General features: G+C 53.9%; 11 protein-coding genes and 2 pseudogenes across 35 annotated transcripts; 4 read left to right on the top strand and 9 right to left on the bottom strand.

Annotated features, from left to right (window-relative positions):
* Nucleotides 1-68,407: 68,407 nt before the first annotated feature.
* Nucleotides 68,408-82,112, bottom strand: SLC4A3 (solute carrier family 4 member 3). Of its 2 annotated transcripts, XM_081243172.1 has the most exons (23): nt 81,967-82,112; nt 81,665-81,809; nt 81,170-81,335; nt 80,286-80,560; nt 80,006-80,121; nt 79,414-79,613; nt 77,650-77,798; nt 77,318-77,498; nt 76,703-76,838; nt 76,239-76,422; nt 75,711-75,810; nt 75,080-75,264; nt 74,180-74,405; nt 73,753-73,971; nt 73,298-73,446; nt 72,921-73,115; nt 72,256-72,474; nt 71,813-71,902; nt 71,120-71,286; nt 70,176-70,429; nt 69,684-69,853; nt 69,354-69,527; nt 68,408-68,714 (listed from the first exon to the last, which is right to left on the bottom strand). In XM_081243172.1, exons 2-23 carry the CDS (start codon nt 81,713-81,715, stop codon nt 68,637-68,639), a joined length of 3,684 nt encoding a protein of 1,227 aa, XP_081099298.1. In that variant the 5' UTR covers nt 81,716-81,809; nt 81,967-82,112; the 3' UTR covers nt 68,408-68,636. The 2 variants fall into 2 exon arrangements, with proteins under 2 accessions (XP_081099298.1, XP_081099299.1); XM_081243173.1 differs by lacking the exon at nt 69,354-69,527.
* A 12,378-nt stretch (nt 82,113-94,490) lies between these two features.
* STK11IP (serine/threonine kinase 11 interacting protein) lies at nt 94,491-108,857 on the bottom strand. Of its 5 annotated transcripts, none has more exons than XM_081242065.1 (25): nt 108,792-108,857; nt 108,537-108,622; nt 106,250-106,455; nt 105,967-106,041; nt 105,593-105,688; nt 105,087-105,194; nt 104,891-104,962; nt 103,750-103,876; nt 103,402-103,505; nt 103,177-103,314; nt 102,883-102,924; nt 102,539-102,685; nt 102,277-102,361; nt 101,441-101,731; nt 101,063-101,268; nt 100,637-100,753; nt 100,358-100,535; nt 98,487-98,711; nt 98,285-98,388; nt 97,156-97,253; nt 96,892-97,070; nt 96,604-96,685; nt 96,340-96,410; nt 95,606-95,853; nt 94,491-94,895 (listed from the first exon to the last, which is right to left on the bottom strand). In XM_081242065.1, the coding sequence occupies exons 2-25, from the start codon at nt 108,595-108,597 to the stop codon at nt 94,746-94,748; spliced, it is 3,210 nt and encodes a 1,069-aa protein (XP_081098191.1). In that variant the 5' UTR covers nt 108,598-108,622; nt 108,792-108,857; the 3' UTR covers nt 94,491-94,745. The 5 variants fall into 5 exon arrangements, 4 of the variants coding, with proteins under 4 accessions (XP_081098191.1, XP_081098193.1, XP_081098192.1 ...); XM_081242067.1 differs by having other exon boundaries at nt 103,177-103,272; XM_081242066.1 differs by having other exon boundaries at nt 108,537-108,698; nt 108,792-108,854.
* On the top strand, nt 108,596-116,957 carry LOC308621334 (UBX domain-containing protein 2B-like; annotated as a pseudogene). Its single transcript has 4 exons — nt 108,596-108,652; nt 114,601-114,688; nt 116,136-116,493; nt 116,720-116,957. The product of its transcript is annotated as a UBX domain-containing protein 2B-like (transcript).
* Nucleotides 116,958-122,284: 5,327 nt separating this feature from the next.
* On the bottom strand, nt 122,285-124,872 carry INHA (inhibin subunit alpha; the record flags this gene model as incomplete). Its single annotated transcript, XM_081242154.1, has 2 exons — nt 122,285-123,247; nt 124,611-124,872. The coding sequence occupies 2 exons, from the start codon at nt 124,870-124,872 to the stop codon at nt 122,415-122,417; spliced, it is 1,095 nt and encodes a 364-aa protein (XP_081098280.1). The 3' UTR covers nt 122,285-122,414.
* Nucleotides 124,873-125,682: 810 nt separating this feature from the next.
* Nucleotides 125,683-140,481, top strand: LOC308621470 (obscurin-like protein 1). Of its 3 annotated transcripts, XM_081242058.1 has the most exons (14): nt 125,683-126,996; nt 128,548-128,817; nt 128,902-129,153; nt 129,319-129,621; nt 129,798-130,094; nt 131,367-131,639; nt 132,730-133,002; nt 133,644-133,916; nt 136,741-137,013; nt 137,790-138,065; nt 138,129-138,416; nt 138,605-138,880; nt 139,503-139,772; nt 139,910-140,481. In XM_081242058.1, the coding sequence occupies exons 1-14, from the start codon at nt 125,985-125,987 to the stop codon at nt 140,203-140,205; spliced, it is 4,632 nt and encodes a 1,543-aa protein (XP_081098184.1). In that variant the 5' UTR covers nt 125,683-125,984; the 3' UTR covers nt 140,206-140,481. The 3 variants fall into 3 exon arrangements, with proteins under 3 accessions (XP_081098184.1, XP_081098185.1, XP_081098186.1); XM_081242059.1 differs by lacking the exon at nt 138,605-138,880; XM_081242060.1 differs by lacking the exons at nt 136,741-137,013; nt 137,790-138,065; nt 138,129-138,416; ... (1 more) ...; nt 139,503-139,772; nt 139,910-140,481 and adding an exon at nt 134,320-134,615.
* Nucleotides 140,482-140,655: 174 nt separating this feature from the next.
* On the top strand, nt 140,656-145,545 carry LOC308621333 (obscurin-like protein 1; annotated as a pseudogene). Its single transcript has 8 exons — nt 140,656-140,680; nt 141,196-141,462; nt 142,322-142,434; nt 142,976-143,171; nt 143,307-143,468; nt 143,771-143,875; nt 144,182-144,451; nt 145,183-145,545. The product of its transcript is annotated as an obscurin-like protein 1 (transcript).
* Nucleotides 145,546-145,698: 153 nt separating this feature from the next.
* Nucleotides 145,699-152,786, bottom strand: TMEM198 (transmembrane protein 198). Of its 3 annotated transcripts, none has more exons than XM_081242064.1 (6): nt 152,767-152,786; nt 151,244-151,463; nt 150,739-150,943; nt 147,947-148,522; nt 146,692-146,894; nt 145,699-146,338 (listed from the first exon to the last, which is right to left on the bottom strand). In XM_081242064.1, exons 3-6 carry the CDS (start codon nt 150,902-150,904, stop codon nt 146,201-146,203), a joined length of 1,083 nt encoding a protein of 360 aa, XP_081098190.1. In that variant the 5' UTR covers nt 150,905-150,943; nt 151,244-151,463; nt 152,767-152,786; the 3' UTR covers nt 145,699-146,200. The 3 variants fall into 3 exon arrangements, with proteins under 3 accessions (XP_081098190.1, XP_081098189.1, XP_081098188.1); XM_081242063.1 differs by lacking the exon at nt 152,767-152,786 and adding an exon at nt 151,598-151,728; XM_081242062.1 differs by lacking the exon at nt 152,767-152,786 and adding an exon at nt 151,582-151,616.
* Nucleotides 151,824-156,748, top strand: CHPF (chondroitin polymerizing factor). The gene is made up of 4 exons (XM_081242061.1): nt 151,824-152,384; nt 153,449-154,022; nt 154,530-154,709; nt 155,043-156,748. The coding sequence occupies exons 1-4, from the start codon at nt 152,071-152,073 to the stop codon at nt 156,300-156,302; spliced, it is 2,328 nt and encodes a 775-aa protein (XP_081098187.1). The 5' UTR covers nt 151,824-152,070; the 3' UTR covers nt 156,303-156,748.
* A 1,121-nt stretch (nt 156,749-157,869) lies between these two features.
* On the bottom strand, nt 157,870-179,930 carry ASIC4 (acid sensing ion channel subunit family member 4; the record flags this gene model as incomplete). 2 transcript variants are annotated; one of them, XM_081242553.1, is made up of 10 exons in its annotated part: nt 157,870-157,971; nt 158,172-158,276; nt 158,608-158,687; nt 158,764-158,855; nt 160,025-160,178; nt 162,117-162,173; nt 162,684-162,846; nt 163,037-163,164; nt 163,251-163,395; nt 179,349-179,930. In XM_081242553.1, 10 exons carry the CDS (start codon nt 179,928-179,930, stop codon nt 157,870-157,872), a joined length of 1,608 nt encoding a protein of 535 aa, XP_081098679.1. The 2 variants fall into 2 exon arrangements, with proteins under 2 accessions (XP_081098679.1, XP_081098680.1); XM_081242554.1 differs by lacking the exon at nt 162,117-162,173.
* A 7,850-nt stretch (nt 179,931-187,780) lies between these two features.
* On the bottom strand, nt 187,781-194,846 carry GMPPA (GDP-mannose pyrophosphorylase A). Of its 3 annotated transcripts, none has more exons than XM_081242458.1 (12): nt 193,786-194,846; nt 193,583-193,680; nt 192,592-192,695; nt 192,133-192,319; nt 191,714-191,773; nt 190,519-190,649; nt 189,354-189,488; nt 189,143-189,240; nt 188,928-189,061; nt 188,673-188,765; nt 188,382-188,550; nt 187,781-188,084 (listed from the first exon to the last, which is right to left on the bottom strand). In XM_081242458.1, exons 1-12 carry the CDS (start codon nt 193,823-193,825, stop codon nt 187,984-187,986), a joined length of 1,350 nt encoding a protein of 449 aa, XP_081098584.1. In that variant the 5' UTR covers nt 193,826-194,846; the 3' UTR covers nt 187,781-187,983. The 3 variants fall into 3 exon arrangements, with proteins under 3 accessions (XP_081098584.1, XP_081098585.1, XP_081098586.1); XM_081242459.1 differs by having other exon boundaries at nt 189,354-189,484; nt 190,521-190,649; nt 193,786-194,845; XM_081242460.1 differs by having other exon boundaries at nt 188,928-188,974; nt 193,786-194,843.
* A 637-nt stretch (nt 194,847-195,483) lies between these two features.
* SPEGNB (SPEG neighbor) lies at nt 195,484-197,335 on the bottom strand (the record flags this gene model as incomplete). Its single annotated transcript, XM_081241844.1, has 4 exons — nt 195,484-195,622; nt 195,820-195,961; nt 196,555-196,862; nt 197,208-197,335. The coding sequence occupies 4 exons, from the start codon at nt 197,333-197,335 to the stop codon at nt 195,484-195,486; spliced, it is 717 nt and encodes a 238-aa protein (XP_081097970.1).
* A 2,468-nt stretch (nt 197,336-199,803) lies between these two features.
* Nucleotides 199,804-255,954, bottom strand: SPEG (striated muscle enriched protein kinase; the record flags this gene model as incomplete). Of its 11 annotated transcripts, none has more annotated exons than XM_081242048.1 (43): nt 199,804-200,859; nt 201,221-201,370; nt 201,610-201,685; nt 202,522-202,745; nt 202,833-203,072; nt 203,566-204,181; nt 204,309-204,476; nt 204,652-204,774; nt 204,868-205,035; nt 205,164-205,280; nt 207,997-208,128; nt 208,432-210,388; nt 210,630-210,698; nt 211,729-211,771; nt 211,953-212,105; nt 212,747-212,773; nt 213,297-213,475; nt 213,582-213,659; nt 214,250-214,307; nt 215,346-215,546; nt 215,648-215,744; nt 215,981-216,149; nt 216,498-216,610; nt 219,149-219,324; nt 219,439-219,562; nt 219,947-220,153; nt 220,731-220,835; nt 221,081-221,200; nt 223,598-223,821; nt 223,928-224,117; nt 224,216-224,374; nt 225,497-225,757; nt 228,237-228,412; nt 229,342-229,430; nt 229,666-229,841; nt 238,824-239,006; nt 239,352-239,495; nt 241,362-242,662; nt 245,746-246,082; nt 246,165-246,254; nt 246,861-246,895; nt 247,816-247,858; nt 255,576-255,954. In XM_081242048.1, 43 exons carry the CDS (start codon nt 255,952-255,954, stop codon nt 200,667-200,669), a joined length of 9,870 nt encoding a protein of 3,289 aa, XP_081098174.1. In that variant the 3' UTR covers nt 199,804-200,666. The 11 variants fall into 11 exon arrangements, with proteins under 11 accessions (XP_081098174.1, XP_081098182.1, XP_081098172.1 ...); XM_081242056.1 differs by lacking the exon at nt 255,576-255,954 and adding an exon at nt 248,808-248,881 and having other exon boundaries at nt 207,997-208,131; nt 228,237-228,457; XM_081242046.1 differs by lacking the exon at nt 255,576-255,954 and adding an exon at nt 248,808-248,881 and having other exon boundaries at nt 207,997-208,131; nt 228,237-228,457; nt 246,861-246,890.
* An 8,179-nt stretch (nt 255,955-264,133) lies between these two features.
* On the bottom strand, nt 264,134-271,803 carry DES (desmin). Its single transcript, XM_081242551.1, has 9 exons — nt 271,144-271,803; nt 269,834-269,894; nt 269,617-269,712; nt 269,341-269,502; nt 269,059-269,184; nt 268,461-268,681; nt 266,805-266,848; nt 265,220-265,302; nt 264,134-265,004 (listed from the first exon to the last, which is right to left on the bottom strand). Exons 1-9 carry the CDS (start codon nt 271,719-271,721, stop codon nt 264,963-264,965), a joined length of 1,413 nt encoding a protein of 470 aa, XP_081098677.1. The 5' UTR covers nt 271,722-271,803; the 3' UTR covers nt 264,134-264,962.
* Between the last annotated feature and the right edge of the window lie 5,552 nt (nt 271,804-277,355).

Below are 277,355 nucleotides of genomic sequence, written 5' to 3'. Positions count from 1 at the left end.
TCTCCCTTGTCTGGCCCAATCTCCTCAGGCCCTGCCTTCCTTCCTGCCCCAAGAAAGAGGGCCACTGAGCCCATTCACCTAGGGCTTTACCCTCAATCTTTAAATCCCTAGAGGGTAACACTGGGGAGCGGGAGGTAACAGACATAATAAATGTGAGACAAGTCACCAGTTTAAGGAAGCACACAAGCCTCTTCTGACTGTGGTCCCTGCTTGTTGGTTCTTACACCTTCTTGAGCTGGAAGCCATCCACAGCACTGGATGTCTGCCTTTCACTTTCATTCCTACCGGTAGGGCTCACTAAATCCCCACCCTATTTTAAACCTGCTATCCACATCTTCCATGAAGGTCCTCTTTCCAGCAACTAGGAAATAAATAGAAATAAAAATCCAAAGCAGATTTCCCCTGGCTCAAGTGAACATTGTGTATCTCAAAGAACCTTCAAACTAGAGAGAACATCTTCAGAGGTTCTCTGCCCCTCAGGGGAGGGAGTCCTTTGGGGCGTTTCCTCACATTTTCTCTCATTACATTGTATTGCTTTCTACCTTAAGACACCATAGAGGGAACTTCCCTCGTGGCGCAGTGGTTAAGAATCCACCTGCCAATGCAGGAGACACGGGTTCGATTCCTGGTCCAGGAAGATCCCACATGCTGCGGAGCAATTAAGCCCATGAGCCACAACTACTGAGCCCACGTGCCACAACTACTGAAGCCTGCATGCCTAGAGCCCGTGCTCCACAACAAGAGAAGCCACCACAATGAGAAGCCCGTGCAACAAAATGAAGAGTGACCCCCACTCACTGCAACTAGAGAAAGCCTGCGCACAGCAACGAAGACCCAACACAGCCAATAATTTTAATTAATTAATTTTTAAAAAGACACCATAGAGTAACAGCTTGCATATTTGTATCCTTCCTCATCCCCAGCTATACTTGGCTTCTCTCCTTGTGGACTGTAAACTCTTCATGGTAGGATCTAAATTTGGTTCATCTTTGCAACCCCACAAAGTACATCTAGGCCAATACCTTGCATGAGTAGCTAGTCATTCCAATATTAGATTAAAATGGATAACATTTAATTAATTAATTGATTGATTGATTGATTGATTAAATCAATGAAGACCAGACTTGGTAGAAAGACTCTGTGGAAAAGATATGGCCCCAAACGGTCATACAAAGGCTGGATAGGATTTAGACTTGCTAAGGAACGAGAGATAGTATGAGCAGCTGAGGGGGGGAGGGGTGTGGGTACTAGAACCCTAGACCAAAGTTCTAAAATAAATATCCCTCTGCCTCACTCGCAAGCACATATTGTTCCCCCAGACGTCATTTAGAGGAGCATTCAGCTCTCAGCAGCCTTCTCAGGAGCTCAGAAAATTCTGGAGTAAGGTAAGTTAGGACCCTTCCATTCTAGGTACATTCGGAAAAACTGGCCTTCTGGAAAAACAGAGACAGTTTCCAGGGAGACCTCAGCCCCAGGCCCTGTAGGTTGCTCCGCTGTCCAATTCCCACAACCTCCATCCAGGTTTGGAATTTAAAAATAGTAGTAATAATAAAGGGTGGGTGGGGGGTGTTGAAGAAATGGAGGGGAAGATGAGATGAAACTTGCTGAATATGTGGTGTTACATATCCTCCAATCTGCAAAATTCATCCTCAGTAGGAAGAGAATAGAATCATTTCAGATTCATCTCTGATGGAGTCTTTTAGGGAAATTGTTTGGACTTGCAACCAAGGCAAGAAATTCTACCTCTGGAAGGAAAACATTTTTTTTATAAGATGGGCATTCAATCCTAAAATAATTAATGGTGGTTAAGGAAGGATTCAAACCAATTAGGTTTTCTGTTCAATAAATTATTATCAAGTTGATTAAATCCCATTTTTCAATGCCCCTGTGAGGTCTTTATGCAATCCAGGGCAAGTCCCCCCCCCCAACCGCAGGAGGTCACAGATGAGGAGGCCAGCCTGACCCAGGCTTCATGCAGAGCAGATGTCCCTGCTTCATGCCAGTTAGGAGCCAGGAATTGTGCTCCCTGGCCTCTGATTATCTGTTTATGTGGAGTATGTAACTGGAACCTCTTTGAAAGCTGAGCCATGTGGAAGCTATTTAAAATTATTTCACTTCTAATTATAAGCTAGAGAGAGCTGTTTTCATGCAAGGGTAGGAACACTTCTGAGACTGTCAAGGTTCAGAACGTTCCGTGGATGACAGGTGGTCTGAATATTTGAAGAACTTTCTGCGTCCAAGTTAACCTTGACTGGAGGAGTGAGCAGGGGAATTTTAAAGGAAATGTAAACTTTGCATACAAAGTTGGAACACATAAAACACTTACCTGGATCTCATTTTAGAAGATGCATTGGCCAGGTGGAACAATTGAGTTTCCTTGGGAAGCCACACAGTGGCAAGGATGGACTGTGGGCTTTGCTGCTGGGCAGAGCTAGGCTAAGTAAACTTGGGAAAGTTACTAAGTCACTCAGGGCCTCAAGTTATTTATCCATAAGAGGTGGGAAATAATTCCTACTTACAGGGTTGTTATTCTAAAAATTAAATGAAATAATGTATGTGAAACCACTAGCCCTGGGTTTGGTACATGGCCATGGCTCTACTACATGACAGCTATTTTCCTACTTATTATTATTATTTTAAGTAATAATTATATGTTTGGAATAGTAGATCAGGACAGGTCTACAACATACGACTGACTTTGCTTGACAAGAATAGTTTACAACGGCTCAGGAAAATTGGACAAGAAGTGCAATCTCCATCTTTACTGCCCTTACCTAAATCCCAAAGCATTTTACCTTTTCCCATCTTCCTCCCAATTCTCAGCCCTTCTAGGCAGAGTAGCAAGTCTCAGATATTCAATGTAGGGTACAACATTCAGAACCAAGGACTCCAGCGGGGAGCAGGGGGTCAACTTTCATCCTCTTGAAGCCAAGCAGCACCCTTCAGGACTCTCTCTGGAATACGACCCCCACACCACCCCATATCCCCTGTCTCTTGAAGTAAAAGTCTTTGCTTTAGGCCTCTTCTGAGTCTCAGAAGGTTGGCTCAAGGGTTAATGATTAGGAAAATGTGAACACACAGCAACAAAGAATAGCTGTTCGGCCAGGAAACTGGTAACAATTTAAACAATAGATCAGCCATATAGCAGAGTCAGAAAACCTTTAGTTCCTCCCTGAAGGACATAGTTAAAAATGTCTGATAAACATTCCTAAGAAGTTTTTACAGAAACCAGACTTCCACCAAATGGAAACTACTGACCACAGGCGTGTAAACCCCAGACCAGTTGGGACCAGAAGGTTGTTGATGTTAACTCCTATCACCACCAACCAGTCAGAAAAATGTCCATGAGCTGACCAAGCATCCTGCAACCCACACCCCTAATGCTGCCTTTAAAAACCCTTCCCTGAGGGATTTCCCTGGTGGTCCAGTAGTAAAGAATCTACCTTCCAATGCAGGGGACGTGGGTTCGATCCCTGATCGGGGAACTGAGATCCCACATGCTGCAGGGCAACTAAGCCTACGTGCCATAACTACTGAGCCCGCGAGCCTCAACTAGAGAGCCCGCCGTGCCACAAACTACGGAGCCCACACGCTCTGGAGCCCACATGCCACAACTAGAGAGAGAAAAACTGCACGCCACAACTAGAGAGAAGCCCACGCACCAAAACTAGAGAGAAGCCCACGCACCGCAATGAAGAGCCCACGCACCACAACGAAAGATCCTGCATGCTGCAGTGAAGACCCGACACAGCCAAAAATAATTCATTAATTAATTTTTAAAAACCTTCCCTGAAAGCCATAGGGGAGTTTGGGTCTTTTGAGCACTAGCTGCCCATTCTCCTTGCTTGGCACCCAGCAATAAATGCTATTCTTTCCTTCACCACAACCTGGTGTCAATAGATTGTGTTTGCTGTGCGTTGGGCAAAGGGACCCAAATCCAGTTTCGGTAACACTCTTATATGAAAGCACGTGTCTACATGGAAAACCTAGCAAGCTGACCCATCACAGAGTCATGGAAGCCAGGATATGGTTGGACCAGATGAGCATGTGCACTACTCTGGACCCCGGGGAGACACCATCACAAGTAAGGGTTGTTACTGGCCTATGGAACCAGGTATGGCCAACCCTGGTTTGGAATTCTGCCCATTGGAAGTTTAATGAACTGTAAATACAACAATTATTTCAACAGTACCCAGTTGTCTCATCTGATGGATGGAGCCCTTGAGGGAGCTCCTCATAAATCCATTTCACTTCACCAGTTACCCATAAATTTTAGATTTGTCAGTTGGCACTTATTTTCAAGGCTGGACAAGATATCTTGGCTTATAGCTTGGTAGTCCAACCAATACGTGAAAATGGTAGAGAGATAAGTCAGAGGCAATATTCAAACTATTTTGACAGCAGGTATGACACAGATACAAACCAATCGGGCATGGGTCCTGCATCAGAAAGGACACTGTCCTTTTCTACAAACATTGGTCCAACAGGGTAAGCACATGTTAGCTGACTACCCTGAATGGAATTAATTTTTCTTCACACTAGCGGTCAGAATGTTCATTAACCAGCCAGCACCGGCTTTATACAAAAGACCTGAATGCCAAGTTTAATCCTGTGTGATTGAAAAAAACTGAATTCCACATCCCCCAGACTGGGCTCAAATGCAGAACTCAACAGGCTTGTAATTACATGCAATATCACAATCGAGCATGACTATAATACCATTTTACTACACAAAGGAGAACTATTGAGTTCTATTCACAAGAGAAAGTGCTACGAAGATTCCTCTCTCAGTGGGATAAAAAGAGATACATCACAGCACATATTTTTCCAGTAATTCTTTATTATGAAACCAAGCAAAAAGGATAATGCCCCTGATTTCCGTATTTTTTAATATGCCCTGGGGAGTTGGAGCAAACCAGGAGAAGGAAGAACAGTGATGGCACCCATCCCAATTTCAGGAGATGAGCAGGCAGATAATCCCAGTGTGGGAAGTGAACTTGTTTCAGTATCCTTGACTTCCCTTCTTCCCCCATCCCCCTGCACACACCCGCTGTGCCCTCTTCCCCACCAGGCAAGACCACGATCCGTCCCAAACAGATAAGACTTTCCTAGGTCAAAGGCCCCTAGGAAAGTACACGTGGTCTCTATCTCAATGACTAATTCCCCTCATTGTCGGAAAACACTGCCTCACAATTAAGCCTTATGTAAGGGAGATGGCTAGTCTTTCAGACTCACCCATATTTCCCCTGGGGGCACTTTCATGCTTCATCTTCTCTCCAAAGTATGGGCACTTGAGCCATACTCCCTGAGTTAGTGGGTATCACTGTCTGCAGGGACCCCTGAGAGAGCTCTGGGAGTACAGCCCAAGCAGGCAGGAAGGAGAAGCCAAGAACATGGTGCCAGGTGGCAGGGTGCCCATCATCAGAGCACTCCATTTGCTCTCATCCTCGACTACTTCCTCAACTGAAAGCCAGCCCTAGATTTCAGGAAAGAGGTGAGCTCAGTTTTCACCACCTCATGGACTCAGAGCCCCAGGCACCTTCTTTTCTTCCTGGGAAGCCTCCTCCCAGGACAGTCTTCATTTCTCCTCCCAGATGCTGGTCCCAAATGTCTAGTCACACCCCTTTTTCTGGGAAATGGAACTAACACCTTGCTTAGTATGTCTACAGGGGTCCCAGATCTCTGCATGGGGATGGCGTTGGAGGTATTTTCAGCGATTCAAAAATGTATTCTTTTTTTTTTTTTTTTTTTTTTTTTTGCCGTACGCGGGCCTCTCCCTGCTGTGGCCTCTCCCGCTGCGGAGCACAGGCTCCGGACGCGCAGGCCCAGCGGCCATGGCTCAAGGGCCCAGCCGCTCTGCGGCATGTGGGATCTTCCCGGACCGGGGCACGAACCCGTGTCCCCTGCATCGGCAGGCAGACTCTCAACCACTGCACCACCAGGGAAGCCCTTTTTTTTTTTTTGATGGTTTTATTTCAGGTTTTATTGCAATGTGTCGGAGAATGTCTCTGTAGGAAATAACACACTACAATATTTGGGAAGAATGGGACATCATGTCAGCACTTAGTCTCAAATGGTTCAGGAGAAATACATATTTTGTATTATACTTAACTTTTCTGAAAGTTTGAGATAATTTTTAAAATATAAACATCATACTTTAAAATTTTTCAAAATAAAAAGAGCAATTACTCTTACCCTCCCTTTCCTTAAATCTTCTCCCTACTCCATCCCATCACTAAAATGATAAGTGTTGCATCTTAGCTTCTTGATAGGAGACAGGTTTTAATCACCTAAATCAATTTCCTTTACTTTTTCATTTTTAAGTGTTATAAACCATAATGGTATTTTTACATGGTCTCTTGAAGCTCTTAGAAAAATGTTTTAAAAAAACAGAAATCACTGAAACAAAATATAGTACAGAGCTTCATGGTACAAAATGTGTGCCAATGGAATAATATGTTTTTATTGACGCTGCAAATAGAAATTCGTCATAATTGACCTTCCTGCAATATTTTTTTGTAATAGTTATATTTATTTCATACATTCATGATATAATTAGTTTTATCACATTCTGCATTCCATCCAGGAATACCCTGACCTCTAAATAGGTTTTTTATTAATTTGTGTACAGTAAGGTTCACTCTTTATGTTATAAAGTTCTATACATTTTGACAAATGTGTGCTATCATATGTCTTCCATTATAGTATCATACAGATAGTTATACCATCTTAAAAAGGTGCTTAATGTGTTCAAACCTCACCTAATGCCCTCCCTGCCTCAGATCCCTGGAAACCATTGATCTTTTTACCATTGCTATAGTTTTGACTTTTCCAGAATGTCATATAATTGGTGTTTTCTTTCTTTATAAGCATAATTATTAGCTTACATTTATTAAGTATTCACCAGGTGGTTGTCCCTATGTTATGTTCTCTTCAGGTACCATCTTTTTTTCATCATCGACACTGTATACTTTTTATTATAGTACTTACACCAAAAAATGACAGAGGAAATGACATTGCATTCTGTGTATATGCATTTCTGTCAAGTTACAAATTTTGCTCCTGAGATAAGATGGATTCTTCTTAAGACATACAAGGTATCTTTCTCACCGTCTCTTGCTAGAACAGAGGGAAAACACAGATTTAATCGCCAGTAGAGCATACTGTTGCATATATGGTGTACATTTTCAAAAATTCTCTGTATAGTGGATGTAGAGTAAAACTGGTGAAACTTCTCCATGCAATCCTTGAAAATTATTGTAGAAAACCTCCCTATTATTTTTTTTTTCTCAGCTTAGAACCTAGTTCCTTTTCTTCACATGCCAGACAATTCAGGTAAGACCCCACTAGAGCGTATACAATTAAGTAAATGTTCTACATAAAGCAATTTGTTTTCCATTACAAAATGCAAATTTGAAAACAGTAAATTTTTACTTCAGTAGCTTTATATTCATGCCAACTATGGACACATTTGTCTCATTTAAAATTGGTAGCAATTTACTAATTAATTAATTTCAATAAAGAGATTACAGTGTTATTTGCTGCTGTGCTTGATAATTATTGGTCTTTCATGCAGAGTATTTGAACATAAAAAATACACTGGTACTTAAAGGATGTGTGTTTGCACCAAATAAATTCAATCCAATCCAACAAAGAGGGGTTCTTTTCAGTGCAGAGAATATCGAATTCGGTGCAAAACCCTGAAACTTAGATATCACCTTTGTTTCCCCATGTCACTCCATCTCCCTTTTCTCCCTACTAAACCTTTCTTTGACAGGCTGTGGACTTTAACATTGAGATTCTAAATGGGAAATATGATACCCAAGCGGCAGCTATAAACAGGTAAGATCTGCCGCCAGTTCTCTTAATTTGGATCCAGATACCAAAGTCTCTTTCTCTAATTTGCAATTGTCCTTCACACCTGACCTTGGCCTCTACTTTTCTCCTTGGAAGCTGAACCTCGTGCATAGTTGAGCCCATCTTGCTAAAGGCAAGCACAGAGCCTGACACGCAGCTTAGAGAAACCAAACTGTGGTATAAGCTGTATTAGGTTCATCAGTGGATCATCAGTGGATCAGACCTACTGAAACAGAATCGCTGGAGCAAAACCCCAGCAATCCGCATTTAAGAGGCAGCTCAGGCTGAAGTGTGAGCACACTGAGGGACAGGACAGGAGACCATCATGCCATGGTTATAAGGTCTCCTGCAAATGTCGATGCAGGAGGTCATTGGGCAATTGTGTTCTGATTAGATTGCCTTGTCTGACCACAGTGTGAAGCCACACTGCTGTGAGTGGCAGTGTAGGGTCTACTTTGAAGGACAAACCCTTCACAAAGCCCATGATCCTACAACAGAACATTCAAACTCGGTAGGTAGGCTTGAGATAAGAAGCAGGGACCGCCTTCCTCTTGGTGGACCTGGCCCTCTTAGGCTGGACTCTTACTAATACAGTGATTCTGAGGGTGCTCCTGGGTTATGGGATGGGGGAATTATCTTTGACTAGGGCCACCAGTTGGGGGCTACAAAGGAAGGCACCAGAGACAGAACTGCTCCAGCTGCAGCCACAGCTGGCAGCCCATAGTAAGTAGCTCTCTGCATGTAACCCGCTTCATTGTCCCCAGCGAACCTGCAGTAAAGTCTGAATTACATACCAGTCTGGTCTCAGCTGTGCTTTAGGGAAAAAGCTGTGTCTTCTCTTGGTAATCAGGGAACAGAGCCCCCAAGCTAGTGGGTGATGACAACAGTAAATAGCCCACCAAGAGGGAGACAAAACTCCAGAAACAAGAGTTGGAACTGGGAGGCCCAGGAGTTCTGCCCTCCGTAGAGAGTGCCCTCTTCTGATAAGCTTAGGGTGTCAGTGTATTAAGAGAAAAAGGGAAAGAGGTAGAAGAAAAAACTGGGCAGGGTGTAGAACCATGAAATCGAAGGTGTGTGTGGCCATCTAAAAACACACCCTTCTCAAGAAAGGGCCATCTGAGACCGCCCAGGATAAGTGAGATCTTACCCTCCACAGAGAACTCCCAGAAGGAAAGGGAGGAGAAACATTGAGAAAAAGAGAGAAGAGCAAAGGGAATATAACTACAGTGAAAAAGAAGATCAAAGAGACGCGTGACGCACGGACTTCCTGCCAACGAGGAATCGCAAACGAACATCGCTGCTCCCAGCGCAGGAGCCAGAGGGCTGATTTTCCTCCCCAAACACCAAGAATTGAAATAACACAGCTGAACAAAGTTGGTCTTCACTAAAACTCTTATTCTAAGTCGTTTAGCTGGTGCCAGGGGAAGGAATGGGGAAAATAGTTATTACGGTCCTGACCAGTCCTAGGTGGGGCTCTCCAGAAAGGATGTCCTAAGCATAGCATCCTGGGAAGAAAGGCCGAGGAAGGACAAGACCCTGATGAGGTAGCTGGAAGTTACAGATGGAGAAGGTGATACAGGTGTTTCATTCCACCATCATCTTAACCAAATAACTGCAGCACCTTCCTAACTAGTCTCTCTGCTTGCTTCTCCTCTCTGCCACCTCCTTCCCCAAGCAATTCACCCTGCCTGCTAGAGTTCTATTCACAAAGCCAACCATACGGCTCTCCACACTAAAACCCTTTAGTGGCTCACCACCGCCTTCAGGGTGGCTTCTGAGCTCCTCAGCACAGCACTCGAGGCCCTCTGCAGTTTCACTCTGACACCACGGCTCTCTCTCCACTCCCCGTCTCTCACTGGCAGAGTCAACATGGTGCCTTGGATGGCAGGAATGCGTGGGGGGACTGGGCCCTGCACAGTGAATGAACTTGTGGTCAACTAGGCCTAGCAGTGAAGCACAGGGGCCTACGGGAGAGCGTCCCCAAGACAGGAAACCTCCACAGCTCCACAAAAGGCTCAGCTCTGGCCATCAGCCCTGTGGCAGCCATGGGAGGGCACCTCATAGACCTCCACCTCCAGGATACAGGGTTAACCAAGGGCCCCGGGGCTGCCCTCAGAAAACAAGTACCACCTTCTCACCGAGGTGACCCTTCCCACCAGCTGCCCCCAGCCAGTGTCTGAGCATGGCAGGTCCATGACTAGGCTTGGCTCTGAGACTCCCCAGGAGGCTGGCTAAACCTTCCTTTGCCCGTGTGGCCATCTAGGACGTTATCAAAAACCTTCCCTCCTCCTCCACTCGGCTCAGACTTCCATCAGAGACTGACAGTTCTCCCCCATTTTCTCTCGCATAGGCGTTGCCCCTAATAACATCCTTGCAGGTTTAATCCTGTCCCCGGGTCTCGATAATCAGGACCCAGGTGAACACAGTTCCCAGGAAAAGAGACAATAGTTGTTTATTTGGAATTTAGGACCCTCGGCCCCTTATTCTTTCACCTCTCAAGCATCCATGGCAAGCTTACTGTGTGCCTGGCGCTGTTAGGTATGGGGCGGGGGGGGGGGCCACCAGGGCAGTGCTCCCAGGAGGAGGCAGGTCGGGGAAAGGAGGTAAGTCAGGTCAGAATCTGCCAGTCTAACCAGAACCCTGGGCACTGCCAAGAATCCAGCCCAGCTCCACTTCAGACTCTGACGAGAAAGGAGACAGAAAACCATTCCTGATACTGCCCCCTCTGTGGAAGATTCTGCGCCTTTAGTAGAATGGACATGTATGTGAAGAACACCTAGCCAATCTGATGAGTAGGACCCAAGTACAGATAAGGCAGAAGAGAAGGCTGAAGAGTTAGAAACCATATAGGAAATAAATCCCAGCATGAACCCAAATGTAAAATCAAGCTGAACTTATCACAGGGCTTCATCATGAAAATGCACAGACACCATCGATCAGGTTCTCTTGTTGAAAAAAAAATGTTTTTAACCAATTTAGAGTTTTAATGAAAATGAATCCAGCGGGATGAGAAAATGTTGTTAACCATCAATGTCACCTAATCATGGCTAACAAGGATTCTCATGCTTATACTTGCCCAAGGATTAAGATGCTGACAGCAAGTTTATTAAATAAGTCGTTGTAATAACACACCCAGCTAACCCTGCAAAGCTCTTCTCCGTGGTTCCTGGTGGGTATCATTTAACTAAGAGCATCGAGCTGATGGGCCTCGATAATCAGGCTAATCTGCCTTTTCATTATGTTCTGGGGAATGTGACAAAAAGGAATTTTAACATGATCTGAAGACAGGTTGGGTCAGATGAGCGACAGCAGGTGAGTCTCTTTAGCCCGCCAAGAAAATCAAGGGGCCTAAAACTTGTTAAATCTCCACATCTGTCACTAGGTGCTTAAACACCCTCAAAGAGCTTTTACAAAGACAGACCGGAAAGAGAGCTAACAGTGAAAAATGTGAGGCTTAGGCCAACCTCATCAAGCAGATTTTCTTTCATTATGATCTGGCTTAACCAGATGTTGGAAGTTGAAGGCATTTTGAAAGGTCTTCTTCTAGTTGGCGGATGAGGGCTAACAGAGCCAGGTCCAGGCAAACCGTGAATAAGGCAACCTGCTCTCTGCAGCTCCCTCCCTTCCCTCGTCCTGTCCTGAAATACCCTCCCCCATCTCTGTTCTAATGCTCCAATTCCAGGACCTCCTAAGAGGAGGGAAAGACAGGATAGTTGTTAAATGTTCCATTTAGTCATCCTCCCTCTCCCCCAGTTACCACATACCCACCACAGTGGAGGTTCGCTGATAAATTTCTAAAAACAGTGACATCTGAATTGAACTTGTCCCCATCCTGCACCACAATCACCCTCAAATATCTCCAAACACTCATGGAAAATCTGCTTCCACCTGGGCTTTGTCACTGGTGCCCTGGAGTAATGAAGGAAGAAAGGTTGTTTCCAGCAGAGGGTGAAGCTGATAAATAAGAAGTGGTGGTGAAACAGAGCAGGACCCCGTGGGGCTCCTGGGCACAGAAGCATTTCAGTGTCCCCCATTCCTTGTTTGTAGGAAATAGGCTTCAGCCTTCATGACCTTCTCTGAGTTCCAAAGGGCAGGTTCAAACAGTTGGCTAATCAGGGAAGCAAGGGAATGAAGAGACAAGGGAGGAGCAGCCAAGGAACAATAGTGCAGCCTTGGGGCTGCTGTCCTGGTTCCCCCTCAAGGGATACACACAACAATATCTTTGAGCTCTTCTGCAGAGCTAAAACCCTCAAGGAATGGAAGATGTTAACTACCTGATGAAGCGTTCTTCATTCCAGAGAGAAGGTCACAGTTTGATAACCTGAAGAACCACAGAAGCTCATCAGGAGAACACCTGAGGCCAGATTAAAGGAATGCAGGCCCTGCACACACCCGATCCTTATCAGCAACGCCACCCTTGAACCAACTATAAAACTCCTCTCCAAACCCTGCCTCCACCCCCCCAACCCCCTGTGTTGGGACACACAATTTTGAGGACATGAGCCTGCTGTGACCCCCTTTGCCTGGCAAAGCAATAAAGCTATTCTTTTCTACTTCACCCAAAACTGTCTCTGAGATTCAGTTCGGCACTGGTGCACAGAGGCCAAGTTTTCTGGACTGTCACAGAGGCATGAGTGACAGTCCCAGGAGACAGTGCGAAGGTGGGGAGAGAACAGTGAAGACTTAAGGGAGGGCCACCGGTCAACGCAGGCGTAGGCAAAAACAATATGTCAGAGGAAATCGACCTCTAATATGTGTAGTATATGCAAGGGGAGAAGCAGATGCTTGGGTCACGTGTTTATACTAGATTGTATGTATTTGTTTTTTAATTTAATGCCATGGCACACATAATCAAGATGAGGGCCACTTTGTGATAATGTAGGCTTATCTGAAGGATGGTACTTTCCTTATATCTCCTTACAGAAACGTCCAGCCTTCCCAGATATCCCCAATATAGTTTCTAAATAGTGTTTGCTAAAAACCCAAAGCATGAGAATTAAGACAACCTGGCATGAGAGCAATGTCTTCAAAGGATCTTAATCCTAAAAATGGAAAATTTTACAATGAAAAAAAGTGTAAAGGTCTGAAAGCAGACACAGCCTCAAACAAGAGACTAAGGTTCAGAGAAGTTGAGTCTCATCAAAGGTCACACAGTGGAGAAGAGGTTCAGGGAGCTGGGTCCCCACCTGTCAAGAGCTGGATTCCTTCCGCTCTAAATCTGGCCTGAGAGTGTGTCCTTGCACATCCTCTGAAAAAAATGACTCACTCTTCAAGTTCTCAATCTTTTGAGACTAGAACTTCTGTAGGATTGTAAAGCCTTATTTATTTATTTTTTTTAACAGAACCGTTTTCCCCCAGGAGTCTGTTCAGGTCCTCTCTCCTGCCCCTCCCCCCTCCATACTTGATTCAAGCCCCTGGATTTATTTAGTCGTGGTTGGGGTAAAGAGAGAGAGGAGGAGATGGTGTGAGAGTGTCTCTAATAAGCATAAGCTGTCTGGCTGCTAAATCCTTTTCAAGAATTGAAACTTTTGCTGTCCCACTGCTTTTCAGTCAAATTATAGAGGATGATGTTTTGGATGATTAGGTCTGTGATGAAACCAGTTATAGAAGCTATTTCAGAATCCACAGTGGTTCCCACTCTAAATCAGAACATGAAGACCTGCCAAAGAGACTCTAGCTAAAACTATTTCAACTTGTTCTGGTCCTCTGCACATGTCAATATTGTCTCCTTCGCAAAGGTAATCAATAATTAAAGAGAAAAAAAGCAAATCTTGGTGACAAAAATGTGTTTGGCATCCTTTGCTGTGTATTCAGTTCTGCCACCTTCAGCTGTATCTGTGGCCCCTGATTAGTTGGGCTTTGTTCTACCATAAGCTATCCTGTGAACTATTTTTGTTCTCTGTGTTTACTTTTTGTTGTGTGTGTGGTACGCGGGCCTCTCACTGTTGTGGCCTCTCCCGTTGAGGAGCACAGGCTCCGGACGCGCAGGCTCAGCGGCCATGGCTCACGGGCCTATCCGCTCCACGGCATGTGGGATCCTCCCGGACCGGGGCACGAACCCATGTCCCCTGCATCGGCAGGCAGACTCTCAACCACTGCGCCACCAGGGAAGCCCCATCTGTGTTTACTTTTGAAACTGAATTTTTTCATTCCCAAGCGTGCCAAGGATGCTACTGTAGACAATCCAAGCTCGTGCAGCGTAAAGTGGAGTTAAGATCTGATAACAATCTGATTTCGTTTGATCATCAGAGAGCATCAAAGCAGTGCTTCTAGTCCCAAATGCCCATTTTTCAGGTCTGAAAGATCCTGAGTAGCTCTGAAAATCAATCATGTGAACTGGCTAATAGCCAAACTTCCAACACCCTGGGTGCTGCAGAAACCTCGTCTAATTGTTGTTAACAGGCATGAACTATTACAAATGAGTCGCCACCTGCTTTTGAATTAATTCATACCTTACTCTATGCAGAATTTTCCAGAGCAAACCTTAACATGCTATGCTGTTGATCACAACAAGGAAGATAAGTTGGATGGTGTTTTCCTCCATCGTGGTGAAAGCTAAAACAGTAACAGTGTTTAGAAAATGGTCAGGAACTCTGTCCATAGTCCTTGAGACAGCTGCTTGCTCCCCTCTCCTCCCCCTACAATTCCCGATACGCTTCTCCACCTGATACCCCAAGAGAGAAATAGATTCAAAGACAACTACATCATACTTACTTTTGGCAGGTGGGATTACTTTTTCCACGAGAACCATTAATATCCCCTTAAGGGGTTTTGTTTCCTGCCCTGAATTCACTGCAGATTTGTTATAAGAGTGTAGGAAATAGCAAGTAAACGTCTTTAATATCATGTCCGAGAGGCAATAACATTGTGGAGAGGAATGAACTAGCTAGCCTCTAGAGCTGTGATAAATATTCCCCCTCTCCAGTTGCACATGAATTGTTAGCAACAGAGAAATCCGTGGATGTGTTGAATATTTGTTTCATCAAACTACATGTAATACGGTAATGGGAAGCATGATAAATAAATACATGAGTTACTAGAGCTTCTTAAAAAAAGAAACAGAGAAAGCTTGAGAAGTATGAAATAAGTTAATAAATGTGGATGTGCTTTGTAAATGATAAAACATACAAATGCTTGTTGTCATTGTTACTTTGATAGATGTAAATGCAAAAATTCCCAAGTGCGCCCTCATGATGAACAAGACATTCACTTACAGGAGACCCAAGAAATGCTAACTCTGTCCTCTACCTGCTTATGTTACAGTTCTTTGTAGGAAAGTCTTCAGATTGTAGAGAAGTCGTTTTTTGTCCTTTGGCCTTCCTCAGCAGGCTGAATTTAATGATTTGCAGGGCCCCCGTGACTGAGTGCACCAAGGATAAGAAGAAAGGTGGTGTTCTCAAGCATACAGACTAAAGAGGAAACTCCCCCAATTTCTCATATGTGACCAGTAAGAGAGTGCTGGGAACATGTTGATGGGGTGATAATAAATGTTTAACAACTTCTCTCTAGGAGAAAAAAAGTGTGTGTATATGGATCTACTATGTATGTAAATTTAATATAAATTTTACTAGTATAAAGGATGTATAGTGCTATTTTATCAATAATAAATTATACAATGCCCTTTATTGTAAATCCCATGTAGCCAATGGACTCACACAATGTTTTCTTGACTTTTGCCAAATCCCTGTATCCATAGTCAACCTATGGTTGCAAATGACAAATGAGTATAGTTACAGCATGAAGGTTGGTTGATAGTTTCCTTTCCATTAACAAGAAAAAAGAAAGTGAAATGATGAAGATGGATGTCAGAACTTCACTTGCTCATCAACAACAGGAGTGACTTCTTTGCTGAGTCAGGTAATAGTTTCAAATACTAGAAGAATTTCCTCCATTTTTTGGACTATTCTCAGTATAACAGGTACAGACATGACACACTTTTTAAGTTTCATATGCGTTATTCACATTTTCTCCATTACTTTCTTAAGTCTAGGAAATCAACAAAACAAAACAAAACAAAAAATCAAGCCCTAATTTGTAGTATTTGCAGATTTCTAGGGTGTAAATACTCCCACCATGACTGATTCCAAGCTACCAACATGATGCCATGAATGCTGTTGGGAAGAAATTAGAAGAAGCACATGATGATATAATAATTCCACCATACTGATAAAATAGATATAAATAACCTCAAAAGCACAGATAGGGCTTCCCTGGTGGCGCAGTGGTTGAGAGTCCACCTGCCGGTGCAGGGGACACGGGTTCGTGCCCCGGTCCGGGAAGATCCCACATGCCACGGAGCGGCTGGGCCCGTGAGCCATGGCCGCTGAGACTGTGCGTCCAGAGCCTGTGCTCCGCAACGGGAGAGGCCACAACAGTGAGAGAGGCCCGCGTACCGCCAAAAAAAAAAAAAAAAAAAAGCACAGATAATACTAAAATGTAAAATAAGCAGGAAGTGATGAGTTTTGAGTATTTATTAGTTCTTTAATTTATTTAATTGTAAGTTTATATAATTTAATTTTTAATAATGGCCGTGTTTAACAACTAGCTCGCAAAATTCCTGAAAATATGATGATAAGTTGTATGACAAACAAGCTGGTATGAGCCAATGCCAATGCACCACCGAAATGTGCCCAAAAACAGACCTGGGGGGCTGGACTTTTTGAGAGGCTGTGCATTTTTTTTTTTTTTTTTTTTGCGGTATGCGGGCCTCTCACTGTTGTGGCCTCTCCCGTTGCGGAGCACAGGCTCCGGATGCGCAGGCTCAGCGGCCATGGCTCACGGGCCCAGCCGCTCCACGGCATATGGGATCCTCCCGGACCGGGGCACGAACCCGTATCCCCTGCAACGGCAGGCGGACTCTCAACCACTGCGCCACCAGGGAGGCCCGAGGCTGTGCATTTGAGACATTCATGTATATGGGTTTTAGGTCTTAGGAAAGTTGCTTACTGTAAATAATAGAAAAGTATATAAGTATATATAGCTCTCTGTCCCCGGTGCTTGGCACAGAGCTTCTAAAACCCTCAGAATTTCCTGGGTTATAGAAGTGTCTTTTATTCTAATAAGTCAACTTCTGAATAGCTCCTGGATGGGGGCTGGTCACTGCAAAGACCAAACCATGATTAGAAGATTAGAACTTTCAGCCCCACGCCACTCCCACTCTTCCAGGAAGGGAAGAGAGGCTGGAGATTGAGTTAATGATTGATTATTCCTCTGTGATGAAGCCTCTATAAAAATCCCAGAAGTATGGGGTTTGGTGAGCTTCCAAGTTGGTGAACACATCCATATATCAGGAGGGTGGTACATCTCAGCTCCGCAAGGACAGAAGCTCCTGCACTCAGGACCTTTCCAGACCTCACCCTACGTACCTCTTCATCTGACTGTTCATCTGGATCCTTTATTATATCCTTTATTATATAATAAACTGGTAAACCTAAGTGTTTCCCTAAGTTCTGTGAGCTCTTCTAGCAAATGATCAAATCCAAGGAGGAGGGTGATGGAAACCTCCAATTTGTAACCCAGTGGGACAGAAGTTGTGGGTAACCTGGAGACCTACTATTTGTGATTGGCATCTGAAGCAGGGTTCTTGTGAGACTGAGCCCTTAACCTGTGGGGTCCACAATAACTCCGGGTGGTGTCAGGATTGAATTGAATTGTAGGACACCCTACAGCTGGTACTGCAGAGTGGCTTGATGTGTGTCAGAAGTGTTGTGAGTGTGGTAGTATTGTGACAGTAAAGGAGAGACACGGCAAGAGGGTGGTTTTTCCTTTATACCTACTTTTGGTCCAATGACTTGAAATGGTGGTTAAGGTGTGGAGAAGCCCCTCTGAGCTCCTGGCCAACCTTCTGGACATTTCTGAAGGTTCCTCATAAGTGTCTGTGTAAATCCTCACATAAGATCTTTCTAGCCCAGCAATTATATCTAAACAACTATGCTGTTTTATCCTGAATCCCACCCATTTGAATGGTGGGGTTCCTGAGCCTACCCTTCCTTCTCCAACAAGTACGCCAAACCCACGGTCTGATTAGCTTGGCTCCACCAGGAAGCAACGGCCAGCTGATCAATTACAGGAAGATGGCAGGCAGGGGAAGGTGAGACGATACCTGAATAATTCCATGAGATCATTTGGGAGATACTTGATCCAGGAAGAGGAGGCAAGAAAATAAAGATTCCTGGGCCAGTTGGAGTGCTTAGGTTAGACTTGCTGCAATGCTCTGCCTGCCTGGGCACCATGCAATCACATGGGATGGCACCCAGACCCTTAATTTAGGGTTTGACAGAGTCTAGCTATCACCACTTTGCCTCCATGGCCTAGGGGAAACACGAACATCAAAGTTACTCTAAGTCAGAAGGAGTCCTATTTGGTGGACTTGGGAGATGGCATGGCTTTTCTACACAGCCCAAGTCACCCTTGGGTAAGGAAGGCATGGGAGTGGAGGGCCAGTCTCCTACACAGCTTAGGAAATCCTCCTGGTGATATTTCCTACAACTTCAAAAAATTATCAGTGTCTAAATACCGAACAGGAGGGAAGTAGTAATCATCATGAAAAGTCTGCTAAAAGTAAGGTTCTCAAGCCAGAGAGATCAGGGCTATTATCTCTCCTTTCCCATTTACTAGCTCTGTGACCTTCAGTGAGTTGCTTGATGTCTCTCAGCCTCCATTTCTTCATTAGTAACATGGGGATAATAGTTTTACCCTCCTTTTAGGGTTGCCTGAGGGTTGAATGCTTTATGTTTCTAAAGCAATTAGCACATGGTAAATAGTAACTATAATAGCGTTTTAAAAAAATGTAACAAAAGGAAGCATCTATAGTTAAGGAAAAAAGTATAAAATACAATTTTACTGGGCTTCCCTGGTGGCGCAGTGGTTGGGAGTCCGCCTGCCGATGCAGGGGGCACAGGTTCGTGCCCCGGTCTGGGAGGATCCCGCATGCCGCGGAGCGGCTGGGCCCGTGAGCCGTGGACTCTGGGCCTGTGCGTCCGGAGCCTGTGCTCCGCAACGGGAGAGGCCGTGGCAGGGACAGGCCCGCGTACTGCAAAAAAAAAAAAAAAAAAGTAAAAAAAAACCAAAAAACAATCTTACTTATATTGAAAAAAGGCCACAATATTTGTAGCTCCCCTCATCAGGAGGTAGAATCTATTTCTCCACCTCTCAGATACAGGCTTGGCATGTAACTGGCTTTGGTCAAGGGACTATTATCATATATGACACAAGCAAAGACTTGATAATACTTGCACAAGTACTTGACAATTACTCCCTTCCTTGCTGATGGGAACTCTTCTGCCATGATGTGAACTGCCTACTGGATAATGAGACAGGTGTCCATCATCCCAGGGTCATCATCCACTACCAGACACATGAGTGAAGCCATCCTAGACTATCCAGTCCCAGCTAAGAACAGAAGAACCACCTATGTGACACACAGAATCATGAGCAAATAAACGGATCATTGTTTTAAGCCACTAAATGTTGGGGTTTTCGTTATATGGCAAAAGCTAACTGATACAGTTCTGATTACAGCTATGTAAAAACATTCATGCATTTAAACAAGATCTAGGGGATACTAAGATAAATGACTCTTGCCCCCAATGGCTCATATCTTATAAATTAGAGAGACAAGACACAGAAATAGATATTACAGTTCAGCATAATAGTTGCCGATATGTCAGGGTGTTAACTGTGAGTAATGTTTTTTAATGTCCCCTTAATACTGTGATCAGTTTATTTGTGCGTTAAATTCATAAATTAAATTTAAAAGGAGTGACTTAAAACTATTGAGCAGGGAATTCCCTGGCAGTCCAGTGGTTAGGATTTGGCGCTTTTACTGTCGTGGCCCCAGGTTCAATCCTTGGTCGGGGAACTAAGACCCCGAAAGCCTTGCGGCACAACAACACACACAAAAAAGCAAGCAAACAAACGAACAAAACTGTTGAGCCATCATCTGTCCAGAGGGGAAGCTCTAGGACACAGGAAGATGTGATGTCCTCCAACACGGACCCTCCTGAATCTGAAGGAGAAAGTCAGCCTAGCCAAATCATTTCCATTACCCTGAACAATCCCGTATCAAACTCAGGATTTGTGGATTTACCCAAATTTATCTACATTATCATTTCAATTAAACATATGGCTGAGGAACCTATTGAAGAAGGCTTGAGTGACAGCCATTAAATCAATAAGTCTTTTTGGACTTATCGATTTAGCATTCTCCATGCAATAGAATTGATTTATGTCCTCAGATTTATTTTGATAACTCAATGATAACTCCACTATTCCTAAATTAATGTCATCTTTTCTTCAGGCCAACATTTTTTCTAGGCAAGAAAAAAAAAAATCTTACATCAAGCCAAACTGATTTTGTTAGGTAATTCCATGGCTAACAGGATGCCATAAATCAAAGAGAACCATGTATGGGCCTCCCTGGTGGCGCAGTGGTTGAGAGTCCGCCTGCCGATGCAGGGGGCGCGGGTTCGTGCCCCGGTCTGGGAGGATCCCGCGTGCCGCGGAGCGGCTGGGCCCGTGAGCCATGGCCGCTGGGCCTGCGCGTCCGGAGCCTGTGCTCCGCAACGGGAGAGGCCACGGCAGTGAGAGGCCCACATACCGCAAAAAAAAAAAAAAAAAAAAAAAAAAAAAAAAGAGAACCATGTATGACTTATAATTGTAAATCATCCTGGCATGGAAAAGAACCACAACATTTATTTGTCAGAATTGTGATTGCGTCATACCGGGCCTCTTCCCAATCAAAATTAGTATCTTCCAATATAAACCCTATAGTCTAATGTGCAATTTCTTAAGCGCAATAGATTGTTTTAAAACTACATTAATTTCTATCTCCCACATCTCTAGTTTCTAGAATGTGTGAGATGGGTAGCTCCCAATTCCCTAATTAGCATGATTTTATTGAACAAGATAAACCATCATTTTTGTGCAAGGAATATTCATTCATCTCAGGCATACACAGTAAGACAATTAGTCAATGTCATGTAAATAGGTATATCTGCAAGTGTTTTTGAAAAAAACAGTATTTTGCAACCAGATCTATAAACCAAAAGGAAAAACAGAGAAATTTTCCAATAAAGGGACATTAGAAAGGGATTGTCCAATCAATCACCAAGTCCCGCCAAGCCCACCTCCTACATGTCTCTGATATATCCCCAGTTCTCCCTGTTGGCACAGCTTCCATGCAGTCCAGGAAAGCATCGCTGGTCATGGAACTGCTGCAATGGCCACCTGGCCTCTCTCCCCACCACCACATGTGCTTTTCCCAATTTTCTGCCTTGCAACTAGAGGGATTTTTTTTTCAACAATGCAAAGCTAATCATGGCATTACTGTCTACTGCCATCCCAGGCTCTCAGAAGAAAGAAAAATAAATTATCCAAGGGGTCTGCCTGCTTCTCCCACCTCCTCTGCCCCACCCCACGATCTCCGCTCCAGCCAGGCTGGGCTTCTCTCCATACCTCCCACACACCCCTCAAGCCCTATATACACACGCTGGTCCCTCTGCCACCTTCTCTTCACCAAGCTCATCCCCACCATCCTATAGCTCTGGGCTCAAATACCATTTCCCAAGGAAGGCTCCCCTGAGCCCTCAAATGGGTTAGACCCTATGACATGCTTCCTTCAACTTTTCTCCTTTACAGCCCTTGGTGATTCTCTGTTTAGTTTCTGTCTTCCCTGTGGACTGTATTTCCTTGAGGATAGGGACAACGTCTCCACTCCCTTGTCCCCACCAACACCTGGCACATACTGGCACTCAGCTCATGTTGGACGACCCTTGACTGAAATGGGGCAGACGAGTGGGGACAGGGAGTGAAAGAGTAGCAGCATGCACTGGGCAGGGGGGAGGGGGAGAAGGAGGGAGGCACCAAGGCGCGCTGGGGGTAAGGCGAAGCCGGGCCAGCCAGCTACAAATGTCTCAGGCGCCGTCATTACCATTGCTACACTATCCTAATTAAACTATTCATTTGCAAAGAACTTCAGACCAACACAGAAGTTGCAAAAACCTTACAACTGGGCTTCCCTGGTGGCGCAGTGGTTGAGAGTCCGCCTGCCGATGCAGGGGACACGGGTTCGTGCCCCGGTCCGGGAAGATCCCACATGCCACAGAGTGGCTGGGCCCATGAGCCATGGCCGCTGAGCCTGCACGTCCAGAGCGTGTGCTCCACAACGGGAGAGGCCACAACAGTGAGAGGCCCGCGTACCACACACACACAAAAAAACCCTTACAACTGAACTCCCATATCCTCTTCACCTAGATTCACCCTTCATCACCCTTCATTAACATTTTGCCATATCTGCTTTATGTCTCCATATATGTGTGTGCTTATGTATGCACTATTATACACATTATATATATGTACATATAAATGTGTTTTGAACCATTTGAAACATGGTGCCAACATCATGACCCTTCACTCCTAAATCCCTCAACATGCATCTCCCAAGTACAAGGACATTCTCTTCCCTCATCACAGTGGCAATCATCCAATTCAGGAAATTGAGCATTGATACAATATTATTATCTAATTACAATCCATATTCAAAATTTACCAACTTAATTTGTGTATTTAAACATCTTAAACAATTACCAGTTGGGGACCGCTAAAAACTTAGTCAGCTGGGCAGAACCCTGTCTCAGAAGTTCTCCAGAGTGGCGAATTATGAAAACCCAATAAAACCCTCAAACTGGGAAAGTTTCAAGTAAAGTAAAACACTTGGGTTTTCTCTAAACAGAAGCAAACCAACTCCGAGCACAATGTAGGATCCCTTTGGCCTCCCGAAAATCCTCCAGAGACAACTTCCTGGGGCTTAAAACACTTTCAATCCAATCAAATCCATCATGAATGCCTTGCCGTGTGGGTCAATAGCAGAACACCTGTTCATTCCCAAATGTGTTCCACTTCTCCCGACTGGACCAAAGGAAGACACAGAAACAGAGTTAACAAGGGCAGGGAGAGCGGCTGGTCTGGGACAAGCACAGCCAGGGGACACTTGGTAAATTAAATGGCCCACGGGAGGCAGTTCACACTCAAAAGAGCAATTTAAGCTATTTATGATCACTGATGGCCCTGAATTAGTGATCACTTCCTAAGGAAAAGATCTTGAAATTATCACAGAGAGTGTACAGAAGATGACTGTCCCGTGCTCAATAGAGGTCGCCAAGGAGAATGAGCTATTAGTCCGTATTAAGGAGGCACGAACGCCATGTTAATGTCGCTTGTATGTCGTACAACTGCAGGCACCTTGACCTTGACTGCCATTCGGTCCTGGGCACCTCATCTCAGAAGGAAATAGAATAGGCCGCGGGAGGGCCATGGGATGATTAAAGGGCTCTAAATGGGGAAATGTTTAATTATATAATCAGCTAGTTAGGAAGAGGAAAGGAGAAAAGGGACAGAGGTATGGACACAGAAAGAAAAGGATGTGGAGGTGACATCCTCACTTCCTTGCACTGAGGCCCCAAAGGTTCTATATTAGACTATTATAAAACATCTATGAGGCTGCTTTTCAAAGAGAATTTTCAGTGGATCAACAAATTCTTTTGAGGAAATAAAAGGCTGGTTCAGGGCTTCCGCAGTGGCACAGTGGTTGAGAGTCCGCCTGCCGATGGTGGGGGGGACGCGGGTTTGTGCCCTGGTCAGGGAGGATCCCGCGTGCCGCGGAGCGGCTGGGCCCCTGGGCCGTGGCCGCTGGGCCTGTGCTTTCGGAGCCTGTGCTCCGCAGCGGGAGAGGCCACAGCGGTGAGAGGCCCGCGTATGGCAAAAAAAACAAAAAAAAGGCTGGCTCAGCCAAGCAGTTCCAAACACCTAAATAAATATGTGTCTGTTTGGAATTGACAAAAGCTTTAACTACTTCTGAACTGTGTTTTATCGTGAAACTGAATAGAATAGAGTCCTGAATCCAGCTGTTTGTGGTTGTCAGAAAAATTGCCATCAGCTAGAAAGGGGTAATGGAATACTCACTCTGACGCTGGGGTCAGCAAACCAAGGCCCATGGGCCAATTCCAGCTTGTAGTCTGTTTTTATAACATTAGCAAGCTAAGAATGAGTTTCACATTATTAAATGGTTGGAAAAAATCAAAAGGGAAATTATATTTCATGACACATGAAAATTAGATGAAATTTAAATTTGTGAGCTCAGGAAGTTTTACGGGGACAGGGTCACACCCATTCATGTCTGTATTGCATGGGGCTGCTTTGATCCAATAACAGCAGAGCTGAAGAGTTGTGACAGAGACAGAATGGGCCACATGTCTAAAATATTTATTTTCTGGCCCTTTTCAGGAAGTCTGCCCTCCCCTGCTCTGGTGTGTTGTGAGTGTTAAATATTTTCAGTATGGCCGAGGCCCTGGACAGCCATCGGGGCTCTGCATATCAGGTTTGCAGCTGGAGGATCATTTATGTCTATTGCCAAGGTCCTGGGCCTGGGCCGCGGGGAGGGGGGGTGGGTAGGTAACAGGTGGATATACTCAGAGGAATCAACAAAAAGGGACCAAAGGAAGCTTGAGCAGCAGCTGAGAACCCAATCAGGGCTGCCCAACTACCCGCTGGACTCCAGTAGAAGACAGCCTGGAGTCAGATGCTCAGGGTCCTTGACTTCCCAGCCGCCTTTGGCAGTTTGTGCACCAGAGCCAGTAGAAGACCTGATCTGATCTGTCAGCATGGGAAATGCCCAGGGGTGTGAGACATCTCAATTTTACAGAAAGTTTTTTTTTTTGAAAAGAAGAAAAAATACATCAACTGTATGGGAAAACGTTATTTCATTCATATAAATATAGTTTACAGTATTGTGCATCCATAAGAAAATATATACCTTTTGGCCATGCAATAATAGTCTATTATCCCTAAATAGAAGGCTAAAATCACAGAGCTCCAAAAAGAAATCTTCGTATCAGTAAATACAGGTTGCAGCAGAAATACACTTAAATCTATAACATAAGGGAAATGCTCATCTGTGTGGTCTCTGGATTTTTACTTTTGATAAGAAGAGAATATAAAACTTTCACCTTTGCTGAGATGTGTGCTGCCATGTCTGCCACTAGGGGGTAGCATGACCCATTATTTTACCTCTTTTTTTCAGCCTTCCAAGTATGTAGCCCTAAAACCAATGTGTTAGACTCACAGGAAACTTGTAATGTTATATATATTATATATAATATAGTACATGAAATATTATACATATATGAAATATAATCAAATGATATAACGTGTATATAGTATATATTTTGGGAGAAAGTAAAGAATGTATCCTATGCACAGGTAAATAAAGTCTCACTGGAGCATAAAGAATTCAGTTGGAATTCACAGGTTCAAAGTGAAAGGAGAGCAGTACTGCTTAAGGTCAAGGAAGGAATAGGTATATGACAGCCTTTCCACCAGAAAGTTCCAGAAAAGGCTTAGACCACCTAAAAGACTAGGTAGCAACTGATGGGCTTGTGGAAGGAAAGGCAGGATGAGAATCACAGGATGGACAGTCAGTAGCCAAGGCATCTGAGAGACGCCCAGTCTAAATCAGAAACCAAGAGACGTGATGCACAAAACAAAAGGCCAGACAACCAAGATGACACAAGTGAGCCCCGGGGTCTTTGGGTGAGTCCAAGCTGCGGGAGAAGCCGAGTCAGGAGCCCATGTTATAAACAGCAGCAAATGGACACTCCTAATAGCTAGGGGGGTTAAAAATTAAGAATCTCAAAAAGGTGACTTTAAGTCCATTTCCAAAATGAGACTAGGAGTGACAGAAGGGAGATTAAAATTCCAGCCTGCTCAGACTTTCTGAAACATAAAACCCTGAATGTCTGGGGGCAGTTCGTTCATCTAGAAAACGTCTCAGTCAGCTTCTAACATCTTGCTCTGGGGCCAGGATGCGAAGCGCTGTAAAGGAAGAGCTTTCCCAAATCTTGAAGCTGGACGTGCAAGACGGTTCCCAGTGCGCGTGTGAACGTCCCTTTGCCACAGTCAGGGCTCCACTTACCTTCCTCACAGTCCACGAACACGAAATGCCTGCATTGTACTTTCCCACGAATCATTTCACTTAATCCCCATCAAAGACCTATGGGTAGGTATTAATATCATACCCACTGTCCAGATGAAGAAACAGACTCAGAGAGCTTAAGTCACTGGCCCAAGGTCGCAATAACGAGTGACGGTGCCAGCACTTTCATCTGAATTGCCTGTTCATTCCACCCCATTTGCTGCCTCCAAGTAGAAGTATTTCTCTAAGAGCCAGGAGGTGTATAAGAAGGCAAACTACAGCAGGTGTAAGAGATTTGTAGATACTAAAAAGAGAAGAAAAGGGACTTCCCTGGTGGTCCAGTGATAATGAATCCACCTTTCAGTGCAGGGGACCCGGGTTTGATCCCTGGTCGGGGAACTAGATCCCGCATGCAGCAACTAAGACCCAGCACAGCCAAATAAATAAATAAAAATTTTTTTAAAAAAGAAAAGAATCACAAAAAAATGGAATTTTTCCAAAGGCCAGTGGGGAGCCAGAGGTCATGGAGAAAAAAGAACAAGACTAAGGGGAGAAGGAAGGATAGAATTCAGAGGTAGGAAGAAGGGGGAAGATGGGCACTAAATTCAAAACTGTCGCTCCATAGCAGAGGTAGAGGGTGCCTCCTGTATTTAGTGTTCAAAAGTAGTGGGGGAGTCTTTGTTCCTCAAAGGAAGGGAACCAAGAAGAATGTCTGGGACATAATGAGAGCTCAATAAATAGCTGTGGAATTAATGCAGGAAGAAGACTGGTTTCTAGACTAGTTTAATGGCCGAGGACTGCAGTGGGAGTAGGTAGGGGGGGTTCCGGAGCTGAACAGAAACAAAGAAACAGAGCATCCAAATTAGGCTTTTCTCCTGCACTGCACAAAGCTCCATTCTTTGCCTAATGACCTAAGCCGGAGAGTCTCTGCCCTGAAAGGTTTCCAGCTGGTCCGAGAGCAGTGGTTTCTGTTGTTGATGCCTTTGTCGGGGGAGGAGCTACCAGCAATTCCAGAGGGGAGGCCCCCAGGGGTAGGATTCCTCAAGGCTCCTGGGAGATGAGTCATGACAAGGGCCTCCATCCAGGGTGAAAAGGGAGCAGGGCGATGTGGGATGCTGGATGCTACGCTTCCCAAGCCACGTTTGGTTCTGTTTCATTCCAGAGATAATGTAAGCAGCCTGGGATTTGCTGTTTCTCCCAAACCTCCTGTACCTTTCTTTGCTTCAATGTGAGAGAGAATCAGAGAGAGAGATGTGTCCTTAACAGTAAGGAAATAGTCATGCGTCCAACTGGAGGGCCGGTGAAGGAGAAAGAAAGTAATAAGTATGGAAGAGATGTCCGAAGAGGCTGGCCTCGTGAGAAACCTTGTAGTGTCTCCTGGAGAGCTGCTGACCACACAACGCAGCAAGCCCTGCCTTCCTGAGCTCGATTTCAGTCAAGGAGGATCAGGTGACCCTGAGACAAGTGCTCCCCGATCTAGTTGCAGCCGAGCAAACAGCTCATCGAGGATTACAGTCACTGTGGGTTTTGCCTACCCGCCATCTTCTGGTTCCTTGGGGAACTCACCCCTTCCTCACTCCTTGTGGTCCCCTTGGGGCTGTCACACCTGGCGGGACATCGCAGGGGGAGCCCCTGCTGAGGCTGCCCTTTCAGAGACATCCCTCCTTTCAGATTCCTTGTTTGTGCTGCATCCGTCAGAAATGAGCCAATGGAATATTACTCAGCCATAAAAAGAAACGAAACTGAGCTATTTGTAATGAGGTGGATGGACCTAGAGTCTGTCATACAGAGTGAAGTAAGTCAGAAAGAGAAAAACAAATACCGTATGCTAACACATATATATGGAATTTAAGAAAAAAAATGTCTTGAAGAACCTAGGGGTAAGACAGGAATAAAGACACAGACCTACTAGAGAATGGACTTGAAGATACAGGGAGGGGGAAGGGTAAGCTGTGACAAAGCGAGAGAGTGGCATGGACATATATACACATATATACACTACCATACGTAAAATAGATGGCTAGTGGGAAGCAACCACATAGCACAGGGAGATCAGCTCGGTGCTTTGTGACCACCTGGGTCGGATAGGAAGGGTGGGAGGGAGGGAGACGCAAGATGGAAGAGATATGGGGATATATGTATATGTATAACTGATTCACTTTGTTATAAAGCAGAAACTAACACACCATTGTAAAGCAATTATACTCCAATAAAGATGTAAAAAAAAAAAAAAAAAAGAAACGAGCCAAGCAAGGCCAGCCTGATATATGAACGATAAGAGTTCAAACTTCTCTTTCTCCAGAGGTTTCTAAGCTGAGAGAATGTGAGTCTAACCTGCTGCCAGTCGTCTTGTCTGCTACTCAAAGACAGTTCTCTAAGAGCAAAGCCAAAGAGAGAAAGAGCTAGAAAGACAAGACAGACTCCTGTCCACGTAATTTATGTTCCTGGATCCAGATGGGCCTGCAGCAAGTCAGCTCTTGGGTTTTCCAATCACACAAGTAAACAATCATCCTTCATTGTTCAATCTAGTTTGGGTTTGGTTTCTACAACTTGCAGAAACAGTCAGCACTAATTTACCACTTTTCCCAGCTTCCGCCTCCGCTCACACTATAATTTTCTCTCCCATCTCTACACATTGAACGCTAAAGCCTTTTAAGTCCCAATTCAAATGCCACCACCACCCCCTCCATGGAGCCTTTCCTGACCCCGTCCTGTGCCAACTCACCTCTCCCACCTCGACAGGCCCCTGACACTTCATCTGTGCTTTTCTCTGTCCATCAGGATGACACTCTGCTGCGGGGAGTAGAAAGCTGACTTACAGCAGCTTAGGGATTTTTTTTTTTCACATAACAAGAAGTCTCAAGGAAGGCAGCTGCCAGCTGTTTGAAAGGTCTCACAATATCCAGACAACAGCTCGACAGTAGCCTTTGTCTTAGGCTCATTACCTCATGGTGGCGAGATGGGTGCCACACGTTCAGGCATCATATATGCTTTCCAGGTAAATCATTTTTGCTTTCCAGCTTCTTCTCCTCTTTTGTCAGGAAAATAAAAGTTTTCCTGAAACCCACCGGCAGACTTCTACTTAACAGTCCATGCCCCCACAGTGCATCGCCAACCATTTCTAGTTGCAGTGGAGGGTAGGAAATGACACTGTAACTCCCCCAATCTATAGAATAGATGAGGAAAAGGAGAAGGAAGTTAATAATGGCTCTTAGGCCAGCCTGGGAAGAGTATCTGCCCTGCACTCCTAAGGCCCTGGTCACAGTTGTATCTTTTATTACACTTTTTCCCATACTCAACCCTGAACTCCCTCTGGAAGGGACTGAGTTCTCAATTACTGAACATTCCCAGTGCCCAGCCCATAACACTTTGATAAATATGTGCTCTGTGAACGTGTGTGCTGCTTCTCGCTCTGGCTCTTGGGGCCTCCCGGCAGGCTGAGCAAATTGTGCGGCTGCAGTGAGGTAATTAAATGTGTGTCCTTCTTTGATCTCTGAGCTCTCCTGTTTGAAATTAATCTGTTGGAGTGGTACCAGGGAGGTGTGTTTTTGTGCCTTGTCTAATCATCAGAAAGGGTTAAAACATTTCTATTTCAGGTCTGCTGTGATCACAGAAGGTTACCTGGCAGAAGTGTCTATTTGATGCTTAAAGGCAAGAAATTGTGGGAATTAAGAATTAGCGTGCTCTCTCTGAGTATCCCTTTGATAAAGTTAGAATAAAAGCAACAGTGACATTGCCAATGACCCAGTTGTTGGAGAAACCTTGGATTAAGCCACAGAGGCCCTTGCCTTCAAATCCTGTAATATTGCATTAATACGGGCTCAACCTGCAGAATTGGATTTAAATCCAGCCCTTGAATGCTCACCCTACCTCGCCCCTTCCTCACACCTAATCTCATTTTGTCCTCAGAGCGTTGAAAATAATGGTAATGCAGCTGCCGTGGAAAGTGACTGTGTGAGCGTTTTTTACATTAGAGAGGCTCTTAATAAAGTAAAAGTGTTTTTAAGTGCAGAAGTCTCTTCCTTTACATTCCTCCTGCCTGGATAATAAATGACATGTGGCCTGCTGTGACAGAGGGTCTGGGACAGCTGCACCAACTGTCCCCGAGCACAGCACAGCACAAGGCTGTACATGTGCGCTGGGTTTTTGGATCCAGATTTACGCACAAACACAGCACAAGAGCGAGTCAAGGCAGCGCCGTCTTTCTGGCCCAAACCCTCCTTCATTCATACATGTCAGTAAAATAATAATCAATAACAGTAATGACAGTGACCATTTCTTGAGCACTTAAGACGTGCTAAGAACATTGCATGCATGGACTCATTCGACCCTCTTGACCTCCCTAGATGCTGGGTACTATCATGACCCCATTTTACAGACGAAGGAACTGAGGCTCAAAGAGGTTACCTCACTTACCCAGGATCACACAGCTCGCAGGTGGGGATCCCATGCTCAGACCCACGAAAGCCCCCAAGCTGCCTGGACCCCCTCCATGTTAGTGTTGGGCAGTGGTTCTCAGCCAGGGTCCATGGGAACTTTGGGGACTCCATCCCAGACCACTTAGAAGATCTGAATCTCTGGGTATGGGGCCAGTGCATCAGGGGTTTTAGCTCCAGATGCACTCCAGGTGAAGTGGAAAAACCACCCTTCTGAAGACACCCCACCTGACTGGCTGTTTGACTTTCTGGCGTGATCAATCTGGCCTGTCACCTTCCCCAGCAGAGGACCCGATGATGCAGACACACGGTGTGAACTTGAAAAGGCGTTGCGATAGACCACAACACAGGCAGACCTGGGCTGGCAGCAGCAAAGCCCAAAGCTGGCCGCTCTGAGAAGTGCCCCATGGTCCTGTGGCTAGTCCCTTCCCCCACTGGCTTGTCTAGTCATCCAATAAGCACTTATGAAGTATCGGGCTATCCGCTGGAGAAGGAGGAAGGAAGATTAAAAGTTCTCTCCATCCAGAGGAATTATCTTGCCATGCTCTGCCCTCCATCCACTTATGATCTAACCGAGGAGAGCAGCTGGAATAAGACAAACAACCACAGCCACATGTACATCAAGTATCAGATGAGTGGCCCAGACCAGGAGGATTTCAAAAGTTCTAACAGGGGAGTGATCCCCAAGGTCAAGAGTCTTCATGTAAGAAGGGACTTGGGCTTTGCAACGTCAGTGCAGCCTTCCCAATGGGCTGCGGAACCTGGTACTACATACCAGTGGGTCCAGGAGAATCCACCTCATCCCAGGTTGGTTGCAGCCTCAGCAGGTCTAGTAGCTGGAGACTGTGACCCAGCTCCCACTATGGACAGGAGGACGCTGATGGTAGAGGGGGAAAACCAATCAGAAAGGCCAACCATCCTTGGCAGGTGGGTGACAGCTGGGCAGCAGGCATCTCCCGCTCCATCAGAGCCCCTTCAGCAGATGTAAAGACCCGGTTTTCTCACCTGGTGAAGCAGGACATCAGTACCTTTCTCCCAGAGCAATTGAGAAGAGCAACCGTTACTATGACCACCAGCTCCACCACCATTGATGGAGCTCCCTCACCGGCCAGGTGCAGTGTTCACCACTTCACCCACTTTTGTTTTTTTATTGAAGTATAGTTGATGCTTAATATTATATGAGTTACAGAAGTACAATATAGTGACTCACAATTTTTAAAGGTTATACTCAATTTATAGTTATTATAAAATATAGGCTATTTCCCCCATGTTCTACAATATATCCCTGTAGCTTATTTTATACCTAATAGTCTTAATCCCCTATCCTTATCTTACCCCTCCCCTCCCCCCTCCCCACTGGTAACCACTAGCCTGTTCTCTACATCTGTGAACGTGTTTCTTTTTTTTACATTCACTAGTTTGTTGTATTTTTTAGATTCCACATGTAAGTGATATATATTTGTCTTTCTCTGTCTGATTTATTTCACTCAGCATGATACCCTCTAAGTCCACCCAAGTTGCTGCAAATGGCAAAATTCCATTCTTTTTCATGGCTGTGTAGTAGTCTATTGTATATATGCACCACATCTTCTTTATCTATTCATCTGTTGATGGGCACTTAGGTTGCTTACAATATCTTGACTATTGTAAGCAATGCTGCTATGAATATTGGGGTGCGTGTATCTTTTCAAATTAGTGTTTTTTGTGTTTTTGTGGGGTTTTTTTTCAGATATGTACCCAGAACTGGAATTGCTCAGTCATATGGTAGTTCTATTTTTAGTTTTTTGAGAAATCTCCATCTTGTTTTCCACAGTGACTGCATCAACTTACATTCCCACCAACAGTGTATCAATACAAACCATATCACCCACATTTTTTTTTTTTTTTTTTTTTTTGCGCTACGCGGGCCTCTCACTGTTGTGGCCTCTCCTGTTGCGGAGCACAGGCTCCGGACACGCAGGCTCAGCAGCCATGGCTCATGGGCCCAGCCACTCCATGGCATGTGGGATCTTCCTGGGCCGGGGCACGAACCCATGTCCCCTGCATTGGCAGGCAGACTCTCAACCACCACGCCACCAGGGAAGCCCCATATCACCCACATTTTGATCTCTGTGAATCCACCCAAAAATGATGGGAAAAGCACCATTATTATATCCCATTTTCCAGAGAAGAAAAACATCCTCTAAGAGGTTAAGCAGTTTTCTCAAAGTCACATAACTAAGCAGTAGCACAGCAGACTCAAGCCCAGCCCTATCTGATTCCAAAGCCCCTACCCTAAACCAGGACGCAACACAAAACAGGAGTTTATAATCTGAGTCTGAGACTGGCATGGGGGTCTGTGGGTAGAATTTAGGGGTTTGTGAACTTGGATAGGGAAAAATTACATGCTTACTCAGTGGCATCCTGGTGTTGAGGAGGGCAGGGCAGTGGGAATCTTCGGCCCCTGCAGGGATGTTTTTGTCACTGATATTATTTTAAATTGATGGTGCATGGTGATAAAAAAAGCAAAATTGACTTCAATCTTGTTATTGTTTTTAAATTTGCCAAAGACCATGTACCCTTTTTGCCTGCACTAACCTTTAATTAAAATTTAGCATCTCGGGACTTCCTGGTGGCACAGTGGTTAAGAATCCACCTGCCAATGCAGGGAACACGAGTTCAATCCCTGGTCCGGGAAGAGCCCACATGCCGCGGAGCAACTAAGCCTGTGCGCCACAACTACTGAGCCTGCGCTCTAGAGCCCACAAGCCACAACTACTGAGCCCTTGTGCCACAACTACTGAGGCCCATGTGCCTAGAGCCTGTGCTTCACAACAAGAGAAGCCACTGCAATAAGAAGCCCACACACCGCAACGAAGAGTAGCCCCTGCTCTCCACAACTAGAGAAAGCCCGCGCACAGCAACGAAGACCCAATGCAGCCATAAATAAATAAATAAATAAATGAAATGAAATGAAAAAAGCAATAGCTTTAAAAAAAAAATTTTAGCATCTCCCTCAACTATAAATGTAGGAATGCCCCCAATCCCCTGCGCAGATGTATTAGCAGTACCTGTGATTTTTGTCACCAATAGAAATCACAGATGTTTGGTACCATATTACAGTTGTTGCAGGTATCTCCCAGGTTCCAGTATGTTGTTTATACTCATTGTTACTTCAAAATTATGGTGGTTATAAGACTGCTGTTAGATCTTATTTTATGGGTAATACAGAAGATTAGCTGTTACTACATTCACAGATTTGTTTTGGTTTTGGTTTTTAGTGTTTTGTTTCTTTTGTAATTTTATGTACTATAAAAGGGGTTCCTCCCTCTTGCACTGCTGGCACAAATGTAAATTGATACAGCCACTATGGAGAACAGTATGGAGGTTCCTTAAAAAACTAAAAATAGAATTACCATATGACCCAGCAATCCCACTACTGGGCATATACCCTGAGAAAACCATAATTCAAAAAGAGTCATGTACCACAGTGTTCATTGCAGCTTTATTTACAATAGCCAGGACATGGAAGCAACTAAGTGTCCATCAACAGATGAATGGATAAAGAAGATGTGGCACATATATACAATGGAATATTACTCAGCCATAAAAAGAAACGAAATTGAGTTATTTGTAGTGAGGTGGATGGACCTAGAAACTGTCATACAGAGTGAAGTAAGTCAGAAAGGGAAAAACAAATACCATATGCTAACACATATATATGGAATCTAAAAAAAAAAGTGGTTCTGAAGAAACTAGGGGCAGGACAGGAATAAAGACACAGACATAGAGGATGGACTTGAAGACACGGGGACGGGGAAGGGTAAGCTGGGACGAAGTGAGAGAGTGGCATGGACATATATACACTACCAAATGTAAAATAGATAGCTAGTGGGAAGCAGCTGCATAGCACAGGGAGATCAGCTCAGTGCTTTGTGACCACCTACAGGGGTGGGATAGGGAGGGTGGGAGGGAGATGCAAGAGGCAGGGGATATGAGGATATATGTATATGTATAGCTGATTCACTTTGTTATAAAGCAGAAACTAACACACCTTTGTAAAGCAATTATACTCCAATAAAGATGTTAAAAAAAGGGGGTTCCTGGGTCCCATCAGACTCAAAAAAGGTGAGAAGTACTTGCTACCCATTCTCAAAGATAAACACACTATTTAAATGCTGGAAATATTGTAATCTTTGGCCTGTTTTACTTTCCATCTATGTGTCTTATTTCCCCAAATCAATTACCAGCTGTTGAGAGTGTATAGTAAGTCACATAGTTCTTTATTTCTTCCACAGGCAGTCTCTCTATTACTGTTTGTTGATTGACTAACAGAACTCCTGGAAGCTTCAATGATCTAAACCCAGTTTCATATTCAGTAATCAGGAGATGAATAATATGACAGGAGAAGGAAACGTACTGAGATCAAATCTTCCATATAAGTTGGCAAACCATGGGGATAACCCCTGGATCTTGCTTCTTGGAAACTAAATATAGCTGTAGAAGAAAAAGGTCTATTGGAATTTTTCTTCAAGGCTGATAGAGTAGGGCAGAGTGCCCAGATGTCAAAGCAGACTCCAAGCTAGGAAAATACTCCTGGGCAAGATGGCATCATTTTTTTTACAGACTAGAAGGCTTATAAAATAATACCAGACAGCCTGGGATTGTAGTATTTGCAAAGAACCCCCCTCTGCACAGAACACACATCACTCTCTGGCACCAGAGCTGAAGAGGGTCCTGGGGCCCTCAGGTGTACTTTTATACCAAGAGACTCTGACTATTCCAGTTATCTTTGTTTTATAATAAACAGCCAGGACTGCATGGCATAAAATAACCACCAGTTTCTTTTGGTCACAGATTCTGTGTCAGGAATTCAGACACAGTAGCGATGGCTTTTTTCTGCTTCCTGATTATCTGGGGCTTTCAAGTTGGTTTCTGCAGGCGCATGTCTGGCACCTGGGCTGGGATGGCTGGTGGATCAGTCAGAACATCTGTCTACACGTGGCCTCTCCATGTGGGTTAGGTTTCTCACAATGTGGTGGGAAGGGGCTTCCCAAGAGGGGGTCTCTGGAGAGAGAGCATTGTGAGAGGACCAGGTGGAAGACTCATGGGCTTTTCCAGCCCTCCCATCATATTCTATTGGCCAAGGTGGTCACAATCTGTCCAGAATCAACAGGAAGGGACACAGACCCCACCCCTTGATAGGAAGAGTGCCAAAGAAGTTTGGAGCCATGTTTTACAATCACCACACTGACCACATGAGCATGACTGCTCCCAAGCTTAGAGATAATACACAGAGCCACAAGTGGGTCAGACATGGGGTGGTCTCTCACCTGATGGGAGAAGAGGGGGGAGTGGGCCCAGCAAACCCCTCAAGGTTGTCTTGCCAGAATCTTGAGTCCACCCTGCCCCAAGACAGGCATCCCGGAGGAGTCTCACCTGCCAACGGTGTTTCACAAATGAAAATATCCCTCTGTCATCATCCTAACCCACCACCCCACCCTGATTGCCATTCTTCCTACACATCCTTAAACCTCCAAATAACCCTCCAGCAAAAAACCTGCTCCCATAAAGTGTGTTCTGCATGTTGGTGTGTCTCATTGGTCTTCTATTAATACACATCATTCACAAACACTATATTCCTTAAAAGATACCCTCAGCTGTCACTTACATAAGAGAACTTGGCAAAACAGATGGAGCACTCCAGTGGTGTCTTTGCCTGAGGCAGTATATATGCTAATATCTTGGCACAGACACCTTGAACTGCTTTGATTCCCAACTAAGTTCCATCAGCTGGGAAGTTCGAAGAGGTGAGCGAGATCTTAGAAGAGTGAGTGAAGGAAGCTTTTCTCTCTCCCCAAGAAAATAGAACCACCTTCTCATTTGTCAAACAGCTGAAGAAATCTACAGAGCTACTCCCCAAAATCAGCAGGAAGGGAGGAAGCTTGATGCTATCTAAAGAAAGGTCCTACACATAGAAAGAAGAGACATGGTACCTAGGACTTAGGCAAAAAGGGCATTTCAGAGAGAAAGAATGGCATGCACAAAGATGCAGAGGCAGGATTGTGCCAGGCTTCTTCCCAGAGCAACAAGATCGATGGCCTACCTGGAGAGGAGGGTTTGGGTTTGGGAGCTGAAGAGGACATGTATTATTTTGTCTGCCCAAACCAGGACTCCCCCACCTTCTTGTTTTGTTTTTTTTGTTTTGTTTTTTGCGGTACGCGGGCCTCTCACTGCTGTGGTCTCTCCCGTTGCAGAGCGCAGGCTCCAGACGCACAGGCTCAGTGGCCATGGCTCATGGGCCCAGCCGCTCCGCGGCACGCGGGATCTTCCCGGACCGGGGCACGAACCAGTGTTCCCTGCATCGGCAGGCAGACTCTCAACCACTGCACCACCAGGGAAGCCCTCCCCGACTTTCTCTGGGCAACAGCTCCTTCCCCATTTGGATCTCTGTAGCCCTGGAATGGGCATGTGACTCAGGCTGGACTAATTCTCGTAACTGGTCCTTTTGACATCAGTGATTGGCCCAGGGATAGGCAAATGACCCAGCAAGGCCAATCAGAGCCCAAGCCCAGGACTGTTTCCCCCTGGAGTTCGTGGGAAGAGCTCACCTTTTTCTCTGCTCTCGAGAGGAGAGAGAAGAGAGTATACAGACTTGAAGAGCCCAAGCTCTTCAGTAGGAATGACTCCAAATCCCAGGCCCACCTCTTTCCTGGCTCTGTGAGCTTGTGCAGGTCTTTCACCAAGGCTCAGTTTCCTCATCTGTAAAATGGGGGTAACCATACCCACCTCATAGGGTTGTGCTGAGGATTAAATGAGAATGTATGTCACGTGCTTAGAATAGTGACTGGACTTACTAAGAGCTCCATAGATGGTTGTTATTATGTTAAAGACAATATCTCCAAAGCTGCCTACACCAGCTTTAGGGGTAAATCAGTCCTTGAAGGAGGCAGGAATGAGCAACCTGTCCTCCCTGCAGCTTGTTTATAGGAATCAAGAAATTCTCTTTTTATTTAAGCTGATTTGATTTTGATTTCTGTCACTGGCACCCAAAAAGTGGCTGAGTGGTTAAAAAAAAAAATTTAAGGGCAAAAATACTTAGAAATACATCCTTAATATGTTCCCCTAATTACACAATTCATTGAATTAATGCTAGTTTGGTTACTATTTCTTTTTTGTGGTTCCTTTCCCCTAAGGTTACTTGCTAAGCTCCTGAAATACAAGTCAAGCTGGAGGAAGTTCTAAAAAGAAGTTGGGAGGGGGACAGGGATACGTGTTGGAGACGTGGAGAAGATTAAGTGGTCCATCAGCCTTTTGGATTCCAAGCCCTGAGAAACTTTGGAGCCCCTAACACCTCTGACTCCCAACCAGGGAGAGCCCAGAGCATTAGGTCAGAACTCAGGTTCAGTATCCCAGATCATAAATGGGTATCGGAGAGGCAGAATCCTCATGAGAAACCAAATAGAAAAGCCAAGCAAACAGGAGAAGAATGCCCGCTCTCACCACTATAACGTAACAGTGCTATGAGAGTCATAAACATAAATAAGAAAAATTATCATTATTTGCACCTACTTTTGAATCTACACCTGGAATACCAAAGAGAATCAAGTAAAAAAACAACAAAAAAGAAAGAACTATTAAAATCAATAGGAAAGGGGGCTTCCCTGGTGGCACAGTGGTTGAGAATCTGCCTGCTAATGCAGAGGACACGGGTTTGAGCCCTGGGCTGGGAGGATCCCACATGCCGCGGAGCAACTAGGCCCGTGAGCCACAACTGCTGAGCCTGCACGTCTGGAGCCTGTGCTCCGCAACAAGAGAGGCCGCGATAGTGAGAGGCCCGCACACTGCGATGAAGAGTGGCCCCCGCTTGCCACAACTAGAGAAAGCCCTCACACAGAGACGAAGACCCAACACAGCAAAAAAAATTAATTAATTAATAAACTCCTACCCCCAACATCTTCTTTTAAAAAAAAAAAGGAAAATTCAATAAGGTGGCTAGCTATAAAAATTTATATGTGAAAATATAGTTTGTTATATACACATAACTAATTGAAAATATAATGAAAGAAAAAATCCCATTTTAAAAGGAGCCATCAAAAAAAGTCAAAACAGGGGCTTCCCTGGAGGCACAGTGGTTGAGAGTCCGCCTGCCGATGAAAGGGATGCGGGTTCGTGCCCCGGTCCGGGACAATCCCACATGCCACAAAGCGACTGGGCCGATGAGCCATGGCGGCTGAGCCTGCGCATCCAGAGCCTGTGCTCCACAACGGGAGAGGCCACAGCAGTGAGAGGCCCGCATTCCGCAAAAAAAAAAAAAAAAAAAAAAGTCAAAACAAAACTAAGGATAAACCTAATAAGGAATGTGCAGAACCTATATGAAAAATAACTTTAAAATGCTAATGAGGGCCTTCCATAAATTTTTTAAAGCTGGGCAGATGATTAGGTAGAGTGGGAGAATACACATATGGCACCAGAGAACAGAGATCAGAGAAACCAGATAAAAGAGAAAACAGAAGCAGAGGTGGGAAGGGAGAACCTGAAATTCTTCTCGGGCCAATGAGAGTGTGGTTACAGGTGGTTTCTGGGGATGCCCATGGCTCTGGGCATGCCTCGGGAGGAGCTGCCCATCATCCAGCTCTGAGTCACCACTCCCTCGCTGGGGACAGGTTGCATTCTAAGCCCCCAAGATTTAGGGGCAGGCCTGGGGGCTGACCAAGCCAGTAAAGGCAGACACTGGGCAGCAGAGGCATTGCTGCTAACAGAAGTGGCATCCCATTGCAGCTAAATGAAAATCAGACCCTCTGGTTTTTGTTTTTGTTTTTGGCCTCACTGTTCGGCATGCAGGATCTTAGTTTCCCAACCAGGGATCGAACCCCCTGCATTGGGAGCACAGTCTTAATTACTGGACTGCCAGGGAAGTCCCTAGACCCTCCATTTCTAAATATGTATTTTAGTATTATTTAAGTATGGTACAGCCAACAGACCAGGCGATGACTTCCACTGAAAATGATAGTTTGTGTTTTTTCAATAAATAGTGCCGGAACAATTGGGCATTCACAGGTAAAAAAAAAAAATCTAGACACAGACCTTATACCCTTCACAAAAATTAGGTCAAAATGGATCACAGATCCAAATGTAAAACACAAAACTATAAAACTCCTAGAAGATAACATAGGAGAAAATCCAGATGACCTTGGGTATGATGATAACTTTTTAGATAAAACACCAAAAGCATGATCCATGAAAATAATAATTGATAAGCTGGACTTCATTAGAATTTAAAATGTCTGCCCTGCAAAAGACAATGCCAAGAAAATGAGAAGACAAGCCACAGACTGGGAGAAATTATTTGCAAAGGACACATCTGATAAAGGACTGTTATCCAAAATATACAAAGAACTGAAAACTCAACAATAAGAAAACAAACAACCTAATTTAAAAATGGGTCAAAGATCTCAACAGACACCCCACCAAGGAAGATATACTGATAGCAAATAGGCATATGAAAAGATGCTCCACATCATATGTTATCAGGGAAATGTAAATAAAAACAAAAAGATACTACTATCCACCTATTAGAAAGGCCAAAATCCAGAACACTGACCACACCAAATGCTGGAGAGTATGTGGAACAACTGGAACTCTCATTGGGAATGCAAAAGGTACAGCCACTGTGGAAGACACTTTAGTGGTTTCTCACAAAGCTAAACATACTCTTACCATATGATCCAGCAATTACAAACCTTGGTATTTACCCAAAGGAGTTGAAAACTTACATCCACACAAAAACCTGCACATGGATTTTTATAGCAGCTTTACTCATAATTGCCCAAACTTGGAAGCAACAAAAATATCTTTCAGTGGGTGAATGGATAAATAAACTGTTGTACATCGGAATGTCATTCAATGCTAAAAGAAATGAGTTATTAAGCCATGAAAAGACATGGAGGAACGCTAAATGAATGAAACCAATCTGAAAAGGCTCCATACTGTGAGATTCCAACTATATGACATTCTGGAAAAGGAAGAACTACAGAGACAATAAAAAGATCAGTGGTTACAAAGGGTTGGTGGTGGATGAATAGATTAAGCAACAAAGAAATTTTAGGGCAGTGAAAATGTGTGGTATCGTAATAGTGGATACTTATCATTATACATCTGTCCAAACCTACAGAATGCACAACACCCGGAGTGAACAGTAATGTAAACCATGGGCTTTGGGTCACTGTAGGCTCATCAGCTGTAACAAATGTACCACTCTGGGCTGGGGGGAATGTTGATAGTGGGGGAGGCTATAAATGTGCGGGGGCAGAGGGTACATGGGAAATCTGTGTACCTTTCCCTCAATTTTGCTGTGGACTTTGAACTGCTCGTAAAAAATAAAGTCTTAATTTGAATATAATAATTAGTTGATTAATTTTTAAAGATCATCTGTTATACTCACAGGTCTCAAAAGAAAGGCGCCATGCCGTGACACCCCAGGACACACAAGGAAGCACCAGGGCCAGTCAGGAGGCAGAAGGAACGAGGGGAAAAGGGGGTCAAGAGCCTTTATTGTGGTTTCCACGTGAAGAAACAGGTGAGGCAGGGTAAGCCGCCTTAGCATTGGCTAATTTGAATGAGTCACTGGACGCTGGGGCAGAGGGGCTGTCCCTAGCTGGGGGGTACCTGGCCCACATGTGATTAAGGCAGGAGAATAGTGGCCCAGAGTGTACGAATTGGATGCAGGAAGTGGTTGAGGGTATGGGCTCTGGAGTGGTGGGCTTGCAGTTGAGTCATCTGCTATCTCTAGGAATTAGCTCTCCCTGGGAGGGGAAGTCTCTCCAGAGTCAGCAAGGCCCCAAGATACCAAAGCATCAAAAATACAAAACAAGGGCTTCCCTGGTGGCGCAGTGGTTGGGAATCTGCCTGCCAATGCAGGGGACACGGGTTTGAGCCCTGGTCTGGGAAGATCCCACATGCCACCGAGTAACTAAGCCCGTGTGCCACAACTACTGAGCCTGTGCTCTTGAGCCCGTGAGCCACAACTACTGAAGCCCGTGTGCCACAACTACTGAAGCCTGCGTGCCTAGAGCCTGTGCTCCACAACAAGAGAAGCCATTGCAATGAAAAGTCCTCGCACAACAACGAAGAGTAGCCCCCGCTCGCCGCAACTAGAGAAAGCCAGCGCACAGCAACGGAAGACCCAATGCAGCCAAAAATAAATAAATAAAATAAATAAATTTATAAAAAAAAAAATATATACAAAACAAAAAGACATGATGAATACACCCTCCTGTCACATCTCCAGCTCACAGAGCACTTTCACTTTCAGGAGTGAGTATCTTCTTCACTACTTCCCTGGGGCAAAACCCACGTGCCTTGGGACTTCCCTGGTGGCGCAGTGGTTAAGAATCTGCCTGCCGATGCAGAGGACCTCCGTTCGAGCCCTGGTCCAGGAAGATCCCACATGCCACTAAGCAACTAAGCCCATACGCCACAGCTACTGAGCCTGCGCTCTAGAGCCCGCAAGCCACAACTACTGAGCCCACGTGCCACAACTACTGAAGCCCACATGCCTAGAGCCTGTGCTCCGCAACAAGAGAAGCCACCGCGATGAGAAGCCCGTGCACTGCAACAAAGAGTAGCCCCCACTTGCCATAACTAGAGAAAGCCTACGCGCAGTAGTGAAGACCCAACACAGCCAAAAATAAATAAATAACTTTATTTTAAAAAAAAATCCATGCACCCAGTTTTCTAAAGCTCATCTTGGATAAACCAACTACCCAGGGTTACATGTGGCTCTTTGGTGGCAGAGTCAGGACAAGAATTCGCATCTTCCAACTACCAGACCAACATAGCTTTTCCTCTATAACACTCAATAGACAACTTCATGCATACATATCTACTTGTTGATATAAAAGATGGGTGAGGGGTGCCTGAAAATCTCTGCCTTAGCAATGAGCTAAGGGTTAAAGGTATTGAAGCTCCCTTCTAAAATGCAAATCGCATCTAGGATCCTGGACACATAAACCACTATCTTTCGTTAATCCTACATCCCAGACCAGTTTAATCACTAGCTTTTCCCCATGCCGCTCAGAGAACACAAACCTGGGACGTGTCTGGACTAGACACTGAATAGGCTTGGGATGCGGTCTGGCAGGACACCTGTGTTCTGGCCTCAGTGTTTTCACCTGTAAAACAAGGAGGGCTGGATTATCTTATTCAACAGTAAAATGGTTGTTATTTTGATTACATTCTCATTCCTTGGCAACTGTCTCATTTTCCTTTTGTAAAAGAAATTCAGACACCTAACACAATTGTACGTTTATCTCTAAAATCCTGGGGTCAATGCTCCCCTTCCATCAGAGAGTAAACTCTAACTTGGACACATCTTGGGACTCCTGGCAAAACAGTGTCCCCCTGCTAGATCCCTCTCCATTTGGCATTTTTATCCAAATCTCTTTGCTCTGTTAGACAGCTGTTTAGGGCTTTTTACTCATTTAACAGGTAGATCTGTTTGAAGTTATCATTTGAAATAATTTGATATTCAAGCAGTATGTGTGTGGTTGAAAGTCATAAAATTATTCATTTGAAAGACTTCTCCTTTTCTCTTGGATACCAATTGAAGTGTGTAGCAGTTCCCTGGAGCAAAGCTCGCTGCCTAGAAAAGCCTTTTTTCAGCAGTGCTTTGCCACCATCACTAAATTGAGTTATTCCAACAGCCTTTGATGCTCTGGGGTTTTTTTCCTACATGTGCATGTGAAAGCTGAACAACAGCATAATTTAATTCTTCAAGATTTACTTTTTAATCACTGGGGTGGTCCTTCTGGGGTAGAGAGAGTTGACCCTATTTTCTCAAGTTGAAATTGATTTAGGTCAAATAATTCTTGGAATTTGAATTAGGTATTTTTCTCCTTATCAGCATGAACTTCAAGCTTCATTTTCCAGCAGCTGGGAACATCTTTGCTACCTATGAATCACAGATGATTGGAGGAAACCAAATGTGGACAAAGAAGGTATTCACAACGCACTGAATTCTATCCACAAAATTCTTCATGGTGATCTGAATTGGTGTCAACGTACAATTGTGTTACATGTCTGAATTCCTTTTACAAAAGGAAAATGAGACAATTACCAAGGACTAAGAATGTAATCAAAATAACAAAACCATTTTACTGTTGAATAAGAAGTCTTTCTTTATACACAACGACATATTATTCCAGAATAAGAAATATTTACCCCAAGGGGATTCTATTGAAAAATGTGTAATGAAATGTTAAGAACCATCTTCCTCTCAACTCCAACATGCACCCCCAGCATTAAAGTCTGATTATTTATTCAATGAGCAGGGGACAAATCTATCTATAATAAAGCACCCAGCTTATATCAAAAAGGTGTTTCTCCAAACAGGGATTGAGTTTAAGTATATAAATACTTCCATATGGTTTGTCAATTACTTTTAGTAATAAAAAGTGCTAACTTAGGTTCCCCCAGTGGGAAAAGATTCTCTTAAAACTAATTGGAAATGAAAGCAGAGGGTGGGTTAACTTAAAGTTCAAGGACCTAAGGCAGAGCATCTCTGGTGATGTCCACCTGCAGCTCCACCCCTCAGCTGCCTGCAGATTCATACCTTCATTTGTTTGACCATCTAGACACCCAGTGAATTAAGCTCCATGGATGTCCAGCTACCCTCTCATAAACCCGGGATAGGACTTTTAGGAGGACAAGGAAGGGTAGATCCCTAGACTCGGTCCCCAAGAGGACATCAGTGTCAGGGAAATCCTAGAGACTCAGACTGGACCAGGGTATCATGAGAGCATTTTTCTCCCCATCAAGGCAACAAAAACATCCCCAGCAAAAGAGAGAAGACTGAGACACCTTTACATTAATTAAATAAGTACCTCCTAAGCATCAATTATATACCCAGAACTGTAATCAAGAATTCAGGGCTTCCCTGGTGGCGCAGTGGTTGAGAGTCCGCCTGCCGATGCAGGGGACACAGGTTCGTGCCCTGGTCCGGGAAGATCCCACATGCCGCAGAGCGGCTGGGCCCGTGAGCGGCCCATGGCCGCTGAGCCTGAGCTTCCGGAGCCTGTGCTCCGCAACGGGAGAGGCCACAACAGTGAGCGGTCCACGTACCGCAAAAAAAAAAAAAAAAAAGAATTCAGAGACAACCTATGGAATGGGAGAAAATATTTGCAAACGATGTAGCCAACAAGGGATTAATTGTCAAAATATACAAATAGCACATACAGGTCAATATCAAAAAAAACCCAAATGGCCCAATAAAAAAGATGGGCAGAAAACCTAAATAGACATTTCTCCAAAGAAGACATACAGTTGGCCAACAAGCATATGTAAAGATGCTTAACATCGCTAATTATTAGAGAAATGCAAATCAAAACTACAATGAGGTTTCACCTCACACCAGTCAGAATGGCCATCATCAAAAAGTCTACAAATAATAAATGCTGGAGAGGGTGTGGAGAAAAGGGAACCCTCCTACATTGTTTGTGGGAATGCAAATTGATGAAGCCACTATGGAGAACAGTATGGGGGTTCCTCAAAAAACTAAAAATAGAATTACCATATGATTCTGCAATCCCACTACTGGGCATACATCCAGAAAAGAAGAAACTCTAATTCAAAAAGATACATGCAGCCCAATGTTCATAGCAGCTCTATTTACAATAGCCAAACAAGCCATGGAAGCAACCTAAATGTCCATCGACAGATAAATGGTTAAAGAAGATGAGATGATAGATAGATAGATAGATAGATATAGACAGATATAGATATATAGACTCAGTTATATACATATAACTGAATCACTTTGCTGTATACCCAAAACATTGTAAATCAACTATACTTCAATTTTAAAATAAATAATTTTTTTTTAAAAAAGGATTCAGGCATAAGACGACACAGGTCATGTTCCAGTACACATTAAGCATTTGGTGTTTATTGAATGAATCAACTGAGGAAGACGGCGGTATGAACCAGAAGAATGAACATAAAGACATTGAGCTCATAATAATCACATAATAATTACACAGAAAAATTTTTGAGGAATTAATGAGTGGTTGGATGGAGAAATAAAGGGGGAAATTGAACTCTGGCCCCAAAGGTTTTGAACCTTGGGGCCTATATAACAGGAATACCATGGATGCAAATACAGGATTTGGAGGGGAAAAGTCAAGGATACTTTAGTTTACAGTAACAGCAGGACATTCTAGTGGAAATATGTAGCCTACCTCTCCTCACATAAGGCCAGCCCAGAGCTGACACAAACTGCCCTAGTACGGAGCCCCAAGGGGAGGACTCTGAAAGTCCAAGTTATAGTTAAAGAAACAGAAATTCTCACAGTTGGGGGTTTCATTAAAGGCCTATATTTCAGCCATCCATATTATCCATTAATTTATGGTTTATGTTACCCAGATTTTCCTTAGATGAGCCCCCAATCTGCCTTTCTGTAATAACTCAGTTACATCATGTCATTTCCAAAATTTTACGTTTCCATCTTTTTAAATCAATTCATCCATGGTATCTAAAAACACGTTATTTGGGTCTTTCTGCCTCAGATCAATTTTGCCCAGCCTCCTCCCTCAGTGGAAATAGCAGATGCTCATTCCTTTTGCTTTCCTGAGACTTGGCAGATCTGCTCTTTCTCACTTAGGAGGAGTGAGGAATCTGGTGTCTGGAGGAGGAAGCCATGGGTTCAGGCTCACCCAGGACGTATCAGTTGTTCACGATTGATCAAAATGATCAGTTTTTCAAAATTTCACTTTCCCATGTAGTGTGACAGCCCCACTCCAGTGCCCTGCACTGAGGATCAGTCTGCCTGTTTCCCCTGGGAGCCCCCCTCCCAGAGGTTGGAGGGGATAGGGTCATGGGGAGGGCGTGGGCATAGGATGGGGCAGGTACTCGACTGACCCAGTGATTCATCTCTGTGGCCGTTCACAAGTGAAAGAAATAAAGAAGCCAGGAGGAAGCCAGAGGAAACTTCCTGCTAAGCACCCTCACCTGAATGTAAAAATGCCCAAAGATGTCACCAATCTCAATATTTTTGTGCTGGAAATTCTTTTAGACAAAGTGATCTAGTCTACTACTTCCGTCAGTCATGTCCCACCGTAATCATTTTACCTTCTTCATTTTCCACTTATATCTACCATTTTCTTAATATTTTTGTTTAAATCGACTTACATTTTATTTAGGTAAAGTTATGTCACTAGAAAACAAACTTATGGTTACCAAAGGGGAAAGGGGGGGTGAGAGGGATAAATGAGGAGTATGGGATTAACAGATACAAACTACTATACATAAAATAGATAAACAACAAGGATTTACTTTACAACAGAGAGAACTATGGTCAATATCTTATAATAACTTATAATGGAAAATAATCTGAAAAAATATATCTATGCAACTGAATCACTCTGCTGTACACCTGAAACTAACACAATATTGTAAATCAACTATACTTCAATTTAATTTTTTAAATTTTTTTTAAAGTTATGTCACTGTTATAAAGAGAAAGCCAGTTTCACTCGCCATATAAATAGGAGGTAACCATAAAAATAAATATAATGGAAAACAGTACCATTACAGTCTAGCTAACTCTGAAACTAAGCCCTGCTCTCTATTAAAGAGAAATTAGCAAATGCCTAGAGAGGCTGTTAAAGACATGTTCGCATCAAACTGAGACCTTCTCTTTAACCAGAATCATTGAAAATAAATTCATCGTCATAACAATAAATACTTATATAACTATGGACCAGACACAGTCCTCATGACAACCCCAAAAGGCAGATAATCAATCTTATCCCCTTGAGAAACGTGGAAAGTGAGACACAGAGCGATTAAGTAAATGGTAAAGCTGAGATTCAAGCCAGTGTGACTCTAATCAGAATCCCTTTCTCATGATGTTACTTAATGCTGTACATCCATCACCTAAAATCCCCATCCCGTAGCAACCGCTGAGCAAGAGCAGCCTGAATCAGAAGGGAGACATCCCAGCCCGGGTCCACACATTTAGAGGCAGGACTAGTATTAGCTACACGGAGACCTGGATAAAAACAACTCCTGCTCTCAAGGTCAATCTGCCTTATTGACATGTTACCTTGAACAAGTATCTCTTTTACAACTCACTGGTCATTTCCGTTTCTAGGTGAGCTCTGCCTGTTGTTCTGCTTCTTGTTCAAATAATGTGGTCCTTCTTAAAAATAATGGACACATTTCAAGACACTTGAACATTTAGCACTAAATTTTCAGTTTTACCATCTTCAGACTTCGGTTCTTATCACATGATTCCCCAAGGGATGGGAGGAAAAAAAAAAAAAAAGACATCCAATCCAGGCCTCTGCAATTCTTCCAGAGAAAACATGAAGGAGGCAGAAAACAGGAGTCTCTCAGCCTCCTCGGTCCTGAGACCTGATTAAAGAGTCAGCAGCAATTCTAGCCGTTTTAGAATTACTGACGGATGAGGTGTTGCTGGAAATTGCTAAAGCCAGGGTTGGAGACTAAATATATGTGTGCTTGGATTAGTTAATAGTTCAATTCCACGAGGTTATGATTGTAAATCCCAGGACTGCTGGTTTAGCTTAATTTGCCGCTCAGGACTATCTGTAAAATTGCCATTTACAGTCAATTTCCTGAGAGAAAGAGAGAGGAGGAAATGAAAAAGGGGAATATTTAAATATCAAGTGAGCCCTTTCTATGGAGTCCCAGGAGAACCACAGTGAAGCTGACAGCACATAAGCTGAGACCACATGTTACCCCCCTTTGGAGTGACACATTCTTTGATTAGAATCTCCCATGGTGGGTATTGATGGTGGAGAATGTTTGAGCCTGATCCCACATCTCCCAGATTCATCCCTCATCCCTCACCTCAAGCCAGGTCCCACACCACCCCCTGGCTTGTCTCACTGCCTCTCCTGGCTTGAATCCTGTCCAAGCCCCTCAACTGATACTCCCAAAGCCACCTTGATCATGTCCCTGTTTTAAGAACAGCCCAGAACCAGTTTCTGGCGTAGCCCTGCCAGCCCCGATGGGGCCCAGGAAAAGGCTCTAGAAGCTACATATCTAGCTTTGCTACCTGCTAAATTACTTATACAAAAGGCCAGGTCCTTGATGAGGCTACAGCAAGACCACTCCCTGACTGGACCGTGTTTATCAAACATGTGCAGAAACAAGCTAAAATAAGTACAAAACCAGCGAAAGGGAAGGAACTGGGGTCATTTGTGCAACCGATGGCAGCCTGTCCCTTGGAGCCCAGCCAGGAGAATGCCAGCTCCTTTTTCACAGCAGTGGGATCCTAACTTTGGACTCAAACACTGCAGGGCCCTCCACCTCCACTACCTTGCCCTCTTGATAAACCCCTATTCTCCTAAAGGTGGCAGGATGGGGTTTCCTTGCTCTCTCCCGAGCTAGGATGATAAAAGGCCACTCCAGGGCTTTGGTGAGGTGAGAAAAAGAGATTCCAGGAACGTATTCATGTGCTTGACTTTTGCTCTCAAAGGAGATGGACATTAGCAAGAGAAAGACGCTAGTCTTTCCACTCTGGGATGGCTGGAAAAAACCAGGCACAGAATCAGAAGCAGCTTTTCTGAGAAGCTAATGAGGCCCCCTCGGAGGCCCTGAATGGGGAGAGACGGGTTCTACAAGAACTCACAAGGTCAATGATTTTATAAAATTTGCAAAACAAGACATTTTTGCATTTTGTTTTCTTAAAGGAGACTCTCCAGATAGCATAAACTTCAGGCCCTATAAAATCCAACTCCACCCCTGCCCAGATCAGGGACCAGGGCCCCAGCCCCTCCTCCTACTTGCACCATCCCACCCATCAACCACAGGAACCTGAGGGTAGAGGGGGAAGGAGTGGGACCAGGGAGAAGGCCACCAGACCACCAGGGGAGGAAGAAGGAGCTAGGAAAGAGGGGCTTTCTGAAGTGCCCCTCCCCCACCCCAAGATAGCCTCCAAGGGGACTGGTGAGCAGCAAGGCAGAGATGTTTCCCAAGGTCCTTTGGACTCAGAGTGTAGTCAGGCAGCAACGCACAGTGGAACCAGACCGCCTGGATTCAATACCGGCTCGAACACTTATGGGCTGGGTGACCTTGGGCAAGTTATTGAACTCTCTGTGCCACAGTCCCTTCATTGGTCAAATAAAAGAGTAGCTACCTCGCTGGATTGCAAGGATTGAACCAGCATATGCAGGTCAAAGGCTTAGAACAGTGTGTGGCATATAGAAAATGCTAGATGGTGGCAGTACCTTCCTGCTCTTCTAAGCACTAAATGCATAGCCACGGTATTCTGTAAGTAATGCCAAGACCACTGTATGCTTTGTCACTCCAATCACCTTGCAAATGACAACACTACCTTCCTGAAACATCTGGAGGCCAGCTTCCCTCCTGTGTACTTGCTATCCCAGCAGTAAAGACCTGCCCATCTTCCAGCATCCTCCCCACTTCCTCTCACACAAACTGCCCTTTCCGGCCAGTGGCCTCCTCTCTGCCATGATCAAGTCATGCTCCTGTCAGCCTCAAACCTTTGCTCTCTCCCCTGTCAGGCATACCTTTTACCCTCCTCTCTAAATGCAAATTTCTGAGTTCTTCTGACACTCAGGTATTTCCTTCTTTTTCATTCTTGCACTTAATGATGGACCTTTGGCTCAATAAAGAAAGAATCTCTTTGTATTTCATGCTAATTATCATCTGAGCCTCAACTTACACATATCCCCTCGTCATCCTTTCATTCATTCATTCATCCATTCATTCCAATAATGGGTATGGATGTCCGCCATGTGCTTGGATTCTGTAAAGAGGAACAACGTTAAAGAACAGTGAGAGGGGCTTCCCTGGTGGTGCAGTGGTTGAGAGTCCGCCTGCCGATGCAGGGGACACGGGTTCGTGCCCCGGTCTAGGAGGATCCCACATGCCGCGGAGCGGCTGGGCCCGTGAGCCATGGCTGCTGAGCCTGCGTGTCCGGAGCCTGTGCTCCACAACGGGAGAGGCCACAACAGTGAGAGGCCCGTGTACCGCAAAAAAAAAAAAAAGAACAGTGAGAGTCAGGATCACCTGAAAGGCTTGTTAAAAACAGATTCCCAAGTGTGGGGTTGGTCCTGTGAATGCATTTCTAACAAGATCCCAGATGATTCGAGCACCGCTCATTCAAGATCACACTCTGAGTAGCGTTGCCACAGAAGGCAGGTCTATGATGACAGTGACTGACCTACGATTCCTAATTCACGGGCATCTTACATGCGCTATCCACGCACCTTTGCATGAACGTCTGCCTGAGTCAGGGCCTCTGCACATGCTCTTTCCTCTAAAATACTCTTCAACCCCTCCCTGCAATGACCCCCTCCCTTCACCCTTCATTGCATAGCTGGCCTGTCCTCATCAAAAAGTCTCCCCACCGCAACACACACACCCATACACACACACACACACACACACACACACTACATTATCTATTTCTGCTCCCTGTTTGTCTCTTCTATAGAACTCCCCAGAATTTGTTTTAGGTACTTGTTTGTTTACTTATCTCTCCCACTAGACTAGAAACTTCATGACAGCAGGAACAGGGTCTATTTCACTCTTCTATGTATCCCCAGTGCCTAGCACAGAGCCTGGGATACAGCAGGTGATCAAAAAATATGTTGATCCATTGACTAATTCCTTTGACAATTATTTCATGAGTGTTTACTCTGTGCCAGGCACTGTTCTAGATGCTGGGGATACAGCAGCGGACAAAAATGGCAAAACCCCCTATTCTTAGAGCATACATTTTCATGGGAGGGACTGACAATAATCCATGAGTATAATAAATAACTAAACCATATAAAGTGCTATAAGGTGTTAAGTGCTATAGAAAAAATAAAGCAGAGTGAGGGGAGCAGGAATGATTGATAGGGAACTAGGTTGTGGGGTGAGATTCTAAATTGGGTGGTTTCAGCGGGGGACTTCTTGGAAAAGGTGGCATTTGAGCAGAGTCAGGATTTGAGGGAGTTTGCCACATGGATGTCTTTGGAAAGAGCTTTTCCAGCCAGGGTAAAGTCTTAGGGCAGCCCTGTCCAGTAGAACTGTCTGTGATGGTGGAAATACTCCATCTGGGCACTGTGCAATATGAGAGTCACTAGCCACATGGGGCTGGTGGGTACAGAATTGGGTGATGCAGCCCTCAAGTGTGGGCGTGCCAGAGACACTGAGGGAAGGAGCAGTGGAGAAAGTGGCGGAAAGCAGGAGCAGATGAGGAGGTCAGGTAGGAGGACCCTGCCGGTCATCACAGGACTCCGACTTTTATTCTGAGTGAGATGGGAGCCATCAGACCGTCCTGAGAAGAACAGTGATATTATATGATTTATGTTTTAAAAGATCCCTCTGGGGCTTCCCTGGTGGCGCAGTGGTTGAGAGTCCGCCTGCCGATGCAGGGGACACGGGTTCGTGCCCCGGTCCGGGAGGATCCCACATGCTGCGGAGCGGCTGGGTCCGTGAGCCATGGCCACTGCGCCTGCGCGTCCGGAGCCTGTGCTCTGCAACGGGAGAGGCCACAACAGTGAGAGGCCCGCGTACCGCAAAAAAAAAAAAAAAAAAAAAGATTCCTCTGGCTGCTGTGTTGAGAATAAACTGTAGGGGCTGAGGGTAGATGCAGGAAGACAAGTCGAGAGGCTGGTAGGGGCAGGCAGGTCAAAGAGGATGGCGGATCAGAGCCGGATAGCAGCAGTTTAAGTAGGTGCTAAGTGTCAGGGTCTAGATATATTTTGAAGATTGACCCCAAAGGATTTTCTGACAGGTGCTGATTAAAACATATATTAAGCTCCCAATATATGCCAGGCACTAGCTATGAACTTCTTCTAAGCCAGATTTGCCCAAGAAATATCACCCAGGTTTTGACTGGTACCAGCTTTTCCCAAGACAGATTGCGCTATGGGGCATTTCTCACTTCCAGTCTCCTACAATTTGGTCTTCAAACATTGCCTCTTCAGATCAGAGCCAATATAGCCTGCTGGCACTGGGAAATTTGTTGTTATTATTATTCACCCAGCATCACTCCATGATATGCACATTAAGAAAATAGATGACCCGGGCTTCCCTGGTGGCGCAATGGTTAAGAATCCGCCTGCCAATTCAGGGGACACGGGTTCGAGCCCTGGTCTAGGAAGATCCCACATGCCGCGGAGCAACTAAGCATGTGTGCCACAATTGCTGAGCCTGCTCTCTAGAGCCCGCGAGCCACAACTACTGAGCCCACGTGCCACAACTACTGAAGCCTGTGCACCTAGAGCTCATGCTTCACAACAAGAGAAGCCACCAGAGTGAGAAGCCCGTGCACCGCAACGAAGAGTAGCCCCCGCTCGCCACAACTGGAGAAAGCCCACGCACAGCAGCAAAGATCCAATGCAGCCAAAAATAAATAAATAAAGTTATTTAAAAAAAAAAAAAGAAAATAGATGACCCAAGTTCTCCATAAATCCTTCATTCTCCTGTTTTATTCCCCTGTCCATCACCTGCTCATCTCTTCTTGATATTCAGGCTTTGCATTCAAGGCCAGCAGCTCTCTGGAGGACTTACATCTTCCTCCTCTCACATCTGCCCAGTCCTCCCCCTGGGACTCACACAGCCTGAGGATGGGAAATTAAGTCATCCGTCTTCTGTAACCATATGGATAAGATGTAGTCATTACCATTGTCGGCATTGTTGTGCTTCAGAAGCTAATTAAGACAATTAGTACTAAATACCAAAAACAGTTAAGCTAATCGAAATAAAGTATGTGCAGTTTACACCCTTGCATAGACAAAAAAATAGCATGTGGCTAGATGGTGGCACTTACAGACGTTCTGGTGTCAAAATAAATCAGGGAATATGGGAGCCAAAGATGGAGGTATCTTAGCACCCAATCAGTTTACCACCACAAAATGTTTCTCAAAACAATTTGGCTTGATTCTTGGAGGTTTCTTCTATATTGGGAAAAAAAAGTGTATTCCTACCCACATATTTCTTTCAGGCTATAAACCAGCAGATTCGTGCTGTTACCCTGCCTCTGACTCAACTCCACGGCTGGCTGAAGCAGCCAAAGACACTCAGAGGAGAGAAGCAGCCTACTCAGGGGCCCTCTGAAGATTATCTGTTAAGTTCACCAGATCCCTAGGTGGAAAAGTGTTTCCTGTGGTTTTAGGTTGTGACTGGCAGTTTTAGATCACATAAGTAAATTCCAAATCAAGAACAGGAAAAGGGAAGAGAAGCCATGGAGACCAGGGAAAACTCTGTAAGGAATATGTGTTCATCTGGAATTTTGGGCAGTGCACGTGCCAAAAAACTCTACTAGAATTTGCTTCTGCAAAAAGTGGAATTACCTGGGAAGGATGAGCTGCAGGCAACAGAGCCTCAGGGGCTCCCCGGAACTCAGCCCAAATAGTACTCTGTCTGTCTGTCTGTCTCTCACCTCTGCCAAGCTCTGTGCTGGCCACACTCGGGCTGCAGAGAGGTCCTCTCTGTGTGGCAGGGGGCATGGAGGCTGCAAGTGCCAATTTAGCAATCCTAGTGGATGAAAAGAACTCATACCAAATGTCCATGTATCCCCTTGTCCGTGCATGCCGACACTTTGGACCAGTCACTGTGGCCAAGATATGGGATAGGATGGTTGATTGGATCCCTATCCACAGGCCCACTGCTGCCTACTACCATGCCACATATAGCCAAATGGAGAAGCATGGGAAGGAAAAGTTTGCTGGAGGAGCAAGACCAATAGCTACATGGGTCCTAGACTTGGTGTTAAAGAAAGAATCAGAATATGATAGAGAGTAGAGAGGATATCGCCTAGGGAAATGTACAAAGGTATCTGAGCCTTCATACAGTTCCATTTTTTTGTAGTTCCACCATCTTGCCATTTCTTTGCTGAATATTCAAAGCACAAGATAATCAACAGTAACGATTTCATTCCCCCAGAGCCCTCCTCACCTGCAGTCCACAATTGCCTGGTATAAAATGAGGGTGGCAACGAACTAGAGAGGAAGTAGCCTTAAGAAGAGCCCAGTTTCTTCTTCCTCTCATAAGTGATCTGAATCATTATTCTTTTTTGATAGACATTTGTTATTTGGGGGGTGAGGTTGTCACCCAGTATCTAAACCCACTTTCTGTTTGGGAAATTCCTTACCTTACAAGCAGTGGTGTCCTGGTAAAAGTTTAACAACCTGCTATGAAGGGAGGGGAGACCTAACTTGCAGTGTTTGCCCATTTCTGTGGTGTAGATCCTCCTACTATGGCTGATTTTAGGCTTAGCAATGTGATGTCACCGAAAGCAGAATTGGGAAGAGAGGCACCATGGCACATTATTATAGAGTGTTTCCACCATCCAGATACAAAAGGCATAAAAAACTTCAGGAGCATCAATAATAGTAAAAGCAATAAAATAATTAGGAAGTGACAACTTCTGAGTATTTAATACCTTTGTTTTTAATATAATGTATTCAATTGAGTTTATATGATTTACTTTTTTTAATTGTTTTTTTATGCTGGTATCAATATCACAGCAAGTATACTGACCTTGACACAGCCAATATATAACACTGCCATCACCATGATGACCCTTCATGCTGTCCTTTATAGCAGCCCACTTCCTTCCTGCCCACATCCCCTCCTTAACCCTTGCAAATCACTAACCTGTTCTTTATTTCTATAATTTTGTCACTTTAAGAATATTATATAAATGGAATCTGGGGACTGTGTAACCTCTGGGGACTGGCTCTTTTCACTCAACATTATGCTCTGGAGATACACACAGGTTGTGTGTGTATCAAAAGTTCGTTCCTTTTCATTGTTGACTATTATTCCAGTTTGTTTAACCATTCACCCATTAAAGGATATCTGGGTTGTCCCCAGTTTTGGGCTGTTATGAGTAAACCGCTAGAAACATTTGTGTACAAGTTTTTGTATGAACATAATTCTTCATTTCTCGGAGATAAATGCCCATGAGTTCAATTGCTAAGTCATATGATATTTACATGTCTAAGTTTTTAAGAAACCGCCAAACTGTTTTCCAGAGTGGCTTCTCCATTTTACCTTCCCACCTGTAACATATGAGTGATCCAGTTTCTCCATATCTTCATCAGCCTTCGGTATGGTCACTATTTTTTATTTTAGCCATTCTGATAGGTATGTAGTGGTATCTTGCAATTTTAATTTGCATTTCCTTAAAGGCTAATAACACTGAACATCTTTTAATGTGCTTATTTGTCATCAGTATATCTTCTTTAGTGCCATGTTTATGTGTTTTGCCTATTTTTTCAAATTGGATTGTTTGGGTTTTGCTGTTGAGTTTTGAGAATTCTTTATACATTCTAGATACTACTCCTTCATCAGATATGTAGTTTGCAAATATTTTCTCCTACTCTGTAACTTATCTTTTCATCTTCTTGGGGTCTATTGCAAAGCAAACTTTTAAAATTTTGATGAAGTCCAATTTATTGATTTTTCCTACTATGGATCATGCTTTTGTTCTCAAGTCCAAGAACTCTGCCTATCCTTAGATCTCAAAGATTTTCTCCTATATTTTTCTGAAATTTTTAGAGTTTTAAGTTTTACAATTAAGTCTGTGATCTATTTCAAGTTAATTTTAATATAAGGTGTGAGGCTTAGGTCAGGGTTCATCTTTTTGCCTATGGATGTCCAGTTACTCCATTCTCTTTTGTTGATAAGACTATCTTTCCTCTTTTGAATTGTTTTTGCACTATTTGTCAAGACTCAGTTGGGCAGATTTGTGTGGGTCTATATCTGAGGTCTCCATTCTGTTCCATTTATTTATGTGTCTGTCCCTATACCAATACCACACAGCCTTGCTTACTGTAGCAATGTAATAAGTCTTGAAATCAGGTAGACTGATTCATCCCACTTCATTCTTCTTTTTAAAATTTGTTTTAGCTATTAGTTCTTATATCTTTCCATATAAATATTAGGACAATCTTGTATATACCTTCAAAAATATTGCTTAGATTTTAATAAAAATTGAATTAAAACTATATATCTGGATGAAATTAGAGATTATCATACTAAATGAAGTAAGTCAGAAAGAAAAAGACAAATACCTATGATATCACTTATATGTGGAATCTAAAATATGACACAAATGAACCCACCTATGAAACAGAAACAGAATTAGGGACATAGAGAATAGACTGGTGGTTGCCAAGGGGGAGGAGGGTGGGATAGGGTTGGATTGAGAGTTTGGGATTAGCATATGCAAGCTGGTATATATAGAATGGATAAACAAGGTCCTACTGTATAGCACATGGAACTATATTCAATATCCTGTGATAAACCATAATGGAAAAGCATATGAAAAAGAATGTATAACTGAGTCACTTTGCTATACAGCAGTAATTAACACAACATTGTAATTCAACCTATACTTCAATAAAAAATTTTTTTAACTATATATCAATTTAGGGAGAATTGACATCTTTATGATGTTGAGTCTTCCAATCTGTGACCACAGTGTGTCTCTCAATTTATTTGGGTCTTGCTTGATTTCTTTCATAAAATTTATATAGTTTTTTAGCATATAGGTCCTGTACATTTTTGTTATATTTATGCCTAAGTATTTCATTTTTTTGCATGGCTATGGATGGTATTGTATTTTTAATTTTGGTGTCCACATGTTTTTTGCTAGGATATAGAAATATGATTGATTTCTATATGTTTATCATGTATCCTCTGACCTTTTAACTCACTCATTAGTTCTAGGAGTTTTGTTTTGTTCTGTTTCTATAGATTCCTTAGGCTTTTCTATGTAGACAATCATGTCACCTGTGAACAAAGACTATTTTATTTCTTCCTTTCTGATCTGTATGCCTTTTATTTCTTTTTCCTGCTTATTGCACTGGCACAATGTTGACTAAGAGTGGTGGGAGAGGACATTCTACCTTGTTCCCAATCTTCGGGGGAGTGCATTCAATCTCTCACTATTAAGTATAGATTAGCTGTAGATTTTTTGTAGATGCCCTTTATTATGTTGAGGAAATTCCCCTCTATTTCTATTTTTCTGAGAGTTTTGATCATGAATGAATGTTGAATTTTGTCAAATGCTTTTTTCTGTATCAATTCATGCAATCATGTGTTAAATTAACATAGTGGATTGCGCTGATTGATTTCTGAATATTGAACCAGCTTTGCATCTCTGGAATAAACCTCACTTGGTCATAATGTATAATTCTCTTTTATATTTCTTTCTTTCTTTTTTTTTTTTTTTTTTTTGGCAGCAATGCATAACTTGCGGGATCTCAGTTCCCCGACCAGGGACTGAACTCAGACCACAGCAGTGAAAGCCTGGAATCCTAACCACTAGGCCCCTAGGGAACTCCCTCTTTTTTATATTTCTGATTCATATTTGTTCATTTTAAAAAATATTTCTTGCATCTGTATTCATGAAAGATACTGGTCTTCAGTTTTCACTTTTTGTATTATCTTTGTCTGGTCTTGGTATCAGGGAAATAATTCATCAAATGAATTAGGAAGTGTCCCTTCCTCTTCTATTTTCTGGAAAAGATTGTGGTAGAATTGGTGTTAATTCTTCTTTAAATATTTAGTAGAATCCTCCAGTGAAATGATCTGGGCTTGGAGATTTCTTATTCTGGAGTTGTTAAAGAATTCAGTTTCCTTCATTGTTACAGGACTATTCAAATTATCTCTTTTATATTGAGTGAGTTATGATAGTTTGTGTTTTTTGAGAAACAGTACATTTCATCTAAGTTGTCAAGTTTATATGTACAGACTTCTTCACAGTATTCCCTTATCAGTCTTTTGATGTCTATAGGGTTGGTAATGATACCCCATGTCATTCCTGATAGTGCTAACCTGTGCCTTCTCTTTTTTCTTTGCCAATCTTGCTAGAGATTTGTCAAATTTTTTTTACTTTTTCAAAGAACAAGCTCTTCGTTTCATGGATCTTCTCCTTTTTTTTTTTTTTTTTTTTTGGTTTTTATTTCTATTGATTTCTGCTCGTTATTATTGGGTTGGCCAAAATGTTCGTTCTGGTTTTTTCTGTAACATCTTATGGAAAACCCAAACGAATTTTTGGCCAACCCAATATCTCCTTCTGTTTGCTTTGGGTTTAGTTTTGCTCATCTTAATTCTGGATTCTTTAAATGGGAACTTAGATTATCATTTTGAGACTTTCCCTCTTTTCTAACGTATGCATTTAGCACTATAAATTTCCCTCTGAGCACTGCTGTATCTGTGTCCCACAAATTTTCATGTGTTGTATTCTCATTTCATTCAGTTCAATATTTCTTTTATTTCCCCAAGACTTCTTTTTTGACACATGGATTATTTAAAAGTGTGTTATTTAATTTTCAAGTTTGAAGTTTTCCTGTTATTTTCCTGTTGTTGATTTTCTAGTTTAATTCCACTGTGGTCAGAAAATAAATTCTGTATGATTTTGATTCTTTTAAGTGTGTTACAATTTGTTTTATGGCCCAAGATATGGTCTATCTTGGTATGTGCTCCATGATCACTTGAAAAGAATGTGTATTCTGATGTTGTTGGGATACTGTTCTATAAGGCTCATTTCATCCTACTGGTTGATGGTGTGGTTGAGTTTTTCCACATCCTTGATGATTTTCTACCCATTGTTCTATCAATTGTTGAGAGAGGAGTGTTGAAATCTCCATCTAGAATTGTGATTTGTCTACTTCTCCTTTCAGTTCAGTGTTTGCTTCACGTATTTCATTGCTTTGTTGTTTGGTGCATACACATTTGGGATTGTTAAGTCTTCTTGGTGGATTGACTCTTTTATCATTATATCATATTCTTCTCTGTCTCCTACTGCTGGGCAACAGTGAAAGTTCCAACTCCCCACTAGGTCTCTTCTGAAACCACCCTGATGGGAGGGAGAAGGGGCCTCATCACTGCTACGTGGGGTGGAAATCCAGGTCCCCTACTTGGCCTCTATGACACCACCCTAGCAGGGCTGCTGAAGTGCCTTGTCACAGTCTCTCAAGGATGGAAATCAGGGCTCCCCACTTATCCTTTCTTGGCATGGGTGGGAATGGGGCCACAGTTTTCTATGGTGTTTGGTGGTTACTGTATGAAAGCTTTCTGTCTTGCTGTGTTGTTCCTTTCCTGGTCCTTTGGCTAGAAAAAGCAGACTTTGCTGGACTTGCTTTTTTTTTCAAACTCATTGACTTTTCTGACTTGCCAGCTACTTCAGCTCCAAATTTGGGAAATATGAGGCAAAAAAAAAAAAAAAAAAAAAACAATCCCAAGGAACTCATCGATGTGTTCTTCCTCAGGTCCCAAGGTCCCTCCTGGTCTGCCACCTTCTTTCCTTTCAGTTTCCTTGTGTTTCTTTTATATATAATATCCAGGGGGGTTAGTTGTCCTTTTCAGGAGGAGTAGGGGAGAGTATGCCTACTGTCATATATTTTTTAATAAAAGCTGTATTCAACAACCAGCTCACCAGTCCCTAAAATTTAACAACTGGCTCTTGTAAGCTGGCTCCAACATCACACTGCTATGAGTTTCAGAGGGAGTCAGAGACCATCTGCCACCACAGAAGTTAAAAATGCCACATGCTCTCGTTCCCAGCCTTCCCTGAAGCTTGGGCACAGACACATGATGTCAGCTTAGCCAAGGAGATGCACCCACCTGGGACCGTGGATCAGGCACTAGTGATGCAGCAGGATAGCGGAGGATCCTTCTGGTGGCCATTCCAGGGGCAGCCATGACAGCAGAACCAGGGATGGCATCCACCACCAGGGCCTCAAACCGCGGCAACTCATGCTCCGTGGTGACAGCAGCGTTCTCGCCAAACTTCTTCTGTGACATGTCTTTGTGGTTCTGGCCAATGTCACTTCTGAGTTGGATTCTCCTACTTTCCCAGTGGTTCTATGAGTGGCTTTCAACAGCTATGTTTCTGCTTAACTTGGCTAGGTCTGGCTTCTATCGGGTGCCAATAAGCATTCTGACTGATTGCACATTGCACTGACTCTCAGCTGCAAACCCCTCTGGGAAACAAAAACCTCAGCCTCTACCACAAACAACTTTATTCTTACTCAGGGGAAATGATTTGGGGAGTAACTTACAGCTAACAGAGCAGTGGAACTCAACTTAGAAGGGGGTGCTGAGAGGGGCTGCTAGCACCCCAAAGCCACAACGATGCAACTCACTATCTTAGCTGCCAAATGCCTCCCTCGGCTATTCTGACCGCCCACACAGTGACTTAATTATAGTCTCTCCCTGTGAGATGAGCAAGTGGCCATTGGGTGGAATGCACTAACTAGCCTGACCTTGGGAACAAGACAATCCAGATGACACTAAAATCTTTTTCTCCCTTCTGCACTTCCAACTCACCCTCCCCCCTTCCACACTGCTGAAGACCTGATTACTGTTTTTTATGTCCTTGAGGGTGGCTTTTGTGCATGAAAAAGACCACTTATAGCTTTACTCGGGTCTTGAAAATTAGAATTTGATTTACTAAATGTGTAGATTCAGAAATATATGGCTCTTCCTTAAGCTTTAAAAAATCAGCTTATTATCCTATGTATAAGTCTAGCAAATATTAACAATCACTTTGAGAGGGCTTTTGATTAATGTTTGGTCCCATTTATACACTTAGCTAATTAAACCTCTTTAACATTTTAAGCAGCTTTTATAAATGTAACGTATTCAATTCCTTTTTAAGTACTTCATCTGACAAACCTTCCCGAGTACTAAAGTGACTCGATTTAATAAATTAAGCATACAAAAAACAGTCAAGCTTAAATTCTCTTAAATTTCCAATCTATATGTAAACTTAGATTTCAACTTAAGATCACAAATCTCAATCAATTATTCAAGTGAAAGCACAAAAGAAGAATGTTAGTGGTCTAATATTCTAATAGCCAAATTCTCTTTAAAACTGTATGAACATTGGGGCTTTGCTGGTGGTGCAGTGGTTAATAATCCGCCTGCCAATGCAGGGGACATGGGTTTGAGCCCTGCTCCGGGAAGATCCCACATGCCGCGGAGCAACTAAGCTCATGGGCCACAACTACTGAGCCTGCGTTCTAGAGCCTGTGAACCACAACTACTGAGCCTGCATGCCACAACTACTGAAGCCTGCGTGCCTAAAGCCCGTGCTCCGCAACAAGAGAAGCCACTGCAATGAGAAGCCCGCGCACCAAAATGAAGAATAGCCCCCGCTCACCGCAACTAGAGAAAGCCCGCACACAGCAACAAAGACCCAACACAGCCAAAAATAAATTTAAAAAAAAATTGTATGAACATAAAGTATCATTGCTGTTGACTGAATGCCTGTGTCCCCCACCAAAATTCATATGTTGAAATCCTAACCCCGAAAGTTATGATATTAGAAGGTGGGGCCTTTATGAGGTGATTAGGTCATGAAGGTGGAGTCCCCATGAATGAAATTAGTGCCCTTATAGAAGACCCCAGAGATCTCCCTTGTCCCTTCTGCCATGCGAGGACACAGCAAGAAGACATATGGCCAACTGCAACAACATGGATGGACCTGGAGGGTATTATGCTTAGTGAAATAAATCAAACAGAGAAAAACAAATATTGTATGTTTTCCCTTATATGTGGAATCTAAAAAATAAAACAAATGATTGAATATAACAAAACAGAAACAGACAAACAGAACAGAGGACAAACTAGTGGTTACCTCTCCCCAGGGATAGGGGAGAGGTAAGATAGAGGAAAGGGATTAAGAGGTACAAACTACTAAGTATAAAATAAATAAGAGGGACCTCCCTGGTGGTCCAGTGGTTAAGACTCCACACTACCACTGCAAGGGGCATGGGTTTGACCCCTGGTCAGGGAAATAAGATCCTGCATTTTGTATGCCACATGGCGCAGCCAAAAAAAAAAAGAGAGAGTGATATATTTTATAAATAAATAAATAAAGATATCAGTATGTAATGCACAGCACAGGGAATATAGCCAATATTTTAGAGTAACTTTTAAGTGGAGTATAATCTATAAAAATATTGAATCATTATGTTGTACACCTGAAACTAATACGATATTGCAAATCAACTATACTTCAATTTTTTAAAAAAAGAAGACAACTGCTATCTATGAACCAGGAAGTGGGCCCTCACCAGACATCAGATCTTCAGCACCTTGATCTTGGACTTCCCAGCCTCTAGAAGTGTGAGAAATAATTTTCTGTTGTTTATAAGCTACCCAGTCCACAGTATTTTATTATAGCACCTTGAATGGGCTAAGATAATAATATATGCACAGGGTTTCCCTGGTGGTGCAGTGGTTGAGAATCTGCCTGCCAATGCAGGGGACACGGGTTCGAGCCCTGGTCTGGGAAGATCCCACATGCCGCGGAGCAACTAGGCCCGTGAGCCACAACTACTGAGCCTGCGTGTCTGGAGCCTGTGCTCCGCAACAAGAGAGGCCGCGATAGTGAGAGGCCTGCGCACTGTGATGAAGAGTGGCTCCCACTCGCCGCAACTAGAGAAAGCCCTCGCACAGAAAAGAAGACCCAACACAGAGAAAAATAAATAAATTAATTAATTTTAATAATAATATATGCACAAGTTCTTTGAACTTGAAAATATTAAAACTACAGCTTTGATTCCCTTAAACAGTTGTGTGCTGAATTTTTAAGTTTCCCTAGGCTACTGAAATGTCTATGCATAAGGGAGATAATTTCCTTTTCTCTGAAGTTGTTAATCCATGAGATTTTGGGTGAGATGCCGACTGCATCCTCACTGGTGACTCTGTGGACCAGTCAAGCCCTATTTGCAGTCTCTAATTTTCTGACTTAAAGATGGAGGTGGCCAAAGAGATCACTCCCTTAGAACAAGTGGTTGATTACTGGCTTTCGAACCAGAGCCCAGTCCATAACCCCCATCCAGGACCCATACCTGATTTTGTAATTATTTGACTCTTAAAGTATGTAGCTATGTTTTTTCCCATATCACTTTAAAGAATCCTGCATTCTTTTCATATGATTCTTCTCCCTCGGGGCTGCACAATTCTTATGGATGTTAAACTTCTATATAATTTAATTCTGGTTATGTCTCAGAGCTTTGTCTGATTATTCAGTCATAACTCCCAAGGTCATTCTCCAAGGTCATTGCTCAGCCCCACCTCTTACTTTACCCACTGTGGTCCCTGAGTTCTTAATTCCCCTGGGAATGGAAGAGCAGGCTCCCTCCAAGATCTGTGCTCCCTTCTACCTGGCAAGGCTAAGTAAGAAACTTCTTAAGCCTAGTACCTTCTCCCAGAGATTGTCTGGAGTTACCATGGCACTACAGCCTCCTGCTTCCCACCCTCCCAAAGCAGGCACTACAATGACCAAGGTCTCTTGGAAGAACAAGGTCCACATCAGAGGCACTGGAGCAAATCCCTAACCTCCCAGAAGGATGAGAGGACATAACCAAGTCACCAACCAGTTCCTGGACTAAGGTTACAACCCAGGACTCCCAACTCCCAGCCCTGCACTGTGACCACTCAACCACAATGCCTTCAACAACAGCAAAGTCAGCAGAGCCAGGAAGGAGTTCACAGATCACAGCCCCAGCCATCCAGCCCAAACATTAGAGTGTGCTGCATACAGCCCTTTCAGTTGCTTGGTAAACAGCATAGAAGTAGGCATGGTTCCTGCCTTCTCTAAAATAAATATACATACCGTGTATTTGTGTTTTCACACTAGGGAGAAGCGACAATAAGAAATGACTGTCAGCTATAGTGGGAAGAGCAGGTAGGGCTGGGCCCCACTGAGCAGAGGCTGGAGGAGAGAAAACAAGGCATAGGGGTGGCCTCCAGGGGTCCCATCCTTGGGGAAAACTCTTACCAAAAAAGCCCTGTACACAATGGGCCCTCCAAAAGCCAGACTGATGATGCTCTGGTCCCTCCATCATTAGCATCTTGAAGAACCACTGGTGGAGCAGGAACAGGACAGCTAAGATAGAACGCAAACCTTCCTGCCGGCTGGAACCCCAGGGCCATCTCCCAGGCTCCTGTCCATGTCCCATCTTGTCTCCTACGGCTCCTGGGGCTTCTGATGGCGCTTCCTCTTTCCCACCGGCCACTGTCTACTCATCAGCCTGGTATGCAGCCTCGCCAGCATCTCTCCCTCCAGCTGGCTTGGAAAGAAACCCACGATGCCTCTTTGGGTTTTGAGGAGATTTTTACTAACAGACACAGAGAAAGGGACAGCTGTAATTGAAACTAACAAACATGAAAACCAAAACATTCTCAGAATTCTTTAAAAGTTCTACTGCTGGGCTTCCCTGGCGGCGCAGTGGTTGAGAGTCTGCCTGCCGATGCAGGGGACGCGGGTTTGCGTCCCGGTCCAGGAGGATCCCACATGCTGCAGAGCGGCTGGGCCCGTGAGCCATGGCCACTGAGCCTGCGCGTCCGGAGCCTGTGCCCCGCAACGGGAGAGGCCACAACAGTGAGAGAGGCCCGCGTACCGCAAAAAAAAAAAAAAAAAAAAAAAAGTTCTATTGCTGTCACCTTGGCTGTCACTGGATCCTCAGCAGGGCAGTGTCCTTGATCTCTTGTCCCTTCCTCGTCTGCCACCTGCTCAGCCGTAGGCCCTGAGCACCCTGTGACCAGGCATTTGTTTTCTTGTTGTTCAGGGTACAAAAAAGGCACAGGCTGGGTCTCTGCCCATCTTACGGCCGAGAAGGGAGATAGACAAGTACAAGTCACGGGGGTGCGGCAGGAGAGGCGCCTTGGCAGGCATGCCAAGAGAGTCTCTAAAGAAAGTCTTGTCAAATATCATATGATACTGCTTATATGTGGAATCTTAAAAAAGGCTACAAATCAACTTATCTACAAAACAGTAATAGAGTTACAGATGTAGAAAACAAACTTATGGTTACTGGGGGGTAAGGGAAGGGGAGGGATAAATTGGAAGATTGGGATTGACACAAACACACTACTATATATAAAATAGATAACTAATAAGGGCCTATTGTATAGCACAGGGAACTCTACTCAATACTCTGTAATGACCTATATGGGAAACGAATCTAAAAAAGAGTGGATATATGTATAACAGATTCATTTTGCTGTACACCTGAAACTAACACAACATTGTAAATCAACCATACTCTGATAAAATTTTTTTTAAGTCTTGTTTCACATGCTCCTCAGTGCTCCCATCCCCCTCCGTCATTCCAGCAGCATCCAGCCCCTGCTCCATCTCCAGCTGTGCCCCACCTGCTCTCTGTCCCTCCCCTCCCATGGTCCAGGCAGCCTTGTCCCCCGAGCTCCCTGCTCCTCCTCTCAGGCCCCAGATCCAAGTGGGACTCACCCACCACCCAGAGAACATCCCAACAGCTGTGTGCTTAGTCAGCACTTGATAAAGCGTTGTTCAAGAAAAACATTTCTAACTAAATTAAAAATAATCCAAGCAGAGGCTTCAAATATTAAATCTTCCTTCTAGAACATAAACCCTACAAATATTGAAGTTTGCTCTTGGCACAAGTGGTGAATCACACAACTGATCAAGTTCTCTCTCAGATAATTATATCTTTTATTTATCTAGAACCCAAACTCCTCACTCTGAGTTTCCTATCTGCCACATTGGATTCAGTCCCCGGCTCGATGCTTGCCCGGAACCTGTTTGATTGTTATTTCCAGCAACGGCTTAAGCGCCAGCTGTACGGCCAGCATTTGGTGCAAGTGCCCTTGAGTTCTGTTTCGTCTTTCCACTTTCAGAATTCCCTTTGAGAGCTCTAAGTGTCAACAGGCACGATCATTATTTGAGTCACCCGACACAAGAAGAGATGTCACACCGGCTGCCAAACGGGACATATTGCCAGGTTCTGTGCCCTAAGGGAGAGGGCAGGGGCAATCCAAGCAGATGGTCTGTGAGCTTCGACAGCCAGAAGTTTTCACGAGGGCATCAGACCACGAGTGAGGTGAATCCAGCACAGAACAAGGAAACGCCAGCCGCTCTCTTTGCTCAAAGCAGAAGAATGAATTAGCACTTCTCTGGGCCTGAACTAGACCAAGGATACTGAAAGCTTGGGGCAGCTGCCCAGGTGGTGGCCTTAACCCCGCACAGAGAGCCACAAGGAGAAGGCTAAGATGGCAACGGGCCCACTATCCTCCTTATTGGAAGGGTCCTGTGCCACCTGGGATGTGCCCGCTCGCCAAGCTGCTTCCACTGTAAAGCAGACAGTAGCAGTACCTGTCACTCAAAAGTACCATGGCCTCTACCCTCCCTTAGTCCCCCAGAGCTGTGCCACCAGGGCCGGATGCGGCTCCTCTCCTTTGGCTCCCCTCCACACCTGGAAGAAGGCAGCCTCAGTCAAGCTGCAGCCCCCCAGGAAGATAAGGTTGGAGGGTCAGTGAAGAGAAAGTCAGACAAAACACCAAGGCTTCAGGACAAACTCTGAATATCCCCAAATGTGATGATCTCTGAAAGGCCAGGCCACTTGGCTTCCGGTGGGTTTGCCACTGTCCCACCACCCCTGTCTTTCCCTGGCCCCCACTGTCATTCTGTCCTCTGCCATCCTTCAAGGGACCCATCCCTGGCAAAAGTTGGGGTTGCTCAGCCCCCTAAGTGCTCTCAGAGCCTCCACAGGCCTCCACCCTGGGTGAGAAAGAATCCCCCCTAACCAGGCCCAGCCCAGTGCGTGTGTTGGTCAACTACAGCCTTGTACTGCACTAAACTGCAGTTGCCTTCCCTTGGGGAGTGGGGCCGGAGGAGGGTGGTTTAAAGGCCGTGGTCTTTAAGACTCCAAGCTCTTAGGGCTTATTCATGTCCTTTCCCATTGGGGGGGGCGGAGGGGGCATGTTGATAGCCCGAGGTTATGTCTGGCTCGATCTTTCACTGAAATTTGTTCATCTATTGTTCCAACTGGGGCCTCAGGGCCCAGTCATACTGGAGTCCGCCCTGACCCACTAGCCAGGACCAAGACTCATTCGGTTTCAAAAGCCCCCGCCCTCTTGTTTCTCACTTTCCAGCTGAGCAACACCCATACTTCTCAGCTATTCGCTAAGCAGAGATGACTGACACAACCTGTGTCCAATGAAGAGCCGAGTCTTCAGGGCTCAGGTCACTACTTTCTCTCAGGGTCTCTGGAAGAAGCAGGTTCTTTCCCGTGGGGTCTCAGCATCCCACAGACCCAACAGGGAGGTCCGCCCACACCAAGGCCCCGATGGGGGGGGACCAGGCAACCTGATTTGGGGCTCAGAAAAGGAACAGAGTCCTGCGTGCAAAGCTTCTCAGTCAAGCCTATCTACACGTGTGGCCCCTGCCATCTCTGCGTTTGGAATCTGCTCTGCACACGTCTGTGTTCTAGTTTTTTGTGTTTGACCTTCACTTTGCTCCTTGGCGAAGTTCCTCTGAAATTCCACCTGGCCCAGGGCTTTGTTAAGTCCACGGAACCTCTCTGCCCCACCCCCTTGCCTCCCAATGAGGAACCAAATGTGCTTGAATGGGATCTTTGATCATAGCGGGTCCACCAGGTGGCAGTGTTACCCGGGCCCAGTCCAGACAGAGCCTGCAGTGAGAGAGCGGCCACCAGAGGGCAACACAGGGACAGCCGCTCAACCACGCAGCTAGTTGCCTAGCAACTGTGACGAAATGGGCTCCCAGTTTGCACCCTCTTCAAGGCCTCCCAGGTTATTTCTGGCGTAACAAAGACTGTTGCACGCAAGGAGTGGCCTCAGGAATCCCAGAACTGACTCTCTTTTAAGCCTGGAGACTCTAAAATGGTCCAGGGACCCCAAAGGCAGCATGACCCTGGCGTCTAGGGGATTAGGCGGCTCCTGTCTCTGCTCTTTGGACTGCCAAGGATCAGGAAAAGAAAATAAACATTTTCCATTCCCCTCTGTAGCCCCACAGCCATTGGGACGCTCTGATTTCCCTAGTGGCTAAAGCAGAGCAACCTCCTCCCTCTCCCGTCCCCCAACCTCCCCCTTCTAAGCAGGGACTGGATTAACAGCATGTGACCTTGAGCCAGACCTTGAGCCTCCAGCTCCTCAACTGTACTTCAGGGGGGGTCGAGGGGGTGCTGATAAGATCCAGCTCTGACCTTCTGTGGTCTTGATTCTCTCCCTTTCCCCCAAGAATTCTGTCCTTGCCTCAAAACTCTCCCTGATTTTGACAACCCTGAAAATAGAATTGTTCCAAGTCCAGATGGATAAGTATGACCCGAGAAACCAGAGATGGAACCAAGAAAGTGAGGCAGACACAAGACAAGGAGTGTGGTTATAATGAGCTCAAAGCCTGTGCCGGTCTGGTCTGTGAAAGGGCCTGGGTGAGATGAGGTCAGTGCCCAGGGCAGAGTCAGGGGGCCACTCTAGTCGTGGCATCAGTAGTGGTTCCAGGCACGTCTCTGGGTCATGAGGAGCCCGCTGGCCCTGGGGCTGGGCTCTGACTGGGGCCTGGTGTCAATCACTAAGGTGTCGGGGTCTCCAAGGGGCACCATGGTGGAGGATCACACGGGCATGTGCAGCTCATTGTACTCATCCTGGCCGTCCTCATCAAAGTTTGGTTCAGCATCTTCAGAGTCCAGCTGCAAAAGGGAGCAGACGGTTGGGGGAGGCAGGGAAGCAGACTCACTGCCTCCCGTTCCCCAGCTCCTCCTGGGCCGGCAGCCCTCACTGCCCCTAGACCTTTCCAAGCCTCACTGTCTACAGGGACTGTGGCCCCAGGTTGAAGCACTTCCCTCTGGCTGAAACCTTCAGGTCAGCCCCCAGCGATACCTCCTAATAACGATGATAGCAGCTACCACACAGAAGTACTTTCCTGGGGCTCTGAGCTCCTGTGGTACCTTTGTACACCATGCGTGGGCGGAGGATTTTCAAAAAGATGTCCCTTCCTCTAGCTGACAAAAACAGGGCTCAGAATGGATTTCAGCACCACCCCACGCCCGCTCATCCCTCAGCTGTGTGCTTTTGTTCAGGACACAACCTGCACAGCTGTCTACAGCAGCCCTGTGCTTCTTTCACACCAAAGTACCATTCTCACTGCTTTACCTGAATTTCTGTTTAATCCTCACCACGATCCTATAAGGGAGAACCTATTAGTAGCCCCGTTATACAGATGAAAATGAGATTTCAGAACGTTAGGTAATTTGTCTGTGGTCACACAACAGCAGAGACTGGCACCCAGGGCCCGAGCCCCTAAGACTGCCCCAAGCACCTTCCCTTACCGCCTGTAGCTCCCTGTCCTGGAAGAGCCGGGGCAGGAGGCAACGCCTCAGGGGCACCGTGAGCAGCAGCAGGAAGGGAAAGGCGAGCGAGGCCGCCGTGGACTTGACCACCCAGAGCAGCGCGATGCAGCCCAGCTGGATGCACGTAAACAGATGCATCCGCCAGGTCTTCACCTGGGGAACAGGCGTCAGGTCTCACCACATCTTTAGGAACTCGGGCCCCCAGGTCCCAGCTTATCCTTCAGGGTCCACCTCCAGCCCAGAGATCCCTCGGCACCCCCGCCACTCCCCATCACCCTGTTGCCCCACCTCTGTGCCTCCTGGCCCTACCTTGGTCACATAGGGCTGTTCGGGATGGTGTTTTGCTGGCATGAGTATGAGCAACAGACGCTGGGACAGCTGGATGCCAGACAGCGATGTGACCCCCATGTACAGGAAAATTCCAAAGAGTACAGCCAGTGGGATCCGGCGCAGCACAGCCCCCATGACAATGGACAGGCCTGGAGGAGGTGACACACACCTACATGACCCCTCAGGCAGCCCCCGTGAGGATGGAAGGGCCTGGTGGGGAGGGGATGAGCCGGGCCTCATCACTGTGACCAAGAGAAGATGCAACAGGATAGAGAACCAAGAAAGGGCTCAAGCAAAAAGGCACATGGAGTGTCAAGAAGCAGGTCTGGGGGTCAGAGCAGGGGCCAGTCATGATGCGTTTGGAAACTCAGAAGGGATCTGGGTCAAGCCTGGGATGGAGAAAGGATTTAAGGTCCAAGAACGCAAGTCTGTGGGGTGGGGACCAGGGCCGTGCAAGGTGGGCACTCTCACCCACGAGGCTGGCGATGAGCACTCCAGTGACCCGCTGCTCCCGCACCTCCTGGATCTGGGGCTTGTCACCGGGAGCAATGGCAGTGCGCATAACGGTCAGCGCATTCACATGGGTGACCGAGCGGACGGTGGCGGCCGTGAGCCAGGGCAACCCAAACAAGCCACAGAGCCCACCCAGGGAGCCGATGAGAAGCAGGTCCAGGTGGAAGCCGGAGCCTTTGAGCAGCCTCCGCGCCTTCTGGCTGACAATGAGCCTGCGGGGAGAGGATGGGAAGTGGGGGTGAGTGGTGGTGGGGTGGCCAGCAACAGGGCCAGGCACACACAGCAGGGACGGTGTGGAGGGCGAAGGACATGCAGAGCAGAACTCTCCCAGGACCTGCCCGCTTCCTCTTTCAAGTTCTCACATTGAAGTTCTCATATTTAGGCAAATCTGAGGCAAATTCCCGTACTGTGGATATTTAAAACACCACAAAAGCCAGATGCCAGCTCTCACCACGTCGTTGTGGTTTAACCAAAATGAGATACATGTGAGCATCACTGGCTGAGAGAAAATGCTGCCAGGGTTTTCTGAGGACTGTCAAGTGCCACCCTGCAAGTGGTGGTGGTAACAGACAGATATCATGTCAAAGCACCACGGGAGGGCTTCCCTGGTGGTGCAGTGGTTGAGAGTCCGCCCGCCAATGCAGGGGACACGGGTTCATGCCCCGGTCCGGGAGGATCCCACATGCCGCGGAGCGGCTGGGCCCGTGAGCCATGGCCGCTGAGCCTGCGCGTCCAGAGCCTGTGCTCCGCAACGGGAGAGGCCACAACAGTGAGAGGCCCGCGTACCACAAAAAAAAAAAAAAAAAAAAAAAAAGCACCACGGGGAAACCATGCCCCAGGCCCACAGACACCCTCCGGCCGCCAATCCCACGGCTCCCCGCTCCTCCCCCCAGCCCTCTCACGCAGTGATCTGTGTCTCCATGAAGATCAGGATGAGGACCAGGAGGGCGGGCACAGCGGCTGCCACCATCATCCAGGGCGGGAAAGGACGGGCGCTACCCAGGGGCGGGATGAACCACGTGCGCTTATGGGGGGAGGTCACTGAGAGCCCCGTGGGCACCGTCAGCTTCTGCATGACCAGAAGGAAGACCGGGTTCAGGGCCGCTAGCAACTCCACGTAGCAGCTGCTCCCACCCAGCTCTGTGTCCCCAGTACCAGGGCTCCAGGGAATGTGGGTGTGAACAGGTTTGAGGAAAATCAGTTTTGTATCCTCCAAAGTCACTGTTCCTCCAAGGGGTCTTGGCAGCGAATGAGGAAATGATATACCTTCTCCCTGCGCCCCGGAGCTGCCAGGAGACCTGCTGCGGGGGCACCTGTCATTCTGCCCCCAGTCCCACACCTGCTCCTCCAGGAGTCCTGACTAAGGGTCACACACAGCCCCAGACCCCCTGGCCGGCCTCCTCAGCTGGACCACACAGCTGCTTCTGAAACCCCCAGCCTACCCACCCCTGTGCAGCCCCAGCACGTAGCCATTCCACTAGGCAAGTTGGGTTCCAGCCCTGACTGGCTGCTGGCGCAATGGGGACATGTCATGGCCTGCCTCTCAAGGCCCTGGGGTGAGAACCAGCTGCCAGAGGGGATCGGGACTCACTCACCTGTGTGTAGGTGTCTGTAATGGAGTAATCCACCAGGACCATCACCAGAATGGAGATGGGGATGCCGAAGTCCCCGATGATACGGCGAGCCTTGAGAGGGGCCAATGAGGGGAAGGGAGCAAAAGGTGGATGGAGGGGAGGGTCAGGAGACTAATATGGGGGTTTTTTACCCGGACCCTTCTTGGGCCTCAGCAGGAGCCAGAAGTCCCCTGACCTGTCCCTTTAAACCCCACAGGGGCCAGCCCAGCCCAGGAGGGCATTCCTCTCCTGATTACATTTCTCTGAGGCTTCAGACAGGGGCAGAGGCTGCACAGACTTGGTTAAGGTCTCCCATGACCGGGAGAAGGGGACAGCCCCTCTCTCGAGCGGAGCCTGGCAGTGACAGCAGGAACTGAAGGACAGACACAGGGGGTCCACAGGCCCTACTCCCGCCGGCCACGCACCTTGCCGCCCAGGAAGCGGCTGTTTCTGAACTTGCGCAGGAAGAAGGCAATGAGGAAGGTCCCGAGCATGAGGATGAGGGACAGCAGAGCCGTGTTGGGTTGGTTCCTGGGGCCCGGCGGCCCCTCGGTGGTGGGCAGGGCACTCCCATTCAGGTCCAGCTTAGCTGCCAGGGCTCCCTCAGGGGGGTAGAATGGCAGCAGTGGGTGCTCCGTGAACACCTGTGTGGGTTACAAGGTTGCCCTAGTGCTCACCTGGGCAGGTGCCTGATTTCATAGCATCAGTACACCTGTGAGGGAGAGGGCTGGCCCCTCCCACACCTGACCGGGCAACGTAACACAGGACATGAAGCTCCATCTCACACACAGACGCCCTTCCTCTACATACAGTGGCCCAAGGCCCCCAGACCCGTAGCCCTGACAATGCCCCCTTTCCGTCCCGTTTCTGTTCAGGTGAATCCTGGACTTCAAACCTCTGGGTTTGACTCTCTGCCCTTCAGCTCAGACCTAGCCCTAGGGCATCCTCAACCCCCATGCCCACAGCCTACAGAGCCTTCCTCCTCGGCCCTCCTCCCCCAGTGCTCCACACACACACCCCCAGGCTCTTTCCCAGGGTGCTGTCCAGCCTCCACCTACACCCACCCCCCAAGACCTCTCAGGGCCTCCACCTTGTAGAGCTTGTGGAAGGTCTCATAGATGAAAATGAGCGAGATGAGGAAGGCGAAGATCTCCTGGGTGAAAGGTGAGATGTAGCGGACCAGGAAGCTGCCTTCCGCGGCCACCAGGGCAAGGACGAAGACCACCAGCCAGAGGCCAACCCACACACGGCCTGTGAGGTACTCCAGGCCCTGGGCTCGGCAGAACTAGAGGTCGGGAGAGAGAGGTGGTCACCCACAGCCATCTGACCTGGCCCTCAGGGCCCCACGGGACGGGCAGGAGGTGAACCCGAGGGAGAGGAGGGGGAAAGACCACAGGGGCCCATCACCTGGGCCAGGAGCACAGGGTGGAGCAGGTGACCCCTGGGGAGGGGCGGGGTGGCTGTCACCTTGAAGAAGGCTTCTTCGAAGACGAGCAGTGGCCCCGAGAAGCCGACCACGAGCAGCGGCTGGGCCCCCAGCAGAGAGAAGAGGACGCCAAGCACAGCCGTGGACACGATCAGCTCAGACACACCCATCAGTCCTTCTGTCTTCTCCCCTGGGGCGGGCAAGGGTCAGCGGGACGGCCCTGGCCTGGCTCCTTCTACCTGGCCCCTCTTTCTTGTCTACTTTCCCCTAACCTGGGGACCCAAGAAAAATGGAGCAGCCCCCCAGAGTGGTAGATAGGGACCCTCACCACTCTCAGCCCTCCTGCCTCTCACCACCAGCGCCCCAACCCGGATCCCCCACCCCTTGCACCCACCCCCTCACTTCATTATCATCCCAGAAGTGACCACTGGGACACCCTGACCCAGCAACCCTGCAGATGACAGTGAGCCCCCTCACCTCTCCTCCCGCCCCTCACCTAGCAGCCCCCCGAAGGTGATGGCAGGACTGAGGGCAGCGAAGTAGATGAAGAGCACGGCGGCCACGCACTGGGAGTGCAGGGCGTCCCGCAGGTCGCTGGGGTAGTGCGGGTACCGGCGCTTCACGTCCCGGACAAGCCCCCCAAACACCGAGCCAGTGCGCAGCAGGGGGTCGTCGTCAGGGGGCACCTCGGAGCCCCCCAGTTCCATCGCCAGCTCTGGGGGAACAAGAGGCTGCTGGAACCTCGTGCTTGGAGCAGGCCCTGGGCCCAATCCTTCCCAGCCTGGGACGCAGTGCAGAGACCTGGGTCAGGGATTGGAAGCTGACGTGCAGGGCTCAAGAGTCGGGATGGGGCTGGGGTCAGAGCCGTGGGAGCCGTGGAGGGGGCATGTGTTCAGGGGGCTCCGGGCCCCAAAGGGTCTGACCTTTCCCAGGGGCCACGTAGCCGCCCTGGGTGGTCATCTCAACTTTGGTCTGCTCCCGCTCCCGCCGCTTCCTGAGCAGCTCGCGCTGGAAGGCAGCCACGGAGCGCAGCAGGTCTCGGCCCTCCACCTCGGACGGGGGGATCACGATGCTGCCGTCCAGGAACTCGCTGATGGCGCTCAGGAGGTCCTGCCGGTCGTCCGCCTGATAGGCAGCGTCGTGGAATAGCTGGAGGCACGAAAGCCAGGGGCTGAGCCCACAGCCCAGGGAGGCCCTGGGACGGGGGGCTTCGGGGAGGAGGTGTTGGGCCACCAGAGAGCCAGAGGCAAGGTGGACGTTCAGCCACATACACAGGTCCAGTCCACTTGTCCAAACTCTGACTCATGTCCCTGCTGGCCGGCAGGCAGCCACGGCCCTGAGCACCTCCCAAACGCCCATGAGTGCCCGCGCTCTTCCCCTGGGAGCCTCCAGACTTTTCCACAATGCAACAACTGAAGGGACAACGCCTGGCATAGCGTTACCAATCCAATCTCCATCCTCACTGGAGAGTGCCCACATCCTGTTGGTTGGGAAATATTTCGAACATCACCCCTGGCTAGAGGACCCTCCTGTCCAAGCCCAGCTTCCCTTTCGAGTCTCATGTCACATCCAAAGCTTCAGCGTCTGGGCTTCTTCGTTCCTGCATCCACCTCCCTGTCCCCTCCCATAGCCCCAGCCCAAGGCTCCCTTTTCCCTCTCTGCTCACCCCTCCCTCCACCACTCCAGAGCGCTGCCTCCACCCCGAAGGGCCACCAGCACCCCTGTACCCATGGATACCACTGGGGGCAGCGAGAGGGACAGAGAACAAGCAGGGCTCAGGGGAACAGGCCTAGAACGCCCAGCCTGGGGGCTGCCGGACCCACCTTGTCAGACATGAGGGTGGCAATGGAGCGCCCAAGCTCGTGATAGTCAGTGCTGGTGTGGCCGGGCCCCAGCATCACAAAGAGAAAGCGAACCGGCACGGGGACCTCAAGCACAGACTCCAAGAGTACAGCTTCGTTCAGGCGCACAAAGGCTGCTGCTGGCTGCTCCAAGAAAGGCACACAGCCTGGGGGGACAGTAAGGCACAGGGTGCTGGGCAAAGGGGAGCAGTCAAGGCAGGCCCTGGGGGGATATCTGGGGCCATCATGTACAGTTGAGCAGGTTGTGCACTGCACAAAGAAACCCCAATCTAAAGAAGCCCTATTTGCTTATATGTCTGTACATTTATTACAATTTACCAGCAGATGGAAATCAAGGGTATTAAGGAAGGAGTGCTTTCTTCTAATTCTCACAACGGTGTTATATGGACTGGAAGCAATCCAAGATAGCAGAAAACTGGATGGGAAGCAGGCAGAGGATTAGGGAAGATGGGTTGAGAGGAAGACCAGGCGCAAGGTGGGGGCCTGGTTGGGGATGGACGAGGCAGCCTGCAGGCCAGAGGTCAAGACAAGCAGACATGGTGGGGGCATCCAGGCCCTGTAGCCCATGCCCCCAGGGCCCAGCCCTCCTTACCCACGAGCACAACAGTAGCCTCGGCATCTTCAGGGATCTTCTCCAGCAGCTTCAGGCTTTTCCCCCGGTGACCATCTCCCCCAGGCATGTGGAGGGGCTTCTGAGGACGCAGAACTGGAATAGGGCTGGGACCCAGACCGGAGGCCATGGCAGGCCCTCCCATCCCTTGTCCCAGGCCTGGACTCTGCCCACCAACCCCTGGATCTGGGCCCTGCTTTCTCCCTCCCCAGCCAGGGTGGAGACTATTGGTGAAGTGCCCCACAGCAGGATCTGGACCCCTCCTCCAAGCCCCCTCCTACATCTCAGCCTTACCTTGTTTAAATGGCTCCCCTGGGTCTGCCCCGTCATCCCATTTAAAATTTCTGTTTCTCCAGGGCAGGGGTCCCTCCTGAATGTAGGTCCCCCACATCCCTAGTATGGTGCCCGGCATCCAACCTTCCTGACCCACTCAATGAAGCCATCCGTGGCCTCCACTGAAACTGGAAGCCCTCCTCATCCCCCAGCCCAGGTCAGAGCAAGGCGACTGACCTCCTTGGCCTCAGGGTCATGAGGCCAGAGTGGGGCTGGCTCCCCCAGGTCATCAGCCACAGTAGGCACTGCACCATCGGGGCCATGGCTGGGGGTTGGGTGATGATTCCCTAGGACCGAGTTCACGCTGGAACTGGACGCATTTCGGGGAAAGAAGCCACTGTCCTTGTCATCATTGGGATGGCTGGGGAGAGGGCAGAGGGGGCAAGGCAGGTTAGGAAGACAGCCCCTTGGTGGGCTGAGGTCATGAGGAAATGAGAAACGGAGGGTCAGGGACTCCATCCTTTTCGCCTCAATGTCAGAAGGAACTTTCTAACGGTTGGTACTGTCCAAAGATAAAGAAGGAATGAGCTCCCCATCATTGGGGGTATTCAAGCAGAAGCTCGAGAGCCACTCAGTAGAGTCTGTGCTCCTGGAAGGCAGCTGAACCTGAAGGCGCCCTCCCAGGCGCCCCACCCTGGCACCTGTGTTTCAGCAGCAGGGTGCGAAGGACACTGGCCCTGTCCTCCGGCCGGATCTGGTCAGACACAATCATGGTCTCCACCACGAGGTGTGCGATGCCTGGCAGAGTGGTCTGCTCCAGGTCCAGGAGGGCAGCTCCTGGGGGCACAGTCAGGGGAGGGAGCACGGTCCCGTCAGGTAGAAAAAACCACCCCCCAGCGGCTTGCTCCCCAAGGGCAGGCAGACATGCTGGGTGAGCCAAGCACCTGATGTGCCCAGGTGCATACACAGCTCTGTGTGGCCACAGCCCAGCCCGAGAGGGATGCAAAAAGAGAGCACGGGGTGAGGGCACAGTCCCTCCTTGCCCAGAGAGAGGGTCATCTGTTGATTTACTGTATGTGGACAGATACCTACTGTGCCCCAGGTACAGTGCCAGGTACCTGGGCACAGCCCCACCCCTCAGAGCTTATGGCTGGCGCAGGCAGATGGACCCCATGTCCCCAAAGTGGCAGCCAGACCTCGCCTGGCCCCAGGGCTCCAGGGAGCAGTCCCTGGAGCTGGGCAGCTCAGCACAGGTCGAGCTCTGTGGTTTGTGAAGAGGGCCTGCAGCTCTAGGGCCAGGCCTGCAGGGCCCCTACCGTGGGCGATGGTCCTCCTGAGCTCCAGCAGGCTGCGGAAGGAGAGCGAGGCCACATGCGGCTTCCCCCAGCGCTCCGTCTCTTCCTCCACGTCCTCCTCAAACTTGATCCAGCGAGCCGTCTCCCGCCAGTGGGGCTCCTGGCTGCGGTCCAGCATCAGCTCATTCAGCTCCACAAACACCTGGGGTGGGCGCCAAGGGTGAAGGCCTGGGGGCCGCCAGGTGGGGCCGGCTGTCCTGAGGACATGGCGACGGGCCAGGCAGGGAGGGAGGGAGAAGGGGGGGAGGAGAGGCGAGAAGAATCCAAAGGCCCACTTCCTCGGGGTCCGGTACCTCATGAGGCCTCCGGTCCAGCTGCTGCTTCTTCTTCTTCCTGCGCAGGATGGGGGCCAGGCCGCTGGGGCTGCCCCTCCCGCCCTGCGTCCGAGACGGCTTCTTTACCAGGTGCCGGCGCACGCCAGGGTTGTCCTCCAGCCGGTGACCTGCGGAGAAGATGGGCTTGGCGGTCCCAGGGTTCCAGCTCAGGGCCTCGGGGTCATTGCCAGCCCCTCCAGCTCTGCCCAGCCATTGTACTCAGGGGGGGCGCCACAGTCACCCAGGGACCATGCCGACAAAACCACATCGTCCAGCTGGGCCATTTCATACATAAGGAGACTGAGGCCCAGAGAGGGGAAAGGACTAGTCCAAAGTCACACGGGGACACTGGCTCAGCCACAGTAAAAAGGCAGACCCCCAACTCAGTCCACAGCCCCGGTCATGGCCACTGCCTCTTACTCGGCAGTGCCAGGACCCACATTAAGTCACCAGGCCCCGCGCCCTCAGCACCCTCCCTGTGCCCCTCGGCACCCATGTGTACTCCCCCGTGGGTACACACCCAGACGGACTCAGGCACAGCTTCTCTCCCTTCCTTCCCACCTGCCCCTTCCAGGCCCGCAGCTGGGGCAAGGCCAGCAGCTTAGTTACTCACAAGCTGGTCCGCCCACCATGGGGCTCAGCTGGCCTCTGATGGATTCCCACAGGTCATAGTCCTCAAGGTCCAGCACAAACATCTCTAAGTCCTCTGAGGCCAGCGAGTCTCGAGGGCTGGGGGCTGGAGCCCTCTGAGGGCTCTGACCCTCAGCGTCCCCGGGCCCAGGGCTCAGTGCCCCATTGGGCTCTGTGACCTCCTCCAGCGGGCTCATCATTCCCCAGATGGCCAAGGCCTCACCCCCTGCTCCTTCCTAGAGCCCCGGCTCTCCTGAGAGGTAGGAGCCTGGACAGCAGTGGTCTTGGTCCAACCAGAGCTTGAAAGTAGCCGGGCCTCCTGACCCCGACTCCCCAGGTCCCCAAGCCTGCTCACTGCTGCTTCCAGCCCGCACCCTAGGTCTGTAAACACGCCCTCCCCGACCCCCCCCCCATCCCACCGCTGCTGCCGGCGCTGCTGCTGCTGCTGCCATCGGATTGTTCTTGTCCCTGTCCTCAGGCCCTGGCAACTTTCCATGACGTATTGCGCTCAGAGCCCTCCCCCCTCCCACCCCACCCACCCCACCCCCGCACACACACTGTGGTTCCAAGGGGGAGGAGGGCGGGGTCGGTGATGCCCCTGGCTGGGCACAGAGCCCCATGGGTGCAGACAGGTGGCACAGAAACCAGGGCACTGATAAGACGGAAGGAATGTGCCGAGATCACAGCCAGGCCCGGCCGAGGGTGGTGTGATGGGAATAGGAGGCTCCTGACACAGGGAAAGGCAAGGCCTGGCGGAGTGGCTGGGACTCAGGGCACTGGTTCGAAGCGGGTAAAAAGAGTTTGCCCCGAGAAGAGGAGCCTCGGGGGAGGGGGGTACAATGATGTCTCCAAACGTCATGTGGAAGAAGGGCTGCCTTATTCCGGGGGTGACTCAGAGGACACAACCAGGACGGAAGGGCAAAGGCATCGTGAGGGGAAATCTCAGCTCTGGCACCCGAGGCATGGCTTGGTGAGGTAGTGAGTTCCCCATCACTGGCCGCATTCCAGCAGACAGGGATACCGCAGAGGAGCTCAGCCCTGGGTGGGGGAGAACACAGAGCCTCTCCAAGGTCCCTCACAGGCTGGGCACCCCTGGAAGTGGGTGTCACTCACTCTTCATGTCGTCCAGGTCCGCGGAGCCCAGCATCTGGGCCTCCGCCTCATCAGTGGGCACCTGCTGCTCCGGGCCACCCGGGCTGCCCAGGGCACTGCCTGGGCATAGCCGTTCCCGCAGGTCATAGCTGGTTGAGGGGCTCCGTGGCCGGCTCTTCTCTCCGGCGACTCGGGAGACCCGGGCCCGGGGACTAGGGGAGCTGAGGAGGCAACACGGCAGCCTTGAAATTGGCAGGGACCCTCGGTGGAGGTGGGCCAGGGGAGGGGGTTCCTCTGCCCTCCCCAGCTTGGGGCAGGGCCTGGAGAGGCCCCCTGGGGACTACACACAGGCTCCTCCTGGGCAGAGAGAAAAGCTTACCTCCACCTTCCTGCCCCTGTCGCACTGGTCCCCAGTTCCTCTTTGGCCCCATCCTCCTCTTCACCCAGACACCCTCTCTCTCCTGGAGGCCTCTCCCTGCCGGCCCTCTGCCAATCATGCAGAGCAGGGGCACGCCCTCCCTGGCTCCTCCGCCCCGCCCCTTTCCTCCTAGCTTCTTCACTGGGGTCAGGAAGGAGCCTGGGACCTGCTCTGGGCTGGGCTGGAGGCCAGTACCTGACCGAGTGCTGGGGGCTCTTGTCGGAGCGCGGGCCCACGGGGGGCAGGGGCTTGGCGAAGGCGGCCCTCCCCGAGAGGCCGGGACTGTCGTCCTCGTCACTTCCAATGGAGAACTGTGGATAAACCCCGTGTGCCGTGGGTCCTTGCCCTGACTCAGCCCCAATCCCCCCGCTCAGCCCCACCTCCCCCTAACCCTGCCGGGCCTCCCCCCCGCCCCCCGCGCCAGGCCTCCCCTCCTCTCCCTGAGCAGCCAGCCCTCCCTGGGGACAGACCTTACCTTTGCTTTGGGTGGGGACCCTGCGGGTGGAGGTTCTACAGGTTCTGCCTCAGACTCCCCTTCCTCTTCCTCCTCCTCTTCCTCCTCCTCATCCACTCCGGCTCCCCCCTCCTCCTGGATGGGAGGGGTCCCCTCAGAGGGGGGAGCCGAGGTTCTCTCCTTCCTCTTCCTCCTGGTCTGCCGGGCAGAGGTGGCGGGCAGTCGCCGCAGCTTGTGGGGTGGAGGCAGGCGCACCGAGAGCGGGTGGTGGGTGTGGTGGGATGTGTGCCGGTGAACTGGGGGTGCAGGAGAGCTGGTTGGGGCCCCCACAGCAGAAGGGGGCCCCTCACCACCCTAGGGACGCACGCCTTATTCTAGCTCAAGGCCTCAGACAAGGGCACACTAGTCCTTCCTCCAGAGTCAGGCTCCCCCCAACACCTGTATCCATAGCCTGTCATTGGGAAGGCCTGGTAGAGTCGGGGGATGGAGTGATGGAGAGGGGAGGTTGTGACAGGGAGGATGCGGGGATGAGAGGACAGGACACAGCAAGGAAGGGAAAGGTAGAGTCAGCAGAGCTCAGGAGGGGAGGAGAGGTGGGAGAGAGATGAGAGCAGGGCCAGAGGTATGACAGAGCCTTGAGGAAGATGAAGGTCACCAAGGGAGGCCTCAGGCCCATCTCCCTACATCTCCCCTGTGTCTGGGGCTCAGCTCCCCTAGCAGGCAGACAGGTGATGGGTAAGTGAGGCAGGATGACTTAACATGGCATGGTGGCCCAGCACAGCATCCAGCACAGCATCCAGCATAAGATGACACCGGGTGACCAAGCCAGTGGTGAGCACGGTGATGGTGGCAATGAAGGTGATGGCGGTGAGGGCGGCCACACTAGGGGTCCCCAGGCTACCCACACTCAAAGTCCCGCTCGCTGTAGCTGCGGCTGGGCTTCTCGGGGTCCCAGGCCGGGGGCTTGTTGATGAGGTCCCCAAACCTGCTCACAGCCAAGGTCTTGCCCAAGTCATCCTCCTCCTCCTCCATGTCTGGACTCAGAGGGGGCTCCTCCAAGGGCACCCGGACCTGCAAACCCAACAGCCTCTTCTAAGGAACCCTGACCCATGAACGCCACACACCCACCCCAACTCCAAGCCCTAGGTGGAGATGGGGGAGACCAGCAGACTCGTCTTCTGCTCCCTGTGGCCCAGGCTGGGGTCAACCTCCCAGGCTTCCAGGGCTTGGGAGGAGAGGGGGCAACAGATCCGAGAAATACCAAAAGACCCCCTCTTTCTCCATGTCTCCCGCCCAGCTCTATCCCTGGATCTGGGGGTCCCAGGGTCGACCAGAAGACCCCCTCTCCTCCTTGAGGTCCCTCCCCCTCCTCTTCTCCCACCCCCGCGAGCGTCAGTCACCTGGGGTAGGGGGGAGGCGCCCCCGGGCGGCGGAATCACTCCATTGGCCATGTCCGGAGAGGCGGCTTGGGGGGGCTCTGACTCACTGAGGGACCCGTGACCCGGGTGAGAAGAAGAGGGCGCTGCGCGGACCTAATGGGGAGCCCTGGGGGAGGAGGGCGGGGTCAGGAGCCTCGCGCGGCCGCCCCCCCTCCCCCTCCCCGGAGCTGGATCCCCCGCCCGCTCGAGCGCCCATCGAGGCCCCGCCGCGCCCGGGATGCCCCGGGGCCCGGCCCGCCGCTTCCCGCCCCGCCCTGTGGTACCTCGGGGCTCCGGAGCGTGCGGGGCTCGGGCCGACCGCCGCGCCCCATCTCCTTCCCGCGCTCGCCCCAGGGCCTGTCGCTGCGCAGGGCCGGACGGCCTGGGGGCGCCCGCGGCGGCAGCGAGCCTGGCGGGCTGGGCGGACGCAGGCGCCGGAGCCCGCAGCCCGCGGCTCCACCTCCTCTCGCTCGGCTCCGCAGCTCCGCCGCCGCCGCCGCCGCCGGGCCGCACAATGGGAGCGGGCGGGCGGTGACTCACCCCGCCCCGGCCGGCCCGGCCCCCACGCGCGAGCCCCCGCAGGACCCCACCTGCTCCCCAACCCCTTCTCCGGCGCCCCACGCGTTGCCGAGAGCGGGTGCGCCGCCCTCCACTCCCACAATCCCCAGATGCACGCACCACCTTGCTTTTAGCCTCCTCTCCCCGCAAGAGCCGTGAAGGCTACCCCTCCGCAGACGCCAGCCCCTCCAACCTTGGGAACTGAGCTCGCAGACCTACGGGAGCAGCCACCACCTGTCCCTTCGGTCCCGGTGTAGCCTCAGATGCCTGGCTTCTGCCACGAGGCAGCGCCCAACATTTGACCTTGGCAGTTACCTCCCTGGGCCTCGGTTTCCCCAACGTAGCCAGAGGGGCCTGGAAACAGGATGTTCCGAAGTTCCATCCAGCTCTGATTCTGCGCCTCCGTTTCTACACCCTCTCTCCCCCTCCTCCAACCCCCGAGGTCACATCTCCTTTTCCAAGAGCAAAGGTCTTTGGAAGGAACGACTGGATCCCAATTTGACCCTCTGGGGGTCTCGCTGAAACTGAGCACCTAGCCCAATGCCATGTCCTTAACAACCGCTCATTAATAGCTGGTGGAGCCACGTCCCTGAATCCTGAGGAGAATTTAGGAGGATGCTGGGGGAGAACCCAGGGTGGAGCTGATGGGCAGGAGAGGGGTCAGGCCCAGGAGAGAGAAACCAACGCCTGCCCCGGTGGGGGCGGGGGCGGGGGGGGGAGGGGCAGGGGATGACAGGGTGCTGGACCTGATGGTCTCTGTGTGGGGAAGAGGTTTAACCCTGTGATCTTGGGCATGTAATTTACCCTTTCCCAGCCCTGTCCTCACCTGGGTCTCAGCTCAACCTGAGGGAAGATTCTCTACATTCAGAGCCATCAGACGGAAGAGGGGAAGTCAGCTAGTACCTGCTGAGCCCTTGGCTTTGCACGAGCAGCCCCGTGCTGGGCCCTCTCCATACTCATCTTGGCTTCACCACAACAGAGATTCAGGGAGCCTTGTTACCCTGCCATGGTCACAGCTGGGAAGCAGGCTGCTGACAGGGCATCATCGGTGTATGTCCCAGCCACAGCCGTTTACCGCTCCAAGCCTCTTTCAGGGAAAGAGATGTGCTCGGCCTCCCCGTCTCACAGGGTGTGCAGAGTGTGAACCAAAATGCCCACCTGAGAGCCAGCTGTGTGTAAGTAGAGCGTGTGAACTAGGCCCCAGAACTCAGGATGTGAGACCCATCTGTTATGGGTTGAATTGTGTGTCCCCCTCCACCACCACACACACACACACACACACACACACACACACACACACACACACACGCCACCAATTCATAGGTTGAAATCCCAACCCACAGTACCTCCAAAGGTGACCTTATTTGGAAATGAGGTCATACTGGGGTGGGGTGGGCTCCTTTCCCAATATGAATGGTGTCCTTCTAAAAAGGGGAAATATGGACACAGACATACTCGGAGAACGCCATGTTAGATTGGAGTTATGCTGCCACAAGCCCAGGAACTACCAGAAGCTGGGAGAGAGGCTTGGAACAGATCCTTCCCTTGGGCTTTCAGAGGGAACAGGGCCCTGCTGGCATCTTGATCTCAGACTTCCAGCCTCCAGAGCTGTGAGACAACAGATTTCTGTTGTTTAAGCTGCTCTGTTTGTGGAACTTTGTTACAGCAGCCCTAGCACACTAATACACGGCCCAATCCCTTATCGCTCTGAGCTAGGTAATGCGGTTCCAAGTCTCTACCTAGAGTGTTTTGGCAGGGCCTGCCCTTGCTCAGAGACACACAGGAGACTTGGAGTTCCCCGATTGGGAACCTTTCCCAGGGCTCTCTGACCTTCAGTCTACCTTTGACTCCTTTGTCCTGCTCATGGCCTCCGTCCCTGTCTTCTAGCCTGTAAAGTCAGACAGCACCTGCTTTAATACCAAGGCAGCCTGGGGAGGGTCTTGCCAACCTGGGTCCTGGACACTGATGCCTTACCACACGACTCATCCCTCTGAGGCCCCACCCTCCCCAGGAAACAGCCTGAGCACAAGCCTCATCTTCCTGGGGCCCTCAGATTCCCATTCTCTTCCCAGTTGGGGACTCCCCCCACCCCATGCCCAGTCAGCAGCTCTGGTCTCTAGCCTTGCAAGCCCCTTCCTCTATCCCCTAACCCCTGGGGAGTGAGATGGAGTGAAATCTCCCCTCAAAGGATCTCTAGACACCCATGCTCATCTCTCCTTCCAGGGTGGAGAAAGAGATGCTGATGGCCCCAGTTGTTTCATACCAACTCATCCTATTAGACAGCAGTGTGTGCTTTCGTTATTCCCACTCAGACCTGCTGGCATCCGGGAGGCTTTTTCACTGTGCATCTGTAATTGTCAGTCCCCTGTGGAAAGTGCCCGATGAGGTCTTCATTCCTATGACAAAAGAGTGCTCCTTGCATGCACAAAGGATGGCCACTCTATGCATGTCGTGTGTGTGTGTGTGCGCGCGCGCGTGTGTGGTGTGTGTGTGGTGGAGGTTTTGTTGCCCAATGATAGAAGATAGAAGCTCTGGTGATGTGGCTGCTCATTATTCCCAGCTCTCTCTTCCTCCCCAAACTACCACCTAATATTCACTATTCCCTTTAATAAATTCCTTTCCAGCTTAGAGTAGCTGCTGTTTGCAGCTTGGCATCCTGACTGATAGAATCAGAGAAACGGGGTCTGAGTCCAGGGCACCAGGCATTAATGTCAGGGAGCTGGGGGAGAGCAAGAGAGAGAATAATATCCTATTAGCAGGCCCAGGTAACCCCTGCCTCTCTTATTACGATGTCATTCCTCACCAACTCCATCCTTCAGTCCTAAAGATAACAACCATGATCATCTTATTACCTTAAATTTCGATACAAGCCACTTTAATATTCATATTCTCATGAGCTCACAGCAACCCTCTAAGGTAGAGCGTCTTAATCCCATTTGACAGGTGAGAAGAATGAGGCTCAGGAAGTTTAAGTGACTTGGCCAAGGTCCAAGGCTCATAGGCAGCATAACGGAGAATTGAACCCAAGGGCTTCTGGCTTCATGTCTCATGTTTATCTGCACACCCACAGCGCCCCATGCCCACCCCCACCACGCTTTGGTGCCTTCCCACAAGTGTTAAACTTTCTGTGCCATGAGCACAAACTGAAATATACCACTCACTCCCTGGATGAGTTTTTTAAGGAGACTTCATCTTTGCTACTAGAAGCCATATAGGGGGTTGATCAAGCAGCACAAGTTTGTAGCCCAGCTCTGCCATTGATACTTGCATGACCTGGAGCAAGTTATTTACCCTCTATGGGCCTCAGATTCCCCACCTGCAAAATGGCAATAAGAACAGAGTTGTTGAGAGGATGACATGAGTTCATATGTGTGAAACACTCAGACCAGTGCCTGGCGCATAGTAAGTGCTCAATAAACGCTAAGCTAGTTTCAATATTACTACAAATCAAAGAGACACAAAAGCCCTCAGGTAACTTGCAATTTGAAAAATGATGAAATGTACACACCTGAAATAAGTAGAAGTTGGCTTATATCTCAAAGTGCAGTAAGTCTTCCAGCCAAACTGAAGATACCAACCACGCCAATTCAGAGAAGACCGAAAGATCCGAGATCTAACTCCATCAGGGTAGATTCTGACAGTCCTTGGCCAATGAACCAATCTTTGCAATTATAATCCTAACTTGGCAGGCTGAAGAGTTTCTGGAAGATGATAGGGTGTGGGTTCAGGTAGCCCCAGGTTGTCACTGAGACTGGCCTGGAATTCCTTCTTGCCAACGGTGTCTCCTCCCTGTTTCCCAGAACAGAGCCCCCAGTGCCGTATGCTGTTGACTGGCCTCGTGCTAAGACCTTATTTTATTTTTACTAGAGAAGTAACGTGGCTTTGATAAAAAGCCTAGACTCTGGAGTTAGAGATGCTGTATATAAATGCCAGTTCAATGCTTGGCACAGAATATGTGCTCAAGAAATGTCATTCTTCTTATTTACTATTGTTGTTACTCTGCAGTGGTTTATCCTGTCATAATCCACGCGTCCATCAGTAAGCCTGGACTCAGCTTTGAAACAAACCCAATCCCAGGACAACACCGCCTGCTCGTGAAGTTTCTCTCGCCCTGCAGAGCCCACCTTTCAGCTCCAGAGGAACGGATTCACCTGAGCTAGGGTGACATTTTGACATATGAGTCTAGGTCCTTTCTTCTCCCCCAACCCCACCCAAACAGTTAGCCTGCTTTGGATTTTGTCATTTTGGGGGAATGGGTGGGACGGGAAGCCAGCAAGCCTTTTTGCCTTTTGTTCACACAGGGCCAAAATCTCAGGAAACCGAGGGAGGCTTGCAGAGGAAGAAAAAGAAAAGGTTAGCAAGATCCTCAGTGTCTTGGCCAGAAACTGGGGAGGGGAGGGAGGGGCTGGAGGAGCCACCCTTTGCCCTCCCCGATCAGCAAAGCAGAAGGAGGTTACCCCCCGTTCCCCGAGATGGGGGGAGGTCAGTGAGTCCTGCCAACCCCATGGAATGGGGGCTTGAAACAAAAGGTTGTTTTGAAAATGTTGTAATGTTTCTTGCACTCCCAAGTGTGTAAACTGAGACCCACACACTCACCCTACACTCTAGGCCAGGTGTTGGGTATACATCAGTGAAGAAAATCTGACATGGTCCCTGCCCTGGGGCCGCTTACAGACAACAAATAAGCAAATACATAAATTATCATTATGAAATGTGGCCGCCATGGGGGGAAGCACATTGACAGGGAACATTCAGGTAGCAGAGTTAAGAACGTGCTCTGTAAGGAGGAGACAATTAAACTAAGACCTGAAGGGTACGAAAGCATCAGCCATGCAAAGAGGGGTGAGTTGGGGAAGCAGGAGAAGCATCCCGGGCAGAAGGAAGAGGTCAGAAAAGGCCCCGTGGCAGGAAAGAATGGCATCTGCACAGGTATCTGGGTGCTGAGGTTCTGGATGGTGGTAGGATGCGGTATCCCTGGAACCTGGTGCCGCAAGGGGGCAGATTTAAAAAGACTAGAGGGTAGGCACCCTGGAAGGTCTAAGAGGCAATAAGGTTTCAGGGAAAGAGAAGAAGGGCCGGAGTTGGAGATCCAGCATCCCCTTGGTGAGAATCACCCTGCTTAACCTGAGTCTCAGCTTCCTCCCCTGTAAACTAGAGATCACACTTTTCCCTCAGGGTTGTACCAAGTGCAATGATGTCAATGAAATGATTAGTACAAGGTAGATGTTCCAAAATGGCTGTCCTCATGACCCAGCTCCAGGGTACTTTTTCCCACTCCCTCCACGGGCGGTAAGCTCCTTGAGAGCCAGAGCATGTCTGGTTCATCCTCATATCCCACCCCCTCCACTCACAGAGAGCCTGGCACACTTTAGGAGCTCAGTAATGTCTGTGGCATTGAAGGCGAGTACACAAGTAGTTATAGTAACTAATAAACTGAAGAATGTTTTTGTGGACGGCGTAGAAGTCACTGAGTCCAAGATGATCAAATGACTGAGGACGGGCCAAGAAGAAAGCATGCCATGGTCTGCTCACGTCCCCAGCAGCGTCTGAGGTTCCCTCTGAAGCACACTGGAGAAATAGCCACTCATAAACACACAGGCAGGAAGATGCAGGCTTTCCCTCTCTGCTTCCAAAGGGCATTTCTAGGCAACATAGCAGGTTGTAATAACAAACAGGCAGGGCTTTTAAAAACAGCATTTATTTACTACTTTATGATTCACATAGTGCTTCCGTGTACATCACTGCACTCAACAATCTGGTGACCTGGATAAGATATTGATTAGTCTCCTCTCCTCACTGTAGATGAAGGAGCCACAGAGCAGCAAGGGCAAGTTGCTTGCCTGTGGTTAAATAGTGAGATGCAAAACTAAACCATAATCCCAGTTTGGGTCTAAATCCCCTGTGCCTTCTCCTATATGACCATCACACACACTGACTCTTGATTAGGTGGATGCAAACTGCTGCACGCACCCAGAGATGGGCAAAGCAGCCACACAGAACGGCGAGTGAAATTTCAGCCACAGCTAACCAATCTGGGCGGGGTCTTCTTAGAAGCTACCGCAGCATCTTGGCAACGGAGGAGAAGGATGTCACCCCTCACTCCTCATGAAATGATTCATCAGCAAAGATGGACCCTCTCCCACTGAGAAAGAGGGATGGGTCTTCAAGCTGACCTGCTCCCCTTTTCCAAAGTCTTAGGAATCAAAGCTTACGCCACTCAGTTTGGCCACTGACCGCCCCCCAGGGCTTCATAAAAATTTTTAATATAGTTTTTGAATCATAACACATTGAGAGTTTTTTAAAATAACTTTTCAGGTAAAAAGTAAAAGATAAATAAAAAATAAAAGTCAATTCCATCCCCCTCCCCCTTCTGCCTCATTCTCATCTTCATCCCCTACCACAAATATCTGTTTATCCCCTCCAGAATTTATTTACACAAATAGAAGCAAACGTGAATGTATATTTTATCCCCTCCCACCTTATTTCTACATATGTTGTTATGTACAATTTCAGGGAGCGAATCCTTTCCCTCCACTGCCAGCAAGCCCAAGGCCTGCAGACAGGCAGTCGATAGACACTCGTTGGAGGGGAAAGGCCAGACTGAGCGGACAAATCGATCTCCGGTGTCAGCCCAGGGTGTGTAAGGCAAGTCCTGCAGACTGACGTCTGTGCACAAGTGTCAGTGGCAAAGCAGCCCCAGTTTCTCAGAAGGTAGCAGGGTCTGAGGAGGAGGTGTGTCCCGGCAACTCCTCCAGGTGAGGTGCGGGGCTAAAGGTCAGACGCTCCCAGGAGTGGTAATGGCCTCGGCAGGCAACACCAGCACCTCTGTCCTCTGGCTCACCAAACAAAGAGCATCCTCAGGACAAAGGGCACAGAGGACTTCGTTGAATTGTTACAGAAAACAAAGATGTGCCCAGAGATTTTAAGCACAAGGAAATGGAAGAAGCTCCTCTTTCAAGTCCCCCAGCCTCACACGGCTTCCCAGATGACCCTAAAATGACTGGAGATTATTATGCCCCATCCGGACCATGACCGGATGGGGCTTCTGGGAATGTGCTTGTTGACGGGCCCGGCTTCCATGAAAGGTAGCCCTGGGCCAGAGGCTGGGGAAGGCATTCGTCAGGACCAGCACGGGCTCTTGTTTGCAGATGGTGCAAAATCACTGATGGGGAAGGGGGCTGTGCACACTGCCGAGAAAGTGGACTAATATTTTTGGGAAGTTTTAATTTGCTTCAATTAAAAATTCAGGCCAGCTCCGCGCAAAACAGAAGTAGGTGAACTTATTTCCTGAAACTCTGCACCATCCTTTCTGGGCCCCTCCAACCCTGCAGAAGGAGGCTTGTCGCTGAGAGAACCTCCACCCCGGCCAGCTTTTCCCAACTGGTCAGTTCCAAGGTTCACACCATTTCCTCCCCATTCTCCGGCCAGATCAGACCTGGGCCCTGCTGGGGATGGGAGAGAGAAACCATCTGGCTCCAAGAGACAGGAAAAACCTGTATCTGGGGCCTCAGCACCAGCCTTCCAGGTCTGGGTCATGTCTATACACTCAGGGTTCTTTTCTTGAGCTTATTGGCTCTGTGTCTTACAACCAGAGGAACAGGAGAAACACTTGAGAAGATCAGATGCTTTGAACAATGCATGGAACATAGTTAAGGGCTCACTAAGCCACAGATGTTAGGTTGTTACCTTCATCATTATTTAGGGGTGTTCCTCTATAAATCTTTAACGGAGCCTCAAATACTGGCCCCACCACATCCTCCCTGCAGTCCTGGCCCAGAGAATGTAGTTGTTTCGAGGGAGTAGTTTATGAGCCACTGGGGAACACCTTTGGCCCTGACATATGCTCTAATGGGCTCTGCGCTAGAACCTGTGTCCTATTAATCTCTGTCGAGTGAAGGAATGAATAAATGCATCCATTCAGTGGATTTATGAATGAGTATGTAATGCACATGCTTCAGGAGAGGAACAATGCTGACCCACAAGGAGGTCAGGAAAGGCACAGCTGCTCAGAGTGGCCCTAAACATCCTAACGCCTTCTCCCCCGCTGGGGCCCAGCCATTCTTTTCCCTCCCTGGAATCCAGGGACCTCAATAGGGGACTTTCAGTCCTTCATGAGGAGGGCCTGAGGCTGAGTAACTGTCCTCCAGTGGCACTGATTCTTTCCCACACGGTTCCATCCTGCTGGGGCCCAGGGTTTGCAGAAGGCTGGCTGGGTCAAGGGTGGGACAGGACCCCAGGAGGATTTAAGTCTTCTCCCCGCCCCCCAGTCCCAGGAGCCACCCCTGCCTTCGACTTCCCCAAAACAAAGCTTTACAGTGAGGCCTAAGTTATCAGAACACATCCCTCCCTGGGGAACCCTAAGTTGAATGCCTCGAGTCAGGGGTAGGGAGTCACCCCCTAGACCGCTGTGAAAGAACCACTTCCCTTGCCCTCTAGGGCCACACCCTCCAAACCCTCAGTGTTGACCTTTCCAAAGGTAACAGATAGGAATTCCAGAAACACAGTGGTCCCCCAAATTCAGGTGTGCAAAACTAGAACTTTTTCCTCTATAATTCAATTTTATCTTCGTGATGAGTCCCCATTTCTAACCGACAGAAAAGTCAGCCTGGTAACATTCTGATAAACTCAGTCCAATCAGTGATTTAAACTCAATCCATTCAAGTCTAACTTGGTCACTTCCCCACACGGGGGCCAGGCCTATCCCGTTCTCCTGAAGTGACCCCTGCAGCACTCTCTCAGCTGACCTCCAGGCCCCACTGCAGGCCTGCAGGATCTTCTGGGCCACCTCCCTTCTCCAGTCGAGAGAAATCTGAGCAAATGTCACCAGCCCTATTCTTTTCTTTTTTTTTTTTTTGATCTTGCTCAGTTTTTGTTTTTTTTTTTTTTTTTGCGGTACGCGGGCCTCTCACTGTTGTGGCCTCTCCCATTGCGGAGCACAGGCTCCGGACGCGCAGGCCCAGTGGCCATGGCTCACGGGCCCAGCCGCTCTGCGGCACGTGGGATCTTCCCGGACCGGGGCACGAACCCACGTACCCCGCATCGGCAGGCGGACTCTCAACCACCGCGCCACCAGGGAAGCCCTTGTTTTTGTTTTTTTTTTACTTTTTATTGGAGTATAGCTGATTTACAATGTTGTGTTAGCTTCAGGTGTACAGCAAAGTGAATCAGTGATACATATACATATATCCACTCTTTTTTAGATCCTTTTCCCATATAGGCCGTTACAGAGTATTGAGTTCCCTGTGTCATACAGTAGGTCCTCATTAGTTATCTATTTTACATATAGTAGTGTGTATATGTCAATCCCAATCGCCCAATTTATCCCCCCCCTCGCTCCTTTCCCCCCAGTAATCATGTTTGTTTTCTACACCTGTGACTCTATTTGTTTTGTAAATAAGTTCATTTGTACCAGTTTTTTAGATTCCACATTAAAGTGGTATGATATTTGTCTTCCTCTGACTTACTTCACTCAGTATGACAATCTCTAGGTCCATCCATGTTGCTGCAAATAGCATTATTTCATTCTATTTTATGGCTGAGTAATATTCCACTGTGTATATGTACCACATCTTCTTTATCCATTTATCTGTTGATGGACATTTAGGTTGCTTCCATGTCCTGGCTATTGTAAATAGTGCTGCAATGAACATTGGTGTGCCTGTATCTTTTCGAATCATGGTCTTCTCTGGATATATGCCCAGGAGAGGGATTACTGGATCATATGTTAGCTCTACTTTTAGTTTCTTAAGGAACCTCTGTATTGTTCTCCATAGTGTGTCTGTACCAATTTACATTCCCACCAACAGTGTAGGAGGGTTTCCTTTTCTCCACACCCTCTCCAGCATTTGTTGTTTGTAGATTTTTTTGATGATGGCCATTCTGACCAGTGTGAGGTGATACCTCATTGTAGTTTTGATTTGCATTTCTCTAATAACTAGTGATGTTGAGTTTTTGTTTTGTTTTGTTTTTTTGCGGTACATGGGCCTCTCACTGTTGTGGCTTCTCCCGTTGCGGAGCACAGGCTCCAGACACGCAGGCTCAGCGGCTATGGCTCACGGGCCCAGCCGCTCGGCGGCATGTGGGATCTTCCCAGACCGGGGCACGAACCCGTGTCCCCTGCATCGGCAGGCGGACTCTCAACCACTGCGCCACCAGGGAAGCCCTGTTGAGCATCCCTTCATGTGTTTTTGGGCCAACTGTATGTCTTCTTTGGAGAAATGTCTACTTAGATTTTCTGCCCATTTTTTGATTGGGTTGTTTGTTTTTTGATATTGAGCTGCATGAACTGTTTGTGTATTTTGGAGATTAATCCCTTGTTGATTGTTTCGTTTGCAAGTATTTTCTCCCATTCTGAGAGTTATCTTTTCATTTTGTTTATGGTTCCCTTTGCTGTGCAAAAGCTTTTAAGTTTAATTAGGTCTCATTTATTTATTTTTGCTTTTATTCACCAGCCCTATTCTGCCAGGTCCTTCCCAACTGCCATATCTCCATCTGCCCCGGTGGCCTGGGGAGCACCTGACAGGTTACTGTCCTTCCTAATTCCAAACAGGGAGCAAGGCACAGGGCCCTCCACCCTGAGAGCCCCCCAATGTCAGGGGAGTTGCACCGACACTGCCTCTAATGCTCTTCTCTAAAAACCCTCCCCTCTCCCGCTCCAGACCTCTTATCTAGTTAAGGTCCCTTTCAAATCTCTTCTTACAGCTTACCCCTTTCACTTAAAACTGCAAGATCCAGCATCTTGTTCTCTCCAGTCAGCTGGGAGGGGTGAAAACCACCCAAGAATTAATACTTCTCCTAACATCTCACCACACTCTGGAGGAAAGAAAAACTTCAAGTATGGTGCATCTTGGCCTCCCCGTCCTAGACAAGTGTACGGTTATTCAGAGATCCCCAGCCCACGATAAAGTGCGCAGTGATCCCTCTCTAAGCGGGGCTGGCACAGAGGCCCACGCGCTGCAGTGAAAGGGCAGGCAGTGCGCCCAGTGGTTTGCTGACAGCGCAGGTTTGAAGTCATACTAGCCTGGACTCATCAGGTCTCCTCTACTTACTGACGAGATCTTGGGCAAATCATCCACCTCCTCTAGGCCTCAGTTTCCTCACCTGTAACAAGATGCCACCACCTCCCAGGACCCCTGCGTGGAGCAGACTGTCAACACTGAACTCAGTGCCTGGCACGTACCTGCTCCCGAAATAAGGCCCACCCATTAGTTCTCAAAACCACACACACACTCAACCAGAGGCAGGCTTTGGAGCTCAACGGGAGTCCCCACACTCCCTTCCCAAGCCCTTTTACCAGGACCTCTCTACACGAACGTGTGGGAGCCACTACTCCCCTTGTGTTCATTCTTGGGTGCAGGAAACAGATCCCTACTCAGGCTGGGTCAAGTAAGAATAGGGGTGTATGTAGTTAGGACCCTTTCAGCAGTTCATATTTGGCTCAAGTTAGCTTAAGCCGAACAGAAAAAAGGAGGGGTCCCCTTTGGCTCACATAACCTACAATTCCAGGGCTATCTGCCTGCGGTCACACTGGACCCAAGGACACCACCCAGACTTGGCCTTGCTTGCCCCACCTCTCAGCTCCGCCTCCCTGTCTCGGCATGGTTCCACCTCCCCTCAGGGCCAGCAGCTGCAGGCTCATCCTCTCAGCAGCCCTCCTGGGGGAAACTTGCCTCTTTCTCAGCTGTTCCAGCAAAAGGTCAGGACTGGGCCTCAGCAGGCCAAACCGGGCCACATGGGAATTCCTGAACCGATCACCACAGCCACAGAGACACAGGGAAAGGAGTGGGGTCAACCCAACCACGCCCCTGGGCTGAGTGAGGCTGTACTGACAAGAAGGCAGGAACGGAAACCACCAGATGCCTGCCCTCCCTCCACAGCCCGGCTCCACACACCCGCTCCCCAGTCATACTCGTATTCAGCTCCCACTGCCAATGGCCTGAGAGTCTCGTTAGTTCCCAGCTGAAACTCAGGAGAGTGACAATGTAACTGTCCCAGCTGTTTGTTAGGCAGTGATTTCCACACCAGGCCTCATGACAGGTGCTGCTGGCTGAGGACTGGTGCCCATGGGTAGGAGTCCTACTGGATCCCATCAGCGGGGGCAAAAAGCAGGGTTGGAAGATGGGGTCTCACAGTTCAAACAAGGCTGCTTGGCCTGTCCATTGGGGAAGAGCCATGGGGGGGGCAGTTTCTGTTAGAAGTAGTAGGGGAACAGCAGGCCTCACGAGTGACACATCCAACTGCACCCATGGCATCCGGAATGGAAACAACTTTATTGATACCTGAGAAAAAGTGCAGGAGAAGCATTCCTTCTGACCACTCAGCCCGTTCCCTCGGGCCAGGTCATCTGGAGGCAGGACCAGTCCTCTCACCCTGCCCTTGAGCTGTGGGTCATTTGGGGCCTTGCTGACCAGTGCCCAAAGGCCAGAGAAGTCCGCAGCCAGGGTCTGGAGAGAGAACATCTGTAGCCGTGGCTCCTGAGGCCGGGGGCGGGGCCAGCATGGCAGCCTCACTGGACAAGGTCTAGAGCCTCTTGGGTCACAGTTCGGAGTCCGATGGAAAACAACTCCTCCCAGGGCTCCCGGATCCAGGCCAGCAGGGCCGTCAGCTGCTCCGGACACACAACATGGAGTGCCCAGAAGCTCTCCAGCCGGGACACCTGGCAGACAACCAGCAGTGAGGTGAGACTCACAAGGCCCACACCAGAGCAGGGGAGGCAGGGAAGGCCTCAGGAGGACCCACTGCCCCTCCCTGGTTCACGGCCTTTTCTCATCCCCAAGCCTGTGTCACTCCCCATAAAAGATCCTGACTCCGAGTTTTTTAAACGGAACCCAATCAGCCTTGACTGAAGGCCCCAAAAGGGCTTTCGCGCTTACCACCTGGTTTCTTTCATCCTCCCTGTTTCCAGAATATCATCAGTCCTGGAGTCAATTCCAAGGAACTGCCTGGGCTTCAGTCCTGGCTCTGCCCCTTGTGACCTGGGCATGTTGGTTAACATCCCAGGACAAGCCTCAGTGTCCTCAACTGTAACTGGACTAATAAATCGTAGTACCTCCTCACACGGAGGCTGTAAAGATCACACGGCTGGCACACGGGCCCCATCAGACACGAACCCCAAGTAGCCGGGTCCTTCAGTGGGGCCTCCCAGCTAACACAAGGCTGGGCTTCAAGTCCAGGGTGTTTCCGCTGCCTACAACTGCCCCCCTCCCTACTGTCCAAACCCCCTGTGACAGCCTCCCGGTTCCCTGCACCCTAATCCTCTGTGTTCCCCCCTACCCTGACTGCCCGTGCTAAGTTCCATACAGCCCGACACACACACACACACACACACACACACACTGCCCCTCTCCCTCTCACACGCTCCCACACCTCGTCGTAGAAGACCAGCCGCAGGTGCTCCGGGGCCACGCGGTAGAGCAGCACGGAGCTCAGGCTGCTGAGTGGCTGCTGCTCCCTGACGTGCACTGAAGGGCCTGGCCCGGCGGGTGGGGCCTTCTCAGAGGCTTCACCTGATGACGCCAGAAGAGGGGGCTCTGCCTGGGACCCTATAGGGTCCTCCTCTAACAGGTACAGGGTGGACAGAGTCAGCAACAGGGACACAGGGCAGGTAGAAGGCCCTGGAAGGAAAGAGGCAGGGTGAGGCCCGGAGGAAAAGGCCATGGAAGAGCCCAGATCCCCCGGGCAGCGTCCCAGCGCTGCTCAGAAGAGGAGTGACCACACTGAGGCAGCAACAATGCGGCCTGTGCCTCTGGGGGCCAAGGCCCCCCCTTTCCCAAATGCCAGGGATCTCCAGCCTCCAAGACCGCTGAGGCCCAAGGCAAAGGGGACCTGCCCGACCACCCCACCTCGCTGTTGGAAAGGACCGGCTCTCATCTTCACCACAAGGAAGAGGTGGAGCAGACCCCAAACGATCTGGGCCCAGAAGCAAAGGTCTCTGAGCCACGGACACCCCAAGGCACCTCCTGGCCCCTCCCAGAGGGGCCGGGAACACCGAGGCTGTTATTTGGGTGGGAAGTCCACATCCCAGCACTGAGAATTTCTACAAAGGCACGGAGAGGCACTGGGGGGCTGGGGGGGCTGGGGGGCCGGGGCGGTGGCCTCACCTTCAACCAGGAATGCCCGAAGATAGAAGAACCGGAGAGGCTCCAAGGAAGGGTCTGTCTCTAGCAAAGGCCTGGGGAGAAGGCGGCAGGCCCAGGAAGGAGTGGTCAGCCAGGGGATGGGAAGTACCACGACGGGGTAGGGTGGGGAGAAGGCCAGGCTCGGGTCAGGAGGCATGGGCGCTCAGGGCCCAAGCGGGGGCTTGTGCAGAGAGGGCCTGCGCTCCAGGGGCGGCCATCTGGGCCTCAGCCTCCTTATCGACTCACCAGAGCCGATGCTTCGGGGTCACCTCCTCCTCCGTGGCGCTGACGCTGCTCCTCCGGGTTGGGGGAAGAGACTGCAAGACATCTGGACAGAGCCAGCCAGGGACAGGGAGCCCTCAAAGACTCCATCTCTTCCACCCCAACCTTGCATCACCTTCCCATCCTCCGCACTGCGGAACTTCCAAGAGGGATGGGTCCCGTTACCCGGCTGTCTCCGCTGCGGGCACCAGAGCTGGCGCTGTGGCCCTTGGCCCCCACCCCACCCTCCCTCCTCCCCCTTCCCTCTCTCACCCGTAAGCTCCTCCAGGAAGGCCCGGCAGTGCCTGGCATCTCGGGGCAGCAGGACACAGACACCTGCCCCGGCCGCCCACTCCAGCCGCAGGCTCTGTCCTGCCAGGCCCAGCTCTATGCTACTCAGATCCTGCAGGGGAATGGCCAGGGTCGGCTGCAGCCAGCCAGCCGGAGGCCCGCTGTGGAGACAGTGAGGGCAGAGCGGCAGGAATGAGCGAGAGCAGACGGACGGACCCCTCCCTGGCCGTGGCCCCGCTCACTCACCGGATCTCCCCTGTCACCTTCAACACGTAGAGCCTGTGGTCAGACACAACCGCGAGACACAGAAACTCCCCAGGGTGCCCTGCCAACACCAGTGGCACCTAAGGGGAAGAGGAAGTTGATGTGAAACAGAGAGAACTAGAGAGGCGGCTGCCAGGCTGAGGGCTGAGCTACCTGTGACACTGCGCTTCCATCCCAGGCTCTCCATCGGCCTTGCTCTCTATCCCACAGCCCCGCCTGCACTCAGACCCTCGGCAGGCTCTCAGCAGGCCTCCCTGCCTGTCATCTCGCCCCCTCCAATCCACCCTCTGACAGAACAACTGCACCCAAACAAAAAACCAATTGCTGTTCCCCTGCTTCCAAGACCTGCAGTGGCTCCCGCAAGACTCAGGTTCAAGTCCAAACTCCGTGGCCGACACAGGACAATGCTCCTGAATGACCCCTGCCTGCCTGTTCAGACTCCTCTCAGGACCCCCACCCCGTGGCTGTCCCAATCACGGCCAGTTCTCCCCACTAGCTACTCTCTCAGGCCTCCATGCATTTGCTGCTTCCTCTTCCTAGAACATTCTTTTCCTCCCTCCTCTGTAACTCATCCTTCAAGACTTGGTTTAGCCATCACCAAAGGAAGGGGAAGCTTCCCTGGCCCACACAGGCTGGATCAGATGCCCCTCTATGGCCTGAGCCTGATTCCACACCGCGTCATGACTGGCTGTTCCTCGCACCAGAAGAGAAGATGGAGGGCAAGACCGAGGTACTCCAGATCCTTAGTGTCCTGCAACTGCTCAGAGCTCCACAGAGAGGGTCTGATGGTGTGGCGGATATACAATAATGGCCGGAGACCCCATTTACTAAGCACCAGGGGCTGCACCAGGCAGCCTGCAGACAACGGCTCTCACACGTGCTCCACACCCCGTGTGGGAGGCAGTACCCTCCCTGTGGTCGAGGGGAGACAACGGAGACTCAAACACCAAGAAACATGTCCGCAGCCACACTGAGAGCAGCTGCCGGAGTTTAAACCAGAAGCCAGACCTGGAGGCTCCAGCGCAACCGCCTGGACACACTTCGCTGTGGTGGAAACAGGCGGGCACCCTGGTCAGTTGGGGGCACAGGGCAGAGCCAGGCTGGCACAGACCTTGAGGCAGCACTGGAACTCCTCTTGGGCATCGGTGAACACCTCGACGTCCAGGAAGAGCCGGAGTCGGTGGTCCACAGAGCGGAGGCCACAGCGCTCAGGGGCTGGGGGCAAGTGGTGGGCCGTCAGCCGGCCCCCGCCACCCTGGCTCCAGCACCCCTCCCCTGAACACCCCCCTCCGTCTCTGTTCGCCTAGACTCACGGGGGCTGAGGCTCCAACTGTGGTGGTCACGGGAGGCCGGTGCCTTAGATGGGGCACTGCCGGCCCTGGTGCTGTAGGCACTGTGGCCAGGAGGGCCATGGATGGGGCTCGGGGACCGCGAGGGGGCCGGCGATTGCTCTCCCTGTCTCCGTTTCCCACTGGGGGTTCCAGGGGACAGGAGAACCACGTGATCACTACCACAGTTTGGACACACAGCAGGCGATTCTGGAAGGAGGATGGGCACAGTCCCGTGAATCACACACACAGCACCACACCCCCTCGCTGGGCTCACAGCACTCCCTCCGCACTCCCCCATCTTCAGCTTCACACGCTAGCTCCGGCGCTCCCAACCCACCTGATGCCCTCTGCAGGAGCGGATGCTGACCAATCTTTCCCCGCCCCAGCGAGGGACGAGCAAGCCCGGAGCCTCGGCCCACAACCTCAATACACCCTGCCTTCTCATCTCAGGCTGTCTCAGAGAGGGCCAAACTCAGCCAGGCCCTGCTCTGGGCCCCTCCCACAGCCTTGGGCTGGGCATGTACTTGATGTCTGAAAGCCCCAAATCAACAGATAAGGGTCCGATTCCAGGCTCCATTACTTGAAGGCTGTCATCTAAGCAACTCTGACAAGTCACCTAAGCACTCTGTGCCTGGTGCCTCATCTGTGAGATGGGGATGATGACGGTATCTATCTTAGAGGGTGGTCAGGACGAGGGAATGGAATCGGGTCAAGATTCCAGGACACAGATCAGCGATGAGACAGGAAACATTCTTTGAGCAGCTACAACGCACTGGGGACGTGCTAGACCCTTTGACGTTGTATCAAAACTCTCCTGAGCCCGTTGTGCAAGTGAGGAAAGCAAAGATCAAATGACTGACGGACCCTACCCAAGACCACATGGCTGGAGGGTCATAGCGGCAGCTACCATTTGTGGAGGTTCTTGGTTCTGTGCCAGGCAACTGTGCCTGGTGCCGTTTTGTCACTTTTAAACCTCCTAACGTCATGGGGCAAGTCCGTTCTCTTCTTTGCTCAGACGAGGTGACTGAGGCTCAAATCAAAGGAGAACGGAGCACACAGGAATGTTCATGACGAATGCCACCACCGAAAGGACCCCCAGGGCCACGTGACCCACGGTGTACAGACAGGTCGGGGACAGTGTGGGGCTCTTTCTGTTGCACACACTGTGCTGCTGGGCCTTGGGGGCCTGCGGCTGCCAGGGCAAATTCAGGGTGGGGGATGGAGAGGGCTCAATTTTCTGAAAAAAATTTAAACCCCTGCTCCAGCTGCTGCCACGAAGGGAAAAGTGACTAATAAAAATCATACATTTCAACGCAGGTGTTACCAAGCATATTTCTTTCTTCTTCAGTGTCTTCAAAGACATGGCTTTTTGACTGGTCTGTAATGGAAAAACCTCTCGTCTTAGCGAACAGGATGTGAAGAGATGCCACGAGGCACTGCTCGGTATCAAGTAGCTCACAAGGTCAGTCAGGGAAGGACCGTCTAGGCCAACTCCCACAGCATCCTACTCAGCAGCCAGACAACCCAGCACTGCAGTGGGGACTCAGTAGGTTTTATGTAGTTTCTGACATATTAGTCAAAAGAAGGAGGGAAAGGCTCCAAGTCATGAAAAATTAATGGGTATGTTTAAGCAGTTACAGAGACAGTATTTCCTGACTTTAAGGGAGAAAAAAGGATGTAATTTCTTCTTTTCTTTCTTTCTTTTGTTTGGTTTTAATTTTTCCTCCAGGCAGAAAAGTTGGTCCCCGCTCCTTTCTGCCCTAGGGCTCCCCCTTCCCACTCCCACCTCAAAACCATTTTCCCTGAAGCGGCAGGAGGCGCGTGGGTAGGGAGGTCAAGGGCAGGGCTGGCACCTGTCTTCGGGAACAGAGGCCTCCAGCCTTCCTCACCGTCCAGTCCCGACCTGGGCTCCTCTGGCTTGAACTCGTGGCCACAGCGCAGACACTGGAGTCTGCTGCTGGGTGGGTCCCTCGCCTCCCCAAGCTGATGTTTCTCCAAGGTGGCTGCTGGGGTCAACACAGCCAGCAGCTCCTGAAACAGGGCGGGGGGCCAAACAGCGCTGTGAGCAGGACCCCAGCCCTCGGGCTTCCAACTTCCCGCAGCCTCCTGGGCCCCACGCCAGGCCCCGTCACCTGGACAGCGGCCTGGGCATCTGGCTCCAGCACCACATAGCGACGCAACTGCCGCTCGGGGCAGATGTAGGAGAAGCGGAGAACAAGGACGGGGCCCCCAGGGCGTGGATCTGAGCCCTGCGCGGGAAGAGGGGGTCGGAGGGATGAGGGTTATACTGAGAGCGTGGAGGAAAACAGAGCTCTGGACTCCGTCACAATGCTCTTGCTGACCGCCACACCCCAGCCCAGAAGCTCTGCTCTTCAGCCCAGCCTCCCAAGCCGCCTGGGGCCCACCTTGCCCCGCTCAGCGCCCCTCCGAGGCCCTAAGCTCAGAGAGAGGGTGTGGGAAGCACGCCGCCCGGTGCCTGGCACCCGACGCCGTGCTGTTAGAGTCGGCTCCCGAGGAAGCCCAGCACCGCTTCCAGAAGCCCGGCTCCCATCGCTCACCTCGGGCACCGGCTCACTCCGGGTCTGGGTCTCAGCCTCTATCTCAGCTGCCTCCAGACTCTGGAGCTCAAGCCGTTCCAGGGTTCGAGCTGCTTGGAGCTCCACCTCCAACAGGTGGCCAGCAGTGACCCAGAGAAAGCATTCCCTGCCCCGCAAGCCCTCGGGCCCCTCCAGGGGACACACCAACATGGGGCGGCAGAGCTCCACTGAGGAGAGACCGAGAGAGGGACCCTGTAAGGAGAGACAGGCAGCCAAGACTCTGCGCCCCGTGGGGTGGCCGTCTGTCCCAAAGGGGCCAGCCACCCCGCACCTGGGGTCTCCTACCTCCCAGACGCGCCCCACCACCGGCCCCGGCCTCCGCGCCCTCCGAGCACTCACCCTCCACTCCGCTCGGCTGCCGCCCCTCCTCCTCGTCCTCTTGCCCTCCCTCCTCTTCCTCCCGCGGCTCCGGCTCCACCCCGACCTCCTCTGCCTCATCCTGTGCAGACTCTGTCTCAGGGGGCGGAGGGCTGCACACAGTCTCTGGGCTCGGGGCGCCCGGACGCAGGGTGCCGAGGGCAGGGGTCCCGGAGGCCTGCGGGTGATTCCTGTACTGCAGCCAGTCACGGCCAAAGCGGTCCCGGAAGCTGTTCATGAGCTCCAGCTCCCGGTGCTGCTGCACAAACCGCCCTGGGCAGGCGGGGGAGCGCAGCTTAGCGAGCCCGGACCGCCACAGTGCCCGGCGGCCCCGGCCTCTTCTGAGCGTGCCCCTCAGGGTGAAGTAAAAGGGGCTGCGACGGCAGGGGGAGAGCCAGGTCAGAGGGAGCACGTCCCAAAGGGCCTTCTGTGGGACACTGTGGTCACGTGCGACTCAGAAGCGCACAGCACCTGCTGCTTTGGGAGACGGGACAGACCGAGCAGCACATGTAAGGTCCTGAGACGGCCTGAAGAAACTACTTAACTCTCGTTTAACACAGCTGTTCCCAGACTGATCAGGCCTCGGAATCCTTTCATCACCTGACCTCTGACATCCAACAAAAACAGTATTCTTTGAAAAACCCTCTGGGAAGTGCTGCCCAGGAGCCATCTCTTCTCCTTTCCCCAGACTAAAAGGAAAGAGGAAGGACCACGAGGCCCCTCACAGTGCCCCACCCCACCAGAAATACACGTCCTCCCGGCCAGAAGACTGGAGCGCGCTGGACGGGGGCAGGGGGGCTGGCGCTGGGCTGACTCACCAGCCGGGGAGGGGTCCAGAGTCCGGGGCTCCGGGTCCGTATCACTGGGTTCCGAGATACTCGCCCGCCTCACACGGACTCGGCTCTGAGGTTGGGAAGAGGGAGCACATTCTATGAAAGCCAGGGGCCTGCCACCCAACCTGCCCCAAATACCCACCCACAGGCAAGGATAAGCCCTTAGTTACTCCCAGTGCATCGGCCAACCAGAGCCGCCATTGAGGCACCCAACCCCGGGCACGAGGCAGCCTAGGACACCATTTACCTTAACCTTACGAACCGGGGGCTGGGCCACAACGCCCCCCGACGAGGGGCTGTCACTCCAGTCAGGGCCGCCGGAGGTTTCCGTGGTACTCCCCACCGGCCAGGGCAGAGGTGGGGCCATGGGGCCAAGGCCTGAGGATGGGGAGGTCTGGCGTGGGGCAACAGGAAGGAGAAAGAAGTCGGAGCCTGGGAGCACCTCTGTCCCGCCCGAGCTCGCTGAGAGACGGGACCCGCTCGTCAGCTGAGCAGGCGGCCCCCTCCCGCACAGCCCTCTCTTTCCCTCAACCAGTGCCCTCCCTTCACATCCTCCCAAATCGATCTGGCCATCATTCCCACCACACGAACCTGAAAATCAGTCAGTGACAAGGCCTTCCCGTCAAGAAGGAACTGAGTGAAGATAAAAGGGGAGGGTAGTGTCGGTGGGGAGCACACGCCCTGGGGAGCCCCAAGCCAGGGCTGGGGGTCCTCCCAGCCCTGTAAGCACCAGCAGGGTCGGCGAGGGGGAACAGCATGATACGCAGGGGGTCCGAGGCCTTGGACCCTCGCCTAGGGATGGGGGTGGAGAGGCAAGAGGGTGCAGGGGCTGGGGAGGCCTGGGCAGGAAAGGGAAGGCAGAGCAGACGCGGGAAGACCACTCACCCCAGCAGCAGCGTCCCTGGCACGGGGTGACAAGCACCGGGCGGTGGCCGCTCGGTGCTCAGGGTGGAACCACAAAGGGTTCCCCTCCAGGCAGAGCTGGGGACAGGAAGAGGAGGCTGAGGCAGGCCTTGGGCGCCCCTGTGTGAGGAGGGATGCTGAGCGACTCAGCATGGGGGGGAGGGAGGGAAGGAAGGAGGGGTGCAAAGCTAGCTCCTGGGTCCTCACCTTGCGGAGCTCAGCCAGCAGCCACAGCGGCGACAGCTCCCTGTGTCTTTCCAGCAGGTTGTAGGCCACATCCAGGTGCCGCAGGTTCCGCAGCTGCTCCAGGCCTGGGGCAGGGGTGAGAGGGGAGGAGGGGCATGCAGGTGAGCAAGGGTGGAGGGGGTGGGGGGCAGGGGGTGGAGGCCACAGCAGAAAGGCCAGCCTGGGCACCTCAGACCTGCCCGAAGGCCGCATGAGAGGCTCTGGGGGCACACGGGTCCCAGGCCGCCCTGAGTCTCACACTGCCGCCGTTCCCCTCCACGTCTGCCCCGCCCTCCCCTGCAGCCTGGCCCCCCCATCTCCCCCACTCACCGCGCAGGCTCTGGAGCTCATTGCCTCGCAGTATCAGGGTCCCCAGAGCAGCCCCCGAGGGTCCCATTCTCGGCACCAGACGCAGATGGTTATAGGAGACGTCCAGATGGCAGAGCTCAGACAAGTCCTGGGAGGGGGTGGGGGTGAGGAAGATTCTCTCCTTGACCAAACTCTGGTCAGGCTCCTCTGAACCCTCTTCTCGACTAGGCCTCAACCTTGGCCTATAAAGACTGAAGACTGTCAGCACAAATGATTTCATCCCCCCACATTAAGGCTTGCACAAATCTACCAGTTTCTGATAGCTCCAGAATGACAACTCCAGCCCCCTTACACTGCTGCCCAGAAAAACTCAAGGCTGCCAGAAGGATTTAGTTTGCTCCAGACAACGCCTGAAGATAGGGCCCAGGTCTCCCAGCCTCCATGGGACTTTGAAAAGTGCCAGTTAGCAAACCAGACAGGTTTCACACAGACCAATGCCCGTTTCCTGCTTTTCGTAAATTTCCGCTTCCCTGACTCTAGGAACCCGCCTAGAGTTTGGTCAAGGAGAGAATCTGTTCGAGCCCCCCACCGTCCCGCTTCCCACTAGCTCACTCTCCGTGGAAAACGCCCACCGATGCACAAATCAAACTTGAGTTCAGTTCACGCTGAATAGCTTATTACTGATTAAAATAGTTTTACTACTAATTAAATATCACAAATAGTTTATTACCATTTTAACTAGTACCCAGCTTTATCTCTGACAGGGAGACATGGGAGAAGTGTTCTTCATCCTCACCACGAAAGCTACCCTTTTCTGAGCTAGGCACTGGGCTAAGTAACATCAGATACCGTTCACAATCATTTTAATACTATGAAAGTAGGTACTCCTAGGATGTGCACTTTACAGATAAAAAAACTGAGAGACTAACTAATTTGTCCCAAATCACACAGGGATAGGAGTTGAGATCTGAACACTGCTTTGTCTTATGCTGGCATCTGTGCCTCTAAACAGCACCACCTCCCAGAATGTGGCTCCGAGGGGGTTGGGGCCTGGGGGCGGGGGCAAGGGCAAGGTGGGAGCAAAAGGAGTCAGGAGAGAGGGTCAGAGCAAAACAATCAGCGGCCCCAGTGGCACCCACTCAGCCAGGCTGTTCCTACTCACCATCAGGAAACCCTCACAGTCCTGGACCTGATTGTGGCTCAGGTTCAAGAAGCGCAGAGCTGACAAGAGACGCTGAGGGGGGATGGGAAAAGCAAGTGGAAAATGCGACGCCCCCAGGCAGCCAACTGGCCCTCCTCCCTAAGGACCCATCCCTGTCGTTCCCCGTTCCCCAAAGCCCCTTCTGAGGCTCACTCACCAGGGAGCTGTCTAAGGCAGTCAGAGTGTTGTAGCTGAAGTCGGCAGACAGCAGAGCCAGCCAGGGCAGGGCGGAGCAGAGGTCACCACCGCAGGCTGAAAGGAGCTCCTGCGCAGGCAGGCAGGTGCTGTTACCTCCACTCTCCCCTCCCTACCATGCCAAGACCACGCTCTATCAGCTGGCCGTTCATTCACTCTTTATACACTAAGCTTGGTCTGGAGATGAAGACTTAAAGAAAGCCCAGGGCCCTGTCCCCAAGGAGTTCACTGTGGGCAAGGCGGGGAGGCAGACATGAGGATATTGCATACAATATGCTAGGTGTGACTGTAAACATATGGACAGGCACAGGGTGCTGCGGGAACACAGCAGAGAGAGCAAGGACACTGGGTCCAGAGGGAGGTGGGAGGCAGGAGGCAGGGAAGGCTGCAGAGAAGGGGGAACCCCAGAGCTTGGTCCTCCACGTCCCTCAGGACAAGGCATCCACGTTCACCCCTCACCCTCCTCACCTCTAATGCCTGGAGGCTCCTGCTGCAAATCAGGGTCTCCAGCTGGGAATAGATGGCACGGAGGCCATGGAGGCAGTGGAGGGGGACACCTCGGAGCTGGGCCAAGGGAAGGGAGGGAGGGAGGAAGACTGAACTTCACAGAAGACAGAGGTCTCATCCCTGCCTCCCAACAGGGAGGCAGGAAAAGATGACGAAGCCACCTATGGTTCAGGGCAGCATTAAGTGGAAGAGAGTGGGTGGCACATCACTGCAGAGCAACCAGCACACTCAGGTCTGCCCCCCACACCCCACCAAAAGAGGCCACATCTCTTTCTCTGACCCAAATGGCTGCTCAAGCTGGGTTTTGTGCACCGACATCCCCCAACACCCCATACCTCCAGCTGCCGAAGGGACTTGAATGGAAAGATTTTGATGGGCCCTGGGAGGCCAAGACCTGGGACATGGACCAACTAAAAAAAAAAAAAAACACACTCAGGTCACTGAGGTCCAGCACATGTCCCTTTCCTTGGCCTCTCTTCCCTAGCACGGCCAAGCACAGCTCTCATCTCATCTGAATCTGGGCCCTGCAGGCTTCGTGCACTCATGCCGTACCCCCAGCCTTGCCTCCACTGCTCTTTTGGGCTTTTTGTATATCCTATCCCATTCCCGCCCCAGAACCTTGAGTGAAAGCGTTTTCTGCAGCACATCGAAGAGGAACTGAAGCTGGAGGATGACGGGGGTGTCAGCAGGGTGAGAAGGCAGAGCCACAAAGCCTGTCTGACCAGGGCCCCATGGCCCCAGGTGCAGCTCAAATACGTGGTTCAGCTGCTGCAGTGTGGCAGTGAGCAGGCTCAGGGTGCTACAGCCAGATAGGACCACATCCCCTGCAGGGAGAGGGGCAGACAGGAGGAGCACATAAGAAAAGGCTCTTTCCTTTTATTCTAAGACTTGTGACCCCAGGATACACCCACTCCAACTCATACTGTCGATCCTCCACTACAGGATCAAATTTTTTACCTCTTCCTTGCTCAAAAGTCTTCAACGGCTCTCCTCTATCTTCAGAAACTCCTAACTTTTCAGCCTGATATAGCAGACTGCTTCGCTACAAGACTCCAACTTTTCTAAATTTTCCTTCATCTTCTGCTCAAAAGAGCCAGGCCTACTCACAGTGCTGGAAATACAGTCGACTTGGTTCCCAGCTTCCTCATTTTCTGACACACCCCCTTCCACTCCGCCCAGCTTGAGACGTACCTTCTCTCCAGGAAGCCTTCTCAACACACAACACTGCTGAACTTTTCCCCATAATCACTCATTTTACATTAAAGTTGATTGCATTTATCTGTATTTTTTTTCTAATTGCAAAACTAACATGTGCACTTACAGAAACTTTCAAACAACACTAAAATGCGTGTCATGGAAATAACCACTCTATAGCACTAAGGTATTGTTATTGCTCTCCATGTTAAAACTGCTTTCTCCAATGAGACTCTCATCCTTGAGGGCATCTTTGGTATTCATTACTGCAACTAAAAAAGTACAACTACAAGATAGGCAAAGATAATTTTTTTTAAGTTTTTTGAAAAAATAAGGATTGACTAGAAGGATTTTGCAGAAATAGTACAGACAGGTCCCTCATACCTTTAAAGTGTAATCCCCAATGGTTATATTTTATATGGAGTACAATATTAAAACCAGGAAATTGGCATTGGTACAATGTGTATATATAGATCTATGCTATTTTGCTACATGTAGATTCCTGTAACCACCACTACAATCAAAATACAAATCTATTCCATCACTGCAACACTCTCCCTCCTGCTACCTCTTTAGTCACTTATGTCCCTGCATGTGCACGCGTGCACGCGCACACACACACACCATGAGCCCTAACCCCTGGAACCAAGTCAGATTTCTGCTGAATAAATTATCAAATCCTACAACCTTGTATGAAGGATTTTCTATGTACTAAACACTGAGGCTAGATACAGACAAGGTTCAAGGACTCTCCCCACCCTCAAAGAGCCTCCCAGTCTACAAGCGGAGATAAGACATGTGCACAGTTAATACTACAAGCCAGAAAGTAAAAATGCTATAGAGATTCCACAGATACCATCAATAGGAGTGCAGAGTGATGGAAGGCAGCTAACGTTGAGTAATATGTGCCAGACATATGTTACTTCATTTAAGTGTCATCAGAATCTCCTAAGAAGCACTGTTAACACTCTCTTACAAATAAGGAAATTGGACTTCAAAGAAGAATCTTGATTGAGATCATACAGCTGGTAGGAAGTTGTCCATCTGATCTCAAAGCCAGGACTTGTTCTACCACAACTAATGCCATCTATTACTGAACAACGACTATGGCTCCACGGTGCCCAGGCTCCGAGGAAAGAAATTATAATAATTACTACCAATTTTGAGCACTTACTATGTATGCAATCGTTGTTCTAAATGCTTTATGTGAATTAAAATTAATCCCCATAGCAACCTTTGAGATAAGTACAATCATTATGTTGTTCTGCTGGTGAGGAAAACTAAGGCTCAGAAAACTTAAACAATTTGGTCAAGTTTGAAAGAGTTGGGATTCCAACCCAGGTGGGTCTGACTTCATATCTCGTGCTTTTAATTATGCTAAACTTAGTGCTTTGCCACAGAACGATGATTATGACCAGTCCTTGGTCTCAAGGGGCTTAAGGCCAAGTAACCAACACTTCCCTCTGAGAGTATCAGAGAACGCATGAAGGAAGTGGCACTGGAGTTTGGCCTCGACGGATGGCTAAGGTCTAGACTGTCAAAGACAAAGGACAACAGAGCGAACAAACCCCAGAGGAGTAAAGGAATGAATTCTTCGACACCCAAACCCTCGTAACCCTAAACAGCTGTAACCCCATGACTCTTACGGGGCGTGTCTCTGGAAGGTAGGAAGTACCCCATCTCGCCCCAGCCCAACCGGAAGTCTACTCACCAGACTCACGCAGCAGCCCAGCGAGCTTCCATACCAGGGAGTCCCGCGGGGCGGTAGTCATGGCCACAGGACGCTGGGGGCGGAGCCTGAGCAAAGAGGAAGCGGAAGAGCTTCAGGTGGGTGGTAGTGCCAAAAGTCCAAGACGTCCGCGCAAACCGATGCCTCGCGGAGAGAAAAAAAACAAAAAAGAGGGCGAGTAAGAGCTCCTCCTTGGTGCCCTTTCAAGGAGCATAAGGTCTGGCCTGCCAGACTGACCTTCCTGTATAATCCTGCCACCAGCTCTGCAGCCCGACGCCTATCAATTATGAACAGGAAGTCCCGCCCCGGAAGAAAGGCGTGCGGGAGGGACGGCCGTAAAGCAGGCCTCCGCTGCCGGAAACCACGCCCTAAGTCGTGCGAACGTGTCGGATGGGGGCGGTGCCCGCTGGTTCTTTCGAGGGCGGGCCTTCTGCGGTGGCAGCTGCTTGAGCCCAGACCACTGCTGCAAGTTGGGCCTCTGTCGACCGCGCCCAGTTGTGGGCTCCGCACGTCCTGAGACGCCCGCTGGGCTCGGCGGTGCTCCTCCGAGCCAGTGAGGAAAATCTGACTCCTTGTTTGCAGACTGGGCGGGGAAGCAAAGTTTAGAGAAAAGGAATTTTCTGTTAGTAAGAAAAAGACTCGTCCAAAATGAACACTCCTTTTTCAATTAAAGGAGAGCGTGTCCGCCATGGAGGGACTTTTTCTGACATCTGTGTGAAAGAGCTGGAGCTGGCGGAGGTGCCATTTCTGGGGTTTCTTTTGACAGTTTTTACTTAATCTCGCTCCAGACTCGCTTTTCTTTTTTCCTTCATCAATATCGGGCTCTCTCATCAGCGATTGTTAGTTAGCCCTCCACGTGCACCTCGTCCTTTGTTTTTGTTGTTGTTGTTGTTTTTACTTTTGTTTTCTAACACCTGAATTTAAAAGTTGTTATTGTTTCGGGTTTGAAAATGAGAAAACGGATTCACAAAGCTTAGGTTACTTGGGAAGGTCGTTCAATTAGTAACCGGTATTGCTGAGACTGCCAAGTTCCCGTTGTAGCTTTCACCTGGCTCCCGGTCAAATAACAGACATCGACTACAGCATTAGATTAAGAATAATGTCTCTTAACAGAATTTCTTGTTTTCAAGGAGGGTTTGTTTGATTGGTTGGTTGGGTTTTTTTAATGTCCTGTCCAATTTTCTGATTTATTTTCAAAATGAATCGTAAGCCAGTTGAGAGTAGGAATAAGGAATAAGGTCATAGTCATCTTTATCCCAAGTTGCAAAATTTGAAGGATCTTCTTTTCTGAAGACAAATTATTTGAAATGGCAAGTTATGCCACTAAAGCACACAGTTTGGCGACTATGGCATACTTTGTGTGGTCTGAGCCCAGAGCCTAAAAGGCAGTGAAAGGGACTACGAGGAAGCACGTCATGATCAGCGAAGCAGTATACAAATATGAAGTAAAAGTAGGACCTCGATATATATATATTTTTTTTAATTGGAGTATAGTTGCTTTACAATATTGTGTTAGTTTACCCTGTACAGCAAAGTGAGTCAGCTATACCTGTACGTATATCCCCTCTTTTTTGGATTTCCTTCTCATTTAGGTCACCACAGAGCATTGAGTAGAATTCCCTGTGCTCTACAGTAGGTTTCAATATATTTTTGTTGAATTATTAATCCCATAAGGGTGATGATTGTCAGTCCCTGTTTATCAATCCCCTGGAACCCGGGAGGGCGGGTTCTCCCATACTGTTCCTGCTAGTTCTATCCTTTTTAGACAAGAAGAGACAGATTGTTTTGATGTTTCTGACATTGTAGTGCTTTGAAATCAATTTCAGGGGTGCCTCTCCAGCCCACATCATTTTTCACCATTCATGTGGGTAGCTCCTATAGCCATATTTGTTCTGCATCCCCTTGAATGTAAAAGGGCAACAAAGAGCAGCAAAGAAAGCTGAACTACAGAGGAAGAGGAAACCATCTCCTGAGAGAAGCAACAAGAAGAGACCAAGCAGTTCTTTCTTCCAGCCCTGTGTGAGGCCCACTCCCCTTTCTGCCCTTGGCCTGCAGGGGAGGCCTTGGCCACCTTCCAAAGAATTCTCCCCACCCCACCCCTTTTTTTTTTTTTTCCCTAAGTTAGTTTGAGTGTATTTCTGTAAAGTGCTACCATAAGGACCTGGACTAAAACAAAACCTTTGCAAAAACTTAAAGTCTGAAAGGGAAAAAAATTATCCGTTCACCATAACAGAAAAAGAGAGAACCTAGAACATTTTGAGAAATATGCCATATATATATATGAAGAAAACTGGAGAACTTTAAGGACATTAGAAATGACCTAAGTAATTGAAAGATAACATGTTCCTGATGAGAAGATTCAGTATGATAATGATGTCAATTTAATGCAATTTCCATCAGAATTTCAATGGGAAGATTTTGGAACTTGACAAGTTGATTCTTAAATTCCTCTGGAAGACTAAACATATGAGCACTGCCAAGAAACTTTGAGGGAAAAAAAAGAATAAGAGGCACTTAGAGGGGACTTGCCCTACCAGATAACAAAATGTCCTATAAAGTCACTGTAACCAAAGCATGATACTGACAAAGAGATAGACAAATATTGACAGAAACAACCAAGATTACATGGGGATTTTTTTTTTTTTACTATCCATGATAAAATTTATTTTAATGGTATAAAAAAAAAGTGAGTTCAATAGTTTTGGGACAACTAACTGTCCATCTGAAAAAAACTTAAGTTCCTTCCCTTACACCACACACATTAAATTCCAGGAGGATTAAAGAGCTAAACATTGTTTTAAAAATTAAATCTAAGGACTCTTTAAAGTTCGAATTTCAAATTCACCTCTTAAAGAATTATTAGCTTTATTAAAAAGGCATGCAATGCCATTTCAAAAAAAATTGGCCTTAGAAAGTAATATAATATGCAGGGCTTGCTACTGCATAATTTCATGTTACCATGAATGAAAATATGTTCCTCAAAGAAATGCCATGACATCACGCTCTTAATTTACAAGAACTCTTCTGAGTTTTATTCCGCAGGAATAACACTCCACCTAAAATCAGAAATATGCATCAGGTTTCAGCCCCATGTTATTGTGTGAGGAGGAAAATGAGTTGTAAGCGGCTGCCACTGGTAGCTTCCCTGCCACCCCTAAGTTCCCTGGGGTAGCATCTGCAAAATGCTTGTTACCAAAGGGGTAAGGGAAGGTGTGCTGGTTATAACTTAGGCAGCAGGAATGGAGAGAAGGAAAGAGAGGGTATCTTCATACAAGAATGACAAAATCAGCTACCGGAGAATACAAACTTCAGCATCCTGGTCCAAAGCTTGCTTGTTTCTGCTGCCTTGGAGCATGCAATCCCCTGGACTGTTGCCCATGGGGGAACAGAAGTTCATCTTTAGGACATGAGCCATTGTCTGATCTGGACCTCACCACTCTGGTGCTACAGACTCCTGCAGCAGATCGGATAACCGAAACCAAAGTATTCCTCCATAATGAAAATTTCACACTTGAAATTGCATTGTGGGTAGGGTGGGTAGGGAGGGTGAAATTGGATGATTTCTTTGTTTCCTCAACTAGGTATCTTCATGGATCAGGAAGGCAGCAGGGGAGGGGGGCACAATGGAAGGGAATGAAGAGGTGCATATATTACCTCCAAAAATAGATTTTGGTGAAAGAGTTTGCACTAGTTTGTCTGTGCACCTGGCCCCCTCAGTCCCAGGACTGAGTGGTCAGAGTCAGTGCTTTCTATGTTAGTAACCACATACCATGTCTCTTGGCTCTGCTGCCAGACTGAGCCACAAAAGACTGGTCTAGGCATTGATCGAGTCACCAAAATCAAACATATGGGACAAATAAGCAGTACTGGAGGAGATCTGGCATGAGAACTCTGCTTTGGACCGTGACCAAGCATCCTGCCTGGTTCCAGGAGAGACTGAATGTGAGGCGCACAGAGGGAAAGCTGGAGAGGCAGAAGCCGAGTTCAGTGCGAAATCAGAGAAGGCAGAGCCTGAGAACGGCTGGCTGAAAAGCCACAAAATAACGATATTTCAGTGACCCAACAGCAGCTATGGTCACCCAGCCCAAGAGGAATTTGCAGTTCTGCACAAAATACATTGAGGGATTCCCTGAGTGGCTTTTTAGAAAACCTGAGGTCACCTGAGGGTGCCTTTAATTCTTTCCATTATCCAGCCTGGAAACCCATGGAATCCTCTGAGAAGGGGGTTAAGAAGAGCTATAAGAAAGATTGGCCTTGTGCTTAATTCAGAACACAGAAAGGAAAAGATGAGATGAAAACTACATTCCCCATTCAAGCTGGTGGGAAAACAGCAAAAGCCTGACTGGAAATGTGAATGGAGGCAGCTATGGAGAAGAGAAAAAAGCAGGCAGAATCTCGGAGAGGAAGAAAAAGTCACTGTTTCAGGCATAACCCAGGGAAGGCCTGTCGGTAAAGTCAGGTACTTATGTGCCAAGTGTCTTCCATCTCAATTCTGCCTACACGCAGGGCTGAAGAGACGAGAGAAATGGTCCACAGCAAGGGAAGAAGCTGCAAATGGAATAGCAATAAAACCTGCTAAGTGAAAACAAGAGACAAGCGAGATCAGAGGGATTAGGGTCTCCAGAACCAGGGGAAGGGGAAAGGCAGAGCCCGCCTTGGAATCTCAGAGCCTCTGTAGAACCTCCAATTCAGAGCAGCGTTTCATTCTTTCATTCGTTCAACCAATATTTACTGAGCACTGACTACGTGCGAGATCCTGTGCTGGATTCCGGGTAAATACCGGCGACAACAGTATGGCTCTTGTTCTCAAGAGCTGGCAGTGTGGTGGAAGAGAGACTCCAGTAATCACATCTCAGCATTGTATTTGCTTCCTATTGCTTCTGTAACAAATTACACCAAACAGTTGCTTGAAACAACACGTATTTATTATCTTATAGTTCTGAAGATCAGAAGTCCAAACTAGATCTCACTGGGCTAAATATTAAGGTGTCGGCGGGGCTTTGTTACTTTCAGGAGGCTCCAGGGGAGAATCTGTTTTCTTGTCTTTTCCAGCTTCGAGAGGCTGCCTGCTTCCCTGGCTCATGGCCCCTTCCATCTTCACAGCCAGCAGTGACTGATTGAGTCTTTCTCACATCACATCACTCTGACACTGATTCTGCTGCCATCTTCCCCATTTAAGTACCCTTGTTTTTTGTTTTTTTGTTTTGTTTTGTTTTTTTGCGGTACGCGGGCCTCTCACCGTTGTGGCCTCTCCCGTTGCGGAGCACAGGCTCCGGACGCGCAGGCTCAGCAGCCATGGCTCACGGGCCCAGCCGCTCCGTGGCATGTGGGATCTTCCTGGACCGGGGCACGAACCTGTGTCCCCTGCATCGGCAGGCAGACTCTCAACCACTGCACCACCAGGGAAGCCCTAAGTACCCTTGTGATTACACTGGGCCTACCTGGATAATCCGAGGTAATCATCCTATTCTCAGGTCAGTTGATTAACAACTTTAATTCCATCCACAATCTCAATTCTCCCTTGCCATATAACATAACATTTTTAACTAAATAAATTTGACATATAACATTGTGTAAATTTAGAGTCTAGGTATAACATTTGCCCAGATTCTGGGGATTAGGACATAGACATCTTTGGGGGGAGGGGCCATTATGCTGTCTATCACAAACATGATGCATGTTATGGTAGAGACAGTGATATGGGAGATGGTTCCTGTCCAAAACTGCAAACTGAATACATGCTGCAGCCTCTACCTCCCATCCCAAATGGTTAGAAATAACAGAAAACATATAAAAATAAGTAAATAAATTCATAATCATCCTGGACAACAAGGAGAGCCTGTGGTGGGCCAGAAATCATGAGGAATCCCTGAAAGAAGGATGGCAGGTGCAAATTGGTCAGAGAAGAAAACCACAGCTTAAAATGTGCATAGCAGTAGACTGCCATAGGAGTTGAAAACAGCCCCAGGAGCACTCCGTGCCCAGAGAGGGCGGATCCTGAGAGATCCTGGGCTCAAGAGCCATCAACAGCGCACTGATTTTTTAGCATGCCACAGCATGTCAGCCATTCCACACACGCTCCCTCTTCTTGTCTCCTGGGGCCAAGAAATACCAGCAGGATTATCTGCCTTCAGGTAGGAGCAGTGGATATAAGATCATTAGATGGAGAGAAAGGACAGTGTTCCTGGTGACTGGTGACACGTAGGAGGTAAAGGGAGCACCCATTTGCAGAAGATGAGCTGCCAGAACACCCTACCTCACAGCATATCCCCCTGCCAACAGTAACTGACAAGCTTTTGATGTACACCATGACATTATCTCATACCCCTTTTGCCAAGGAGGGTACAAACAATCAGACTTGAATCTGTGGTAAAGGATGAGCTTCCAACCAATAATTACCAAACATTGGGAGAAAGTCAACATCTTAAAAGAGATATCAATGCATAGAGGAGCTTTCATGCAGTGAAACAGATCACAGAGCAAGACTTTAGAATAACTGTAGCATTCTTGGGTGGAAAAGGATATCACACTGATTTTTTTAAATCAACTGAAAAATTGAACATGATTCTGAAGCAACAAAATCCTCACAAGAATGATCAGAATAAGCACAGCTAAAGGGTACATGTGTGACCCGGAGGACTGAGTAAATATGTTTTTCTATCACATAGCACAACACCAAATATGCAAAGTATTTTATTTTTTTAAAAGCTAAGATACACAGAGGATCGATCTAACACTTTCAATATCAGCTAATAATAAAGTTCTGAAGAAGAAAATAGAAGGAATATGAGAGGAAGTTATACTCAAATAAAGAACGAAATATCCTAGAATTGAAGAAAAACATGAATCTTCTGTTTGAAAGGGCCCACCAAATGCCAGTTAGGATCCCTTTTTCAAACTAACATGAGATCTAGTGTGATGCAATTTCAGACGCCATGGTAAGGAGGAAATCTTGAAAACTTCCAATGCAGGAAAAAAAAAAAAAAGGTGAACTACAAAGGTATGAGAATCACATAGATGTTAAGTCTCATTGAAAAACAGGATACAAGAAGCAAAGGGAGAGAATTTTTCAAAATTCAGAGGAAAAATTACTTTGACTCTAGAATTACATACACAGCCCAACCATCATTCAAGTGCAAAAATAAAAGGACTTTTTCTGTAGTGGGGGACTCAGAAAGTTTATCACCTACAGACTTGCTCTGAAATAAATAATAAAAGAGGATAGATCAGTACCAAAAAAAAAGGAGCCCAAGAAAAAGAAGTGAGGGCTTCCCTGGTGGCGCAGTGGTTGAAAGTCCGCCTGCCGATGCAGGGGACACCGGTTCGTGCCCCGGTCCGGGAAGATCCCACGTGCCGCAGAGGGGCTGGGCCCGTGAGCCATGGCCGCTGAGCCTGCACATCCAGAGCCTGTGCTCCGCAAAGGGAGAGGCCACAACAGTGAGAGGCCCGCATACAGCAAAAAAAAAAAAAAAGAAGAAAAAAGAAAGAAAAAAAAAGCCCACAAATGCCACCCCAAATGTTTTCCCACTATTGGGGAGATGTTCACTTGTTTAAGGTGCTGACCACCACATCATTCCATAGTAAGGTTCTATTCAAGTGAACATGGGTACAGTGGATTACATATAATTCGACCTTCTACTGGGAAAATTGTGAATGAACTTTTCAAAGAGGCAAGGGAACATGGGAATGTCCCTCTGACTTGAGCCTCAAGAGCCTCAAGAGCTTCGGGTGATGACAAATCTAAGTCATCTACAGGTGGAGGATACAGATTGGGTCATTCCTTTTGTAAGCGACCTGAAGGCATCAGTGGAGAAAATCGCTTCAAGATATCAGATTCTGCTTAAACTCTGAAGCAACAGTTTCAGTTTAGATGATGGAGAAATGAGACCTTACAACGAACCCAACAAATGCTCAGTTTCTTGGGTCTGTTAAGGGAAGGGTGACTCTCTTTGCATGTATACCTGAAATTCAGCAACTAATATTAGAAATCCTTTAAAGTGGCATTATTGCTGGCAGAAGATGGGAAAAGAAATTCCTCTGGCGCTTCTGCAACTGGTTCAGAATGGCCAAGGGAATTTGGATATGGAGGATCATCAAGATCAAGAATACATACAACCTAGAATAAGGTTCAAGGCTTTTAGTAGAGAAAGCAAAAACTTGGAAGCCTTACACCTGAAATAGTCAATACACCTTCCTCCCCAGAAGAGAAGTCAGTACTTAATGCAGTTGTTCCTGTTGACGATTCCGTGCCAATGACAAAAATTCCAATCAGGTTAGCCAATGAGAGTTATTCAGTACATTACACACAGGATGCTGGATGTTCCGGACTTTATTGTACAGTCCCATCCTGAATTTGCAACTCTTGACTTTATTCTTGGACATCATTTCCATAGAGCTCACTGATGAGAGCCTGAAACAGATATTCTTAAGAATATCCAAGCAGTAGCAGATCAGAAAGATGATGTGCCATATTAATAAGAAACATACTTCCAGCATAAAAACAATCAAATTATTTTTATTACTTTACAGATACATTTTGGTTTTATTCTTATTCTTTCTTCCAGCCTTAGTATAGATACATTTGGACTAGGCATAGATCTTGATATAAATATGTTTTAGTGGGGTTTTTTGTCTTTTTTTTTTTTTTGCGGTACGCGGGCCTCTCACTGTTGTGGCCTCTCCCTTTGAGGAGCACAGACTCCGGACGCGCGGGCTCAGCGGCCATGGCTCACGGGCCCAGCCGCTCCGCGGCACGTGGGATCTTCCCGGACCGGGGCACGAACCCATGTCCCCTGCATCGGCAGGCGGACTCTCAACCACTGCGCCACCAGGGAAGCCCAATATGTTTTAGTTTTATGTTGATAACGTTTAAACATCCAGGCAAACCAGTTTGTTACATGCTCAGTGTTAATGTAACCACATTTGTTTGCAGGAAAAAAAATGAACAAAACCCCTTTATGATAAATCATTTGGTAGAATTTGCATTAAAGTTTCTTGATGCTGCCTTGACCAACAGCCATTAAGAAACTTTTTTGTCAAATAAGTTTTTTTTGATATATACTGAAAAGTATTTGTATTCTTATTTTGAACTAGTTTGATCATTCAATAATTATTTCTCCTATTAAGATTTTATGCATTTTTTGACTTAGTGATTTAGCTATATCACTAGTATCAAAATATACAGCTTGGCATTGTTACCTATAGAGCTATGACCGTCATAAACTAGAAACAAAAAGACATTAAGGTCAGCAAGCCTTGGGAATATGTGTTAAACAGCACTTTAAAATCAAATGATTGCAATCCCCTTCAGAGCCTGTCTTGATCACATTCATTTTTTCATTCAACGCATTTTTCTAGGGGACACACTATGTTAACACTGTTCTAACTGCTCAACCCAGAATATATTCTACTCCAAGACAAAACTAGTGTAGAAACTCAGGAATGTATTTTTTGTCAAACATACTGGATCTAAAGAATGACCAGCATAAATATTCTAAATTGTACTGAAGCCAAGTATTTCCTGGATGAGGCAGACTACATCAGGAATGATAGAAAAGGGTTTTCTTCTTCCCAGACACCACCTCATCTTTGGTCACTGTTTCTGGTTAGTTTTCTGTTACTGCCGTAACAGATCACTACAAATTTAGTGGCTTAAAAGAACACAGATTAATGATTTTACGATTACGTAGAAGTCTGGTATGGGTCTCACTGGGCTAAAATCAAGGTGAAGGCAGGACTGCATTCCTTTCAAGAGGCTCTGAGGGAGAATCATTTCCTTGCCTTTCCCGCTTCTAGAGGCTGCTTGTATTCCTTGGCTTTTGGCCCCCTTCCTCCATCTTCAAAGCTAGCAACACTGCATCTCTCTGATTCTTCCCTATCATCACAACTCTCTGACAGCAGCCAGGAAATATTCTCTGTCTTTAAGGGCTCATGGGATTAGATTGGGCTTACTGGATAATCCACAATTATCTCCCCCCACCTTAAGGTCTGTAGTAACCTTAATCACATCTGCAAAGTCCCCTTTGCCATGTAAAGTAACAAATCACAGGCTCCTTCTGGAGACTGCGGGAGAGAATCTGTTCTTTGCTTCTTCCAACCTGTAGAGGCTGCTGGCATCCCTTAGCTCATGACTGTATCATCCAAGTCTGCAAGGATAGGTGTAGGGTCTGTTGTAAAGGGCTGTTATACCACACAAAGCAGGTTGAACTTCGGGTAGACAAGTTTTTCAATCACCTAAGGGACAAAATCACCAAAGAAGTTATCCTCTCGGCACCAGGTGTGACATGGACTGGAGAGGTAGGGAGTGACTGCTTAGAGACTGGTTAAGGAGGCTGCTGAATAGCTCAATCAAGGATCGCCCTTTAGAATATAAATTGGTGCAGCCACTATGGAAAACACTATGGAGGTTCCTTAAAAAACTAAAAATAGAGCTACCATATGATCCAGCAATCCCACTCCTGGGCATATATCCAGAAAAGACAAAAACTCTAATTCAAAAAGCTGCTTGTACCCAGTGTTCATAGCAGCACTATTTACAGTAGCCAAGACATGGGAACAACCCAAATGCCCATCAACAGGTGATTGGTTTAAGATGTAGTGTGTGTATATATATATACATACACGTATATATGTATGTGTATATATATATATGAATATTCTATATAATGGAATATTAGTCATAAAAAAGGATGAAATATTGCCATTTGCAGCAACATGGATGGACCTTGAGAATATCATACCAAAGTGAAGTAAGTCAGAGAAAGGCAAATATTATATGATATCACTTACATGTGGAATCTAAAAAGTAATACAAATTAATCTATATACAAAGCAGAAACAGACTCATAGACATAGAAAACAAACTTATGGTTACCAAAGGGGAAAGGGAGTTGGGGAGAGGGATAAATTAGGAGTATGGGATTAACAGATACAAATTGCTATACATAAATTAGATAAGCTACAGGGATTTACTGTAGAACACAGGGAACTATATTCAATACCTTGCAATAACCTATAATGGAAAATAATCTGAAAAAATATGTATATAACTGAATCACTTTGCTGTATACCTGAAACTAACACAATTATTATAAATCAATTATACTCCAATTTAAAAAAATAGAATTTCCTCTTAAATGGCAAAATAGTGTCTATGTAGAGAGAGAGAAAGGGCTTGATTTGAGAGATAATTAGGAGGAGGAACCAGCAGTACTTTTCTTTCAGCATCTATCCCATCTTTGTGTGGTAACTGCACTCTGCTTTGGGGAAGCAGGTGATAACTTCACCTTGTGCTTTAGGCCCTGGACTCCAGGGGTAGGACACATGATCTAAGTCATTAACTCATTCTGTTCCCTCAGCCACCTTTCCTGGAGGAGCACATGACCCTAATCAGGACAGTCAGGCCACCAAGACCCAATCTGGGACTTCTATAAGCAAACTCCCTCCTGCTAGACCAAGTGGTGTGATGATGAGAGCCTGGAACTGCCCAGGCTGCCTTGGACCTGGGATGGAGCCCACTCAGGGGATGTAGAGCCTATAGCTGGATCCTGGTACAGTAGTGTCTTTTGATCCCAGAATCAAGCCATACCTCAGCCAGCTATGCTTGTGGACTTGTCATAAACCAGTGATTTTTTAAATTCTATTTTTTTTTTTTGGTCTAAGCCAGTTTGAGTTGAATTTCCTGTTCAATTTGTCTCTGAATGAAGATTATTCGAAATGTCTCTAATGATTACCACTAGGAACAGGGAAAATCTCTGAAGTCTACTGCTTTTAGTCTCATGGCCAGGAGTGAAGACAGATTTTCTTAGCCACTGTTGGCCCCTCTTAGGGAGGGGTGGACATTTCTTCCTGACTTGCTAAGTTAGTGGAATCAAAGGCCTTAAAGACCCTGGAAGGGTGGCCCAGACCAGTGACTCCCAGACTTTAGGATTTCACAGATTTAGAGATTTCACATATTTCAGCAGCAAAATTACAAAGAAAAATCTTAGGATCCAAATTAGAATTGCCAAGTTTTAATTTTGTTATGTAAAAACTTAAAAACAAACAAACAAACAAAACCCCTACCGTCTACCGTCACTAAAGTATCATAAAAGAAATAATATATTGACACACATACACACACGGGAAGGATAGTTTTAGAATACAGGGCAGCCCTTTAGAAAGAATACCTTTGGCTTTGTGAAAGTTACTACGTGGCACTCATTTCTCTCACTCTGTATCAGATATGTGAAAACACTTCCCTAGCAACACCCATCTGCTAACTGGCCTAGTAGAGAACCCTGTGGCTCTAGGTAGAGTGTCCCCAGCCCTCAGATGACATCCACATCCCTGGCACAGGGAAAGTCTGGACATCACAGGGTCCTAGATGGCCCCAGCAGGAAGAGGGAGCATCCTACGCCTAGTAGGAGGATTGAAGATCCCAGGGACAAGTCTCGCTCAGGGCAGGGGGGACCAGGCAAGGGAAGCCAGACAGGGAGAGAGCGGTGCTTAGACGGCCTTGAGGAAAATCTCCCATTCTCACCACTGGCCCAGCCCAACCAGCCCTCTCCCCAGTCCCCCGCCTGAGTAGGGAGCCCAGGGGCCCTGAGTATACCAGTTGCAATGCTGGGTGTCGATGAAGGTGCTGGGAGAGACCCAGGCCTGTGAACACGCGGGTTCCCAACTCCCTAGCAGCAGCATCAACTGAGACCCGGCCTCATGCAGTGGGAGTGGGCTGCCCTGGGGGCTCTGGTGCTGTGAGGAACAATAGCTCACCCAGCTCAGCTCAAGCAGGGAGAAGGCATTAGCCTAAGGTGACAGGATGGGATTCTCCCCCCTCCACACCCCTTCCTGGGGCAGGAACTTTACCGGCCCACTCCACACCCCATTGAGTCTTGTGTTAGCACAACTACACATTGCAGTTGTCCAGTCAACAACAGAAAGTGCTCTAGAGTTTCAATCTGAGGGACCTGAACATCCCCAACCCTCCCCTACACACACACACACACACACACACACACACACACACACACACCTTAAAGGGAGACTGGATGGAACCTACTGGCTGAGAGCCAGGACCTAGGGCAGGGCAGGAGGATACTAAGACCAAGGGGAGAAGGAGGAGAGTGAAAAAGAAAGCAGGAAGGCCAGGGAAGCGGGGCCCAGTCAAGGTGGGGCAGAATGGACTGAAAGGAGATGCAACGTAAAGAAAAGAAAAGAAGAGGACTCTGTGCACTCTGGGCTCTCGGTGTGGGCACAAGTTCACACAAGAGCAAATGGTTTCTCTGCCTTTCCACCGTCTGACATTAAGGGCTGAGTTAAGGGATTATGTAAAGATACACAGGGCACATCTATAAATCAGACCTTGAGCTAGGCGTCCATCAGCTAGGGCAGAGCGTGGCAAGGAGGGGGCGGTTAGGCCACTTGGGCGTAGGGACTATGAGGTGTGCACAGCAGGCCACCCAACCGACACATCAGGTCCGGCCTGTATGAGGGCCAGTTCTGGCTCCAGAGTGCCTGTCCTGAGCTGGGAAGCACCTTTTTGTCATCCCCAAGCATTGTAGCTTCCTACCAGATACACATCCAATTACAGCTGGTGAACCCCACATCTCTGAGGTCAAGTGAGGCTGAGTGACCTGAGATCCCACAATCCCATGCTCCCGGGGCCCAGACCTCACCCCGACACACACAACGTGTCAGAGAAGCCTAAGAATACACACCGAGTCATATGCACTATGCTGTTTATTGTCACGTTACCCGTGGGACAGGGACGGGATAGGGAGGGGAGCCTCCAGGCAGAGAGGTGGAAGGAGCGGGGAGGTGGCAACCCTGCCCTTCCTCCAGGCTGGTAATGGTGGGGACTCGACCACCAGCAGGACTCCCTTAGATGCAAGCGCAGTGCTGCGTGAGCAGGTTGGGCACCATCTCATACTTAAAAGAGTAACCTCCATCCGAGGTGGTGCGGACACGTAGGGGCCTCATGGTCCCTGGGAGAGCAGCGCAGCAGGGCTGGGGCCCTGGTACCAAAGAGAGGGGTTGCACAGGGGTAGGGGGTGCCCCGGGGACTGGCAGGGACAGGTCCGGCGGGGTGGACAGCCCACAGCCCCCATGACAATAGTGGAAGATGAAACTGGGAGGGTGCACGATCCACCGTTCCCAGCCCAGCTCCTGGAAGGAGATGTTGAGGGCCGCTCTGTGGCAGTCGGCATGCGCGCCGGGTTCCTCCGGAGGCCTCTGCAGCAGGCGCAGCGCGGCGGGAGACCAAGGCCAGGGCAGCGGGGGCGTGGAGCGGCGGGCTCTCTCCCCTCCGCTGGGAGGCCTGGCCCGAGTGTGGGCCACCAGGAAGGGGGTGGCCTCGGGCCGCGCTGAGCAGGAACAGAGAGGACAGTGCAGGAGGAGCACCAGGACGGGATGGGTCAGCAGAGGGAAGGCAGAGGCGGCCAGGTGCAGCACAGCCCAGCGAGGGGGTGCCTGGCCCAGTGACACGGGCACAGCTGTGGGACCCCCGGATGACAGTGCCAGGAGGCCTAGCAGGGGCCCAGAGCTATTGGCGGCTGCTGTCTCCTGCCTGTCCAGTCCCGTGTGGAACCACAGCTGGGCCGACGTCACCTGGCGGCTGCGTGTGTGCTGGGATGGCCGGAACACATATGTAAAGAGGCCCTCCTTGGCCTCCTGGGCCAGCTCTCCGGCAGCTGGCTCGTCCCCGAGGCTGGCACCTGTAGGAGGCAGAGGGAAGGGAGAGAGCAGCCCTGACTGGCAGAACCCGGGACCCTCCTCCTCAGCAGGAGGGATGTGGCTGCCACTCATGGGCTTGCCAAGCGCTCTACGGAGTGCTTTGCCAGATGCGGGACCCTCCTCAGTCTCCGGGGGAGCTGACAGAGGCCCCCCGTTTGTTATTTCATCGTTAAAGGACTTCAAAAACACCAGACGTTGCCAACTTCTCTCTGAAGTGGTTTTACCAATTAATATTCCCATCAGCGATGTGTAAGAGGCCGTGCACTTTCTCCCCTCATCGACGTCTAGAATTGATAGTTATATTTAAATTTTTGTTCATGTGATACTATGAAATGGTACCTTGAATGCTGTGTACACAAGCACTCGTTATATTACTCTTTATGTCTTTTTATGTGTCAGAAATATTGCATGAGAAAGTCTTTAAAATAATTCCACCTTAAAAAGGCAGGTTAACACCAAGAGGAAGGAGAAGGAGGAGGGGGGAGGAGAAAGGATGTAACTCAGAACGAGGACAGTGCTTTCTAAGAAGATGCAGTTGGCATCCTTCCCCTGACAGGTATATAGATGGCACCAAACGATCATGAACCAGCATGAGTTGAAGAACTGGCAACTGGGGCTGTACTGTTATGTGGGTTATCTCAATATAAACCTCACAATTGATCCATTTTGCAGATAAGAAAACGGAGGTTTAGAAAGATGAACTGTCATTTAACTACTAAGTAGCCAGGCTGGGATTCTGCCTGATCCCAAAGCCACACTCACTGTGCTGCACGGGGCCCGAAGTGCAGGGAGGCAAGGGATCCTCTCTGAGAGCAAAGCGGGCCAGATTACAAGAAAGTTTAGCCAGAGGAGGGCTTTACTCATTGAGTCAGTGCAACATGGGGAGATGAGGAGAGAACTCAAGAGAAGGTAGACTAGTTTCCCAGCTAATCTTTCTCCTGCATCCCTGATATCTTCTCAAGTCTCAGCTACCTGGGGCTAAAGAAACAGTGTTTGGAGCAGGGAACAAAAGCCAAGATAGAAGGAAAGACGGCAGGAAGGGGCCCATGCCCAGATACCTCTGTCCCTAGAGACCCTTGGCCTCCCAGACGACTATCTCCCAAATGCCTCCTGTGAACCATGCACGCTAGATACACCATCTCACTTAATCCTGAGAGGTAGGCATTATTGCCCTTTTCACAGATGAGGAGACAGAGGCTCAGGAAGGTTCAGTAACTGGTCCATTACTGCAAGGCCAATTGAGTCGCAGGTCTGGGATTCAAACGCAGACCTGCCTGGCTCCCAAGCCCCTGCAGTACCACACTGTTTACCAAAGTCAAGGTGCCAGCTCCCCACCCTCGTTACCTGTAGCCGGGAAAAGGATGGCCTGGGAGACATCCTCTTCCTCGGGCTCAGAGCCCCTGCGCATGAAGCCCCTCACAGCATGTCTTCGGGACAGACGCCTGACTCCAGGACTCCCACCTTCCCCAGTCACTGCAGGGGCTCCCAAGGCATCCAGGAACAGGGCCCTCACCTTGGCCAGGACAAGTTCCCGGTCCACCTCCGGCCCATGGCAGCCATGCCCACCCCGTGGGGCCAGCAGCAAGAGGAGCAGCTGAGGCCACATAGTTCACCTGGCCCTGCCAACGGTGAACTCGCACCCTGCCCCGTGCCCCTTCTGCCAGGGTCTGCCCAGGCCTCCCCACTCTGCCCTCCCCATCCCACCACCCGCCCTCTTCTACCCTTCTCACCCCAGTCTTCCCCAGCCCTTCCCACGCCCCGCAGTCCAGTTGCCCCTGCCCATGGCATTGAGACCTCCTATCTCTGACGTAGATGTCTGTGGCCCTGAGCCTTATCTCCCACTCCCGCCAGGAATGTGGGGGAGGGGCTGGCGAGGGCTTTCACCCCAAGTGACCTGACCCACACGTACAACCCCTCCCCGCTACACACACACACACACACACACACACACACACACTCTCTCTCTCTCTCTCTCTCTCTCTCTCTCTCTCTCTCTCTCTCTCTCTCACAACCCAGCACCCAGCGCAGAGGTGACACCAGGTGGGGCAGGAGCCTGGAAGCTGGGGTCTGCCAGCTCCTAAAAGCGTTCCTTGTCAGGGAGACAGAGCGCGCCAGCCCCGCAGAGCTTCTGGGGCCCCTTTCAACCACGTAGCTGCTGGCCCAGTCCTGGGGGGAAGGGCTGGGGCGGGGGCTGGAACTGGGGCTAGGGCGGGGGGCAGGTGGTCCCGCCTGCTCTAAACTTGGCCTGGAGGAGCCAGTCTGGGCTCTTGTCCTCCAGCTGTGTCATCAGAGAATATTTTGGGGATTGGCAGCTGCAGGCGCCTCTGCCACTCAGGCCCAGGCCTGGCGGGCGGCTGGGGACCTGGCGGCTGGAGGTGGGAGGGAGGAGGGGAAAGAGGCCCTGGCTGTGGGAGGGGGCTGGGAAGACTGGCTCTCCGGAGCAGGAAGCCAGGCCGCAGGCAGGGGAGGCTGAGGGGCCCCTCGCTGGGGAGGCAAACAGGAAGGACTGCCCCCTGAACCCTGGGCCCCGGCCCGGGAATCGCCGCCGCCAGAGCCGCAGCTCCGGGCCGAGGGTAAGCAGGCGAACCGGGAGCGGGCGGCCAGGGGAAAGCTCCGCGGGTCCCGGCTCCCGGTCCCCAGACGCGCCCCGCCTCCCGGGCTCCCGCCGCCGCTCCCGGCCTTCCCCCGCCGCTCCCGGCCTTCCCCCGCGCCGCCGCGATGAAGGCGGGCTCGGGGGACCAGGGGAGCCCCCCGTGCTTCCTGCGCTTCCCGCGGCCCGTGCGGGTGGTAAGTGGCGCCGAGGCCGAGCTCAAGTGCGTGGTGCTGGGGGAGCCGCCGCCCATTGTCGTGTGGGAGAAGGGCGGGCAGCAGCTGGCGGCCTCGGAGCGCCTGAGCTTCCCGGCGGACGGCGCCGAGCACGGCCTACTGCTGAGCGGCGCGCTGCCCACCGACGCGGGGGTCTACGTGTGCCGCGCCCGCAATGCGGCCGGAGAGGCCTACGCGGCGGCCGCCGTCACCGTGCTGGAGCCGCCGGCCCCCGAGCGCGAGCCCCAGCCTGCCGAACGCCCGCGGCCGCCGCCCGGGGCCGGGGAGGGCGCCCCGGTGTTCCTGACGGGGCCCCGGTCCCAGTGGGTGCTGCGGGGGGCAGAGGTGGTGCTGGAGTGCCAGGTGGGGGGCCTCCCCGCGCCGACGCTGTACTGGGAGAAGGACGGGATGGCGCTGGACGAAGTGTGGGACAGCAGCCACTTCTCCCTCGAACCTGGCCGCGCCGAGGGTCGCCCGGGCGCGAGCCTGGCGCTGCGCATCCTGGCGGCGCGGCTGCCCGACTCCGGCGTCTACGTGTGCCACGCCCGCAACGCGCACGGCCACGCGCGGGCCGGCGCGCTGCTGCAGGTGCAGCAGCCCCCCGAGAGCCCGCCCGAGGACCCGGACGAGGCCCCCAACCCCGTGGTGGAGCCGCTGAAGTGCGCGCCCAAGACCTTCTGGGTGAACGAGGGCAAGCACGCCAAGTTCCGCTGCTACGTGATGGGCAAGCCCGAGCCCGAGATCGAATGGCACTGGGAGGGCCACCCGCTGCTCCCTGACCGCCGCCGCCTCATGTACCGCGACCGCGACGGCGGCTTCGTGCTCAAGGTGCTCTACTGCCAGGCCAAGGATCGCGGGCTCTACGTGTGTGCCGCGCGCAACTCGGCGGGCCAGACGCTCAGTGCCGTGCAGCTGCATGTCAAAGGTACCGCGGCGCCCCCGGGCGGCCGGGACCCTGGGGAGGGGCCTCCAGCGCCCTCCCAGACCCTCCTAACTCCAGCCCCACTCAGTGTCCAGAAGACGGTGGGGGGTAAGGGAGGCTGAGTATTAAAATGCCATTTCCCGCCCACCTCCCAACCCCCAGGGATTCGGATTTAGTAGGTCTGCAGGGTACCTACTCCAGGAACTTCTTAGCAAGCTCCCCAAATGATTCTGAGGCAGATGGTGGAAAATCAGTCTTAGATAAAGGGCTTTAAGGAATGATTCATGTACAGACCCAGAGGGACCTACAACTCCTCTTTGTTATTTCAACCTCTTTGTTATTTCACCAACCTGTCCCCGGATGGAAATCCCATCTGGGGCCTCAATAAATAAGACAGATAAAAGGATCATTTTGTGGGTGTGAACTTCTAAATCCAAATTTATAACATGTACTTATAAAGTCAATCAGTGAGAACAAGGGGTCTATTTTATTGAAGATACACATTTTAACCATACGTAACTGGGTCTAGTCTGTGAGCCCTATGGGGAAGGCCTAGTTGCAGGTGTCACATTGAGAAACTCCTGATTCGCACCAAAGGGAGAAAACTTGAGGGAGAAAAAAAATGCCCCACAATTTTTGACTATTCTTTCATTAGACTGCTCTCAGGTTTGCAAGAAGAAGAAGGTGAAGGAGAGGAAATTTATATATCAAAGTTGAGTCCCCAACAGTATTTGATAAATGCTTACATTGCTCATAAATAGAAAATTCAGGGAGGGAAAACACCCCAAACTCACACTGGAAGTTAAAGCTCTCCATAATAGGAGTTCATCACAACTCATGACATTATACCTTCACTAGTTATTACCCAACCTTTTCCCCCAGAGGAAAAAAAGTTGGCAAATCTCCTGAGCCCTGCCTGGCACGCAGTCAAGCATGTGGCACCTGTGCCACAGTGGTGGCCTCTTGGGTACAGTTTGATGTGCACAAACTGGCCGGGCAGGGCTGAACTCTAAACCCCCTGAGGAGAGAAAAGCCCAACATGATGGCAGAGCTTCCCAGAGCCGCATGACAAGACAGACGTGCTTCCCCAGCAGCCCAAGTGAACCCACTGGCCGTTTCCATCATCGTGCTTTCTTTTTGTAAAATGCAGTTTTGAAAGTGGTTAAAGTACTTTCAAAATGAAATTCAACTCAAACCTTTGCAGAATTGTGTGTGGTGCCTGTGAAGGACCCCAGGGAACAATTTGAAAATCACTGATGTGGTCCAAGCCCTTCCATCCCTTTTTCCACTTTACGAGTAAAGAAACTGAGACCCAGGATCATGAAAATGGCCTTGGTCAAGGTGATGTGGCTAGCGAGTGTCAGGGTCAGATGAGAATATGGGTCCCCTGACTTCCCTTCTGGGGGTTTCTCTGATTCCACAATGCCTGCTGGCTCTGGGAGAAGAGTAAATGGCTGGAGCTAATGTGGGTTTAGGCAGTAGATGATGGGAGGAGAGTCTTTCCCCTGGTCGGGCCCTCTCCAGAGCCTTCTCTGGTCTCTCCCTTCTTCACAGAGCCTCGCCTCCGCTTCACGAGGCCCCTGCAGGACGTGGAGGGCCGGGAGCATGGGATTGTGGTGCTGGAGTGTAAAGTCCCCAACTCCCGCATTCCCACGGCCTGGTTCCGCGAGGACCAGCGGCTGCTGCCCTGCCGCAAGTACGAGCAGATCGAGGAGGGCACGGTCCGGCGCCTCATCATCCACAGGCTGAAGGCAGATGACGACGGAGTTTACCTGTGCGAGATGCGCGGCCGGGTGCGCACCGTGGCCAACGTGACGGTCAAAGGTCGGCTGGCCAGTGGGAGGAGGCCGAGACCGAGGCAGGCAGATGCCCAGACCCCGGGCTGACGGACTCCCATCCGTGTCTCAGGGCCCATTCTGAAGCGGCTGCCCCGGAAGCTGGATGTTTTTGAGGGAGAGAACGCGGTGCTGCTGGTGGAGACCCGCGAGGCTGGGGTGGAAGGGCGCTGGAGTCGAGATGGGGAGGACCTGCCGGCCACCTGCCAGAGCAGCTCCGGCCACATGCATGCCCTGGTCCTGCCAGGGGTCACCCGAGAAGATGCTGGCGAGGTCACCTTCAGCCTGGGCAACTCCCGTACCACCACTCTGCTCAGAGTCAAATGTGAGGGCCTGAAAACCTCTAGGCAGCCTCCTCAAGGGCTGGACAGGAGGGTCAGGGCTGGAAGGTGATCAGATGCCACAGTCTGGGTTGGCAAAGTGGACTTAAGGTCAGAGGGCTGTGGGAGGCTGGAGCAGGGCTCGGACGCAAACCCTGCCTTTGTCTCAGGCGTCAAGCACAATCCCCCGGGACCCCCAGTGTTGGCAGAAATGTTCAAGGGCCACAAGAACACGGTCCTGCTGACCTGGAAGCCGCCTGAGCCAGCTCCCGAGACCCCCTTCATCTACCGGCTGGAACGGCAGGAGGTGGGCTCAGAAGACTGGATCCAGTGCTTCAGCATTGAGAAAGCTGGGGCCGTGGAGGTGCCGGGAGACTGTGTGCCCTCCGAGGGCGACTACCGCTTCCGCGTCTGCACCGTCAGCGAACACGGCCGCAGCTCCCATGTCGTGTTCCATGGGTCTGCTCACCTCGGTAAGTTGGTCCTGCCAGCCCAGGCTGACAACCGCTGTACCCCAAGTCGCACCCTCCCCATCACCTTCCTCCCTTCCCTGGCCCTCAGTCCCTGTCCTGTTATATGCCTTCTACCTGCCAGTCGCTGCCCTCTGCCACCCCCCTGGTTCTGATGGCCGAACCCTGTCCCATCTCAGTGCCCACAGCTCGCCTGGTGGCCGGTCTGGACGACGTGCAGGTATATGACGGGGAAGATGCCGTCTTCTCCCTCGATCTCTCCACCATCATCCAGGGCACCTGGTTCCTTAATGGGGAAGAGCTCAAGAGTCATGAGCCAGAGGGCCAGGTGGAGCCTGGAGCCCTGCGGTACCGGATGGAGCAGAAGGGCCTGCAGCACAGACTCATCCTGCAAGCTGTCAAGCACCAGGACAGCGGGGCCCTGGTTGGCTTCAGCTGCCCAGGTGTGCAGGACTCGGCTGCCCTCACCATCCAAGGTTCGTGCAGGTGGGGACCAGGGTGGGCAGATAGGGTCAAGACACAGAAGTCCCATTAGCAACATGAGGCAGATGCTATTGCTGCTTCTCACATCTGGGCCAGGAGAGTAAGGATCATCCATGGTGAGCTAGCTCAGATAGAGGGCTCAGTGATCCAGAAGTCCAGTTTCAACTCATGCGCAACGTATAGGGGACCCCTGGTTATTTTCACCAGCATCATATCCAGATTCTCTGGGGCACTTTGTGGTTTGCAGGATTCTGTCGTGTTTGTCATCTCAGAGACGCAGACCTTGGCTTCTAGCCCCTGACTGCTTCCTGCCCTGTCGCGCAATGGCTGACACTATCGAAGCAACTTTCTGTGTGCCAGGCACAATCCTAAATCGCTTTATATATGTTAATTAGCACAGTCCTCTCAGCAGCCCTACAGGATGGGTTCTTTTGTCATCCCATTTTACAAATGGGGAAACTGAGGCACAGAGAAGTTCAGTGCCTTGCCCAAAGTCACAAAGCTAATGAGTGCTGGTGCTGGATTATGAACCCAGGCGGTCTGGCATCAGAATCACACTCTGCCACCTGGGGAAAGAGGGAAGGAGAGGGCATGAGGCCTCCCCGAGGACGGCATATCTTGGTAGGGGTCTGAAAGTGCAGGGAACATGCTGGCATTTGCCATTGCACCATGGCTGGAGTTTGGCCAGTCAAGGACTTCCTCAGTGCTCAAGTGCAGGGCCTCGAGGTGGTTAGCTGCCAGCATCCCAGGAGGAGGACAAAGTGAGAAATAACCAGCACCCAGAGCAGCGTTTCTAAAATGCAGCCCAGGTTCACCAACATCAGAGTCATCTGGAGGTTGGTCTATAATGCAGATTCCTGGGCCCCTGCACGCTTGTGGGGAGAGGCCTAAGAATCTGCATTTTCAGCAGGCTCCCTGGGAATTCTTATGCACACTAAAACCACTGCTCTTAAGAATTGGTGTGTAAGCCTAAAATTTTTTTTTTTTTTTTTTTGGCTGCGCCATGCGGCCTGCGGGATTTTAGTTCCCCGACCAGGGACTGAACCCGTGCCCCCTGCATTGGGAACACGGAGTCTTAACCACTGGACCACCAGGGAAGTCCCAGCCCAAAACTAATTTTTAAAACCAACAAATGCATCGATGGCAATCATCCGGCCTGATGTGCCCACCCCCCTACCCTGAGCACATACCCTGGAGTGGGGTGTTTATTGGGGTAGCAGAGCGCAACTAGGGTGCCGCACGTGACCACACCTCTCCCCAAGCAGAGAGCCCGGTGCACATCCTGAGCCCCCAGGACAAGGCGGCGTTGACCTTCACGACCTCGGAGCGGGTGGTACTGACCTGTGAGCTCTCCCGGGTGGACTTCCCAGCGAGCTGGTACAAGGACGGGCAGAAGGTGGAGGAGAGCGAGTCGCTGGTGGTGAAGATGGATGGGCGCAAACACCGCCTGATCCTGCCTGAGGCCCAGGTCCAGGACAGTGGCGAGTTTGAGTGCAGAACGGAAGGGGTCTCAGCCTTCTTCAACGTCTCCGTCCAAGGTCAGGGACCGTGGCGGCCTGCGCTTCCCCCAGCTGAGGCTGACCCTGGGGGCTGTGCGAACCCTGCCGCCCTGGTCTGCCTGCTTGGGGGTCCCTTCCGAGGGGCCCTAGGGGGCAAGGGGACATGTTTGCAGATCACACTGCCCATGCACCACCCTCCAGCACACTTGGCCCCCATGTAGCCTTTGCTGGTGGGAAAGTGGGGGGGTCCTCAATTCAATTAAGGGAAGGGAGGTGGGAGCTAACATTTGTTAGACACCTACTAGCCAGTTCCTTTGCTGTATACTTCAAATGTACACTTGCATTCAGTGCTCACAACTGCGTGAGGGGCAGTATATCTCCATTCACAGATGAAGCAGCTGAGGTTTAGAGAGGTTATGCAACTTGCTCACGATCACACAGCAGCAAATACCCCAGCTGGGTTCACACCCAGGACTGCTTATCCCACTGCCCCAGGCGGCCAGGGTCAAAAGCAAGTTTTAGATGCAGTGGTCCACAGGCTCTCAGAAGCCAGTGCATGTCTGGCTGCTTCAGAACCACCCTGGAAGCCATAAGTGCATAGGCTCCCCCAGGCCTCCAGAGCCAGAATATCCAGGACAGAGCCTGGAGATCCACTCTGGGAGAGCAACTCAGGAACCACTGATCCAGCTCCATCTTCTCACTTTGAGTGGCCCCATTGCCAGAAGGTCCTCTGGCCCCTGCCTGAATGTACCCAGTGACGGGGAACTCACTACCTGTAGGGAGAGCTGCCCCACGGTATCACCACTAACTTGTTCCCACCTCTTCCCCTTCCTGCAATCAGCCCTCCGGGGGGTTCCTTGAAAAAGCAGCAAGTACGGCCCTGATGTGACCTGTGACAGTGACCTCCTCTCAGCCTAGACAAAGCCCTCTGTGTCCCCAGCCAAGCCCCTCTGATCCTCTGGGAACTCACAGAGCACTCCAGTGCCATGTGATCTGTCACACCTCACCTGCCACGCCCCCAGTAGTCCACGTCATTGCCCCAGAGCACCCTACCCCAGCCAAGCGGCCAGTGTGCACTTATGTCTCCTGTTTTGGGGTGTCTGCGTGACCCCATCTCTGCTCCCCCCAGACCCCCCCGTGCACATCCTGGATCCCCGGGAACACGTGTTTGTGCACGCCATAACCTCCGAGTGCGTCATGCTGACCTGTGAGGTGGACCGGGAGGACGCCCCCGTGCACTGGTACAAGGACGGGCAGGAGGTAGAAGAGAGCGACTTCGTGGTGCTGGAGAACGAGGGGCCCCATCACCGCCTGGTGCTGCCCGCCGCCCAGCCTCCAGATGGGGGCGAGTTCCAGTGCGTTGCTGGGGACGAGCGCGCCTACTTCACCGTGACCATCACAGGTGGGGCTCCAGGCGGCCCACAGGAGGGGGACGGTGTGCCCTGCCCCTGCCTGGGTGGCTGGCACACTCCTGGGCCACTGTTCCCAGCCCCTGCCTCCCTTCCCCCAGCTTTCTCCCCAGCCCATGCTCTGCACCCTGGGGTTCAGTCACCCGCAGAAAATGCATTGTCATAAACACACCAGTCACAGCTACATCAGTCAGAGGAAAGCCTGCCTTCTCCGTTCTGAAGATCCTCCAAGGGGAGCTTTAGGGGTGGCAGTGCTACCACAGGGCAGGGTTTAGGGTGGGTGCGCCCAGGCACTAGAGGGGTCAGAAGGTCTGAGGCCTGCAGGAGACCCCCGCTCCATCTGGGCACCCAACCCTCCTCTCCCCAGTCCTACCTTTCGTATTGTCCCTGTCCCGACCCAGAGAATGTAGAGAGTTTCTACAGCCGAGGCTGACACCACAGTCCCCACTGTGCCACCGTGCCCCAACTGTGAGTGACTGTCCGAGCAGCTGTGAGCCACGGTCCGAGGGAAGACCCTCTTCTTCAGCACACAGCCCACCTTCCAGGAGTAGGGAACAGGCGTGGATCAGGTGGGGCAGCCAGGCACCTCGGCCCCAGCCCCTGACGCCCGGCCACAGCTGTCCCTGTCCTCCAGATGTCTCCTCGTGGATCGTGTACCCCAGCGGCAAGGTGTATGTGGCAGCCGTGCGCCTGGAGCGTGTGGTGCTGACGTGCGAGCTCTGCCGGCCCTGGGCCGAGGTGCGCTGGACCAAGGATGGCGAAGAGGTGGTGGAGAGTCCCGCGCTGCTCCTGCAGAAGGAGGACACCGTCCGCCGCCTGGTGCTGCCCGCCGTCCAGCTGGAGGACTCGGGCGAGTACTTGTGTGAAATCGATGACGAGTCTGCCTCTTTCACCGTCACTGTCACAGGTGTGGGCCCACCCCAGCTGCCCGCGGTCACCAGAGGACAGTCCTGAGCTCTTGCGGGAGCTGGCCATATAGCCCCTAGCTAGCGTGGGGGGGAGGGGGGAGGGGGGCTGCAGGTGCATGGACCGGGGGCCCCTGCCCGGAAGACCCCAGGATCTGTGTTCGAATAAGCAGGCTCCTCCCCGGCGCCCAAGGCCAGGAATAGCTATCCTCCGCCGGCTCGTTTACTGAGCACTTTCTGTGTCAGTCACTGGGCCAGGTGCTGCAGGTCACTGGTGCGTATTGCAGACGTGGTCCCTGCTCCCAGCTGCCAGAGAGCTGGGGAGGCAGCCGTTAACCAGGGGTCGCAAACGGGCAGTCCCTAGGGCCCCATACAGCCCACAGATATGTTTTGTTTGGCCTGCAGAGTCTTACCAAAGTCAGGACAGTTCAAATAACAACCCGGAGTTATGCGTCCTCTTGAAAAAGCCGAAGACCCGGCGCCTCTGGTCCCGCTTCCCCCCTTGGCGACGAACAGCTGGTGCTGAGTAGCAGCTGCCCCTGTAACACGGGGCCCCCATTCCTCTGTCCCACCCTGCCCGCTGTTCCTTTTTGCTCCCCCCAGACCACTTCAGCCACTGACCTGACCTTACCTGGCCCCCGTGGGCATTTGAGTTTGCGACCCCTGTGTTTAACCAATAAACACGCAAATAAATGTACAGCGACACCTCGTGACAAATGCTGTGAGGGGTGAGGGCTCAAGAGAGCAGAGCTGGAGGTCAGGGAGGGCCTCGGGGAAAGTCGGTCGCCGTGCCACCCGGGGTGGGCTCCGGACGGCCACTCAGCAGCTCACAGACGCACGCGCGCACGTCCCTCCGGGAGTGCACAGACTGGCAGGAGAGCCGGGCACATTAGAGGGTCTCAGAGTGAGGGTTGCCGGGTGTTGTGATAGGGTGCGGTGGGTACCCAAAGCTGGGGGCTGCTGACCTGGTTGGCAGGCAGGAAGTGCCTTCAAAGTGGCCATTTGGAGCAGCGACTGAGTTAGCTAAGTGGGGGTCAGGGTTTGGGCTGAAGGTCGGGGGAGAATGTTCAAATCGGGAGAGCACAGGATGACTCTGGAAGTGACGGTTCAGTGCCAGAAACTTTGGGACTGCAGCCCACAGCGCCAATCCCAGTGTGTGTGTGAGGGGGATGGGGAGGGTGGGACCTAGGCAGCTCTGGGTGGCACAGAAGAACCCACTGGCTGCACTGGAGCGACCATCCTGATGCCGGCCTCATCTGGTTACCCTGCCCTGCCCCTGCCCTGCCCTAGGAACAATGCTTCAGCCTAGGCTTGAGCTACTTAGGGCCCCCCGACTCCCTGCACCCCGGATAGTGCAGCCTGAAGCACACAAGTCACAAAGCCGAAGAGGCCTTTCTGCACATATTCTGTCCCTTAGTGAATCCCTTCAACCTCTCCCGCCCCAGCCCCTGGCCAGACATAATGGCCGCAGACACACACATTCCAGCTCATAACTGGCCTCCCCGCAAAACACCAGATTCTTCATAAGAGGCTCACACAACACACCTTGCATGGGCCAGGAGAATCAAGTCTGATGCCAAGCTGAGGGCCGCAGCTGTGCAGGCCCCCCAGCCCCATGGCTGCACCTTATTCTCACTCCACTGCCTCCATCACCTCCCCCACCACTCAGGCAGCCGCACTCTGCAATCTACTGGTGCTGCTGGGCCTCAGAGAACCAGCCTGCATCCTGTAGACTCTTAGAATAAGCCCAGTTAGGGAGGAGGCGGAGGCAAGGGCTGAGTGTGCACTGGTGGGCACATCTGCCCGTACACGCCTCTGCAACGACTGAGACCAGGAAGCTAGCAGTTCCCCAGCCCAGCCACAAGGGGGCCAAATGCTAAAGGAACACAAAAGTGTCCTGGAGACATGACTCTGGGAGACCTCCAAGGTACGTGAAATCATGGGCAGGCCCGGGCTCAGTAAACTGGTCACCACCAATATTGACATGGCTCCTTTCTGTGAAAGACTGACTGCTCCAGAGAAGCTGGAGATGAACTCCTAGAAACAGCATTTAATATCCCTGGGGAAATCTTAGGTGTTGACAACTCATGCACAGATGCAAAATTTATTACTGAGTTTCCTGCAAGCCTTGGCCTGGAGTCCTTACCACTGCTTGCAGAGTCTGACCCTCCCTTTATCAGGTGGTAGTTCTTCCTCCTGCCCTCGAGTAGGTATAGCCAGCTGTGACCATAAGGAAGTTGCTTAATCACACCATGCCTCAGTTGCCTCATCTGGGAAATGGGTATAAAATAATACCTACTCCTTAGGATTGCTGCGAGGGTGTAAAGTGCTTATGACTGTTCCTGGAACTCTAGCAAGCTGTATATAAGTACTTGCTATTACGAATCTGCCATCCCTTATCCACAATTCTGAAATTTTTTTAAAAACTCAAAATCAAAAGGCTTTTTGTAAGTTTGGTATTCAAAGTCATTTCAGTAAAATCTGAACTTAACTCTGTGAAGCTATTTGTACTTTTTAATTAGCCTGCTTAGGGTGAATCTATCTGTATGTTACACTGCAGAAATGTTAATGTGATTGATTATGGGGGGACCACAGTGGGGGCTGAGGGCAGTAGGTGATGTATGATAAACGCACCATTTCTGGAATCGGAAGCATTGTGGATTCTGTAGCACTTCTGGCCCCAGGGGTTTCAGAGAACAGATTTTGGACCTATTATTACCCTTATTACTCTTACAATTGTGGGTGACCGGGACTTCATGCTGCCAGATGGCTCCAGGGAGGCTGACGGTGAGTTTGTGACAGGCTGTGGTTGTCCCCACTCTGCAGAACCCCCGGTGCGCATCATATACCCCCGGGACGAGGTGACCTTGGTCGCCGTGAGCTTGGAGTGTGTGGTGCTGATGTGTGAGCTGTCTCGGGAGGACGCCCCTGTGCGCTGGTACAAGGATGGGCTGGAGGTGGAGGAGAGCGAGGCCCTGGTGCTGGAGAGTGATGGGCCCCGCCGCCGCCTGGTGCTGCCTGCGGCCCAGCCCGAGGACGGGGGCGAGTTCGTGTGCGACGCTGGAGACGACTCAGCCTTCTTCACTGTCACCGTCACAGGTGGGCAGTCTCTGGGACACCCTGGGGAGGAAAAGAGGCAGGAGGCTGAGGGACAGACACCCAACCCTCCCAGTTCTTGCACCTTCAGGGTCCCTGACTGCTGCACATGACTCTCCCCTTGTCCAGCCTTCCCCCTCCCCCAGCCTCCTCATTCTGAGCCATTAGAGAGCCCTGACTTACCCAAATCATACCCGGACAATGACTAGAGACCTGGTGGAGAGAGCCCAGCAACCAGGAGCACTCATCCCTTCACTTATTCAGCAAATACTGACGTGCTCAGCACTGTTCTGGATGCTGAGGGCTACAGTAGTGAACCAAGGAGAGAAAACCTGTCTTTATGGAGCTTGCCTTCTCGTGAGAGTGGACAGACAGCAAAATAAGGAAAATAGATGGTTTTTCAGGTGGTGATCGGAGGCGGAGCAGGCAAAGGGGATAGGAAGTGCGGGTGGGGTAGGGAGGGATGTGCACTGGGGTCAGATGTGGCTGTGGGTGTGGGTCTACCTCTTTTTTTTCCCATGTGACCTAGAGCAAGTCAGTTCTCTATAAAGAGGCTTCAGGTGCTCAGCTATAAAGTGAAGCCAACATAGGGAGTCAGGAGTAGCTGAGAAAAGAGCTGCAGTGCGCTTAGCACAACACCTGGCGCCCAGTGAGTGCCCACGGATTGTAGGTGGCACCGTTCCCAAGAGCTGCACTGCAAAGGGCTGAGAATCTAGCGGGGAGGCAGGTAGAGGCCTGCTGGCCGAGCCCACTCTCCCCCCTCTCTATCCACCCACCAGCCACTCCAGAGAGGATTGTGCATCCGGCGGCCCGCTCCCTGGACCTGCAGTTCGGGGCTCCAGGGCGCGTGGAGCTGCGCTGCGAGGTGGCCCCGGCTGGGTCCCAGGTGCGCTGGTACAAGGATGGGCTGGAGGTGGAGGCATCAGATGCCCTGCAGCTGGGTGCCAAGGGGCCCACTCGCACCCTGACCCTGCCCCACGCCCAGCCTGAGGACGCCGGGGAGTATGTGTGTGAGACTCGTGATGAAGCCGTCACCTTCAACGTCAGCCTGGATGGTGGGTGCTCCCGGCCAGCCAAGGTGCGGGATGTAGCAGCATCAACCTCTCCTCTCTGTCCAGAGCCCCCCGTCCAGTTCCTTGCCCCAGAGGCAGCCCCCAGCCCGCTCTGCGTGGCCCCCGGGGAGCCGCTGGTGCTGAGCTGTGAACTGTCCCGGGCTGGCGCCCTCGTCTTCTGGAGCCACAACGGGAGGCCCGTGCAGGAGGCTGAGGGCTTGGAGCTCCAAGCCGAGGGCCCCCGCCGTGTCCTCTGCATCCGGGCTGCAGACCCGGTCCACGCAGGCCTCTACACCTGCCAGTCAGGGGCAGCCCCGGGGGCGCCCAGCCTCAGCTTCACCGTCCAAGTGGCTGGTGAGTATAGCCCGGGCAGGAAGCCTGAGAGTCGCACCCCGAAACCCATGAGTCTCCCCCTTCTCTAGCACACCTGGCCCACCCCCTGCCCCACCGCTCTCGGTCCCTTTCCCCGTCTTGCCTCCCACTGCCCTCCTCCCAGCCCACGAGCCACTCCCTCCCGGTGACCCCCGGCTCTGAGCCCACAGAGCCCCCCGTGCGGGTGGTGGACCCCAAGGCAGCCCAGATGAAGGTTCGCAGCACCCCAGGCGGGGACTTGGAGCTGGCGGTGCACCTCTCCGGGCCGGGGGGCCCCGTGCGCTGGTACAAGGATGGCGAGCGCCTGGCGAGCCAGGGGCGGGTGCAGCTGGAGCAGGACGGGGCGAGGCAGGTGCTGCGGGTGCAGGGGGCCCGGAGCAGGGACGCCGGGGAGTACCTGTGCGACACGCCCCAGGACAGCCGCATCTTCCTCGTCAGCGTGGAAGGTAGCAGTGCACCCCTCACGCCCCAAGGGCCACACGCCCGAACCACTCTGGGCCCCCCGTGCCCTGACCCCACCTCGCTGCCTCTGGCTCCAACCCACGCATGCGTGACTATTCCTGGGATGAGGGCTCAGGACTCCCTTTTCCAGGAACCCTCAAATAATAGAGGGAAACGGACCAGTGGTTAAAAGCAGGGCTCTGGAGTCAGCGCCGCCCACACCAGGTTCCAATCTGGATTCTGCTTCCCAGTAGTTGTGTGACACTGGCAACTTGCTTAAACTCTCTGAGCCCCAGCTCCAAAGTGGAGGGACAGTGCTTGTCCTGTAGGGCCGCTGTGACAGTTAAATGAGATAAATTGGGTCCATAGTAAGTGACCTGCTATTACTAGGGCGTCAGAGAGGTGGGTGCCAGGCCAGCATTGGGCGGAGGTGGCTAGGAGTAGCAGGGCGTTGACATCTTGTCCTTTGAGACACCTCATGGCTGACACACAGTAGGTCCTCAGGAAGGTTCTCTTCAATAACTGGAGGATGAGGGCCTGTTACTGGAGATGAGGGGATGAAAAGGGGATGAGGAGGAGGGAGGCGGAAAGACCCAGCCCACCTCACTGCCTGACCCCACCCCCCAGAACCACCGCCGGTGAAGCTGGTCTCGGAGCTGACACCACTCACTGTCCACGAGGGTGATGATGCCACGTTCCGGTGTGAAGTCTCCCCACCAGACGCCGACGTCACTTGGCTGCACAATGGGGCCATTGTCACCCCAGGGCCCCAGCTAGAGATGGCCCAAAATGGGTCAAGCCGCATATTGACCGTGCGAGGCTGCCAGCTCGAGGACGCGGGGACCGTGACTGCCCAAGCAGGGGGCACGTCCACAAGTGCCCGGCTCCACGTTCGAGGTTTGGTCCTGATGGAGACACAATAGTCTTGTTCCTGAACCTATTCTCCCAGCCCCGGCCATAACGGGACAGATCCCTGAGAGGGAGCAGGGGGCCAGCCCACCAGGCTCCAGGGCCCCGTCTCTCTTTCTCCCCAGAGACGGAGCTGCTGTTCCTGCGGCGGCTGCGGGACGTGCGGGCAGAGGAAGGCCAGGACGTGTGCCTCGAAGTAGAGACAGGCCGAGTGGGTGCGGCAGGGGCCGTGCACTGGGTGCGAGGTGGGGCACCCCTACCACCTGACTCCCGCCTGTCCACGGCCCAGGATGGCCACGTCTACCGCCTCTTCATCCACGGCGTCGTACTGGCCGACCAGGGCACCTACGGCTGCGAGAGCCACCACGATCGCACCCTGGCCAGGCTCAGCGTGAAGCGTGAGTGCCCCGTCTTCTCCTAACACATCGCCCGCCCCGTGGCACAGTCTCTCCTCGCTGGCCCAGGGCCCCTCAGACCCCCACCGAAGTGCCCCTCGCCACAAGGCAAGTCAGCCCTGGCTGACCCCCAGGAGTGTGACCTGAAGCAACCTGCCCAAAGCAAAACTCTTCTTTTTCTAATGTTTTCTATTTACCTTAGAAGTCCATGTGGATTTTGCATTCCATTTCGTATGTCCAAGTTGGCTTTGCTATAAACGTAAATATTATACTCCAGAAAGACTTGCCGTGTTTATCCTTCAGTCACCTGCCCCAGGATACGTGGGCCCAGCTGAGAAGCAGGGATGGTTGGCAAATAGCACCCACACCCCCAAGAGGGAGCCCTCTGTTAACTGTGTGACCTCATGCAAATTACTTAACCTCTCTGAGCCAAGTTTTCTTTAAAAAGGGTCTTTGGGAACATTGATTGGGATAATATGAGAAATACCCACAGAGAGCTTGGTAAATGGTTGTTGGTGATGTGTATTCTCTTCTAATTTATTTCATTCATTTAATCACAATAAACCCATGTCTCAATGCTATTAACCTTGTATAGCTGGGGAAACTGAGGCCCAGAGAGGTCAAGCAATTTGCCAAAGGTTACACAGCACACAAACTAGGTGGCAGGGTCCAGTCCTGGTGTGTCTGACTTCAAATTCTGTGCTTCGTCCAGTGTCACAGCACCCCTCACCCAAACTCCTCACCCCCTAACCACACATCACCCCCTTCATGTATCCCCTCTCCTAACCCTAGTAAGCCCCTCTCTCCACCCAAGTCTGAATGGTTCTGCTCCCTTCTTCCTGCACCCTGGTTCTGAACTTTGTTCTATAGGGCCTTACGGGGTTGGGTGTTAGGGGTGGTGCAGGCAGAGCCAAGGTGTGTGTGTGGCAGGCGGGGGGGGCGGGGGGTGGGGACCCGAAAGCCCCACCCAGATTTGGAGCCCTCATCCTCCCTCTTCCCCCATCTCCTCCCACTAGCAAGGCAGCTAAGGGTGCTGCGGCCTCTGGAGGATGTGACCGTCATCGAGGGGGGCAGCGCCACCTTCCAGCTGGAGCTGTCCCAGGAGGATGTGACCGGGGAGTGGGCCCGGGGTGGAGTCCGGCTGCAGCCAGGGACCACGTGCCATATTCACGCAGAGGGCCGTGCTCACTGCCTGGTACTCAGTGGCCTGGGCCTGGCCGACTCGGGCTGCATCTCCTTCACTGCGGATGCCCTGCGCTGTGCAGCCAGACTCACTGTGAGAGGTGCGGCCACTGGAACCGCTGCCTGCCTGCTGACTGCTCTGGGTGTGATTCTACCGATCCCACTACCCGTGTGGCCCCCACTGACCCTGTCCCAGTGTGGCCCTCACTGACCTCCCTGCCAGAGTTTCACTCCCCTGACCCTTTGGCCATGTGTGGCCCCAGTGAGTGCCCTGCCTGAGTGTGTCTCCACCAACCCCCCCGTCCCAATGGACCACTGACTGTGCTGCTGTGAGGTGCTTGTGCCGGTGTGGTGTCTGTCTGCCTGACCATGGCCCTGCTGGCCACTCTGAGTGTGAGCCCACTGACCACGCCTGCCTGCTGCAGCCCCTTCTGCCTGTCTGAGTGTGCCCCTCTCACCACCCAAGTCCCAGCAATCCACTGACTATGCCAAAGGGTGACTCCATTGGCAACTCTGCTACAGTGTCCCCCACTTTTGCTTGCAGCCCTGATGTGTTCCCCACCGACCACATCTGCTCTAGGGTCCCCCCATTGCTCCTGTGAACCCGTGGTGTCCCCCACTGGGCAGTTTCTCCTGTCCATTCCAGCCAGTGTGGCCCCCACTGACCACGCTTGCCTATGGGTAACTCCACTGGCATCTCTGCTCCAGTTTCCCCTATGCCCCTCTAGCCCCAGCATGTACCCCCCACTGACCATCTTAAATGTGACCGACCCCCAGCGGGCCATTCCTACCCTGTTGACCCCTCTGATATTGCTGTGTCCCCCACTGACCAGCATCCCTTTTGGACCACTTTGTCCCAGCATGCCCCCCACTCACTGGTGGCCTCTGTTGATCACCTTGTCTAAATGTGCCCACCAGTGACCCCTTGTGCCCCATGTGTCTGCCTTCTCGCACTCCCAGAGGCCCCAGTGACCATTGTGCGGGGGCCACAGGACCTAGAAGTGACCGAGGGTGATACAGCTACTTTCGAGTGTGAACTTTCCCAGGCCTTGGCTGATGTCACCTGGGAGAAGGTCAGAGCCCAGCCCCAGCCCAGCCCACCACGGCATCATAACAGCAATAACAACCCCCAACAGAAATAACTAATACTCACTGAGCCATGCGCCTGGCACTGTTGCTAAGATTTACTCTACATTTAATCCTCTAAACCTTACAGCAGCTCTGTGAGGCAGGTCTTATTATCTCCATGTTATCTATAAGGAGACTGATGCGCCGTGGGGTGAAGTATTGCCCAGGGGCAGACGTAGAGCCCATATTTGAATCCAGGTTTCCTGATTCCAGGATCCACACGCATGGCTGGTATGAGCAGTACATGACTCTAGGCTTCCCGCGCCCGTGGCTCCCTTCTCAGCCCTAACGTCCCCAAAGGGTGACACCTTCCCAATGAGACTCCTGGCGAGGTCCCAGAAGGCGCGGTACGGCCCTGCTCCACAGCATAAACGTGCCTCGAAAACGCTTGGCATAAACAGAGGGCGCGGCCGCCTACGAGGAGGGCAGGGGCCGTCTGTGCCCAGATGAGCTTTCACCGCGACCCTTTGCAACTCCCGCCTCCAGGACGGGCAGGCGCTCACCCCCAGCCCTCGGCTCAGACTCCAGGCCCTCGGCACCCGCCGCCTTCTCCAGCTGCGACGCTGCGGTCCCTTGGACGCCGGGACCTACAGCTGCATGGTGGGGATGGCCCGAGCCGGGCCTGTCCACCTGGTGGTGCTTGGTGGGTACTGGGCGCTGCCCGGGCGGGGCACTGCTGTGGGTGCGGGGGCTGCGGACAGGACTTGCCCCGGGGTCCTGCTCTGGGGCGTCGAAGGAGGGGGCGGGGCGTGGGCGGGGTAGGGTACCGGCCCCTCCGCTCCGCTCCGCCCACCTCACGGCCCCGGCTCCGCCCCAGAGCGCAAGGTGTCTGTCCTCTCGGAGCTTCGGTCGGTGCGCGCCCGCGAAGGCGACGGAGCCACGTTCGAGTGCACCGTGTCGGAGGTCGAGACCACCGGGAGCTGGGAGCTCGGAGGCCGCCCGCTGAGACCCGGAGGCCGCGTCCGCATCCGACAGGAAGGTCTGACCGACTTTCTACCCGCTCTGGCCCCTCGCTGCCCCGCCCTACCAGGATAGTCCCACCTCCAGGTCAAATGGGCCCCGCGCCACGGCCCAAGGAGCAGTCCCTCGATCTCTCCCTGGCCCCCAGCTGAGCCCTCGGTCCCGGACCTCCCCTCTTACCCCTCGGCATCTCAATTCCGCCCCGCCCAGCGCACATTTACTGCGTCCGAACCGACCCGGGGACCTACTCTGGCCCCACCCTCATCCCCGAACCCTCCCCAGAGGCGGCTCCGGCCTCGCTAGCGCCCCCTTCACCCCCAGGGAAGAAACACATTCTGGTGCTGAGCGAGCTGCGCGCGGAGGACTCTGGTGAGGTCCGCTTCCAGGCGGGACCCGCCCAGTCCGTGGCTCAGCTGGAGGTGGAGGGTAAGCAACTGGGGCATGGACGACCTGGAGTGAACACTGTCTCCCCCTGGAACTGGCAAGCTGGCGGCTGGTCCGAGGAACCCTACCTTCCCCACCCCTTCCTCCCGCGGCTCTCCGGGGGCGGATCACAGAGAGCAGTGCATTTCCTGGGGAGCAGGAGACTTTGGGTTGAGAGTAGAGAGAAACGGGGTGGTGGCATAGAGGTCTAAGAGCAGGAGTGGAGGCCACAGCGGGAGGGAAGATGGGTCTCTCGTCCTGGGGCCCTGCGTGTCCCTATTAACCGAAGCCCTCGTCCTCCACCCCCAGCATTGCCTCTCCAGATATGCCGCCGCCCCCCTCGCGAGAAGACAGTTCTGGTCGGCCGCCGGGCGGTGCTGGAGGTGACTGTGTCCCGCTCGGGGGGCCAAGTGTGCTGGTTGCGGGAGGGGGTCGCGCTGTGCGCGGGAGACAAGTACGAGCTGCGCAGTCATGGCCACACCCACAGCCTGGTCATCCATGACGTGCGACCTGAGGACCAGGGCACCTACTGCTGCCAGGCCGGCCAGGACAGCGCCCACACGCGGCTGCTGGTAGAGGGTGAGTAAAGCCGACGGGGCAGAGGTCAGAAAGGCAGGCCGGCTGGCCAGGGGTCTCCTAGGAGCTGGTGGGCTGAGACACACCTCCTGCAGGTTTTCCAAGACTTGGGACGGCAAGCTGGTTCTGAGATGTGTTGGAGGTGGGGAATGGGGAGGCGGGAGATCACAGCCAGGGCTGAGGAGAGGAGGGAGTCCTGTGTTCTCAACAGGAACCTCTTGGTTCAGGGCAGCTGTTTCCACCTTTCTACACCCCTTCCTGTCAGAGCTTCTCCTTACTCCCTCCTGCCTCTGGACCATGTTCGTCTCTCCTGAATGCCCCATTTGTACCCAAGTTCCGATCCTTCCCACCTACCAGCCTCTGGTCTGTGCTCCCCCGCCTGTCCCTCACCCTCTCCTGCTCTCTGCCTAGCTGGCTCCTGCCCATCTCAGCAAGCTGCACTCCGCCTGGGCAGAGGGCTTCTGCTAGTCCCATTTCTTTCCTCTTCCACTTAGGAGGTGCTCCCCTCTCCACCTGATCTCCTGTGTTCCCTTCAGGTGCCTACCTTCCCCACCTCTGACTGGCCATCCTCACTTTCCTGCCCCCACAGACAGCCCTGACAGAGGCCTAGAAAGGGTGGTTCAGAGGGTGAGGGCCCAGCTCTTCCTGTGTGGGTGCCCAGGCTCTGCCAGGGGAGAGGAGTGTGGTGCCCACTGTCTCCCCAGCCCCACTCGCAGTCATTCCTCCGCAGGTAGCTAGGAGGACCGAACCAGGCCAGGCGGGTGCCCTCGGACAGCTTGGAAGGCGCATGCCCTTACCCTGAGAAGGGGGGGGGGGGAGGGAGGGGAACCAGAGGTGTTGGGAGACAATAAAATTGGTACAGCCCCTTTCCTGGCTCTCTGTGTGACGTGGGAGGGCAGAACTTGCCTGGAGCCCCTGTGTAGTGAGTGACACAGGGGACCAAGGGCTGCAGTGCTTCCATCTTGGCCCATGGAAGTGCCAGCCACCAAAGACCACCACTCCTGGCAGAAGCCTTACAGTTTGGCACGTTTATAAAAGATGTCAAACAGGGTTGGGGTGGGGGGAGACAGAAGCATGAGGTGTCCAGGGTGGCATGACCGACACCAGACATGCACCGTGCATTTAAGCCCCTCCCACAGCCCCCTTTCCTAACCCAGCCCAGAGCAGCACCCGCCCACCCCATTCCCTGCCACTGCCCTCAGGCTGGTGGCTTGCAGAGGACAGGGGACCAGGGTGAGGGCTGCTGCAGTTTGCCCCATGGACAAGGACCAGAAGTCTTAGAATCTGAGTCTGGCTGAGAGGTGGAGGCGATGGGGGAGGAAGGTAGACCTCCTCCACTTAGACATGCAGGAGAGTAGCCCATGGGACCCCAGGAGTGGGAGAGGAGGCAGGGCCACCCTCGGAGAAGCCCTACCAGTCAGAAATCTAAGGCAGGGGTCCCAGTGTCCTCTCCGAGCCCACCCCTCCACGCACGCACACACAGGCGACACACTCACAACCCTGAGCACACCCCAGCGGGGCTCACACTTGCGTCCCTCAGGAGCCCCTCGGGAGCTTGGGAGGAGGCTCTCCCCTCAGGCCGAGCCTGAGATAGGTCCTCCCTTCTGGCGGCCAGGCCATCCCTCTCCAGGCTGGGGAAAGAGACAGCCGAAGGCTACAGGGCCAGGTGGGCTGAGTCATGGCCCAGCGGGCCTCCCCAAGCTGGCAGAGCTGGTGACCGATGAGTGTAGGCGGGCAGGAGCAGAGAGACTGCTATACCCGCATGGGGGGCCCAGAGCAGGCCGTCAGCGGTCCCTGGGACCCGTACTCATAGTCCGCGTCTGTGGGCGAGGCCATGAAGGAGCTCAGCGAGCTCCCTGTCTGCCGGTCCCGGAAGCTCTGGATGTAGCTCTGTGGGAGAGTAAACACAGGTGTGAGAGTGCCACTGCAGACCCCTGCCCTGAAAGCCACCCAGGCAGACATGTCAGCCTGCACTGTCACGAGCCTGAGACGCGTCATGGTCTGCTGTCGGCCTAGGACCTCACCACACCCAGAGTCCACAGCACTGAGACGCTACCCACTACGACACCTCATTAAAACTCACGCTCAGGACACCTCTCCCCCACCCATCAAGCTCCCAGTACAGGGGTTACGATGGGTGGACAAGCGCTAGGCCTTCTAGACAGTGACCAGCCCCTGGGGAAGGCCCAGTCCTGCTTGGACAGAGTCTACAACACTCCCTTCTCCCCACTCGGGGTGCTCACCGGGGAGAGGATGTCTCCGTTGAAGCGTTTGATGGGCACTGGCCTGCGCCGGTAAGCAGGGTCAGGGGGCCCAGGCCGTGGAGGAGCCCGGGGGCCTCTCGGGGGGGGCCTGGGGGGTCTCTTCTTGCGCCGCTTCTCCTTGCGCCCTTCCTGCTGCCGAATCCTCATCAGCTGCACACGACGGCGCTGCCGGCTGATGACCACTGGGAAGGGGTGGGCAGAGCAGGGTCTCAGAGGCCCACATGCCTCACCTCGCCCAAGCCTCCCTGTCCCTTCTAACCTGAGGGCTCCAGGCTCCCAGATTCCCCTCATCCGAAACCTCTCCTCCTCTACTTTCCTGGTGTCCCACCTCCCAGATGGGACTTCCCACAGTTCTTTTCTTCCAAAGGTCTTTACGGAAGATTCCTAGACTCTAGGTGCCTGCTTCCCAGCTGCTACCCCTCTCCCAGTCTGGAGCCATAGGTGACTCACCTAGACCAGCCATCATCATCTCTCGACTGGACAACTAAGCTGCCTCCTCCATGGCTGCCCTTCTATGCTTGCCTTCCCGGATGCTTTCCACACTCAGCAGCCAGAATGAGCATCCCAAATGCTAAATTAGATGATACCCTCCCTCCTTTAAACCTCCAGTGGCATCTCACCACCCATCTAATGAAATCCAGAGTCCTCATCACGGCCCACGGCGCCCACACAATCGGCATCCCTCACCCACCACTCCTGCCTGACTTCCTCAACAGGCCAGGCTCATTCCCCTCGCCCTTGCTATTCCCTCTTCTCGAGCTCTTTGCATGGCTGGCCCCTTATCCTTCAGGTCTCTGCTTAAATATCACCTCTTCCAAGTGACCTTCCTTGGCCACCCTGTCTGTATTTCACATTGCTCTGCACGTCTCTTTCATATCACTCCACACAATGGGAATTATCTTGTTAACTTGCGTGTCTAGTGTCTGTCTCCCCCACCCTGAATGCAACCCCATCAGGGCAGGGGCCTCTTCTGTTTTTTCTCTGTTGAATCCCCAGTGCCTGGAATGGGCTTGGCGCAGAGCCGCTGCTCCATCTGTTGTTGTGGCAGGAATGGTGGCACTGAAGTGCCCGTCCCGGCACTGAAGCTCCCAGAGCCGGAGCCGGTCAGCTCTCTAACTCAGCTGAGGCCTTCCGCGGCTGGTGTGTACAGCTCCTTCCCCCATGCACATCGCTCAGACCCACCCCCCTCAAGCACCCATTTCTCTCACGCCCACCCTGGCCTGTGCCTCCTCACCTTCTGTGTGGGAGTCCCGCTCTGTGGTCACCCGCCACTGCACCAGAACGCCCATCAGGCTGAGCAGGGGCCAAAGTGCCAGCAGGGCCCAGCTCCGCCAGCAGAGGGGGGGCACGGGGGCGGCCCGCAGACGCTCCACCGCGTAACGCCCCAGCAGCAGCAGCTCGGCAAAGTAGTCGGCAGCCGTGGCGATGAGCGCGGCACCCGTCACGGCGGTGGCCAGGGTGGTGAGCGGGCGGGGCCAGCGCAGCGTGAGCAGGGCGCAGAGCAGGCCGCCCCCCAGCAGCAGCCCCAGGGGGCCCCAAACAGAGCCTGGCTGGTAGTAGGGCGCGGAGCCCAGTAGGGCGGCAGCGGCGAGCAGTAGGCCGAGCAGCAGCCCTACCAGGAAGAGGCCCACGCTGCGCACCAGCATGGCCACCAGCCCGCAGAGCAGCCCGATGCCCAGCGCGATGCCTGCACTCGCCCCGGCACTCAGCTGCGTCTCCAGCACCCGTTCTCGGTAGCACAGCAGGAAGATGACCACCGAGCCAAACAGCAACCCAGTGAGGAAGAGTACTGCCTTGAAGCAGCGGTAACCTGGAAGGGAACAGCGGCTAGTGAGAGACCAAAACGAGGTCACTGGGCTGGAGGTAGGAGGTCAGAGGGGTCAAGCACAAGGAATCCCAGGGGAACCAGAGGCAGGACACTAAGATCAGAGAATTGGGGGTCATTGGGGTCCTGAGGGCGGCAGTGAAGGGACCACTGGGGTCAAGGAAGATCAGAGAAATAGGTCATCGGGAGTCACTGGGGAAACAGAGAGACAGTCATTGAGATGAGTGTTGGATTTTTGAGATAGAGATAGATCACTGGAGTCAACAGTGACTCAGTAATAGGGTCATCGGGGTCTTTGGGGTCAGAGAGGTCAGAGAGAGAGGCCACTGGGGTCACAAGTGGATCAGCAGTAGAGTCACTGGGCTCCTTAGAGAGGGACTGTTCGGAGTGATGAGGTATTCGGAAGTCAGAAAGAACTTGAGAGGTGAGGTCACACGGGCTCAGAAAGATGAGGTCTTCCCAGGTCAGGGGAATTGACAGATGTGGAATCACTGAGAGTATGAAACGGTTTCTGAGCGAGGCTAATACTGAAGCCAGGGAAATGGAATCACTGAAATCGTGGAGGGGGCAAACAGACAGTGGGGTCGTAGGGATTCCCCTGTGTTAGGAGTAATAGAGGGAGTCAGAGGGATGGAAGGTAATGAGATAGCTGGGGGGTAGTTAGGGGTCACTGGGCCTTACAAGGAGTCATAGGGGGTCAGAGAGGATTATCGGGGGAAATAGTGGTTGTGGTGTGTCAGAAAAATGGAGGTTATAGGGCCATTAGGCCCATTAAGGGTACCTGGAAGTGTGAGGGACTCGTAGATCCTGAAAAGCTGAGAAGATGGAAGTCAGAGATGGGGGTCAAAGAGTCAGGGAGAGCCAAAGAGAAAGGTCATAACGAGGAGAGTCCGTTCTAAGAATGAGGGGAAGCGTTGGAGTCCAGGAGGTTCTGGGGTTGGAAAGAGGAGTAGGGCGTGCACAAGGGCTCAAAGAGTCCAAGAGCCCGAGAAGGGGAGCCTCCAAGAAGGGTAGGGTGTCAGGGAAGCCTAGGAGAGGGAATGGCAGGCTGCACTGAGCAACTGTAGAGGGAGTGGGTAGGAATAGTGGAGGGGGCGAGGTGACACAGACTCCTTGGAGACCCAGAATGTGTCCTGAACCCTTAGAGGGGCTCTTCCCCCTGCCCACTCTGCAGTTGTTTGGTCCAGAGTCTGGGGGTGGAAGTGGAGGGACCATCTGGCTCCCATCCCTGCCTGCTATCCAGCCATTCTAGGGGGAGATGTAAAGGCTGCCAAGCACAAGTCCTGCCCCACTTCTGCTGAACCTGGAACTCAGACCTCCAAGCCTCCTTTTCACTCCATCCAGCCACCTATAATGCTCTGCCTGGAGGCGTTCCTTGGATGCCCAGCCCATAAAGCTCTCTTTTACCTGAAGTTCTGTACCTCTTGCTGTAGAGTCACTGGGCACTTACTCCACTAGACCATCTGGCACCTTGGTGCAAATTATAAAGAGTTGTGCCTTCCTCTAGGCAAAGCAGCCTTGTGCCAAGGTCTAGAGTTTGGCAAGTAGAGCATGGGCTGGATTTCAGCCCCCACTTGCCTTTCCAACTGAACTCCCTTGTGCATCCTGGAAAACTATCCACAGCAGCCCCAATTACTGGAGGCTGACTTGTACACACATCTCCATGTGTGACTCTGATATGTATCATTTAGCTTCCTCTAATATGTATCACAGATGTGAATGTTCCAGAAGTCTCTTCTTCATCAGACAATATGCCCTGTGGTAAGGGACCACGTTAACTCACCCTCCTAAATGTTTTCAATGCCTACGTAGCACAGTGACCTAAACACATCTTCACCACAATAGCTATTATTTATTGAGTGCTTACTAATTCTCACAGCGCCCCCGCCCCCCGTGTGAGACAAATATCTTTGTTCCCACTGTTCAGATGAGAAAACTGAGGCTTAGAAAGTTTAATGTGCCCAAAGCATCATAATCAGTAAAGTGCAGAACCCGGTTCAAATTCAAGCATGCCTAATTCAAAACCCTGTGTTCTCTAGGATCTAGAGTCTAAATTATCTACAAACGTGTGGGATGAAAAAAAGAGAAATGAAAGGTAGTTCATGGTAGTGGTAAAGTTCTAAAGAAGGTTTGGGGTGCCTCAGGAAAATAACTTGAGGAAACAGTGGGGGGCCCGAGTGAAGAATGAGATGGGGTCTCACCGAAGAAGCAGTAGACGACTCCAAACAGACAGCACATGATGCAGACGAGGGCTGGCAGTGCCTGGTACCTGCGCTCCAGGGGCTGTTCGCAGGGTGCACCCCAGAAGGCATCATCTGGCTCGGGGGGCAGCAGCTGGAACCGAAGTGTCGCCGCAGTGCCTGGCATAGTGCTGGGAACAGTAGGCAGTCACCCTCCCACGTCAGCCTGACAGAGAGGAAGTTGGGGTCAAGGAGGAGTCCTGGGTCTCCACCAGGATGAGGGTGAGAATAGGAGTGGAGAACTAGTGGACAAAGGAGTGGTGCCCACATCACAAAGCTCTGGAAGCATCCCTGAAGTAAAGGACAAAAGACAAAGCGGGGGGAAGTGCCTGGCTAGAGGGAGCTGGGATGAAGAAGTTAAAAGGGGGACTGGGTTGGGGGGAGATGAGGGCAGTGTGCTGCCGGTGAGGAGGCAGCCAGGAGACTGGTCTGTGGGCGGCTATATCTGGGATTGTCCAAGATCTACCTGGGCTGGAGGCGACCTGAGCTTCTGAGCGAAGGAGGCTCTCCGGCCGGGGCTGCCGGGCGCCAGAGGCTCCAGCTGACTGGTGTCCGGTAAAAGTCCGCGGTGAGGAGAAGGGGGCTGCTGGGCCGTAGGGACCGGTCCCTGCACGGCGGCGACGCCGCTCCGCCTCCAACACCGGCTGGCACTCCAGTCCCGCGACGTCCGGGCACTTAGGCTGGGCCTGGGGAAGGGAAAGGAGCGGGAGCAGGGGCTCGGGCTGCCCCAGAGCCGCGGCCCCATGCCCTGAGCCCGCCCGCGGCCTTTGGTGCTGATGGACAGCTCCGGCCTCTGCTCCTTACGTCACTCAGGACGCACCATCCAGGCAGGGGCGGGCTGCTTCTGACGTCACACGGGACGCACCAACCACGCCGGGGGGAGGTAGGGGACTCCGCCCCCGACGTCTGCCTCTCCCGCACTGAGGAGGGGGCACTTCCGGGGGTCCTTCCCCTTTAACCTCCCCCTTCTCCTCCCTCTCCGGTAGCCGGAGCCCGAGACCCCACCCCGGGGGCGGGGCCCTCCCAGTGACACGTCGGACAGCGGCGGCCTCGGCTGAGGCTCCCGCGCCCAGCGCCGGGACCCGCGCGGTACCGAGCGGCGGCTGGAGGGCGATCGGAACGAGGCGCAGGGGATTCGGCTCGGGCCGCGGGCTCTGCTCGGCGGGGAGGGAGGGGGCCCGCCCGCTTGGCTCGGGCCCTCCGGATCCGCCCCCTCCCCGGTCCCGCCCCCTCGAAGCCTCCTCTTGCTGCTCTGGGGCTGCTCCAGGGCCGGGGGCCCGCGGTCCGGGCGCCATGCGGGCATCGCTGCTGTTGTCGGTGCTGCGGCCCGCAGGGCCCGTGGCCGTGGGCATCTCCCTGGGCTTCACTCTGAGCCTGCTCAGCGTCACCTGGGTGGAGGAGCCTTGTGGCCCAGGGCCGCCCCAACCCGGAGATTCTGAGCTGCCGCCGCGCGGCAACACCAACGCGGCGCGCCGGCCCAACTCGGTGCAGCCCGGAGCGGAGCGCGAGAGGCCCGGGGCCGGTGCAGGCGCCGGGGAGAACTGGGAGCCGCGTGTCTTGCCCTACCACCCCGCACAGCCTGGCCAGGCCGCCAAAAAGGCCGTCAGGTAGGGATCAGACTCGCCAGTCCCACCCGCTGGGAACCGGCTGGGACAGACTGCGCAGTGGAGGCCGCCAGGGGCTGGGTCAGGCCCCGGAAGGAAGGGTCTGACCGGCCAGGAAGTCTTTGGGCGCCGATAATTTCCGACGGCCCTGCTTCCCAGGGAGGTTTGGAACCCATCTGAGGCCTCTCTGGGCCCCATCCAGGCCCGGGCAGAACTTGCCCGCCTCTGCCCTAAACCTGCTTGACCCCATGGAGCCCCCCCAAAGGTCCTCATAGCTCCATGGCTCAGTGTTAGGTTTAGAGAAATGACTAGTATATAGAGTGGGTGCATAGAGAGAGGGAAAGAGAAAAGAGAGAACTAGGATTACCTGTAGAACTAGGATTACCTGTATCTCTTGTTCCTGGGTGGGCACCTGGGAGGGGGCGGAGGTTTGTGGGAAAAGGGTGATGTACCCATTCCATTAATGCCTCTCTGCCTATGAGTTGAAATAATTTCTCCGAAGTAACACCGAGTTCAAATTCCAGTTCTGCAACTTACCTTCTGTGTTACGGAAGGTAAGTTACTGGAACCCCTGACCCCCCCCCCCAAACACATTCACTACATCTCTATGCCGTTTATTCTGTTACATCATTTATATGGCGTATTTGTGGTATAATGGCATATTATTTAGAAATAAGTGTATACATGATGTGTGGAGCACCTATGTGCCAAGCATTTGGCTAAGTGCTTTAAAGAGATACAATCAGCCCCATTTTACAGATTAGGCTACCAAAGGCTCGAATGGGTTTAATAACTAGCTCAAGGACTCAACCACTAAGTAATGAAACAGGGAATCAGACCCCAAATATATCTCTCATATCTGCATGGATAATGCCATCTCCCAAAAGCACTATGGTAAGGGCAGTATTTCACTTAAATACTCGTGATCCCTGGGGGAGAGTTGTTATTCTATCATAAATGAAACAGGCCCAAAGAGGACATGACCTGCCGGAGCCTGTGTATGCTGCCCTCTACCTGCCCTGTTGTCTTTTTAGTAACCTTGTGCCATCTTCTTCCCCCACCCCCAGGACCCGCTACATCAGCACAGAGCTGGGCATCAGGCAGAGGCTGCTCGTGGCGGTGCTGACCTCACAGGCCACGTTGCCCACACTGGGCGTGGCTGTGAACCGCACGCTGGGGCACCGGCTAGAGCGTGTGGTGTTCCTGACAGGCTCGCGCGGCCGCCGGGCACCACCGGGGATGGCCGTGGTGACGCTAGGCGAGGAGCGGCCCATCGGGCACCTGCACCTGGCACTGCGCCACCTGCTGGAGCAGCACGGCAACGACTTTGACTGGTTCTTCCTGGTGCCTGACGCCACCTACACCGAGGCGCACGGACTGGCTCGCCTAGCTGGCCACCTCAGCCTGGCAGCCGCTGCCCACCTCTATCTGGGCCGGCCCCAGGACTTCATCAGTGGGGAGCCCGCCCCAGGCCGCTACTGCCACGGTGGCTTTGGGGTGCTGCTGTCGCGCACACTGCTGCAGCAGCTGCGCCCCCACCTGGAAGCCTGCCGCAACGACATCGTCAGTGCGCACCCGGATGAGTGGCTGGGCCGCTGCATCCTCGATGCCACCGGGGTGGGCTGCACTGGCGGCCACGAGGTAGGAGGATAAGCCACCCCACTGGTGCCTCCTGTCTGGGCGTGTGCACTTCCCCCTGAGCGGCAGAGGGGGTGGTTGGAGATATGGGCCTGGGTTTCCATGCAGTTCTGTCATCTTCTATCCCTGTGACCTTGGGTAAATTACTGAATCTCCTGAGCCTCGGTATCCTCATCCATACCAATGGAAGTAATTTTTTCTCAGGGTTGTTATAAGGATTAGAAAAAATAAGGGAGCCTTGCACATAGTAGGTGTTTGGTGTTGGCCATTATTATTTTATTTGAGCCCCTGGACAGCTCTGAGATAGGATGCATGCCCGTTTCACAGATGAGCTAGCAGAGGCTTGCTCAAGGTCACACAAGCTCACAACTGGTCAAGGTAGACTGAAGCCCACAGAATTCTGACCCCAAGTCCACAACAGGTCATAGGAGGGAGGGATGAGACACAAGCTATGGGGTGTGGGGGGGGCGACTGTCCCCTCATGTTTTCCACTTCCCTTCCTCTCCTGAGGGAGTCCACTATAGCTACCTGGAGCTGAGCCCTGGGGAGCCTGTGCAGGAGGGGGACCCTCGTTTCCGCAGTGCCCTGACAGCTCACCCTGTCCGTGACCCTGTGCACATGTACCAGCTGCACAAGGCTTTTGCCCGAGCTGAACTGGAACGCACATACCAGGAGATCCAGGAGTTACAGGTATGGTCTGGGCTGGAGGTGGGGGGGGTGAGGGCATCCTGAGAGGTCTCAGAGATCCCAGGGAAATACAAAACTAGCACAAGAATCACAGAACAAACCTGCTTCCCAGTCCCTGTCTGCTTCTACCTTTTCTCTGGAGCCTCTCCAGAGACCCCCATTTAACTCTTAGGCTGCCTCCATTTGGGGAAAGAATAAGGGGGGACCCTGAGTGGGCAGAGGTTGGCAAGGGACTGGGAACCTGTCCTGAGTGGCACCTTCTGCCTGCCCAGCCCCCCAGCTGTGTGCTGGCCCCTGTGGTCTATGCCTCGCTCATGGCCTGTTCCTCCAACCCAGTGGGAGATCCAGAACACCAGCCGTCTGGCAGCGGATGGGGAGTGGGCAGCCACCTGGCCCGTGGGCATTCCAGCACCGTCCCGCCCGGCCTCCCGCTTTGAGGTGCTGCGCTGGGACTATTTCACAGAGCAGCATGCTTTCTCCTGCGCTGATGGCTCGCCCCGCTGCCCACTGCGTGGGGCTGACCAGGCTGATGTGGCCGACGTTCTGGGGGCAGCCCTGGAGGAGCTCAACCGCCGGTACCACCCGGCCCTGCGGCTCCAGAAGCAGCAGCTGGTTAATGGCTACCGACGCTTCGATCCTGCCCGGGGTATGGAGTACACGCTGGACTTGCAGCTGGAGGCATTGACCCCCCAGGGTGGCCGCCGGCCCCTCACCCGCCGAGTGCAGCTGCTACGGCCACTGAGTCGCGTGGAGATCTTGCCCGTGCCCTATGTCACCGAGGCCTCGCGTCTCACCGTGTTACTGCCACTGGCTGCAGCTGAATGTGACCTGGCCCCTGGCTTCCTGGAGGCCTTCGCCGTGGCCGCACTGGAGCCTGGCGATTCTGCGGCAACCCTGACCCTGCTGCTACTGTATGAGCCACGACAGGCCCAGCGGGCGGCCCACGCCGATGTCTTTGCACCTGTCAAGGCCCGTGTGGCAGAGCTGGAGCGGCGTTTCCCCGGTGCCCGGGTGCCCTGGCTCAGCGTGCAGACAGCCACACCCTCACCGCTGCGCCTCATGGATCTGCTCTCCAAGAAGCACCCACTGGACACGCTGTTCCTGCTGGCCGGGCCAGACACGGTGCTCACCCCGGACTTCCTGAACCGCTGCCGCATGCATGCCATCTCTGGCTGGCAAGCCTTCTTTCCCATGCACTTCCAGGCCTTCCACCCGGCCGTGGCCCCACCCCAGGGCCCGGGACCCCCTGAATTAGGCCGAGACACAGGCCGCTTTGATCGCCAGGCGGCCAGTGAGGCCTGCTTCTACAACTCCGACTACGTGGCGGCCCGAGCGCGGCTGGCGGCGGCCTCGGAGCAGGAGGAGGAGCTGCTGGAGAGCCTGGATGTGTATGAGCTGTTCCTGCGCTTCTCCAGCCTGCACGTGCTGCGGGCGGTGGAGCCCGCGCTCCTGCAGCGCTATCGGGCCCAGACGTGCAGCGCGCGGCTTAGCGAGGACCTGTACCACCGCTGCCGCCAGAGTGCGCTCGAGAGCCTCGGCTCCCGCACCCAGCTGGCCATGCTGCTCTTCGAGCAGGAGCAGGGCAACAGCACCTGACCCCGCCCTGCGCCCCTGAACCCTGGCAAGGCGGTACCCCGTCCCGCTCTTCCCCAGCCACCCGGAGCCACCTGCCAGCCTCGCAGGACAGGGCTGGCCGCAGCCTCAGACCCCAGGGCAGCCCGCTGGCCCCCTCTCTCTGGCTTGGGGGACCCTTGGGCTTAGAGTAAGCCCTGGAAGAGGTACCCTTGGAGCCACCCCTTTCTGCCCCAAACCCGGTCTCCCTGCCCTCTTGACGCTGCTGATTCAGGCTGTGGCCTCGAGTATTTATGCAGTGCAATCTGCCTGACGCCAGCCCCACCTCCTAGGGTCCCCTGGGGGGCTGGGCTGTAGATGAGTTGTTGGAGAAGCGGGGGAGCTGAGAGAGAAGGGGCGGTGTCTCCCAACTTCTCTCCTCTGCAGTCCTGATGAAGCTCCCTGCCTTTAATAAACTGGCTGAGTGTGGACTGGTGGGGTTTTTTTTTTTTAATATTTATTTATTTGGCTGTACTAGGTCTTAGTTGCAGCACATGGTATCTTCATTGTGGCATGCGGGACTTTAGTCGCAGCGTGCGGGCTCTTTTAGTTGTGGCCTGTGGGATCTGGTTCCCTGAACAGGCATCGAATCCGGGCCCCCTGCATTGGGAGCACAGAGTGTTAACCACTGGACCACCAGAAGTCCCAGCTAGTGATTCCTGAGTTTTTGAAAGGCAGGCATGGGGACAGGGAGGGCTTTGCGGATGGAGGCTCCTTGTCCTGGCTGGGGCCTGTATTTCCTTTTCCCAGGGACCAAGTCATGCATATGCCCAGCCCCGCCCCAGCTCCCAGCTTAGTCACATATACACACAGAGAATTCTTTATGCCTCTTTATTCCCAACTTTGTCAGCACTTTATAAAACCAGACTGGAGGCAGAGAGGCCTGAGAAGGTCCCCTTCCCCACCCACAAGCTCAGCCAAGTTCTGAAAGATCTGCCTCTCCCTGTGGAGGGGACTCTGGGAGTGGGGTTGGGGCAGAGGGAATTGGGAGCTGGGCCAGGCCTGCTGGACCACACACTCCCCCTGCCAAAAGGAAAGCTGGGCCTGGAGAGAGGCAGGAAGCAGGACCAGCCCAGCAGTCCTGAGTCCTGGGGCCCTGCCCTCTCCTGCTGACACTCTAGGGCTGGGACCACGGCTGTCTCTAAATTACCGACCCTCATAGCCCCACCCACCTGCTACATCTGTATCCCCACCCCCACCCTGTCCTCCCTAAATATATACAAATGTACAGAGGGTTCCACCCCCTCTGAGGTGGGGCCCTTTTTCCACCTCCTTTTCTCCTCCCCTCCACTGGGGCCCATGGCCTGGTCCCCAGCCCTCCTTGGGCACCAGCCTGGGGGTGGAGGGTGTGGACAAGAGGGACCCTTGTGCAAAGCAGCTGGCACTAGGGTGGGTGAGAGCAGGGACCGAGTCCCCACCCTCCCAGTGAGCACCGCCCTCTTCCCCTCAGCTTTGGGCTGCCCCCAAGCCTTCGGTCCTAAGAGTGGGAGGCTACGGTGGGGATCTGGGCTGGAGTCCCCAACTCCTGGGTCCTTTTGGACGCAGCACCATCCTAGCAAGCGAAGTCTTCAAAGAGGCCTCCCCGGGGGTGGTGGTTTGGGAGCAGGCCGCCGGTGCCTCCGCCTTCAGCGTGGCCCTGGCTTGGGCAGGGACTCTGCGAGGCGAAGGGGGGATGGGACAGGGAGAGCTCACGTGGTACCCCCAGGCCTCACACAGCCAGCCTTGCCCTGTCCCCTGGGGCAGAGGCCTCAGGGGAGCCCAGGAACCCCCTCCCGCAGGCTAGTTCAGAAGTTATGGGGGGATTCAGTCCTGGGAGAGGACGCTGGCTGCATACTCTACAGCGCTCACCCTCACCTGCTCCTTCAGTTCCTGAAGCCCCAAAGTGGAGATGCCCCCAGTGGCCGTCCGGAGGGGGGTCTTGGGATGACGCCACACCCGCCTCAGTCGGTCCCAGGACACCTGGGGGTTCGGGGAGGGGGGACAGCAGTGGGCTCAGGAAACTCACTAGAGGAGAAGGATGGGCCTCACCAGGCCCACCTCATAGGACTTGCTGGCCCAGCAAACCCCCACTAGGACGCCCCAGTCCTCCTCACCCATCCCCCTCTCCTGACTTCTCAGCGCGCTGGGGCCTTCCCACCAGTCAGGGGACGCTGGTAAATAACCCTGAGCTTGACCCCCAGCCAGTCCAGCTCCACCAGGAAGCCTGCACTGCCCCTCTGCTTTCCCCCAGCCCCTCCCCCTCCCCGCCCCTCCCCATCTGGGTGGCCCCCGCCAGGGCCCCATCCCTTGCCTCGTAGATGTAGTCTAGGATCTCCAGCAGCGTGAGGACACTGGCTCCGATGAATAAGCCCATCTGTCCGCCGAGGTCCCCTGGGGAGCACGAGAGCAGGGTCAGGGGGGGCAGGCTGGTCCGGTCCACCCCCGTGGAATCGGGGCCGGGGCTCACCCAGCAGGGCTGACAGGCCGTAGGCTGCTCGTTGCTCCATGGCCTCGGATGTCAGGGCTTCAAAAAAGACATCTAGGACCAGGAAGTTCTCCCTGCAGAGACAGGAAGCAGGGTATCCCTAAGGGGCCGTCCTCCTGACAAGACGGCTGGCGGGACATCCCAGGCCCAGCAGATCCGGATCTGAGGCCCCCCTGTGCCAAGAAGCTCCCAAAAGCTGTGAGGGGAGACGGGCCCAGATGCCTGTCAGCTTCATCTTTTGAGGGCTAGCAAAGGGCCTGGAAGAATAAAACAAAACTCCTGGGCCAGCAAGATTCCCGCCCCCGCCCCCCCCCCGCCCCCGCCTTCTCTAAAGCAGCAAATAGTATTCACTTTGCCTCATCCCCATACCTCTCTAGAACCTTCAGTGCCTCCCTATTGCTTGACAGTCTACTCCAGAATTCCTCTTCCAGACCTTCAAGACCGCCCATGATCAGCTGCACTGTACCTTCTTATCCAAACCGCTTTTCTGTCTGCTTCTTTCCACACAGCCTCCCTGCTGCTCAGGCTGGTCTTGACATCAGCCCACAGATCTCTAACTGGGATGCCTCCCCTCTCTCCTCTTCTCACGGACCCAAACCCGGGGTGCTCAGAGGCCCAGCTCATGCCTCCCCTACTTCCCCTATGCACATTCATCTCTCCTGGGGCCTAAGAATCAGTACCACACCTTCAAACATGGCCCCATCCACAAACTGGCATGAGTTTTGTGTTATCATCATCTCTGTCCCCATAGGAGCCAGCGCTGGGCTTGGCACTCAGAGGATGCTCAGCATTGGTAGATTGGCTGCAGGGTTCCAGGCCCAAGGCTCAGTGGGACCCCTCCTGTGGGCCACCTGGCTCCTCCCCCATCCCTTCCAGTTCCTCTCCCTCAGCACAGCATTCACTGGACATGCATTTAACGGCTCCGGGTTGCTGCGGGAGAAAGACACGCAAACACACATGCAAACACAAAACAGTGGGTAAATGCAACGACAGAGGTATGTACAGGGTGCTGTGGGAGTGCGGATGAAAGGTGTTTGGACTAAGAAGGGCTCCCCTGGAGGCGGAGACACAGGATGTGGCTTGGAGGATGGGTAGGGGTTAGCTAGAAGAAAAAGATCGGGAAAGGCATTCCCGGCAGGAGACTCATTATTAACAAAGATGCGGCCCACTCCCAGCCTCCACCATGCACCAGGCCTGTTGAGGGTGGTCTCGACCACACACGCACACACACACACATACATACCGTATGTAGGTCTCGTTGCGGTTGTATTTTCTTGCCAGGTACCGGGCTGAGCCCCTGTTGGGGATCCTGACCATGGAGATTTCTTTCCCATAGCGGGTCAGGTTGCAGGGGGTAGGGCAGAAACACGGGCCTTCGGAGCCCCCACCCAGGGAATCTGCAACACAGAGGCGCCAGCTGCCGTGCGGGGTGGGATGGCCCAGAGGCCCACCAGCTGCAGGGAGGAAGCTTAGGGACTGTGCTGAGGCAGGCACACCCACACTGAGGGCCTGGTCTGGCCAGCACTGGCACTGCCTGGAGGAGACTGGCTGGGAGTCCCTTCCTGGACCAGCTTCAGACCATCCAAGAAAGTGGGCGGAGGCAGAACCCCCAGCACACTCCTGTAGGCTCATCCCTCTGCTGCCCAGCCCCCTGGGACAGAGAGGTCCTCATGGCTCGGAGGGCACGGGCCATCCACCAGAGCTAATCAACCACATGAGGCCTCAGACACGTGACGGGCTTGGACAGGATGCTGGGATGAGTGGGAGGTATGCATGTTTTCACATGTGCCTATGGATGAGTAGATGGATGAGTGGATACACGGATGGATGGATGGATGGATGGACAGAAGAACAAATGGGCAGGGTTATTATGCTCAGTATGCTGGGTTTTCTCTGTTCGCCCCTTCAGATCCACTCTCCACTCTCCCCACCTAGCTCTGTCCCAGGATGCTGATCCCTGCCAAATGCATCACCTAGACTCCCTGTCCTATGGCTTTGGGTTGGGTTTGGCCAATGGGAGGCCCCGTCAGGATCACAGGGCAAGGAGGGGAGAGATGCCAGTGTATTTCTTCCCTGGCTTCCTCACTGCAGGGCTTAGGTTGGCAGAGGCTGCGTCTTTCCTCTTGTGGTCCTGGGTCCCAGCTCCTGTCCATCTCAGACAGCCACAGGTCCCTCTCTGGGTGCCAGTAGCAACCCCTTCCTTTGCCCCTTCAGGCGCGGGGGCAAGAAAGGCTCCTTAGTTCTGTGGACTCTCACCACCCCTTGTGGTTCCCTTATCCCCACTTACACCTGTTCCTTCATTAAACACGCTTCAGTCACCCCTTTGGCGGATGTAGTTGGTGTGTGGGACAGCGAAGGTGGGATTCTACTGCCCCAGCACCTCAAAGCCGCCCCCAGCATCTGGATTACCGCCATGCTCTCCTGACCAGTCACCCTGTTCCTAGTCTTCCTCCCCGCTTATCCATCCTCACCCCCTTCCTAAAATCAGAAGACATTCTTGCCTTGCCTTAAGCCAGTGTTGGCTTCCCAGAGCCTCCTCTGCTCTTTCCAAGCCCTCCTTTGTTCTCGGACCTCCAGCCACACTGACCTTTCAGGGCTCCAGACACACACGCTCTCTCTGGCCACAGGTCTTTAGCACGAGCTGTTCCCGTTGCCTAGAACACGTCCCCCCTTTTCACCTGGCTGACTCTTCCACACCCTTCTAGTCTCAGCTCATATGTCACTCCCTCTGGGAATCCTCCCTGCCTGCCCAGGTGAGGCTGCATGCCCTTGCTGGGGCCCTGTAGGATCGCTGAGGTTCCCCTACACAAGGATTCACACGCTGTGTTGTGATGCCCATCCACAGCCCCGCCAGGCAGTAAGCGCCACAAGAGCGGGGCTCTTGTTCCCACTTTTACCTCTGGCACCAGTGCAGGCTGTAAACATCTGTAGAATGAATAAATGAATGAATGAATGAAGTGTGGATCAGGCGAGACCTATGGACAGATGGGGTGGCCTTACCCACACCGATAGCCAGCGGTACATCTTTCCTCATACCAAGGGAGAAGTCATTTCACTTTCCCAGAGAGGCAAGCTCATTGGCTGAACCAAGATGAGAAGCCCCGCCCTTCGCTCTCGGTTCCGGTTCTCTGCAACCCCCCACCCTGCTGCCTCCACCACAACTGCAAAGGTCCTCAGAGCCCTGGAGGTACGGGATAAGGCTCAACCCCCAGGGAAAAAAAACCCAGGAAGAGACTGGGAGGCGGGGAGCCGAGGCAAGTGAGGACCAGGGTGCACAGAGAGACGGAGGGGAGGAGGGGGCCGGAGAGGCGGGGAGGGGAGAAGGCAGCACGGACCCAGGGTGTGGTCAGCACACTCGATGTAGATATTGGGCGGGCAGATGGTCTCATTGCCTGAAAGGAGAGAAGATTATTCCTGGAGTCTGTAGTTCCATCCACTCTCCCCTCCCATATTCCCGAATGTGGGCACACACATGCACGCACACACATAAATGTGCGCACATGAATTTATACATGCCCGTGCATAGAAGCATGGAGATGTACGCATGCACATATGCACGTAAATCCATGCGTGCTTGCACGCACATGCACATGCGTTTGCATGCACGTGTTCAAGCACATGCACACAACCTCAAGTACAAAAGTACAGATATGCACAAGTACATGTACGCATAAATACATATTAACAGGCACACAAACATGCATGTGTGCATCCCATATGCATACGTGAAAACATGCATAAAATCCCGAACACATACCATGTACACTCACGTGGGCAGAGATATGCACACATGTTGTCATACACATGCACCTGCCCCCCTGCACATGAGCAGTGTTCTGCCCTTGGGGGCTCTGGAGCCTGGCAGGGTGACACAGAGGGCTGGCAGGGGGTGGGGTGCCCACCTGGCATGTGCACCATCCGGCAGTGGCAGCGCTGAAGCACGGCCTCCTTTTCACAGCGCAGCCGGCAGGCAGACACACTGTAGGCCGAGTAGCCTTGAAGCTCAGGCTCCCTGAGCCCACTCTCCGCTCGGCAGTTGCCCCAGGGCTGGGGCAGATAGGTCAGCTGCAGAGGTGGGGCATGACGGGGTCACGCACAGATGTCCCACCCGGCCCTCCGGCGCCCACAGCCCCAGTAAAGTCCATGGGAGGGCTGGTGGGATGTGAGCTTCTGGGGGGCAGATCTGGTCAGCATCCCCTCTGAGCCCAAAGGCCCGGCCCCGTGCCTGACCCAGGACCCAGCTGGAGATGCTCACCCGCTGTTCCTGGCAGGACACAAAGGTCTGGAAGCCTGGGGAAACGCCGAAGCCCAGCTGGTGGATGTAGGGCGGCTCCTCCTGGCTGTGTATTTGCACTCGGATGCCTGCCTCAAACGATGTCTCGTCTGCACAGTAGAGATGGGCACCTTTGGAAACCCATCCCAGGCAGAGGACCCAGGCCGGAGCCCCTGTCCCTTTCCCGCCTGCGTACTTGTCTCTCTCCAGATGGGCAGGTACTCCTCCTGCTGGATGTCCAGCATGATCTCCAGGCCACTGCCCATGCCCCCCACCCGGCTGGCCAGTGAGCTCTGTGGATCCGCGTTGAAGGTATAACACTTCCCATAGCGAGTATAGACCTGGGGATAAGAGACAGGAGCGGGAGGGGCAGGGGTGTGGAGGGGGGAGATGAAAGACAGTGCCTTAGGCTTAGGGTTCCCTGTCCCCTGTGACGGCCACCAGACCTGCCTGGTCACCCCTGTCCCATATCCCAGCAACCAACCGACAGCCCAGCCTCCCTTGAGCTCCATCTTTTCTACTGACATCCTTTCTTAGATGATTAAAAGGCACCTCCAGCTTAACATATCAATAACAGAACTCTTAGACTTCCCTGGTGGCACAGTGGTTAAGAATCCTCCTGCCAGTGCAGTGGACACAGATTCGAGCCCTGGTCCGGGAAGATCCCACATGTTGCGGAGCAACTAAGCCCATGGACCACGGCTACTGAGCCTGTGCTCTAGAGCCCGCGAGCCACAGCTGCTGAGCCCGCGTGCCACAACTACTGAAGCCCGCGTGCCTAGAGACCGTGCTCCGCAACAAAAGAAGCCACCGCAATGAGAAGCCCGTGCACCGCAACGAACAGCAGCCCCCGCTCACCGCCATTAGAGAAAGCCCACGTGCAGCAACGAAGACCCAACGCAGCCAAAATAAATAAATAAATAAATAAATAAATAAATAAATTTTAAAAAATTAGCAGAACTCTTGATGTCTTCCCAAACCCTGTCCCCGACCCATTCTTCTCTTATGAGTAAAGGGCCCCACTATCTATCTAGTTTCTCAAGTCAGAATCCCTGAAATCTCCCTCTCCCTGTAGGTTGGTTGTTGGGATATGGGACAGGGGTGACCAGGCATACAATCCAGCTGCTGTCCCAGGCAATATCTATTTAGAATCCATCTACTCTCCTTCCATCTCATGTCCCCCTTTCAGCATCACCTCCCCCCCGACCCCGCCACGGCGGCAGACTCCTAAGTGGTGTGCTTTGTCGGTCTTTGCCTCTCCCTCCAAGCCATTCACTACACAGTAGCCAGAGTGCTCATTCTAAACTGAGGAGATCCAGTCAAGTCACTTGCCAACTTGAAGTCCACCAATGGCTTCCCATTCCCCAGAGAAGAAAGCCAAATTCCTTCCCTTGCCTGAAAGTCTCCACATGAGGTAACCTCTGCCTCTGTCTCCTGCCTTTCCACTCCCAGATCTCTGAGACACATGCAAACTTTATCGGAGCGACTTCCCTCCCCAGGCCTTTGTTCACGCAGTTCCCTCTCCTGGAACGTTCCCCTTCCCCCAGTTGGCATGGCTAGCTGCTCATCTTTTAAGCCTGAGGTTAAGTGTCCCTTTTTCAGATGCACACTCATATCCCACACACACGCTCCCAGGGTCAGCCTCCCCTCATCAAACACATTTGTTGGTTTGCTCAAGGTCCTCATCAAGACCTGAGATGACCTTGCTTATCTGTTTGCCTCCGTGTTCATTGCTCATCTTCCCCCCACTAGAATTCATGCTGCACAGGGGCAATGAGTCCAGCACCTGGCCCAGGGCGGGGCACAAGGGATACTTTAATACGCGGTTCCACCCGCGCAGCCGCCAATCTCCCTTTTCCTCTGCAGAGAGTCCTCCCATGTGGACACCAGATGGCGCTGGAGCCCCGGAGATGGAAGCCGAGGCTCTGGCGGGGACAGAGCTGCCGACGGGAGTTGCAAGCAGCTGGGGTGGGGAGGAGGTTGAGGGAGAGGCAGATGGGAGCTCCCCCTGCCAGGCTCACCCCACAGAGACCAGCCCCCGGGTCAAACCCATCACAGGCGGCACCTGCCCTGGGGGTAAGGAGGTCAGCGCACTCAATCACTCTCTCTCCCCCTGGCCTCTGTCCTTGGGAACATTTTCACTCTGGTGAAAGCTGGGAGAAAAGGCATGAGGCAGTGTAAGGGAAAAGATTCCTAAATGCCTAGCTCCAGAGGGAGGCTGTGGAAGGGAGAGGGCTGGGTGGAGGGCAGTAGGAGCGAGGAGTTCTAAGAACTGGGGGCCTGGGGGTGCCCTCGTTGTGGGGCAGCTTTGTCTCCCATCCCCATCCCCCTAGGTTAATCGCCCTGCTGATTCTCCCCTCTCAAGACAGTTCTTCCATCACCCAAACACCCTGCCTCAGATTCCCAAAACAAAAGCACGCAAATGACAAGAACTGTACAGTTTACAAAACATGGCAACATCTGCCACCCCATTGCATCTCCTCAGCCACTCTGGTATCCGGTAGGTTTAATTAGCCTGATAAATACAGATGAGAAAACCAGAGCTCAGAGAGGTGATGTGACTTGCCCAAGGTCACACAGCTTAGGGGGAGAGGTGGAACTCATTGAGATGCAAGACTCAAGGTGTTCCCACAATCCCCCATTGCTGGCAACTCCCCCAACCCAAGCCTACACCACCCCAAGCCCCGGCTCCTGCTTCAGCCCCATCCAGCTGAAATGAGGCCAGAGTCTCAACGCTCGACCCGTTTTCTTCCCTCCCTCCTTCCCTTGCACTCCACTCCTCTATACCTTTCTTACTCTCTTCTCCATATCTGCTGCCTCTCAATTCAATTCCTCACCTGTCCCTCCCCCCCTCCTTCTGCACCCTCGCCAGCTTCCAGTCCTTGATGTTGTATCACCCCTGCCGCAGCTCCCTGTTGTGTGTCCATCTGGGGGCAGGAGTAGGCATCACTGACAGTCCCAGAGCATCCGCTCTGCCCCAGGCACTGCACTAAATGCTTAATATGCTCTTTCCAATCGAACCTCACAATGACCCTACATCCTACAGATGAGGAAACTGAGGCTCCGAGAGGTTGGCTGATTTGCCAAGGTCTCCAAGATCCGTGCTTCTCAAACTTTAATGTGCACACAAAGCACCTGGGGATCTTGCTAAAATGCAGATTCTGATTCCGTAAACGTGTGTTGGGCAGCAAGACTGAGATTCTGCATTTCTAACAACCTGCTGGTCTGCAGACCGCACCGTGAGTAGAAAGGCCCTAGTCGAAGGGGCAAGAGTCCAGCGAGACAGCCTGACTCTAGACCTGTGCTTTTACATGTCACTGGAGGGAGGAGAGCCCTGAAGGGGGCTGGGGGCAAGATCCCTGTGTCCTCAGTGGTGGGGGAAAGGCAGATGGGAGGAATATGTAAGTATTTGCCCCAAATCTCAAAGCACTCATCCCCTTCCTATTTTGGGTCAAGAAGATGCTGGAATCAGCTCTTGCTGCTGCAGCCATTTTTCAGTGTGTGCTCCAGTTGGGAGGCTAAACAAGGCATGGGCTGCATGGGGGAATCCCAGTAGTGAGCTGCTCACTCGTGCCCCCCAGTGTGCAGCAGCTGACCCTGACCGCTGGGCACTGTCATGGTCTCTCCCATGGGACCATGGACTCCCTGAGGCTGGGAGCCCCGTTTCTTGGTATCCCCAGAGCCCAGTGCAATTTGCAGAAGGAGGAGTGAGGTCGAGGGAAGGAATGCAAAGTGAACATTACCAAACATTCCCACTTTGTACTGGGTCCTGTACTTTTGATCTATTTTCTCCTTTGAGCCTCCAAGAAAACCACATGAGGTAAGCATTGTAGCCCCCTTTTCATGTTGAGGAAGCTCAGAGAGGGAAAATGACTTGGCTAAGGGCACACAGCAAGTAAATGACAGCAGAGATTCGAGCAGAACTGAGCCTGATGCCAAAGCAGAGTTAGTGCTTATAAAACACCTGATAGGTGTTCAGTGAATGGATGAGTCTAGTAGCCTCCTGAACCTGGGTGGGGCTGGGGCAGCCTCCCTACTCGATACCTCCACCACATAGACACAGACACAGGCTACATGACACTGAGCCTCTCCCTGTGCAGGGCAGAGCCAACTGGGAAGGCTTGGGCTCCAATGGCTTCAGATGGTGGTGGCTACCTGGTACGCCTGCCCTTGAGGCAACTGTGCAGAGTGGGGGTGACAAAGGGAGATAGATAGATGGTTGGAAGAACCCTGGGTCTGCTGATGGACAAAGCTCTGCAGGGAGTGGACAGGCCAGACTGGCAGGGCCAGGACACCTGCACAGCCCGGGTCAGGCCCGACTGCAGGGCAGAGCAGAGCATTGCCCTGGAGACGGTCCCTGGGCCAGGCCGGCAGCAGCGGGTGGAGCCGCCAGCTCCTAAGTGGCAGAACTCTGGTAGCAGCACAGCCCACAACCTCTTCCATGGAGACGGCACGGCCGCTCTGCCACAGGGTCCCACTGGCTGTCCACTGCTCTCTCCCGAATGGCCCTAGAGGAGGGCGTGTGGACAGGAGTTGAGGGTCCAGAGCCCAGCCACGGGAAGGGGCAGCTCCTGGGCCAGGATGTGCCCTGACGGGCCAAGGGGCTATTTCCAGATCCCACCCCCAGCAGCCTCAGCCTCTGAGCCCTGTCCCCATCTCAGAGCCCACCTTTTTCTTCCGTCTGGCTCTCCCTCTTCTCGGCCCTCCCTTGCTCTCTGCCTTCACTCCTAGGTCCATCCCCCTGGCCCTCGGCTGAACCCCTCCAGACCTATGCTGGACGGGTTCTAGACAGGTCTATGTCCATGCTGCAGGCAGACCCTTGGGCCAGCTGCCTTCCTGCCAGCCCTCTGCCTGTCCCTCTCGGGCCACCTCCCCTTCAGTGCTGGCCTGGTCCCTGCCCTGGGTCTGTCCATCTCCCTAGCCTAGGTCGCCTGATCTTTCTCTCTCTCAGGTCTTCCTCCATCCTCCTGGCCTGCCTGTCCTCAGCATCTGATCAGTTATCCATCTGGCCTGTGTCTCTGTCCCTTGCCCTCTGTCAGCCTGTCCATCCCCCTGGCCTCGTCTTTCTCCCATTGGCCTGGCTGCCCCCCAGCCTCTCTGTTCTTTTGCCCGCTGCATCTCTATACTGTTTCCTTTTCTGTCCATTCTCTAGTCTAGGTGTCCAGTCACTGGCTCTTGTATTCCTCCTCTTGACTTTTCCCTGGGCCTAAAGCCACCTCCCCAAGCCAGGAACCTCTCCCCAGGCGCCCTTCCCTCCTTCTCCCTGCCCTCCCCTCCAGGTCTGCCCTAGACAATGATCAGGGTCGGAGAGATCCGTCCAGAGCTTGCTCCTCTGAGCAGTGGCTTCTTTCTCAGTCCCTTAAGTTCCATCTGTCCACAGCTCCCATTTCCTCGCATTCTTACCCACCCCTCCCCACCCCCTCATCCTCCCCGCAGTCACGGAGCCCACAGGGTTAACAGGCAATTAGCAGGGCCAGGGCTCAGAGCGGTGGGGGAGAGGGCTCCTCCGGGCCTCCAGGAGATAAGCAGCAGCCAGGAACAGCCAAGGCTGGGCTAATCCCAGCCTTAATCTGCAGCCTGGGCTTTATCTCCAGCGCCTTCTGGGCACCCTGCCTCTGCCAAGGCCTTGGCACCTCCCCCCAGCACTCTTTTCCATGGCAGCTTTATCCCTCCAAATTCCGTCAGCCCTCTCCTGATGTGATCCAGCCCCATGCCTCTCACTTAGGCCCCTGGAACGAACTCCCCTTAATCCTGCAGTGCCCTGGGGTCCAGAGTGGGCCAGTGGAAGCGGGTACATCTTCATCTGCCCTGGACTGTGGCTAGCATCCCAAGTCAGATGGCCCTCGGGCCCCAGCTTCACTCAGGGGTGGCCCAAGCAACCAGGTTCAAAGCCTTCTCCTCCTCTCTCCTTGCCAGGGAAGATAGTACCAACTCAGAATGCCTGGGGTGTCTGCGCTGGTCAGAACTGGGAGGTAACTCAGTCCAAACCCTCATTGTACAAAGGTCAAATCGGAAGCCTAGAGATGGCAAGGGACATATCCAAGGGCATACAGAAAAAAGAGGGCACATTCAGAACCTGAGCCCAGCCCCCCGCCCCCCACTGGGCCCCAGCGTTCTCCACTAACCTCCATCACCCCCCTGGGGGTCAGTAGACCCTGATCCCAGCTCTGGCGCCACCAGTGACAGCTGTGTAACCTTGGTTAGTAAAGTGATTTTTTTACTTCTTTGGTCCTCAGTTTCCTCGTCCGTCAAGTGGGGATAGAAATTCCTGCTCGACTTATTTCACAGGTTGGTTATAAGTCTCAAAAGAAATGAAGTAGGTGAAATGCATTTGCAAGGTAAAATCATATACATGAGGCCTCAGTATTAGTAATAAGAGTGTTGTGGAGACCAGTAAGGCCCAAACTGGGGCAGAGATCGACCATTGAATATGGTGCTGGAAAAGGATCCACCTAAGCTTCATAACATGGAAAAACGGGTGCACGATTTGGAGCCTGACAGAATAGGGTTCAAATCCTGGCTCTGCCGCCAGCCTTGGACAAACAACCTTGAGTGGCGATTTAACCTCTCTGAGCCTCAGTTTACTTATCAGTAAAAGGGGGAATGGTAATTCCTCCTCCGAAGGTTAGCAGTGAGGATCAGAGATAAGTCCAGAGGGATGTGTGCAAGGTGCTCAAGAAAGCAGGGGAGGGCTTCCCTGGTGGCGCAGTGGTTAAGAGTCTGCCTGCTAATGCAGGGGACACGGGTTCGAGCCCTAGTCTGGGAAGATCCCACATGCCGCGGAGCAACTAGGCCCGTGAGCCACAACTACTGAGCCTGCGCGTCTGGAGCCTGTGCTCCGCAACGAGAGGCCACGACAGTGAGAGGCCCGCGCACCGTGATGAAGAGTGGCCCCCGCTTGCCACAACTAGAGAAAGCCCTCGCACAGAAACGAAGACCCAACACAGCCAAAAATAAGAATAAATAAATTAAAAGAAGGCTCAACATTTAAAAAAAAAGAAAAGAAAGCAGGGGAGCCCATTTAGGGAATCTTCTTGCCAAGATGGTGCAGCCATTTGATCTTGGCTCCCCACTGGGCCCATTCTCACACAGCATCAGGCACCTTGGTAAACGCTCTCTCAGCAATTGTGCGAGAGGATGGAATTCTGTCAGAGCAAACCCCCCAGGGTCTGAGATCTGGCTCTCCTATCAGAGGAGGGCCTGCAGCCCTGCCCTTACTGTCTGTGGGATTCGGGTTCAGTCATTTAACCTCTCTGACCCGCCATTTTTCATCTGTAAAATAGGAATAATAATAGGCATCGTCAGAGGTGTTATGAGGAAAGAGATAATGTACACAGATAATAGCCACAATTAACATTTATTCAGTGCTTACTCTGTGTCAAGCACAGTCTTAAGCCTTTTATATAAATTAACTCCTTAATTCTCAAAAAACCCCTCTACTGGAGGCTTCTAAACATCTCCATTTTACAGACAAGACAGTGGAAGTCCAGAGAGAGTATGGAGCTGGCCAGACTCACATGACGTGGCAGAGGAGGGGACCAGGCGATCTGGCACTGGACTCTGCGCTCACAGCCACTGTGTGCGGAAACATACCTGGCAGAGCCCCAGTGAATAGGAGGTGCTCAAGAAATGGTGGGTGGGGACTTCCCTGGTGGCGCAGTGGTTGGGAATCCGCCTGCCAGTGCAGGGGACGCGGGTTTGAGCTCTGGTCCAGGAAGATCCCACATGCCGCGGAGCAACTAAGCCTGTGCACCACAACTACTGAGCCTGCGTGCCACAACTACTGAGCCCGCGTGCCTAGAGCCCGCGCTCCACAACAAGAGAAGCCACTGCATTGAGAGGCGCGCACACCGCAACAAAGAGTAGCCCCCCTCGCCGCAACTAGAGAAAGCCCGCGCTCAGCAACGAAGACCCGACGCAGCCAAAAATAAATAAATAAATAAATAAATAAATTTATTAAAAAAAAAAAAAGAAACAGTGGGTGTTCACATCACACTTACTTGTCCAACACTGTTCCTTGAGCCTGTACAATATGCCAGGTACTGTGCTTGCTGCTGGGGATGATTCGGAGAACAAAATCACTGGTCTCTGCCCTGAGGGAGTTGGCTGTCTGGCCCCAGAGGCATTCATTCATTCCAAAGGTGTTTATTGAGCACCTAGGCTGGGAGCCAGGTATACAGCAGTGGTGAACAAAGCACACAAAACCAACAATCCCAGGGATAGGCAAATCCAAGTCCCCTGAGAGTGGAACAGGAATTCGACTTGGGTTGGAGAGTATAAAGCTTCCCAGAGCAAGTGCACTCATCCACCCAGGAAGGGCATCCGATCACACCACAGTCAGACACAGGGAGAATACCCTCACCCCACCCCCGGTCCTACTAGTGCGCCTGCCCTCCCCCACTGGGTCAACGCAGCATCCCCCCAGCCCCCAGCCACCCAGGTGCTCTTCAAGGCGACTTCTTCTCCAAGGTACAAGTGCTTGTGAGTCTAGGAGGAAATGGGCACGACGTTTGAGCAAATGTAAATACGTCGTCAGTAGTGGAGAAGTAGGAGACAGTCAAGGCCGTATGACTCCAGGCTGAGGCCGAGCTGGAGCTGGGAGCCCGGAGCCCTTGGGGCCGTGGAAGAACATGGTGATCTCAGGGAGAGCCGCGTCTCCACTGGAGAGGAGAGAGCGGGGCCTCCAGGACGCAGGTAAACAGCCAAACCTGTTCCCAGGTAGCGGCCGCATAGGCCTTAAACCCTAGAAAGTCAGTTTTGCAGACGGGAATATTTTAAATTTGTAACGAAGTCCTTCCCTGACGTTCCAGCCCTCGATGCAAAGTTATTGGTTAAGAGGTTGCCTACACAGTGGATCGCATCCGTGTCCTGGCGGGAGTTCAGGAACCGAGACCGAGGAGGCGAAGGAGATGGAGGAGGTGGGTGGGTGCGCCCGAGCCTCCAGGCTGGGCCCAGCCGCACCCAGAAGGCCGCACCCACCGCCTCGTGCTCCTCGCCGCCCCCCTCCTCTCTCCCGCGGGGCAGGCATCCATCGCGGCGCCCGGGCGCCCTCCCTCCCGTCTGCTCCGGGCTCCTCCGCTCTCCTCCCGGGGTTTGCCTCATTTGCATTCCTCCGGCTCCCGGCTTCTCGGCAAAGTGACCTCCGCGCACAGCCGCGCCAAAGGCTTCCACCGCGGAGGGAGACACCGCCTCCCGCCGCGCTCCGCGGTCGGGGAGGAGCGAGGGGCGCGAGGGGCGCGAGCCGGCAAGGCGGGGCAGAGGCCCGGGCCCCAGCGATGGATGCAGAGGGAAAGGCCCGGTGCCGAGGGGCGCAGAGGGACTCGGATGGGATTTGAACCCGCGGCCTCAGATCCTCAGCGGGGCGGGAGTGGGACGTGGAGGTCAGCACAGGCCGGCGAAGCTGCGGCCCCGAAATGGAACCCCTGCTTGGAACCCGGGGCTCCCCGACACCCCGTTTGCTCCCCCTGCACCCCTACTGGAGAGGAGCCAGCCCTACCGGGCAGTCGCCCAAGGGCCCCCGGCCCTTCCGGGGGCCTCCTCAGCCCCCCAGCCCCGCTCTCCTGGCCCGCCGAGCCGCCTCCCCTCCCCCCCGTTTGGTATTTACACCTTTCACACATTTGTAAAGCTATTATCCTGTCCACGCTTAGTCACCGCCGAGCCAAGCGCCACGGATTTAGCTCCTTTAATCTTTCCTCCTAAATCAATCCTCCATTTCCCCTTAATCATCCCGTGGCTCCTCTCTGAACTCTCTTGCTGCTGCCTATGCCTGTCTTTCTGGAACTGTTCCCCCTCTGACTCAAAATGGGTGTCCCAAGGGCATGGTGAACATTTGCGGGGGGGAGTTGGAATTTCAGCGCTGCCAGCCCCGGCCTCGGGGCCTGAGAGCCGGGGAAGAATTGCAGATACCCCCTCCCTCTTCTGGAAGACACACAGCACTCTGAAGCCTCTTATCTCCACCCACGGGGTCTCTGTCCTCCTCCTGCCTTCCCACCCCTATTCATGTGGGATGGCTCCAAGACCCTAAGCCTCCACCAGGATTTACAAAAAAACAAAAACCCAAAACCCTCAGGCCTCCTGTCCACGGTTCTGGCTGTCCCCACCCCCTCTGCCCAGCTGCTCCAAGGAGGTGGCATTGCCAGGAGAAGGACAGGGAAACACTGATAACACTCACAGCCTGAGGCTGCCCTCTCATCCCCTCCTCCAGGGAGGCTGTCCATCTCTCCCCACCACCCTGAGTCTCCACCCCGCATTCACTCCCCCTCCTCCGCCCGGTGACCCCAGCCTGAGTAGTCCCGAAGCTCTGCTCTCCGAGTACTCCTTGGGGTGCTCCTGCCTCCCTGCCCCCTGGTCCTGGTCCTTTCTGTCCCTGGCCTGGGCTTGGCAGAGGCAGCCCTGCCACCAGCCGCGAGAGGGAGCAGATTCCTCCCGAGAAGCAGAAGGGCCGGGGTGGGGGTCCAGGAAGGAGCACGGGTAGAAAGACGGAGGACAGGAGGGAAACGCGGGGGCCATTTCTTCAAATGCTAATCAGCATCTTCCGGCAGTGCCACGAGAAGCTGAGCTGATAATGAGCCCAGCTCGGGGCTGATTCCTGATTAATGAAGAGGCCACAGGGCTGCAGAGCGGGGGCCAGGTGGGGCACGTCCCTCCTGGCATTCCCCGTTGCCCTTGCAGGCCAGCCCCGGGTAACAGTAACAGTCCCTGCCGCTGGTTGCTGGGCTCAAATCCCCCTCCTGCACCTCCACCGGCCAATGGGAGGCAGCCAGGCTGAGAGCGCCCCCTCCAGGAGGGCCTGAGGGGCAGGAGCCAGCAGTGGGGCAGGCGGTGGGGAGGGCAGGCACGCTGGGTCCTGCAGTCGGAGTTGTAGATAGCCCTCTGAATATTTTTTTACTCAGGAAATTTTTAATTAAAATAATCAAGACTCGGGGCTTCTCGGGACAAATTGGAAGACCCCCTAACACCAGGCATCCCTGACCACAGGGCAACAGTTAGCTGGAGCTGAGAAACAGCTGCTCCCTTCAAGGGTAAGTGACCTTCACTTCTCCTCATACCCCACCCTTCCCTACTGTGTGCCTTCTCTGACCTGATCTGCCTGGCTCCCGAAGGCAGGGCCATTCCTGAACTAGATGTTGAACTAAATGTTCTCAAGGTTCCTGCCTCAGGAGAAGGTGGGGCCGGAGGGCACGGAGGGCTGGGCTGGGAGTGAGGGTCAGAGGTAAGCTCATCCGGTAGATGAGAGGCCTCAGTGGGAATCCTCTCCCTTCCTGAGTCACGGGGTTGGGGGGCAAGGGGCAGCCCTCAGGCCCTCGGCGCCAGTGGCGAAGGCCTGGAGTTGGGATGTTTGTGGAGTAGCCCCTCCCACAATCAAGGAGTGGGTGCAGAGACTGTCAGTACCGGCCTGACCACACCAGGGAAGGGGCGGGCTCAGGAGGAAGCTTGGATAGAAGGCAGGGGATGGCGGAGGAGCCTGGAATTGTGGGCTGGGGGAGCCAGAGAGTGATGGAGGGCTGGCACGCAGCTCCCTCTGCCTCAGAGCCGTCCCGACTGAGCTGGGGTAGGGCTGGGAGAGGAGGGAAGAGGGCAGGGAGGAGGACTGCCCAGCTGGAAGAGGCCTTGTCTAATTGTGCCTGATTAGTAGAGAGGAAGAGAACAGGGCGAGTGATTAATAGTCACGGCAGTCACCAGCGTGTGGGGAAGGAGGGTTGGGAGGCGGGGAGGGAAGGCTGAGAGCCCGAGAGGGGATAGAAACAGGGAAGCGCCCACAGGTCTATGGTCAGCTGTCCCTCCAGGGGCTGCCTGGACCCCGGAGGACCCCACAGAGGGGCTGGCCCTCCCCCTGCCTCCTCATGGATCCTCTACCTTCCCCATGCCTCAATTTTCCAGACAATAGAATGGAAAAGACCAAGGTCACGTCCTGCACCTGGGAAGAAAGGTATATCTGTTCACGTGGTGTTTCCAGACACCTTGATGTCCCCAGACACAGGCCCCATCCTCAGCTCAACCTGGGACCTCAGCCCAGAGAGTAGATGGCCGGACTTCTGATCACAGCCCACCACCATCACTTTATATCCTTTGATGCCAGTTGGAGAGCCCAGCCCTGCCCAACCTGGAAGGCTGAACCACGTCCCCAGGACCACCTAGAGCAGCACTGTCTGATATGGCGGCTACTGGCCACACTCGGCTGTTTGAATAGAACATTCATTCTCTCTGTCACACTAATCACACTGCAGATGCTCACTGGCCGGTGTGGCTAGTGACGACCACATTGGACAGCGCAGATGCAGGACATTTCCGTCATCGCAGAGTGTTCTGTGGGACAGCACGGATCTCAAGTGTATGCACTAATACACATGCACACGCATGCCTGAATGCTGGGAAGGGTTGGGAAGCATGGGGATGCTATAATAGGGTGGGGGGCGGAGGCTTGAGGGTCAAGAGAGGAGGAAGGCTAGGTGATGGAGACTAGCGAAGATGCCAGCACATAGGTTGGAAAACAGCAGGTGGTGCTGGGAACAGTCAGGTTAAAGAGAGCCAGGAGCTGGGGTGGTGGCATTTCTAACAGCTGACCCTCTGAGTGCACATGATGTGTGTGCCAGGCAGTGTGCTACGCCCTTTACAGCCATCTCTTTTAATCCTCACAACCACCCGAATTTTTTTAGGTTCTAATATTCTATATCACGAATACAGAAACCGAGGCTCACGGAAGCTAACTTCTCCAAGGCCACCCAGCCAAGGTTTGAATCCAGACCGTCTGGCTCCAGAACCCACACACTTGTCCACTCCACCGTACAGTCCCCAGCTGAGAGGAGACACTGGAATTTAGAGCCGCATTTTACAGCTGAAGAAACGAAGCCTAGGAAGAAAGAGTGATTTCTGCCTTCTAGTAAGTGGGCAGGCTGAGAGCAGCCGCAGGGGGGAAAGTATAGATGGGGCTTGGCGCGCTGGGCTGGGGGAGCGGATGGCGGTAGGAATTGAGGAGGAAGAGAGAGAACATATACGTGGTGGTGGAGGTGGGAGTGGGTTGGTATGAGACCGGGTGGGGAGGGGGGCGGCAAAGAGAAGAGATGGGGTGAGCTGGGTGGAGGGGCATATGGGTGGAGAGGTGGGAGCATCACTCCTCTCTCTCGCCTCTCTCCCCTCCCCTGCTCTCCACACCTCGCCCAGCCTGCCCAGCCTGCTTCGTCCGTTAAGCCTTCCCAGCCCTCTTCAGCCCAGAATGGCCTCTCTCTCTGAACCCAGGCTCTTACTATCCACGTACCTCGTTTGGCAATTAATCCCGGCACCTCCTGACACTGCTTGCATGGCTGGTTAACTCTTCCATTGGTTAAGCTTTTTAAGTGCCCCCATCCCAGCTCCACCACAAGACTGGAGGCTGCTTGAGGACAGGGACTGGGGACCAGGGCTCCCCTTCTTTGTTCTCCACCACAGCACCTGGCAGCGAGCCTGGCACGTAGTAGGTGCTCAGAGCTCCGTGTTGACTGAGTGACTGATTGAGAATCAGTGAGGAGATATAAGGGAGCATGGGGGTGAGAGCGACTGCAGTGGTAACAGAAGCGGGAGCAGCAGCTGAGGGGACTGGGGGAGGGCACATTACCCGGAGTAAAAATAGGCTGGAAAATGTGACATTTATTAACTTGGATTCCGGAAGAAAGGTCACAGCAGAGTGGGGAGTGGGAAGGAGGAAATGGGGGAAAGCAACAGAAAACACCTTCCCCAAAGCGCGTCGTCGTCTCTGACCATCTCAGCCCACGTGCCCTGGCAGGTTCCCACCACTGATTCCTGCACCCATCACCCCTCCATCGATCCCAAATCCCCATCATGGGCTCCCTATTCTCACCACGGAGTCTATTGTGGACCTCATGTCCTCATCAGAGACCCCTGATGTCTTTGTCTCCATACCCCTTCTCCAGTCTTGCCCACACAATACACCCCCATCTTCCCCGTTACCGTGGATCATCCCATCCCAACCATAATCCCAGACCCTTGTAAACTGGCAGCAGACTCAGCCTTAGAATGCCAGGTCCAAGGGAGAGTTCCACTCAGCAGATGAGGGTTGGCGTTTGGGCAGAAGGGTATGAGGACTAGGCTGAGTGGGGGGGACAGGAGTTCCCCAGGGGCCAGGTGGGTCCAAGGGGAATCCCTGGCCCCCCGTCTTGCTTTGCTCCTCTTCCCCTCATTGTCCTGCTGCAGCCCCAGAGCAGAGACCCACAAGCTTCTGTCCTTTTCTCTCCGTCCTCAGGGTACGGAAGGGCCTGTGGGATATCCACCCTCACCTCTGCCTGGCCATCCCCAGATTCAGAGGGACTCGCCAGCTTCAATCAGGGGGCTCCCTGTTCCCATATCCTCCAGGCGCCTCCTCCTTTCCTGGAGGCCAGGCAGCTACCCCCTGCCTCCCTCCCCTTGCTTCCTTGCCCCTCCATCTCTTCCTCCCCTCCCCTCCCCCCGAGGCTTCATTACTCTTCCTCTTGCCCTTCCACCCCTCACCGGGGCCTGGGACACAAACTCCCACTCAGGGACACAAAGCCCGCATTGATTTCTGCCCCAACAGCACCTGCTGACATGGGCTCTGTCCCCACCCCCAAAACTCAGGGGTGACGATGTCTCACAGAGGAACCCCACTGACCCGAAAGGCCACATTCGCACACTGCTCCTTAGGGACAATCGCTTTGAGAGCGTTGATTTTTTCCTGGACGAAGGGGCGTGCAGCTGGACAACAGGCCAGCGCCATCCCCTCCCCGCCCCGGTTCCTCTCCCAGCACATCCTCCTTCTCGTCCCTTCCTCCATTTCTACGCAACTCCCGCCATCCAATGGCAGGAGGACCCCGAGGCTGCAGGCATGGTGGGGGCAGGAACACGGGTGGAGCATGTTTCCTGGTGCTACTGAGGCAGTGAGTGAATGAGAGCCCGGGTGCGGGCACCGGGCCATGAGAAGGAAAAGGTCCCCATCTGGGGCTGGCGTTGGAGGCTGGGCTGGATGGGCACCACGTCGATGCCACGTATTTGCACATGCACTGGGCGGTGGTCATAAGAATGAAAACACACATCCCACACACCACACGTACACAATGCCGGGGATAAACTGTGGACTGGGGACAGCAACCTTGAGTTGCACCAGGAATAATAGACAGCCTGTGACTATGGGTGAACGGAGCACCGACAGACAGACAGACAGTATGCAAGACACACCCCCCCACACACCTCACACACCCGATTGTGGGAGGTGTGCATGGGAGAGTAGCCCAAGCCAACACTGCACTCCACTCCACTCCTCGTGAGAGTGTGTGTGTGTTTGCACATATGTGAGAGACGGGGAGCAGGGCTGAGGTAGGTGGGGGTGTCACAAGAGGGGACGGCATCCACGGTGTGACCCTGTCCTCAGCAGCTTAGTAAGAGCTGGGATGTGGGCACGGGGATGAGCAGCTTCCTGGGTGCGTGGGTGTGCAGGTGTGCACGTGAGTGTAGTGACAGGGACACTGAGTGTGTGTGAGAGAGTGTGCAGGAAACTATGTCCCCATGCGGTAGGGGTGTGTGTGTGGGGGTGTGTGTGTGTGTGCGCGCACGCGTGTGCTGGGCAGCAGTGAGGGTGAGCCATGCACCTAAGAGTGAATGAGTGATCCTCAGTGTAAGAGCCAGAGCCGGGCAAGGGAGCAGCAAGAACCAAGAAACAGAGGGAGGGCCTGGAAAGCGGCAGAAGCTGGAGGGGCAGCATGAAAGAGGGATGTGTGAGGGAGTCAGTGAAAGGGGGTGTGTGTGAGAGACACAGAGACAGATAAGAGACACTGGCACCCAGTGTACGCGAAGATCGGCTCTATCCAGCCTGCCGGCCGGGCCAGCTCCCCCAGAGGCAGCCCTGAGTCCCTCCTTTGCTGGAGCCCCCAGAATACCCTCTCCCCATCGCCCTTGTTGGGTGGGGAGAAGAATCCAGTGGCCACAGAAGTAAAGGAGAACAAGAGAAAAGCGGGGATCCCTTGGTCCGGCTGTGGCATGGTGCATCCTTCCCCTGCAAGCTGACCAGCTTCCGGGCCCCCGGGCCCACTCCAGGACCCCCGGCCCCCAGACCTAGGCTCTGCAGCAGTGGCAGAGCCCGAAGAGGAGTGGCGCACAGTGAGCCCCCACGAGCGTCCACTGCTTCATGCTGGGGAGCCCGAGGGCAACACCGGGCTTGGGGGCGACACGAGGCCAGCCTCTGGCGGCGGCAGGAGGGGAAGCCCTGGTGAGGATGCCCTGCGCACCACTCCCTCCCCCACCGCCAGCCTCTGGCCACCCCAGGCTGGGCGGGCCGGCTGGCAGGACTCACCACCGAGAAGTTGCTGGCGGAGCAGTGGTGCCCGCTGAAGTTGCAGCTCTTGAGCATATCCGCGAGCTGGTGGCCAGTGCGGTTGAGGATGTCTACCATGTCGGGCTCTGGGTAGCGCAGGCCAGCGGCACGGTGCCCGTCCCGGTCTTTGGGGGGCAGCCCCGTCAGATTGGCCAGGTGGAAGATGTCCGCGTCGCTGAGTGCCGAATGCCGGAAACGGTTGATGTTGCAGAGGGTGACGGCCGGGAAGCCCGCCACTGGGGCTGGGGCAGCCGGGTCCAGTACCACCAGGTGAGGCCGGGTCAGGTAGCCCCGGGCCAGGCCGGCCGCCTGGTACAGGAAGGCAGCCAGCGAGGTGAGTAGGGCCAGTGCCCACAGGGTTCTGCGCAGTCCATGGGGGCCTGGGCCACAGGCCCGGCCCAGCCCGTGCAGAGTGCTGGTGCTGGCAAAGGTGGCCAGGTCCCGGGGGGCTGCTGCCCCCCGCGCGGCCCCCAGGAGGCTCTGCTCATCCCCTGCCTCCTTCTCCTTGGGTTTCGCATCCTCCTCTGCAAATTTGATTTTGCACACAATCTCGATCGGCATCTGTGCCCAGCTGCCGGGACTGGCCGGAGCCTCCCTGCCCCTGTCCCTCCCTGACCAGCAGCCCCCGGTGCCCTCCGGAGTGGCGGCGGGGGCAGCGGCTGCTCTTCTAAACTCAGGGCAAACGGGAAGAGGACGGGGACAGGGTGGGGGCCTGAGGTGGGGGAGTCACTCCCACTCCCGGCGGCTCCGCAGCCCTGGCGCTGCCGCTGCCGCTGCCGCCGCTGCCGCCGCTTGTCTCTCTCCTCGATCGTCTCCTTGTGGCTTCCCTTATCAGCACCGGCACAGCTGTCAGCCCCTGCGTGTGTCCCTGCGAGCGAGCGAGGGAGCGAGGGAGCGAGCGCTGCTCCGCCACGCCGCGCAGCCCCAGCCGCTCCGCTCAGCATGTGCTCCGGAGCCCACCCCGTGCTTAATAATTCAGGACATGTCAACAGCGTTTCACCGGCGGCACGGGCGGCAGGAGCCAGGCCAGGGGAGGGGGCAGCCCCCAGCCCGGGCCAGGGATCGCCCGTCCCTGCTGCCTGAGACCTCGTCGGGATAGCCCCAAACTCTTGCTACACCCCAGCCATTCGTGGGGTCCCCGCATGGCCCCACTCCCAGGCCACCCGGGGAGGAGGGTTGCACCCGGAGTCCTTCGCTCATTCTACCACTCTTCTGGACCGCACCCCAGGAAGGGTCAGCCGACTCCATCCCCGACCTCCTGGCCTCCCTGACTCCTGAGTGCAGCCACCCAGCCACCACCTGACCCCACTACCCCACTCACAGCGGCTTCCAGAAACTCCTTGGGAGAGCCACTTGTTTGAATGAGGGAGGGGAGGGGAGGGCAGAGCAGAGAAGGGCAGGCGAGACAGACAAGGGGACAATGGTGGCTCCGCCAAGATTCTCGGCTTCCCTACAGCTTTGCTCCCGACTTAACACCCACCATACCCCTGCCCGCTCTGGGATGCTGGCCGCCCTCTCCCCGACTTCACCTCCACCCCCGAAACTCAGTCTCTCGTGCGTCTGGGACAGAGGGCACCCTGGCTGACTTGCACATCTGTGGCCGCTTTGCTTCCCCACATGTTTCCCAAATCCCTTGCCAGGCCGGGGGTCGGGGCGCGTGTTGGGTGGACAGGCCAGGGAGCAGAGGTGTGATGTGGTGAGAGGGTGGCGAACGGAGGTCAGGAAGAGCCCACATGGGGGTGCTGGAGGGAGCAGAGAGGTGCTGCGCTTGAATGGGAAGGAACGCAGTCCTAGGGAAACGGATGCAGGGGGCGCCTGGCAGAGGGGCAGGGGAGCCCTGGGGTGGCGGCCGCCTGGCGGAGGGGAAACAGGCACGCGGTCTGCTGTCACAGGCAGGGATGGGGCCCCTGGTGGCCGGCGGAGAGGAGGTGATGCCTGGGTGCCCCCAGGGTGGGGGTGGTCACCGTGAGCAGCTTGTGCTCTGGGGGGGGCGGGAGGCGTGTGAGAGCGAGAGCCCTCATGGGAGAGGAAGTACTCGTGCCCTAGAGGAAAGGGGGGGCTGATTAATCGGGGCGCTAATGAGCAGCAGGGAGAGGAAGCTCAGAGGGGTGGGGGAGGCAGCTCCATCGATCCGAGCCGCGGAACCGGCAGCTGAAAAAAAAAAGTGAGAAGGGAATCGATCTGAGGGAAACAGCAGCTGCTGGGGATTAGAGTCCGAGGTCCACCCGCTGCCCAGTGGCCACCCCTCCCCTGCGGCGGGCCTGCCCTGCCGGTCGCAGCCCCTGCCTGGCCTGGGAAAGGGGCCCAGGGATGGCTCACCTGGGGAGCAGGGAACCACTCTGCTCACCCTTGGTTGCAAGGCCGGGTCAGACCCCGTCCATCACGGGTCACCCCAGCACAGAGCCCACCCCCACACAGCCGCCCACCAACCCTGGCCCTTTGGGGCACCCCGTTGGGGTTTGTCTCCAGTGGCCCCTTGGCTGGGCTTCCCCACCAGCCGTCTCCCCTAAGCTGGGGAGCAGAGATCCCTGGGGTCAGGGGCTGCATCTGGCAGCATCCCAGAGGGGAAAGGGGTTGGCACCCAGAGCCTCCAAGCGACGACAGACTGTCCCCATCTCTGCCCCCTGCCCAGGGGCAGCCCCCTCCCACGCTCACCCCTCCCTGCTAGACTACCAGACCCTTCCAGCACTTCCTCCCCCACCTCCTTATCCTCCCCAGCCTCTCTCTTCCCCTTTCTCCTGGTATTGATTTGTCTTTACTGGGTTTTTTTTCTTTTTAAAGGTGATTTAATTGCTTTTTTAAGGTTACTTCAGTCTGGGGCTCTGCCAGAAAAGCGGGGAACTGCCCCCCAAGCTCTCCCCAGCACTGGTTGCCGCCCAGGACTCAGTGTGTGTCACTAAATTGTCCTGCCATCCAATGAGATCACAGGGTCTTTCTCCCCAACATACTGGCCTCCATCAGGAGCCCGAGGCAGCCCTCTTTTCTCCTGAGGGCATGTCGGGGAGCCTTCAACCTCTAGAAGGAATGAAGTTGGGTGGTAAGCCGGTACTGGGGGGCGGGGCAGGGGCAGGGTGGTGAGGGGAGTTCTAGGCCACCAGGAAGTGGAGCAGCAGTTAGCTGCATTTCCTCCCCCCGCCCCCCCACTGCCCTACAGCGAGCTGTCTTCAATTGTCCCCAAGTCCTCATCCTCCAGTCTCCCAGGCCCCAGGAATATGGTTGTGCTCAGTGGGAGCACCCACCATGTCCTTTCAGCCCATTCCTTGGCCTTTTCCCCCCCACTCCTCCAGCCTCTTCTATCACCCACCCTGTCCCCTTACACCCCTCTCCCCTCTGGCCCCCGTCCTTTCTCCCCTCCCTTTCCCCCGCTTCCCTGCCTGCCTCCCTCTCTGCCCGGCTGCAGTTGGGTGATAATCTCCCTCATTTAGCCTCCCGGCTGCTTCCCCGGCTCATTGCCCAGCTGGTCCCTGGGGCCCAGCCCAGCTTCTTCCCCACCCCCATGCCCAGCCCTGCGCCCAAGCTCCCCCATCCCTTCCCTGCTTCCCCCACCCACTCCCAGGGGACCAGCTGCCCCCTGCAGTGAGCATCAGGGCCGAGTGTGGCTAGCCAGGACCCAAGCTGGGTGTGAGCAAAGGGGGAGGGGATGCCAAGGACCCTGGGGGTGGGAATGTGGGTGCAGGTTCGGTGGGGGGGCCTGGGGGGGGAGTGTGGAGTGCAGGGTCAGGATGTGAAGCCTCAGCCAGGCATCCTCTGCCCACCAGTTGTCCCCATTCCCCAGATTTGTTCGCAGTCCAATTCTCCACCCACCCCCCAGGGGCTGAACTAGGCTTCCTAACAGAGAGAGAATGGTGGATGGACTGAGAGGCAGAGATTAGAGTGCCATCTGTACAGCCTGACAAGGCAGGGCATGGGAATGGGGGGCAGAGAGGTAGGGAGAGCAGGAGGGTTCTGACTCAGAGCAGCTGGTAGGGGGCACGGAGTTTTTCTTTGGGCAAAATGCTCCAAAAGGTAGACCTGGAGACCTCCCAGGATCCTGCTTGCGGGGCTCCAAGGAGGCTCCAAGGCGCATCCCGCACCCCGAGCTCTGGAGTTCCCTCTTCTCCAGCAGGGGCCCGCAAGCTGAGCTGCATTTGCCCCTTCCCCCCATTTGTGGGCCTTAGACTCCCAGCCTGGGTGGCCCCACTCCTAAATGACATGACCCCCAAACTCCTAGATAGCATTCTAGGGGGAGGCCCCAGTCTCCCCCTGCTCGCAGAGTACACCCCTTGCCACCCTGCCCAGCTCAGACACCTGTCCCAGGCCTGGCTGTGCTGCGGACCAAGGCATGAGCCAGTGTGGGACAGACGTGGGCGGGAAGGGACACGGATGGGGGGTGCGGAGGCCGGGACTGGGCCAGGCCTGGCTGGTGAGCGAGCAGCGGTGACAAACGGGCTGTGCGGGGGCCGAGGGGCGGGGGGCGGACGGCGGCTGATTTATCTGGGTTATTTATGCTGCGGACGAGGCAGGAGAAGCGGTTAATGAGAGTTCCAGCGAAGGGGGTGGGGAGGCCCGGACGTGATCTGAGGCGACTGAAGAGGGTTAGCGTCCCGCCGCCAGGCCCTGCCCCCACTGCCCGCCAGCACTCTGCACACCCTACCCTGTCCAAGGACCAGCCCAGCCCTGCCCAGCCCTGAGCCCTCTCCTGTGGCGGGCACCAACAACCCAAGCCGAGGCAGTGGGTTACTGGGGTTGAAGAGGACCATGTCGAAGACTGAGGGGCTGCTGGAGGAACCAGGGGAGGGGCCCAGGAGATAGAGGGCAGGAAAGGAAGAAAGATGGAAAATCTTGGCTGGTCAGAAACTGACCAAGTCTGTGGGGCCTGTGGGGGAGGGTTGAGGCGGAAGGAGATCAGTGTGGGACTGGGTGGGCAGCTGCAACCTCAGGGCTGAGGCTGGAGAGAGAGCAAAGGGCATTGGGGTGCAGATCTGGTGTCAGCCAGGAGTCATCATGGGGGGCCTGAGAGGCAGAGACAGGCCAGGGGGTGCTGGTCAGAGAGAAGAGAGAACCGGGGAAGGAGGGGGGAAGAAGATCCCGAGAAGGAGGGGGAGAGGGCTTTGCAGCAGCGAAAGCTGCTGGGAGCAGATAAGGCAGCACAGCAGCAGGGATTAAAGCTCTGAGGGGCAGGGGCGGGGGACGAGGCGTGGGACACGGGGGTGGGGCAGGCAGGGAGGAGAGGGCTGAGGGCAAGACACCGGGGCCAAGGAGATGAGCGTGAGAAACGAGGGCTGCAAAGGGGCAGGATTTAATCAGAGGCCAGAGGTGGTCATCGCCTGGGAAGCGGGATGGTGGAGGCAGGGAGAAGGGACTCCTGATCACTCCTGCTGAGGAGGGGGGACTTTTCCGCCACCGACGGAGGCCCCATACCCTGCGCCTTTTGGGGTAGCAAAGCTAAGCAGAGGGGTGCATTGCTGAGTGGAGGATACTGCAGATTGTTGGGGACGGGAGTGCCCGGCCCTGGGAGCCGAGCTCTGGCTAGAACTTGGACGTGCAGGACATACAGCACCTCCTTGAGGTGGCCAGTGGAACACAGAGTGTCACGGGGACCTTCACCACACTCAAGGGTCCCAGCCCTGGGATGGAGACCCCATCACGTCCGGGGTGGCAAGGACCAGTGCTTCAGAGGGGGTTTCTTTGTGGGAAGAGGCATGGGCATGGAGGGGGGCACTGGCTTCCCCAGGCTCAAGCTTCGGACTCAGATGCCCCTTACCCACCCGCCCTGTTCTCCTGTTCTCCAAGCCTCCCAGAAGCGTGTGCCTGGGGAGGGTGAAGCCCCTGCTACCTCCAGGCGAGGGCAAGAGCGGTTCAGAGGTGGCCAAGGCGGTGGAGGGGAGCCTGGAGGGAAGGAAGGGAAGGAGGAGGAAGGGGTGAGGGCGGCAGGCGGGGCAGAGTAATTGCATGTTTGTCGGTTCTCCTGTCTCTGCACACGAGGGAGCGTGTGTGGTGGTGAGTGTAGCTTCGCCTCGAGGAGTCTGTGTCTGTTGGCAGAAGTGTCAGTGCATCTGTCTCAGGGGTCTGGGCTCTCCTTGGCCCCCGCCCCAACTTTGTGTTTTGGGGAGCGCGGCTCTGGGCACACCCAGCTGTGCTCCGTGCTGATGCGGCAGATGTGGCAGGGCCCCAGCTGTGTCTGCTTCCCGGAGAGGGGGAGGGGGCTGCAATCTGCTCCCCCATGATGGCTGCTAAGTGCCAGGGGGAGGGGATGGGGATGGGGGTGGGAAGGAGGCCCAGGCAGGAGGGAGCTGAGGGCCCTGCCACTCCCCCCGCCCCATCCTGGCCAGCCTGTCCCCAGTCTGCGTTCTTGGCTTGGCCTCTTTCCCCTAGCTGGCTCCCGAAGCCCATCCAAATTTCTCTCCACGCTCAGTCCCGGTCGGTCCCCAGCTCTCCTCCTCTGTCACCCCATCCAGCTCAGTGCTAGGGACCCGCCCCCCTCCCCGGCCCCCAGCTCGCTCCCCCTCGCTGATTTTACAGAATCATCTTTTTATGGAAACCGAAAAAAGCACTAATGGCAGGAGCGCACCCCTCCCCCGCATCCCTCCCCCCTCACCCCCTACTTCCCACCCCAGTTCCCTCTGTTCTCGAAGGGCCAGCACCCTCCTACCCTTACAGGGCCAAAGAGGTCCCAGAGGTGGTGAAGGGGGCTCCCTGCCCTCTCCCCTCCGGAGGCAGGGTACCCCCACACCCTGGGCTCTTGGCTGTGCCCTCAGAGGTGGAGGGATGCTAGGCCCTCCCAGGGCAGACTAGGCTGGAGAGGAGTGGGGGGCATCGGAACTTCTCTCCTTAGACCCCGCTCCATCCACCCGAGCACGCATACATCAGTAACGCCCTCTGCATGGGGTGGGGGGCGCCACAGAGACTTCAGCTTCACCAGCTCCCCTTCACTTTAAACACTGACCCCGTCGTCCCTGTCCAGTGCCTGTCCCCACCCCCACTGGGCCCAGGAGGGGGGGTCCCGGGGGCCAGGGCCTGACACAGACTTATTGGATTTCACGGTGTTTTGCTGAGAAAATAATTAAATTATCATATTTATGATGAAGCTGCCATGACTTCTGCCAACCACTCAGAACAGAAGGGTCAGGACTGGGGGGAGGAGAGGAAGGGAGCCAGCCCCTGGCCCTGCGGCCCACCCTTCTCCCAGCCCTGCCCTCAGGGGGTTGACCCCAGCCCAGAGGAGGCATCTGCGGACCCCTCCGGACCCCATACAGTGGTGACGGAAGGTGTGGGCTGGAGGCAGAGACTGCAGGGACCAAGAACGGGAACCAGGAGAAGGGCTGCGTCCAGGCAGGTTGTAGGTCAGGACCGCTAAAACCCCCGGTTGTTTCACATGCACACGCACTCTGACAGCCTGCAGGGCCTCCAGGGGCTGGGGGGTCACACCTAGCCCAATCCCCAGGCCACCGTCAGCCCAGCTCCTGAGAAAGTGCATCCTCCTAACAGCCCAGCTCTGAAGCTCTGAAATCCTGGGCTCTATCCCAGACCCTGGTGCTGATAACCAGGCCCCGGCACCCTGCTGCCTGCCACCCCTGCCTGCTGCCAGGACCCCCTCCTCCCTCCCACCCACGCCCTGCCCCCCCCCATTCTCTTCGGGTAATTAGATTCCTCTCAATTAGCAGATTACCATCATTACCCGCTCATCTGGCAACTAAGCTCCGCACCCACAGCTGGGGAAAGGGGGGCACCGGGAGGGGCACACGGGGGTCGTGGGCAAACACGAGAGATGGCTGGGTATCTCTGGGGCTTCAGGAATGTGGAAGGAAGACTGAGGCCCCCCAAAAGAGCAGAGCCAGGGAGGTGGGAGGTGGCCCCTCCCAGAATGGAGTAGCTCCCACTGTGCTTCTGGAGAGAAAGGCACCAGCTCAGGCCCACCCTGCCTGCCAGGGACTAGGAGGCAGATACCGGGCCTCGGGCGGGAGAGAAACCCCGACCCCGCCAAAAGCCAGACTGGGAGCAGATGGAGCTGGCAAAGCAGAAAGCAGGCCGGGCCGGGGCTCAGCAGCACCCGAGGAGGGCGGCTCCGGGAGATCCAATCTCGGGCCCAGCGCTCCCAGCCCGCACCCCACTGCCCAACCGAAATCCTCCCCGCTTCCCTTCAGAATCCTTCCACTCTGGAGCCTGAGCCAGGCCCAGTGAAGAGGAACAGAGAGGCGGCGTCGGGGTAGGGGTGAAGGCGGGGGCCAGCCGGCTGGGAGACTTGAGGGCCTTCCTCCAGAGCAGCGCTGAGAGGCTGAGGCAGTGGGAGGGGGAGATTTACCACGGCTCCAGATTCATTATTCATGAGCCCGAAGCAACGACTCCAATTTAAATGCTAATGTTGGGGGGGACTGAGTCAGCCGCCCCCCTTCCACTCTCACCCCCAGCCCAGGCACAAGCGGAGTCCTTACTGGCTCGAAGGTTCACCCAGGTTTATTAGGGAGTGGAGAGGGAGGCCACCAGTCCCCCGGCCACCCACGTTGCTCCCCGCGTGCGCGTGCGCAGGAAGAGCCTGGCTGGCTTCCTCCGGTCCCTCCTGGACAGAGGCTGGCCATGCAGGCAGGAGCCTCAAGGGGAGCGGATCAGAGTTGGGGGGAACTTCAGGCAGCCCCCCTCAGAGGATGATCTGGTTGGTGAAGCTGCGGCTCAGCTCCTTGTGTGGCAGAACAATCGAGTTCAGTATGAGCACCTCGGCAGGGATCCGGACGCGGCAGCCTGCAGTGTGGACAAGGGCACCAGGGGGAGGCCGTGGGGTGGGGAGGGGAGGCGAGGGGCAAGGAGCTGGGGGCCACCGCCATCCGGGAGGGATCCCTCCCTGCCCACCTGTGCCCTGGGCTCATGCCCCTTGTGACTCACACAGGACCTGGCATAGAGCAGACACTGGGTAAATGTTTGCTAAAGGAATACACACACACACACACACACACACGCACGCACGCGCGCACGCGCGCACGCGCGCGCGCGCTCCCACAGGGCATGGGCATCACCTGTGGAGGTTTCTCATAAGCATACCTAGGATGGTAATGGCAGGAAGCAGCTTCCCATCCTTGAAGAGGCTCTCACTGTCCATGTGGGCTCGGGGGTCGTTGGGATTGGGGTCATTGGGGGTACCCTCCACGCGGGCCCAGCGCCCCACGGTGCTCCCCCAGCCCACGATGCTGTGCAGAACACACGTGTGCTCCTGCCAAACAGGACGATGTGAGGTGAGGGGGTGAGAAGGGGCCAGACACAGAGCCCACGGGGCTCACCCCTCCCCTCAGCCTCCTGGGGCGCCATGGCTGCTGCGTGTGCCTGGGTGCCTACCTGCAGTGAGGCTCCATGGAGGACGATGCTCTCTCGGAGCCGCACACCCTCGCCTACGGTCACCCCCTCCCCGATGGAGACGTTGGGGCCCAGCTGTGGAGAAGAGTACAACCATAGCCTTGGAGGGCCCCAAATCCAATCCCCTCATAAAACAGATAAGGCTTGAGGCCATAGGACAGGCTGTGACAAAGTGGAGAGACCGCCACTCCGAGCACTGCCCCACCCATGCTTCCCCTGGGCTGGGCCACCACTCACCACAGCAGACGGGGCCACCTTAGCTGTTGGGTGGATGTAAACGTTTCCTAGAAGCAGAAGAGAAGACCTGGGGGCAAATACCCCAAACCACATCTGGTTCAGGGAGGGCAGGGATTGAGACTTCACCTCTGGATCTAAGGTCAGGAGTCACAGCTCAGAGGGGAGAGGGGGCTGGGCTGAGGGGCAAAGGTTAGGAATTGGGGCCGGATGGGTACCTCGAATCCGTGGACCCCCTGGGGTGTGCTTGGCCAGGCGTTCTGGGTGAGTGAGCTGGTACTGGCTCAGATAGAGGCGGGAGGCATAGAGGGCTGAGCTGGGGGCCAGAAAGTGGCACAGGGGCTCAGGGGCCAGCAGGGCCTGTGCCCACCACCCCGAAGTCTCAACCCCCAGGTGACCCAACCACCCCATCAGAGGGCCCTCCCATACCCTGCAGACTTGATCTGACTCCAGATACCGTCAGTGAGGTGCACATAGATCTGGCCCTGCCCGGCCAGGGCGGAGAACACATCCTGCTCCAGGCGGATGGTACCCGCCCCAGGCCACAAGGCTGACGAGTCCTCCCTGGCACAGAGGAAGGGATGCTGACATCAGTTCCCCAGCTGAGCCCAACCGGGGGCCAACAGTCCCTTGGGGGTAGGAATGAGAGTGAATCCCACCACCTCTCCAGGTCTGGTCAGATCTGCTCCAAAAGGATGCTCCCATCCCAGGAAGCTCTCCCATCACCCTCATACACATCACCCCCTCTCCTCCCTGAGCTGGCTGTGTCCCCAGGCACAGACCTGCTGCTCATCCTGCCCCACATCCAGATGGAGTTCGAGCAGACCCGGCTTCTCCCCCTTTTCCCATTCTCCCCCACCCCATCCACTCCTCTGAACCCCGCCTCCGGTCAACCTCCCTCTCACTCACTGGATGGAATGAAACACAGACAGACTCACCCCAGAGGAAGGCAGCTGGTGGGGGCAGAGACAGTCACAGAAAGAGAGAGAAGAGAGAGATGGTGGAGATGCCAGCTCAGCAGAAACAGACAGAGAGGCCGGGAGAGATGGAGAGAGAAGCAGAGAGATGGGTGGGGGTGAGAAGATGGTGATGAGTGAATGAGGCTTGAGATGGGGAGACGGGCTGGGGAGAGGGGAGCAAAGGCAGGGATCCACAGAAAGGAACAGGTTCCAGGCCTAGGAGGATGACCCTGGACTTTGGCTTGTGGCGAGCAGGGCTCTGGGGCACTCAGCCTGAGAGTACGTGTGTGTGTGTCTGTGTGTGTGTCTGTGTGTGTGTCTCAAGCCTGTGTGCACCCAACTGTGTGTGTTGCCGTCTGTTCTAAAAGGCATCTCTGGGACACACAGGGCTTGAGAGAAATGGACCAGAAGGGGAGTGGGCAGGCGGTGACAGAAGAGGAACTGGGATGGATAAGAAGAGGGATAGAATGAGGTTAGGAAGGGAGGGGCTGGGAGGCGCAGCTGGAGAGGACAAGCAGAGACGAGAAGGGGAAGGAAGGTGAGCGGGGGCTCAGGAGATGGAGCCTGCAGAGACTGGGGGGGGCGGTCTGTGGCCGGGGGCACTTGGGGTCTCAGGGCCATGGGGTCTGCCTCACACTTGCCCATCCTGCTGATTACGCTGGAAGACATCCCGAAGGGGCTTCAGGGCTTCCGGGGAAAAGAGATAGATGCCACAGTTGATGATGTCACTGACAAAAGTGCTGGGTTTCTCCACATAATGCAGGACCTGAGGACACAGCGGTCTGGGATCAGTGGAGGAGAGGCCACTGCCATCACCCCCTCAGAGCCTCTGACCTCCAGGTCCTCCCTGCTGCCGGAGTGGTCTTCCTAAAATGCAGACTGCATCCCATCTTGCCGCCGGCCTTCACCTTCAAGGTAAGTCTGAACTACCGGCCTTTCTCCTCCCCAGCTCCCAGAGCTTCCAGAACACGACTCCATGCTATTGCACGCCTGCGCTGGGAATGTCCCTTCCCATCTCTTCGTCTGGAAAACTCGGCTTCAAAGCCTAGCTGACAGTGTCACTTCCTCTGTGAGTCCACTCTGCCCCAGAGTTGGCGTCTCAGGTCTGGGCGCCCCGGCCTCTGGCCACACCTCACCGGTAGTACTTGTATCATTTGCGATGGCTGGTTTTTGACTGTGTCTCCCACTAGTCCCAGGGTTCCTGGGAAGCAGGGGTTGTTGTTCGGCTGTGTTTCCCTCACACCTAGCTAGTGCCTAACACAAAACTTCAAAAAAAGAAAAAAAATGTGTGTGTGTGTGTGTATGTGTGTATACATGTATTTTTAATACTAAAGCTGGAACAAATAAAAGGGGTGCATGAAAGTCAGTCAGGCTCAGGGGCAGGGAGCTTCACAAACAAGGACAGAGACCCTCTGCCTTGCTGATGATGCTCCTCCCTCCATAATTCTGGAGGCATGCTGTTTCCTGCCTCCTGGCCTTTGCACATGCTGGTCCCTCTACCTGCAATGCCTTCCTGTCTCCATCGTCGAAACAAATCTAAAACTCAGCTCAGGCCTTGCCTTTTCCAGGGAGCCCTTCCCCCCACCACCCAGACAAGGCTGGGTTGGGCCTCCCTTTGTGCTCTCATAGCACCCAGATCATTCATCTACTGTTACCCCTTCACTCTCAACGATCTCTCTAGAAGGGATATAGGATGAACAACTGAGGGTATGCCCCACCTGCTTGACAAGACTGGGGCCCATCCCAAAGCATTCCAGCATTCTCTAGAGGCGGAGTGGGAATGACGACACACAGAGCTAAGCGCCCAGCCAGCCCCCTCTCTGCTCTCACCTCATGCGTCTGTGGATTCTCTACGATGCAGCCGTAGTTGAGGCATTGTGTCCTGTTAGCCTGAAAGACAGACACACCGAGACAGTGACCTGCCAGCTCCACGGCAGCAAGGTCTGTTTTCTCTTTCTTTCTTTCCCTCTCCTATAGCCCCTGGCACGCATCCCTGCTGCTGTGGACAGGGCTGCAGCAAGCGTGAGAACTGACAACCGCCGCCACTCCTCGCCCACTCCCTACTGCTGAGCAGCCAGAGGGCTTGGGGTCTCTGCCACCACCTCCACCACTGCTGGGGTTTCAGGCACATCTCCCTCCTGATGCCTGGTCCCACCGCCTGGGCTGCCCCTGCCTCCCTGACATCCTGCATTCCAGAAACCTTTCTGGATCACCCTCTCTGCACCCTCCAGCCCCCCCGGCCCCCTCACCGTGGTGCCAAGGAGCAAGAAAGGGTGAGGCTGGTGTCTGTGGACATCCAACATAGTGCTCAAGGGGAAGTCGGAGCAGACGTCAGCGTTGAGCACGAAGAAGGCTTCGGGGCCTCCAGCCAGAATTTGGTCCCGGAAATGGTAGAGACCACCCCCTGTGCCCAGGGGGGCAAATTCTTGCAGGTACCTGTCCCCAGGGACCCCAGGGCCAGCTCAGTGAGATCAGAGGACACAGATACCAGGAGCCTGGGCACCTGACTCCTCCTATTCCCAGGGTTATACCTGCCCAAGGCCCACAGAGAAGGCAATATACTCAGGGATTCAAAAATGCCCAAATAGGAACCCTCCTAGTGTGTGAGGGTGAATGAAGTCTGGCGAATGCTGACTCACCCCACTCCCGAGAACCAGAGGCTTAAGGCACTGACCCCCCAGCCCCATACAGCATGTGTGCACAAACACCTGATCGGAAGATTAAACTCCTGCTGGGCAGCCTCTAGGAACCGGGTAAGGGGCTCATCAGGTTGGTAGAAGCCAATGAGCAGAATCTCCTGCATCCCAGCGACCTGGGGACAAGGGAAGAGGCTGGAAGAAAAAAATATCTGATAGGAGGGAGAAATCCCTGGGACTGGCCCATAAGTCTGGAGAGACCAGTTTCATTCTCAGCTATGGGGCCCCTGGGCACTCACTTTCCCACTCTGGCCCGTTTTCTCCTCTGGACAATGAGGAAGTTTAAAAGATCAGTCTCTGATCTTTTAACCTTTTATTATTCTATTATCCCCTGCCCCCTCACGTCTGAATTGGGGCTCTCCCTAGGGAAGATTTTGCCTACCAAGCTGCGTTAAAGAATAACCCATAATTTTCCCCCCATATTTATTATATGTCAATCTGAGCTTGAGATGAGGATATCATTTATCAGGTGCCTACATTGTACAAGGCACTTTACAAACATCATTGCAAGCTTCGCCACTCCGCAAAGCAGGTCTAATCACCTCCATTTTACAAATAAGGAAACTAAGGCTCAGAAAGGATGGGAAATTTGCTCAAGTCCTTACAGGAGGCAGAGACTGGATTCAAATAAAACCATGCCTGCCTCAACACCAAAAGCAATAAAGAAATTAGCTCCACAATGAGCAAAGGTATGAGTTCTGTGCTTTGCTATCATTAAGGTTCCCCCTCCTGCAGTGTTAAATTGTCTCTAAGAGTCTTGCCTGATCTCGCATTCCATGCTTTAAAAATAAATAGGAGTGCAATCTGAGCAGGAGGCCAGAGGAGACACTAGGTTAGAGGAAGACAGCAGAGCAGCTGTACCGCACATCTCCAGGGGGCGACATTCACATTTTCACTTGTAAATGGTGGTCCCTGTGGGAAGGTCATGGTTGGAAAAGGGGGAAATACAGCAAGAAGGAGATGAGCAGGAAGTGAGGTGGGAGAGGTGAGCCTATGGGGTTACCTGGGCACAAGCCTCAATGTGGTGCTGGATCATAGGGACCCCCGCCACAGGAAACAGTGGTTTGGGCACCTCAAATGACAAAGGCCTGAAGCGAGTCCCTGGGAGAGGAGAAAGAAGCACATTTCAGCTTTCTGCCTCCCTCTGTCCCCACCCCACCGGCCACTCCAGCCCAACCTCCTCCCCCAATTCCCCTGGCTCCTCACCCTTTTGAGGGCCTCCAATCAGGATCACAGCTTTGAGCATGATGGCGACTGCTACCTAAACCTCAAATCCCAACAGAGAAGTCAGGCTCAGATCTCACACCCCCAACCCAGGAACCTGACTCATACCCCAACCAAGCCCCAAAACCCCAAATAGCAACACTTAGTCCCCTCGGAGGATGTAAATCCGAAGTTCAATATAGACCTGCCCCGGACACACCACCTCACAAATCCCACACAACTCAAATCCTAGCCCAGTCTCCAGGCAGCCTTCCAACCCCACAGGGATTTCACCCAAACTCTGAAATTCACACCCCACAATTTGACCCCTAACAGACTTCCGTCTGGCCACAAATTCAGCAAACTCAGAAACTCAGCAAGAGGAGCCCTTCTCAGACCCCAAACCTCAAAAACCCGAAACCCCAAACCCACCGATTCCCAATTGTTGCATCCTCACTCTAGATGTTAAGCCCTGAACCCCAATAGTGAACCCTGAATACTGAACCCCAGACCCTGAGTGAGCCCCAAATATTTAACTACAGTCCTAAGAATGAATCCCAAGTATTGAACTAATACTGATCCGCATCTGATGCATCCCAAATCCTAGCAAAAAAGAACTATATAGGCTGAACCTGAATCCTAAAACCAATCTCTAGGTGATGCACCCTGACTCAAAAGACAGATTCCTTTAGCATCCCAAACACCGAACCTACCAAGCCCTGAGTACCGATACTGACGATAAGTACTGAACCTCTGGATTCGGAGAACTGATTGTGACCCTCCGAACCCCACAACTGACTAATAAACCCTAGCCTCGCGTAGCCAGGGGTTGTGGAACCAACACAAGAGCGGAAGTGCGGAGAGCCAGCCGAGGCCTCCGAGCCTCTCTCGGTCTACCGTCCGTCCTCTGCCCTCTACCCCTTTCGCCGCCCCTCCACCTGGTCCCTTTACCACTGGCTCCCTTTACCACTAGTCCCCTTTTGCCAGATCTGTCGCCCACTACTGCTTGCTCCTTCCGCGCACGTGTCTTCTCGCAAGTCGCGAGAACTCCTTCGCGGAGTCTGCCGGGAATTGTAGTTTTTACTATCTCCTTGCTTTCTAACCGAGGGAGGAGGTGGGATTTATGGGAAAGTACGGGGGCGTGGCCAAGGAATCTAGGGGCGGATATAAACAAGAGGGATGGCGCCTGAGAAGCAGAGGTTGGAATTTAAGATTAGGACCTAAGCTGTCTAGGAAAGGGTCCAGGGGTACCAGCCAAAGCCTAGAGCCGGGTCACAGGGAAGAGCGAGGCTAGAGACCTGAGGCCAGCCTTGAAATGGGAGGGCCCAGAGTGCAAACCCCCAGGAGAGGGTGGGGCTTGAGGTATACAAAAGAAGAGAAGGCGGAGTCGTAGACTCCTCTGCCAGTCTGTCTGGGAGGTGAAGGAACTTCTGACCGTGAGAGTTCTATCTCAGATTTACAGTCTGCAGAATGAAGCACTGGACTAGGCACTCCCCAGACATTCTGACCTCAACATTCTGTGACCTTGGGGTGTAGGTCTGGGAATAAAGCGTGGGTGCAAATGCAGGGGAAATGGCGTCTCAAAAGAACCGAATAGACGCGGAGGGTCAGCGAGAGCAGCTTTATTAAGCAAGATGAAGGAGGGTTGTCTGTCCCACCCACCCGGGGCTCCAGCCAGGGTGAAGGGTCTGAGGGTCCCTTTCAGGCCACGTCCACGCGAGCGAAGCTCTGGTCCACGCCCAGGCTGTTCTCCACGTACACCTCGTACTTGCCGCTGTCCTCAGGCGTGGCCCGGCGGATAGTCAGCGTCGTGGTGGTACTGCCGATCTCGAAGAACACTCTAGGTGGGAAGAAGGGGAGGGCAGGGCCTGCGGTCAGTTTACGCGCGCCCTGGTCGGGTCGGGCTAACTATCCAGCTCTGTTCTTCGCCTCCCAAATTCCCCGCCCCCATCCCACTCCCTCCCGTTTCTGGGCCCCGCCCACCCAAGCTCCTGCTCCAGGCGCTGTCCTTGCTGCAAGCCCCGCCCGCCCCCACACCTGTCGTCCTCATCGATGTCCTCCCCGTCCTTGGTCCAGCCCACGTCGGGCGCAGGCTCGCCCATGATCTCGGCAGTCAGCGTTACCGTGGTGCCTTTGCGCGCCTTAGTGTTATCCGGTCCCTTCTGAATCTTCGCCGGTACTAGAGGAAGGGAAAGGGCCACCCAGTGAGGAACCTAGAGGTGAGGCGGTCAGGGGCATCACCTCCCCAGCTAATACCCGGCTCTAAATAGGAGATGGATTTAAGCTCGCTGTGTGACGTTGAGCAAGTCTTTAGCCTCTCTGGGGCATCATCTTGTCAACTGTCAAACGGGACTAATCCTGCCCTTCGCAGAGGTGAAGGGAGGATCAAAAGAGATTCTAGGGGTGAAAGTCCGGGAATGTTCACACATCACGCGGCGCCTTGGAAATTGCCCTGGGCTGAGAGCCAGAAGACCAGGGCTCTGACCCTGGCTCTGCTTCTGTCTGGCTGTGACCCTGAGGCCCGGGAATCGAGTGACTGAAGCCCATAGCGGACTCCTTAGGCTGTATGGGACAGAATTCTGGGGTAGGAAAGGACTACGCGCGGCCGGCGCTGCGCCCTGTTCTGTGCCTTAGGCTGTGCCGGGGCTGGGCCACATCCGCATCCGGACTCTGGCAAGGCTCAGAGAGAGGTAAACGCGGCTGGAGCCGGCTGCGGCCGCCCGCTGTGTGGTGCTGCTCTGCACGGTGGCACTGCACCCAGGGCGCGCGTACCTTCCACGAGGATGCGTGCCGAGTCGGAGCACTGGCCGAAGGGGTTGGTTACGTTGATGCTGTACTGGCCCAGGTCTGCCAGCTCGCCATCGCGCACCACCAGTGCGACTACGTCAGGGTCCTCGAAGACGTAGCGATACTTGGGCCCGTCGCGCAGCTCCTTGCCGTCCTTGCTCCAGCGGATGAATGGGTCCGGGAAAGCCGAAATGCGGCAAGTCAGCTTAGCCGCGCTGCCCTCAATCAGCACCACATCCTTCAGAGGCTCCAGCACTCGCGGCGGCCCCTTCTCGCGCAGCTCCTTCCGGGACCTACCCGCGGCCCAGGTCAGGGCCCAGAGCTCCCATGACATGGCCCCGGCCGGCCTGCAGCCCTGTCCATCCGTACACCGTCCCCTGCCCACCCCCTCAGCCCACTAGACCCTTAAACATGGGGGTGGGTAGGGAAGGTGACGGCTACTGAATTGTTACCCTAATAAAATTGTCTACTCTGTGTCAGCCACCCTTCCACACCTCAGTAACTGCTCTCCCCTAAGTCCGGTGACCCTAGTGGTCCATGACACTGTGCTCAGCCCCCGTCCATCCCCCAAATGCAGTCATGAGCGTTCTGCAGCTCCAGCTCCCTTCCTCCAGAGGTTCTCCAGGGCTCCCCCTCACCTGTGGCCCCGGTAAGAGGCCTGGATGCGAATGGCCGCCCTCTGGACCTGGGGGTCCTTGATATCCAGGGTACATCCTGGAGGCGGGGCTGCAGCCACTGGTTTTTTGGCAGGAGCTGCTTTGGACATCTGGGGAACAGAAAACAAAGAGGTCCAGGCTGACACAGAGACTCCAAACTTCAGCCCTTTCCCTGCGGATTCAGAACATCTCCCGATGTGGGAGTGTCTAGGGCTGACCTGAGGATCTGAACTCACCGTGAGGGGTTGACTTCAGGACTCGGGTCCACTGGCTGTGTAGCAGGAGGCTCGGAGCCCTTCCAGATGGCACAGCAAGGGCGCGGGCAGGTGCTCAGCCCCAGGCCCAGGTTTTATACATCGCTCCTCTCCTTGCCTTGTTTGGCGTGGTTGTCCCAAGCCCCTGGGGACCCCAGCCCCCGCCCCCTGACCCAAACAGTCTCCTTATTTAGCCTGAGGATGCCTGGGATGCTAACTCAGCCACAGGGGCAGCCCCGGGGGGAAACCCGAGCGGCTCTGGGGTGCATCACACGCCAGTGCCCTGACAGCTGGGCAGCTGGATGTGGCCCCATGCCCTCCCAGAGCAGGAGGTAGCCATCCCACTCCCAGGAGGACCAGACAAGGCCTCAGGTCGACAAGAAACTCAGCTCCTTGCTGGGGTAGTTTATACTCAGGTCAGTCCCTGGACAGTGGGACAACGTGTCCTTCCTAGACACAGCCAGTGAAGGGGTGCGAGTGTTTGTGGAGGTGCCCTCGACTGAAGCCAGAATAGCGATGGACTTCACTGTCCATCTAGCCAATTATGAGAGGGCCACGTGGCAGTCAGAACCAATCTGGAAGCGCCTTACTCCCTCCACCCCAGGAGTCTAGGGTTGTCATTTCCACACTGTGCCTCCTGGTGGTAAACTGAGATAAACCTGGGGGGGACCTTAAAGATTTTTGGGAACAGCATCCTCTCCTGCCACCCCATTCCCACTCACTCCCCTCCATGTGACATGGTCAGGTCCGGCTGGGCTACACTGTCCCTGGAGATTGGCAGTAATACTGACTCTAAAACTCTGGGTCTGCCCAAGCCAAGCTCCCTCTCTGGGCATCAGCTGGTGCATAGGGGCATCAGAGCACCTGGGATGAAGGGGTTAATCCCTCCGAGACTTGCCTGGAGTCCAGTCTGCCCAGGCCAGGGCACCAGGTAAGCCTTGCTTGTATTCATTGTAACTGCCTGCCCAGGTGCAGAGCGCTGTCACCTTTTGATCAGAGCAATTTTGACATGGCTCTGCTGACATAAATTACCTTTGCTCCTCCGGGTTTGGAACAAGCAGTTCACATGCCATTTCCAGTGGAGATGAGAAGGAAGCTCAAGATCAGAGGGGGGACGGGAGAAGAATTTTACCATTTATCAAGATGAGTTCAGGCACCTGATTTTTATATGAAAACACTTGCAGTGTGTAGGGGATTAGAAATTCTCACAGGCAAACTGTGTATCTTCATCGCTAAAATGGCAGGTGGGAAAGGTGTCCCTCTGGCCCCTTCCAGCTGGCTTTAATATCCTCTTATTTTATGATGATGGGGCTTGCCTCTTCCCTGGGGTCCTGGGAAGCCAGAGAGACTGGGGTGGGCTGGGCAAAGGGTTGTTTGGGCTACATCCAAGGGGCCCTCAACCTCAATCAGCAACACACCAGCACCAGGTCCCTCTGCTCATGGTGAAAGCCTTTATTCCTTTTACATTGCCAAGAGCAGAGTTGCAACGGGAGGAGGGGCGGGGGGGATAAGTCCCTCTGGACACAAGAACTGGCTCCCCCTCCCCCCACCTCAGGGCAGGGCAGCTCAGTTATAGGACTCAGTGACCCTTCTGTGGCACCACAGGGGGCACTTAGAGTCAAGGCCCCTTAGCCCCCAGCGGACCCCTGGCTTGCCATGGGACTAAGAAGGTCCAGACTGAGCGTCCCTGGGCCCTAGGAAAATGCTCGTCTACAGCCCCATCACAGCAGACACGCCAACCAGAGCACTCACAGCTGCCCTGAGCTGCTGGTACCCCATGTGTCCTGATCAGCGCTCCAACACTGAGAGCGTGGGCACGTGGGCCTGTCCTGGTTTCCTCTGTAACTCTTCACACATCCTGCTCTGACCAATCATCATGATGAAACCCCCTCTGCCCCAGGGGTCAGGACCAGAGCTGCCCTGTCTCCTGGGCAGAGTGCAGAAGGCTGAGCCTGGATTGGGGTGTGGGCTGGTCTATTCCAGAGCCCAGCGTCCTCCCAGTTGTGATGATGGAACATGTGAGAAGAGGTGGGGGCCACCAGTCTGGTTAGAGGGCGGTGGTGGGGATTCAGTGGTCCTGCCAGGATTCCAGAAACTTTAGATGGAGAAACAGACCTACATCTTTCCTCCCTCTAGGAATAAGGGAGAGGTGAGGGGTCAGGAGGGTCAAGGGGTGGAGTAGGAAGGTCCCAAGGTGCTAGCTAGTATACCTTGGCTCTCACTGGCCCGGAGAAGGCTGGAATGCCCCAGTACCCCCAGCATCGTGCACCCCCCGTACCCCTAGCCATCCCTCCCCATAGACCACACACATAGGTCCTGCTGCTTGCCGTTTTTATTTTCCTTGTGACAGACAGACAGACAGACAGCTGCACAGACAGCTGAATGGCTTGGGGGATGGTCAGGACAACATAGGCGGTAGGGACTGGATGGCAGAGAGACTTCATAAAAGTCAATAAATAAATAAATATTAATGGGCAGAAGGGCGAAGGCCACGGAGAGGTGATGAGAACATCCTCGGGCCAGCACAGTGCCCAGAGCCGCACCCACTGGGATAGGAGGAGAGCGCTGGCTCAAGAGACCACTACTTCCAGCCTTCAGCCCTCCATGCTTCTCCTTCTGGGGATGCTGGCAGCTGGCCACCCCAGCCCCACCTGAGTCATCTCTCCTCTCCCTCCCCCACCTCACTGCCCTCTCTCACATACTGGCTCCGGCTTCCTGGCACCGTCTACATGTCCTGTCCCTGCTTCACTGACACTCCCAACCCATGGCCTGTAGACAGCCTGGTCTCCCCCGTTTTCCTCCTCTTCAGCCACTCCCACCCTCCTGGGTTGGTCCTCCCCCAGATGCACTGTCTCCCTCCCCCAGAACCTTCCAAGAGTCTCCCCTTCCCTATTCCTCCTCTTCTTTTCCTCCTCACTTGCCCATTCCCTTCTTGCCCCTCTTCCTGTTCCTAACCCCACCCAGCCTGGACACCGGGTCTCCCACTCTGGCTCTGGCCGGGTGGCATTGGCCAAAGCCCGGGGGTCTCTGTCCCCGCAGGTCCATGAGGTAATAGCCCGGCCGGATGTTGCTGCTGCTGGTGTCCAAAGCCCCGGGCCCACCCGGCTCAGCGTGGGCCCTGGAATGTCCAGGGGGCGTCAGCAGGAACCCCGAGTCGAAGCCCGAGGCCGGGCTGTGGTCCGAGCCACTAGGGGCTGCCTGGGTAGGAGCGGAGCAGCACCTTGTGACGGGTGGCAGCCTCGGCCCGGCGGCGCTGCTGCTCGCCCAGGAACTCCTTGAGCCGGCTGGTGGTGAAGGTGAGCGTCTGGCGGCGCAGCTTCATCAGGTAGGCGTCCTGCAGCCAGGGGTGGGCTAGGCAGTCCTGCAGGGAGGGCCGGCTCCTGCCAGGAGAAGCCAGGGACAGTGAGCCTGCAGGCACGGCTCCCAGAGCAGGGAGGGGGCCCCACCCTCCTAGAGGGCTTTGCCCCTAGTGAGTGAGCTTAGACAACTCTGGGACTCAGTTTCCCAGCCTCTGAAATGAGGACAGTGATTCTGCCTACGTCATAGGGCTGTTATGGGCTTTAAATGGTGGTAGTGCAGCCACTTAGGAGGAGTAGGAGTAGGAAAAGTAGTAGTAGTAACAGCAGCAGTGTATTACTGGGGCGGGGGAGGAGTTGGGGGCTTAGGCATGGGCTGGGCCAGGGCAGTCTGAGGCCAGAGGCAGGTAATGCTGGGAGGCTGGCAGGTGTGGGACCCACTCACCAGGGATGTACTGAGAGGGCCTTTCGCAAGAAAAGGGTGGCGCTCTGGGACGTGTTGGGGTATAGCTGGAAGGCATCAAAGCGGCCCCCCACAATGCGAGCCTCCGTTTTCTGGGGGTCTGGCTCATAGAACGGGGAGCGTCCACTGAGCCTGTGGAGGAGACAGTTCAGTTGACAGATGCAGACTGAGGGTCAACTCACAGGTCCAGGGGGACGTTAGCGTGGAGGTTCTTAGGGGCACAGCGCTCGGGGACAAGGCTACCCACACCTGGGTACTCGTGTGTGTATGTGCATGTGTGTGTGTGTGTGCACGAGTGTGCACATGCATGTGTGGCTGGGGAGGCGGCGGGGGGAGAGTACAGGCAGAGGGTGGGTCCTGGGGGCACTCACATGATGTAAGTGAGCACACCCGCTCCCCAGATGTCCGTGGCAGAGCCGATGGGGTCTCCCTTTACCATCTCAGGAGCTGACAGGAGACAAGAGGCCAAGTTAAAGCAGCCTCCTGGTGGCAAGGGACCAGGGAGAGGCAGAGGAGGCCCCTGGGGGCTTGAGGAGCAGGACAGTGCCCAGGTCACCAGACCATGGGGACAACCAGAGCGGCAGGCCCTGGATGCCAGCGGGCAGAGCGGCCCCCAGGGGAGATGTGGGGCACCTGAGGAATCAGTCCAGGCACTGAATGGTGGGCGCTCCCCAGAACTGCAGGGGAGCTAAGAACCAGGGTCACAGGCTCTGCTGGATCAGCTCCAAAGGTGGGCGCCCATTCACAAAGGGTGTGGCCCACACCAAGATTAAGCACCTTTGAAATCAGCCTGGCTGGCTCTAATCCCAGCCTGCCCCTTCCAGCGACAGGACCCTGGGCAATGTACGAAACCTGTCTGGCTCTCCATCTTCTCACCTGTAAAGTGTGGCTTGCAGAATTACTCTAAGGAGTGGAGAGGACGAACAGAAAGTATTTAGCAGGTAGCTAAATGGTAGCTGCTTTCCCTTTTTTACATAAATTAATAATTGATTCTCCTGTCTTTCTAGCTTTATCAAGTCCTGGCGCTACCATTTATAACTGTCTGATATTGAACAAATACCTCACGGCGCCTCTGTTTCCTCATCTGTAAAATAGGGGTAATATTAGGCCAATCTCCAGGGCTATTATAAAGAGAAACTGAAAAAAATCTATGGAAAGGACTTAATTGTTTGCATTCAGCAAGCACTCAATAAATGGCACACGTGAGTGAAGTGGGGCGAGCCCTGGCTGCTGCCCCTTTGGCAGTACCCCACCTCCCCCCCCGGCTGGCATGGTGCCCTCACCCATGAACTCCAGCGTGCCGGTGCGGTGGCCAAGGGGCCGCAGAGCCTGGGGGTTGTAGGGCTGGGCGCTGCCAAAGTCCACGATCTTAAGGGCGTTGTCAGGGGCCAGGAGCAGGTTGTCTGGTTTGATGTCCAGATGCAGCACATGGCGGCCATGGAGATAGTCCAGGCCTTGTAGCAGCTGCACCACGTAGGTGGCCACGTCGTCCTCTGAATACCGGAACCTAGAGGGATGGCGGGGGTGGGTCAGGTGATATCCCAGCTCAGCTCCCCCCATCCTTGCTTCCTGCTCCCCCAGAATGCCCAGCTACCTGTCGCTGAGCCCACAGAGGAGCTCCCGGTTGCCGCAGCTCTCAGCGATGAGCACGAGGTAACGTGGGGTGATGTAGGCCTCGTGCAGGGACATGAGCCGCTCGTGGTGCAGCGTCCGCAGCACTTCGTACTCCTGCAGGACCCGCCGCTTGCCCTCGGCCACGTAGGGCACGATCTTGGCCACGAACATTCGCCCGGTGGCATTCTCCCGGCAGGCGCGCACTACACCAAAGCGGCCCCTGTGTGTTGGGGGGGAATATCATAGGCTCAGAGGAGAGAGTGGGACACTTGCATTCTGTGGGCTAAGCAGGGAGTAGCAGCGACTGCTGGGGGCAAGAATGCTGTGGTTCCCAGGGTGGGCTCTGGAGTTCAATCCCAGGAGCCTGGGTTTGAGCCCCAGCTCTGCCACTAACTGGCTCAGTACCTCAGGCAAATCCCATAACCTCTCCAACCTCAGTGTTCCCATCTGTGGAATGGAATAATGCAGGGTCTCCCTCTCAGTTGTGAATATTAAATGAGATCATATGGCCAAAGCGCTTAGCACGGGGCCTGGCTCAGAGAAAATCTGAACGTAATCATGCTAAGGACCCAGATCTCGTCCCCTCCCCCGGCTCCCTGCCCCCTCCCCAGGCCCCAGCAGGCTGGTCGCCTCTCCAAATCCCTGTGTTGCCAAAGTTCCACACGCTCCCCGCCTCTTTCCTCCTTCCCTGCCCCAGCCCTGGCCCTGCTTGCCTGGCCTTCTCCTCCAGGAAGGTGTAGGGTTTCTGAGGGGGGCCCTTTCGAAGAGTGGTGCCCTCTGGCCTGGGAGCACTGGGGGGACCACCCCCAGGGGAGCTGACCACGTCCTTGGTCAGGCTGAGGCTCTGCACAGTCACCTTGGTGGGCTCAGGAGGGGGCTCGGGGGCCGGGGGCTCGGGGGCTGGTGGTGCAGACACAAAGGAGGTCACCATATACAGGGGAGTTGAGGAAGATGCTGTTTTCACCCCTTGAGAGGTGGAAGCTGTGGTCGGGGTCCCAGTGTCGGGGACGGAAGACTTGGGCTCACTCGGGGAGACCTGGGCACTGGGTGGGGTAGCTTCTACTTGCTGGGCAGCCTGCAGGCCCCTGTGCTTTCGTGGGGGGGTTTGGGGTGGTGGACCCACAGCCTTGAGTGAGGACAAGGCCTGGCTGGGGGGTGCTGGGGAAGATGAGGGGCTGAGAAGGGGTGACTGGGGGCCTGGGGGGGCAGGAGCTGCGGAGGGGCTCAGTGAAGGGGCCAGTGAGGTAGGAGAGTCAGGAGGCGGGGCCCTGGCTGGCCCTGAGGTAACAGGGGCGTCTCTGTGAGCAGCAGATGGCAGAGCTGAGGCGTCTAAGTGGAGACAGAAAATCATCACCGTGGTGCCCCAAGGGCAAAACCGGGTGCTCCAAGGAGGGGGTGGACCCTGGACTCAGGGTCCCCTGCCCTCTCTGGATATCCCCCACCCTGTCCCACTGACCTCGCATGCCCCTGACGAGGACCTTGTCCGAAGGGCCGCTGAAAGGCCCTTGCCCAGCGCGGTTGGCACAGGCCACACGGAACCTCACAGTCACGCCAACTGGTAGGTGGGTCACGTTGTAGTAACAGTCAGGGATGCCCGAGCTCACGGGGTGCCAGGAAGACTCCCCTACAGGCAGCATGGGGGAGGGGCTGAGGCCACAGAAGGGGTGGCCCAAGCTCCCAGTGCCGTCTGTGAGGAGCCTGGGGACCTGTGCCCGGGGAAGGCACTTGTCTCCCCAGCATCTCTGCCTTCCACCCGCCCCCCCTCTCCCCCACCCCCCACCAGCCTGCCGGTCCCTCACCATCTACCCGCCGCTCCAGCGTGTACGTGCAAGGTGCCTTGCTGTCTCCTGGCTTCCAGAGCACCAGCGCCGTGTCCTGGTAGGTCTGGGGCACCTCGGGAGGAGCTAGCTTCCCTGGGATGCCTGGCAAGAGAAAGGGAGCCACAGTGAGCCCCTGTGCCTTAGCTTAGGGCCCATCCCCCATCACATCCCCCTTGGTCCCTGCCCCGGGCTCACGGGCCACAGCCACGGTACAGGAGCTGGTGATGCTGCCCAGGACGTTGGTGGCTGAGCACTCGTAGAGGCCGGCGTGCCGCTTGCCTGCCCGGGGGATGCTCAGCAGCTGCCGGCCGTCTTTGCAGGACACGATGATCACTGAGGGCTCTGACCGTAGGGACTGCTTGTCTGGGGGCAAAGGAGGAGCAGGAGAGGCTGCTGAGTGAAGCCCCCCTCTGGGCATTTCCCACTGAACATCCCCTGGCCTTGGGGCCACTTGCCTACCCCTCTCTGTGGGGGAGAAGTGATCTCCTCACCTTTCATCCACGAGATGTGGGGTGCAGGGCAGGCCGCCGGCAGGCAGAGCAGGGTGGCTGCCTCTCCCTCCAGCAGCACCTGGTCCTTGAGTTTGATGTGGAAGACCGGGGGGAAGTCTGGAGGGAGAGCAAAGACAGTCATGGGTCTGCAGGGCCCCTGGCTCCCTCGCTGCTGATCGACGGATGCATGTGAGAGCTGGCGCTGCCTTCAGGGAGCAGACTGAAAGGCCATCTCTTCCCAGTCAGAGGTGGGAAGTAGAAGGCCTTGCCTTTGAGAATCTCCTCTGGGGCAAGCATCAGTTTCCCAGGCACTCACTGTGTGTAGAATTCTCTTTTACTGACTATTGAAGATGCTTAGTAGCTGCTACCTCGTATGTTTGTAGGTCATTTTGAGCAGGGCCTGGCACTCAATAAGCGCTCTGTAAGCACTTATTAGATAAAAAAAACACAAATATTGAAAAACTACAATGGTTAAGCTCCTGCAATACCTATTACTTCTGGGGCACCACAGGGCAAGTGACAGGAGCTGGTGACCTGAGCTGAGACTCCCAGGAGTGAACAAATGTTCAGTCAAAATGTGCAATCTCCAAAGACCTGAAGTCAAGGCAAACCCGGGGCAGACCCCGAAAGTGTGTGTCAGTCTCCCCCATCCCTCATGGCCCCTGGGGTCTGGGGAGCCCGTCCCAGACCTTCTACTCACTCCCTCAGGTCAGCTAAGTGGTGAGAGCTTTTGAAGGGGAAAGAGACAATATCTGCATGACCTTGGACCCTGTCTGTAAATTGAGGAAAATAACAACACCCAGCTCAGAGGATTGTTATGAGAATTCAAAGAGGCACATAAAGCGCTTAGCAGATGTCTAACATATAATAAATGCTCAAAGATGTTAGCTTCTATTGTTGTTGCGATTATTATCTTGTTAATATGCCCAGTAGAGAAGCCAGGCACAGACCCCCGTGGGAAGAGGCTGTTTCAGCAAAGCTGGCTTCACAGCTGGCTGGTGAATGGGCCCACGGCAGGGCTGCGGATGGATGGCCAATGTCTTTGCTCCAGGTCTTTGCTGGCCTGTGGCTCCTTAGCGGCATGGGGATTTGCACTCCTGCTCCCTGGGAATGTCTTTTTAGAAAAATCCCATTCTGGTCCAGGGATGGCGGGGTGGGGTGGGAGTGGGGGTGGATTTCTCTCATGTGGGCAGAAAGAGCTGAGAGGTAGAGACCCCTGGGAGCCCCAGCTGCTGCCTGTCTGCGGAATCAGAAGGGAGTAGGGTACGGATGAACTGGGCCGAAGAGGATCTGCAGAAGTGGATGATCAGGACAGCAGCGTGCCCCACCTCCCACTGTACCCCAGTGTTCCCTAAGGAGGGGTCCCACACCGAGGCTCCAATAACATAAAGTGAATATAGTTTTGTCAGTGGGCTGCCTTCAGAGCAAGTGAGGGTACTGGGTCGGGGGGAGAGAGAGGGAGCCGAGGAGGAGAGGTGAAAGGTGACCCTGGCCCAGCTCTGCCAGTCCCACCCCCATCTCCCCAGGGGCCAGCCCTAGTTGGCAAAGTGAACATGGGGCCTTCCTCCTGCGGGGAGCGGGGAGAGGATGAAGTAAGGGGACACGGCCTCGCCTCGGCAAGAAATCAGCTGCACAAGCAAAACCGAGGTGGGAGGGAGGCCCCAGGTGGGAAGGGATCAGCTGTCCCCAGGCCTCAGTGCTGGCTTCCCTCTCTCTCCCCCCTCCTTCTCCACCACTGCCCCCACCAGCTGGCCTCCCTCCCTCCTGTTCCCTCACTAGAGCCCCACCGTCTACCGCCTCGAGTGAGATGTCCTGGCTCCCCTGGCCAAGGCGAGACACGGTTACGTGTCTAGTAGCAAGCCTGGCTGAGGCACGTCTGGGACGGTTCTGAGGAGTTTTGTCGCAAACTGGAGAAGAACAGATGGTGACTGATAAAGGTCCTGCACGCAGCCCGGTTTGGTGGGCCTGCTGCTGTCTGCAGGCTGGTCTGGAAACCCTGGCCTCCTGAACCTTTGCTTGTCGTCCTTGAGTAACAACCCCCTTTCAGGTAGAGGACTGAGGTGACCCAGGTGGAGAATACCTCCCTCCCTGCAGCCCCAGGACAAGTGGCAAGAGAAACGGACCAGGGCATATCCCAGGTGTCCCTCCCCCCAGCAAAGAGCCCTGGAGGCTGCTTATCTGTGCGAAGTGCCTTCTGTAGGGGCAGAGGGGACAGGGAGGGGCGATCGGGTGTTTGGGGCTACAGAGAAATGGAAGGTTGGAGGCACAGTCCAGACTGCGGGCCTCTAGGCTGGGAGAGAAAGGGTGTCTTTGGGAGCATGTTCATGCATACACACATATGCAGGGGCGCTGAGAGGCAGGGAGCCCTATCCCGAGCTCCGTCAGTACCACACCCAGTGACAGAGACCTCCTGGGGAGGAGGCTGGCCAAAGAAAGGCATTAGTATGATGTCGCGAAGCGACTTGTGGGCTCTGACTGCAGAGGGTCATACAGTCCAGCCCTCTGGCTGCTCCACTTACTACCAGCTCTGTGATTTGGACAAGCTACTTGGCATGGCTAAGCCTCTGTTCCCTCACCTGTAAGACAGGGAGATGACAAGAATAGTTCCTAAGCAATGTGGGAGCGTTGAGTGAGGGAATGCTTGTAAAGTGCTTAATAGGACGCTTGGCATTGCTAATTAACGGTAGCTGCTGCTATCACTGTTGTTGTCGTTTCCTGACTCCAGGCTCCCTCCACCGCTGCCAGGGCTCCCCCAACGTGGGCCATCTCCCCAGCCGGCTGTGACCTTCCCGGTGGCTCAAAGGGGACTACTCACCGAGCAGGTCTCTATTACCTGACTCGCTGCGCACATACTGGTGACCCAAATTCTCCTGGACGCTGCCAGAGAGGTTTGGCTGTGACAACCCCTTGTCCTTCCGCAGCCGAGAGAGGCCCCAGCGCAGGCGGCTTCGGCTTTCTGCAGGAGCTGCTAAGAACCAGGCCCATGAGCACTTGCCCAGCCGGTACGACAGAATAGAGAACTTCTGGCCCCCACCTTAGCCTGTTCCCACACCAGCCTCTGCCCCTCGGCCTCGCGTCAGCCCGGCCCTGCCAGTTCCGTCCTCAGGGCCTCCAGAAACGCCTGAGCCTCTTTGCGGTGGGTGTCCCCGGCCCTCTCCTTCTCCCAGAGCGTCCCTCCAGCGCACCTGTCATCCCAGCCCCACACCCGCACCCCAAACACACTCGTTCACACATTCGCCCTCCACTCTCCCCCTGGGCCCCTCCTTACCTGAGGAGCCCGACACGGCGCTGGCCTCGGAGCCCAGGGACTCCGCGGAAGGCGTGGTGGCGCCGGCCTGGGCGGCCAGCTGGTTGTGCGCGAGGCCCAGGCGCCGCAGACTCTCGCCCTCGGACGTGGCCCTGCGCAGCCGGCTGAACAGCGGCGTGCTCCGGACCGACGCGCCCCCGGAGTCCTCGCTGCTGCCGCTGCGCTGCAGGCGGCTCGACAGCCGCTCCAGCGTGGAGCTGAGCCTCCTGCGCACCGCCGGTACCGGGGAGCCCCGCGCCGAGCCGCCGCCCTCTGAGCTCTCCCCATCCCCACCGCGGGCCTCCCAGGCTGGGTGGCGCTGCGCGGGTGGGGTCCGCCGCAGGCGCTGGGACAGCGACAGCGAGAGGCGGCGGACGAGGCCCGGCTCCCCGACCGCCCTGAGGTCCTGCACGGAGCGGGAGCGCTCGGGCCGTCGCACCAGCTCCAGCGGCGTTCCCGCCGGGCTGGGCCGGTACATGCCGTCCTCCTCCTCCGCGCCACGGAAGAGGCCGCGCTCCTCGGAGCGCGAGCGGCTCAGCAGCCGCAGCCCCCGCGACAGGGGCGACTCACGGCTGCGCTTGAACTTGGCTTCGAACACGGCCTCCGACTCCAGGTTCTCGATGCTGCTGCTGAGACTGCTCCCTGGCCTGCGGGGCACCGTAGGGACCCGGGCTTTCTCGGCTGGCCCTGGCGGAGCCCCGGGCGAAGGCAGGCGCTTCTCGGAGGCTCCCGGAGGTGGGGAGGCCACCCTGGCGAACACAGCCGGGTGGGGCTTGGGCTCCGACGGCGATGCGACAGGGCCCTGCGGGGGGCCTTGCGCGTGGCCTGACAGCTGGAGCGACTGCATGATCTGGGCATAGGGTGTGAGGGGGGGCGCTAGGGTTTGCGGAGCTAGGGGGCGCTGTGTAGGCTTGGGGGCTGGTTCTGGCGTGGACTCTGGGGCCTTCTCTCGGGCAGGCTGGGGTGCCGAGGGCTGTGCAGCATCACTGGGTGTGGCGACAGGAGGTTCTGAAGCCTTAGGGACACTGGGCTTGGGGGCGCTGGGCCGCACAGGGCTAGGTAGCTGGGCCTCGCTGAGGGCGGACAAGGAGGGAGACTCCTGCAGCCTGCGGGCCCCGAGCCGGGCCACGGGGATCTCGAGGGGCGCCCCAGCTCGGCGGTGCCGGCCCCCCGGCTCCGCCTCAGCCTGCGAGAAGCTGCTGCTCTTCTGCAGGCCCCGGGTCTCGGGCGGGTGCTGATGGTGGGGTGCTGCTTCGCTGGAGGCCGCCCGAGCCAGCCGGGGGTCCCGGGCACGGCCCCCCAGGCTCTCCAGCAGGGGGCCCCTTAGGCCGCTGACCTTGCCATCCTCAGGGCCACCCCGCAGCAGCCGCTGGCGCAGGGTCTGCAGCCTCTGGGCATACTCGCCCTCGCCCAGGCCTCCTCGGGTCAGGCGGGTGGCCCCCGGGCTGGGGCTTCGGCGCTGCGGCAGCTCTACAGACGCTGCCTTGTGCAGGCCCCGGCCCGGCTCCCTCGGCCCGGCCCGGGGCAGGGCGCTCTCAGCCGAGCTGCCCCTCCGGAGCTCTCCCCGCCGGGGGCTGGGCTCCTGGCCTGGGGAGGCGAGGACCTGAGGGCTGGGGGCCTCCTGGTCCTGAGAAGGGGCCTTTCCTTGCTCCTGCCAGTCCATGGGGGTGGCGGCCCCAGCCTCTGGGGCGCCCAGGGCCTCATCCTCAGTGGGAATGTCAGTGAGGGACACCCGGGAGCCCGAGAACTCAGGCTGCAGTGGCCGGGGCACTGAGGGCAGCTCCTCCAGCTCTTCCTCTTCAGAATCGGAGGAGGACGACAGCCCTCCACTAGGGGGTGGTCTTCTGGGTACGGCCACCCACACCCGCTCCGGGGGTGCCCGCAGCAGCTCAGGGATGGGGCGCAGCACCAGGTGGCACTTGTAGCTGATCTGGGAGCGCTGGAGACAGGGTACTAGAGTCAGACCTGAGGGACCCACGGGGCCAAACTGACCCACTCAGGCCCACCTCATCCCCGGGGGAGAAGGCCTACGGCAGGCAGAAGTGGGAGCTGAGAGAATTAAAAGGTGGATGAAGACAGATGAGCAGAAGTGAGGGCACCTGATAGAAAAAGCAGGGTTAGAGAGAGAAGGCTGTAGAATGAGAAGATGAAGCCACGGAGCAGGGCCCAGCCAAACTCACCTGCCATCTCCGCCGGGAGAGGAATAGCTTTAAGTGATCCGTGCTCACCTCTGCGCCCCTTGCCTGTGCCTGTAAACCAAGAAAGAGGGCCTGAGGGAAAGCCCTCTGTCAACCCTAACCTTCCAGGTTTGGCAATGGAGAGACAACGGCCACAGGAGGGGACAGTAGACAGAGCAGCGTCGAGTCTGGGCTCCTGGGGCTCCCTCTCCCAGGGGATCTGTCACAATAACTCCCACAGTCAAGGTTCCCACGTGTGGACAAATTGCCCGAACCTAAGCGGAGAGGCGGGAAGTCGGTGGCTCCTAGGCTTCAGAGCTCACACCAGGGCTCAAGGCCCTGTCCTGGTGCACTGGCTGCCCTGGGAGGCCTGTGCTCAGGCCCCCAGCTTGAACCCTGCTCCCCAGCTCCCCAGCTGTCTCCATGTAGAGACAGTGCCCCAGACATCTCTCTGGAGCCTTGGGGGGCCACACCTCAGATGCTTCCCTCAGCCACCTTTTCAGAGCTCATTTCTGATCTGAGAGACCAGGCTTGTACTCCAAGGACAGATGCCAGAATGACCTCAGCCTTCTGTTGACCCAGCACGATGCTCCCTGGACGGTTTGTTCAGTCGCTCTTTCTGGGTCATTTGCTGAACCCCTCCCTCTGCCTGGCACTGTGCCCTGCAGTGCTGGAGTTTGAAGATGAGTGAGAACTCTGCCACAGGGAGTTCAAAACCAAAAGGACAAGACAGCCAGGCCACCCACCAAGCACAGTGTGGGGGACCAGGGCAGGATGGAGGCGAGCCACAGGAGTGAGGAGGACTGGGGCTGGTCTCGAGAGCCAGGGAGAGCACTGATGTGCATCCCTAGGATGAGGGGTGGGGGTCCAGACCTGTGCCTTGGAGTCCACGATACCCCAAGCTGAGCCTCAGTTTCCTTATCAGCAAAAGGGAAGTGATAATACCTTCCTCTGTAGAGCTATTGTCAGGCTAACGGATCATATGTAAATAAAATGCATGTCATGGTTACTGTACACACTAGGGACTCAATAAAATGGAGCTGTTAGTAACGTTCTCGCTCCTTCCACCTCTTCTATCACCAGTTTGCAAGACAAGACTCACTTTAAACCAAGGATGTTCTAGGGTCTCCTCTGCGGTAGGCCTCCTGCAAAGGAAAGGGGATTAAGAAGGGATTTATCATTCATTCATTCATTCAATAAATGTTTGGGAAAACGGGGCCTCTAAGGAGTTGGGGGATTGACTGTCTACGGGCGGAGGCTTGGGCAGGAGTAGGGGCGGCGTGAGGGGACTCTGCATGGGGGAGCCTCCTCCGGCCTCGTACTCACAGCCGGTCCCGCACCAGCACTTTGATGAGGAAGCCCCGGGCCTCCCTGCTCAGGCTCAGGAACGTGGTCTCCTCGAAGGCCACATTGTAGTTTTGGATGTTCATCAACGTTGTCCGATCGTTCTCCCCGACAAACGGAGAGATTCCCGTCAGGCTGCAGGGGTGGAGATGGAGGTGGCTGGAGTGAGATGTGGGCCCCGGGGCTGAGATGAGACAAAGTGGGGTGCCAGTGGGAGCACAGGGCCGGGGACAGGCGGAGGCTGGGTGAATCTGGGCAGAATCGTGCAGACTTTGGCCTGTCCTGCCCCTACTCGATCCCCTGAACGGGCAAGGAGGCAGTACTGCCTTGAGACCTGGGCCACCAGGTCCTTATCCCAGGCCCGTGCTCTAGAGGACCTGTTCCAGCCCTCCTCCAGCCGCGGCCTGTCCCTGAGGTGAGGAGCCTGTGCCAAGGGGATACGCCCCTGGAGCCTGGGCCTCCCCTTCGTAGCCCATGTTCTGGACTAGTTCCCTGCCTAAATGGCACTGAGCCGGCACTGGCCTCCCAAGCACGCCACGCGTGCCCACCCCTTATGGAGGGGTGTGGTGGCGGCCAGAGCTTGGACACTCAGTCTGGGTGTCCACATTCATGCACGTGGAGGCCCCTCCCAGGGCAGGAAGGAACCAGCGTGCGGAAGAGAAGAGGCAGGCTGCAGGCCCCCAACTTCTCCCTTGCCCCAGGCTCTGCAAACGTTAGGGGTGGGCCTGCTACGAGACTGTTAGGAGACGGGGTCCTGAGTGCAGAGGGGTCCTTACCAGAGGAAGGCGACGACACCCACGGGCCTGAGGGGAAAGGAGAGTGGATGGGTAAGAGGACAGCCCAGCTCCCACCGGAAGTGAGCAGTCCTCTTGCTACCATGATCTACTGAGGAAAGGTCCTCCCTGTGAACACGGCCGTGGACAAATGGGCACAGCGTTGCCTCCTTGGGGGAGGACCCTGAACCCAGAGATCCCGACATGCCTGGAGGACTCAAGGGTCATGGCAGGGCCGGCCTAGGAAGCCCAGAGGAGTCTGGGGGACCAAGAGACCGTGCCTGCCTCACTGGGGGAGACAAGGTGGCTGTAGGCGTGGAGGGCCAGCACCCAGGACTGTGAGGGCTGAGGCTTGAGTGATTGGGTCAGCCCTAACGGATGAGGGGGAGGGAGCGACATGGGCAGGAGACCCCCGTGCGCAATGCCACCAGCCAACTGTCACAGTAGGCATCCGGGCTTAGTAAAGCTCCTCTGTGCCACTGAGCGAGCCCTCAGCATGGCACTGAGGGAAGCTGCCCTGGCCCGTCCCAGCAGCCCAGTATGCCAACGTTACCAGATGTCCGTGACCCCAGAGACAGGGGTCTGGTTGACAACCTCGGGTGCCACGAACTCGGGTGTGCCATATTGGCAGTACTGGGGCTCTCCCGGCGTCAGCTTCTGAGCGTTCCCGAAGTCACAGATCCTCACCTGCTGTTCACCCTCAACACCATCCCATACCAGCAGGTTCTCAGGCTGCAGGACACAAGGCAAGACGTGGGAGCTGAGTGCGGCGGGGAGGACACCCAGTGCCTGGCACCCACAGGTGCTGTCTGCTCCCCACCCCACACCTGCATCTCACCTTGACATCCAGGTGCAGCACATGGTTCTTGTGCAAGTAGCATATTCCCTCTAGCACCTGCCGCATGTAGGCCCGGATCTGTGAAAACAGGAGGCCCAGAGTCCGGGGTGGGGTATTATGTTTGATCACCACCAGGGTTGTAGCAAGAAGCCAGGCCATGCTTGGGAAGGGGCCTTCAGGTGGCTGGTGGAGGGGGCTGAAACATAGGTTTGGGGTTCCTGAGATTCAGGGCTTCCGTATACAGCTGCACAAGTTGGGCACAGCGCCATTATAGGAGGGCGCCATTTGCGTGATAATGAAAAGAACTGTGCAGTGCACAACTCGTACAGCCCTACATGGCAGGACATCATCGAGACTGAACAGAGTCTAGATGGGGCTCCTTCTGGCGCAAGGCCTGAGGAACCTTTATGTGAGGAATACTGGGAAACAAACAGAGTTCGGGGCCAGGGTGGGTGCCGAAATTTTCAGAAGACAATTTAAGTCCCAGCGTGGGGGCCTGCTCTGATGGGGGAAGGGGGCTTTGCCGCCTACCTAACAGTGCTCTCCACCACCACCCCTGGTCTATTCGTGGGCACAGATGGCATGCCCAGGACGCACCCCTCGGGTCTCAGAGCTCAGGTGGGTGAACACTGGTGCCCAACCTGGCCCCTACCACCCACTGCCCTCACCTCAGACTCACACACGGTGGGTTTCCTGGCCATTCGCTCCAGCAGCTCCTCTGTGCAGCTATGTCCTGGATCAAGGAGAACAGTGACCAGTGCCAGCTGCTGGGCCTGCCTTAGGCAGTGCCCTCCAGCCCCAGAGCTCAAGTCGGGTGCCAGCTCAGCACAGGGTCCTCCTTCCCCGAAAAGCACATCTGCTACCAGTGAGCAACTGTACCTTCCCTCTTCCCCCTGTCATCTGGGTGCTTAGATGGGACAACCCTGCTTGAACTGTCACTTGTTGTGGGATCTCAGGAAAGTCACCTAACCTTTCTGAGCCTAGGTTCCCTCCGGTGTCAAATAGGGATAAGACTCCTCTCACCCACCTTGTGAAGTATCTGTAAGGATCAAGTTAGAGCAGCATTTTGTTGACTGTGGATGGAACTCCTTGACTCTATTTGAGAATGACCCAGAAGGCCCATGACACATAATAATTTGTCATTTTACTGAGGTTTGGGTTCGAACAGTACAGACTGGGAGGCTAGCATGTAGGACACGGTCACCCTGCAGGTGGCAGTGACAAGCCAACCATCCAGCATCCTTACCTCAGTGTGACTTTGTTTAACCATAGCTCTTATGAAAGGATAAAATCCATTCTTTATGAGAAGAGCCTCTCAAATAAAGCCAAGTATTAATGGGGTCACTGCAAACGTTCAGATATACTGTACTGCGTTTCATGATAAAAATCATGCACCTTTTGCCACCTGTGTGTCCTCGAGTGAGTTACTTAACTTCTCTATATCTTAGTTTCATCATCTATAAAATGAGGATAATAAAATTCCAAGAGATAAGCATACGCGATGATTAAATAGATTAATATCTGTAAAACTCCTAGAACACTGCCAGGCACACATCAAGCGCTATGTAAATTTAAGCTAAAAAATGTTGTTTTTCACACAAGTCTCCAGACTCCACTCTGTGAAGTATTTATAAGATGTCTTCAGAACTCCCAGCTGTCAATGGGACCATTTTGTAACGTGTGAAACGTGTTGCTAATCGGCTGTTACAAGGGCCAGTCATTCAGGCCATGTGTCCCCCACCCACCCAGCCTGTCCCAGGATACAGCTCGGTGACAATGACCAGTCCCCGGCGCCTCTCGAAGGCCTCATGGAAGTAGAGGATGCAGTCATGCTGGAGCCGGGCCAGCAGCCGGGCCTCTCGCCACGCCGACGCCTTTGGCTTGGCCTGACTGGGGATGAACTTGGCTGCAAACTCCAGGCCGGAGCTTCGCTCCACTACACGCCGCAGGTAGGAGAAGGCACCCCTGGGTGAGGACACGGGGAGAGGACAGGGCTCAGGCGTTGCTGAGCCTCAGGCCCAGCCTCCCTTGGGCCCCGGACACCACACCCCCTCCTAGCCCCACACCTGCCGATCTCCTGGTGGATGTCGTAGAAGTCGCTGAGTCTCCTTCCTCGCCGTTCCTCGTCTTCCCTGACCCCCTCCACCTCCATAGCTGTCTGAGCTGAGGAGAGACGCCTGGTGTTAGGTGGAGAGGGCAAGAAGGAACGAGGGCACAGGGAGGGCAGGTGGAAGGCACGGCCGAGAAGCAAGAATGTGGGTGCCCGAGGCAGCGCTGCTGGGGCTGCAGCAGGTGGCGGTCTGGAGTGGAGGGCCGGGTGAGTGATTCCCGGTGGGAGGGCGCTCACGTGGGATTCCTGGGTGAGCCCTTGGCCTTACTCCTCTTGAACTCCAGCCCACCTGAGTGCACAGCCAACTCTGCTTTGCAGGAGACTTCGCCAGCCAGGTTGCGGGCCGTGCAGGTGTAGACACCTCCGTCCTGGGACCCCGCGCTGAGCACCACCAGGGAGCACTCATTCTCCTCGTACACGAAGCTCACGTGGTTGCTCTCGGTCAGCAGCGCCTCGTCCTGCAGAGGTGGCCGTCACCTCCAGTCCAGGCCTGGCTTCCCCTCCACCTGGGACCCAGCTTTACCTCCACGCCAGAGACCCACTCTCATCCTTACCTTAGGGCCCACCATTATCTCCACCCTAGGGGCCTTGCTCAGACCCAGGATCAGCTCCACCCTTATTTCCCAGGGTCACCAGCACCTCTGGGTCCCACTTCCTCCTCCTTTTCACACCTCTGACAACTGCTCTCCTCTCTGTCCAGGCTCCTCTGACCCCTCCCACGCCCCCAGGAAATCACTCCTCCCTTCCCCGTAGGCTCCTGGCCAGCCCCAGCTCGGACTCCATGGAGGCCTTCATCAGCCTCTGACCTTGTACCACATGATGTCCGGCAGTGGCTTCCCCTCAACCACCACGGCGAAGCGAGCGGTTTCTCCAGCTCCCACCTCAACGTCCTCCATGATGGACTCAAACCGAGGGGCCTCTGAAACACACAGGGGTGAAGGTGGGGGAGGGAGGGGGAGAGAATAGGGGGGTCACGGGGCCTGCCTCTCTAAGCCCTCCCTCAGCGACTGGCTCAGGCGGAACACCAGACCGCCCCCGCCCCCCCCACCCCCCCCACCCAGAGCCCCAGCAGCCCACCCTGAGGCTCTCAAACTCCACCCCCAGCAACATGAGTTCCTGGCCTGGACCAAACGCTGTCCTTGCAAATCCAAACGTGATGTTCTGCAAACCTCAGAAAACCCAAGCCGGGGGTGCAGGCTTGCTTTGTTTGGCTCTCGTATTCATGTGCCAGCTTTGAAATTAGGAGATTTTCACACACAAAAGAAATCTGGACTTCCTGTCTCTCTTGGAAAATCAGGACTGGCTGTCCTGAGCTGCTTCCCTCACTGCATTAATGGGCTGGCGAGGAGTGGCCGACACTGCCCCCTGCGGGTGGTGGCCCTTCAGCACAGTCCTACCGTGGGCTTCTCGAACTCTAACCGTCCTGGGCCCTGCAGGCAGCTCAGTCTATGACCCTGAATCAAGTTCATGGAGGGCATTGCCTCTATCTTGAAGTTTTCTCTCTGAATCTTATTTAAATATTTAAGGGGCCTTCAGCCATCTGGGAGACGGCAAGATGAATCCACGGGCACCGGTTCTCAGTTTAGTTCTCCCACGTGTGACTGATTTTATTCTCTGCACATATCATGCGGTTGTGTTATTTCCTGGTAAAGCAGCTTCTAATTCTCATGATGGAATTAAATACATATTCCAATATGCTTGTGCTTTTCGAAGAAGCCTGTGACTTCCTGGTGCCCTCCTCCTCCTCTGAGAATGTTTGAGGATCTGGGCTTTAAAGGGAGTGGGAGAGGGAGGCCTTGAGGGAAAAGCAGGGGTGCTGGGCAAGGAGCACTACCCGGCCACAGGCACACAGCTCAACCTTTACATAGATAAAGGGGGAGGTCATCCTGGGGAATACGCATCAGCGGAGCAGGTGTGGAGGAAAGAGGCCATTCCACCCACCTGGGGGGTAGGGGGTGGGGCACAGCAGGAGGGGGTGTGGATCCAAGCCCCAGGCCTGCTCTAGCCCTGGCCAGCTGGGACTCAGTCTCCCTCAGTCACTGTCCCAGCCAGGCTGGCTGCAGGGCTCTCAGTGTCCAGAGCCTCCCCCAAACCCCAGGGCTCCTCCTATATCTGGGAAGAAAGATGAGTCCTGCAGATGGTACTGTCAAGGAGCAAAGCGGTTGGGAATTCCCTGGTGGTCCAGTGGTTAGCCCCGTGCTCCCACTGCATGGCGGGGCGGGGCGCCCAGGTTCAATCCCTGGTTGGGGAACCAAGATCCCGCAAGCCACGTAGTGCGGCCGACAAAACAAAACACACACACACACACACACACACATACACACACACACACACACAACCAAGGAGCAAAGCGGTGGCTGAGTAGGAGGTGCCAGGATGAGGTGGGGGGAAGCTGGGCAAAGGGAAACCAGTACCCCATCTTCCGCGGGGCCAGTAGCGTCCCCGTGTCCCCTCCTCACACACTGTACTGCCACCCCTCTCCTACTTTAAGGCTGCCTGCTCTGCCCTCTAGGAATCTGGTCCCTGGTCTGCTGGGAGTGGGGATGGGGGCAGTGACAGAGGTCAGTCTATGAAGGTCAGAGGATCAGAAGATTTCAAGTGAACTTCAACAGTTTCTTTTAAAGCACTAGAAAATGTACATTTACCCCATGATAAGATGGCCTGTGCTAACTAAAATGTCACTTTCTTTGCAGTTGGTTGGAATCTTATCTACTCAGCAGGTAACACTGTTTAGCTCACGCTGATCTGACGTTCGGAGTGGCAGTTACATATGTCTAGAGTTAATTAACAAACCGGAAAACAAGATAATTACTACTTCATGCATGTTACAGTCTGAGAGACTGCATCTCGAAAGGAGAAATTATAAAAAGGGTCCTCACTGCAAAGGCTGGAAGGCCTTGTCAAACAGGCTTGTGTGAAAGGGCAGCAGCCAGGATCCCCAGAGCTGGGAGTCTGGGGATAAGATGCCTCACTTGGGCCTTTTTCTTTTTTAAAGTGCCTTGGTCCCCCACCTCCTCCCAGTTTGTTTCATTTGAAGTACTATTTCCTGTTGTGTTTAACACAGGATCTAAGAACACTGTCTGGCTTTGGAGTAGGGCATCCAGGCTTGAATCCCAGCTCCTGACTTATTAGGTTGTGTGACCTTGGGCCTGTTACTTAGCACACTCTCTGGGCCTCAGTTTCCCCATCTGTAAAATGGCTATAATAACTGACTCCATCTCACAGGGTTGATGTAAATATTAAATGAGGTGATACATGTAAGGTACTTAGCGCTGAGCCTGGCACATACCAGGTATGCAATAAGTATCTTAGTAGTACTGCTATTATTATGGCCACTAGATGGACAGGCCTGAGAGGGGAGACCTAGGGTTGGCAGGTGGGTGTGTTCACCTGGGGGTGTGAGGAGAGGACTGTGGACCTCAGAGGGAGAGGAGGAAAGGAGGCGGCTGTCACCTACCTGCCAGCTCCAGTGTGACCGAGCAGGCCTGTGTGCCATGGCGGTTGTGGGCAGTGCAAGTGAGGGCCCCCACGTCCCGGCGGCCCACCCGGCAGATCCGAAGACAGTACTGGTCATCGTCTGGCTGGCTCAGCTCATACACACCCGCCCGGGCCTCTAGGAGGGCCCCTCGGCAGCTAAGGGACACAGCACAGGGAGGTCACCCAAGATCCAGCCCCAGGGAGGTCGGCCTGGCCGGCTGGAGCGGGACCGCCTCACGTGAGGAGTAGGGCATGCCAGGTGGGCCCCACCTCCTCCAGACGACCTGGGCCTCCACGTGGTTCAAGGTGACGGTGACACTGGCAGGCTGTCCCTCCACCACGCACACGATGTCTGGCTTGTCCAGCACGGCGGGCGCCTCCTCCAGGGGCGGGCCTGGGAGCAGGAGGGCTGGCTCTATGCTGGGCTTGACACCAGATCCTCAGCACCCACTGCTCCTTGAACCCTCCCAATCGCCATGCGAGCTCCATTTTTACAGACAAGGAAGCCGAGGTCCAGAGAGGTTTAGCGACTTGTCTAGGGAACTCAGCCAGAAGCAAGCAGCAGAGCTGGGATTGGACACCAGAGCCTCAGCCTTGCCCACTGCGTGTGCTGCTTTTAGGAGTAAGAAGGAAGCACTCTGACAGGTAGGGGTCGCGCCCAGCCACGCCAATCCCGCCCTAGTTATCACGTCCACACCAGCCCTGGAGCCTCCTCCATGGCCACCCAGTTCCCTGGCCCAGTAGCTCTCGCCCCTGACCCACACAACACCAGGCTCACCACGGTCCAGCAGCTGCACGGGCTCAGAGGGGGGCGAGGGCTTGCTGCTGCTCTTGATGGTGGTGCTGAGGACCCGGAAGATGTGCTGGACCCCCTTACGCAGCCCGGTGGCCGTCCACCCAGGCTGCCGCAGGCCCGTAACCAGCGCTGTCCAGTGGTCTGAGCCTAGCACCTGGTGCTGCACAGTGTAGGTCAGGGCGTCCGGGTCTGGTGGGGAGGCAGCTGCTAGAGGCAGGCCTTGCTGGGGTGACCCCCGACCCCATTCAGCTGGCTCGGGACTCAGGGATTCATCATCAGTCTGCTCTGAGGACCTGCCTCAGTTTCTCCTGTCGCTTCTGCCCGTCCCCTATCTGCTCCTGCCCAGCCACAGGCCTGGCCAGGCTCAGAGCCCACGAGGTGTCAGGCATGGGATCCAGTTACAGGCATGGAGGGACCTTGACTTAGTCCCGATTCCTTGCTACTACCTGAGGTAGGGAGACTGAGGCCCAGAGCAGTAGGAGATCGTGCACAGGGAAGGAGAGGGGGTCCCCAGGACCACGACCCAAGCACCCAGTCCCTCTGAGAAGAGAAGGGCACGTGGCAGCCCCCCTTTCTCTCCTCTCCTGACCCGGAGCCAGGGCTCTGTCCACTGTGGGGAGGAGGCCCGCAAAGCCGCTCCTGGCCAGGGTCCCAGTGCTCCATCCACCCCTGCCCGCACCTGTATGCCCCCCTGGGCCTTGCCCTCCTCTCCTGGCGCCCTCAGGGCCCCCGCCCCCACCCACAGCCCTGTGTGGCTGGGACCCACCGATGGCCATGTCGAGACTCCTGGGGGCGTCCCATGCGAGCGTGATCATCTTTCCGGTCACAGCCACTACCTGTGGGGCGCCATCTGGGGGGCCTGGAACCACATCTGAAAGCCACAGGTCCGACGTCCGCTGGGTCCTTTCGGGCTCAATGGCCCCACAGGATCACCAGGCCTCCAGGCAGTGGGCTGGGGGCCGGGGGCACAGCCACGGGGGCAGAGGCAAGGCCAGCTGGCTTCCCGGGGGACCGAGGGGGAGGGAGCTGGTGTGGAGGCCCCGCCCTCACCCAGGCCCCTGGGTGGCCCAGAGGCTAGGCTGTGCACACAGCTGACCGGGAGGGTACCTGCCTCACCTGTGACATAGAGGTGTGCGTAGCAGGCCGCTTTGCCCAGTTTGTTGGCAATGACGCTCTTGTAGACGCCAGCATGCTGAGGTCCCACACTAGGGAACACCAAGCGATGGACATCCCGGTCTGTGGGCGGGGTGGGACAGTGATACTGTGTCTGAGCTAGGAGGGTACTTTGGAGGGTGGGCCCATGCCACCCAGGCCAGGCCCTTCACTCCCACCCGCTACAGGTGGAAGGGAAGGGTGGGGCAGAAACAAGGAGGGTGTCCATCACGCAGCACACTCTAGGTCCAGGCCACCAAGTGCACACCTGCAGCCCTGCACCTCTTGCCTGTCCCTCCAGCACTACAGGCCCAGCCACTTCTCATCCTCCTCCCACGCCAGTTCACTCTCTGTGGGTTCCTGTCCTGGAGAGCTCCCTCTTCTCCATCCTCACAGCCACTGCCGGTCCCATCTCCAGCTCAGAGCCCATGAAAGCCTCCACATGTGCGGTCCACACCCCACCAGCAGCATCGCATGTGATCTCTCGATCTGGGGACCTTAATGGCACCTACTGCTAAGCAGGTGGCCTCCAAAGGCCTCAGCCCAAACTCCCGTCCAGCCTCGTCTCCTGCTATTCCTACACGTCCTGACCCCGACCCACCATCAGGTCCCTGAACAAGCCACATGAGTTCTTTCTCCAGGCCTTTGCTCACAAAATGCCTCCCTTCTGGACTGCTCTTCTCTTACCTAAGGCCTCTTTCTCCTTCAAGATGCAGTTCAAGTGAGTGTCAGCCCTGGGAAATCCTCTCCACGCCCCTGGTCCCCTCTGTACCTCCATCTCTGACTCCCTCCCCGGGACCTCCAGCACCCAGCCCACGGTGCTTTGGGTGGTCCTTCCTCTTTTCTTGCACACATCACGCCTCCTGTAAGCTCCTTAATGACAGAGCTTGTATAGCCTGCCAGGCCCAGAACTGGATGCCTTGCATGTAGTAAGTGCAAATACATTAGATTATATATTACAGTAAGAGTTGCTTCCATTGTACCCAGCCCATGCCAGATACTTGACATACATTTTTTCTCCATAATCCTTTCAGCAACCCTGCAAAAGTATCCTCATTTTACCAGTGAAGGTCAGAGACATTAACGAACTCGTCCCAAGGTCACACAGCTAGTAAATGATGAAGCCATGGCTTGAACCTGGTTCCCTCTGATTCCAAAGCCCTCTCCCTACACCGTGCTTCCTGAATGATGGTCAGGAGGCCATCCCTGGCGGGACGTGAAGGGGAAGAGATCTGCACTGTCCTCTTTCCTTGACGTCAGGGCCATCCCCAAACACCCCTCCCTTCTCTTAGCGGTTATCTCTGCATGGAACACCCACCCATTCATTCATCTCTGCTGACACTATTTATAAAGGAAGAGAAGCCCAGGGCTGCCACTGACCCCAGATACAGACAGAAGCAGAGGCGCCGGCTCAGATCCTGAGACAGACACCCACCGGGGGCCTCAGAGCAGATTGTGATGAGATAGGAAGCCTGTGGGCTGAGCAAAGACAGTGGCAGAGGGGGCCGAGGGGAGGGTCAGAGCCGCAGTGGTGACACTAGAGATGGGAGGGGAGAGTGGGGCACGGGTGACAGGGGACGTCCTGGTTAGGAAGTCAGACGGTATTTGCCTGCCCTTGGGTAAACCCCTGTCCCTCTGTAGGCCTCACTTTCCCCATCTGTAAACAGGGGTCATAGTACCTGCCTTACAGGCCCGCGGTGAGGAAGGTGAGATCACGTCAGGCCTTTAGCACTCAGGGCCTGGCACTCAGAAGCGCTTAAGAGAGGGGAGTTTTGTCACGTGGCAGCCGTAAGAGGAGCCCACCACGGGACATGGGGTGGCACTGTCTGATGAGGCGTAGGTAGACCTTCTCACACAAGACTCAGACTCCTTCAAGGATGGAACTGAGATACACCGTGAGAAAGTACTTTTCCCTGCTCTGTCTTCTGTATTTACTACTGAACAACCCTGGACCAAGCATCCTTTTGATGCCAGACACGACCCACATCAGGCTTTTCACTGGAATTTCTCAAGGGGGCGTGAGCAGCATCGCTTTGTCAACACAGATGATGACGGCAGCAACAATAACAGCAGTAACACTAAGATTTAACACTCACTGCCCCCTCGCTATTTGCCAGGCCCCGCTCTAAGTGCTTCTGTGTATTAACTGCTTCAATTCTCCCAACAAGCCTACCACAGATGAGGAAACTGAGGCCTGAAGGCATTCTGTAACTTGCCCACAGTCAGCAGCAGGTTGGACTGCCCGTCCAGTAAGTGCTAACAGGACACCGAGGCCCAGAGTGGTGACCCAGCAGATGGGTGCCGTGTGGGCTCAAGGAAGGAGGCAGTGACCCCATAGCCTCTCTGGGCTCCCCTCTCCCAGACGCCCCATCCCTGACCAGGTGAGGTAAGGAAGGCCCGAGGTTGGGGAGAGGGGGCGGGCACTGCAAGCAAAGACGGTGCTGGAGGGGACACCCACAGGGTCCCTTCCCGGACACCTACACTGTGTCATACGCCGGTCATCGCTGCTCTGGATGCGGTGGCCATTGTGGAACCAGCTGATGGTGGGGTAGGGCAGGCCGGTCACCTGGCACTCCAGCATGGCTTCCTTGGCCAGTCCCACGTCCAGGTCCTGAAGCGGCCGCAGGAAGTCGGGCATGGACAGCCGCTCCAGCTCGCCCTGCTCCGGCTCCTCAGGGATGGACGGCATCTTCTCCAGCTTCGAGCTGTAAGAACCACACAACTGCCCAGAGGCCCGGAGCCGCACCTCCCACCACAGGGCTGGGGCCCCAGAGAGGCAGCCCTGGCAGCACCGGGGGCCCCGGGTGGTACCTAGGGCCAGTGGCAGGCGTCCGAGGCTCCTCCACGTAGAGCTGGGCCGAGCAGTGGGCCTGGCCGTGGGCGTTGGTGGCACTGACCTCGTAGAGCCCCTCGTCCTCACTGCCCACGCGGGCGATGTGCAGCGAGTGCAGACCTCCTTCCTGCCGAAGTCGCAAGTTCTCGCTCTCCTCCACGGGGCGGCCTGGGAGGGAGGGGCGGGCATGCAGAGCAGCCTCAGCCAGGGGCCCTGCCCTCTGGCCCTTGGGGGTCCCCCAACATCTGCAGGGCGGAGGGCCATACCAAACTGAGTCCAGGTAACAGAGGGGGGCGGGCTGCCGCTGATCTTGCAGTCGAAGCGAGCTGCGCGTCCCTCCAGCACCTCCACATCCTCCAGCATCCACGTGAACAGGGGCGCCAGCGAGGGCCGCACTGTCAGCCGGGCGCTGCAGGTCAGCTCATCTGGTGGGGAGGGGTCAGCACTGGGGCAGGGAAGGCCACAGAGCCCCAGGCACCCCGACCCGTGGGTCCTGACCTTGTGCTGGGCAGGAAAAAGGAGCTGGGCCAGAACCTGGAGCCTGGGAAGAGCCCAGTGAGGTCCCAAGGCACCCGAGTGAGGCAATGGGCAAGATCTAAAGAGCGGACCATCTCAGGAGGCTGGCAGTCAGCAAGGGTGGGCGGCAGGCTGCCACGGTGGCTGGGGATACGGCAGGAGTCCAGGGCCTGGCCTGGCTCTCCCCACCTCACCTCATCCTGCCCACCCAGGATGAATCTCAGCACAGCTCTAGGAGAAGGGTCTAGAAGCCGAGCCCACTCCCTCCCCCACACCCCTCCCTTACCCTTGGAACTCTCCTCTGCCCCCGGGTCGTGCCCACACTCCCTCACCCACACCCCACACCCAGAGCAAGCGCCCCTGTGCCCGACTCTACCACCCCACACAGAATCTTCTGGGGGAAATAAGAGCCCCTTACGCGGACCTGATCCTTTCCTGCTTACAAAGCCCCTCTAGTGTCACCTTAGGTGCTCATCACCACAACCAAATGAGGCATTATCTCAGCTCTTCACATGAGGACGAGGACCAGGTCAGAGATGTCGTTAATAATAATAATGGCTGACATTTATTAGGTGCCACGCTTTGCCAGGTGCTGTGCTTTGTTCCTTACACACATTATCTCATTAGTCCTATCGATCCCCCTATGAGATAGGTATTATGATCCCTTTTTACAGATGAACAGTCTAAAGCTCAGAGAGATGAAGTAACTTGTCCCAAGTTACGTGGCTGGTACACGGTAGGGCAAGAACTGGAACCCCAGCGCAGGTGTGGTCACCACACTTCAGCAGCTGGCTCCCTAACGGGAACCACAGCGAACACTGACACAGAACACACTTTGTGCCAGCTGCGACAACAAGTGCTGATTTATGGAGGCAGGTGTACAGCACCACCTCCCACCCCACGGCTCTTCACCCAGGAGATGGAGCTCCGTTTCCTGGGCGTCTTATTCTGCGGCCGGTCCTTCACCTCCACTCCCCTCCCTCCAGCTCTTGGGTGCCGACGGCAGCCCTCTGGCCCAAGCGGGCAGTTACCTTTGGCCGTGCTGAGCTTGCAGGTGTAGACGCCACTGTCGTCCTCATGCACAGAGGTAAGCAGCAGCTTGCATTTCCGGCCATCGAAATGCATCTTGCACTTGAGCAGTGCGGGCTGCAGCAGGCGGCCTCGGCACAGCCAGTCTACCTCCACGTCGGCAGGACCTGCCACCAGGCACTCAAACAGCGCCATCTCCCCGGCCCCCACGTCCACGTCCTGCAGGGGGGCCAGTACGGCCAGGGACCGGCTTTCAGGGTGTGCTGGGGGAAAGCAGCCACGAGGGGCACACGTGGAGCAGAGAAACACGGGGCAAGGGAGACACACGCACACACAGAGAGACAGACAGACAGACACAGAGAGAGAGATGCATTTTGTTCCTTTGGAGACAGGGAAAGCCCGCCCACCCAGCAGGCCAAGACAGCAAGGAGCTCCCAGGCCTGGCTTCAGGATGGCAATCCCACGTGGGACAGAGAGGGTGAACTCAGGGGAAGTGGGAGGGAATCAAAGGCATGAAAACTGAGAGGGCCACATAGGGGCAGAGACGGCGGCGGAAGAAGAAAACACAGCACACCAGCTGGGTACAAACTGGACTTTATTTGAGCTAAGAAACAGGTATTTCTGAACATGTCCACACCCACTACAGCAGGCCCCTACTCCTGCGCCGAGCCTGGCTAACTCCCTCACTCCTGGACAGAGCATCCCTGGCCCTCGCCGTGAACAAGGGAGCCCCAAATGGGCCCTAAGCCTGCCCCGGGCCAGAACTCAGCCAGGCCTCTTCATCAGCACAAGGCCCAGGGGCCTCTGGCTTTTGGTCTCTTGTGAAATAAAAAGTATTGTGCCATTTGAAACCCATTTCGGGAATGGTCAGTGCCCATGTCCCCCTCTTCTGGAATGGTCAGTGCCCCCTGATCCCCTTGTCCACAGCCCCCTGCCCCTCTGGCCCCCTCCATCCTATGGATGCCATGCCCTGTCCTCTCCCCCTCTGCCTCACCCCACACCAGCTCGGAGGCATCCTTCCCTGACTGTCACAGACACACAGACAGACAAACGGAAAGACAGACAGGGCCTGTAGCAGCGGCAGCACATGCACTCGTTGGGTGCTCCCCTTCGGGGACAGACTGGGGGGTGGTCTTGATACCCCTCAGGGCCGCCCCCTCCTGGCACTCAGTCCATGGGGGGGGGCTCCCAGCCTGCCCAGCCATATGTCCACTGGGGGAGGAAGGGTCCACAGGGGCTCATGGGCTATCCCAGGATGCTGCGTGGGTGGGGAGGGGAGGGGAGGGGAGGCTGGGACAGGGTCCGGGCCGGCAGGGTCTGTGGGCAGGAGGCAGTGAAACACAGCGAGGTCCGAGAGGTGCCTGAGACAGGGGCGCGGCTCGGAGGGTAGCGGGGGGAGCGCAGGCGGCCCCTGAGCTCACTCGCCTGTGTACAGACAAAAACCTCAGTCAGCAAGCGGCAGGTTAGTGCAGCACACGCACACCCACGCAGCACAGGCACGCACGCGCACGCACACCTGGCTAGGGCCCCCCTAAAACGGCCAGGGCGGCACTGCCACCTTCAGCTCCCCCAAGGTCAGCCCTGGGGCGAGGGCTGGCAGTCAGTCAGAGGCCAGGTCTCCAGGGTTCCTGGGCAGGCAGAGGCCCTGGGCAACCAAGGGAGAGGCATTCCTAGGCGTCAGGGGCACCCCAAAGCCTGGGGGATAGTGGGAAGAATTCCAAAGAGAGAGAAGCACCGAGATGTGGGTTAACACAGAGAAGCAAGGCAGAGCCAGACCCTGGAGGGGAAGGAGCAGGCCAGAGAATGGGACTGGGTTTGGGGGGGTGAGAGCTGAAGAGTTCAGAGACGGAGGAGGTGGCGACCCCAGGAGCCAGAGGCAGAGGGCGGGGGAACTGAGGCTGGGGGGCCCAGGGAGCTGAACGTGACTCTCAGCGTCCAGGCTCCAACAGGGGGCTGGGGGTCTCCTCAGAGCTGGCCTCTGCCAGGAAGAGAGCGGGGGTGGCTGAGTGTGGAGCTACCAAGGGGTTCCTGGCCCTGAACTGCCCACGGGGAAGGGTGAGTAGAATGTGAGGCAGATGGCCTGCCTTCACGAGGAAAACCACTACCCCCGAGGGCAGCCTGGCCTGCCGTCCCTGATGCCCAGAAGGCCGCCCGCCGTTATGCCCCGAGTCCGGGGGCCCAGCCCTCTCCACATTTCCCAGCTCCGCTCACCCTGACACCCCTCGGGGCCCTGCGATGCTCCATGCCCAAGTCACTCCAAGGGCCCCTCCGGACGGGTCCAACTACCAGACACTCCCCACTGCCACCCCCAACCACAGTTATCTTCTGCATAGCCGTGGGATGGACAGAGGAGGCGAGAGATGAGTGGGGAGCGGGTGTGAGGAAGGGGCCTGGCAAGGGCAAGGTGACAAAGGCTTGGAAGAGTGTGGGAGGAGGACGGCCGGCAACAGGAAGCAGGGTCTCTCTGGCTGGCACCAGGGCAGGTGTGACTGAGTGTAGGGAAGGCAGTACTGTGTAGGAAGCTGAGCACTGAACAGTTTGCCGTGTGGCCTTAGGCAAATCACCTACCCTCTCTGGGCCTCAGTTTACTCAACTACAGCATAAGCAGCTGAACTTCGGGACCTTGAAGGCCCTCTCAGTTGTGGCATGCTAGAATAACTAAGCTAGTGTCAAAGTTGACACCTGGGCAGGGACAAGGCGGGGTCCAGGGCAGGGGGTTCGTAGAGAGTGTGAGGTACTCACCTCTGACCTCCAGGCGTGCCTCGCACTGCCGAGCGCCATACTCGTTAACCGCCTTGCAAGTGTAGAAGCCGGCGTCGCCCCGCTCAGCGGCCAGGATCCGAAGCTGGCAAAGCCCACCCTCCGCCTCCTCGGCGAAGCGCCGCTGGTCTGGGCGCACAGGCTGACGGTTTCTCAGCCTGTCAGAGGGGCTAGAACTCAGTCCCTGGGCCCAAGGTCCTGACCTGCAGGCGTGGGGAAGTGGGGCTGCAGAGGCAAGCAGGCCTCCCCTCCCTCCACATCACCTGTCCACTCCTCAGACCTATCCCGCTGACTGTGGGCACCCCTCACCCCTGGGTTACGGGGCTAGCTTTTCACCCTGACTCTGCCATCCCACCCCCTCCAGGAACTTCCAGCCCCCTCTGCCCACCTGGGTCTCTCCCCTCCTGGAACCTAACTGCACTTAGAGCAGCACCGAAGCTATTCAGATCTTAACACTTCTTAGATTTCATGTTTTGTTTTTATTTATTTTAATGGACAGATAGCTTTCCCACTTCCCAAAAGGACTATGAATGTTAAAAGATCGCACTGGGGACTAGACAATCAATTAAAAATGAAAAACAGAACCCAAACTAATAGAAAGCTAAGTGAACTGAGTAATCAAATGGCACCTGGGACGAAGCACTGCAGCTGAGGCCCGAGTTTAACTCTGGACTCTGGCAGCTCAGACACAAATTGTTGTGTGTGGGCCTAGCACAGGGCTGGGCACAGAACAGGCCTCAAAAATCACCCTATTGTCAAAGGATGGGTGTTGAGGTGGGAATGGCAGGGAACAGGCTTTCTCAGGAGTGAGATGACTCCTGGCTAGTCATGCCAAGCAGACAGGAAACCATGTGTTACCCAAACCCCTCCCAGAGGGGAAGCCCTGAATGAGCATGAACACCAGGCAAGGGGCAGCGGCATGTTGTGGGCAGCGGCACCACTGCACCTGGGATGAGGCCCCCTAGCCTAGGGCAGATCACTGGGAAGTCCACAAAGGGTCCACTGCCCTCCACCCAAAGCCAGGCTTCACAGGGCCCGGCCTGGAGTGGGGGAAGCTGGCAGATGGTGGTCAGTGACTGCTACTCACCAGGAGACCACGGGCTTGGGCTCGCCCTGCACACGGATGCTCATGGTGACATCTTGGCCCTCTCTTACTGACTGGTCCATAAGTGAGACCTGAAGGGGGGACCCCAAAGTGTCAGGTGAGACAAGGCCCAGCTGTGGCTCCTAGGGGCAGGGGGATCTGGGACAGAGGCCTGTTCCACACCAGTCTAAGGCTGGCTCTGGATAAGAAGGGTTAATGGGACCAGGCTCCAGGCCTTGCTGGAGCCTGGTGTGGCCCCAAGACCAAGGGGCCACACAAAGGAATAGGGGCACCCAGAGATCTGGGGGCTGGCCTCAGGGATCTGACCTTGAAGGTGGGGGGCGCCTTGGAGCCAGTGTCGGAGGAACGGCGGTTCGGGTCAGGACTAAGCTTCATGGTGGGGGCTCGGGGCCAGGTCTCCCCGGGCTCTGGGAACTCCTCTGGGGGGCTCAGGTACTCCTCGTCAGAGGTGATGGGGCTGCTGAAAGGGGATGTGGACCCGCCTGGAGGAGAGACACAGGAGAGGTAGTGGCGTAGAGATGCCAGGGGAGAAAGGGGGGCAGGGAGACAGAGAGAACTGGATGGAACAGCCTGGGGTCAAGGTCCTGATAAGGTCTGCAGTATCCCAGAACCCAGGAGCTCAGGCAGCTCCCACAGGCCAGCCCTGCCCTGACTTCACTTCCCCGGGGTTCCTACTCACTCGCTGAGTAACCTTTCTGCCCAGGCGTTTCCTGTCCCTGAGCCCCTGACTCGTGCTCTGCCACAGACTCTCCGAACCCTGACCCTAATCCTCCTGAGTGAGGGAACCATAGGGAACAGCCCGGGGCAAAGGATTCAGGCACCAGAGGGGCCATTCCTGGGCCCTGTGGGAGACTTGGAATTCCACTAGAGCAGGGAACCCACATTCCCGGCACAGAACTGCAGGCTCCCAATGCAGGCAGTTCACGTCTCTGGACCCCAGAGCGGCACAACCAGGACACCTGTTTCTCGGGTGAGCTGGGCCTGGTGCAGAGGAACACACACCTCAGACAAGCCCCATCCTGACCTCAGTGCCAGGGTCAATGAGGCAGCACTGTCCAGCCGGCCCTTCCCCCGCTCCCTTCTCAGCTTCCTGCCCCAGATACCCCAGGGACACCTGTTGGCCCCCAACCCTACAGCAGAGCCCCCAGAACTCTCAGGGGCTGGGAAAGCAGAGTTTGACTCATCCACAGAGAAGGGTGGCTCAGCCTGGGGAAGAGGAGGGGGCACCAGCATTGTCTTGGGGGAGGGGTGTCCCCAGAGCCCTGATGCCCTCCCCTGCAACTGGCCAGGGGCCCAGCCTCACTGAGCTGGCTCCTATCCGACTGCCAAATACAGACATGAATCTGCCGCAGCCCCCGGCCCCTCCTCCTGACCCCCCACCCCAAGCCCCTCTGGCTATGCCAGGAGCAGGGTTGCACCCCAACTCACCCCGAGACTGCACGCGGACCCCAGCCTGCGCTTGCCCCGAAGGCTCTGTCCTGGCACCAGGCCCTCCGGCTGCCTGCCCACTGCCCACCCCTGCTGGCCGCTCCCCAGGGAGCAGGAGCCCAGCCCGCCTGGCCCCACTCACTCTGCCGAGGCTCTGCACGAGGTCCTGGGGGAGGGGAAGGAACCTTAGGAGGGGAAGGAGGAGGTGAGGGCTGGCCAGGCCGGGACAGGCTGGGCGCCGGCAGGCAGCTGGCTGGGGAGGTGGTGCCTGCCGAGGCCACAGGCAGCCTGGGCCCTGGCGTGGAGGGGGGGGGGGAGGGGCGGAGCGGCCAGCTGTATTTAGCCACCCTGCTCACTCCCACGCAGCGGGATCTGCCTTTTCTCTCCTTACAGCTCCGGGACCCTGACAAACAAAGCCCCCTCAGTGGCACCTCCACTCACAGGACGGGGGCCTCAGTCCCCAGGGGAAGATGGGGGTGGCACTTCACTGCAGCAGCCAACATGCTCGCACGGACCCATTTGTTTCGACGTGTCCACCAGAGGAGGTACTGATGGCAAATGGCCCCTGTGGTGCCCCTTTCCCTGACCAAATTGCCAAGGTCGCTGATGCTGCAATCCACACCAACAAGCCTCAAATACTCTGGCGCCGGGCCATACCCAGTCTTCTCTGGTGCTAAGAATCAGAGAGCTGTTCGGCCTCCTTCCCAGAGGTGCTGGCCCCCCAACTTGAGGGGCCCGGAATCCCACCTCTGCCTCCCTGTTCCTGCCATGGCAGCTTTGGCCCAGCAGCCCCACCCCCGGTTCCTGGGTCTGCACCCAACTCCCCTCCTACAGGCTCTACCAGGGACCTGTTGGCAACGCTCCCTCACCCCGTCAGCCCCACCAGAGCCAACGGTCAGGAGGATGAGGGCTGCTCCTCTCAGTGGCCCCCACAACTAGCACCCATCTGGACTTGGTGGCGATGGGGCTTGGAGAAGGGCAGAGCAGGGGAGCCGCTGAGGAGAGGTCACACGGCCTCCTCCCGCCTCCTATCACCCATGCCCCAGGGCCACATTCCCGAGCTGTGACCCGTGTTTCCCAACATTCCCAGTGAAGACGTGAAGACGGGCGGGGGCGGGGGCGGGGGCGGGGGGCACCGTTCAGGTTGGCTGTCCTGACATGGGGGTGGAAAGGGGAGTCAGGATGGCACTTGATGAGCCTCTGCTCTGGCCTGGGCCACTAGCTGATGCTGGGATCACCGGCACGGTCCCTGGAGGAAGGCACTCCCTCCCCCTCTGGGGTCACTTCCAGGTTGCACGGCACTGAAGCAGCTCAAGGGCCCAGGGAGGGACTGCGGAGATTAGAGCTGGATGGGCAGGGTTTGCAGGGAGCCAGAGACCCCTGGTGGTACCTGGGGGAATAGCACCCTAGGGGCGTCAGGGGACCAAGTGATTCAGGAGTCCTCAAGCCCCTTAGAGAGGGGAAGTGTCACAGCAGCCCAGGCAGGACGCTCAGGCTCCAAAGGAGTCAGAACTAGGCCTCTTCAAAACAAGGCAGCGGCCCCTCACCCCTCTGTACCCCCAGAACTGCAAGAACAAGGAGGCTGATCAAGGATTTGTCTCCAGCTCGCAGAGCCTCTGGGGCTCCACACCAGGCCTTGGTGCCACCCGACTTTTCACTGGCCCCACTGCCAAAACCATCTCTGTCCCTATATCCCAGCCCTGCTCCACCCACAAGCCTGGCTCTCACTGTGGGAAACACAGTTACACCAGCCAAGGAGACGGCAGCAGGTGCCCCCCAAATCTAAGATGCACATATGCCCGCCATGTGCTGGCCCTACACACTCTGTGCCCTTGTCTCGCCTTTCAACACTGCTTCCAGGTCAGATTCATTTAATGAAAATAATGGCATTGGGGAGCCCACAAGTTGGGAAGCCCTTCATCTCCAGACCAGTGCATCTCAACATCCCCTAAGGTGTCCCCAGGATGGATACAGTCACAGCCACCTACATGAAAGGCGTCACACAGGGCCCTCTACATCACGGTTTCTCAGAGTCGTCCCTGAACCACCCACATCAGGACTACCTGGGAAGCTGTTTAAACTATAAATTTCTGGGCCTTACTCTGACCTGAAGAAACATGGGAAATTTGTTAAAAGGCACCCCCCAGGGTGATTCTTCTGCACACAAAAGTTTAGGGACCCCTGGGACCAGGACAACCCAAAGAGGTAGTATCAGTAAGTCCCACCTCACTCGGCTAACAAACTTCAAGGCCAGGCTCCGAACCTTGGAGGCCTGGCTCCACAGCCCATATGCTTCGCACTGCACCACCTGGCCTCCCACCTGGCGCAAGGTCCCTGACTCACGGCAGTGCTGCGCAGAGTTCACCTGGCACCAGAATCGTGTGGAGTGCTCCTTAAATCACAGCTCGCTGGGCCCCAGCTCCAGAATTTCTGATCCAGTAGGTCCGGCTGGGGCTGATATCACGTAGCTCTAACACATTCCCAAGGTGCCGACGACGCTCCTGGTCTGGGGACCACACTTTGAGGACCACTACTCTGTGGTCTCCTCTGCCATCCCAACCTCCACTCTCAGGCAGATCCTCGTTACCCTTTGCAGATGCAGGTCCCCCCCAGCCTCTGCATATGACCCAGGTTTTTCTAGGGCCTTGTGAAAGTCTCTACCCCCATTGCCACCTCACACACAGTCCCTGCGGTCCACTCAGCCCCTGACTGTCCTGGAGGGCCTCAGGTACAGCTGGAAGGGCTGACAGTGGTGAAGGCATAGTGATGCCCTCAGAAACCTTCTGGCTGGTTGGGATGAACAACCAGATACACACACGACTGTAACAGCAAGCACGAATAAGGTGGCAAGAGAGGGGCAGATAAGGGCCAGACAAGTACAGAGAGCAGGATATTGCTTTTGGCTCAGGGAAGAAGGGAAAACTGATGGAAGGGTGGTATTAGAATTAAGAGTTTGGTTTAAGCAGAAAAAAGCAGGTTTCCTGGCAGAGGAAACCACTTGAGCAAATGCTCAAAGGCAGAAAGCGTGTGCAGAGAACTGTAGCTCAACCTTCTGGCTCAGAACTGGGTAAACAAGAAAGAAGTGGGACATGGAGTGTTGGAGCAGGTGCCTCCAGCCACCCTTGGGTCATCCTCAGGTCCAGGTGGTCAAGGCCAGGAGTGTGGCCTTCACTCTGAAGGCAAAGGGAGCTCCGTGAGGTTTCTGAGGAAGGAGTAACATGCTGGAGGTTCACAGCATGTACATAAATGGTCTGGCTGTTCACAGCCGGCTTTCCACACGCACCGTCTCAGGATTTCTATATATGTCTGCTGTGCAATCCCACCACGGAAGTGAGGGAAAAGAATGCACAGGCTGGCCTGCAGGTGGGAATTTCCGCAGGTGCTGCCGTGAGTATCTCCCCTTGGAAAAGGAGAAGGGCTGTGCTGAGCATGTTTCCATTTTGGCTTAAAATGGACAACGAAGCGGAGAGAATTTCACCTGGGCAGCCTGACCTAGCCATGGAAGTGGTTAACTCCCTACGTGGGTTACTTGGGGTTGCTGCATGTTTAGATAAATTGGCACCCATGATAGATTAGGTCCCCATTCTTCTTCTTTTTTTTTGGCCTTACCACACGGCTTGCAGGATCTTAGTTCTCCGACCAGGGATGGAGCCCAGGCCCTCGGCAGTGAAAGCGCTGAGTTCTAACCACTGGACTGCCAGGGAATTCCCCACCCTCATTCTTCTGACAGCTGTGCGTGAGGACCCCCATTCTGAGGTAACAGCCTTGGGGGAAGGCACGGATTGGGGCCGACCTGCTTCTGATAGACAGGAGTGGGGAGGGAGGGCTGAGTCGGGTCAAGGGACCACACTGGTTTCTTAGATGCTGTCCAAACCCCCATCAAGGATGGACAAAAGGGCCATGTGGCATTTCAAGATCCTCTCCAGGGACAGCCACTGCCTTCCCAAGGGAAAACCTGTAATTCTGCAGCAGACGGCCAAGACCAGGGCCAGGAAAAGAGGGGGGGCAGATGTTGGTGCTGTGATTTCTTCTTCCTTTCCTTTTATGTTCATGACCTCCAATAAACCACCTCTTTTCTGTTATGGTGGTGTTGGTCCTATAGGTGGGACCACAATGAGCTTTGTTAAGCCTCATCCTCTGGCCAAAAGGTCCTTAGCTAAATCATTAGCCCCACAGAGCCTCACAAATCTTATCAAGGAAGTAGCCCAGGAGTTACAATGACCCTTGCTTTGTAGATGAGAGCACGGTGGCCAGCTGAGGGGAAGTATAGAAGCCAAGGTCTCAGCTGGAAAATTCTAGAACCTTGGGCTCAAATATATGAGACCTGTGCCTGAGGGGAGGACTGAAGGCAGCAGGATGGAGGCCCAGGTGCACGAATCCCCTACGTTCCCCCTACTCCTGACCAGAGCCTGCGGTGGGGGTGAGCCGAGCATGGGCACACCAGGCACTCAGGGAAACAAAGCAGGACCAGAGCCATGGGGAAGGTGGGGACTCAGAGAGGAAGGAGAGGAACCCTCCCCCCAGGCTGACCCACCCACAGAGGGCATGGATAGTCTCTGCCTCTCCACCCCCTGCCCCAGGAGCTCAGGCTCCCAATTCCACCTTAACCCTGAACCCTTTCAGAGTCATGGGAAAGGGGATGGTGCAGCGCAGTAGTTAGGAATACAGGTTTGGGAGACCCGGGGACAGGGCTTCATTTCACGACCCGGCTTCCCAGTGGCCTCCGCTCCTAGAGCTAAGCACCCCAACAGGGTAGCCACGAGCTTCCTTAGACTATTTCAGTGCACTTTAACTAAAATAAAATGGAAAAGTCAGCTTTTCAGTCACACTAGCCGCACTTCATGTGCTCAACGGCCGGCCACATGTAGCCAGGGGCTACCCTTTTAGTGCACGTGAGAACATTTCTATCATCGGTTCTACGATTAGCGATGCTCTGGAGTAATTTGCTAAAGCTTTCCAAGTCTCAGCTTCCTCATCTGTAACATGGGCATGATAATAGAGGCTACCTCCCAGTGGGGGATTAAATGTGATAACCCAATCAACACAGGGCCTGATACACACGAAGCAGGCAGTAAATGCTAAGGAGTCACGTTACCTTATTCTGCCATCCATACTAAGTTCATCTGCTTCACAGGTGACTATTTCCATCACCCTAAATCACCTATTGCTTCTAACATTCTAAGGCAGATTATAGATGCTCAGTAAAGGCTGCCGGCCTTGTGCTAACTCTGCCACTTTATGCTTTCATCTTCCCACCTGTAAAATGGTAATATTACTACCTGAGATGTCCCTCTCCAAGGGGTATATATGGTGCGGTGCAGCTCAAGTAAGGGAAGAAATGTGAGAGGGTTTGGAAAAAAGTATCTGGCACTCTCCAAACACAAGAAACTGCTTAGAGAGATGTAGCACTCGGCACCCGATCGATCGGTGCTCACTGAAGGCGTGGGTGAGGGATGCGGGCAGCATGGAGAATGCTTAGCTTTAGTTAAGCACACCTCCCACACTCCCCAAGCCCCCGCCCCAATCCACACACCCGCTTTGGGAGCATGACCATGGTCTCCGCAGAGTTTACCAGTGGGGTGGAGCAGGCTGGGAGGGAGTCAGGGCTGGGGTGGGGCTGTCAGAGGCGGTGAAGACAGGCTGTGCCCCCCAAATCGCAGCACCCAGGGAACTACCTCTTCAGTTCTCCCTGGTCCCGAAGTTCCCAACCAGGAACTGAGATCTGTGGGATCTCAAAAGCTTGTCCTGTTGAGGGGGGAACCCCAAGAGGGCACTGGGAAGCCAGCCCTGGTTAGCAGGGGGTGCCGTGAGGAGCAAGAAAGGGAGGTGGTTCCGTAAGGCCTCTTCGCACAAGACGCTATACACTCCCTCCCCCAACCCGCTCCGCTCCCAGCTCCCAGCCTGGGCGCACACACACCCTTCCCTTGCTCCGCCCCCTCACTCCCTACAGACTCCAGACCTGGGACCCCCTCCCTTGCCAAATGTCTGCGCCACCCACTGGTCCCGCCCATTTCTGCTGCTCTCTGGGTCCACTGGCCCCCGGCCAGCTGCTCTGGACCAAACAGTGCCTTGTAGGGTAAGAAAATCTGCTTTTTCCACGACAGCCAAATCTAGACTCACATGCCTGCCCCTCAAGCCCTGGGGCCCTCCAGCCAGCCCTCCAGTTGCAGCCTGGCTGCAATGCCTGGTACAGCTGACTACTGTGATGAAGCTTTCTGGCTCCCCAGGGTGGAGGAGGCACAGAGATGCTGTGATGGGCTGAAGACCCAGGGACTGGGAAATATGGAGGGACTGCAGGCCTGGCAAGGGCAGGGGAGGAGTCCCCAAGGCACAGACAGTCTGAAGAAAGGGCAGAAGAGGAAGAGGCAGTTTCCCAGCAGCCTCGTGGAAACCCATGCTCCTGTGCACATCACCCCTTAATGACGCTAACAACTAACATTTGTCTACAGTTTTACAGTTCATAAAGCTCGTTCACACATTTGCTTTCATTCGTAAGGACGGTATAATTATCTCTGGTTTACAAACGAGGAAACTGAAGTGCAGGGAGCTTCTGCGTGGCGAATGCAGAACTCCCAGTCAAGTGCTGACAGCTGCCTTGCCCAAGCCTCCTTCCCAACCTTAAAAGGCTCCCAAATGGCCCCAAGCCAGTATTGGGGCAACCCGCCCACAAGCCCGTGCCAAATCTCAGCCCAAGCCAGGTATTGACCGGAGTCCTGGAGCCAGGTCTGAGCCACCTAAGGGGGAGCTGGGAGCTGAGTCAGAAGGCAGATCCCAGGGGTGATGGAAGGACGGAAGCATGCAGCAGAGGGATGGGTATGATTCAGCGTGGCGGGAGGGGTGAGGAGAAGGAGAAAGCCTAACACATGGGCTCCTGGGAGGTGTACGTAAGCTAAGGAAGAGGAAGACCTGCAGTTCTGCAAAGCCAGACATGTGCGGCCCAAAGGATCTAATGCAGGACTGGGACTCAGGTCAGATGCCACCGAGAACTCCCTAATCGTGACGGTGCTGAGGCCCCAGGACTATAGCAAATTGGGCTCTGTAATCTCGTCTCCTGCAGCACTCAGTGAAAGAAAGGGATAGAACAGTGCGTGCTGTTCCCTCTCCAGGCATGCCCGGCCCCACCCCCTGCCCATCTAATTCCCAGGCTCCTCAGGGCTCTGATGTCTCTCAGTCCAGCATCCCACAACTCTGACCGACCACTTGGCTGTTCTAGGCACTGGGTTCATCTGCCCTGCACTGTCCGCCAACCCAGGTCCTCTGATCTAAGTTCATGACCCAGTGATAATATCCTTAAGGGTTGAGTCTGTGACTTTTCCTTCTGGAACACCCCCTACCCAGCCTCACCTATCCTCCCCACCACTCCCCGCCCAGGGCTAGCACCTTGTCAGGCCCAGCAACCTGAATGACTTGAACTGGCCGTGCACACTGACACCAGTCCTCAACCTGAAAGAAAGTGGGCTTAAATCCAAAGGAAGCAGTCCGACACCAAGAAAGGACTTTCATAAAAACAGAAAACGAGGTAGCCTCAGCCACTGCCACCTCCCGAAAGGCGCTCTCGGCTGCACCTTCTTTAGGGCTCTGGGTGCCACAGAAGGAGCAAGGGAGTGGGGGAGGGCTATGGCACTTAAAAGCATCTCTTTCTACTGCGGGGGTGGGAAGGGTGGCCGTTCTAGACAGGAAACGGCCTCAAAAGACTCCTGATGGCTTTTAAGCCTTTTGAGCTGGGAGACTCTTTTTCTCTGAGACTCAAGAGTAATTTGCTTTCTCCACAGGACCCTGATCAGGGAAATGCCATGGGAGGATGGCATTTAGATGATGCTAAAGACAAATTTCAATGACTTCATGAGTTGGCCCATCTGGTGTGTGCCTTGGGAATTTGGCCCCTGCCCTGAAGCCAGGGCCATTTAAAATGCTTCCACCAGAGCAGCCAACACACGAGAACAGACTGCACACTGGTTGAGAGCCCAAGCTCCAGGCTAGGAATGGGAAGGGTCACTGCTCACCCCACCCGGCCCCAGGGCCCGCGGGCTCCCTACCAGGTCTCACGGCCAACGCAGCAGCACAGCTGGCCTGGCCCAGCTCGTTGGTGGCAGTAGCTGTATAGCTCCCTGAGTCGGCTGCCCGGGCCTCGCGGAGCAGCAGGGTGTGCCGCTCGCCTTCGGCCCGAATGAGAAGGCGGCCATCACTGCGCAGCGAGGACCCATCCTTCTGCCAGGACACTGTGCGGAAGCAGCGGGTTAACTAGGTTGCCGTTGCCCAAAGGGGCCCACTGGGGCCCGCCCCACCCCACACAGAGCCCACGGCACTCCTCTCCCACCCTAGGGAAACCCGAGGAATGCCCCTCAGTCACAGAAGCCTAGGCCTGCCCCCACCCCCCCACTCTCAAGGGATTCTGGAAAAGCTTCCCTCACACACACACAGAGGAGTCCAGCCAGCCCCATGGAGCAATGACCTCCCCCCTTCACCCACCCTACCCTGCCCTCTGAGGACTGGGGTCAGGGGCAGGGAGGGGGGATCTCCCCTCCCTCTCTCCATCTTAGCCTGGCCCCAGGCCTAGAGCTCACCTTGAGGTGGGGGGTTGGCGGTGACAATACATTTGAGCAGCACATCCACCCCCGGGGCCACCACCGCATTCTGCAGGGGTATCTCAAAGGCTGGAGCCTCCAGGGGCTCCTCTCCAGCAGACACATAGGAGTCATCCGAAGACTCTGCCGGAGACATGGGTGACAGGGTAAGGGGACACGGTCCCTGTGGGGATGACTCAGGGGGAGAGGGGGCAAACCCAGAGAGAGGGGCTTCTAGAAGGCAAGGGTTAGGGAGCAAAGGGTCTCTCTCCTGAATGTCCTGAGACAGGAAAGAAAGGAAGACAGAAGGGAGTTCTTCAACAGGACAGGGCGGCCTGGACTCCACAATGGTTTGGCTGCTCAATTTCAGCCACAGTTAGAGTGCTGGTTTCTGGAGGAAGACAGGGGCTGTGCTGTGTATGTCTTTACACAAATCAGGCATCAGGGATGGTAGATCAGGCCCTGCGTAAGGTGCTCTCAGGGGCACAAGACTTCACAAGCTTCCAAACAGACAGAAGACAAGCCAACAGCAAACCAAGACTTGAGCAATGATAGTGTCACAGGGCAACACGTGGTGAACTATCAAACTAGTGATGCCACTGGATTCAAAAGAGGGAGTGGCAGGTGCTTCCGGTAGCCACCTGAGAGGACTCATGAAGATCAGCTTAGACTGTGTTCATTCATCAAACAGTAACACTGCACTTACTGCTTACTCTGTACAGGTACCAGGGACACAACAGGAAATAAGATGCAGTCCCTGCTTACAGGAAGCTTGTACACACAAAGAGATCATAAAACTCCACTGTTGTGGCTCTCTTTGGGTATTTTCTAATTCTGACATTCTATAAGCTAGATAAAGCACAGTGTATGTAGCCAAAAGAACAGTGAGGATCCCAATTATGCTGTTTTCTAGCCCCATAACCTTGGGCAAATTAGATAATCTCTGTGCCTCAGTTTTATCTGTAAGATGGAGCTGATAAATAACACCCAACATCTTGCAGAGCTGACATACAAATTAAAATAAAGTAACATCCCTAAGTGCCCAGTTAACACAATGCCTGGGACACAGCTGTGGATATGCAACAATGTGGCTCGGGAAATGGCTGTGGATATGCAACAATGTGGCTAGCAGGATCATGAACAGATTCCTAATCATCTCTAAAGATTTTGAGACAGTAATACTAAAATGAAAAATAACGTGATTAAAAAAAACCCCCAAAAACCAGGGCTGGTATAGGCACTGAAAGAGATACTGACAGGGCGTCCTAGGAGCAGGGGGTGGAGGTATCTGGCCTGAGAAAGCAGCTGAGGTGGGAGCGAGTCAAGGACAGCTTCCTCTGTCTCGCTCCAGGAGTGGCCCCAAGTTGATGTTCAGTTAGGCAGAGTTAGGGGCAGCAGGGGCATTCTGGCTACTGGCCACCATCCACGGGAAGACTGAGAGACAACACACAGTCAGCTCAGCCATGCAGGGACTCAAAGATGGGAGAGAGGAGGCTAGAAGGCAGGCTGGGTCAGATCTTAGTAGCTATGATGGGGCAGGAGATGGTGCCGGGATGGGAAGGTAAATATTGAGAACTGGCTGGCCCAAAGCTCACCTGTAATAGGGACATGACCAATTATTTATTGAGACGGGCTTGTCTCTTCCCCCACAGAGGGGTGGGGGGTGGAGGGGCTCCTTAGGTTCCCACAGTACCTCCCCCCACCATTAGGTCCACCGTTAAGGCCAGCAGGCCACTGGACTCAGGGGCCCTATAGCAAACATTGGGCACCAGGTGTCTACTCACACCTCGGCTCCGCCCAGCCTCCAACAAAACACTCGCACGCTCTGCGTCACCAGCGGGCAGGTAGGTTATACACAAGGGGCCTTCACAATCCTTCACTCAAACTCGAACCTGGGGCCATGCCGTCCCTGGGAAACCGCACCCTTGCAGCTGCCTTAGCAGCCTCGCTCTTCCCAGACACGCTCCCACCCAGGTCTCAGCACCTCTTTTACCCTCCCCGAGGCCTTACCGAGCTCAGGCGAGGTGGGCCGGGCCCGGCGACCTCTGCCCTGGCTGCGGGCCCCTCGGCGGTCCCAGGCCCCCCAAGGGCCGTCCTCCTCCGGCCCTCTGCGCAGCCTCTTCTCGGCCTCAGGCCCCGCCCTGTTCTTCTCCAAGGTCTGGGGCACAGCAGCGCCCTCCTGGCCCGGCGTGGCCCAGGGCAGGAAACGCACGGCCTGTGGCGGGGGCTCCCGCTTCCGACCCGGGGGCGCTTTCGTCCTGGTCTCGGGGAGATCGGCGGCCGGGGACGGCACGGGGCTCCGGCACTCCTGGATGGCTCTGCCCCGGGTCAGCGGGAACTGGTCCCGGCGCCTAACCTCCTGCTGCGGGCCTTCCCCCGGCTCCGTCCTGCCCGCTGGCCCGCGGCTCCGGGGCCTCCCTGGCTCATCCCCGGGCTTCCCCGCGACACTGGGAGGGGGCGGCTGGGCGTCGGCGGGGCTCAAGGCCCGCGGGGTCTTGGGGGTGGAGGGCTGGGAGAAGAGCGGGGGCTCGCCGGGCTCTCGAGGGGACGGAGCGCGCTGCAACGTGGCGCGCAGGGACTTGTGCGAGCGCACCAACTCCTCCCGCGACGCGGAGCGGCGGATGCGGCCCAGCTCCTGGGCGAAGCGCAGCTCGAGGTCAGAGGCCCGGCTGCGCTGCCGCGTGCGCTCGTCCAGGGAGGCCGCCTTCTGCCGGAACAGGCGTCGCTGCTCGGCCACGCTGCGCGCCGGCGCTTGCAGCTCCTCCTGCGACGCCCCGGGCGTGCCCCACGGCCCGCCGCCCTCGGACTTGGGCTGCTCTAGCGAGCGGGCCTTGCGCAGGGGCACCCAGGGCCGCAGGGGCGCCGGCGGTGAGTCGCTGCGCTCCAGGCTGCGCCGGCGCTCCTCGAAGAACTGCAGCTTGTCCAGGATGCGGGAGCCGGCGCGCACCAGCCTCGGCGAGCGGCCCAGCGCCGACTGGCGGCCCGAGGCCTCGCTCAGGGGCGTCTGGGGCCGGGACTCCGCTGTGCCCGCTAGCGAGGGCCCCGAAGACTTGGACTTTTTCCCTTGCTTCTCTTCGGCGGTGGCGTCCTCGGGCGGCACCGGCTCCCGGGTGCGCCGGTGGGGCGGTTGGGGGGGGGCTGGGGGCTGGGCTCCGGGTCCCGGTGGGGGCCGCTTGCCCACCCGAGGGGACGGTGGGCGCAGCAGCGCGGATTTGGAGGGAGGCGGGAGGGCCGGGCGACGGGGGGCTTCGCTGGCCGGCTGAGGCTGAAGGTCAGGCTCCTCCCTGTGCAATCCGCTCTGAGGGAGACTGCTGCAGGACCAAGACGAAGAGGGGCAGAAGATTCAGGGGGCCTCCCCTCCTAGACCTTCAGGTCGTGACAGGAATCGGGCGGTGGGCATGCTGGGAAGGCTTGGGGGTGACATGGGCCAGCCCCTCCTCCTCCCCCCTCCAAGAGGAAGGCACAGCCAGAGCAGGTGCTGGGGAGAGGCTGGCAGCTCTGGCACCGGAAGATTGGGCTGGTGGCTGGGTCCAGGTACAGACTCAGTCCCAGGGGCTCTGGCCAGCCCCCTCCCCCCAGCCCCAGAAGCTGGGAAACAGCAGAAACAGAACTGAGTGGTGGGAGAGAAAATAATGAGGCTTAGGACCAGAAGGATGAAGTGGTGAGGGAAGGCAGGAGGGCTGGATGGGGAGGGGCCCTCTCGGGAATGCAGCCTCCTACTCATTCCTGCCCCCAGCTGGCCCCCATAGCCCTGCCCATCCTCAGCAGGACATACCCCCTTCACCGTGCCCCTGGAAGAACAGGCATAAGCTTTCCAGGAGCAATGCCCTTATCCCTGAGATTGCCTAGCACCTCCTCACACCTGAGCCCCTCAGCAGTGCTAACAGCAGGTGGCAGGCAGTTGGGGTCCCTGGGGTGGGAAACCCAGGTTCCTGTTCCCTTTGATAAATCTGCCCCCAGTACAGGGCTTTGACTTTGTCCTGTTCCTGGGAAAGTTACCTTGAGTCCTTGGAAACCCCCCTAAGAAACACAGAAACTCCCCAGAGGGGTATGCTCCGAAATAACTCAGCTCCTGAATAACTACTGTGTGGCCCTGAACAGTGGGTGTGGGAGAAGAGGAGGAGGGAAGAAGCTGGTCGGCCCAGAGTGCCCCCTCACGTTCAGAGCTTTGATGCCCAAGAGCTGGGCTTCAGTTTCCCCCATCTGGACTCTTAGGGGCACATCAAGTATAGAAATTAGCAAGAAAAGGGATCTGAGATATTAGCGTCATACCTAACACATAAGAGACAGCTTAATAAAAACTTATGGGGACTTCCCTGGTGGCGCAGTGGTTAAGAATCCACCTGCCAATGCAGGGGGCACGGGTTCGAGCCCTGGTCCGGGAAGATCCCAGGTACCGCCGAGCAACTAAGCCTGTGCGCCACAACTACTGAGCCTGTGCTCTAGAGCCTGCGACTCACGACTACTGAAGCCCGTGCACCTAGGGCCCGTGCTCCACAACAAGAGAAGCCACCGCAATGAGAAGCCCGCGCACCGCAATGAAGACTAGCCCCCCACTCGCCCGCGCGCAGCAACGAAGACCCAACGCAGCCAAAAATAAATTTATAAAAAAAAAAAAAAAACTTATGAAGTGGCTCACTGAGTACTTATCATGTGTCAGGCATGTACTGAATGCTTAAAATGCATTGAGTCATTTAATCCTCACAAAAGTCCTTTGCGATAGGACTATTATCTCCATTTACAGATGAAGAAACTGAGGCTGAAAGAGGTGAAGTGCCTTACTAAGGTGACACAGCTAGTAAATGGTTGGTGCTAGGTTGAAACCCAGGTAGTCTGGCTTCTGAGCCCTTGTTCCCTGCAAAATGGGATTTTGGGGGCACAGAAGGGAGGAGAAATAGTACGGTACTGGCCAAGAGCAGAAGTTCTAGGGATGCCCGAGTGTCAGGATGTTTTAAACTACCCGGGTCAGCCACCTACACTGCAGACCTCACCTCTGATGGGGGGCGGGGATGCAATCCAGAGTGCCCTAGGGAGCAGAACGTCAGCCAGCCACCTACGGGGAGGCAGTCTACTCTGGGGGAGGGACAACAAAGTCGCTGAGGAATGGCCTCTGGGAACTGGGTGAGGCATGGAGAGAAATTGGGGACAGCAGAGCAGGCCTGTTGCCGGCAGCTTCCAGCTCTAGGCCAGCCTCTGTACCACAGATATCACTAAGGAAATAGGTTCCTCCGAAGTTGCCATAGCAACTCCAGGCTCAGGCTGGGGCCTGGCAAAGAAAGGCAGGGAAGGAAAAGGCAAGTCCAGGGCACGGGAGTGCCCGGCTAACGCCAACCAGATAAAGCAAGGGCGCCTCCCCTGCGCCTGCCCGGGACCTCTCCCCTGCCTATCACTAGCAAGCTCAGCCACTCTCACAAAGGCCTCCCCCCACCAGGCCCCTTCTTTCTCCTCCATGATGGTACCTCCCCCACACACCCATACCCATCACGAATCAGGCCCCCCCCCCCCGTCGGCTCCCCAAATGCCCCCTAATACCTCTCTCATCAGCCACTCCCCTCTTCTACCATAGCACTCCCTCCTGTATCTGCCAGCCTCAAATCTCCAAAAATGGCTCCAACGCCTCCAACACCCCTGCTCCTCACCGCCGCCTACCAGGACAACCTTCAACCCCACCCTTGGGCGTCTCCCGCGAGATCCTCACATGCCGCCACCTCCATCACTCCAGCCCTCTGCCTCCACCCCAGGCCCCCGCCATCGCCATTCCTCCCCGCCCCAGCCCCCTGCCTTCCATGCACCTCACATCCCCCTGCTTTCCCAGGCCCCCGGCCCCAGCTACCCCCTGACCGCCTCGCTCGCTTCTGTCTCCTGGTTGTGTTCTCGCTCCCTCCTGCTCTCCCGGGAGCTGCCGTGCGGAAAGGTTCAGTTCCTCCCAGAAAAAGGCCCACATGGGACCAGGAATGTGCAGAGAGATGAAAAGGCAGCAGCTGCTGAGACAACAGGCACGGAGGGGGCCCTGGTGGGGGGGATCCTGGGGACAACTGGAGCCGGAATGGGCGAGGCAGGAGAGGGCCCCTGGGAGAGTGGAGAGTTTGGAGGAGACGAGGAAGGCAGAGAGGGGTCCATGAGACCATGGAGATGGCACAGTGAGCCAGGACAGGTGGCAGCAGGAGGGTGTGGGTGGTGATGGCACAGGAGGAGGATGGAGCCGTGTGGGAAGGCAGAGTGGGTAGCTGGGGCCAGGAGTGGAAGCAGTTGGGGGGGGGGGGCGGGTGGAGAAGTGCACAGAGGGATGGATGGTGCAAGGGATGGGGGGGTGGAGGCTGATGAGCAGTGAGGGGCAGTGCAGGACGGCATGGTAAGGTGGGACAGTGCGGGCCCAGGTGAGGCCATTACTTACACGTGGATCGAGAGCGCCCGTCCTCTGTACAGGCTGAATGCGCTGCCGTACAGGTCACTGGCCACCGAAAGGCTATCCTCTGACCCCCAGCTTGCGCCCACCAGATTAGCTCGAGACGCCCGTACCAGCGGCTCCACCCCCAGGTGCCGTGGCCCGGCCCCGGTTGCCTGTGCTTGCCTTGGGCTGCCCAGGTGGCGGTGGGTGCCACCCCTGCTGCCCGCTTCCTGTTCCAGGACCGTCTGCCCGCTGCCCCACCAGCTCACTTGCTCCTCTGAGGTGCCTGTCACGGAGGTCGGGGGTGTGTCCAGGGAGGTGCCCACCAGGGTGTCGGAGCCCTCTAGAGAAAGGAGCACAGTGAAGCGAGGCACCTCTTGTGGGAAGGCCGTCTGCCGGCTCTGTGAGCGCCCCAGAGAGCTCACCCGTTGGGGTGCTGAAGGCCCCGTCATCCCGAAGCTCCAGCCGCTGGGTCCCCTGCACGTCGCTGATGTCATCCTCGCCCGTCTCCGAGTCTGGAGCAGAAGGGGTCTGTGTGGGCAGGGCTCCCCTCCCTCTGACTCCAACTCTTCCCTCTGTCACCTCCTGCCTCCCCCACAGGAGGCTCCGTATCGCCACCAGCAGGGCTTCCAGCGTCTATCTCCTCCCCCCACCCCCCCGTTTCTCCCCACATCCCGCTGCCCATCCTGAGAGGCGCAGGGTAACCCCTCCCATGCCAGTCCCCTGGCTCCATCTCTGGGCCCCTGGCTCCTCACCCTTGCCTCCTTGGTGGTGCCCTCAAAGCTACCTACAGTCCCCCCTCCCGGCCACTTAATGGACTGCAGGGCTGCAGCCCCTCTCCCTCCTCCCGTCAGTGATAACTTAAGTTCCTGTGCAGCCCCCCAAAATAATAAGGTCCTAGGTTCCAAGGCTCTAAATTCTGGGTTCTGGCCCCCCAGGAACAAAGGGGAGTCACCTCAGAGTCGTACTGTCAGGGCACTCGACCAACCGCAGGGCGAGCCTGTCCTCCACCCCAAACCAGCCGGAACACATCAGGGTGCAGCTGAGGCAGGGTGAGGAGAGGCCGGGGTCGGGCAGGGAAGTGGGGAAGTGGAGGGCTAGGGCAGGAGCCAGTTTCCTACCGTAACTTTGCTTTCTGCAGGAGCGGAAAACTTCGCTTCCATAGGAGCAGCAGGAGAGAGACATGGACAGACTGTTATCAGAGGGTTTGTGGGGTCGGGCGCGGTGGGCAGGCAGGACAGAGGGGCCATGAGGCTACCCAGTGCCCAGAGATGCCCTGTCGGGATGGGAGTGGGGGGAGGGAGACACCTGGGATGGGCAAAGCATCTCTCATTCACTGACTGCCTGCAGGCTCCATGGGGCCCCGCACTGGGGAGCCCATGTGCTTTGGCAGATTCTTCAACTAACTACCCAAGCGATTTGGCATCCTTGGCACTTTCACTGGTGCTCCCACTGGCCACACACACACATGGACACACACACACACACCTACTTGTGCTCGGCCCAGCCACAGACCCAGGCCCCCCATTAGGGGTCAGGCCCACCCTCTATTACGGTATCTGCATTGTGCATCTGCATTGTGACCTCTCCTTTCAAACGAACCTCCCCATCTGTTCTGCATCATGATATGACAGGCACCCTCTTCCCGATCTCTCTCTTCTACTGCTGAATGGTCCTCAGAAATGTGGTCAGGCTAGGAGCAAAGTTTCCTGGGCACATTTTTTAACTTCCCCAAATTCTATCAGGTTCTGTGCCTCAGTTTCTCCCCGGGTGCCATGACAAGCAGGAGCCGTGTACTGGTTATAGGAGCATGGCACTGAACTCATCCCCACAGGGCCCACAGTTGGAGAACAGTAAGCCCAGGCCCATGATGGGGTGTGCCAGCTAACCCCTCACCCCCATTGCTAGGTCCTCTCTCAGCTGCAAGGGGCCTTCTTGGGTGGGTGGGTGAGTGTGGGCATGTGGGGGGTCCCGCATCTCATGGGCCATCTTCAAGGCCTGGGTGCCTCATGAAGGGACATGAACCAAGAGGAGGAGTGCTCATGGGGTACAGCAGGCAGCTCATGGTCCACGCACCATGGGTGAGTCGGCCAAAGGCCCGGCGGGAGTGGCCGGTTTTCTGAAAGAGAAAAGCCAGAATGAGTTGTTGAGGGGAGGGCTTGCTCCTGACCTCCCTATACCTCTCGTCCAAACCTCTATATCAAACAGAAAGTCATTCCAGGGGCCAGTGTGGGTGGGGGAAGTGGAAGAGACCCCGGGCAGCTAGCTTCCCCTGTATGGAATGTCTCCACCCTTCCTTGCCTGTCAGCCCTCCCAGCTGGAGCTCCAGCGTGCCTCTGGGGAGGAGCGGGGAGGAAGGAGACAGGGCTAAGGGCCAAAGGCTGGATAGAGGACTGGGGACCTGAGCGACACCCCCCAGAGACAGAGGCTGACTGATGCGAAGGTAGAGACTTGGCGGGGGGACATGCTTGGATGACTGGGAGATGGAGGGACCAGGACACAGATTCCTGCTGGGGGAAGGACAGACATCTGGGATAGGTGTCAAGAGGGCAGGGAGGGTGATTAAGGGGCAGAGGGCAAGATCCCCCAAAGGGCCGGAGCCTCACGAAAGCAGGAAGGAGGCCCGGGTCCGCGGAGGACGGGGCAGGGCTTGGGGAATGCATTGAGCTCAGCGCAGATCCCTGCGCGGTGCTTTCAGGAGCACCGGAAGATGGAAGGCTCCGGAGTGGGGGGCTGGGGAGAGCCAGGCGGGGGCCAGGGGTTGGACAGAGACAAGAGGTGGCACAGAAGCCCGTGGGCGCTCCACGGCGAGGGCTGCTGCGGGGGCCTCCCCGGTGGTCGCGGGGATCGCGGGCGCTGGAGGGGTCTGCGCTTGGGCGAGGGAAGGGGCCTGACGCAGGCTCGGGAGCCCCCCGGAGCGCGCCCGGCCCGCAGCCTCGGGTACCGGGGTTGGGCAGGCGCGGCTCCGGCGCCCCCTCCCCGGGCCCGGCCGCGGCGACCCGCCCTCCCTTCGGGGCGCCCAGCCCTTCCTGCCCCCTCCCTGCGCCGCCCGCCCCCAGAGCCCTCACCTGGAAACGCTTCTTCACCCACAGCTTCTTCATGGCGGGGGAGGGGGCCGGGCCGGCGGCCGGGCGAGGAGGGGACGGGCGGGGGCGGGGCGGAGTCGGAGGCGGGGCCGGGGGCGAGGCGGGGAGCGGGCGGGGGCCGGCGCCGGTGGCGGAAGGAGCCTCGGGGCCGCGGGAGCCCAGGCGGGAGCCCAGGCGGGAGCCCAGGCGTGGGGGATGGCGGCAGCGGCGGCGGCGGCGGCGGCCGGAGCCGGCCCTTCCCCCGCCAGCCCGCACTCCCCCCACCGGACGCCCCTTCCCTCGCCTGCTCCCCTGCGTCCCCTGGGGCGACGATCACCTGCCTCGCGGCCCCCCCGCCCCGCATCGACACTTGGGGAAACTGAGGCACAGAAAGGGCTGCAGTGGCCCCTAGGAGAGTTCGGGCCACTCTCTCATTGGCCGCCCAACGCGGCGTCCACGCCACCCCCACCCGCCTCCCGCGGGGCTGCTCCGGAAGGTCAGCCGCATCTCCACTGGCTCACTCCACAAACATGCGCACGCGTCCGCCTTTCTAGGCAGTACCCAACACGCCGCAGGGCAGTGGCGCCGGGCGGGGGCGCTCAGATCATACACAGGGCAAGGATTCTCGTAGTGACATGTACCCAGAATGCGAATCCCCCCAGGCTGTTTAGGAAAGCCAGAGAGGGCCCTCGAGTTCCGTGATGATAGGTACTTTGTGCATCTTGGCGCGCGCACGCGCACACGCACACACACACACACCAGCTAAGGTGCCCAGAGATGCTCCTATTATTCACACATATAACCCACCTTCTCATTCACAGGTGAGCACTCTCACCAAATTTTCTTTGTCCGCCTCTCATTTGGTACCATGCATATTTTGCCTACACAAAACTACCCGCCCCAACAATCATTATAACTAAGTTTCTTAAGCATTTATTAAATGCCAGGCACTTTATAAACGTTACCTTATTGACAACAGCACGGTGAGCTTGAAACCCTTATGAACATGTAACTGACTCCATTTAATTGATAAGTGACTAAGGCTCAGAGAAGTCCTATCACTTAGCCAAAGCCACACAGCTTCTGTGCCTCCATGTGTCCCCAGATCCAAATTCCCACCCCAGCCTGCACAAGTAGTGCCAATCTGGTTTCTGAGATGTGACTACTAAGTCATTAACATTAATGCTGACAGCATGCTTAGTATGTACCGAGCGATGTCCTAGGCACTTGATATAAATAAACTCATTTAATCTGTGCACAGAGGCACAGAGAAGTTACTTGCCCAAGGTCACAGAGCCGGTAACTGGGAGACCAGGACTCTAACCCAGGCACTGTGACTGAGTTACTGACCACTGTCCCATAAAGCCTCATGCGCTGATTGGTCAGTGGGACGCCTAACTTTTTTTCTTTAAAGCATGGGTCCAAAATAAATACAGAGCCAACTGATGAGTTTTGTTCAGCCTGCCCAATAGTTTGCATGGCAAACATGCTCAAATTCAGCTGCTGACAACAGCAGCTCGCTCCTTTTCAGTTCCTACTTGGCTCCTGAAGTTATTTGAGTTTGTGGCCCTTTAAAGTTTTAGGTCATGACTTGTACAATCTCAGTGCCTACAGGTGGTCCTGTTTCCCAGACCCCCAGAAGCAGAGGTTGTGCCTACAGACACACGCACAGGACGTGCAATGAGAGGGTACATGTGCATGTCCACATCAGTTCCAACCAGAGGACCCTGGACTCACACAGGCGCTTTCCCTGCCCACCCCCAAACACACCCACACACAGATGGGGGAGCTGAGTGAGGAGAGGGGGTAACTTGAGCCCCTGTTGCCCAGGAGAATCCGAGGGGCTGGCACATTCCGTAGCAAAAATAACCAATGGGCAGCAGGCGTGAGTGACGGGACAGCTGGGCCGAGGAGAGGCCCATGAGATTCTGGGTTCCTGCTCTGGGCCTGCACTGCTCACCCACATAGGCCAGCCTGGGGCATGCTCTCAGAGCCCCAGCTGGCCCCAGAATGTCCCATTTCCCTCCAAAGCTGGGCAGCCTGGGCTCCCCCGCCATTTCCCCAAACCAGACTTCCAACTTCTGCCCCGCCAGCATTTCTCCTTAACCAGAGAAAACCCATCATCATGCTGTGCCTCATCTCTCACACAGACCCTCCTCGGAGCCAGACCCCCACTCCCCTCTCTCTCCTGCCTTGCTTCAGTCTTCTCCCTTCCTTCCTCCTGCTTACCCAGCTCTGTATTTCTGACACACTATATCATTTTCACATATTTATTATGTTTATTGCATATAAGCTGTGTCCCCTCCCTAGAATGTCATCTCTAGGAGGACAAGAATTTTGGTCTTCCCCCTCCCGCCCCCCCACTTATAAATCTCAAGCACCTAGCACAGTGACTGGCACACGGTGGGCACTCAATACACATGGGAAGGGGCGACAGAGCTGCCGGTGGAGAGGATGGGGATGGGGGGATGGGGACTGTAAATCTTCCCCGAGCAGCTCATTCTCCAGCCTTCCTCTTCTTTTCTGACGCAGACCCCTTTCCAGAAACTGGAGAAGTGACAATCTTGCTTTCCACTCAGGATCTTCCTGGGAGGGCCTGCCTTAGCTTCAGGAAAGTTCTCCTGCACGGGCTTTGGCTGACTTCATGGGCTCTCTGTTCTTCCCTTTCTTCCCTCCCAGGACTCCTCACTGCTCCCTCTCTGGCCCCTCCTCCTCTCCCTAATTAAGGCTTGGCATGAATGAAGGAGGCCACTCTAAATACCCATTCCCAACTCCATACTAGTTTCCTCCTGGCTTTTCATCCGGACATTCCACATTGTAGGTGAAAAAGATGATACTGCACAATCTACCCGTATGCAGTTCCTGGTGTATCCCCCACCTTTCCTTTGCTAATTGGCCTTCTCTCCTTCTCTCTAATCTCTCCTCTCCATGCCTTCAAGTCCCCTGCGTGGTTCACTACCATCTGTTGACCTTTGGCCCTTCTGATTGGCACCAGGGTCTCCCAGGCCCGGGCTATGAGACTTCCAACCGCCAAACACGGAGAGCATTGCCAGCTTGCGCCTTCCCTTGGCTGTGCTCTCTCCTCCTTACCCCCCATCCTTCAGTGCAGGCCTCCCGCTCCGGTCACACATGCCCCAAGCTTTAATGGTGGCGCTTGCTCTGGTTACTTGATTGGCACATGGCTCCTCGGCCCATGCAAGTGGGAGCCTGATGTTTTGAGAGAGAAGCGTGCCTGCCTATCTTGGAGACTGAGGCAGAAGACGGCTTTGGGGATATTGACAGAAGGATGGTCGGGATGACAGATCCCTGCCTCCGTCTTCCCACACTTCTCTTTCTGAGGACAGGCGCTGTGGACCTAGACCCAGAGACCCAGCCTTCAGATCTGGTCCTGCCACCGCACTAGCCGTGTGACCTGGGGTAAATTCCCTCTTTGAACCCCAGTTTTCTTATACAGGTAATGGTCATAACAGTAACCTGGGGCTTAGAAGTTTAAATACCAAAATGAGACAGGGTGCTTTACACATGTGACATATTCTGCAAATATCCTGCATCTCTGCCATCTTCACTATTTCTGGTCTTTCCTCATTTCTGCACCCCAAATCCCACCCTCCTGTTTTCCATCCTCCAAACTCTCCTGCCTGCAGCCCTCTTGTCTCCTCAAGGCCCCAGCCTCCCCAAGCCATGCCAATATCCCTCTATCCCTGAGCTAACATCTCAGGCTTCAGGAGTGCCAGGAACCTTAGCATCACCCTGTCTTGCCAAGCCAGACAGCAATCCCAGCCAGGATACTGCCTTCTTCCCTCTGTAGCCAGGTCCTGGCTGGACTTCCTCGAGAACCCTGAAGTCCTCCTGCTGTTGATCCCAACCAAGAAAGTTTTCCATAAGTAAGTCTGAGCAATGCTGAGCTGCCTGCCCAACTGACCTTGACCAGGACCTGTCACTAGGCAGGGACTGGTGGAGGGCGGGCAACAGGAAGAAGAGGAAGACAGAGTCACCCAGTCAGTCCCCCAACATCACCAAAGCAAAGCCCCTCCCTTGCCAATCATGTTGGAGGGGCATAGTAGTTAAGCATGTGGTTCTTTGCAGTGGGACAGACCCAGGCTTCCATCCCTGCCTTGCCACCTCCTATCAGTACAACCAAGATGCTTCATTTAATCCCTCTGGGCCTCAGTTTCCCTAGGGTTGCTGTGGGACTTAAATGATATATCAAAGGATATAACAGCATATTGCCTACCACACAGCAGCATAGTAGCTATTCGTATTATTACAAATTATCAATACTACTAAGACTTATTACCAATTAATCATAATTATAAACCTGCTCTTGGGGCAAAGATTTTACCAGCATGAAAAAGTTCTCAAATGTGACTTGCTGCAGCCCAACCCTCTTCTTGTTTTAACATGACTGGCAAAAGGCCCCCAATCCAGTCCCCCAGCACCCAGGGTCTTTTCCACACCCCAGCCTTTCAAACATGCTGTTCTGCCAGAGCAGCCTGGAGACCATCCTCCCGGCCTCTAGCTAGGTATGCCCAGCCAGGGCTCAGCTCTGCCGACCATGCCACCCGGATTACAGAGGGTCTGGGGGGCTCTAGCATGATGTCACTCTCCCCGCTTTGGGGGACAAGGACAGGCTAGGAGCCTCTCATCTTCAGAAAGGCCAGGGCTGGGCTACTCTCCATACAATGGACAGCTCCCCCTCCCTTTTCTCTCTCCTCCGTCCGGAAGTTAAGAGGTAAAATGCCCCCAGAGCCCAAGCCAAAAGGACTGGGTTCTGAGTTCTGGGATGGACATAACTAGCTGTTTGTCTTTCAGCTAGTTAGCTAGTGATGGCCTCTCCCTCTGCTCTGGACCACAGTGTCCTCACCTGTAAAAGGCAGCCTTTGCACCTGCGGTTCTCTGTGGTCCTTTCTGACTCTAAACAAACATTATGACACCAAGCTCCTTCTCAGCACTTTCTCTCTCTGCCCAATATGTCTCTCCTCCAAGTTGTATTCTCATCAATCTATCTATTGTGCCTTTATTTACGTTCTGTTTTCAGCCCCCTTTGCCCCTGAGGGCATCAGGGCAAAGACCCCCAAGGAGTCCAATCCTTCCCCACCTCAGAGCTCTGACAGGATGGGCCCCAGCCCCTGACCCCAGAAGGGTGCAAGGAAAGCCTTTACCTGGCCAGTGCGAAGGCAGCCAAGAGAAGCCAGCCTTGGCCCTCTGTGTCACTGAAGAGGAAGGTGGGCAGGGCGGGGCTAGGGAGACAGTGGAGATGCTGACAGAGGGAGGCTGAGCCCCTGCTCCAGCTCCTGACACAGCTGCACTCTGCGGCCTTCTTTTTCCTCCAACTGCTGAGTTCCTTCAGGACGCTAGAGCCCCCAAGTCCCACTGTAACCCGGGTGGCATGGTATGTCTCCCCCTCAGCCCCCAAGGAGGTACCCTATATGACACTACCCAGCTGGAGTGAGAATTCCCTCTTGAAATTATCCAGGACAGACTCAGTGACCCCAAGCTCTTTGCCGTCTCCTTCAGCTGCAGCCTACTTCCTCAGAATTCTATTTCTTTTTCTTTTTTTTTTTTTTTTTTGCTGTACGCGGGCCTCTCACTGTTGTGGCCTCTCCCGTTGTGGAGCACAGGCTCCGGATGCGCAGGCTCAGCGGCCATGGCTCACGGGCCCAGCCGCTCCGCAGCATGTGGGATCTTCCCGGACCGGGGCATGAACCCGTGTCCCCTGCATCGGCAGGTGGACTCTCAACCACTGCGCCACCAGGGAAGCCCAGCATTCTATTTCTTAAGACTCAGTCTGCTGAGGCTATGTCTTCAGCCTAGAGAAGAACTGGCTTGGGGCTGAGGAAGTCAAAAAGGAAGCCCAAACACTGACCCAAGGAGATTCCGCCCTGGCCTCAAGCCACATCAGCCCCAGCAGGACCCTGAGCACCAGGCCCAGTCTCGTACCCCTGCCCTTCTGCCTCGGAATGCGGGGATCGTCCACCCCTTCACACACACAGGCGGGGGCCCCAACACCGGCCTAAGCACCCCCTTCCATGCCCTCTGAACTTCAGACAGACATGGGCCATGCACTTTCTATACCAACTCCACAAACCCCTCAACTGCTGGTACCGCCAGACCCCCGCACAGCCCGTACGTGCACACGCACATGCACAGGGGCGTGCTTGCATGTGGATGTACAAGCAGTCACCTCCATACCTGCCTAGGAGCCCCCAGCCCCAGCTCTACCCCCTGATGCTCTGCGCCCTGTTCGTACTTGTCCACCCACTGGCCTCCTCCAACCGGCCTGGTGCTGACCACACCAGCCTGCCCTAGCAGTGGACTGTGAGGGGTTCTGACCCACCCCCTCAACATTGCAGCACACCGGGGGAGCTGGCCTCGTCCTTCAGACATGTGCGCACCTGTAAGAGGCTGGTTAGGAGTCTCCAGTCTAAATTATCAGAGCCGATGAAAACAATTTCCCCAGGAAGCCTCCCTCTACAGGGAAACTAGGAGGGTTCCCACTATGGAATTCCCAGAAACGCCTGGGTGGGGCTCAGGCTTTGCTTACCAAATGCTGACCCTTAACCTCTGACTTTCTGTGGGGAGCCTCTCTACCTTGACACCCCTTTCCCTGCACGTTCCTCTTGATGGGCACTCCTGGGTCAGCACAGCTGAGAAGCCAGAAATGCGGGAGGAAGGCTGGATGAACAGGTACCTCCCCTGTGTGGCCCAGGTAACCCTTCTCTACCTGTGGGCGGCCCTCCCTGCCAGGCTTGGCTCCCACCTCCCCATTACCTCCGACCTGCAGCACTGTGAGAACAGCCTCGCAGGAGGCCTGGCCCCGCTGGTTCTGCGCCCTGCAGCTGTACACGCCGGCATCCCGCGCCCCGCAGCTCCGCAGCCACAGGCAGCTGGGCTCGGGGGCCGGCGCGGGCAGGAGCTGCCCATCCCGGAACCAGCTGAGGCTGGGCTGGGGCGTCCCGCTCACCACCACCCGGAGCTGCACGTCGCTGCCCGCAGACACCGCCACGTCCTTCAGGGGCCGCAGGAAGACGGGAGCCCCGGCCCCCGCCCCTCCGCCGGCCCCCACTTTGGCCCTCTTCGGGGGCACCCCAGGGCTGGGGGGTGCCCTCGTGCCCGCGTCCTCGCCTCGCGTGCCCCGGGCTTTCTGCATGGTCTCTGCGAGTTGGGCTGGGGGGACGCTGGAACCAGATGGCCACTGGGCCACCCGGGGGATGTTGCCCTGGGAGATGAGTCCTGGGGGACCGGCGCCCTGCCTTCCTGCTGCCCGCCCGCCTTCGGCCTGTGTTACCCAGAAGGTCACCAGGGCGGCCGCGGTTGCGCCTCGGGGGCTATTTTTAGGCCCCCCGGCTCGGGTTGCCGAGGGAGCTGTGGAGGGAGGGGGCAGCAGAGGAGGGGATTTGGACTCCACTCTGCTCCTTCCCCCCTCTAGGAGCCCCCATAGCCCCCCTTGGCTTAACGGGGTCCCCGAGGACGTGTTCCAAGCCCCCTCCCCCCGTGGTGTGCCCCACCCCCCCAGCCACCCACTCATGGAGTCGGGTTACCCTTGGGCTCAATCCCATTTCCCTTCCTCCCTCCTCTCAGGCCCCTGATTCCCAGCCCCACGCGGTTGGGGGAGAGGGAGAGGAGGTCCTGGGTGAGACCTCTGAGAGGCAGATGGGCAGGCAGGCCCAAGTGGAGGTGAGCAGACCCTGGGGAAGAGGGACCAGTGGCCTCCCCCAGCCTCCAGGACAGCCGTGGTGAACAGTAAGACATGGAGCAGGGAGTCAGGTGGACTGGCTCCCTGCCCTTACTTACTGGGTGACATCAAACCTCTCTCAACCTCCAAGTCCTCATTTGTAAAAAATGAGTTGTTGTATAGAGTTGCAACAGGCAGAGAAGAGTGGGAAGGATGTTCCAGGCAGAGGGAACCGCGTGACCAAAATCAGAGCATGATGAAAGTAGATGACGTGTGCTAAGGATCAGAGGACTTTGGGGACTTCCCTGGCGGTCCAGTGGTTAGAACTCAGCGGTTTCATTTCCGAGGGCACGGGGTTCAAACCCTAGTTGGGGGACTAAGATCCCGCAAGCCCCACGGCGAAGCCAAAAAAAGAATCAGAGGAGTTTGGAGGGTTTGAACCACAGTGGGGTGAGGTGAGTGGAGGTGAGAGGAGGGGCCTGGCAAGAGAACCTTTGCTTGCTAAGGTCTCTATCCTGATGGCTGATGGGGGCCACTACAGGGCGTTAAACAGTAGGATAATGTGGTCAGAGCTGTGCTTTAGAAGGATTCCTCTAGCAGCCACAGTGTGGAGGGTGGATTCAAGATGGGAGATGTGGAAGGCAGTTAGACCCATGGTTCTCAAAATATGGTCTCTGTTAAAAATACAGATTTCCAGGCTCCACTCCCAGAGGTGCAGGTTCAATATGGGGCGCTGGGAGGGCTCAGGAATTGGTACATCAGTAGCCCAGTGACTCTGATGCATCTAAGAGTTGTACCTTGAGAAACATCAAGATAGGACATTACTGCTTTTAAAAGTCTAAGTGAGACTTTTGTGATGAGACCGTCTGTATGTTGACTCTGGTGGTAGTCATGTGAATCTACACATGCAATAAAATTGCACAGAACTAAATGCACGTGCATGCACGCACACACACACACACACACACACACTGAGTGCACAAACTGGTAAAACCTGAAGAAGGTGGGCTATATCAATGGCAATTTCCTGGTTGTGATATTGTACTATAGATGTTACCATTGGGGGAAAACAGGTGAATGATATACAGGATCTTTCTGTATTGGGTTTTTAAAAAAATATTTATTATTTTTTTAATTTGGCTGTGCCAGGCCTTAGTTGCAGCTTGCGGGATCTTCGTTGCAGCATGTGGGATCTTTTAGTTGTAGCATACGAGCTCTTTGTTGCATCATGTGGGATCTAGTTCCCTGACCAGGGATCAAACCTGGGCCCCCTGCATTGGGAGCATGGAGCCTTAATCACTGGGCCACCAGGGACGTCCCTCTGTATTGTTTCTAGTTCACTTAACTGCATGTGAATCTACAATTATCACAAAATAAAAAGTTTAAAAAGATGTTTAGGTGAGAGACCCAGGCCTGACTTTGAGCCCTGAGAGATGAAGCCTGGGAAAGGCAGGGGGGGAGCCAAAAGAGGAGCCAGGAGTCATTAGATGGAGAAAGGTACTCTTATACACCCCCCATGCCCCCCACCCCATCATTCTGGGAGGCCCAAGTCAAAGTGTGCTTGTGTCTGTGTGTGCATGGAGAGGGCAGGGAAGAAACAATTTAAACACTGAATTATGCCTACAGGGACCAAGAGCCTTGAGGAATAAAATCTTTGGTTTTAGTTTACATACATTAAAGCTTACTCTTTGTAATGTGCAGTTCTCCTGGTTTTGACATATGCAAACAACTGTGCATCTGCTACCCCAGGACCATACAGGACAGTCTCATCACCCTAAAGATTGGCTGGAGCATCCCCTTTGTAATCAACCTAGCCCCCTCCACCAACCCAGGCAACCACTGATGCTGAATTGAATTCTTAAATGTAAATTGAATTCTAAAAAGTAAAAATGTGGGGGAAGACATTGTAAGCAGATGGAACACCAAGACCAAAGGATTCAAGACTGTTTTTAAAAACCAATAATCCAAAACTTCCTGCCACTGTGCCTCAAAAATTTGCATGGAAAACAGTAGGTGGTCTGCAAATAAATGTTGGCTGGTTGGCTGGTTGGTTGAATAAATGAACTGTATGGTCTTGATCAAGTCACCTAACATCTCTAAGCCTCAGCTTCCTCATCTATAAGTTGGGGGTAGCCCAACTCAGGGTTTACTCATTCATTCAACAAACATTTTTGAGTTTCTACTGTGTGCCTGGCACTGTGCTAGCCACTAGAGAAATAGCAGCAAACAAAACAGACGAGGGGGCTTCCCTGGTGGCGCAGTGGTTGAGAGTCCGCCTGCTGATGCAGGGGACACGGGTTCGTGCCCCGGTCCGGGAGGATCCCACATGCCGCGGAGCGGCTGGGCCCGTGAGCCATGGCCGCTGAGCCTGCGCGTCCAGAGCCTGTGCTCTGCAACGGGAGATGCCACAACAGTGAGAGGCCCGCGTACCGCAAAACAAACAAACAAAAAAACAGACGAAGGTTCCTGCCCCTATGTTACTTATATTCGAGGAAGGAGACAACTATAAAGAAATAAAGAAATGATAGAGATCATTAGAAGAAGATGAGTATTGTGGGAAAATGGAGCAGGATAAGGGAGATGGGAGTGTAGTGGGGGACTTGCACTTTCAAACAGGGTGATGATGGGAATTGACCTCGCTAGGAGCAGTTGAGCCAATCTTGAAGGGGTAGGGAGGCAAATGGGGTAGAAGTCTGGGCAGGACTGCTTCAGACAGAGGTGAGATATGCCCTGTGCGCTCCAGAAGAGCCAGGAGGCCAGCGGGGCTGGAGGGAGTGAGGGGGGAGACTGGAGGGACAAGAGGTCGGACAAGCAGCAGGGGCCAGATAACCTAGAATCTTGTAGGCCATGGCTTTTTTTTTTTTAAATAAATTTATTTATTTATTTATTTATGGCTGCATTGGGCCTTCGTTGCTGCACGTGGGCTTTCTTATTAATTGCAATGAGCAGGGGCTACTCTTCCTTGCGGTGCGCAGGCCTCTCATTAAGGTGGCTTCTCTTGGCGCGCGGGCTTCAGTAGTTGTGCCTCACAGGCTCAGTAGTTGTGGCTCGCGGGCTCTAGAGCACAGGCTCAGTAGTTGTGGCTCACGGCTTAGTTGCTCCGCGGCATGTGGGATCTTCCCGGAGTAGGGCTCGAACCCGTATCCCCTGCATTGGCAGGCGGGGTCTTAACCACTGCGCCACCAGGGAAGCCTGGCCATGGCTTCTTTATTCCTAGTGAAAACAGAAGTCATCTCAGAGGATTTTGTGAGCCAAGGAATTACATGATCTGACGTAGGTTGTTGTGATGGCTTTAAATTAGTATATTAAATATTAAAATGAATATTAACTATTTAAAAGGGCCTGGCACAGAGCCTGGAACATGGCTTGTGCATCTTCTGTTTAAATGTCCATAATGGGGGCATTCATTGAGGTGTGGGCAGGAGTGTGTGGGCCTGGGTAGGGAGGGTACAGGCCCTTGCAAGTCACGGACGCCCTCTCCTGGAGGAGCCTGCACTAGCTGTGACACTGGAAGCCCTCAGGCCCTAACCAGGGCCCTCACCCAGAGCAGCTGGCTGCAAGGCACTCATCTGTCCCTCAGAATGGCCCCACAGTGCCCTGCGGCCTGGCACCGGGCTGGTGTGTACTGCCAGTCTGCCCTGCCTTGCAATCACAAGGCTGTGCTGTCATGGAGAGAAATCTGCGCTCTGGAGGCCAAGGAGCAGGGGCCCCGGTACTCCTCTGCCAGTGATTCGCTGTGTGACCTTGACAGCTCACCCCACCTCTCTGGGCCATGGGGAGTTTCCTCCAAGTCATAATGATGCACCATGTGCTTGGCACATGGTAAAAGCTCACTGTTTGTTGAATCAGTGAATGAGGTGGGGACCATCAGCCTTTCTGATAAATATGTAATTTAGAGAAAAGTAAATAAAAGGGCCCAGTGGGTATTCACTCAACAAGTATTTAAATGTTTGATGGGCACCTTCTATGGACCAAGCCCTTTTCCGGGCACCAGGAATGTAGTAGTGAATAAAATGAGTGAAAACCTTGCCCTTGGGTAGCTGACATTTTAGGTGTCGAATTAAAGGTCTATGATATATTTGCATATGTGTCCTGGTCAGGCTTGTGGTCAGAGGAGGAGTGAGGGAGGCGGTGAATGGGTGGAATGACTTGCCTCCAGGGAGAGGGGTGGCAGGGTAGCCAGAGTGGACAGACAGGGTAGGAAAGTACCCACTGAGACCTCAGTTCTTGGCTTAGGGACCTATTTGCCTCCACAATCCTTTCCACTCCACCTCCTCAAGTGGGGCCTGAGTTGGTCTGGAACTGGTCCCACCGGTCCAGTGCGAAGCTGGTTAGTGCTCTCTGAGCCCTCTCATTTCTCAGTATTCAGAGTCTTTTTTTTTTTTTTTAATCTCTGAGTAGAGTGATTTTGGTTTTCTTTTAATAAATTTTGTATTTCCTAGATTTTCTAAGAAGAGTTTGCAATATTCTGATTACAGATTTAAAAATAATCATGTTGGTATTGCATTTTTATTTGCTTTTCTCGTGGAGTTTCACATTTTCTTAACAACACAAGTAACAACTGGGTTCTGTTCCATAAGAACTGTATTAACTACTTGACTCTGAGCTGCTAGAGGGCAGGGTGTATTTTATTTAGCTTAACTTTCCTCCACAGTACTTTAGAAAACAGTCTATATGCTCAAAAAATACTGAATCAAACACATATTAAGACCTCATCTGTTACCTTCTATTTATATGGTTGTACTCTACAATTACACAAACATCATGCAGCATTAAACCTTTTGTTGCTTGTATTCAAAAGTAAAAATAGGGCTTCCCTGGTGGCGCCGTGGTTGAGAGTCTGCCTGCCGATGCAGGGGACACAGGTTCATGCCCCGGTCCGGGAAGATCCCACATGCCGCGGAGCGGCTGGGCCCGTGAGCCATGGCTGCTGAGCCTGCGTGTCCAGAGCCTGTGCTCCGCAACGGGAGAGGCCACAACAGTGAGAGGCCAGCGTACCGCAAAAAAAAAAAAAAAAGTAAAAATAAAATACTTCCAACTGCACGATTTCTGGTTTAGTCACACACACCCCTGTCTTCTGGTTAGGCTCAGGAGGGCACAAGGTCCAGAGGTGCTGTGGGTAGGGTACAGAGGAACAGAAGACAGGACCGAGGGCTCAACCCCACCTCGTATGCTCCCACTAGAGCACCACTACTTTGACCTTCTAACTCCCTTCCCCTTCCCCCATGACTCATGGCTGAAGGAGGTAAAACCCAGCAATGCCAAGGGTGAATGAACACCTGGTGGTTGCAGAGTCTTGAAAGAGGAGATGCCAGTGTCCCAAGGAACAGGGAGGGATTTTGCCATGGAGGTGTGGGGTGTATGTGTGTGCACAGGGTGAGGGCACACTGAAGGTCTGGGTGTATGTGTATGACCACATGAGACCCAGGTCCTTTTTCGTTTATTTTTGTCCATTCTCTTGGAGCCCCACATCCGTCTCCTCTGCCCTAGATTCCTGGGTCACTGCTCAGCTCCTAAGGAGAAAGACAAAGCAGAGGGCTTAGAATCTCCAGAATCTCCAGTCCCAGGAAGGCTCTGCTCAGAGCATGCTTTCCCCTGGGCCTCCCCTCTTCTCTGAGGACAGGTGGATAGCCATCACAGGGGCAGATGTGTGCTGAGAAGGAAGGACTTTCTGACCTTCAGAGCTGTCCCAGCTAGAAGGGGCTACCGAGGAGGCACTGAGTTCTCGGATCCAGAGACATTCAAGCAGAGCCTGAGGACTGCTCATCAAGGTGTGGGACAAGGCCGGGGAGGGGATTTCCACATTGTGGAGGTCATTGCTTGGGGGACTCTGAGGTCTGGATCTGAGAGTCTAAAAGTCCTACACTCGCTCCTTCTTAGTGACCAGTCTGCACATAAGCTTTTTTTTTTTTTAAAGATTTAATTTTATTTATTTTTGGCTGCGTTGGGTCTTCGTTGCTGCGCACGGGCTTTCTCTAGATGTGGCGAGCCGGGGCTACTCTTCTTTGTGGTGCGTGGGCTTCTCTTGTTGCAGAGCACAGGCTCTAGGCACACGGGCTTCAGTAGTTGTGGCTCACGGGTTTAGTTGCTCTTCGGCATGTGGGATCTTTCCGGACCAGGGATCGAACCCCGTGTCCCCTGCACTGGCAGGCGGATTCTTATCCACTGCGCCACCAGTGAAGTCCCTGCACCTAAGCCTTTTATGGAAAGGTAGGGATGACTCTAAGATCTTCTCTGACCTCTGTGTCCCTTTATCCTTTGGGGGGTAGGTGAGCGCATGGAACTCATTCAGGGGAAAGAAGAAAGAGGCGAGAGGCTCCGGAGATTACTCACAGATACACACACACCACCACTTATCCACTCGGGCCCACCTCACCCAGGTGTTTCTCTCACAGAGAGACTAGCTCTGATTCCAGCGCCCCCAACAAGCTCGAGGTTAAGAAGCCCCTCACCCATCCCTCCTCCTTGATCCCACTGTGCAGACACAGAAAATGCTACTTCTAATTTCATTTGGGGTTCCACCACCAGTTGATTGGGAGCATTCTGGGGCCTGCAGGGCTCACTCCGTTGGAGAATTTGGGGGGAAGAAAGGGACATTAATCACCAGTGGCAGAAGGTGTGGACATGGGGTGTAGCCCCAGATGCTCCCAGGGCAAGGTGAAGGATAGCATACGTCAAAGAAGGGGTCCTTCCTGGAGGGAGGGACCACACAAGCTAGAGGGGGAGCCTGGCAACTCGTGAGCCAAGGCCACATCCAAGGAGGGGGAGAAAGTGACACCAGAAAGGTTTTGGAAGCTTCTGGAAAAAGCCAGTTAGGAATGGCACACTAGGGACTTTAAGAGTAAAACCCCATTAGTTATTTCACCTACAGACTGTCCGAATTTATCATGTTTGTGATCTCTACCCTCCTCCCACCTCTAAAGTATAATCCCTTAAATCTGAGGAGTGGCTGGAAGGCTGAGACCTATGTGGATCCATCAAGCTTCCTAAATCTCTGATCCACCTGGAATTTATTTTTTGGAAGGAGTGAAAAGACAGACAGCTTTCACTCCTGCTCTTGCCCATGGCTACCCAAATGCCCCCATGCCCTATATTGAATAATTAAGGTTTCCCCACAGAAACATTTAACGTACCTGTGTTAATGTTTGATTCCATGATTTCCTTTTTTTTTTTAATATGTCCTACCTTCCCCTCCCATCTTCCCAAATTCTCCCCAAATTTCCCTTTGGTATTTTAATTGAGATTGTATTGCACTGAAATTATAAATTAACGCAGGATGACTTGACATCACATCTTTAGAGTATTGAGTCTTCTCCAAGAACAAGATAGAGCTTTCTATTTTTCTTAACACTGTTATTTTTCCTGAATCTGGCTTTGAGCTTAAAAGATGCAGGTTTAGTGGGAAGAAAGTGTAAGTTTCTTTAGGAAAGGGACCGAGGGAGCCCTACTTCAGAGCCAGTCTGTGGGGTCAGTCCTGGAACTGGGGCCTAACGAGAGGTATCTGTGATTCCCCGACCAAAGCCCCCTGCCCAGCCCCCTCCCCCATATGCTACACACATACAGCAAGGCTGGGAGGCTCTGGGGACAGAAGGGGTGACAGGCCCCGGGGGGCAGTCTAGCTGGGCAGGAAGGCAGCACACAGTCCATCCCATGAGGTGGTGCGACAGGGCCCTGGGGTTCCCCAGAGGAGAACTGGCAGTCAAGACAGCAGGGGCCATGCTAGGCTTGTGCTTATCTTTTTATTGTTTCTGTCCAGAGCCTCTGCAGCAGGGGAGGGGCAGGCACAGGGAAGTGGGCACCCCGGCCACCTGCCTGAGACCGCTCTCTGCCTCTCTCCTCTCTTCTCTCTAGCATCTCGCCCACCCTCTCTCCTTCTGAATCTCCTGCGCCCACATCTGGCACCTTCGGGGGTTCCCTCTTGCAGCCCCTGCTTTCTAAGCCCACCCTGGGAAAGTAATGGACCATGGGGTCAGTTTCAAGCCCCACAGTCTCCACAGAGGGCTATGTCCCTAGTTACCTGCCCGGCTTGCTGAGGATGCTGCCCTTTCTGACTCAGGCTGGGGAGGGGGGGTGGGGGAGGTCCATGGGGCTTGAGCCTGACCCTGTGGGGTCCCTACACCCTGCACTGGAGTCCTCTCCAAAGCCAGAGGCTAGAGCCTGAGGTCACGGATGTGGGAGGGGCAGGGTCACTGCTGTGTCTTGGCTCCATCCCGGCTCTGCCCAGCACACTACAAGGGCAGCCGAGGGCCAGGCTCACTCACTTCCAACATCCACACCTCACACAGCAGGGGGCTCCCTGTGCCTGGGAGGGTTTGGCCATGTCCCCTGTGGGGACCATGAGGGCTGGTCGGTAAGCAGGGGTCAGAGGCTGTGAGGGGAGCACTGTGGCTGGGTGTGGTGCCCTGGGATAGAAGGAGGCTGGCTTTAGGAGGCAGTGAGGGCAGGGGTGAGGACAGTCTCTGATGGCACAGGGGTCTCTGGCTTTACAGCACCTCGTGTTGCTGCTGTGTGGCCTCACTGACGACCTGGAGAGGAAGAGAAACCCAGTCTAACCCAGTGCTGGCCAGAGAATGGAGCCATGGCCCCGGGCCACCTCCACCCCAGCACAGCAGGATCCCCTCTGCCCCCAGGCAGGAGCCTGAACCAGCACAGCTGGTGGAAAGCACCTGGCTGACAGCTCCCCCCCCACACACCCCAGAGGCCCCCCGCCAAGGGTAAGGGGACCAGGCAGACCACTTACCTCCCCGTCCCGGGTCTCGATGGTCTTGATCATCACTGTCTTCTTGGTATGGACCTCAGGACCCCTTTGCTCGGGGCTTGTTTCTATGACAGATCCATCCACATACTCAGCCTGACCAAGGCCACACCTGGGCTCTTCCTGTGGCTGGGAGTCCTTCCCTGGTCCCACCGGGCAGAGCCCGGAAGACGCCCACCCCCTCAAGATGGTCCTGTTACTTTTTCAGCAAAATGTCCTCACCTGTCCTTAAGCCCAGCACCCAACAGGTGGCTCTGCAGACCCAGGCACCTGTCCCAGGGCTGGGATAAGATCAGAAGCCAACAGATGTGCTCCAGGTGCCAGAGGGTTCAGGATGGCAGGGGATCCCCGAGGCCCACCCCTCCCCACCCCCCACACCACCTCGCTCCCTCTACACCCCTGGCTGCAGGAGAGCCCTGCATGAATTTGTACCCTGACGGGACCCCAAAGCCCAGAACCAAGATACTCTTTTGGAGGACCTCATGGTACCCAGCCCCCTTAAGACTCCAGATGAGCAGTTTGATGTCTTAATGAGAGATGGAGAGGAGTCAGTCACTGATTCACTGTGCCCTTGGCCAGTCACTTGTCCCTCTGTGCCTCAGTTTCCCCACTGTTAAATTGTAACGACGGTACTTTCCCTATAATGGCCCAGAACTATTGGCTTGTAAAAGCATTAAGCGATTTTAAATGCAAGGCTCACACTTGGTGTCTGGATAAACTACTAACTGAAAAGAGACGTTCTGAGTTTTATAGGAAGGGTCAAATTTAGGTCCTTGGTATTAGGAGTTTGGTGTTGGTGAACCTCCTTAGCAGGCAACCAGCATGTGGAACATTGCAACTCGGTGGAGCACAGCGTGTATTTTTTCCTGATGAAAATGAACATCGAATATATAAAAGGTTTGATCTAGGAAAGGCGAAGCTGCCAAGGACTCCAGCTTGCTTTCCTAATGTATTATTATAGCAGGTTGTTCTGCTCTCTGGGGTTTGAAAACCACTCGATCTGCATATTACTAACATCAGAATGGCAGAATGCCCTAGGAGTTCGTTCTTTTAATTGTATGGCTTTGCTAAGGTTTGGCTTCATTTTTTAAAACATGCACTCAACATCTTGCTCCAGCAAACTGGAGGTGTTCAACAAGCAGCTGGGGGTGGGGGTGGGGGGGAGTGCTTGGCAACTTGCCAAACAGACAGTGAGTGGTGGGTGCCTTGTAGCCCAGGATATATGGTTCTAGATGCTCCTGCTGCCTGGTCCCCAAGGACACCCCTGGTACCTTGGAGTTTGGGCATATTAGGAAACAGAAACTACTGGCCATTCAGTGCTCCCAGAAGGTGCAGGGGACGTGGTCATGCAATACAATACCATGAAATAAAATAAAATTAAAAGCTCCCTCTGTTAGAAGGCGCCTCTACCTAAACTCCCCCGTCCTCCTGTAGCAGCCCCCTTTCTCTTCCCCAGACCCCAGCCCTGTCCCTACGGTTCTATCCTCCCCTCCTGGCTGGCCTTGGGCAGTGCCCATGCTGGACTCCTATCCCCTGCCACCCCAGCCTCCGCTTACCAACATGCACTCACCTCGGAAGTTGAGGGCAGAGAAGGTCTGGGTAGGGAGGTTGATCCTGAAAGGGGAGAGACCAAGCCCCCAAAGGGTTAGGACCCTCCATCTCTCTCTGTGACCACCCCTCAAAGCTTGCCCTGGTCCTCTGTAAACACCATCCTCAGCTGTCCCAGTCCCACTGACTTCAACACTGCTTGGGGCATGGGGCCAAAGGCCAACTCCAGTTGTCCCAGGAACTGTCCCTTCTGGAAGGATCACCCATTCCATCTCTGACCTGCTGGTGTGACACCAGAACCCCCGACCCCACTGCACCCTCCATTGCACCAGGATTTGCTTCTTGCCCTTGGCACTGCAGGGTGTATCAACGGCAGCTGTGGGCATCCACTGTGTGTGCCCACCCTCCAGTCAGGCTGGGAACCTCTGGCCCATTCACCTGAGGGCAAGTTCCAGGAGCTGCCACCCCCATGTATGCCTAGTGCTGGGAAAATGCAATGCCACTTAAGGGGTCATTACATGCAGATGTTATTCTACAATATCTGAAATCTTTCTTTGTATAAATCTGTATCTAAATACGTCTGCCGATTTTTTTAAACTTCAGATTTTTTCATTTTTGTGAGTATCAATGGGCATCATTTTGTTGAGTAATTGACCTGTTATTAATTGATGATAAGTTTACATAGTGAAGGGGCTTCCCTGGTGGTGCAGTGGTTAAGAATCCGCCTGCCAATGCAAGGGACACGGGTTCGAGCCCTGGTCTGGGAAGATCCCACATGCCATGGAGCAACTAAGCCCGTGCACCACAACTACTGAGCCTGCGTGCCACAACTATTGAGCCCACATGCCACAACTACTGAAGCCCGTGTGCCTACAGCCAGTGTTCTACAACAAGAGAAGCCACTGCAATGAGAAGCCCACGCACCACAACGAAGAGTAACCCCCGCCCCACACGCAGCAATGAAGAACCAACGCAGCCAAAAATAAATAAAATAAATTTATATTAAAAAAGTCTACATAGTGAAATGCATAGATCTTTAGTGTGCAATCCAGTGAGTTTTGATCAGTGTCTAAAAACATGTAACCCAGTTGAAATCAAGATATAGAACATTTCCATCAATCAAGAAGGTTCCCTCGTGTCCCTTTCTGGTTGTATGCTGTTTTCTGTGTCTAGAGGTGATTTGCTCTGAGCGTATCATTGTGTCTTTTCCTATGAGCGTATGTGTGTGTATACATGTGCATGTGCGTGTGCGTGCACCCTCTGAGCACGAGTTTCTGCACCTTCTCTCTTAGCCTATCGTGTCCAAGCCCCTCTGTCTCTATTTGTCTCTATCTGCCCCCTCCCTTTCCTTCCTCACCATTCCCCGCTGTGCTTCCATCTCTCTCTTGACTGGCAGTAATGTTTTATTACTGGTTGCTGAATAAGGTTTTATGCTGCTGGTTCTTAATTCTGAAGATGGATGTGGGAATACTTATACTTCTCTTTTTATAAAAGCTATTAATTAAATCACTTTTTACCCAGGTGGCCTTGGTTAATTCTCTGCAATTAGCGGAGTGGTGGACTCATATAATATCGTTTCCAGATCTTGTGAAGGTGATCCTGAGCCCCGCTTCAGGGCAGGAATGCGCCCCCAGCAGCCCCCAGGAGCCCACGGCCAGCCCCTGCCTTGCCCCCTCACCGGCTCTCCTCGCCCTCCAGCAGCTTCCGGTAGGTGGCAATCTCCACGTCCAAGGCCATCTTGACATTGAGCAGGTCCTGGTACTCGCGCAGGTGGCGGGCCATCTCGTCCTTGAGGTGTCGGATCTCCTCCTCCAGGCGTGCGATGTTGTCCTGGTAGCCGCCGGCCTCACTAGCAAAGCGTTCCTCCAGCTCCCGCATCTGCCTCATCAGCGAGTCATTCTGCAGGGGAGGGGCGCCCGGGTCAAGGACAGGCTGCGGTTGGGGGGCGGGGACACACTCGGGGCCCAGGACGGAGAGAAGCACAGATGGCCAAGTCTAGGGCTTGTCAAACTCTTCTGAGCCAGAGAACTCTGAGCTCAAATGAAGTCTTATGTGGAAACTCAGAGAACAGAACTGAAACAAGGGAGCATGACTGTTCGGCCTCCTCGCCTCCATGCAGGAGTCCCATGGTTCCTGAGAGCCCCACTGGGAATCCACCTATCTTTTTTTATCCCTGTGGTAGATTTGAGCAGACAGAGACTCTATGATGGGCCCAAGGTTACAGTGTGAGCTGCAGACAGGAAGGGCTAGACCAGGCAAGGTGGGCAGGGACTCACAGTGCCCTTGAGAGCGTCGATCTCGCAAGTGTAGGACTGGATCTGGTGGCGGTACTCCATCATCTCCTGTTTGGCCTGGCGCAGTGCATCATTGTTCTTGTTGGCTGCCTGGGTCAGGTCAGACACCTAAGGGCAAAGAGAGGGGCCCTGAGATGACCAGGACACAGGTAGGGGTGGGCAAGGGAGCATGGAGACCCCAGGATCACCCTCCTCCCCAAAGATGGAGCCATAGAAAGTACCTCCAAACTGGGATTGAGGGGGACAGAGGGGCCAGAGTCCCACCTTTGACTTGTACCACTCCTCGGCTTCCGAGATGTTCTTAGCCGCGATGGTCTCATACTGAGCCCGGATGTCCCTGAGGGCGGCCGTGAGGTCTGGCTTGGACATGTCCACCTCCACCTGGACCTGCTGTTCCTGAAGCTGGGCTTGCAGCTCACGGATCTCCTGCAGGGTACAGCTGGGCTTCAGTCCCCAACCAGCCCCCGCACGTATCCTCACACCCCCATTCCTGGAGCCCAGCACAACCACCCCCCCCCAGCTGCTTTCACAAGGGCATACCTCTTCGTGCACTTTCTTAAGGAACGCAATTTCCTCGTTGAGAGATTCGATCCTGCGCTCCAGGTCAATTCGAGCTAGAGTGGCTGCATCCACATCCTGGTAAAGGTCAAGTGAGAGGGAGAGGGTCACTGATCACCCGGTCAGGGCAGAGGGAGAGCAAGGGTGACACGGAGGAGACAGAAGGGGTAAGGCTGCTGGGGGACCAAAGAGGGCTCACCGCTCGGAAGGCAGCCAAATTGTTCTCCGCTTCTTCTTTCAGCTGAATTTCCTCTTGCATCCTGGCAGAGACAGGCAGAAGGACAGACAGTTGGTGGGGATAAAACAGGCGGTGGAGAAGACTGACTGGGGGCTGCCCAGGGAGTGGGCTCAGGACAGAGAGAGGAGGCCTGGCTGCTGGATAGAGACAGGAGGACCTGCCCACACAGAGAGGGAACAGGAAGTGGCCCAATCTCTGCCCTGGAGCCACACCCTGTAAGTCTATGTCCCCACCAGATTGTGACCTCCTTGGGATTAAGAACCATGTCTACTTCTTTTTGTTTGTTTTTAATATTTATTTGTTTATTTATTTTTGGCTGTGTTGGGTCTTCGTTGCTGCACCGGGCTTTCTCTAGTTGCGGTGAGCGGGGGCTACTCTTCGTTGTGGTGCACGGGCCTCTCATTGCGGGGGCTGCTTCTCTTGTTGCGGGTTTCAGTAGTTGTGGCTCGCGGGCTCTAGAGCGCAGGCTCAGTAGTTGTGGCGCACAGGCCCAGTTGCTCCGCGGCATGTGGGATCTTCCCGGACCAGGGCTCGAACCCCTGTCCCCTGCACTGGCAGGCGGACTCCCAACCATTGCGCCACCAGGGAGGTCCAGAACCATGTCTATTTTATCCACCTCTGCGTTCCCAGGCCCCAGCCCCAGCCTGGCCCACGCAGGTGCTCATTTAACATCTGTGACCTGGGTAGTGGGCCAGTGACTCGGCTCACTACACTTGCTGCCTGTACATACTGGGAGCCTGGTGGAGCCCACCACCTGGTCCTCCAAGCTTTCTGAGGGCTGCGGCCCCCACCCACTCTCCGCTTTCCTCTAGCTTATCGGTCCCCCCTGGAAAGCTTCAGCCGGGCCCAGGGGCCAAGATCCCCTCTCTACCCCCATACTCAGGTCCTCATCACAGATGAGCTGAGAGCTACTGCTGGCCCCAGATTTCCTTGTCTCCTACCAACCTCCCCTCTCCCTCTGACTGCACATGGGCCTCCTTTCTTCATCCATGTGCCTGCCCAGCCCCCAGCAACTTAAGATGCTTTTTAAAGAAACACCTGGTCTCCCAAGGTCTCCCGTTTCCACCCCATGATGTCCCCAAGAAAATTCCTCGTTTGCAGACTGCGGGCACAGGGGAGAGACCTGGCGTCCCTCTCCCCTCCTGGGGGGACACAGGTAGACGACCCTCTCCCTGGGTACGACAGGGTGCTGACAGCTGGACCCAGCCCCAGGCCTAGCCTCCCGCGCCCAGCCCATGGAGAGGGGGGTTCTGGGAGCGCTGGGTCCTCACTTGGCCTTGAGCCGCTGCAGGTCATCCAGCAGGTTGTCCCGCTCGACGTCGACGCGGGCGCGCTGGTTGGTGAGCACCTCCACCTGGCGCCGCAGCTCGCGCAGCTCCTCCTCGTAGATCTCGGCCACCCGCGTCGGCTCCCGACCCTTGAGCCGGTTCACCTCGGCAGCGAGCGCCGCGTTCTGCTGCTCCAGGAAGCGCACCTTCTCTATGTAGTTGGCGAAGCGATCGTTGAGCTCCTGAAGCTCCACCTTCTCGTTGGTGCGCGTGGTCAGGAACTCCTGGTTCACGGCGTCGGCCAGCGAGAAGTCCAGCAGCTCGCCCGCGCCGTAGGAGGAGGGCGCGCGGGTTGACCCCAGCCGGCTGGCCCGCATCGCCCCCAGGCCCCCGGCCCCGCCCGACGTGCGCGACACCTGGTACACGCGGGATGTCACCGAGCTCGAGGAGCCCTTGGTGCCGAAGCCCGCACGCGGGAACACCGGCGAGCTCAGCGGGGAGCCGAGCGGGAAGCCCGGGGCCCCGCCGAAGGTGCGGCGGTAGGAGGACACGCGCTGGCTGGACGAGTAGGCCTGGCTCATGGTGCGGCGAGGGCGAGGCTGGGCGGCGCGGCGCGGAGGAGGAAGCGGCGGGCGGCCGGCTGGAGAGTGGCTGCGGCGAGGGGAGACAGGGCCCCAGGCTGTCGGCACTATTTGTATGCGTCCTGACATCAGCCCCCTCCGCCCCTCCCCTGACAGCTGCAGGATCCCGCTGTCCTGCCAGGAAAGGGCGGCCTCTGGCGTGGGGGCAGGGAGGCCAGCTCCCCCGCAAGAAGCCTGCGCCCCTCAGCCGGCGGGTGGGGGGCCCCTGAGGGGCGTGGGAGAGGCTGGTGGACCTAGGGGGGCAGAAGATGGGCAAGCCTGCCAACCGCCTCACCAGGGCTCAAGCATGTCTGGAGCCCCCAGGTAGGCCCGCCTGCCTGCGGGCAGGGGAGAGAGCAGGGGAGAGGCTTCCATGTAGTTTGAGGGGCTCCTTTTTGCTGCAAGCAGATACTTTGGGTCATTTCCTGAAGGGACAAGGCCTATTTCCAAGAAAGGCTCCAAATCACCTTTTTTTCTAAAGAGTCTCTGAAAGTGGCGAACATTTAGGGCGGCTCGGGCAAAGACCAGGAGCCCACTAGCCAGGCCTAGAGGACGAGGGTCTCTAGACAGGCAGGGAGGATGGGGGGGACCAGCCTGGGGCACTCAGCCGTCCCCGCCAGAGCCCGCCTGCTCAGGTGTGTCCACTAGCCCCTGGGTTCCAGCTCCCAGCCTCAGTTTCCCTCTGAACTAGTGAAGGCCCTTTTCCTCCCCACTACAGATGAGGGCAGGGCCTCAAGTTTATAAACAACAGGGTGACTTCCAGAAAGGGGCTGGTAGGCTCTGTTTCCAATTATAACAATTATAACATAACTGTACACTCTCAACCCCGCACCACCAGCTTCGCCTGCCTCCTGCCCCCGTTGAGCCCTCCCCCACCCCCTCTCTGATTCATCCCCCTCCTCACACCACCCACGCCCACACACACCAGGGGTTTGTGTTTTGTCAGGAGCCTCATGTCAACCCAGCCATCTCCCTGGCAGCAGCAGCTGCCAACCCCAAATACCAGAGCTGGTATTTATAGAGGAGAATGCATCAGTCCGGGAAACAAGCGCACAGGAGAGGAGCTCTGGGTGGTGGGGGCCAAGTACTTGAGGAGACAAGGGTGTCAGATGGTAGAGGAAGGCTTGGGTTGATGAGCCCCAATCACTTCCCACCCCCATAATGCTCCAAGCCCCCAGCAGGAATGGAGCCCTGCAGAGGGCTTGTCCATCCCTTCACAGGCCTCCTCCTTAGTACAAGGCACTGGCTGACCCCTAAGGACATCCCTACTTCTCCATGAATGCTGGCTGTCTCTCTGTATCTCCACCTGGCACTCTACAGGCCTCTCTCAGGCCTGACCCTTTTGGAAGGCAAAGCTTGGAAATAGAGGACTGGTCTTACCCTAGCTCTGCCATTACCAGCAGATGTAATTACAAGCAGGCAGGTCCTTCACTTCTCTGTGTCCTCAACTATAAAGTGGGAATGGTCAGCCTGGCTGTGTCTGCTGTCTAGGGCTTTGAAGAGGCTCAGGTAACGATATGCAGATAACAACACCTTATGTATTCTGAGCACCCATTGTGTGCCACTCTGCTAAGGACTCCCCACCCATGATCCCCAATTCTCGGACAACCCTGTGAGGTAGGAAGTAGTACCATTCCCGTTTTATAACTCAGGAGGCTGAGGCAGTCTGACCCCAGAGTGGGTGTGAATGTGCCAGGTGAACTGCAAAGGGCTTTGATGCTGCTGTATTTGCAAAGCCCTTTCACATTCAGTTTCTAATTTTTATCCTAGAGACGAGCTTATGAGGTGGGTGGGGAGTTCCAGGTATTCTTATCCAGCCTTCGAGTCGGTGCAAGCTGTTGTGTTCTGGTTATTTTTGTGTCTCGTCTCCCAAACTAGACTGTAGGCTCCTGGAGAATTTTGGAGATCATGTGAATCCTTAGCACATCCCAGGCAGCACTGTCCTTGTTTTAGTTCAAAGTAGCCTGCAAGCTTTCTTTCCCATCCCCTTATTTTGCTGCACACACACACACACACACACACACACACACACACACCCCATGAGTGGACAGGTGACTCAGCTCCCAGTCAGTCTTATAACTGCATCCCTCTGACTGCAGTGATTGACTCAAGGGGCAGGCCCGGACCTGAGCGGGGCCAATCAGAGACCTACCCTGGAATTTATAGATGGAACTGGAATTACTAAACTGGAACCTGTGGTAACCATGTTTCCTGCCCACCAGGGAGTTCTTTCTGGCATAGGAAGAAAGAGAGGTCAGCATGCCAGGAGAAACAGAGACACCCAGAGAGAAGGAGAATGCAGGGCTAGAAGTCCTAAATTCCATCCCTTGGGGCCCTGGTTCTGCAGTTCTCCCCTCAATATTGTGAGCTTCCCCAGTGTCCTTCCTGGCTTTGGGGCCAATAAACTTTTCCTTTATTTTTCCTTGAGACACTTGGTATTGGCTACTGTCACTTGTAACCAAAACAATCCTGGCTAATATACTGTAGGAGACCGTGCAACCATTTCCACAACACTAGGGAGGACAGAACATATTTGGGACTCCTCTCTGTGAATAGTCTTCAGACCACAAAAGGAAATTGCCCTTCGGACCAGCTCAAGGCCTCACTTTCTTAGTGAAATGAGGCAGAAAACAGATAAATAAATTACACCATCTATTCTCTAGTCAAAATCAACATTTACCAGACTTGGCTCTGAACCACTTGGAGCTGCTTCCAAAATTTGGTTCCACCCCTGAGGATTTGCTACCATGGGGGGCAGAAAAACAACACTCTGAGGCTTGGAAGGCAGGTGAAAGAGGAGCATTCCAAACCATGTTCTGAGCCAGGCAGGGAGCACCACTGGAGTAAGAGTTTAGACTCCCCTGAGGACTGCTTAGAACTGGACTTGCTAAAAATAATGATAATTTATCTGGATGGGTAATGTACTTAGCACATAATTCAAGAGGTCCTGTTCTGTGGGTTGCCTTTTCACTCTCTTGATGGTATCCTTTGATGCACAAAAGTTTTAAATTTTGATGAACTCCAGTTTATCTATGTATTCTTTTATTGCCTGTGCTTTTGGTGTCATATCCAAGAAATCACTGCCAAATCCAATGTGAAGAATGTTATCCCCTGTGTTTTCTTCTAAGAGCTTTACAGTTTTATGTCTTTGATCCATTATGAATTAATTTTCATATATAGTATAAGGTAAGGGTCCAACTTCATTCTTTTGCATGTGAATATCTAGTTTTCCCAACACCATTTGTGGAAAAGACTGTCCTTTTCCCCTTGTTGAAAACAATTTAGCCATATATGTGAAGATTTTTTTCTGGGCTCTCTATTCTATTCCATTGACCTATATATCTGTCCTCACACCAGTACCGCACTGTTTTGATTACTCTAGCTTTGTAGCAAGTTTTGGAATCAGGAAGTGTGAATCCTCCAACTTTGTTCTTTTTCAAGATGTTTTGGCTATGTAGGGTCCCTTGAGATTCCATATGAATTTTAGATAGAAGGAATTTTTCTATTTCTTCAAAACACATTGGTGGGGTTTTGATAGGGATTGCATTGAATCTGCAGATCACGTTGGGTATTATTGACAGCTTAACAATATTAAGTCTTCCAATCAGTGAATATTGGATGTCTTTCAATTGTTTTGTGTCTTCTTTATGTCAGCAATATTTTGTAGCTCTCAATGTACAAATCTTATGTCTCCTTGGTTATGTTTATTTCTAAGTATTTTATTCTTTTTGTTGCTATTGTAAGTGAAGTTGATCATGAAGGGTTTTCCCTTTATTCTGTTAATGTGGTATATTACACTGATTGATTGTCATATGTTGAACCATCCCTGCATTCCAGGAAAAAAATCCCATGTCATTATGTATATAATCCTTTTAATATGCTGTTGAATTTGGTTTGCTAATATTTTGTTGAGAATTTTAACATCAATATTTATAAGGAATATAGATCTTTAGCTTTATTTTCTTGTACGTCTTTGTCTGGCTTTGGTATCAGGCTAATGCTGACCTCATAGAATGAGTTAAGAAATATTCCTTCCTTTTCAAATTTTTAGAAGAGTTTGAGAAGGGTTGGTATTAATTCTGAAATGTTTGGTAGAATTCACCAAGAAAGCTGTCTTGTCCTACTTTTATCCTTATTGGGAGGTATTGAGTCATTCTTCTTAATATCCTCATTTGTATTTATTTTCCTTTTTTTTTTTTTTGGCCATGCCGCATAGCATGCAGGATCTTAGTTCCCTGACCGGGGATGGAACCCATGGCCCCTGCAGTGGAAGCACGAAGTCTTAACCACTGGACTGCCAGGGAAGTCCCTCCTCATTTGTATTTCACTGAATAGATTTACCATAATTTATTTGGCCAATTGGCCAATTTTTTATTGATAGACATTTATATTTTTTCCAGTCTTTTGCTATTATAAACAATGCTGATATGAACATCCTTGGGACAAACTTTTGAACATAAAAATTTTGGTAAGGTGTCTAAAAAAATTTTAAAAAGTAGCACTCACATTATTTTATGGTCACACCTCTCACCTGAGCTAAATAATATTGGAAACGGGAAGGTCCACCAAGACAAACCATTTCATTCAGGGTTTGCCGGAAAAAGGGGACAGTTTATAAATGTGTGTACATGGTATGGTCCCTTGTACAATGGGTGTTACCAATATATTTTGTTAAATCAATTATAAAAGGAAGTCAGTCTTATTGTTTGCTTGAAATCTTCCCAGATTACTCTGATGTTGGAGAATCTTGGAAACTTAAGGTTGGAGGTAACTTCATAGGTCATGAGGTCAACCAATCCCACAACCCCACTTCTCAGTTAAGGCTTAACTAGTTTCTACTGTGACTCCAGCAAGCACTGCTCTAGTTTGAACCCCTCTACTACCTGGGAACTCCAGGCAGCCCATTCCATTCCACAAAGAGTATTGGGTACCTAACAAGCCTCTGTTATGGGACAGCGGACAGCTTGGCTGTTAGAAAACATTTCCTTATATCTGAACCCAGGAGATGTCTCTGCTATGCCTATTATTCCACCCTGGGAGCCAAACAGAGCAAGAAGCAACCGCTTTCAGAGATCCAGTCTTCAAATATTTGGGGGCAGTGCTCACGCCTTTTGGAGACTTTGCCTGTTTCACCATTCCCAATTTCTCTCCCTCCCCTGAACTAATGAACCAGCAAAACCCAAACTCATCATAGCCTCCAAGGCCCCACAGAACTGGCCCTGCCCATCTTGCCAACCTCAGCTCACTCACCTCTCCTTTGGGTTCACCTCACTTCAGCCACACAGCCTCTTTTCTGCTGCGTGACACTGCCAAGCTCTCCCTTGCCTTCCCCTAAGCTCAGTGACTAGAGGGCTGTGGAGGCCTGGGTAGATCTCTGAACCTCACAGAGGGCTCCCTAGAAGACAAGGGCTCTGGCTACCCAAAGGACCTCCCAGACCCCATAGATGGCATGGATAGGGGGCAGGTGGCTGTTATGGGTAGATCGCTGGGATGGGGACACTGACTTGGCCAGCACAGGGCATTTGGATCGAGGAAAAAACTGCAAGAGGTCAAAAAGGAGAGAACCAGAAGTAACTTTTCCACCTTGCCCTGTCA

The sequence above is a fragment of the Mesoplodon bidens genome, assembly GCF_964165515.1.
Source record: "Mesoplodon bidens genome assembly, chromosome: 8".
Classification (NCBI taxonomy): domain Eukaryota; kingdom Metazoa; phylum Chordata; class Mammalia; order Artiodactyla; family Ziphiidae; genus Mesoplodon; species Mesoplodon bidens.
This window is presented reverse-complemented; position numbering and strand designations above follow the sequence as displayed.

What these genes read in the sequence shown, in the direction of transcription:
- SLC4A3 (XM_081243172.1), bottom strand. Translation starts at nt 81,715, where the DNA reads ATGGCCAATGGAGTGATTCCGCCGCCCGGGGGCGCCTCCCCCCTACCC. An exon ending in TGGACCGGAGGCCTCATGAG is followed by an intron (nt 77,499 to 77,649) that starts GTACCGGACCCC and finishes CGCCCACCCCAG; the next exon opens with GTGTTTGTGGAGCTGAATGA. An exon ending in GCTCATCGCCAGCCTCGTGG is followed by an intron (nt 69,854 to 70,175) that starts GTGAGAGTGCCC and finishes CACCTCCTCCAG; the next exon opens with GCCTGTCCATTGTCATGGGG.
- STK11IP (XM_081242065.1), bottom strand. Translation starts at nt 108,597, where the DNA reads ATGACTACCGCCCCGCGGGACTCCCTGGTATGGAAGCTCGCTGGGCTG. An exon ending in TGGGCTGCTGCGTGAGTCTG is followed by an intron (nt 106,456 to 108,536) that starts GTGAGTAGACTT and finishes CTCTCCCTGCAG; the next exon opens with GGGATGTGGTCCTATCTGGC. An exon ending in CAGTTGGAGCCTCAGCCCCC is followed by an intron (nt 98,389 to 98,486) that starts GTGAGTCTAGGC and finishes ACTTGCCCCCAG; the next exon opens with CCCCTGAGCGCTGTGGCCTC.
- LOC308621470 (XM_081242058.1), top strand. Translation starts at nt 125,985, where the DNA reads ATGAAGGCGGGCTCGGGGGACCAGGGGAGCCCCCCGTGCTTCCTGCGC. An exon ending in GGCTGCCCTCACCATCCAAG is followed by an intron (nt 130,095 to 131,366) that starts GTTCGTGCAGGT and finishes CTCCCCAAGCAG; the next exon opens with AGAGCCCGGTGCACATCCTG. An exon ending in CTTCACCGTCCAAGTGGCTG is followed by an intron (nt 138,417 to 138,604) that starts GTGAGTATAGCC and finishes CTGAGCCCACAG; the next exon opens with AGCCCCCCGTGCGGGTGGTG.
- TMEM198 (XM_081242064.1), bottom strand. Translation starts at nt 150,904, where the DNA reads ATGCCAGGCACTGCGGCGACACTTCGGTTCCAGCTGCTGCCCCCCGAG. An exon ending in AGTCGTCTACTGCTTCTTCG is followed by an intron (nt 148,523 to 150,738) that starts GTGAGACCCCAT and finishes GTTCCCTTCCAG; the next exon opens with GTTACCGCTGCTTCAAGGCA. An exon ending in ACGGAGACATCCTCTCCCCG is followed by an intron (nt 146,339 to 146,691) that starts GTGAGCACCCCG and finishes ACTCTCCCACAG; the next exon opens with AGCTACATCCAGAGCTTCCG.
- CHPF (XM_081242061.1), top strand. Translation starts at nt 152,071, where the DNA reads ATGCGGGCATCGCTGCTGTTGTCGGTGCTGCGGCCCGCAGGGCCCGTG. An exon ending in GCCGCCAAAAAGGCCGTCAG is followed by an intron (nt 152,385 to 153,448) that starts GTAGGGATCAGA and finishes CCCCACCCCCAG; the next exon opens with GACCCGCTACATCAGCACAG. An exon ending in GCTGCACTGGCGGCCACGAG is followed by an intron (nt 154,023 to 154,529) that starts GTAGGAGGATAA and finishes TCCTCTCCTGAG; the next exon opens with GGAGTCCACTATAGCTACCT.
- GMPPA (XM_081242458.1), bottom strand. Translation starts at nt 193,825, where the DNA reads ATGCTCAAAGCTGTGATCCTGATTGGAGGCCCTCAAAAGG. An exon ending in GAGTTTAATCTTCCGATCAG is followed by an intron (nt 192,320 to 192,591) that starts GTGTTTGTGCAC and finishes CCCTGGGGACAG; the next exon opens with GTACCTGCAAGAATTTGCCC. An exon ending in AGAATCCACAGACGCATGAG is followed by an intron (nt 190,650 to 191,713) that starts GTGAGAGCAGAG and finishes CTGTGTCCTCAG; the next exon opens with GTCCTGCATTATGTGGAGAA.
- DES (XM_081242551.1), bottom strand. Translation starts at nt 271,721, where the DNA reads ATGAGCCAGGCCTACTCGTCCAGCCAGCGCGTGTCCTCCTACCGCCGC. An exon ending in CTCTGCCCTCAACTTCCGAG is followed by an intron (nt 265,303 to 266,804) that starts GTGAGTGCATGT and finishes GATCTGTCATAG; the next exon opens with AAACAAGCCCCGAGCAAAGG. An exon ending in TCGAGACCCGGGACGGGGAG is followed by an intron (nt 265,005 to 265,219) that starts GTAAGTGGTCTG and finishes CTTCCTCTCCAG; the next exon opens with GTCGTCAGTGAGGCCACACA.